This window comes from Drosophila tropicalis, unplaced genomic scaffold, assembly GCF_018151085.1.
Source record: "Drosophila tropicalis isolate 14030-0801.00 unplaced genomic scaffold, ASM1815108v1 contig_158, whole genome shotgun sequence".
NCBI classification, from domain to species: Eukaryota; Metazoa; Arthropoda; class Insecta; order Diptera; family Drosophilidae; genus Drosophila; species Drosophila tropicalis.
In genome coordinates, this window is record NW_027172602.1 from 11,144,779 (window position 1) to 11,433,136 (window position 288,358).

The 288,358-nt window shown below is 39.2% G+C and overlaps 21 protein-coding genes across 42 annotated transcripts in view; 11 read left to right on the forward strand and 10 right to left on the reverse strand.

Annotated features, from left to right (window-relative positions):
- The first annotated feature begins 34,808 nt into the window (after positions 1 to 34,808).
- Positions 34,809 to 158,422, forward strand: LOC137571936 (chaoptin). Of its 2 annotated transcripts, XM_068283702.1 has the most exons (11): positions 34,911 to 34,920; positions 35,218 to 35,318; positions 56,309 to 56,358; positions 79,082 to 79,178; positions 107,884 to 107,919; positions 127,648 to 127,679; positions 141,947 to 142,956; positions 143,843 to 144,105; positions 151,208 to 154,169; positions 154,280 to 154,782; positions 155,287 to 158,422. In XM_068283702.1, exons 7-11 carry the CDS (start codon positions 142,107 to 142,109, stop codon positions 156,454 to 156,456), a joined length of 5,748 nt encoding a protein of 1,915 aa, XP_068139803.1. In that variant the 5' UTR covers positions 34,911 to 34,920; positions 35,218 to 35,318; positions 56,309 to 56,358; positions 79,082 to 79,178; positions 107,884 to 107,919; positions 127,648 to 127,679; positions 141,947 to 142,106; the 3' UTR covers positions 156,457 to 158,422. The 2 variants fall into 2 exon arrangements, with proteins under 2 accessions (XP_068139802.1, XP_068139803.1); XM_068283701.1 differs by lacking the exon at positions 35,218 to 35,318 and having other exon boundaries at positions 34,809 to 34,920.
- LOC137586732 (uncharacterized) lies at positions 92,756 to 96,029 on the forward strand. Its single transcript, XM_068302867.1, is given in 3 exon segments — positions 92,756 to 93,795; positions 93,798 to 94,315; positions 94,317 to 96,029. Coding segments are annotated over 3 exon segments (2,271 nt in total). The 5' UTR covers positions 92,756 to 92,969; the 3' UTR covers positions 95,244 to 96,029.
- On the reverse strand, positions 101,433 to 131,492 carry fog (folded gastrulation). Of its 2 annotated transcripts, none has more exons than XM_068283703.1 (4): positions 131,404 to 131,492; positions 129,750 to 130,492; positions 119,658 to 119,930; positions 101,433 to 104,863 (listed from the first exon to the last, which is right to left on the reverse strand). In XM_068283703.1, exon 4 carries the CDS (start codon positions 104,812 to 104,814, stop codon positions 102,523 to 102,525), a length of 2,292 nt encoding a protein of 763 aa, XP_068139804.1. In that variant the 5' UTR covers positions 104,815 to 104,863; positions 119,658 to 119,930; positions 129,750 to 130,492; positions 131,404 to 131,492; the 3' UTR covers positions 101,433 to 102,522. The 2 variants fall into 2 exon arrangements, with proteins under 2 accessions (XP_068139804.1, XP_068139805.1); XM_068283704.1 differs by having other exon boundaries at positions 131,466 to 131,485.
- LOC137582975 (uncharacterized) lies at positions 145,205 to 146,100 on the reverse strand. Its single transcript, XM_068297815.1, has 3 exons — positions 146,003 to 146,100; positions 145,525 to 145,938; positions 145,205 to 145,440 (listed from the first exon to the last, which is right to left on the reverse strand). The coding sequence occupies exons 1-3, from the start codon at positions 146,028 to 146,030 to the stop codon at positions 145,205 to 145,207; spliced, it is 678 nt and encodes a 225-aa protein (XP_068153916.1). The 5' UTR covers positions 146,031 to 146,100.
- LOC137587408 (uncharacterized) lies at positions 146,946 to 147,576 on the forward strand. The gene has a single exon (XM_068303814.1). The coding sequence runs from the start codon at positions 146,946 to 146,948 to the stop codon at positions 147,513 to 147,515; it is 570 nt and encodes a 189-aa protein (XP_068159915.1). The 3' UTR covers positions 147,516 to 147,576.
- LOC137571939 (RNA-binding protein with serine-rich domain 1-B) lies at positions 148,581 to 150,224 on the forward strand. Its single transcript, XM_068283705.1, has one exon. The coding sequence runs from the start codon at positions 149,017 to 149,019 to the stop codon at positions 150,136 to 150,138; it is 1,122 nt and encodes a 373-aa protein (XP_068139806.1). The 5' UTR covers positions 148,581 to 149,016; the 3' UTR covers positions 150,139 to 150,224.
- An 11,413-nt stretch (positions 158,423 to 169,835) lies between the features above and the next one.
- LOC137584849 (proteasome subunit beta type-4-like) lies at positions 169,836 to 170,588 on the forward strand. Its single transcript, XM_068300434.1, has one exon. The coding sequence runs from the start codon at positions 169,836 to 169,838 to the stop codon at positions 170,586 to 170,588; it is 753 nt and encodes a 250-aa protein (XP_068156535.1).
- A 21,863-nt stretch (positions 170,589 to 192,451) lies between these two features.
- Positions 192,452 to 193,408, reverse strand: LOC137586865 (farnesol dehydrogenase). Its single transcript, XM_068303046.1, has 2 exons — positions 192,805 to 193,408; positions 192,452 to 192,722 (listed from the first exon to the last, which is right to left on the reverse strand). The coding sequence occupies exons 1-2, from the start codon at positions 193,378 to 193,380 to the stop codon at positions 192,555 to 192,557; spliced, it is 744 nt and encodes a 247-aa protein (XP_068159147.1). The 5' UTR covers positions 193,381 to 193,408; the 3' UTR covers positions 192,452 to 192,554.
- Positions 193,409 to 197,413: 4,005 nt separating this feature from the next.
- LOC137586580 (farnesol dehydrogenase) lies at positions 197,414 to 198,331 on the forward strand. The gene is made up of 2 exons (XM_068302671.1): positions 197,414 to 197,999; positions 198,054 to 198,331. Exons 1-2 carry the CDS (start codon positions 197,418 to 197,420, stop codon positions 198,219 to 198,221), a joined length of 750 nt encoding a protein of 249 aa, XP_068158772.1. The 5' UTR covers positions 197,414 to 197,417; the 3' UTR covers positions 198,222 to 198,331.
- Positions 198,332 to 200,258: 1,927 nt separating this feature from the next.
- On the reverse strand, positions 200,259 to 206,375 carry stnB (stoned B). The gene is given in 7 exon segments (XM_068283627.1): positions 200,259 to 202,329; positions 202,403 to 202,613; positions 202,678 to 202,859; positions 202,938 to 203,189; positions 203,347 to 204,598; positions 204,661 to 206,098; positions 206,100 to 206,375. Coding segments are annotated over 7 exon segments (3,759 nt in total). The 3' UTR covers positions 200,259 to 202,181.
- Positions 206,376 to 206,422: 47 nt separating this feature from the next.
- Positions 206,423 to 208,985, reverse strand: stnA (stoned A). The gene is given in 4 exon segments (XM_068283628.1): positions 206,423 to 207,394; positions 207,396 to 207,673; positions 207,739 to 208,351; positions 208,353 to 208,985. Coding segments are annotated over 4 exon segments (2,496 nt in total).
- On the reverse strand, positions 208,933 to 217,095 carry Rab21 (RAS oncogene family member Rab21). 2 transcript variants are annotated; one of them, XM_068283630.1, is made up of 3 exons: positions 216,900 to 217,095; positions 216,214 to 216,804; positions 208,933 to 209,014 (listed from the first exon to the last, which is right to left on the reverse strand). In XM_068283630.1, exons 1-3 carry the CDS (start codon positions 216,961 to 216,963, stop codon positions 208,989 to 208,991), a joined length of 681 nt encoding a protein of 226 aa, XP_068139731.1. In that variant the 5' UTR covers positions 216,964 to 217,095; the 3' UTR covers positions 208,933 to 208,988. The 2 variants fall into 2 exon arrangements, with proteins under 2 accessions (XP_068139731.1, XP_068139730.1); XM_068283629.1 differs by lacking the exon at positions 208,933 to 209,014 and having other exon boundaries at positions 215,262 to 216,804; positions 216,900 to 217,094.
- FucTC (alpha-(1,3)-fucosyltransferase C) lies at positions 211,710 to 213,819 on the reverse strand. The gene is made up of 2 exons (XM_068302732.1): positions 212,517 to 213,819; positions 211,710 to 212,454 (listed from the first exon to the last, which is right to left on the reverse strand). Exons 1-2 carry the CDS (start codon positions 213,284 to 213,286, stop codon positions 211,998 to 212,000), a joined length of 1,227 nt encoding a protein of 408 aa, XP_068158833.1. The 5' UTR covers positions 213,287 to 213,819; the 3' UTR covers positions 211,710 to 211,997.
- Positions 217,096 to 218,433: 1,338 nt separating the features above from the next.
- Positions 218,434 to 229,065, forward strand: OtopLc (Otopetrin-like c). Of its 3 annotated transcripts, none has more exons than XM_068283654.1 (7): positions 218,434 to 218,748; positions 219,465 to 221,502; positions 225,044 to 225,802; positions 225,868 to 225,985; positions 226,165 to 226,261; positions 226,321 to 226,512; positions 226,642 to 229,065. In XM_068283654.1, the coding sequence occupies exons 2-7, from the start codon at positions 219,614 to 219,616 to the stop codon at positions 227,958 to 227,960; spliced, it is 4,374 nt and encodes a 1,457-aa protein (XP_068139755.1). In that variant the 5' UTR covers positions 218,434 to 218,748; positions 219,465 to 219,613; the 3' UTR covers positions 227,961 to 229,065. The 3 variants fall into 3 exon arrangements, with proteins under 3 accessions (XP_068139755.1, XP_068139756.1, XP_068139757.1); XM_068283655.1 differs by having other exon boundaries at positions 226,324 to 226,512; XM_068283656.1 differs by having other exon boundaries at positions 225,047 to 225,802.
- A 5,040-nt stretch (positions 229,066 to 234,105) lies between these two features.
- Positions 234,106 to 256,564, forward strand: OtopLa (Otopetrin-like a). 16 transcript variants are annotated; one of them, XM_068283657.1, is made up of 12 exons: positions 234,106 to 234,285; positions 239,385 to 239,582; positions 240,724 to 240,857; positions 241,327 to 241,374; positions 247,283 to 247,393; positions 248,050 to 248,234; positions 248,294 to 248,460; positions 248,527 to 248,638; positions 248,707 to 248,867; positions 250,350 to 251,761; positions 251,836 to 252,196; positions 252,656 to 256,564. In XM_068283657.1, the coding sequence occupies exons 2-12, from the start codon at positions 239,427 to 239,429 to the stop codon at positions 252,794 to 252,796; spliced, it is 2,988 nt and encodes a 995-aa protein (XP_068139758.1). In that variant the 5' UTR covers positions 234,106 to 234,285; positions 239,385 to 239,426; the 3' UTR covers positions 252,797 to 256,564. The 16 variants fall into 16 exon arrangements, with proteins under 16 accessions (XP_068139758.1, XP_068139760.1, XP_068139761.1 ...); XM_068283659.1 differs by having other exon boundaries at positions 251,836 to 252,184; XM_068283660.1 differs by having other exon boundaries at positions 239,385 to 239,564.
- Positions 256,565 to 257,508: 944 nt separating this feature from the next.
- egh (beta-1,4-mannosyltransferase egh) lies at positions 257,509 to 270,201 on the reverse strand. Its single transcript, XM_068283619.1, has 3 exons — positions 269,258 to 270,201; positions 259,939 to 261,365; positions 257,509 to 259,881 (listed from the first exon to the last, which is right to left on the reverse strand). The coding sequence occupies exons 2-3, from the start codon at positions 260,749 to 260,751 to the stop codon at positions 259,309 to 259,311; spliced, it is 1,386 nt and encodes a 461-aa protein (XP_068139720.1). The 5' UTR covers positions 260,752 to 261,365; positions 269,258 to 270,201; the 3' UTR covers positions 257,509 to 259,308.
- A 203-nt stretch (positions 270,202 to 270,404) lies between these two features.
- Positions 270,405 to 273,229, forward strand: Pop1 (POP1 ribonuclease P/MRP subunit). The gene has a single exon (XM_068283618.1). The coding sequence runs from the start codon at positions 270,524 to 270,526 to the stop codon at positions 273,071 to 273,073; it is 2,550 nt and encodes an 849-aa protein (XP_068139719.1). The 5' UTR covers positions 270,405 to 270,523; the 3' UTR covers positions 273,074 to 273,229.
- Positions 273,230 to 273,349: 120 nt separating this feature from the next.
- On the forward strand, positions 273,350 to 274,788 carry Arp10 (Actin-related protein 10). Its single transcript, XM_068299084.1, has 2 exons — positions 273,350 to 273,543; positions 273,600 to 274,788. Exons 1-2 carry the CDS (start codon positions 273,473 to 273,475, stop codon positions 274,678 to 274,680), a joined length of 1,152 nt encoding a protein of 383 aa, XP_068155185.1. The 5' UTR covers positions 273,350 to 273,472; the 3' UTR covers positions 274,681 to 274,788.
- Positions 274,725 to 279,138, reverse strand: Prp5 (pre-mRNA processing factor 5). Of its 2 annotated transcripts, XM_068299059.1 has the most exons (6): positions 278,856 to 279,138; positions 278,515 to 278,784; positions 277,727 to 278,453; positions 277,168 to 277,668; positions 276,094 to 277,094; positions 274,725 to 276,016 (listed from the first exon to the last, which is right to left on the reverse strand). In XM_068299059.1, the coding sequence occupies exons 1-6, from the start codon at positions 278,870 to 278,872 to the stop codon at positions 274,834 to 274,836; spliced, it is 3,699 nt and encodes a 1,232-aa protein (XP_068155160.1). In that variant the 5' UTR covers positions 278,873 to 279,138; the 3' UTR covers positions 274,725 to 274,833. The 2 variants fall into 2 exon arrangements, with proteins under 2 accessions (XP_068155160.1, XP_068155151.1); XM_068299050.1 differs by lacking the exons at positions 277,727 to 278,453; positions 278,515 to 278,784; positions 278,856 to 279,138 and having other exon boundaries at positions 276,094 to 276,915; positions 276,971 to 277,094; positions 277,168 to 277,310.
- Positions 279,139 to 279,360: 222 nt separating this feature from the next.
- Positions 279,361 to 281,009, forward strand: LOC137583888 (p21-activated protein kinase-interacting protein 1-like). Its single transcript, XM_068299070.1, has 3 exons — positions 279,361 to 280,175; positions 280,235 to 280,311; positions 280,369 to 281,009. The coding sequence occupies exons 1-3, from the start codon at positions 279,438 to 279,440 to the stop codon at positions 280,871 to 280,873; spliced, it is 1,320 nt and encodes a 439-aa protein (XP_068155171.1). The 5' UTR covers positions 279,361 to 279,437; the 3' UTR covers positions 280,874 to 281,009.
- Positions 281,010 to 282,415: 1,406 nt separating this feature from the next.
- The window catches only part of HDAC6 (histone deacetylase 6), a 7,595-nt gene continuing 1,652 nt past the window's right edge, over positions 282,416 to 288,358 (reverse strand). The window contains 9 exon segments of the mRNA XM_068302598.1: positions 282,416 to 283,194; positions 283,764 to 283,848; positions 283,956 to 284,582; positions 284,641 to 285,951; positions 285,953 to 286,067; positions 286,132 to 286,403; positions 286,703 to 286,886; positions 286,957 to 287,087; positions 287,146 to 287,421. Coding sequence (XP_068158699.1) covers positions 282,641 to 283,194; positions 283,764 to 283,848; positions 283,956 to 284,582; positions 284,641 to 285,951; positions 285,953 to 286,067; positions 286,132 to 286,403; positions 286,703 to 286,886; positions 286,957 to 287,087; positions 287,146 to 287,421 — 3,555 coding nt within the window. The 3' untranslated portion in view covers positions 282,416 to 282,640.

Here is a 288,358-nt window from a genome sequence, read left to right on the forward strand (position 1 = left end):
CAAATGACCCAAGAACTTAATAAAAAATGTACACGAAAGATATTTTATTGCATTAACTTAATGGTTGACAAGTTTTGAATAATCAATGATTGCTATGATTAGCCTATATTGTAAAAATTGAAATGAAACCATTTGTATTGCACTATTGTTATTTTATTTATTGTTGTTGTTGCTGTTGTTGATGCTGTCATAGCTGCAGGTCTAAGCGGCTTAAAAAATTACCCCAAAAAGTATGCAATATGTTTAATCATTTGTTTTGGCACTCAAAACTAGTATGTGTGAGCGGAAGAGAGTGAGAAAGAGTTAGAAGAGTGGGAGAAATTGATTTTTCTATGCATATGCATGCGAATATCCCTGCGTGCGTGTGTGTGTGTCCATGTGTTGGTGATTTGCGGCCAAATTATGTTTGAAACTCCATAATTATTATTTTTGGCACACAGAATTCAACAAAATATAGAAAACACTTGTTTAAATATAAATAAACAACAAACTATGGTAAATATTTCCCTTTCGAGCCACACACACACACACACACACATAAATACAGAGAAAACATTATATAAAATATTTATTACACAAATACGCAGACGAGCATATATGCACAGTAGGAAAAACTCTGAAAATTATATGATAATGCCAAATAATTGACAGGCGATTTACGCAACATTTAGTTTCTCTCTCAAATCCTTTTCCACCACATTTTCCGTCTTTTTTTTTTTTTGTTGATATTTAAAAACCAAACAACAACAACAACAAAATCAAAGCAAAACAAAACAAAACGCTTATTTATTTATTTGTTCTCTTTAGCTGCTTAGTTAAACTTAATTACCAACATATCTGAATAACAGATTTTAGATAAAGAACAAAACAGGCAGAGAGAAAGTCATGACCAAAATATTGGTTATACGCTTCAGAAGGTTTGTTTTTTTTTTTTTAACCGCAAATTAAATGCAAACATTTGCCTTTTTGGTTTATATAGAGTTCTCTTTACTCGAATCTCTTGGCTTTTACATAATTTTATCTGAATCGTTTTTATGGTTCCAATATCCTTACGTTGTATATTAATTAGACTTGATTTACGTGAAACATGTCACCCACACTCACACTGAAGAAATCTTCATGTCCTAATGGAAAAATGCGCTTGCCTTTAATTTTTTAAACAAAAAAAATGGTCAATTATATGCAAATATAGATTTACATATTTGTATGTAATGCTAATCTGGCTAGATTTTTATCAAAATATTATTAAAGTAGGCAGTTCGGGCTTTTTTTGTTTTCTTCTGTGTGTTCGTTTTGTTTGTCATTTGGCTTTTTGGCCATAAATCTTACTTAGTAGTAGTTATTAGTCAAGAAAATTTTTGGAATGCTTACTGTAAGCATTAGAAACTCATTTGCATATATAAAAAGATACACATTGAGATGAGATAGACAACGATACAGATACAGATGCATAGAGAAAAAGAGATAGATACAGATACATAATACATATGTATATGTATATGTTTCATAATAAACTGACTGACTGATATTCTAGACAAATGTGTGGGGAGAGTTGGGTGCTTGGTATGGACTGACTGTAAAAAGGGAGCGTGAGCTAGTAGCACTTAGGTTGGCCGAAGAGGGGGAGATCGGTCGGGTGGGACCAGGGCCAATGGCTGTCAAAATATATAACACATTAGCATGCATGAAAAATGAAGAAGAAATGCGCGAGACATTGCCAGCAAATTAGGTTGTAGACAGCGAACACACACACACACACACACAGAGAGAAGGCAAGAGTGTTGGGTGTATATGTTTAATAAAAGAGAGAGAGAGAAAACAAGAGGCTTACACATGTTTGTTGTGTTTGCTTTTCTTCAGTTTTTCTTTGCTTTTTCGTTGTTTTCTTTGTTGTTGTTATTGTTGTTGTCCTTGTTGCTGTTGTCGAACGCGCGAACGCCATATTATAAAGCATATAAAACATATAATGGAACGCGTGTGCCACAGACACGCATCTACACTTCAGTCTAAGGAAATGGGGCGGAGTGGGTATGGAGAGCCATGGACTGGATACAGGGACAGGGTCACACACAAACACTCAGCGTCACTTGCAACTACTTGAGCCAAGCAGCCATACAACAGCAATGGCAACACCAGCAAACTGTGTTTATTTGGCGAGAGTTTGTGTTGCTACTGCAAAGTTAACTTTGCCGTTTCGCTAAAAATGAACTTGCCAAACACGTAACGAAGGTCACACACAAGCACACACACACTAACATACTTTAGCGCCATTGAAGCAGAAGAAGACGATGAAACAAAGGGAAAGCATAAAACGAGACAAGCGAGACGTTATTCCCCTCCCATTCTTTCTCTCTCTCTTTCTGTGTGTGTATTTCTGTGACTATCTGTCTTTTTTGGCCCGAACATGTCTTAGTATACGTATTAGTGTCACTTTGAAGTTTTTCACATTTCTGACATTCACATGAACTTTCAACTCTCAAAGCAAACGTCCCATACATTCAGTAAAACATACAAAACTACAATACAATACCAAAAAACCAACACTGAATATGCAAAAAAACAAAAATTCGCAAAATATATACATAGAGGAACACAAAGCGAGGGAAAAAATAAAGGCAAATGCCGCATTTTATGTACTCTATATTCATTTCATATAAAGAACTCAAAATCAAAGATAATGTTTCAATGCTCAAATCTAAAACATCATGACGATATATTCAAATACTTTAACTCCAAAAGTTGTAAAGTTTTTGATTTGAAAACAGATTTAAATGACCTCAAGTAACTTTTTGTCGTGGACTATGGAAGGGTATAGGAATCCAAACTAGAACAGAAGCCAGTAATGACAAACATGTGTAGAAAAAAGAGAACAAACTATATAAAATTTTGTGGGAAAGGGGAAAAAGTGAGTGAAGGAAGTGAAAAACAGCAACTATAAAGGCTTGTCCCAAAAAAGGAAAAAAGAACATGTCAAGTCAAAGAAAACTGGAGAAATGATAAAATAAAGGCAGTAAATTGCCACTGTTAGTTGTAACTAAACAGTTAGTTGAAATTGTATGTGTGTGCACACATGTTTATAGCATACTTTCTGGGGCTGTTACATTCAAAAGAAATTAAATTTAAGCTGTTGCATTTGCCATCTTAAGTAAAGAAAATTTTCTTTGAAAGTGGATATGTATTATTTCAAACGATGGACAAAGAATGCCCGCAGAGCCTGTTTACAACATCAAAGAATTAAGTCTTAAGGAATTTTTCTATTAAATTTGAGAATCACAACTTATGGCAGTCAGTGTCAGGGGTCAACGCACTTATGGGTTGTACTCATGTTCCATATATACAAATCGAAATGTTTATATGATTTCAAATGCTAACGATGTGTGCCATTCCCTTTGCAGCGAACCGAGCATAACCGAACCGACAGCCAGACAGCGAGTCCTTTTGGAGTGCTATGCTGAGTCAGGAATTCTTTTGCTCTTCTTCGTTTTTAAGTGTCGATGATTCTGTTTATCAAAAGATGCTGCTCATATTGCGCTCACAAGCACACACACAAATACACAGAGTACATTGAGAACAAGTTAAAAATTCCAATTTTCCTTTTAACCATATTTCTTTTTGAGTTTGTGTGTGTGTGTGTGAGTGTATTGTAAGTGTTTAGGCAGTTGCAGCACGTCCAAGCAGCTCTCAAATTTCAAGCAAGAAATAAAAAGAAAAAACACGAAAAGCCCCACAAATGATATGTAATGAAATTCTATTTGTGCCAATGAGGAAAGCAAAACCAAAAGAAAACTCAGAGAAAAAAAGGCAAGAACGCCAAGAAAGAAAGTAAGAAATAGCAAAGACAATGCCAAAAGACAAGGGGTCTCAGTCTCAAGTGGACAAAAGGAGGCAAAATGCTGGCTAGGATGAGCATGGCTGAGGCAATCCTGCGGGCATTCCAACACGTTCCAGTTTTCTTCGCTGCTGGCTGCTTCGATTGTCACACGGGCACGCACAGCTTCAGCTTTCACCTGAACCGAACCATCGAGCCTTCCCTCGCCCCTCCCGCCCCTAGCTCTAAACTGTTGCTTCCCACAAATAGTTTGCATAGCAGAGCGAAACACGCAGCGAAGCGGGTCACGAACCAGGTGCAAATGAATGCCTAGATTTATGCGTAATAAATTTCAATCTGTTGCCAACAAGACGCAGATTAGAAAGCGACAGCGGAAAATGAAGAAGGCAAAGCTGTTAGATGAGAGGGAGGGGCGAGGCAGAAACTCCTGTTTGTGGTCCCATTTTTTTTTTCAGGGTTTGCGTTTTTAGGGGTTCACGAAGGTTTTCTTTTTGTGGAGGGGGGTTGGTTGGTTTGGGTTTTCCGGCCGGCATATCGCTGCTTGTGTGATAAATTGCTGACCAACAAACCAGCAGACGTTTCTGAACGAAAAACAACAACAAGAGCGGCAGAGGGAACCCAAATCCATACCCCAAACTGAAAAAAGAGCAAGAAAAACCCCAAAAAATAAGAAAAAAAAAAAACGTGGACAAAAAGCGTAAGCTTAATGAAATTGAATATGCAAATTGTGCGGGAGTTGAAAGCATTAACAGCATTTCGGATGTTTTTTTTTGCCTCCTGCTTTGCTCTTTTTTTCCCCATTTACTCCACGACTAAAGAACGAACTACTGTTACCCAGCAGTTAATTCCTTAACAGTTTAAAGATCACTGCAAATATTAAGGTTTCCATCTTTTGATGGACTTAATGAAAGTAAGATTTGCCTCTCAAAGTCGTCTTTGTTTTGAAGAGAGAATCAATTTTGACTGACTTAATGCCATTCTCGAAAATTACTAAATTTTTAAAGCCCAAAATCTCCCCCCACAATGTTTTCTAGATCCGATATAGAATGAGCTTTGGAATGAAATTGAGTTTTTGATTCACTCTAGAGGGTATAACAAAACAGAATAAAGTCAGAGATAGAGACAACAAAAAAAAAAGATTTCTTCGTTTTGACTCACTCTTCATTTTATTCCCTTGGCCATTGCCATTGTCTTGTTGTCGGCGTCATCGTCATCCTCGGCGTCGTCATCATCATCATCATCATCGTCGCCCTTGCGGTTAATGTTTCGAAGGGAACGCCCTGTTAAATGAGTTGTAAAAATGCCTGATGGCCACTTGTCGTGTTACTCTCTGTCTCTCACACAATTCTAAGACCCAGTTAGAGTCTTGACAAGGCAGTTAGTTAACTGTAGACGCAACATTTTCATCAGTTTTGTTCATTTATTGTTTGTTTGTTTCTTGTTTATTGTTCATTGAATTTTCTTTGCTTAAACAACTGAGAGAAGTTTGAAAGTGGAGTATTTCAGGTGGCTAAAACATATTATCCAAACTTAACCATTTGTTTGTTTTTCAACAACTGTCAACAAGTCAAAGCCTGCAATTTCTGAGTCTCTCTATCTCCTCTCTCTTTCTCTCTTTCTCTCTCTCTCCCTCTCTCTCTCTCTCTCATTTTATATCTAACCATCTCTCTCGATATTGAAACCCTCTATCTGTACTCTTTCTTTTTCTGGCTCGACATTTGCCATTTCACTTTGAAAATTGCCATTTCCGTTCAATTTCGCTTGCAAATTAGAATTCCAGTGATACGCTCTATGCGCCTCCATGCATATGGAATGAATATACTACTCTCCAACACAACTCCACTTCCTACTTTACCCCTCTGGCCCATTTCCGATCCGTCTCTCTCTATCCCTCTCTGATATGTGCGGGCGTTTGCTTTTTGGCATCTGTTTTTAGGGCATTTTCCATGGTTTTGTATCTATGTGTGTGTTTGTCTTTTTTTTAACTCAAAACTGTTGCATATTTGCACACTGGATATATATAAATATATAAATTCATATACTATAAAAAGACCGTCTACACTTGGAGTTTTTATATATACATAATTATATGTATAATTTTTAGTTTTCTTTTATTATTTTTTTCCGCTCCCCTGTGCACTACACATGTGGAAAAGTTTTGCTCCTCGGGCTAAAATTACATTCCAAAATGTCGGGCGACGGCAACGTAGTTTCTGCCGGAGTTGTAGTCATCGTCGTCGTCGTCGTCGTCATCGTTGCCGGCATGTGCATCTGTCTGGGATTCTGGTGCTTGGTTGCTTGCTGATTGCTGGTATTGCAGCAACTGTAAAGAAATAATATAAGCTCTGCCACATGCAAACAAATACGTATGCACATCTATGTATCTATGTTTACAAGTAATTGCTAAGATTTGCATTTAATGTGCAGGCGAGAAAGAAAGGGAATGAAGTCGTATGATGTAAATAATAAAAGCAACCTATAAGAATTTTATTTGAGTATAGAGAGTTTTTGAAAGTAGTATTGAAACTAACATAAAACAATGCACATTTAAATAGAAAAATTATAGAAAATACTAACTAAAATGTGTGGGAAATGTTGGACTACAGCTATTCAAAAGAGTAGGAAGAAATATCAAAAAGATTAGTTGGACCATAAAAAGGCAGTTATTTAATCTCATTAGTTATGTACTTGATGACCCGAGCTCAATATTCAAAAGAAGTTTATTTTTAAGGCAGCACAAAAAAGGTGAGCCGTTTGTCTGTAGAGATAATTCAAGAACCCTCAAGTTCTATCATCCGTAGAATTGAATTGCTGAGTTGTTGTCGAAAGATCCTAAGATCAAGGGAAAAAAAAAACATTTTTAAATATAGCTAGAAGATGTTAAATAGTTTTTCAAACGGGGGAAACTATTTTATTGATTTCAGCTAATTTTAAGCATTGGGGGTTAATTATTGATTTCAAAAGCGTTTTGCATCGATCTCAGTCAATCTCTTATTTGGTTTTTTGTAAGAAAAAGTTTATTATTCCATTTGCATATCCCGAATTCGGCACCTGAATCTAATGTTTAAAACTTTATTTGTTGTTGAAAACTCGCTTAACACAGAATTTCTTTTTGCCTATAAGTTATCCCATGCTCTATGTTTTGGTTTCTTTTCTTGTTTTTAGTTGTCTTTGTCATTTAAGAGTTTTTTTTTTCTCGTTTCTTAACAATAAGTTTTTTCCAGAAGTTTGAAATAGAAATTTCACATGCTTCGTTTACAAATTCACAAAATTTGACTGGTAAACATGACATTTGTGAGTGTGTGTGTGTGTGTGTAGTTTAGTGAGGGTGGAGAAATGGGAATGGGGGGTGTGTCTGTATGTTTGTGGAAAAAGGAAGCGGAAAGAGTGGAGAATGGGAGTCAACCATTCGATTATCTCAGACGAATGAATTGTCTTATTCGATTTTGTGGATAAGCCAACGTTGATTCATTCGATTGATAGTTATTTGCATGAGTTGATTGGAGATGAAGATGAAGGCAAAACCTTGAAACTGCCAACTGCCATGGCATGAGGCGTGGTTCTAAAATGGTAAACGAGGGTGAATGAGAGGCAGAGGTTTGAATGGGAAAGATGCTGGCTAACAATATTATGTAAATTGGATTTAAACATTTACACTGCCAGACAAAATGTGTTGGCTTACAATTTGAAATTGCATTTCTTGCTGTGCCCTCACATGATTCTTCTCTTCTTTTTCGAGTATATGGAATAACTATTTATCTTATAATTCTTTTACTGAAGTGTAAAATTGATATTAATATTAAAAAACAATATTGCTCTGGTACTTTGCTTGATTCTTCTGATAGGTGAGGCCAATGTCCATCACAATGATGGCTAAACCTTTTATTTTTTCACATTTTCAACTATAGAAGAGTGGTAAGGGAGGGAGGGAGGTAGATGGGAATGAAATAAATGACTTGTTATTGTGAATAATATTACCATTAATAAATTATTATCGTTGTGACATTATGTCACACAACGTTGCGATTCAAGTGAGTCGCGAAAAGTTCATTAAGTTTTCAATGTTTTTAACCAAATAATGCATGTGTCAACAACAGAATCAGCATTGGCAGCAAACAACTCAATTAAGTTATTACAAATGCATCAAATGTATACCAGAGTATATATAAGTACCTACCTAGGTATGTATGTATGTATGTACATACAAGTAGGTATATAAACACATATAATGTTAAAGCATTGCCTAGAAAACAGGTGAAAACAACGGCATGTGACAATTTAATGAAAATGTCAACCAACGTAGGAAAAATGAACAAACTAATAATAAACGAAAATCCCCAACTGTTGGAAAATTCAATTATCTTGAATTCAAATGAAAAATAATTAAAAAATTGGCATGTTATCCTGTTTGTAATATGATGAGGTTGCAAATATCTCTCCCTGTTTGGCCTATAACTTTTAAATAGCTTTGTACTGAGTCTACGACTCATGCACTAAACAATATTGCCTCAATGCTATGTACTAAGTATTGCGTTGTTGATATTGTCTTGCTAATAAGCTTATTACGTAAAGGGTCCTTCATATTGCTTGTACTTGGCTAACATGCCAATTAAAGCAAAATCACATATCTCATTGTATACACAGACGTAAGTCATTTATCGAACCCGATTGTAGGGGAAATAAAGTCAAAAATCAGATATTCGTTCCGTAAATCTTGAAAAATTTGTTCATTTATTTTTGTTTTTTTGAGTAGTGGATTCCAAATTGAAATTTATTGAACTAGAAAACGTTTAGATTCTACATGAGTTTGACGTTGAGCAATTATGCCTGTTGGCTCAAACAAAGATACCTATCAGATTAGGTGAATGCCAATTAGTTGGATTTTCAGATTTGACAGACTATTTGATGGGACTTCTCTTACTTTGACACAAGAGTAAATCTCTTTTAGAGTTTCTGCTGCATTTTAAATTGCTCATTTAAATTTTCAAAATGTCACTAGTTTGCCATCATGTTGCGTTTTATTTTGCCTGCCAGCCTGGCTGTCTGCCTGTCCCACTCTATATCTGTCTGTCAGTCAAAGATGTCGCTTGGAGCTTGTAAATCTCATCTCGACATTTTCGACGAACTTCTCTCGTTGCAGAATCTTTTTAGCTGGTCCTGCTTTACGTCTTCTGCTTCTTGCATCTGTGATTTGTCGAGAGTTTCGCTTCGACAAGCCAAATTCAATTGTGTGGCATGTGGCACCCAAAAATGCAGTGCAACTGCCGCGTAAATTTTACGCGGATCCAGAAGCGAGAGTTTTCATTTTTCGTTTTTCGTCTGTTTTTTGTTTTTGCCAGAAGCAGTCGAAGAAGAAGAAAAGAAAAACATTAAACCCAGATTATGCAAATCAAAGGCGGCCTTGCACTGCCACACCCAGAAGCAACCAGCCCTTGTACTCGGGCAACCCTTCTAGCAACCACATACGCATCCACATTGACTTGCTTATGCTTGCCCCAAACACGTTCCCTCCCTCTCATGCATATGGATGGCCCCGTTCACTTCGTATTTGTTTATGCGCACTCCCCAACCCCCCGTAGAGCGCGCCATCATGTTTGATCAAATACATATCCTTCATCCTGCACAATGCACTATGTTCTGTATATTTATGAGTTGCCCCACCATCCAGCACTCCTCCAACCGCTGTATATACCCTTCTGCCCTTGGTATCACTGCCGTGCCATCATCTTTGCACCACTTGAATTAACCGCATCTCTGCCAATGTAACGCTACTTGATCTGCGCCGCCTGCCGCCTGCCTCCTGCCTGACTTGTCTTTGTCTTGCCAGTGCGAGTGACAGAGACGAGATGAAGAGAAGACCTTCAATCGCTTTGTTTGGCATCACCAACAACAACAACAACAACAACCATTGCCATTTCCATTTCGTTTTCGATTTTCATGTCACACAAATTTATGCACATGTGTAAAAATGCAATTTTCATTGCATGGAAAGTGAAATTTCTTGTTTTTTTCTTTTTCGTTTGTTTTTGCATGTTCTCCATTGCTCCATGTTAAACTAACCCTAAGCAATTGGGGACAGATAGATTTTCATTAAATATCAAATCGATTGCAATCGATTTACAGCAAGTTAAAAACTTGACAATTTCTTGAATCCAAAGAACATTAACGAAAGAACATTTAACGATCTGTCAAAGCAAGGTTCTCTTGCTCGTTTGTGAAATTATTAATTAAATTCCAATAATTGCAAGCATCTTTGGGTTGACTTTTAATATGGTTTCATCCTTATTTTGGTTTAATTTTCTTTCGTTTTCGACTGCATATAAACGACTATATACAATTTGCCACTGAAAACATTTTTGTGGTTCCTTTGGCAGTTGTTTTTGTTTTTTGTTTTTTTAAGAGGGGTGGGCGATGCTTATGCAAAGCATATTGTTGCTCATTATCCTTACAGGGATTAACGTGTTATCCCTAGCACGGTTGGTCGCTTCCGCCAGAATCCTTGTTGCTGTAACTACCCACCATTTGCCAGAGGGCCTTTGCCCTACTCTTCTGCAGGTTTCTTACCTTGTTGTTGCCTCTCTGTTGATTTTTGCATGTCGTTTGCCTTGGGTTTCACTCTGCTCTTTGGTCTCTGTATAAGAATTTTTTTTTGGTTTTGCTTCTTTGCTGCGTTTTTGCTGCTGTCTCGTTTTGTTTTTCCCATGCTAAGCAGTTTCGGCATTCGCATCCTCATCCGCAAGCCTGTTTTGCTGTCAGCTTTTGGGCGCCTTTCGCGCCAAAATGCGTAACAAGAATTATTACCGCATACTTCATCTTCTCCATGTTGGTTGGTTCTTTTGGTTGCAGTTCAGGTTTCCCTAGCAGGCGGATTTGCACGTTGCTCTTTGTCTAGCTTATGGTGGTGGTGCAGCAATTTTCCTCCCTTTTTTCTCTCTCCCTTTTTTGTTTCTTCATCTGTTCCTTTAGTTGTTGACTTCGGTTTGGCTTTGGCGTATTGCTTACAAATTGCGCGTCACCTTGTTTGCGGCAATATGTATCTTCTTTTGATGCAGTTTCTTTGTTTTTCTACCTTGATTCAGAAAGTTTCATCGTGTTGCTTGCATCATCACACATACGCCATGTTGATTGAAGAAAACCGTACGAATTAATGCTCACTCAAAGAGCCACACAAAGGGAATAAAAGCTTATTCGTTTTCGGTTGCTCTGTTCTGTGATAGGATCACACAAACAATAGCCATAAAGATGTATACATATGTACATAGATAGAACCCCAATTGCTGATTCGATGATTTTCTGTTTGTTTCTGTTGTTAGAGTTAGATTGTCAAAATATTTAGAGTTCATGTCGTTACATAAAAAAGTAACTAAATTAGGTTAATTTCAATTGAAAAACTCTATGAACAGGGTAAATTCAAGTTGTTGCTCTCAATGTAATGTGCAACAGTGGTTTTTTAATTTTCATTCTGCGGGTTAAACGGGCGTAATTTGGCTTTTGCGCTCAATGTGTTTACCTTTTTGTTTGTACCATGCCGTTTCGTTCGTTCGCTTCTTTGTTAAACAAAAGAACGTTTTCCACCTTTTCTCTCTCACCCACTCACTCTATGTGCTGCAGGGTCTCGGATACAATTGCAATAAGGCAACAACAAAATAATAAAACAGAGTTGAAACGCTAAAGCCAAGGCAAGCAAACAGTGAGAGAGTACGAAAAATAAAAAAAAACATATATAAAGCAGGAAAAAACCTAGATGAGAAAACACAAAGCGTTGGGATTGATTGAATTTCGAATTTTTAAGCATTTCGCCGGAGTCCAAACAAAAAACAAAACAAAAAATTGAAATAAAGAGAAGAAATTGTGGGCAGTAGTGCATAGAACTAAAAATTGCTAAACAAAAGAAACGAAACGTATGGGCAAAAGCTAACCTAAGCCAAAAGATACATTATAAACGAAAAGAACTTCTTCTTCTACATAGTTTTGATGAAATCTTAAATCAATTTTCGTCTACAGATAACTCTTTAAGAAAATTCAGCTAGAAGTTAAAGTGAAGAAAATGCAATGAATAAATTGCTTAAAAGGTACAATTCACTGAATTTAGCTCGTTGCATTTTCAATGAAATTTCCTAAAGAAAATTACTCGTTCAATATAATGGTTCATGGAAAACGGAAGGGGGGAATATGATTTATTATTTAGTTGTTTTATTTTCAATTTAGTTTTCTTGTTAAAAATAGTCAAAGAAATTGGCTTTATCCAAAATTTACTGCGAATTTATAACTTACTCGAAAAATAATTATTTTTCCTCTTTTAATAGTCTCTTACTACTGTTAAGGGCAGAATTACACGTGTTAGGTGTGTTTAGCTTAAGTTAAACAAATTAACTGCATTAAAATCGCTGCACTCGTTGCTCGTTGCATTCACTCGCTGTGTCTATTAGCTTGTTTGTCTATAACTTTTTACTTTAAGCCATTTTGTTTTCTTAACACCTTGCAATCCATTTTACCATTTAATCCATTTTCTGCGAGAATGATTCATCTTTGGTTTAGTTTACTTACAGTTTTGCCTCTCTTTTTATTTCTTTCTATTTTTGCTTTTCTTGCAACAGTTAAGAAACTTTCTAACCTTTTACGTTTTCTATTTTGCAGACTACTTTGAGGTAAGTGAATAAACGATCCACAATCATGAGTCAATGTAAGGACTACTTGCTTAGGGCCAACCAGCCCGGCCACATCAACAAATTGACCGAAGCTATCAGTGTGTCCAGACAAAAGGCACGCCAATCTCTATAAGGCAAACAGCAAAAGGAGAAGATGAAACAAAAGGCATATGGAAAGTATGATGGAGATGGAGACATAGAAGTACTGAAGAGTGGCCAAGATGAAGAAGAAGAAATCCAAGGAGTGTGAAGAGGAGACTCTTGTGCATATTGAATTACGCGACAAGTGCAAGCAAGTTTGAGGCTTCTTTTAAACTGTTTTGTAGTAGAACGAGTGCAGCTATTAGTGTGAGTGAGTGAATAAGTGAATATGTGTGTGTTTGTGTGTGTGCGAGTGTTGGTGAGTGGGCATGAGGGCCATTATTTTGTGTTTTAACAATGGCAAAGTTTCGACGCACCACACCAAACACTTAACACACTCAATACACACACACTCACACACACATGGCACACTCGAAGCGCAAAATGAATGAAAGAAAATGAGTTAATGGAAATTCTTAGCAAGTATTGTGATTTGACAGCTGCGTGTAAACTTGCGCACAAAAGACGCGACAACAAAACAAAAAAAAAAAAAAAAACAAAAAACTGGCATAAGTTAAGCCACAGAGCAGACTAAGAGATACTCTAAGTTAAGTAAGAGTTGCTTCTACATAGTTGGAGTCCAGCGATATTAAAAGAAGATTTCACTTGCTCTTCTTTGTTTGGTCCCTCGAATGAATCGGATTTTTACCATGCCCTATTTTTACCATAGCCTACATTTTACATACGTGTTTAAAGAACAAAAAAGAAGTGAAAAAAAGAACCACTGACACTTTAAACAAAATTGCAAAAGAAAGCTCTTACTAAAGGCAAAACCATAGCAAAAACCTTCAACTTACACTTGAAAGAAATATAAAGAAGAAAGTTGCGTGCTCGTTGCGGGGCAATGTTCCACAGCGATTCCCTAGCGTGACTCTTTTGCTCCTCTTCTTGTTTTTCTTCTTCTGTTTGTGAGTGTGTGTAGGTATTTTTCGCTTCTATTCTATTTTGGTCTTTTTGTTGTTTTTTGCGAGTTTTCCAATGTGTGGCCATAACTCCCAATACGCAAATGCATCATTATCCATTTCTATTTAAAACATAGTGCAGAAAAAAAGAGAATAGAAAAGATTCTTTAACTATAAAGGGAATGAAATGATTGTTCTCATGCATTGTTATTCATTTAGTGAGTCAAATTGTATGTTTTCTCTATCATATTGCATTTAAAATTGTGCTTAGTGAAGGTTTGACAGAACTTCTTTGCTTTATGTTTGAAAGGTTTTTTTTACGTATATACTTTGTATTGAATATATTCACGAATATTCACTATAATTATTTTCTAATGTGAATCCAAAGTTTCTTTGAAATTTTCATCTCATGCAAATAGAGTCACTGCGTTTCCTTATCTGCCATCCGTTTGTCTTATTTGATGGAATAGGAATGAGTATGAGGGATGAATCCCATTTCCCGCATACTGTCCTCTAACAAACATGTTCAACTGTGTTTGTGTGTGTGTGTGTGTGGGTGTGGGTGTCTCCATAGGCTTTTCGGGTATTTGATTAATGGTCCATGTCGTTCCTTATGGTGCCATATAAGTTGGCAATACAAGAAAAAATTGGCTAAAAGTTCATTTGTTTTGCAATTTTTATTCTAGTCTCTGCCCGGCAATTAGGCCGCGTGCGAAACGAATTTATCAAAATTATCGGTCTTATCTCTATAATTGTGTAAGTGTGAGTGTGAAGAGGTGTGTGTGTGTGTGGCACATGATTAAAATCTAACGCCAACGTTGAATTTCCGTTGGTTTTTTTTTAACGAGAAATTATAGCCGCATTGTTATTATTATTTTTATTGTTGTTGTTGTGGACTCGAAGAAGGAAAATGCGCGTCTTTTATGACTTCCGTTTTGGCTAAAATGCTTTACGGGGTCTAGCAATAGGACGAAGTCTCTCGACTGCAGCTTGACTTGACTCCATGCTTGAGTGCGTCGCCATTGTTGGGCAGCAGCAGCAGCAACAGCGGCTGCAAAGGCAGTGCTAGCAAAATAAAACTAACAAACAAAAATTGTAATGAAAAGCACAATAAACTGTCAGTTTAAATATGAAAGACGCTCTTGCCGCACACTGCTCACTGCTCACCTCTCACAACTTGCTGCCTGGTGCCGCCAGCTGCCTGCTGCCTGCTGTGACAGCGACAGCAGCAACATCGCCACTTCATTGTCGTCGTATGCCTTTGCTTTGCTTTGCTTTGCGTTGCGTTGTCTTTAAAGAGCCAGTGCCGAGAAAAAGAGAGACTCAGCCAGGCAAGTCAAGTCAAGTGCCACAGCTGGGACCAGTTTTGAAGCTCGATGCTAACAGGCAACCAGTTCCATACACTCTGCGTATACGTAATGTCCCACAAAAGTTCTCTTGTTTGTGCGAGCTTGTCGCTACTTAGCAGCGCACCAGAGTCGCAGCAGTCCCCAAGCGATGGCGATGGCGATGGCGATGTCTCTGGCAATGGCGATGACGATGACGATGTCTCTGACGACGATGCCTGCTAACAATGTCCTGAAAATCATTTGGGGTCACTCTCTTCAGCAGTCCTTTCATTCACTCAAAAAACGAAAGAGAATGATGAAAAAAAAAAAAAAACAAAACAAAACACCGATGCTGAAAAGTTAAAAGAGATGAAGATAGTTGAAGCAGTTGAGAGTCTGGCCGATGGAAATGTTCAGTCAACTAGGTGAATGCATTTAAGTCATAAATGAATGATAAATGAATGGCTCCATGAAGTGGGAATTACAAGTTAAATGAATGCACACAAGAAATAATACAAGTGGCTTTATAAATGAATCAAACACAATGAACAGTTGCTAACTAAATTAAGCGTGAAATAATGAATAACATGAAGATTATGAAGTCAACAAGATAAATAATGAATGAAGTGGATGACTTGCACAATACATTGCACTTCTAATCGAAATCATACTCATTAATAAAGAGCATTTTAGATAAAACAATTGTCAATCAGTTAAATGAGTCACTAAAATGTAGATCGGGCAGAATTCAAATGAAATCGAATGAAAAGCGAATTTAAATTCCAGATTGTAATAAATGCATCACTTGAATACTTTTTGACTACAATAACAGCGAATGATATGAAATTGAGCATTCAGTTATTTATGAATGTACCTAATATAAAACCATTTATGCTAGCCAATACCAAATCTTAGTTAATGAATGATCTATTCACAATTGAGACGATTGATTTGATCTATATAAAGAACTATTGCTTCTGTTCTATTCATGAATCGACTGAACTGATACGGCAAAAGATTTGACAGGCAACTTCGCATTATCCGCCAAAGCCGCTTAAGTGAGTCTATTCACTCAGTCTAGTCTTCAACTCAAACTCCTCTCTCTCTCTTGCAGTCAACACTCTTTCTCGGTTGCATAGTTTGTTATCCGCAATATCCTTCTCATTCTCGTAAGCGTTGTCCTCGTTGTCGTTGCTGTCGTTTGTGTGGTCTGTCCATAAAAATAATAAAAATAAAATGCAATATAATAACAATAACTGTAACAATAACAGTAATAACAAGAAGGACGCAGGATGTACGCTTCGTCGCCTGTCGCAGCGGCTCACTAGAAAACTTGCTGGATGTTGGTTGGTGTTGGTGGTGGGGGATGGTGGTGTCGTTGGGGGCGTTTGGTGAGTGCAAAATAATTAAATGGCATAAACAACAACTAGAATCAACCCAGTTGGCAAAATGATCCTTGCAAAGTTGCTCAACAAAGACAAAAACAGAGACAACATGAAATAATAAAGTGTACAACAGCAACAACAACAATTGCCGTGCACAAGTGACTTTTCAGCAATTGCATACAATTTTTAAAAACCCCTGAACCCTCAAACTAAAAACTGAAACATGAACATGTGTGAATTCTAATTGAAGGTGGTACAGAATAACAAACAAATGAATGAAACCATAACTGAAATTTTCAAAGTCTTTTCAAATGTCCGAAATTGAAATCTATGTTGTCACAATGTTGCCACAAACTACAGTGCTTAAAAGTGAGAGACATGAGAAAAGAGAAACACAGAAATAGAGTAAACGAGACGAAATGACCAACCATTCGACCGAAAGAAAGCCATAAATCTCAACGCCTCAGCTCATTTAAAGCAGTAAAATGTTTGAGAAGCAGCGACAGCAATTAAAAATCCCCAAATCGTTCAAACTAAGAAGTGGCACATTAAAAAAAAAAAAAAAAACTTTAGTCTTCTAAGACCACTTAACAGTTTCTTAAAGGCTACAACACTCTAACCTCTCCTTTGATCCACATGCTACATTCATTCACATAGTAAATTTTCATACCCATTAACTAAAGGGTATGCTAGCTACTGCTCCTCTTTTTTGCCATAGAGAAGAATAAAGAATTCGAACTTTAAACATAGGGCATATCATAGTCGATGCCATGCCGAGGAGCAACATTGTTGCCCAGTTTAGTTACTTGTCGTTAAATTGCGAAATTAGAAGCTAGAAAACGACATAATATTTAGTGCTTAAACGTTGAGGGAGAAGCAAAGAAAGACAGCGATATAAAAACTTCAACAGGATAGAGTATTAAAAAGGTTTTATCTCCTTTAAGTCAGTTTCAAAGATCTTTAATCAATTTCAACTTTGAAGGATACATACAACAAAAAATTATCTCAAATCATTAACAGAATTAGTGAAAAGTTATTAAGTTCAAATCGCAAAAGTTCCCAAGTAATGCTTGGAAAAATCTATAAGAAAAGCCAAAAATTCTCATGGGATATTTTTCTTGAGGGTGTTGGCTATAACGGTTATTGCAACAACTGGAAGACCAAAACATTCATTCTGAGGTTGCTGCTGTCACCTCCTGAGCTATACTAAGTATGTAAATTGTAACTAAATTGCACTTGTGTGTTTACTTAGTTGTCCTTTAAGTCTTTTGTTTCAAGTACCTGCATATAAATTTTTATGTGTTTTTAAGGACAATGGAGAAATCAAAAGCATTGTCATTGGTTCTTTCTACGTTCTGCTTTCACATTGCTCCTGTTCCCCCTCCCATCCTCCCTTAGCCTGTTGCTGCGACTAAGTAGAACTTGAGGCTAACCGCAGGAAAAGCGATTAAAATTCAACACAACAATTTTACTCAATTTATGAGGCAAACATAACTTTTTGAGACTCCATAAAAAAAGGGACTAGCAGAAGGCAAAGAAGAAATTGAGTGGGGGTGTTGGTAATGGTAGTAGAGTATGAAAAGTGGGGGGTGGGGTGTTAAGGGGGGAAGTGAAATGCGTTATAAAAGCAAATGATTCTATTAAAATGAGATTTGTGTGTGCCATTGAAGCGTAAATCAATCTGCTTCATGTCTTTGAAAATCATAAATTATATTTGATTTGTCTGGATTTTTTTTTTCTTTGCTGTTGTTGTTCTTTGTATGTTTTTTCTTTTTGCTTTTAGGCATTTGTATACCCTAAATATTGGCCAAAACAAGAGCATCGGGAATTAATCAGAGCATGGCCTTACAGTTAAGGCTTAGAAAAGTGTGAGTAGTAAGTCGAGGATCTTAGATGCAAAAAAATTCTATCGATTCTTTCATTAAGGTGATTTGACATCTTATGTAAAGCTTTCTATATAAAGTTCATCGTTTGTCTATATCTTATATAATGCATTAGAAAGGGTATTGAAAAATTGCCAAATGTTTTGTTAAATTTGGTTGTGTTTATTGTGTTTTCTCTCTTCTTTTTTTCGTGGTCGTTGCCTACCTAACAAGAAAAACAATAAAATATTCATTCAACAACAAAGTTAACCCGCTCAACTCGAAACGATGGCCAATCACAGTAACGAGGGTAAGAGAGCAAGGCCAAAGGGCAAGAGGGCGACGGAGTGGGAAATGGATCTATTACGTGGTATTTAATCAGATTTTTTACGACCGACCAACAACAATAAAAATGTAAATAGACAAGGGAAAGGATTGACTCTGGCTGGGCTCCTCCAACTGTGACTCCTTTGGGGGATTGCCAGGATATTGACCACTAAAGTTACCCTTTTTTTGTTGTTTGCCTGTTATTGTTGTTTTTGTTGTTGTTGTTGCTGTGTTTTCTGGTACGTTTAACGTTTTCATTCATTTTCCGCTGGCTTCGCTTTTATGGCCATAAAAAATATTGTTTTATGAATGCCAAACAACAAGAAAAGCCAGAAAAATGAGCATAAGCAGCAGCAGCAGGCCAAATCAAAACGAAGACGAGAAACATAGACAAAGTGTTTTAAGTGAAAATATTCATCGATAAATCCAATCAGTCAGCATTTTTTCTACTTACTTTTATTTGCCTTTTTGAAGGAGCCATTTTATGGTGTTTTTCCTTGCTCCCCTCTCCTTCGTCTATCACCTGCTGTCCCCCACCTAAACCCATTTCATTCCTAACCTTCAATCGTCTATCGCAACTGTCAGGTAAAACTCGAATATAATTAATTTCTCTTGCGTAAAACGAAAACTTTATTAGCTTGTTGCTTATTTGAGGCCTGTCAAGCCAACCAACTCCGTCCATTACCTTTCATCCTGTTTCTGTTCTGTTCTGTTCCCCTCCGATTGAAACGAGATGAAAATTTACCTTTCGCAAGCAAGCGCATAATTAATTAATTCTCAAAAACGAAACAACAAAATAATAATAATAATAATAAAAACACACACCAAGTAGACTTTGCCTGCCTGCCTGCTGTCTGTCAAATATTTGACCAGGAAAACTTCAATTACAATGCATTTACTTAAGTGAAATATTTTGTGTAATTTTATTGTGTAGTCTGTTCCAAGACCAAGTACAATTAATAATTAAAAGTATAAGAACAAAACAAAAAAAATGAAAACAAATATAATTAATTTCCAGTTAACATAAAAAAAAATCTCGTACTAGCTGACTAAGGAAATGTCCTGGTGCTGAAGATATAGAAATATATCAAATGAGGATGACAATTTTTTTAAACATTTCTTTTTAAGTTTCTTCTTTCGCTTGCTGTTCTCGTTACGATTGAATCTAAATGAATGATGTTTTTTCTACATTTTTGTTTATTTAAATAATATTCATTTAAGGAATTATTTACCGTAAAATATTCGGTTTTGTTTCTTATCCTTGTTTGCAACCCTCCCACCCACACACACACACACACACACACACACACCACACACACACACACACACACACACACACACACAGACATCTTTTCCTTTTGCTGTCAGAGCACATGTCATCATCCATCCAATCCAATCTTGACCTTTGCCATTGATGGCATAAAAATGTTTCGGTTTCGAGTCGTTGCTGCCATTTGCTTCATCCTATCCATCCATCCTGTCGAGCTCATGAGGGTAAACTTTGAATGTGTCTGGAAAACTGGCGACTAATGTCGCCTCTGGAAACTAATCAGAGAAAATGTGTATGAATGGGTGAGTTTTTATATACATATCTTCAACTGTGTGTGAGTGTGTGTGTGTGGATGTGTGTATTTGTATGCATATGTAATTTGCTTTTGTTATTGTTGTCTTTATTGTTCTTCGTTCTCATTCAGATTTTGGTGCTGGCTCTGATTCTGTTTCTCTTTCCATTTTCATTTTGATTTTGCGTTGCTTTTTCAATTCCATTTGAAAGATGGGGGTAAAGGGGAGAAAGTATACCCTAGTCCACAAAATATTGACTGACATTGATGAGTCTGTCTCTGTCTCAGTTACTCTCTATCTTTCTCTGGCTGCCTCTTACAGTCTCCCATTCTCTCGGTCAATGAGTATATCTGAATTGTCCCTACATGAGGCTTATATAGCCCCAAGTTGCTGGCAGACAACACAGTTTTTCTATTATGCTTTTGTTATGGCTGCTGCTGCTGTCTCTTCATTTTTTTTTTTTTTTCTATTTTCTCTTCGTTTTTGGGTTCTGTCCATGTCCTGGTCCGGTTAAGTTTAACAGTCAAGGACTTTTGTTGTGTTGAAATGTTGATTTTAGTTTAGTTTTCCTTTTTCCCTTTTTTTTTTGTGTTGATTTGGCTTAGTGGCTGCCACTCACAACATGAACAGAGACTCCAGAGCCTCAGCCTCTGTTTAACCTCCAGCTTTCCCTTCCCTTTTTATTTTTTTTGTACTGCCGGAGTCGGACTCCTTTCCCCCCATTTTCTATTGCTGTTTTTTCTGCTGCTGCTTCGGCTTCTCCTTTAGTGGCAAAAATGTTCTAAAAGCAACTAAACTGCTGATGAAATGGATTGTCATGTGCGTTTCAATTTCCGCCAATGACATTCCACACACTCTCATATACTTGCATACACACACACGTTTATATGAACTCTTTGCGTATGTGTGTGTGTGTGTGCGTGAAAAGTTTGCACAAAGTTTTCCCATGTTTTGTGTGTGCGGCGGCCATTAAGTGCCATTGCCTGGGCGCTAGACCGGAGTGTCCTAGATGGGATGCTGGATCCGGGGCGTGGGCGGGGTCGGCAGGTTGGGTGGTAGTTGGATATCTAGGGTCGAGGGAAGAACTGCTGAAATTGGCGAATTGCCCTTTGTTCTTGTTTTTTCGTTTCTTGGATTTTTGGCCTAATGAACGGCATAATAAAGCCTAGGATAATGGCTTGAACCAATGAATAATAATATTAAAATTGTCTACACAATCGACAGGTTCTAAATAATCCAAATGAAATAAAATTGAATAAACAAACAAATTTATATTTTATTTTAATAATAAACGAAATAAAAATTGCCAAACTTAGACAAGTTAATAAAATTAAAATTGCCTAAGCATAAATTTGCATGCCTTTTTTATGGCCTATCTCTAACCAACAAAAATCTATTTCCTTTTGCCTGATTATTTCTTTTCCCTTCTTCAGATATTGCTTCATTTCCATTTACTGCAGTTACACAACGTTTATTCTCTTATTTTCTTTTAGATTTTTGTATGTGTCTGTTTTCGTTTCGATTCGCTACGCTGGATCAACTCGACAATATACATACATAAATGTTTATGGAAATGTATTCTCGAGATTGAAATGGCAAGTTGCTTGTTCCTTTTGTTTTCCTGAAACGTATTTTGAACTTGGTCATTGACCATAATTGAGATGCGGCCACAATTAAGACTTTACTGCTTTCAGGTAGTTTCCGAATTTTACAATATATGTAGGAGAAAAAGCCACAAATTGCCTTTTATCTATTGTTCGCTCTCTGTGTGGGTGGGCTCAGATTACAAATGACTTTACATACACAAATGCACGCACATGTGTGTGTGCCAGTGTGTGTATAGGTGGGTTTGTCCTTTTCTAATCTCATCGAATTTGCCTTTTAATGAAGAACAAAAGTTTTTTTTCACTCAATTCAATGGGATTTAAAATTTTTGCCTATAAAAATCATTTTTCATCCATACTTTGCATACTTTTGGGAGCATTAAGTAATCTTTCTTTGTTTCTCCTCCACTCTCCTGGTTTTCTGCCTCTTTTGCTTGTCCCTTTTCCCTTTGCTTTTCTTTTTTTTTTTTTGGTTTTACTTTATAGAGTCACCTTTTTGCTTTACTTTTGGTTTACCCACTCTTTTGGCACTCCCCCACTTCCCTTTCTCAATTTTGCGGTTACTCATTATCAACATTGTATTAAGCAAGGGTTGGCAGTCGGTTGGGAAAGCAAACGAAAAGGAGTGGACAAGCTTTCTAATTTGTTTTTAATTTTCTACATTCCTTAGTTTTTTTTTTCTTCCATTTTTTACTGTAGTCTTTCTACTTAACCTCTGTGTTTGCCTTGTGTATGCAAGTTTTTGTCACTGTTGCCCCTTCTAAGACCATTTTACCCGTCGCCGTCGTCGTCACTACAATGCTTTTCTACGCCTTTCTCTTTCTCTCTCTCTCTCTCTCTCTCTGTCAGGCATTTGGGTTTCACCTTTCTTTCACGCTCGTTGTCATTCTTGCGCCACGGTTTACCTCTGGCATATTAATGAGCTCTTCTTGCCTTTAACACGCTTTTGAATTAGTTGGCAACCGAGCGTTGTCGTTTTCACCTTGCCGCCACTTGTTTTTATTCTTTTTGTTTGATTGTTTCACCAACACTGTAAGAAAAGGATTTTTTTATTTAGCAATAAAGCGCTAGAAGAATATTTTCAAAAAGTTTTCGAAATTGTTTTCCTCTTCAATGGCAAATTTATTAAATCTTTATCTAATAATTGCTAATATTTTCTAGCATACCTTTGGGAGTCACTGCGTATTGGTCTCCATATTTGTTCAAGTGGCGAGTATAATTGAAAGCCAATAAAAAAGCCTAAAATGACACAATGTTTTCACAAGAATAACATATTTGATTCTTGAATTTAATATTTCATATTTCAGCAAATTTTTGAAAACTTTTGAAGTGGTCACTTAATTAATCAAGTTGTATTGTGTTGTGTCCAGCACAACCTTTGACATTTCATTGCTTTGGTCAAAGTGTAGACCATCTTTGACTTTGTTGCTCTTTGTTTTGTCTCTTTCTATTTGGGTGGGGTTCTATATTAATATGGATGTAGGTAGGTAGGTAGGGATTCTTGTCTCTCAACATTTTAATTTGCTTGCCAAAGTTCTGCGTTTTTATTATGGCCACACGCACATTTTCCACTTTTGCGCTATGAAACAACTTCATTGCGAGGTTTTTCTCGCCTCCTTCCTTTCCTTTTTTGCTTTTGCTCATTTTGCGCTTAATTTCCGTTTTAATTTTCGTGGGTTTTTATTTAAAAAAAAAAAAAAGAACAAAATAAAACAAAAACAGAAAAAACAAGAGAAATGAGAAAAGATAGAAAGAAAATACCAAAAATGTGAACCTTTTTTTTGGATTTTAGGCCAGTTTGCCTCTCTCTCTCTCTTGCTCGCTCGTTATTTTCGAAGGCACCGACCGACTGGCATTAACATTACAATTAGAGCCAAGTTTTCTTCTTCTGTTTTCATTTTGTCTTTGTGTTTGGCCTAGGCCAGCAAGTTTTGTTGGTGGCTCTTGATGCGGGTGGCAGGCAATGTTCTGATGGTCAATGAGCTGACGTAGGCATAGACCTATGAAGCACCACAATCATACACCCTCTCATACCTATTCCATACAGTCACGTCGAAAAGAATGCGGTGTGTGAGCGTGTGTGTGTGTATGTGTGTCGAGAGTTTGCGTAAAAATTTCATACGCAAGCAAAAATTCAGTCGCGCGTGATATAAATACCTTCCACAATTTATTTTTATTCGAGAGATTGGATTCTAAATCAGCTTTTTTATACCTGAATGATCTGCCAAGATATACACATATTTCTTCTATCTATATCTTTATGTTAACTATTTGAAATATCTGCAAATCTATGTGAACATACATATATAGTAGATTTGCTGGTCAAAGAGATAAATTAAGTTATTTGACCGTGAAATTTTTCTTTGTGCAGAAAAATTTAGCGAAATCTGTTCACTAAAACCGCAAAACTGATTTTCTCTACCTTTGCCATATTTCCTCAATTTTCTTTGGTCAACTTGATTATGACTTTCTTGATTTTTGTTTTATTTTTTTTCGTTCGTTTTACTTTTTGAAACGGCAAAAGAAATATGCTAAAAATGCTGAAACAAAAGTTCTAAATTCGTTTGTACAAAAAGGAAAAGAGGAAGAATAAAAAAAACGAAAAAAAGGCAAACAAGCGAGCAGCTGAAAGAGAGAAATGTTAAAGCGGCTAATAAAATTGTGCTCATTAAAGCAAAGCCAAGCTCTGCCTTTTGGCTAAAAAGTAATAAAGGTTAACACACAAAAACGCAGGCAGGCAATGTTTTTTCTCTTTGTCTTTCTACTCCGTCCTACACATCCTTGCCGTGCCTTTACCGCTCGACCACATTTGTAGCCGGCGGCAGGTCAACACACAACAGTAACAACAAAAGCAACAGCAACAGAGCAACATAGCAACAGAAACGAAGAACAAGAAACGGGGAAGCACACGGAGAGAATCAACTAAGAGAAAATCAAAGAAAAGAAAAGACAAGTGTGCACCGCAAAGCATAGCCACAAAAGCAGAATCAAGCGTTCAAAAAGTATGTGTTCTGTATATGACAGAGTCCTTGTCCTGAGAGTCCAGAGTCCATGTTTTGGCGTGCATGTGTTGGTGCGCTGCCGCTGCTATGAATACCAAATGCATTCCTTCGAGGCAAAGGGCCACCAAAAAGTTACACATGCACACATTAAACACACACAAAAGTTGAAAGTCAAGTTGAAAGACAAAAAAAAAGCAAAGCGAAAAAAAACTTTTCGAGGCCGAATCCTAAGTGAGGGTCAACATTACATTTCAATGCATTAATGCCAAAAAAAAAACCCGCGTCTACATTTGCACGTTTTAAGGTAGAGATGAAACCAACAGACCTAACTCTAGCCCGAATTTTCACATTATATCGTATAACTGAAACATTAAGCTTTACTTTCATAGGAAATGTGTTTTGAAGTTAGAGTTAAATTTAAAACGAAACGAAACATTTACGAGAATCACCCAAAATTGTTTATCGGAAAACTTGCAAACCTTTTTCGTTGGCTGATCAAAAATTTAGCTTTCGATAGTTTCGTAGTTTCTGCTTTCTCACGTGCACATCACCAACAAAAAAAAAAAAAAAAAAAATTCCAGACTAACATCGAAAAGAAAATGAAACGTTAAAAAAAGAAAACAGAAACAAGAAAGAAATAAAAAAAGCAAAAAATGAAACTGAAAAAACATTAATGGTTACTGACGGTCTTGTCCGTATGTGTGTATGTCTGTATGAATGTGTGCAGTCGTAGGTGTAAGTGTGTGTATATGTAGGCGTGGCTGTGGGCGTATTTTGTAGGCGTAGGCGTAGTCAGATAGAACGGGCAAACTTTGTGCAACTTTTGAATAAAGACTGGGACACAAAAGCGTTGGAAAATTGTTTGCTCGAAACAAAAATGAAAGCAACTGAGCCCACACTCACACACAAACACACACCCACACTCACACATTTAGAGATGAAATGTTGATGGTGGTGGTTGTAGAAAGATACAGAAAGAGATGGAAAGTGTAAGTCAAAATAGGCGGAAGCGATGGCAAAAGGCAAGAAAAAAAAAGAAGAAAAACGACTGACAAAAAGTCAACTCAAGACCAGCACCAGGACCAGGACCAAGGACCATGTACAGGAACAAACATGCTGCCTAATGAGACCAGTCAAGTGAGTGTGTGAATGTGTGTGTGTGTGTTGGCTAATTTTGCATGCTCTCTCATATGGCCACACACAAAGGCACGCACAGACAAAACATGCACACACATTAAATTCAGTTCGTCGAGTTATTTGCCCCTGCAAGTATGCAACATTTTTGGCATATTTATGACGCACAGCAGCACACTCACTCACACTGACACGCACACACACACACAAGAGCAAATTATGTGTAATTAAATAACAACAAACAGCAACAGCAAAATGAATGATGACCCCCCCTCAAAAATGCCCAGCTCTGTCGGTAGCTTCCCATTATCTCCCTCCCCTCCCCGCTCTACATTTCCCTGTCATAAAATGAAATTGTTTCATGACATTCTCCTACCACTCGTTTGTCCCCATCAGGAGCCACCAAATTATGGCTCTAAAATAAAATATACATACACTAAACAAATTTAAATATTCTCTCTTCTATATAGCCTCATAAAAATCACATTTTTAACGAAATAAATCTGTACAATTTAAGCGACTTTAAGATGAACCTCAATTCAAAAGTGATTAAAAATGATAATTGCAATACTTTTATTATAATTAAACATTCTAAAATAATGAGAACTTCATTGTTATTCCCAGCTTAACAGTAAAAAACGTTGGAATTTTGCAATTGGCAAAAACTAATTTGAATGCATTTATTTTGCTAAATTCTTCTCTAATCCATCAATTACTCAATTACATTCAGCAGACAATTTTATTCAAGTACAAGTTGAGTAACTTATTTCCTTGGCAACAGATTCTTTGAAAATCTATTATCTTGTTTATTTATATTTAATATTATTTTAATTTATTTTTATTATTTTCTTTGCTAAGTTTATTAAAGGTTTTCAATTTGTTTTGCACAACATGCAAAGGGCCAATAAATATCAGATAATGCTTATTTTGAGTGCTACTGAGATAACAAGAAGCGATTCGTTGGAACCATTGGGTCTGAGTAGTCATAGAAACGTCATGATGGCAGAAGGATTTTCGGGTGGCGGGGTGGCTGGGGAGTTTTCCGTACAAGTGGCTGTCTCTGGATTTTTTTTTTGTTGTGCTTAGGTAAGGGAATGGTAACTATTTGTACAAGTTAACGTGAATAATATTTACTTACTGCCATAATAAATAGTGCCTTGTATGCCCAGACACAGGGCACAGGAGGACACCTGAAGCCATCAAAACCTCTCTGTCATTCCTGCCTTTCTCTCGCTCTCCCCCTCTCTTAATTTCACCATCTGTCTTGAGTATGTGTGCATGTGTGTCAAAGTAAAACCATTTGTTTAGACTCTTGTAAGGAGCTAGCTACCTTTACCCTGCCCTTTGTTTGCTTAGACAAGCAAATCAAATTGAAAAGTAAACTCAGTTAGCATTCAAAAGCTACAAAATCTCTATCCATCGATTTTCGACTTTAAAGATAACTAGCCTTATGTTTTTGCTTAAAGTTGACAACTTGTAAATGCTCTGCATTAAATGAATCTATAAACATAGATATAATTAGTTCAAATAATTAGTTATTATGAGTGCAATTGGGCCAGGCAGCTTTGGGTCATATAAACTGACTTTTCGGCCTTTATGCAAAATCAATGATAATCTAATCTATCGATTACTATAACCATAAAGGATTTTAGTTTACGTTTCACCAAATTTGAACATTAAATACATTTTCCTTTTACTTGTAGCAACTCCTGAGAATCCTGAGAATCTATGTATCTTTAATTTACCTACATACATATGTACATATATAAATATTTACATATGTAGTTAAAGAAGCTAAAGCCCACCAATTAAGGAATTGATTTACCTTTCGGTATCTTTCTCTTTGTCTCTGCTATTTTGTCGTTGTGTTTAAATTTTGCATGGAGATAAATAATAAAAATGGATTAGCTATCCCTCGTTTGTTTTTCTGTTTTATATGTACCTAAAATAAAAATTGCATATGTATTTTGTTTAATGTCGACTTTATGATATCGTGTATTAACCAAGAAGTTAACAAGTTTTGTTCTGTAAATTTATATTAAAGGATAAATGGAGCAATACTTAATGGAAATGTTTTACAGATTTGCCAATTTCCAATATACCTATAGTCTACATTCTGTTTACAGGGTATCTGAATGAATTCCCAAATAATGCGAGATATAAATATTTGTAAGTGTAACAAAATTGTTGTTGTTCTTTTTGTTGGGCAGCAGAAAAAGGTTGAATTACATGAGCGGAAGAGAGAAAGAGATAGAGAGAGAGAGAGAGAGAGAGACAGAGACAGAGGCTTGTTTTCACTTTGATTGTTACGTGTTGCCTAACGCACACACTCGCAGACCATGCAGCCAAATTGGATTTTCATGCATACTTGGTCACACGCTCCTCGCCCACAATCCCTCATTCCACCGTCTTCTTGTCAGAAGGCAACAGAAAAAGGCGATGGCCATGAAGATGAAGACATAAGCTTCAGCCGCCACCGCTGCCGCCGCCCACGCCGCTGCCACACTCAACCAATGGCCAAAGTCAACCCGGCTTTCCAGTTAGGAGTGGTAAACGGGTGGGGAGAGGACCCCTTCTTCGCCTATCTTTAGCCGCCTATCTGGCAGTCAGTGCGAACTCTTCTCGCCTTGTGCTAAACGTTGTTATCTTGCCTTTATTTCCATTCCCCGACATCTAAGACGGCCTCATGTACCCGTCGTGTCCTTTGTCCTTTTCTGCTTTGTGTTTCAATTTTTTTTTGCTTTCGCTCTCTCTGTACGTTTCTGATGTTGTTGTAATTGTTGCTGTTGTTGGTGTTATTGTGTTTTATTTCCTCGTGCTGTGCTCGTTTGTGCGTACATCGTTCGATTCGCCTTGGCATAAATTTATTATAAAATAATTTGCATAATTCGTTATTACTCAGCATAAACAAAGTGAAATTAAGACGAGCCTTTGTGATTGCCTTTATCCCCCCAGTTAGATTCAGTTCTCTGTAGTACATATCCTTGACGAAACGAAGACCAAGTTGAAGATGAAGACCAAGCCCAAGACCAAGCCCGAGCCTAAGACAAAGCTTTAGATGACGCCATAGAAGAAGGAGAATAAGTTCATTGGAATCATTATGAGACCCGTTCTCACACCTTCTCCACTTTCTCCGTTCCTTTTGAGTTACACCAACTGCTCCTTCGGCCAAGTTAATGCCATTTCAGGTGCCGCTTTGCTTCCTTGCGTTTTGTATCGTTTCGTTTCGTTGTCATGTTGTGTCTATCTATATAAATCTGTCATGGTCTCTTAACCCTTTTTGTTTTCTTTTCTCCTTTTCATCCTTTTGTTTTTCTTTTTTTTTTCTTCTTACTTTTGTTTGTTTTTGCACAAACATCCAAATCCCTAAACCAGAGCCTACTTTTCTTACTTAATATTTATGATCAACATAAAAACAGAAACACGTATAAACCAAACTATACAGAATTTGTAGACAACTGACAGATGTGACAATACACAAAAACACATAGCCACAGTAAAACCAAGAAAATAATTTGCAACAAGGGCCAAGGCTAAGGCATAGGCATTCGAAACACTTAAACACAGTATAATCTAACTTCAAATTAAAACTAAAAAAATTAACCAACTAAAGGGAAGAACTGTGAGATATATTCTATTAATTTGATGAATTGTTATATTAATCCTTTTATGAACGACTTATCCACTATCCTCCAAACCCTAATTAAGGGTAAGAATATATTTATATTTACTACTTAGAGTGTTTAGGTATTTGCTTTTGTTGTGGCTCTGGTAAATGTTTTAACTACTTTAATATACTGTTATATCTTTTGGTTAGTGGGTGTAAATCCCTTTTACATATGTCATCCTCTTGAACATGCTTTTGGCCAATCATGTGTAGAGTGGAGTATGTAGATTTGGTTTTTGTAGACACTGTGTATGTGGTGTGTGCGTGTGTGTGTGTGTGTTATCCTATGAAAGCCCATGGAGACTGCTTTTGCTTAGCTCTATTCTGTTGGTCTTGTGGTCTGGTCTAGGTCTGGGTAAGTGCTCTTTCAGTACCTACTCCAAAAATTTTGCAGCGAAAAGCTAAAAGTAGTGCAAAAACCGAAAATTGCATATAAGAGTGATGACTGCATGGAATGGGGGGAGGGAGTGGAGCGGGCATTTGTAGTGTCGACTCTGGCAATGGAAATGGAGGTGAATGCAAACATTTTGGCAAGTTGTTGCAAAACTTAAAAAATAAATTTGGAGCAAACAAAAACAAGCTCTTTGGTTTTTCAAATGCCTTTTTTTTTCGCCCTTTCTTACTCCTTTTTCCTTACTAAATTTTTTTTTTTTTGTTCGTGTGGTTTGCCTTCATTTGTTTGCCTCTTATCGAATTGCAGCTGCTTGGCGCAAGGAGAGAATCTAAGCAAAGGCAAAAGCAAAAACAAAAACGGAAACAGGAAAATGCCGCTACAACAACTTCCTATCCTTGTTCCAGAAACACACACATACAAACACAAACATGTGTGTGTGTGTGTATGGACACCCCCGTTGCTCTTTCTATCTAACAAACAGTCTCTTCGCCTACCTGACAAAAACTGAATAGGAAAAAAAGGGTGTGGAGAAGATTGTGACGGTGAGGAGAAACAAAAACATGCTGCCGCGAAGCGTGTGCAACTCCTTGTGACTCCCCATCAAAGGTCCACCATGATACAAGCTGTGGAAGATTGCTTAAAGTTTTATTGGTTGTTGTTTGCAAAGCAAAAACTTTACTTTTACCCGCCAACTAACATAAGCGTGAGAGAATCTCTCGTTCCCTATGTATGGGTAAAAGTTGCCAATGGAATGGCCTTTTCTTGCATCCTTTTGGCTTGTTGTTGTGGCCTTTTTTTCTTGTTTCTTTTTTTTTTTTTTTTTTTTTTTTTGAAATAGCCACATCTATGCGGCGGAAGTTCTCGAAACTGAAGTTGAAGTTGAGAATGTTTCAACTTGAATATCAACATCAACTTGCGGGTCATCATCAACAGCAGCAGCAGCAGCAGTAGAAGAAGAATAAGAAGAAGGAGTATAGAAGTAGATGCAAGAATGGCGTGTAATTTTCATAAACCAAATAGTTAAACATCGCCTAGAACTTGTCTAATGGTTGCTCGTTGAAGTTCTCCTTTACATGTAGCCAGAGTAGTAGTAGCAATAGGTACTTAGTCCCTGTCATCATCATCATCATCAGCATCATACATAGTTATCAGCATCATTATCGTTACCATTTTGTCTATTGCAAGTGGCAAAGTAGAGGAAGTATTCAAGTTGACTTTTAAATGTCTTTCATTTCGGTGGACAAATGAAAAAATCGGTTAGACCGGTTACTCTACTACACTTTGCTTCAACAGAAAGCAAGAATTCGTTTGGGTTTCAGTTCAGTAAGTGCGAATTATTGATTTTAACACTCATTGTCGGTTTTGATTTCTTTCTTACACATTTATATGTCTTAAATTCTTCAGATATTTGCTCAAACTTTGCTTCAGTTTGGCTTGGCTTTAATACATTTTAAGTCAATAGCAAAAATCTGTGTTAATGGTTAGTCTCATAAATGTGGGTTAACTTCCTTTTCGCTTTGCTTGCTTTTCTCCCGGTCCTCAGCCTTGATTTTCATCTTCTTTTATTTTTTTTTTTTTTGTTGGGGTGTTCTTTGTTTCCCCAACCCACCGACTCTGTGTGGCTCTTAAAATGATGAAGACAACAACATATGTATGCGGGCGAAAGAATTCTTTTATTTGTTCATTTTATTTATTTTATTTTCCATTTTTCCCCCTCTTCTTTGCCACTAAATGGAGAAGGGGAACCCTTCTAGATGCCTGCTTCACTCCGGCTTCGCATCCCCGCTTCATATATGTAGTGTATGCCTTTCGTTTCAGCTTATTTATTCTGTGGCAGCTTCTGTTGCCTAGCCCAAAAAGTATGCTATACTTTTGCTTTTGCTTTGATTAAGTGCGTTAAGGACTTGAAGTTTTTGTTTGTTGGACTCATTGCCAAAAATACAATTTTTTTGTTGTATTTTTTGATGAAATGTCGTCGAACTAAAATGTGTGTATATGTGTGTGTGTGTGCGTCACTTCTCTCTTCCCTTCTCAGTCCCCATATGTTACCCCTTCTATATCCATTGCTGCTGCTGCGTTGTTTACTCTTTGCTTTGTTTGCCTTTGTCGCTTTGTCAACACACAAATAGCAATGGTAAAAGAGGTTGGTAAAAGTAAGAAAGGGGTTTTTTGGTAGGGTGCGGGCAGGGGGGCAAAATGTTGTAAAAATGTAATGGCGAGTTAAATAAAAACAGCAAACGTGCTGAGAGCAAAACAGCACAAAAAAACTAAAGCAGAAATATATAAACGTACATGTATATAAGGAAAACAAAAATAGCATCGAAAAAAATTCTAACAAAAATATATTCAAAAGTGTCATAAATGTAATACAACTTTGCCTTTATGTGTGTATTTGGGTGTGTGTGTGTGTGTGTGTGGGTTTATGTATGTATGTGAGTTGCTGAAGTGGCGCTTCAACAGAAAAACTTTCTGTGTTCTTGCCAATAAAAATAGAGTTTAAATATAAAAAGCAACAAAAAAAAAAACAAAAAGGAAGAAAAGGTCGCCATGAATAGGAGAAAATGCAAGCCTAAACTTATTTTTGCACTCATACATGCAGAAGAAATCCTCCCCTCTCCCATCCCATATGGCTTCTCATTTTATTTTCTTTACCGCTGTCTTTTTCTTATACCTTTTTGATCCAACCAGGCATAGTCCATAAAGGCAACTGCAATGGTTCCCCAAGGGCAAAGAGGCCAAATGATATCAAAATGAATTTGATGCACGGATTTCGGGCAATCGAAAACACAATCAAACAAAAGCGGGTTGGCTGGTTGCCTGTAGGAAAATGACGGTATTTGTCTCAATAAATAATTAAAAGAAATACCAAACTAATCGAAATCTACCCCAATTAAGTAAATTTGCACTAAGAGTTGGAAAAATGTTTTGTTTGGTAAGTTATTGAGAAAAAAAGACTCAAAGTATTCTCCTTTTTATTTTATAAAAATAATAGAAATAGGGAAATTTGATATCACAGTTTTTGCTTTCATATTACATATCTTTCTATTTCAGACATTTATGAAATGTTAGTGACCTTTCAATTTACCCCGGGATGGGTTATTAACCACCATCTATTCAGCTTAATTAGCTCTCAACTGGCCAACTGACTCAAACCCCAGAGTCCCCTTAAGGGTTTCTCTTTGTTTTTAGCTTTTAAAGAGAGATTCCGTTTAAATGGACAGCAACTCAATGTAATTGATAGCCGGCACGTTTGCCATACGGTTGAATGGCATCAATATCCCTGACATATCCTGCAAGCCATTTAGCATCAAATCAAAAAAAAAAAAAATAGAAGCAAGCAAGAAAAAAAGCAACAAAAAAAAAAATGAAAATATAAAAAAGGAATGAAAAAAAAGAGAAACCAAACATGCTCACATGTTTTCACGTGAAAATGAAACCTAGGCGGCATATGTGTGAATGTGTCTGTGTTTGTGTGTGTGTCTGTGTGTGTGAGTGATAACGACCTGCTCCTCAACCTACTCAGTCTGGGCTGGTCTGGCCATGATGTCGTCCTTGGTCCTTGCTGCGCTATTCGCTATTCATTTTGTCGAGGAGAAGAGCGAGTGCTGATGTTTTGTACATTCGCGCAATTTATTTAACTTGATTTGCTGCAATTTATTTCAAGTGTTGTCGTTTATTTAAACACTTCACTCTTACACACACACACGTACACTAACAAGCTGCCTTGGTGGCGGCGCGTGTGCCAATGCACCGCAAGAAAAATTCAGCAAGTATCTGCAATTAACCCTTTGATAAAATGAGGAGAGGAAAAATAGTAAAATAACTAAAGTAGAATTCTATGTCAGCTTTCCATCAAAATAGTTGCGGTTCTTGTACCCTTCCCCTGTCTCTCTCTCTCTCTCTCTTACACCTTTCTGCTTCTTCTTTTCCCCTCTTCATTACCTCTTTTCCTCACCCTCTTGCCTTCGTTCGCTATCTCCCTGGTTGCCATCATCATTCACTTTTACAGCTTTCCTTTTGCCATTCATAAAATTATTCAAGCAAATTTTATTTGCACAAATGTACGCGACTTGTTTGCCTTCGGCTTTTGTGACCCACACTGAAAATCTCTCCCTTCCTACAACCGTGTTTCCGCATGCCCACAGATGTTTGGGTTTGTCTATCTTATCATCAAGACCAGGCTTTGAGTTTTGTACAGTGGAAACAATTATCCATATGAAGATAGTTATCAAACTAGGGACATCGAATCGATAAGTATAAATTTGATTATTTGACGGTTGACTAATTATTTAATAGTTTTAGCAAGCAGTTCGTTTAAACTAGGTTATTATAAACTACAATTTTTATATAGTTTCATTATACAGTCACAAAATAGTCAGATGTTGATCCTATGAAAAGCCAAAGAAGAAACATATAAGCATATTTTTTTATGGAATATTATTATTTTGTTTTCACAATTACTTCATGTCGTCTCCATAGTGCCAGTTTAGTTCATTTCTCTTGCTTGGAGTCTTTTTGGCTCTTCGTCATGGTCTCGCAGTCTGTTCTGTTCTCTTCTCTTCACCATTGACTGCTCTTTTTTTTGTTTCTTGTTTCTTTGTGTCTTCCTTTGGTTTTTAATGTGCTCTGAAGGGGCGTGGCGGTGTGGCACACTTTTTAAGTGTTTCCATCATCAGTTTCCATTGCTAATGGTCGTTCATTTATTTTATTGACAGCCATTGCCGGGACATCGTAGGACATATATTTCTTGGGGCAAATAAGTTCTATATAGAAATGGAAATCTCTTGTTCTTTGATTTCTCGCCCAAAAAGCACACACAAAAACTGAACTAATTGTATCGAGCAATAAACAAACGGCAAGCGGCCCAGCAGCACGGAACGTAAACAACAACTATCTATAGTGCATAAGGAACAGCAACAACAACGGCAACTGAGAGAGAATGAGGGGGAAAAAGACCAATAAAATAACAACGAATCCTGCTTATTGCGCCCTTAATTAATTTTGTTGTATTTCACTTATTTACAGGACTCCAGTACAGTGGTTCTGCTACGTAATTGATAATATTGAATGGTCTGCGCCCTGCTCAATTCTACTGCTCTGGCCTGCATTCTGCATTGCCAAGTGAAATCCATTAGTGAGTATAAATTAATCCTTGTATAAATCATTAAAAAAACATTATAGCAACAGTAAAACAAGATCAAAAAAACTGAAACTGGAAAAAAACACAGAAATAACAAGACTGGACAGAAAAAGATGAATAAAGGCCAAAAGCTTCAGACAAGGAGTGAAATCTGGGCCACGAAACGACCAATTCAATAAAGTTAAAACTGATTACACTTACACACACACACACACAAATACTTTCTCTCTCTCTTCCTTTTCCTCTCTGTGCGTGTGTTCAAGTATTTGTACAGGTGTCCTTCCTTTTCAGTTGCTCCTCTTTACGGTCCTTGTATGCGTAAGTTTTAATTGAAGCTTTCACATTTGGCTTTGCGGTGATAATAATTAATAATTGAAGGCGTTGTCGAAATGGTAAATGTGTTTATCTTTAACCTGAACATTTCATTTCATTTGACAGACTACACTGACAGCAAAAGTAGCAAAAGAATTTTCGAAATCTAAAAATGATTGAATTAAAAACAAAAAGGTATCAAAAATTCAAAATGGAAAATATGTGCATAATCAAATTCTTTCAATGAGAAATTTGTCTAACCGGCTTAAGGTTGAATATTTTACTAACTTTTCGCTCAGTGTGTGGTAGCATATGGAATGAGAATTTTGTTGCATAACCAAAACCAAAAGAAGAGAGCCTACTTTACATTCTACTTACATCGATAGCATTGTTTGTTACTGCCTGCATTGTTGCAGGGCGACTGCTGCCACTATGTGGCCAAAAATTTGTGTCCCAACCGCAAACAACAATATGAATTTCGGTCCCTCTCCTGCAACCCAACCCTTGTAGACCCTCAATCGTATCCTATTTTTGCTCATCCATGTCTGGGGCTGTCGTAATTTGTGAATATGCAAAAGCCTCCACTTTATAAACCGAATAAACCGCAGACAAATTGAATGCTCTCTTGTCTTGCTTACAAAACTATAATTTGTGTGAATGATGCTGGAGAAATGGAGAAAATATTGTCAGAAAGGGAAAAATACGGGTGGAGGGGACCCAAAGCTTTGTGGCTACTGCCGCTTTTTGCTTTTTCGAAATCATAATTTATGGCAATTTTTGACAAATTATCGAGAGAAGTGAAGAGAAAACAACGCATAAATAAATTTTTGAAAATGGCAATAAGCGTAAATTTCAATAAATTAATCATTTCGACCAGATTTTGGTAGCGGGGTGGGGTAGTGGGAGGGAACGTTTGAACATTTTAAGCGGTTTACTTTGTGTTCTTTTGCCGCCTTTGCTTGCTCCATTACCGTTTCCTTCTGTTGCTAGTCATTTTTTTCGTGTTTGGGCCTTAACAGCAACAGGCAGGCAGGCCGACAGCAAGCTGAAAATGAAAGCCAAGGCCTTTTGAAAATTTTCTCTAAAATCAAATATTTACACACAAGCCAGATGAGTGAGCAGCGGCAATGGCAATGGCAATGGCAAGGGCAAGGGGGGCAAGAAAATCCTTGTCGAGTCATGTAGCAACAGCTGTTGTAGGCCATGTTTGAATATTTGAAAAGGGGATAAAAGCAAAAAGAAGGAGACCGACAGAAGGAGAGAGTGACAGAGGGGTGTGTGTGTGTGGGATACGGAGGCTTGGCAACAATTATTGGTCCAGTGGTGGTGAAATAAGTGTAAAATGATGAATGTTATGGCCTTCCATGGGCAATGGGATGGTCATAATTGATTTCGATTTCATAGCCATAGCAATAAATGCGACAAACATCCGATAGTCAAATGAACTGTAATCGAAAATTTAACAACTTTTAAATTATGGAGCTCTTTTTGTTATTGTTTACTTTCCTTTTCATGGCCTTTAAATTGGATCGATTACAATTAAAACGCTCCCAAGAAAGTTAACAAACAGTTGTATTTAAGATTTATCGGCAAAACAAAACCAAACCACATCTTAATGTCGCATATGCCATAATCAACGTTAAAGGACAAAGAGCTTTTTGACCCAATTCTTTTATTGTAATAGTAAGAAAATGTTTCTATAGCCATGTATCGAAAACAAATGCTGATTTAAAATCGATTAGATCGTTAAATTAAGTAAATTATACCACTTTAAATCAATTTTAATCCACTGTCATCCCGTATAACGTCTTTCCTCTTCTTTCCCAAAACGTACTCCTTGTACATTTACTTCTCCTTCATGTTTTTAGCAATAGCTGACTGGCTGGCTGGCGGTCGACTTTCGTTTTACGTTGTGTCTGCCTCGTTGCGAACGCAGTGGTGCGGGAACTGTGCAATTAAATTTGTTACAGCCACACTTAACAGCAATTCCGCACGGCAAATCTCCAAGACCTTTGGTAGGACTGACTGCGACCAACGACGACGAGGACGACGATGAACGACAACGAATTGATGTGTCCTTATCAATTTCCGTTCCATTTGACATTAAGGAAATTGTCAGCAGCAGCTTCTTTTTCGCATTTTCTTTCTCTTTTTTTTCGCCCTCTCTCTTTTTTTTTTTTTGTTGGTTTTCTATATATTTAGGATACTAATTATTCGCCATTTTATTATGTCGCTGAGATTTTTTTTTTATGACTTTGCTGCTGCTTAAAGACAAGATGCCATTCCTTGTAATCACATTTCTGGCACCAAGTAGACAAAAAGAAAAAAAGTTTCCAAATTAAATTATACTCTCTTGGCATACAATTGAAAGCAAAACCAAATTACACACAAGGCACAAAAGGAATGAAAAACCTCATCTCTTTGGGTGTCTGCGGTGAGTAAAGTCAAACACCAAACAAAGCTAAAGAACAGAACCAACTGAAGAAGTACAACATCTGATGAACAGAACAGAGTTAAAAAAAAAAACCGGCCAGCCACCGAACAAAACAAAGCAAAAACGAAATGGTCCATATATTATGTCAAGAGGCGTCAGATAAGCGCTCAGACCAGAACTCGAAGCAAAAGTCCAGCAAAAACAACAAACAAACCAAGAAAAAGTAGCAGACAAAAAAAAAAAAAAAAAAAAAGACAACAGCGCAGCACCAGGCAAATGTAAATCTGCTGCAAAATTGGTTTCTTCCAAAATGCGATTACAAGTTGATGAGCCAACCAAAAGCCACATAGAGCCAGCCAACAGTTTGGATCAGTTTGCAACTTGGCCAGTCCAGAAACGTGGCAAGAAGAAATAGCCGATATAAAAAACGTGAAAAAGCATAAAAAAGAAATTGGGAATGAAAATATAATAAAAACGAGTGGAACAAGTAAGAAAATGTAAATACTCTGAGGTTCGTTTTATAGTGATATCAGTGACTTGGAAAGAGGATGACCAGGTGGACTCATGGAAACCCAGAACTACCACAAAATTAGGACCACAATTGCTAAAAACTGAAACTTCAAGCTTGATGCCAAAATGAAGATTCATTTATTTGTACGAGGTTACAGAAGGGAAGTTTGAAATATCAATACACTTAAAGGTCAATGACTGAAAGGCATATAAACCGCCAGAGTTATCCTTTTCGATATAAGTTGTTTTTTTTTCTTTTTTTGGGATGTATTCAAAAATTGTCAATTTAATTACGAAGCTTGTAACTTTGAAAAAAATTCAATTAACTCACTCGAAAGGAGAAACTCCATTTGCCTGAATGGCAAAAAACAAATTGTGAGATAGCCAGAGAAAAGAGTAAAGCGGAAGAGACGCACACATATAGAGTAATGGAGAGAGCGAGAGTAGAGAGGAAATATTCTGATGGTCTTGAATTTGCCGTTGCTGGCTTAACTTTCAATTCATTAGGCCACATACACAAAGAACAACATGGCCAAGAACAAAAAGCTAAACACAATCAGCTGTAAACAAAGGCTAAAAACTGATACACAACCAAAGCAACATGAAGAGAGAGAGTGAAAGAAGAGAGAGAGAGAGAGAGAGAAAAGAGATAGACAGACAAATTAGTTGCAAGTTGCAAGCAGCGGCTGTTGATGCTTCTGCTGCTTCAGCTTTCTGTGGGAGTTGAAAAAGTTTTCGTAGAAACTCATCCCCCTTGAAAATTGCATCTCCGCTCCATCCTCTACCACAGGGCACGCACCACACACACCACTACATTTCCTTCGCTACTATTTCACTGTTGCCCTGTGGTGTCCTGTCCTGTTCCTCTATCACTTTGTGGGCATTGTTTAAACTTTTGTGCAAATGTGAAATAGAATTGGACAAGCACGAAGAAAGAAAACGAGTGAAAAGAAAAGCAACAAAAGCCAATGATGAAAACCGAGCGCCACTTGGCTAGAAAAACTTTTGCTTTGCACTATCCCCTACCCTGTCACGCCCCCAGTCCCCAGTCCAGAAGCTCCATCAGCCCCACCTTTGTTTTTCTTTCCCGTCGTCGTCGTCTCCTGTTCTTGCGTTATTTTGTTACTTGGATATTGTTATTGTTTGGGCCACTTTGGCAATGCGCGAATTAGCCAAATAATAAATAAGTGCACGACGACACAAAAGTGGCAAAAGAATTTTGTGAACAACAATGAAATTACTTGAGATGCTGCTGCCCATGCTGCTGGACAGGCCGAGCTGGGCCGGGACTGGCCTAGAGTTGGCTTGGCCAACTTTTCGCATTCACTTTTCAACCAACCGCAAGGACAAACTTTGCCCTTCAACACACACACCAAAACATGTGTGTAAACGTATGCGTGTGTGTGTGAGGGTTTGGCGAGTTGATGATTCTCAAATTTCATTTCTTCCTCCCTTCTCTCTCTTTTTATCTCTCGATGTCTGTCTTTGTTGTCGCCTGAAAACTTTTGCTTATTGAACAAGTCTAAACAACTTCTGACCTCCTTCGTCTTCGTTGTTTTCTTGGCTCTTGGCCTGTTATGCCAATTAAAAAAGAAATACATACAATACAGCTTACTCTCTTGCACAACAACTGAAAGAACTTTAAAGCACTACTGACCAAATGTGAATCCCTAATTATTTGGCTTTTTCCCCCTCTCTCCTCCCTCTTTTTCTAACTCTCTCTCTCTCTACATATGTATGTACATATATTTCTCTTTGCACTGGCCAAGAAATTTGCGATAAGAAGTTGCAAAAAGTTTTCTTGGCTGCATTTTTATTGCTTGGCTAAGAAATTCAATTTGAAGTTGCGGCATAGTCAAATCCATTTGAACCAAAAACAACAACATCTCACCATCAGTTCACATACATCCGTACATACAAATAGTGTATAATATAAAGAAACTGCATTAAGTTACTTTCAAAGTGTTTCAATATGTGTCTTTTTGGCTAATGTTAAATTTTCATTAAATTTGCCATTTAATTTGTATCCTTATTTATTTATTTTCAATTATTGCTTCAATTTGCTAACATAAAATGTTAATTTCATGTTTCTTTTCATTGGCTTGTCAGCTAATTTAGTTAAACACAATTTTCATATTGATTTTAGTAAACTTTAAAACCTCTTTTAATAGCTGACAATGTTTAATTTTCAATAGAAGAAATTGCAAATAGAAAGACTGCAATTGTCCATTAGGCTGAGAGTTTACATTGTGTTAGAACATATGTATGTTTTGCTTATCTATGCGGTTCTATGACTTGGCATGTGCTTTTAGTTTACTCATTCTAAAACTTCACTCAACTCGACTTTATTGCGGTCTGTTCCACATTTATTTATTGAATCTTTGTACTCATTGAAATTCATCCATGTTCATCCGTGTTCATCCATGGATTTGCTGCTTAATTCATTCATTTAGTAGTATATCCGACTACACTTAAATGCATTGCACTTGCACCCACAAAGTGTAGCGAAGACCCGGTGACGGAGCTTTGGGGAACCTTTGGTGGGAGCTGAAGTCAGTGGAGTTTGGTTTTGGTAGGAAAAGGAGGGTAGCTAAAGCACAAGAGGATGATGAAGAAAAATAATAACAAGAGTTTGCTACAAATTACCAAAGCACTCGACTTCCGCTCAACTAAACGCATCACAGTCAAAGTCGTCCACCGTTTTCTCATCACCTCTGCACTCACCCTTCTCTTCTCTGTTGTACAACATCTTCATCCGCATTTTTCCGATCCCTCGAACCTCTCGTCTTCTGTCCATGCAGCAATGCATACAAATTGCGTGGGCTGCTGACGACGAACGACGACGACGACTACGACGGCGAGGACGATGACGAGGACGTGTGTTTGAGAGGAAACAGAGATGTGGAAACGCAATGGAAAGAAAAGTTGGGGAAAAGGTGGCATCGGTGTGTGTATGAGCGGCTTTCAGTTTGTTTTGACGCAGCCTTGCCTAAACCTCTTGAATTACGCATACGCGTTTTCTCTTCAACTTTTTCTCTGTCCCCCTCTGTCTCTTTCACCTTCCTCACTTGTCTCTCCCTCCTTCTCTTTGTGTGTCGGTTTGTTGTTTGTGCGCTGCCTTTAACTCGCTTTCTATATAGAGGCTTTGCGTGGCACAAATGAAGTTAGTGCCTGCACTTAGGCGACTCACCCAAACTACTCTCGAAACCGGCAAGTGGCGCATTTAAACACAACCTGCTGCTGTTGCTGCTACTGCTGCTGCGGCAGGAAGTTCATGAAACATTCATTAAGGACACTGTGCATTTTCCGCGCTTTTTGCCACCCCTTTTTCCTTTTTTGTCATACGTGCAAAAATTTGCACAAAAAAAACACACACACAAAAAGTAAGAAAAACAGGACCAACAACAAATAAAAAAGTGTCAAGGCGCGAAATAAAAATTGCATTAACATTTAGTTCTTCCTTCTTGGTGAAGTTTTCTTCATATTGTGATGGAAGCACATAAGCAATCATAACAATTGCGTTTATTTAGACAGCTTAAGCTAGATTGGACACATCCGCATACCAGTATGTGTTGACTTTAAATCGAGAAACTAGAAAATTAGCCTTTGCAAAAGCATTAAGGAAAAGCTTCCCAAGAAATCTTATATTGAAGGAAAGCTATAGAATTCGAAAAGTTCTGCCAAATTTAGTTATGACAGAGAGTTAAAAACATATGGAAGCAGCTATTACTTGAAACATATTTTCCTAAATTTCATGGGGATACAGAATCCAAATTGAATTTTGGTTGTTTAATTCAATTAAATTAAATGTTTTCTTCTTAAATATATTCAAACTAACCTAACATTTTTTTCAGTTATAGGAAACGTTTGCTTTGAGATGATTTTGAAATGTTTTCACCTTTAAAGCGAATGTCTTGGAATGCAATGTTTATTAATTGAAGTTTCGCCCTTATGATTTGTTTTCCGTTTGTGTTTGTCTGTGTTGGTATTCCGGTTTCATTACATTAAAATTTGTTGTTTTACCCAATGCGATTTGCTTCAGCATTTTTGTGTTTTTTTTTTATTCTATATGTATGTATATACATATGTATATATAATGGAATTTATACTACTCCCTTTTTGTCGGTGAAGAATTTCGGAGGAAGCCGCCGAGAGGGACAGGGAGAGACAGAAGGAGAGAAAAACAGTTCCTTTTTTGCTGTTTGTTTTTGTGGAAATTAAGCTTTGAAAAATGACTCATACGAGAACTGCAACTGCAACTAGTGAGGAAGAGTAAGGGACACACACAGGACAGACACAGAAGCACAGAGTCACAGAGACATAAGTATGTATTTCGAAAATTACTTTCATTTGTGTGTACTTCGTTTTGCTCGTTATTGTCGATTTTGCTTGTCTTCTATGGCTCCTTTTTGGTCCTTCTGGTTTGCCTTTGCCTCCATCTCCACTTTCTGTTGCTGCTACTCTTGTTGCCTCTACTTCTTCTTCATCGTCGTTTTGTCTACTGTCTTGTTTTTGTGGCTTTAGAAAAAGCATTTTCATTTATACTATTTAGTTCTCTTTTGGCCATTTAGTCTTTCTCCTACTACCTACCTCATCTTCTCGTATCCAGCCAGCACTTTGTCTTTTGCTTTGCTCTGCTGTAAATTACGAAAAATGAAATTAAGTTCACACTTTGTCATGTGGGGACATTTACGGTTTTTAATTGTTTCGCGCTGAGTAAGCAAAAAGTATACAGCAACAGGAAAAAAAATGTTGCCTACATTTTGGGGCCATAGATAATTTCCAACGAACCATAGATGGATAGGGATAGTGTGTAATTGCTGCCAGCCCTGTTTGAGTAGTCGCCATCGGGTCTATTCATCATCCTTTGGGGTCTATTATATATACATTGATAATTTGGTTAAATATTTGTTCAATTGCCCAACTTAAAGCTTTGACAGTACGGTCATGTATGCAAGTAGCCATCTTGGTTGTCCATCTTACCCTCTGGCTTCACTGAATTTCGAATTTTGTCGTTAAGCATACAATAAATTTGTCAAATGCACATGCAACAATCCAATACCAAAAACCACACCAAAAGGGGACTTCGACTTGGTCGCTTTTCCTACCATTTGAAGTGTTGTGTTAAGCAAAAACGTTTGCCCCGCAAACCATCTCTTACGTTCCATGGTCCCCTCTTCAAATTGGTCACCCTATTCAGTGTTCTTTCTGCCTTCTCGAATGCTTAGCATAAATTGAAACAGTGGCCTGAATCCGTCCGTTCACATGTTACGTTGCCTTAACCATCTAATGTTGGTCAACATCATCAAAGCTCATCGATAACTGGATTTGCAGCAAACAAATCGGTTTTGGCCTCTTGCCTCTTCCCTCGCTCACTCTCTCTTTTTGTCTCGCTCTCGCTGTCACCATCTCTAACTTATGACACTGGTGCGTGTGTTTTGTCGGCAACTTCATTATCGATTGCTGATCTCTGGGATTAGAGGCGGCACACAAGAGCAAGACAATGGTCATTCAACCACCATCATAGCCCTATCCAACAACTACTTTTGTGCCTGACTGTGCCTTAGCAATACGCTTCCGTTGCGGCGCCGAAATTTGTCCACAAATTAACACAAAGCGTGTGTCGTGTCGTTGTCGTCGGTCGATGCCGTTGTCGTTGTCGTCTCCCTTATTCCTACAAAATGAATAGTTCCATGGAGCACCTAAATTGTCCCAGTTAGCATTTACGCCGACTTCTCTTTCTATCTCTCTTTTCTCCCTCTTTCACTCTTGACTCTTCTCCTACTGACTGACCATTTTGTTGGTAGGCAAACGTAAACGCACACGCACATTTGCTGGTAACATTTATCGCCGGATTTCCACTGTCATGCCGAAATGTTTAACAGCATCCAACCGACCCACTGCCCCATCATCCGATCACCATCACATACACGCATCAATGCACTGAAAGAAATCTAATAATACACACACAATATCTAACATATGGTAATGCTGGCTTTCATATATGTATGTATTTCTCTGATTTGTTGTTTTGAAAGACTCTCGATTGATTCGATTCACTAAAAGTACGATTAGGTCGTTCGATATCGACATATGTTTTTAGAGTAAATGTAAACGTATGATTTTATTTTTCATAAATTGCCTTATTGACGGCTTCATCTTGTGATACGTTTCGAAATGTTAGCAACACCTTTACTGGTGGATATTTAAGTTTAATTATAACTTTATTTCGATAGATTTTGTGTTGTCATTTCCCCTTAGAATAGGAAATAGTAAGGTAATAATTTGCATCGAGAAGAAGTCGAAATCCTAATTGGACGATTCGTATTATGGAGGATTTGTTTGCTATTAGAATCCCCCCAAAAATTACTCGCTGTGTATCTCAGGGATTGCGGAGAGTAATAGCCGGGGACCGGGGTATAAGGGTACGCTTGTTCTGCAGCTCGTCGTTTTGTCTCGTATGTTGAATAGAAATAAATTTGCGACTTAAGTCCTTGCGCGCATTAATTCGGCCTAATGTCGTGTAGTAGCATCCGTTGCCCCATGTCCCTCCTCCCTGTTCCTTGTGCTTGACCAACCCAAAGCCGAAGCTCCCCTTGCCCAGCTTTTCCCGTCCCAACAGTTGCTTACACTGTTTTTGGACTAACATTTTATTTATGACCAACAACAAGGATATAGGATGAAAGAGAGAAAGAGGGATGAGAAGAGGGGCACACATGGTTGGCGGGTCCTTTTGTCGTTTTGACCGCAAAAGTGTTAGAAGGAGAGAGAAGGAGTGGGGCAAGCCAACAAATCTCTCCCCACCAATACTAATGCATTGTTTTGTGCCCTGGGTTCCTGGTCACACAAAGCCGATTTATGGATTGCATGTGTGTGTGTGTGTGTGTGTGTGTGTGTGTTGCCCATTCGAATGCGTGACATGCGTATGTATGCGTGTGTTGTGGCTATTAAATTATTTGTAAACAATTTTTGATATCTGATTTTATGCACATACCCACAAAGTAGTTAGGAAGACACATAGAAAGGGAAAGAGATATAAAATGTAAGCAAAAGTAAGTTAGAATGAAAGGGACGATTGACTGGGCGGATTATTGGGTGAGTGGTAGGGATGTTCTTTCTGTTGTTGGCCTGTCATAACTTGAACAAAATTGGGCCACATATTTTTATGGTAATTCAAATTCGTTTATATTTCTGGACAAAAGAGAAGCGCTTCAAGACAAAATAAAGGACAATTGAGCCATTGGGACAAAGCGAAAAAACGCATTCCTTTAAAGTCAAAAGAACCTTTCCTTTTTGTTAAATCCATTCTAAATTTATTTAAATAATTTGTTATGGTGCTTAGATTTGGCATTCCTTTTGACAAAATCTTTTTATGATATTTATATTTGTAGAAAATAAAAATACAGCTAGATGATTTAAAAACCATTCAAAGTTTAAATGCGAACTTCAAAACTTTAAACTATCAAACCAATATCCATAAAAGTCCAAAAACCAGCATCATCAAGTAAACTGTAATCGTCCTTTGTAAATTGCGGCTAAAACATTTAATACCTGTGTATTAACTTTCAAATGAAATTCCTTTGCCATTTGTATTAGCTTTTGGCCAACATGGTGGTTCCATGGCCAAAAATAAAGCCCATTTAAGTATGGGTTTAATTTGATTTCAAAAACCAGGTAAAAATATCGGCAAAAGGCCGAGACTAATGCACCGAAAATTGTATTTGCAATTTACTTTGTGTTGCAAAAAGCACCAAAAAGCCTTTTTCAATGGATTTTTGCTAATGCAGCTGCTGTTGTCCTGCAATCAAAATTCAAATATAGCCTAAATGAGTTAGCCAAGAAGCAGCCAGCTCTTAGCTCTTAGCCTACAAGAGCGACCACCACAACAGAGTGAGGGCCGCAAATTGTGCGGCTGTCTAGCAGGCACGAAGTAGCATAATATTGACTAGAAAAACTATTAAACTGTCAATCGGCGAGACAGAAGTGATGCGGATGTTGATGTTGATGCCGTTGCCGATGTCGATGTGGATGCTGTTGCTGTTGCCGTTCGGTTGCTTCTGCAGCAACTTTACAGTCTGGCTATGGGCAATATATGTATGTATGCATGCATTTGGATGCACAGCTTATGGCTCCATGGCTTCAGGTCTCTGATTCAGAGTTTTATTTCCACATCGATGCATCATGCAAGCAGCCATCAGGTAAATGCAATAGAGATGGGCAGACCTGAACCAAAATTCATCTGTCAGGACTTCAATTTTCGAATTGTAAAATCGATAAGGAAATTTTTCAATCTAAATCGAAATCATATATCGATAACAGTTTAAAGTAAGTTGTACAAAATTTGTAATTTCAAAAAGGGGTTCCCTTTGTTGTTGTTATCGATCTATGAGATCTTATGAGTTTAGCTTTTACTTTTTAGCTCTGAAAAGAAATATTGAAAACTTTGAAAAGTAATAGTAAGTAGAAAAAGTATCGATAGTTTATTGAACATTAAAAATTTTAATTTTTTTTAAAGATATGATGAGGTAAATATAGTTTGCTTGCCCGGTTGTGGAGCTAGACAGGTGAACCGCAGCGTAACACAGAAAAAGGGAAGCGAATCCGAACTAAAAAATACAACAACAAAAATCGGGAAAGAAAAAAGGCGTTAAATTCGAGCGAACGTAAAATTCGGCACTCAGAACAAAACCAAACGAAAGCCAAAAACAGAAAAAAAAAAAGGCCCAAACCCAAACTGATTGCTCCACTTCGTTCATTCTTTCGACGCTGGCCGCTTGTTGGCTTTCCTTTTTTTCACTTTTTTTGCGCCGCTATTTTCAAACCAGCACACCTCGCACCCAACCCACGAATTGGCCGCGCCTCTGTTTAGCCTTTTGCAACCTCTTGCAGTGCCTCCTTCGATGCCTACAACATCACGTGCGCACTTAAACATCAGCATCATGATGGTATTTTGCCCAGCCAAGCGCAACGAGACAACGAGCCAGGCCAGGACCGAGGACCAAAGACCCAACGACCAGGCCATCTCACACACACACACACACCAACTCTCGAACATACATATATAAATATTTGTGAGTGTGTGTGTGTGAGTGTCTGTATACAGACATACATATATCACAGTCAGTTTAGAATCAATAAAATATAACTTTGCGTGCTGATTTCTTCTGCTCTGTGCTGTGGTGGCATTGCTCAAGGCATTCTCAAGGTGGCGGTGGGTATTGGCATCTTGCGCCTTATCCTGCTGCTGTTGGTGCCGCTGCTGATGTTCCTGCTCCTTTGGCGAAATGTATTCATAAACATGAAGGAAACCAAACAAGCGAGTGACAGCCAGCACGTGCATGCATATGTATATGTGCTTGTGTGTGTGTGTGTGTGTGTGTGTGTGTGTGGTTCTGTTTAGGGATTTCCGCTTGAATGCGAATTTGATATGCGCAATAAAATATTTAAACAAAAAGAAAAACTGCAAATCGACAAAATTGTTTTTAAAGCGCGTAATTCAAGAGTCAACGCCCCACATTCAACTCAGTGAGTCAGTCATTCATTCAGTCAGCGGTTAACTCCATTTCGAAACGCATTTCCATGAACGCGTCGCGCATTTTAAATGAACTCTTTAAATATGAATACACTAGGCAAATGTTTACCATGATTAGGTGAACCAAAAATCTATACATTAGAAACTTCACATGCTAATTTAACCGAATGTGAATGTACTCTTTCTGTCTAATTGAATTTGTTAACATGTGTAGCCTACTTTTTGGGTGAATTGCCAAAATGTATTCTTATTATTAATTTTATGCAGCTCAAGCAAACTAGTTTATATATTTGATTATAAAGTTTGTTTTTTTATATTAATAATTTTCGACTTACAGAAATTATGTAAATAATTTTCGTCTTAATTTTCAATCCCTCCCTTTTCTCTCTGTCTCTCTTATTTCTTCTCAATCTCTCTCTTTACTTGTCTGTTGAGTTGTTTGCCGCATTTGTCACACAATCTGGAAAGAGAAAAGTTTTTTTTTTTTTTGTTTGTTAAAGTGGCAAAAGACTGGATGACGGTGGAAGGGGGTGTCGAAGGGGAGTGAGAAAACTACTTTACGCTTTTCACTTTTCAACAGCTTCGCTTGGTTATTGGAGTTGGAGCCGCTTTCCGTTGCCTTCGCTTAGGTAATTTGCGTCAAACTTTATGCAAAAGTTGCAAAATTTGCACCGCAATTTGTGGAGAAAAAAAAAAACAAGTCTTTGTCTCCTCTGCATGGAAAACACAAAGAGAGAGAGTAGGAAAAAGTTTTACACAACTCACAGTTGAACAGGCATTGAAATGACACATCATATCGAAAGGAAGTTAGTTCAGAGGCGTGGCACATCACACAAAAATCAATTTGCACTTGGAGAAAAGAAAGGAAAAAAGAAAAACTGAACAACTGCAAAAAGTGTTGCGAAGTGGCGAATTTAACTTGAACTTGAACTAACTTGAATAACAATTATGCCCATAGCATCCCATTTATTCACCATTCGCTGGAGTAACCAGTAGTAATAATAGCCGATCCCCCCCTCTTTTCCCACCCCCCAAGACCATTACCACCAGCTAACACCAGTTGCATTTGCATTTTCGCAATTTCCGCGATAGAAGAACTTTTTCTTTTGCTGCTTGCTGATTTTATTTAAGTTTTATTTTTCCATTGGACCAAATAAATTTCACAGTCCATTGGCAAATTATTGTTGTTGTTGGTTGATTTGGTTTGCTAAAGTTGACCAAATAAAATGAAATTTGTTTGTGTGTTTGTTTGTGTCTGGTTAGTTATTTGAAAGAAAGGTTCTTCCCAAAAACACAAAGGCAAAAATCGATGCATCAAATATCAGATATCAGAATTCCATCATCGTCATTTTGTCGTCGAGGTCCTTCTCATCATCATCATCGTCATCATTATTGCCATATGCTAATATGGCTGAAAAAGCGCGTTGGCATATAAAATTATGCTGTCGATAAAGCCCAAAGCCAAATCAGAGCCCCCCAAAAAGCTAAAGCAAAACTCAAACTCTGATAACCCGAAAAACCTCTGTTGCCATGTAAAAAAAGGAAAAAAAATAACAAGAACGCAAAATAAAACAAAGCCAAAAAAAAAAAAAAGAAAATCACCCATCACCCCACATATATGGAATGTGTCGAATCTTCTATAGAAAAGGCTGATGGCTCCCCCCAAAAAAAAAAAAAAAAAAACAAAATAAAAGAAAAGGAGAAAAAAGGGAGAAGCGTCTTTGATATGGCTAATGTCGTTGTTGTGGGCAAAATTCAATTTACTGCATGAGTCCATAAACACACTCACATACCCCAAAACTCACGCACACACAAACAGTCACACACACACACAAACACACAAGAGGACAGCAAGAACAAAGCGCTGTTGAGGCGTCGCCAGTGAAGCGTAGACGAACGCTGACTGCCTGCCAGCCTGCCTGGCTGCCTGACTATGTGTGTTGGCAGCTCTCTGAAGCATATAATCGACAAAACTCACACACATATGCATATACACACACCCAGACATACACAGGGAATACACGCATGCACGCACACAACCAAGAAGAGGCCACATTACGTATACGCAACCAGCAACCAACAACCAACAGCCAACACAAAAGCATCAGCCAACAGCAAGCAGCCCAACGCCAAACCGCTTAAAGCTAACGAAAATTGCCAGCGACAACATCATAAACTCAATATTCAATCCATTTGACTTTTTGCCCCGCCCCCCCTCTCCACTCCCTTCCACAGTTGTCGTCTCACCATCACTTGCCACTTGTCTATGTCCGGAAGTGCGGGGTGTGGATATGTGTCTAGATAGGTAGAAGGGTGATAAGAACTGCTGGTGTGTGGTTATGGCAACTGATTTCTCTTGTTTTCTGTCTATTACACACACACACACACGCACACTGGCACAGTGGCAAATGAAGATCGAGACTTAAAGAAGATAAACATTTTACAGTGGCTTAACATTGGCTTAATAGTGTTTTAACAGTTGCTTAAGAATAGGTAAAAAGACAACGGACACACACATACACACGTAGACAATTAACATTGGCTCATAGAAAGAAGTCTAGGAGTAAATATTCTCCAATTTTTAAAAGGGTAATTCCAATTTCGATCACTAAACAAAAATTTCCAAACAATTTTTGGTTGTTGGCATTGATTTGCAGACATTGATTTTGTGCGAATGTGTGTATATGTGTGTGTGCAAGTGTTTCAAATATATAGACATTACGAGTCAGAATGAAAAAAAAGCAACAACAACAACTAGAGGCAACTGTCAATAGATCAACAAAACTCGACCAACGAAACAGCTAGTTGACTGACAGACTCACTGACTGCAGCTGACTGTCATTGCATTTTATGCAAATGCCAGGACAATCAACTTTTTAGCTGTCTCTCTCTCCCTTTTTCTATCTCTTTCACTCTCTCCCCGGGCGTGTCTGGATTTGCATTTGCATTTTGACCATTTGCCATTTGACATTTGCATTAGACCAACAGGCGAATTTAAGTTACGTAATAAGCACCGCTTCCCCTTCTCCCCACATAAATCGTAATCCATAACCCGAGTGCCGAAATGCATTACCAAGTGCAATCGAGTGCGGCGACAATGATCTCTGATGTTTGGCTTCGTCTCCTTCTCTAACTGGTATGACTTTCAAATGGTCTCTCTGTGTGTGTGTGTGTATAGGTATGTGTATTGTCATAATGCTAAATGCATATATGTACATTTTTAGATAGAAGTATTTGGTATTTGGTTGGTATACATACATAAATATTCACATTGAACTGCGGGCAAATATTTTGTTTTTGGGGTTCGATATGGGCTAATGGCAACTGCAATTGACAATCCCTATTCTTATATTGATTGGCATAACCAAAGCAGAGTGAATACAAACCTAACACAACCAATTAAGTTCAATTGAGTAATGATCCAAAATTAAACGTTATCAATTAATTTTTGAGGCTATATAATTTTTAAACATTCAAAACTTTGCATTAACATTGTTTTTGGTAACCATCACTTGCGATTTTATTTGATTGATTGTAGTAAATTCGATTGCTTAAAGAAACTAATTGTAAGATATCATGTCTCATATTAATCGAAATTAATATAAATAGGTACATATATGTTCTTGTTCTTTGTGATTTACAATAGGACTCTTGAATAACTTTCGATTGAACGATTCGCAGTTGTATTTTTTGTTCAACATTCTGTTTCATTTTTGTGTTTTTCATTCGATAAGTTAAACAATTAATCGCATTGAACTCTTTTAACCATGCGTACCCTTGGTTACTTTTCATTTATGCAATACTTAACAGAAATTCGCGTTGAAATCTCGCTTTCAGTGGCTTATAGGATTACGTAATTTTGCAGGTGCTTTTTTCCGACTTTATTTCATTTTGTTTTGGTTGTTGTTTCTGTTACTGTTTGTATAAGCGAATCCCATTTGGCCACCGCAGCAGCTGACCCATCAGATACACACACACACAGACACACCCAATATGTCTGGTGAGGCATAAAAACATTTCAAATTTATTGAAATTAAAAACAAAATAAAACCAACGAAATATAATCAATTACAAAGACATTGAAGTTTGTATACCCTCTTGCATAGCTTTAAGGACTCGTTCCATCGATCCTTGTACTCTGATGAAAGTAAGTTTAATATGTTCACTCAAAACTGATTTAGTTATGATAATGTTTGGCATGTTAAGTATACAAGAAATAAAATAAAATCGTTAAGAAAATATAGAGTATTTAGCATTTGTGGTGAGAATGTTCTCTCTCTCTCTCTCTCTGTAATGTCTGTTGAGCCAGTCAATACAGTCTGCATATATTTTGACTTGACTCTGGCAAATGGCAATGGGAATTGCATCAGTTCGATCGTTGGTTCAACACTTTAAACTTCTTTTCTTTCTCCCTCTCTCTCCCTCTCTGTCTCTCTCAGACCCTGTCTGTCTGTCTTTCTCTATTTTTCAGCCTAGGGTTTTGAGCGATTTCGCTTGGCCTGATTGTGGCACTTATAGTCGCGTCATTTTGACTTTGCTTTCCATTTTTTTTTTTACCCCCCATTCCCATTTCATTTCTGTTTTTCTTTTTTTTTATTTTTTTGTCGTCTGTTTGACTGACTGGCTGAGTGCCTCTTTAGTGTGGCTCGAGTGCGCCTCTAAGGGGCAGGAAGGGAGTGGAGAGAAGAACATTATCATGTGTGTGTGTGTGTGTGTGTGTGTGTGGGTATCCTGGGTACTTGTCAACGCTTGTTGAGTGACTGCTGAAATCTCTGACTATCGTCGTCGTCGTCTCATCGTCATTTCCAATGCTCATTGCAAAAGCTCTGCCATTGATTTCCCTGTCTCTTTTACTCACTCTCACAGTTTACTACGCCCTTTCTGCCGCTCTCACTCTTTTTTTGGCCCATTTCGCTTGATTGCCCATTTCGGGCATTGCAAAACGTTTTCCCCCAGAATACATCTACCCAGTCTCTCTCTTTCCCTCTCGTATTCAACAGCCGCCTATAAGAGGGCAAAAATTACGACTTTGCCCCTTTTCCTACTCAATATGTAGTCATCATATGTGCAGTCTGAGTACACTGAAAGAAATGCAATTTTCAACAAGGCAAAAGGCAAACAAATTAACATCATATTATAAGCTAAACTGCATTCACTTCTTTGTGCAAAGGGTAAACTGTGAGAGAGGAATGAGAGATTGGTATGCCGATTGATAGTTTTCCCATGAAGGGATCTCTGTAATAATCAGAAAAATAGAAATTCATATATGTATGTGTGGACAGTGTAAGATAAATTTTAAGTTGCCCATTTGCCGATTCCTTATCATTTGCATCATTATCATCAGACACATTCTCTACCTCATCCTCATATTCTCATTCCCAGCGTCTTCCTTCTTCATGCTGGTTTTATTCTCGATATCTCGTTAAGTTTTTCGTGGCAAGTCTTTAACATTTTTCACGACTTCAAACTTTTGGCTAATAAAAACATTAACTACCCCCCCATGACAAGAGCACCCTGCCACCATGGCTAAAGACCCTCCTTTAGCCATCGTAGTCCATGGCTTCTTCCGCACATGTGAGAAGGAACTTTACTCATAAATAAATATTGCCTTGACTAACATTTTAAGCAGATTCGAGCGCAGATGACGACGTTGAGAAACCGAGCTGGAGTAGGAGTCAAGAATGGCGACAGGCGACCATGTCTTAAAGTAGGACTAAAAGCGACGCGTGCCAATTTGTTAATAAAAGCAAAAGACGAGATGAAGACCAAGTCGAAGACCAAGAAGAATAACAAGTTTAGTTGTTGTAATTTGAAACTGTTTACATTTGCCAAGGGGTTTGTCTGGTTGGACGCAGAATGGGGAATGGAATCCGCTCGTCCATTTGTGTAACTTTTGAAATTTCGCTAGATAACAAGACACAGAGAGAAATGCCAAGGGAAAAGTTTTTTCTCGTTTTTTTTTTTTTCTGTTTTCTATCAACTTGGCTCAGTCTCCTCGCATCTAACAATGGCGTCGAGTTTTTCGATGGCTAAACTGACTGAGTGAGTGAGCGAGTGAGTGAACTGGACTGGGTCATGGCTGATTGGCTGATTGACTTGCCAACGATCCGCGACCTGCGACCAGCGACCCACTTAATTGTTTCGCTAGCCTCGTGTAAAACAACTATTGCCCCATGGTGGTGAATTGGGAGGGTCTTGGGTGGTGTTCAATAAGTTTCCTTCAACATGAATTGAAAAAGAAAAATATTTATACAACATATAGTAGGTATATTGCCATCAGAAGCCAAGACAAACTATCAAGTTTATATACAGATAATGGCCAAGTTTCACACAGGATAGAGTTCCTTTTCCAAATAAATATTTCAACTATAGCCGAAAGTTCATGGAGAGTTTCTTACAAGTGCTAAAAGAGTATTGAACATAATTCATTAAATTGCATATGAAATGAATTCAACTAAAACTGACGGTAAATTGGAGAATCATAATTAAATTTGAACCTAGGAATTGTTTAAATTTCACTAAGATATATTGGAAAAAATAATTTCCTCTAACCGTAGAAGAAAAGTTACTCTAGAAAAAGAGAATTTTGGGACTTTCAGATTATTTAGTATAGCATACTTTTTCGCAAACTCTAAAATGACCCAAATCATGATATCATCATCCACTGCATTAGTCCAGAGAGTTAATATCCTTATTGCCTATGATTTGAGAATCCACAAACGGTTCTATTCTAAATTTTGCTTTCTATTTTCCTGTTTTGCAAATTGAATGAAATGCAACCATGACAACGACAACGACATTCTGCGGGTTATGTGTGCGTGTGTGTGTGTGTAGAGTGTACTTGTTGTCTCACTTGTCGTCAGCATTTGGAATCGATTCGATGCCATTCGATGCGATTCGATTCGTTTCGATTGCCATGCAATCGGATAAACAGCCGTTGACGTTGAAAGTTGGCGGCCCCTGAGCATAGATAAATCGTTGGTAAATTTTATATAATCTAATAAAAAATTGATGGCTTTGGAGTGCGACGCTGTGAGAGGCTGGCTGGATGGCTGGCAATAAATAGCAACAGACACTTTTGCAAAAAGGATCTACTTGGTTCTGCCGTTGCCATCGACGATATGTGCAAACTGCTGGCAATCCGTTGAAAAGCGCTTGCCAATAAATGATGAGACATCGACAACAGCAACAAACTATGAGAAAGAGCATGCGAAGAGCAAGCAAGTGCAGAGCTAGGACCACTAGAAGTAAGCTGTTGGAGCTGGCGGCGGGGAAGCGCATTAGCTCGTTTTTTATGCAGCGCTGAGCTTAATGAAATGAGTTTGTCGAACTTATTGCTCACTGAGCCATGCAACATGCCAGGCACATGAAACATGTAGAAGCCAAGGTGAGATTGCCCAAGTGCGACAGAGGAAGCGACTATTTCGTTGGCAAGGGGGTTGGGGGAGGCAACCAATTCTACCCTGTCTGCATGCAGGATACCAACACACACACACACACACATTTTGCCGTAGGACTCTTAATTTTATTTTCTCTTAAAGTTCTATAAACAAGTTAAACTTTAAAATAAATTTTGCAAGGCTTCAAAAATTTTCTTCTCCATGGGTGTGGGTGCTTGTGTTTGTGTAAAGTAAGTATGCAAATGTGTGTGTGTGTGTGTGTGTGTTTGTGTGTGAATTAAAGATTAACTTGCGGAATTTACTTCAAGTGCGTTTACTCTTTAGCGTGTTCAAGTATTTGTATTGAAGTAAGTGTACTTCAATTGCATTTTTTTGTATTCACAAATACTAAAAGGAATGAACTTACTTCTAATGGCATTTTAATTACTAATTACTAATTTAAATTACTAAAAAAAATTGCATTTTCTCTCACAATGCAAATGTTGGTATACTTTCCTTTTACCCAGAGAGATCGATAAATCTTCTCGATAGACATAAATAAAAATATTTTATGTGTGGCTTAATCGAATGCAGATAAAAAGAACATACATAATTTGTAGATTTCACTCTCTGTCTCTGTATATCTTTTTTCTGTTTTTTGGGCACGTTTGCTCCTGCTGCTGGTCCGACAACAACACATCATTGCCAAAATGGGAATTCTTACGTTTGCCACGCCCACAACTGAAAATACATTAAAATGCATTCGCAATTGCATTTCAGCAGCTGCTTGCCTGTAACGCCATGCCATGTCGCTGTCCTCGCCTCGTTGCCATTGTTTTCCCCTCTTCCCACTCATTCCCTTCCGTTCATCCGTTCCGGCATTCATCAGCGTGTTGTTATCCTGTCTCGTTATCCTTGCGCCATTTTACATGCAATATCCTCCACGAGCTGAGCGCATGCCACTTTGCATTTCATCGTCATTCAATTGGATGCCTTCGCCTTCGCAATGTTGCTGTTATTTCTTCTACTTCAACTGCATTAAGATTAGTCGCAACAAACCCGAAACCCGAACTCAAACCCCGATTTCGATTTCGATTCCAATTCAAATGCCAACCCTGGTCTTGTAAATTGGCCAGCATTCTACTGAGCATGCAAATCGAATACAAATAATTCTATAATTGATTTCCTTCTTTTTCTCCCTTCTTTTTGTTTCAGAATAATTGAAAAGCATAACAACATCAACAAGAATACAAAGTGCGAAACATGTAAGTGTATATATAAATATGTATATATGTGTATCTTGGAAGCTAATCTTGAAAAGAAACCTTAGCAAGCGAAAGTAGTTAAAATATTATTACCCAATGAGTTACAAGTGAACGAAATGAAAGAATTCTTTCGACTAACTGAGGTTAAAACTTAACAATTTAATTAGAAATTTATTTGCTAAAATCGGTTTACTTGTTATCGGAAATGTCTTGCTTCTTCTCAGTCGACTTTGTTTACATGCCATTATTCATTATTTTTATAGGTTTGGCTCGATGCAAATTTATCATAGCATACTTTTCAGATGACTTGCAGTTTTGGCTATTTCCCTTGGGTTTTCCATACCGTTTGAAAAGTAAAAAAAAAAAAAAAATAGGGAATTTAAAGGGTATACACACTTCGACACAAGCAAAAGTTAGCCTGATCCACTTCTTTTTTTGGTTTCCTCCTGCTCATTTCACAAAACAAAATTCATTGCATACCCTAAGGGGCCAATGTCAGTTGTTATCCTTTTTTCAATTGCCTTATCATTTTGGGTTTGACTGCATTCAATTTTTAATGGCTGCACGCGCATGTGTGTTGGTGTGTGTGTGTGTGTGTATATATGTGCATTTATGTGTATTTTTATGTAATTGGAAACCGATGCCACACCTACTACAACAACAACAACAACAACAACTACTACTCTCTGCCAAACAAACTCGACAGACAAACCAAAAACAGAAAAAGGGGGAAAAAACGAGAAAACCTCTCAACTTAATGGCATGACATTAGTCCTTCATCTGCTGCTTGCTCCAGGTTTTTTTTTTCTCCTTTCTTTCTCTCATTCATTCCCTACGCTATGGCTTCGGCTTTGGCTTAATGCGATGCGCTGTCGTTAAAAGCGCAAGCAGCAAAGAAAAAAATAGTGAGAGGGTGGACGCAAACAAACCAAAACGAAAACATGAGACTAAAAGAGGAAAAATGGAGTGAAGAAATTGCCACTAAATGTTATTGAAATCGAATACATTTCATCCGTTTGTCCTTGTGAATCGATATATGTGTGTGTGTGTGTGTGTGTGTGTGTATTCACAATATTTATGCTTTTTAATCCGAATTTGGCAGATGGACAAATAAAAGACTAAAGCAACCAAAACTTAAATCCTTGCTTGTCTATATATCCATATCCTTGTCATTGTTCATGTCCCTTGTCTATGTCCGTGTTTCATATCGATGTCTTTGTCCTTGTCATTGTCATTTTGTGTATGTGTGTGTGTGTGTCTGTTGTCTTTGACTTATTGCCCGCAACTAATTTCTAATTACAATTTCAATTAAATATTTATTTTAATTAAAAAGCCAACTTCAACTTCAAATACACATCCGCTTGAGAGAGCAACAACTGGACGTTAGGACAGACACTGACAGAAAAGTCACAGTAAAAATGTCATAAATTTTGATTTAAAACTAAAATCCATAGATAGTATTTGTTTTGGCATTCAAAGCGACAAAATTCTTGAAAATTTAGCATCCTCTAGCAGAGATCAAAAATCAAAGTCAGCAAGAGTAATTTAAGTATTTTATGTCTTTGTGTTTTTCTTTTATTTAAGGAATTTTGTATTTTTGATAATAATTGAAATATATTTTCGCTCTGTGTAGCCGCGAGACCCGCGAGTCAGGCAACCATGCAGATGCCATTCCGCCCACTCCTACCAACTTCGTTGCCCGTTCAAGTTGCCTGCTTCATTAAATTTCATGAATCGCCCGCAGCGTTACGCCATATCCTGTGCATGTTGTTGATAGCTTTGCCCACAGACTCTTCGATACACACACACATACACACACACCCCAATCACAGAGCACGAGAATGAGTGAGTGGGATAAATATATAGAACAACCAGCAGCAGCGGCAGCGGCAGAAACAACTCTCAGCAACCAAAAGAGCGAGTCGAGTGAGCAGCAAGGCCCATGTCCATGTCCATGTTCATGCCCATGCCAATGCCCGTATCTGTATCTTGGCCAGCTTTGAGCTTTAACATTTTTGTTCGTTTGTTGTTGTTGTTGTTCTTGCTTCGCAGCAAAAGCCACAAAAACTGTTGTTTGCGCTTTTATTTATTTGCTATTGATTTCCACTGTCCCAGGACGCAATTTGTTTGCAATAAACTTCATAACAATAATTCATGTCCACACAAATAAATAATTCATGGTTTCACTCAGGCCACGGACAGCAAACACACACACACAATGAGAAACAGAGAATCCCAGGACCGCACCCCCAGCAAAAGCCAAAGTCGTAGCCAAAAACCAATCCCGGTACATATCTGCGGCGCATTGATAGATAATTTCTTTTTGGCCATGATTCGACTGACTCCGATGCGACCATAAAAGTCAGTCTGCCATCAAGTTAATAAATCGCTACGCTTAAGCTTAAGGATAATAAAAACTAAAACATTAAATTAAAAAGGTGTTCCAGCAAATGTCATTCGCCAAATCTCTGCCCCACTCCCCACTCCCCATAACTAAGTCATGCTAGGCATTGTTTAGACCATCAGGACGATGCTGGCCAAAAGCATTGAAGCATGTAAAATACAGTGGAATGAACAAGTGAATAATGTGTAGAAGCAAACAATCGCTTATTGCGAATGATTGATTCAGTTGTCAAAAAGGATCTAGGCGGATTTGACTTTTATTAAACTCTGTAGTTTGCATCTATAGGCAATTAAAACTGTGCAAGTAGCAAACCAAATAAAATGTTTATAAATCATTTGAAATCATTATTTATACCTAAACACATTTGAATAATGAATGAAATTTGCTTGTTCTTGGGTAGAAACGAATATTTATCAAAACGAAACAACTTTCAATCACTGAATATTCATTTGAAACGCATTCAAAGTGCAATAATCAATGAAGCATTAATAATAATCATGAATAAATAATTAATTTTATTTGAGTAAATAAAATGAATCAATGAACAAATACACTTGATCAGTTTTTGAGACTCACTTTCATTCGTTAATTTAATCAAAGTATAGAAACCAATCACAGCCACTTGAATATAAGCTTTTTACCTGTCTGGACTTAATAATTAGCATATCCTGGCCATTATCGTTGGCCTTTGTTGGCCTCGTTGTGGAAATTGAATATTGTATAAATGAAAATTAATGAGAGAGTAAGAGTGGAAATGCGAGAAAACACTAAAAATCAAGCAGCAATCTTTGTCAGTTAACTGATTGAGGAGGATGCTCCAAATTGCCCATACGACTTGTGGTCCAAGGTCTCTCGCTCTCTCTTCCTCTCTGTGTTCCTGTCACTTTGTTTTTGTCTCTATCTCTATAAGCTGCGGATGTCATAAAGCATTTCATTTTATATCAATTGGACACTGGACATTGGAATTGATTTCATTTGCGGCGTTATATAGCATCAGCATTCACATTTACAGTCAAGTCGAAAGAATTGCGTTTCGATAAGCAGCAGCAGCAATGGCAAATGATGAAGACGGTGGACTGGAGAGACAGATAGACAGAACGACGGACATTCGGGCAAATATAATAAAAATGAAGGGAAAATAAAATATTTACACATGCACTCACACACACACACACATATGTACACGCAGAACAAGTACACACAAATACAAATACAAATAAATAAACACAAATAAAATATGGCCATGGACAAGTAGATCGAAACCGAGGACAAGGACAACGCCAATGCTTGGCCATTTGATAAAAGCCAATTGAGAAAATGAATTTACTGTGTTTCGAAATGGTTAAGTAAAAGTTTTGTCTTGTAACCATCTTTTTACTTTCCTCTCCTCTCCATTCGACTTACTGGCCGGCAAGAAGAAAAATAGTAGACCAAGTAAAGGAAAATGACCATTAACAGTGGAACAATTCTAGGTTAGTGTGCTTGACCAATTATGAAAACACGTTATTTCACATGTTATCGATGCTGAAATCGTTATAAATTAAGTTCTTTCTCTCTGCTTGGTACTCAATCCGAATCGTGTGTGTGTGTGTCTGTATTTGTTGAAGAGTCTTTCCAAATGGCTGTTCCACTGTGCTGCAGGCAATCGCAGCATTGGGTCTCCCTGTATGTCTGTTGGCCGATGCGAGAGCGTGACGTTTGTTTAACTGTTTACTCCGGGCCTGGACGTTTGCCTGTCCCGAAGCTGAAGCTGATTGAGGAAATGCGCATCAGGCGCACTGAGGCACTGCCAATAAACCATGTACATATATTTGTGTGGATGTATGTATGTATGAGAGTGTGTGTGTGCGCAAGCGAAATCCTATAAATATGCCATTTGAAAGATAATGCAGCAATAACAAAGTGACGACAAGGCAGACTCCACACAGAAAAACCCAGAGAGAGAAACAGAGGGAGAGAGAGAGACAGCCATGAGAAGGAGTAGAAGTGGAAGGCAACTGAAAAGATAAATAGGCAGCACAGTAGGCAAACAAGATGAGCAAACGCAGATACATATATGTATGTACATATGTATGTATGTGTATATAGTAGAAGAAGACAAGTGGAGTGGAGGTGGATGGATGAATGGAGGCATGGAGGGATGGAGAACTGCAATTCCATGCACTTGCCTGGCTCAAATGGGTAAACAAACAAACAACACCGAAGCCAGCCAGCGATGTGAGAAGACAGCACCAAAGGCGGCCAAACGCATTCGGAAAACGCAATGAAAAATGCCAAAGACAGACCGAGAAAGCTAGAAAGGGAACGCACAAGCGTGCGAGGGAGAGAACGAGAGCGAGATATAAAGACATAAAAATGCCAACTGTCCGTCGGTTATATGTGAGCTGAGCTAAACCTGTCAGTCAGAGGACATGAGATAGATTTCGACTTAGTCTCAAATACAAACACACACATACACAACTGCACCTATGTACATGCATACACCTTCACAAAGACACACACACACACACACCCTCGGTAAACGAGAAAAAAATTAAAAATAAAGGTAGCACCAGGAAGCAAAGGAAAAATAGTAAATAGTTGCCTCATAGCCAGAATGCTGTAACATATTTTTTTATATTTTAGGAGTTGAATTGAAAATTGTGAGAAAGAGGCCCAAAAAGAAGGAATAAAACAGAGAGAAAAAAGAAAAACAAATGCACTCGAATATACCTAATAAACCGATCAATCAATTTAAACCTTGAGAGTAATTCAAAACGAGACACTAGCGCATCAAAAGTAAATACCAAAGCCGATATAAATCCTTGTTGTGATTGAAGTATTAACAGAACTATATAAATTTATTTAAAAAGTCGTTTCAAATCAAAAACTCGCAGAAATTCTGCTTTCCAGACTTGTATATGAGAAGCCATTAAAATCGAATTCCATTTAAAAATTATCGCAGTACAATTTTTTTTGGAAATGTTTTCTGTTTTTTTGTTTTGTTTTGTTTTGTTGAGTGTAGACAGTTGCCAGCTAGATTAAATTTACTACATTTGAAATTGAATAACTAAAGCTCCCGAAGGATCATCTTCATTTTGTATTTATCCAGAAAGAATGGTAAACGGCACATACACACATACAGACACACACACACACATATTCACTTAGTGGGAGTAGGAGTACGAAGTAGAAGATGAAGGAGGGATTGATGATAAAAGCAACAGCAAACAAAATATTGCAGAAATACGACTGAAAGCCAACGACAACGAAAGGACGTTGCGACGATTGGACAGAAGCAGGACAGATAGGGAAATAGACAGACAGACGAAGAGACAGACAAACAGACAGACAGACACATACAAAAACAATCAGTAATGTAATAGAGACGACCCACTAGGACAGGACTACAACACACACACACACACACAAGCCTAGAGTTTGGAGTAGCAACAGCAGCAGGACCAGAAAACACAACCAAGAGCAAGGACATGAAGCGAACCCATTACAGCAGTTGCCAACGGCATCTAACAGGAAACAGCTTGACAAGCCGTTGAAATTTATATTGAAAGATGTTTGTGTCCCCAAGTCCGAATTCTGTAAGGGATTAAGTAACTGCTTCCCCCAAAGCCCCCCAAAAACACACAACCCACCCACAGTTCACTCTACAACTATCATTGCATAATTCACAGAACGACAAAGCTTTGATTTCGTTCTATCTTTTTTCTCTTCATCTTCTTTTTGAATGCACCTTGCTTAGGTAAATGTGATTAGCTAAACATTAAATTGTAGTTCAACGAACTTATGCCTGGGCTTAGAACTTAACTTCCACAGAGAGGTTGGTTTTCTATGACCTTCTCGACGTTTAAACTTTAAGCAGTGCAGCACATCTGAAAGGCATCTTAGTTAATAAGAAACTCTTCAAACTTTTGTACACGAGAGGTTCAAACAAAAAGGAAGGTCAGGCATTTGAACCATAATGTAGAAGGATTAAATCAAATGAAGAAATGGATAGATTGACTTGAACATGTTCACATTAACTTATTCAAGTATACAAAATGTGCAGAAAAGTCATTCAAAGAAGCTTTTAAGTTTTAAAGCGCAACAATTTAACTTATTCTCTATTCGTCTTGACCTATTTTTTTACGCATGCAAATTAAAAAAAAAAGAAAATTGAATTCTTTTTATAATATACCTGCTGATTTTTGAATATATATTTATGCGAATAATTTCGTTGGTTTTCGCCCGATAAGAAAAAGTGACAAACCACAAAACACGAAACCCCCAAAAAAAAAGAAAGAGAAAAAATAACAAAGAATAGGGGGAAAGAGGAGCAAAGACATAAGATTACAAAATGGCAGCTTAAGTCATTCATTCATGTGTGTGTGTGTGTGTGTGTGTGTGTGAGAGAAAAGGGTATTGTAATCCTTAGAGTAAATGGTTGGATAAGAGAGGGACAGAGAGACAGAGAGGAGTAGGTAAGGAAAGGGTTAAAAAGAAAGGGACTCGTATCAAAACGTCGTTTTGCTGACTTGCCTTGTCAGGTATGAATAAACATAAAAGCGTTTTTCGGTCTCTTATCGCGTAAACGCATCTAAAATTCAATTGTATTTTATATATACATACATATATGTATATACACGCACACATACATGAATCGATTGACGATTACAAAAGAATATAAAGCTGTATCTGTGTGCCTGTGTGTGTGATTGGCTCATAAAAGTGAATATTACTCATACGCCCTGTAGGCAGCTAAGCTCCAGTTGAAGCAGAAACCAAAAGCCAATTTGATTAACAAAAGCTAACAAAAAACGAAGAACAACAACAACCAAGCAGAAGAAAATATAAAACGAGACTTTCAACGAATCGTGTATACTCTTTAGTCGTTGAGTTAAAAATATTTCTGCTCTTAGTATTTAAAGGGTTATTTCATTTTATTATCCAATTGATATCGAAATTTACATTTGAGTTGCAAATTTTTGTAGTAAAGGCTTTTGAACATAATCAAAATTGTGTATGTGTGTGTGTGTGTTACCTCTTTCATCTTAATTATGTTCAATATAGTATCGACAAAAACAAAAAATAAATGTTCAAGTCCCCAGTGATGTGTGCGTAAATTGAAAATCGAGAATCAAAATTTCTTTTTTGATTTTGTCACCTTGGGAATTTTATGCTTGCTTTTGATGATATTTTGTTTAGTATTTTTTTTTTTTTTTCTTTTATTTTGCCGTTTTTGTGGTCTGGTCGAAAATTGCATTTGAATATAAATCACAAAATCTCAATTAATAGACAATACTTTCACTCTATTTGTCTCTATTTTGCTTTCCAATTTCCCACTCCCTCTCCGCCCAATACACACAACGCTTTCTCTTTGTCAATCTTGCAAACCAGCAAAATGAAAGAAAATAAAATAAAATTTACCTTCAAATATATTTTATATAGGTATTGGTTCTTATATCTTTTGCTGGGCATAAAATGTTCAACCCAAACTTTAGTTCTTCTAAAGAGAAGCCGAATAAGCTTTCTTACTATTAAGAAATTAATTTGTCTAGAGCAGAGCTATAATTAAGACTTTATTAACTAAACCAAAAACATTTGAAGTTAAGAATTCTCTGCTTAGTTAGATGTTGGTTCAATATATATTCAATCCGTTAATATTTCAAATAAACAAGAGTATATAAGCTTCAATACTGTCAAAGTTAAAGGTATACCTTGGATTATTTTTGTGGTTGGCCCAATTCAGAACTTGTGTAAAAGGGCGGACATGTGTAAAATGTTTCCCACCTGAGGTGAGCCCCAAGAATCTGATAAAAGTTTCCTCTTTCCTCTAAAAAAAAAAAAACCAAAAAAGAAAACTGCCACTTGGCCCAATTTCTTGGTCAAGCGAACGACCCACGTTAAGTGTCAACACACACACACACACACACAAACACAAGCAGAGGCAATTTCTTAAGTCGACCCCTCCCTCTCTCGTCTTTTGGCCACTTCTTTCATTCACCTCGTGCTTGTGTCTCATATTGTAGGCGTTGCTGGCTGCCAACTCTAATGAAATGATTCATTTCCGCTTTTCCGTTTCTATGCAATGCGATGGAAACACGAGGAACTGCGGGGGGTAGGAAAACTGCTTCACACTTGACACTTTCTTTCCGCTTTGGGTTTTACTTGGGCAACGGTGGCCATGCTTTCGCTTTGTTGGCTTTGACTTTGGCCACGTTGATAAATTTGTGTAAATTCATTTAAGCCAATTTCTGCACACACACAAGCAGACATATAAATATATATATGTATGTATGTATATGTAAGCACGTGCTGATGTCCTGTGGGAGTCATGCCACAGTTTTGCGGTTCTCTTTAGCCTTGTTTGCCATTTTATTCGCTGATTTGACTCTATTGCCTCTTCTACCAGAGAACTCTTTTGTAATGATTCACAAGTATTCACATCATATGATGGCAATATCGTTCTAACGAGAAACTATTCATAGTTGAGTTTTTGTCTTCCATTCCATTTTCTAATGCATTTTGTTTAGATTATTGCATTCATAAAGTATTCATCTCTAATATTTGTATTAGGGCTTAATACGTTTAAAATTTATGAATTTATTCAAAAAACATTCATTTCGTTCAGTTTTATGGCCTTGGATCAATATGTCCTTGTGGTTGCATTGGGAAAAAAAATACAAATTGCTTCCCAAAAAATTGTCGCGCGTTGTAAATTATTTCTATAACCAATTTCTGTGTTCTTTTTTTTTATTTTTGCTACTCTTTGTTTGTGTGCAGCAGGGCTTGGCTTGGTGGTTGCTTAGGTGATGGGGAAGTAGGAGAAGGAAGATGGACGGAATGAGTTTGGTTGACTGGTTGGCGCTGCTGCTGCGGTTTCATCTGCAGTAGACAGCCGTGGAGGGCGGTGGGGGAGTGCATGGCAAGAAGCAATGGATTGGTCAACTCTCCCCTCCCCCAAACTGACCACTCTCCTTCGCTTTCGCCATGTTTCATGCCAGTTACAGCCTAGTGGAGATTGGGCTTAGTGCAAAGAGGAGCTGGGGGGCGATGCTTGGGAGGGAGTGCTCATAACTTATGCCGAGGTCCAGCAACCGAAAAATGGCAAATGGTGGCCGGTCGCCTGCCCCGACTAGCAGCATTTATTACCACGACCATGTTGTCGCACACACACACACACACACACACACACACACACACACACACACAAACACATACAGCGAGTGGATGAGAGGTATATCTCCCTCCCATCTAAGCGCTCTGCACTCGTGTTGGCCCAGGGCGTCACTTTTGAAACATTTACTTTATGTTGTTCACAGGAAATTAGTTTTTTTTCATTTTTTTTTTTTTGCGACTAGTCAACCAGCCACGCCTTCTTTTTGCAAAGACATTTGGTTTGGCTTTTTGTTTTTGTCATACCTCGCCATTCGATAAGACAAATGGGCCATAAGACATATGACTACAGAATTCGAACTGACCTACAAAACCAAATTCACAGTTTTCGCAAACAAGTGAAGTTTTGTTTTGATGAACCAGTTTATGCAAGTATTTTTTAAATAAATATCAGCTTTATATATTATTTTACAGGATATATTTCAGTCGTTTCTTCAAAATTTTAGATGCTTAATAATTTTTTGTTTCTGTTCTAACTTGTCAATGGCAGGGTCCTTGCGGACAGGAAACAAGCTCATTGCGGAAACAGCTTTTTAGCCGCACTCACACCAGTGCAAGCACACACACACACACACACAAGTGGCAACGAAAAAAGAGAAAGGGAGAGGGATAGGAAGAGAGAGAAAGAGTTAGCTGCCAACTTGTTTTGTCATGCTAATTTATTTATAGACAGTAGAGTTTGTTTTTCTCACATCCTTTCTACTACTTTTCGTATTTATTTTGTGTTTCTGTGCATATTTCCGACGCAGACGACAAATTGCATACGTGCCACGCCCCCCTGGTTGTGAGGTGTCCTCCAATAAGAACTGGTCAGTCAGCTTGTCTGCCTGTTTGTCTCTTCTTTAATTCGATTTCGAGCTGTGCAAACAACACATTTAATGACCGTCAAACTCATTTTGTACAAACAAATTTGGGTCACTCTTTGTTTGTTCTTACTGTTAACTCTTTCTCTATTTCGTTTCGTTGCCATTCACTTCTTGCTTCTCCTTCGTTGTCGTCATCATCGTCTTTCTCTTGGTCTCCCTCTCACATCGTTTCGCTTCTCTATGCTGTAGCCCTTTTTAGTTTTTTTTTTTTTCCACCTGCTGATGGACAGCTGCCTCGCACGTGGCACATTGCACTTCACGTTTTCCATTTTCACATCGCCTTTTTTTTCTTTGCTGTTTTTAGTGTTGTTGTTGTTGTTGCCACTGGTATTTCTATAGGGAGACATGATAAGTAGCATAACCATTAAAATCAAAAGCAGCCACGTTGCAAATGGAACGCGCGGCACTTTGCTTAATGTGCCACGCCCATGGCCAGGCACCTGACCGCCCATAGCTCATCATCCATCCACCCAATGGACATGCAATTCAAATGAAATGGGTAAAAGTGGTTACCTAGCTGACTGGGCGCCGTTGTTGGTCGGTTGTTTGAATCTGAATGGCATTCATAATGGCGAAAGTGAACGAGTGAACGAATATGAATGCAAGTAAAAATGTTAATGTCAATGATGATGGGCACTTAGTTTACAGAATCAAATTCAATAAATCAATTCCATAGATATTCATTAATTGTAAAAGGCGTTGAATCGAATGTTTATTATGGACTGAAATTAAATGAAATATAATACGAAGTATTTAGTTATTAATAAATCTTATTCATTACTAGCCTAATGAGTGAATCTATCTGTTATCAAGATTATTTCACACCCATTCTGCATTATAAATGTATTCATTTAGCCACTTAACTTTATGAATATCCATTTGGGCTTTTCACTCTACGCAAACATGACAAATGGGAGTTTAAACACTCGTACGCAGTGTTGAAGCAAATGAATGCATTCATTTTATTGCTCATCAGTTAGAGAGAGGAGAGAGAGAGATAGAAATCATTGCTACCGACCCACATTTAAACCAATCTCACCCCCAACCCGTCGGACCACCCTTATTTTCCCCAAAATATCCTTTCATCACAAAGAATGTGAATAATGACTTAAGGCATCTCCGCTGTGGTTTCTTCTGCAACACTTCACTTGACTCCCACAAACAGACTCTGGGCCATTCCATTCCATGCCAATGCCTTAGTCCATTGCCATTGGATCTGCCAACTAGCTGCTCATTCATTTTTCTCAACAGCGTACAAATTTTTCGTTTCAATTTGTAAAACGTTTTTCTTTTGTGGTTAAATTTCATCTTTTTTACAATACAGCGCGAAAATAAAGAGGAGGGCTAACACAAAAAAAGGAAGAAGTGGTAGAATTGTAGGGTGGTAGTGGGGTTGGGAAGGGGTGAAACTGTTGCCAGGACTCGCTGACATGACAGCTGTTGCCGGACACCCCGTTTCCTTCTACTCCTCTCAACAACAACAATAATAACAACAACAAATGAAAAGCAATTTACGCCGCAGAAGGAGAAGGTACACTAGAGTTGGACCTGAACCGGGTCCGGACATGACGAAACGTTGGCAAAGTGAATCATGGCACAGAAATCGCTCACAAAGCATTCATTCACACTCACAGTCGCGCATTCACATTCAACGCAAAACGTCATTCATGCGAATGACCAACATCAGGTGAGGTGATCCAACCTCGCGCCCTCCAACCAACTGACCGACGGGAAAACCTTCCTCTACCCCATAGCCATCTCCTTCACCCTCACCTTTGTTTTGCATTTGCAAGTTTTGCTTTTGCTTGAACATTAAAATGTTTTAAATATTCTTTGTAAAACAATGACGAACGAACGAACCAACCAGCGAACGAATGAACGAAGGACTGAAGGGTAGTGGTTTGACATTGGGGAAATAAGATGAGACGGAGGATGGAGAAGCACAAATAAAATGCGGGAGTAGAAGTGACAGGCGATGTGGTTGTGGCGAGCATGGGCGTGCCTGAGTGTTTCTAGACAAGAAGCCCATAAATAAGAACATTTTCTTAAGCGAATTTTCGCCCACAAGCCGCAAAAAGAACCGAAAAGAAAAAACACAAGAAAAAAATTTAAAAAAGAGCAGGGAAAATCGCAAAAGACGCAGACGTCGAAGAAGGTTTGCGGTGGATTTCGAGGTGAGTACGGGGCACTCCACTCCACTTTGAGAAGGCCGCTATGAGACATGGTTCTTGGTGTCCTTGCCCCCAGTGGAAGTTAGGTCGAAGAGAAGTTCGCTTTGCGCACCTTGGTGCTTGGTGGAATGAGGAGGGGGAGGCTCTTGCCTCAGATTGGGTCTCGTTTTGTGGGTTTTGAGTCCTGGCATGGCGTTCGCGTTTTTCGAGGGGCCACTGGAATTTATATTTTATTTTATTTCACATTTCGCCGCTGCCATTTTAATATACAATATTTGTCTGAGCTTTTGGGCTGGGCCTTTTTTCCGGCTGGGCTGTTGCAAGGTGGAAACGGATGGCCATGCCATGGCTGGTTACTGGGTGGCAGAGGAAGGGTCTATATCAAACAGGAGACAGAGAATGAACAAATTTACGCTATAAAAATTTATGTAAATTAAAAGACGCCCAACAACAGCAACAGCAACAGCGAAAAGAGGCAACAACCGTGCAGAAAACAAAATGCCGAGTGCAGCATGTGGAATTTATGGATAAAAAGAAATCCAAATCGAAAACCGAAATGGTTAAGGGAGACAAAATGAGAGAGAGAGAGAGAGTGAGAACAAAGTTGAAATATTTTGTTTTTGTTTTTAATGGGCTTTTTCTGTTTTTAAATTGAACCAATTTGCTGGGCCTTAAACGGAAACCAAAAATTGTATAGATTCCATTTGGTTATATCTTTATTTATTTTAAAGCTTCATCGATAAACGCAACCAAAAGTTATCGATGATAAAAGTCTTTGATGGTGTCTGATGGCAAATCACTTTACTGAAATCATTTTTTCTTTTCCTTGTACAATTGTAAATGAATAATATAAAGCAATTTCGATTAATCAAGCAATCACCGATAACCCTTTTCGATTATGGTATGTCTGACTGATTGAAGTATTCTTATTGTATAAAAAATGCATATCTCTCCCTCTGTCTCTCCCTCTCTCTGTCTGGCCCTCTCTTGTATTGCGCCTACGTTTTGTTCATATTTGTTAAACATTTTTCATTCCCATTCGCTTTTTCCGCTTCGTCATGCGGCAGTTAAGGTCGTCACCAGTGTTTCTTACATTTTCATTTTTGTTTCTGCATTGCCAACGACGATGACCACGATGATGATGATGATGATGAGGAACGATAACGATGCTGCTTCTGCCGTAGATGATGATGATGAGAATGGAGAAGTAAGAAATTCCCTCAATGGTCACAAGTGGCATCCGGCGAGAATCCTGTCATCTTTTACGCATTCATTTGCAACGCCTTTTCGGGTTCCCCAACTCAAGTGCTGGACAGCGTCCAGAGTCTTCTTGCTCACTTGTTTGCTGCTCCTTCTCATATCTATACCCTGTAGTCATAGTATTAACGGGTGTATACGTTTAAGTAAGTCTGAAAATTACATACTTTTTGCTAGGCAATTTGTTGTTCTTATTCGCTCTAGAGTGTAATAAAGTCGGGCAAGTAGAATTGACCTCACACAGGGTATGTTCAATTGCGACGTCTTGCCTGCTAAGGACTGATCCACCCTCAAGTCTATGGTTATCCCAATTCCAACAAACCAATCCTCCTCTTTGTTCATCCTTCGTCTCATTTCATTTCGTTCCATTTTGTTTTAATAAATTAAAATGTCAACTTGATAAATGAAGGTTTTCGTGGCGGCATTTTTGAAGTGGCATCAGCTACCAAAAAGTAGGCAACACATACCCACTCACACACACACACACCCACAGAGAGAAAGAGAGAGAGACGCACGCACACAAGCAGGACATTAGCGTGGACAGTGTCCATATCCATTGTGTCCTTTACTGTTATTTCCTCTGCTCCCTTCTCTTTGACTCTCCGCCGTTGGCCTCTCTGTGCTTTGACCATTTTAGTCGTCGTTTTGCGGTTTGCTCACTAAATTATGTTGTTGTTAGTTTCACTTCATCCTTAGCAAATGGCATATGGGTAGAGATATATGTCAGCGAGAGAGAGAGAGGGAGAATAAGTGTACGATTTTGGGGCGACAAAAACTGTGGTCATCCCGCTGCGTCTTTTCTGCTTTTCAATGGACATTGCCAACAGTCATCCCGCCGGCGTTTTGTCTAAGTGGTTATGAGTTAATTTTATTTATTTATTTATATTTTTATTGTTATCATTTATTTCACTTTTTTTTCCTCGTCAGGCAATGTCCTTTTCTCTTTCTTTTCAATACTCTTTCTCTAACTGTTATTCTCTTTATGCTGAGCCATTGTGGCTTACCCTACATCGGAAGTGGTCAAGTCAAGTGGGCATATTAGTATTTTCCATCTCATTTATATAATAAAGACATCTGGTTTTTTTTTACAAAAACAAATTATACTTGTTTGTTGACTAGAAACTTTGATTGTTCAAAACGAAAACTACCGAAACGACAAACAATAAAAAAACATGCTAAGAAACTTTTTTTGAAAAATTGCTTAGAATTTCAGTGATAAACACATTTTCCTTTTAGAAGGGTAAACACAAGTTGGCCAACAGGGCCGCCGCCTTATGCTGGGCCATAAATTCGTTGGGGCTAAACTGAAACGAAAAGACATTTCCGTTTTCTCATTAGATTTGTCATCGTCTGTTCTACGCATTCCATTTGTGTCGTCAGCAAGTCGTAAAAACAGACAACACGAATTCCATTTTTAAGGCTTTACGTTTTCACTTCATTTCGTTTCGTTTCATTTGGCCTTTCGTTTGAAGGACACCTGTTTGTGTAGTCAGTGAGTCAGTTTGGACATGTTAGACGAATGAACAGATACATGAAACACGGTTGGCTATCAATCTCTTTGGCTATCCACAAAAAAAAGATATAAAATCAGTAAGCAAAATAATTAAATGAGCTTAAAGGAGCCAAGTCACACACACATACATCTCGAAAGGATATCAGCTGTGGGCCAGTCAAGCATAGTAGGTAAACTAATCTGATGAATCCAGAGCAAAAAGCTTAAATGTTAAATTTTATTTATCTAATGATATTTCTGATCCTTTGAGTAATTTTCATTATATTTAGCACTTGAAGTAATTCATTTGAATTTCCCAATGAAACTTTAATCTTTAAAACAAATCTCAGAGGTTTTTCTCAGACATCACAGAAACTTTGTCACATATACATACGTACATAGTAAGCCTCCTTTTGCCACCCTCTTCAGTGGTTGCTGAACTTTGTTTGAATGGAGAATGGAAAGAAGGCAAGTAGGCAAGGAGACAGGCAGCTAGAGGTAGGTTTCTTTGGGGACAGGGTTTTCACCTGACGGCCTGTGGGAGCTGTCAGGTAATGCTGAATTGTTGTTGCTTTTTCTATATGTATATATATATATATATATATAAATGCTAAATGCTGGCATTAATTGCCAAAGAGAAGACAAACGATCAACTGGGAATTGCTGTCAGTTGTCTTTTTTTTTCCTTCTTGTGTCCTTTTCATTTTAACCCCTTGGCCCCAACCCACACTGTGTTGGGCTAGGGAATGAATTTGGATCGGTAGTTTTTTTTTTTTACTTGGAATGGGTGGGGTCGACAAATCAAGAAAGTTTTGGGCTTTAAATAAATGCACTTGCCCCTGCACTCGGTTGCGTTTCAAATTGCAAGGAGATGAAACGAAAAGCTGCAGCAAGCAGCCGCCCAAAGTTTGTGTATTAAATTAAAACGCTCAGCGCAAAAGTTTGCTCAGAGCACATACACACACACACAGAGAAACACACACTATCCAAAGATACACACATTGAATGGAATGGAGAGTCTTTTGGGAGGATAAGTTTTGCGCCATTGTTGGCACTTTCAGCGTAAATCGTTTTTTGCTCCCTCGCTTTTTGTGCAGCTACTCTCCGTGTCCTCTTCTCTTTATGTCGCCGTCTTCTTTTTTGGTTGGTCTTCGTTTTTCCTTTCCTTTTTTTCTTTATTCCCGTTCTTATTTTTTCTTCTTTTTTTGGCTGCTCTCATTGCAACTGTTATTAGCCTGAACCAGAGCAGCTGCTGGTAGCTGCTTGCCTGCTGCCTGCTGCTCCTTTGGTGCTTGTGCGGCGTCTCTGAAGTGCAACCTGCAACCTTCTGCTGCAACAAGAAACTGAAGTAGCGGTGGCAGTAGCACGACCAGCAACAGAAATCCCAAAACAAAACTTTTTCTTGCTAGGCGCGCCTGCCGCCGCCGTGGTTAGTCGCCCAAGAAGCAGGGAGAGCAGAGAAAAAAAGGCTCAGGCATGCCGCCTAATGCTCCCAAAGTTGAAAGCCTATGAAAAAGGCAACGGCAGGCCAAAAAAAAGATGCAGCCAAAGAGAATCCTTGTTCGGTTTGGAATCGTTCAATTTATTCGATAGCCAGCTCAATTTTTCGACTTAGCCGTCTGTGTTTAGTTGGGTTATTTCGGCTCCTGGGCAGCTTGATTGGTATTAAACAAGGCAAGGACCCGTATATATTAAAAAGAGATAGCCAGCTTAATACATATATGTACATATCTAAAGCAAAAGGCTGATCTTATCAATATGAATCAATTTAAACTAAAAAAGGTCGAACTAGAAGTAGAATTTTAGTATTTTAATTGATTCTAACTATGATGGATTATAATAGAATACAAATTCTTTCCCTAAGCATTTTTTTAACCATTATAAAATTGAAAATTTGACTACTGACAAATTCCAAAAAAAATTTTATTGAATAATAATCCTTTTTGTTTTTTAATTTTTTTATCAATAAATTAAATGAGCAGACATTTGAGGTAATCAGTTAATATTTCTGTAAGGTGAATCAAATTTACGATTGCAATTGTAAGGCAAATTGCCGCCGGCTTTGGCTTATTCTCTAAATATGTAAATCGAGATTGATTGATGAAGCCAAAGCATATACACACACACACACGCGTGTACACACATACAAATAACGCAATTAGTGAACTGGTTGAAGACCACTGAACATGTGTGTGTGCGTGTGGGTTCTTATGAGTTTTTCGTTTTAATTTCCTCTTGTTAATTGGGAAAAACTCTCTTTCAACGCACACACACACACACTCCCAAAATAAATATGAATTTGATACGAAAAATGCAATTAAAATGTATGAAATGAAGAAAAGAAGCAAAGATGTGCACACACACACACACATACAAACACGCACGCTCACGCATATATCGCATCTGGGTGAAGCAGTCATTCATTCATGCAAAACATCAAAGCCCTCTTTTCTCACTCATACTTGGTATAATTTTTTTTTTTTTTTTCAAGCCCGCTCGTACGGTCTGTTTCTCGTTTTTTTTGGGAGGTTCTCGCGTATTTTGCAATTTTTCATAGCATACTTTTTCGGGCCTAATAAGAAGAAAAATATAAAATAAGAAAACGAAAAAAACGAGAAATTGAAGAAATTTTTATCGAAATACAAATGAAATTAAATGTGCGTGTGTGTGATGGGCGTAAACGAAATGCTATGGGTGTGGCTTTAAATGAGTTTCTCGTTCATTAGCAGCAAGCCAAAACCAACGAGCACTACATGTATATAGATGTGTCTATATAAGAGATAAACAGAGACACAGAGAGGATAGAGGGACAGAGAAGGAAACAAAAATATGCTGGCACTTCAAAAGAAAATGCAAAAAATGCCGACGGGCTACAAAAATTCAAGAAAATAAACATGAATGCGAATGAAAAGGGGAACAAGAGTAAGTTTAAATAAGAAAATGCTTAAAATGAACAAGTAAACAAAAACTCTAGAGACCAATGCGTGAAGTCCAAAAAAAAAATGACCATGATCCAAAGCAAATGAAATGCTTCTATCTAGTCTTTTGAAACTATTTTCAAATGGACAATCCTTTGAAATTGTTTGATAAGATCAGTCAACGAAAACACAACCAAAGGTGCTTCCTTTCTCTAGGTTTTTACGATATTTTACTCACGCTACCATCTCAGACTTTCAACGAAAGCGGCCAAGAAAAGCAAAGAAAACAAAAAAGAATCTGCGCTTGACTTTCACTTCACACAATTCAACGCCTTCGAAATTGCCAAGTGGCAAGCCAAGGAGTCACAAAAGTGGCATCCCACTGCCACCAGCACCAACACTAACATCACCAACACCACCACCGCCGCCACCACTGCCCTTGCCCTCGACTTTGCCATCGTTTGTTCCCATCTTTTGGGTACGTGCATTGTGTTGTGTAAGCCCACAAACTTATACGCGGCTTACAGTTCATAAACAGTTGACAACAACAAGAAACAGGAGATGCGAAAAAATGGTATGGATGATGGAGATGCGAGAGGTCCTTTTCGCTGCTTGCGGCCTTTTCACATGCGATTTCCTTATTGTTGCCATTATGTGATTTGCTGCTTCTGTTGCTGTTGCTACTGCAACTGCCATAACTTTGTGCTCGTCTGGCCCTGCTCAAGAAAGTTCATCTGCCCGCCAGTTTGACAGCGGTTTTCTCTTCCACTTCCCTTCCACTTCTGTTTTTTCTTCATATATATACATATGTATATATGTATGTATATATTTTTTTTCTTCTGTCGAACAAGAAAAAGTCGAAGAAGAAAAGCCATTTCCGAGTGCCGTTTATAGAAGGTCTTCATCGTCGTTTTCATCATGCCGCCATTCTCCATTCACATTGTTACCAAAGTGCAAACGGAACAGGAGGAAGCATTGGGGACATTGCGGATGAGGGTTTAGGGATATGTATATATATATATTTTTTTTTTTTGGTGTTGGTAAAGGGAGGGTTGCATTTTCAAAAGGCCCATCTATTGCATTGTTAAGAGAATTCTCTGTTGTTATACATTTTTATTAGCGGAAATCAATCCGCTTACTTAAGCCGAGAGGGTGCGACATTTCCACATTGACAACAATGTGGGGTAAAACTCTTAGAGTTTTTCGCACACACAAAAGAAAGTTAAATATCCAAAAAGAAAAGTGTTGCTTGCAACAAAAAAAAAAAAAGGATGTCGTGATACCAATCTTAATTCTGAATAAGAAACATCAACTATCCACAGAAATCTCTCATTAGCTTATCACAAAATTCAATGGAAATCATCTAGCAAGCTCTTCTAATCAATAGAATCCTAACTGTTGCTACGATTGAATTTTAAAATTAAAATGTGTCACTTTCTTTAACTGTTCTCTTCATCTGCATATTGGTAAAAAAAAAAAACAAAAAGAAAACGAAAACTTCGCTTAAAAGTTGATTGCACCATATTTTCTCCTCCAACAGACAGACACATATGCAATTTTCATCTCACTCCTTTATTTTCGACCCTGCCAAATAGTATCTCGACTTGGCCAAGACGAACCACTAGGTACCCTAACAGGAAACAAAATGTAATGCGTGATCTCACTTTGACTGAATGATCAGATGATCATTATGCATAGTTTTGGCTTTAAATTTAAAGGAAAACGAGGTATTATCTAGTCCTTACCAATAGTTTTCTTTCAAACCATTTAACTTAGTTCTGGCAACGAAAATGCTGCGAAAATTTCATCAAATTCCGGCAACGGCGACACAACGTTGTCGGTGACAATTTTTGGGCGATTTACGTGTACACATACAGAGACACACACACACGCACACATGCACAAATACATATACAGTTTGAAAAATGTGCAGCAATGAGTTGGGCGGAGAGAAAGTGGTGGGCAATAGGCGGTTTAGTCCCCCAGCCTGAAGGAGAAAAGAGACTGCAGTTTGGTCGCATTGCGACAATTAAAACACACAACCAACCCATGCCAACACGCCCCCCTTGCGCTCCTTTAGACCATGTTAACGCCCACGCGTTCATACAGACCTCTGCGTCTCTTCCTACTTTTCGTTCCTGCTGCATCCTGTTAGCAGTTTCAGTGCAAAAGAAAAGGCTTGCCAACTGGGAAAAAGGGTTCAGACTAACGAAGCTAAACGCATGCAAACAGCAAGCATAAATGGGCAAAATGTGTGAGTGTGTGTGTGTATAGAGGAATGAAAACTTATATGCTGCGGGGAGAGGAGTTGGTATCTAAGGAGTGCTTGCTGAAAGTTGTTGACGAGCAAAAGAAAAGCTAAATTTGTTGTGAATATGAAAACTGGGTAATGCGTACTTATGCAAGAAAATGTTCTGCCTTAAAACCAAACATACACAAACACATACACAAAATGGATGAAATTCCATAGAATGCACAATATGCTGTAAGCGATAACCAATCGGATTTCATTACTTTATTTTAAAATCCCTTTTAATTGGGCTTTAATTTGGCCAGAAGCCGTTTCTGAGTGCCATTTGAACTTTTGCTGCAATACCCAATTGAAGCTGATCTCCGGTGAAATGAGAAATTGGCTTAATACATGTAAATCACTGCAGCAGAGTTTTCCCTTACACGCACACACATGCACATAGTTAAGTAGATCTCAGCACATAATGGCCATTTGGTGTTCAATGTGGCAGCAGCTTTACACGCGACAATTTCAAGAGCATGGAAACACTGAAAAGTATGAGGGGAATGTGAGAGACAGAGAAAGGGATAAGTGGTTGGTATTGATGACCCACTGAGCGGTTGGAAGGATGGACAGTTTATTGCTCTTTAGAGACACAACACACACTTAAACAAGAACCTCACCCTGAAAAGTAGGCTATGCCAAATTAAGAGATTTAGCAAATTGGAACAAGTCAAAGAGCTGCGAGTGAAGTCAACTGTGGAGTGGTGTATGGTGTAATATGTATAAGTATTTATAGTCAACAGGTGCTTCGGCTTTGCTTTAATCCATTGAATACACATGTCTGGGTTTCCCTTTTGCGTTTTAAGGCTAAAAAGCTTCAATCCTCTCTTTTTCGTCCTCCTCTACAAGGTACACACACACACAATTTTGATTAACAATAACGTTATGTATTTTCTGTACAAGCACCAAGAACCAACAGAATAAACAATGTCTAAGAGACATGTTGGAGGGATTACCTCAATTCCAGGCTCTTATGCTATCGCCCACAACATTCTTCTAACTCGCTCTCTCTCTCTCTCTTTCTTTTTCTATGACTCTGTCTCTGGGACTTCCTTTCGCCATGTTTGTACTTTAGCTTCAGTTACAGTTTTCGGATTTTGCCTCCAGTTTTGGTTTTTCGAGTTGAGTTGCCGCTTTATGATGAGCAAAGACAGAGCTCACCCTATGAAATCTACACACATGCATGGTAGTGTGTGTGTGTTCAAGAGAGTGTGTGACTGAATATAAAATTTGAGGCAAAAAATGAAACCATTGGAAAATATTCGCCTCAAGAGTTGTCCTTTGTCTCTCTGCTCTAAGCCCTTTTTTGCCGCCAACATGAGAGAAAATCCAAAAATTTTGTGCCATTGCCTTGATTATTATCATTATTATGCTTATGCCTGGCTTTTCGTTTTGTTTTGTGTACCCCACCCCCATCACTTCTCCCCGCCAACTCACTTTGTTTCTTTCGGTTCTTGGTTTTCTTTGTTCACCTAATTCGCACAGATTTTATTCCATCTTCTGCCTGGGACTTTGTCTTTGTCGCATGATGGTCCCTTCCGGCCTTAAAAAGTCCTTGACGAAGGCTTCAACTTTTCCCCAGTTTTCTTTTTTGTTTCGGTATTTGCGGTTTCCGTGTAATGAATGTAATAGGTTTCGGTAATGCCCTCTTAAGTCGATAATTAGGGTCTTGTTTTCCTTTCGATATGTGTTTTTGTATTAACGAGTTGTGTTTATTCTCTACGTGTGTGTGTGTGTTTGTGAGTGTGTGTAACAAGCAAAAGTTACGAAACATTGAAAATATATGCAAAAGCAAGTTGATGAAGGCAAATTGGCATAATTGATTAGTTAACAAATCATTCGATGAGTTTTCTTGGAAAAGGAAAAACTTGCCAAGTTATCGATAAACATTGAAATATTAGTACAACTTTTATTCCAAAAACTTATTCTGACTTCAATGCATACTTTTGAATACATTTTGTGAACGTCTGATGCTAATCGGTATATATTATATATGTAGGTATAAGAATAAACAGTTAATGCTTGATAATCTATTCGTTACATAATCGATATTAGCTAGCATTTTCTTTTTACAAAGTTCAACTTTGGAATATGTAATGGCAACTTAAATCCCATATTCGACCTGAAAATTATTATTCATTTTCCAATTTCTTTTCGCTTGTTTTTACAGCCAAACTGGCAGTTCCTTCCCTTCATCTCTGTTGTCTCTTCGCCATCGCCATCTGTCGCCATTTCTATCTCGCTCTGGCATCCCATTTGTAATTCAGGTAAGTTTGAAGACATTTAAAATATGCTTTGACCAACTGGGAACCGTTCAGTTGATGGGCGGCCGAGACATGGTTGCGGCTAAAGGGAAGTGACTAGTCTAAGGGTAGAGGTGCTTACTCCTCGACTGATATCTGGTATACTCATCTGAGACAGCTGTCTTGGCATTTTAAGTAAGCTTTCTACCCCTCTCAGTCCGCGTCGTTGTCATCATCATCATCGTTGCTTGGCTCCTCGGCTGGCAATCGACCCAAAAAGTTGGTCAATTGGCAATAAAATCAAAAGCGAAAAAAGTTCAAGAGCAAGAGAACAACAACAACAACATCAGCAACAGAAACAGCGGCAGTAGCAGGAGCATCAGCAACAACCAAGATGACGACGTCGGCGTAAAGTTTTTCGACAAAGTCCAGGCGTGACTGGCATCGAAAACGTAAGAAGACCTTGTTGTTGGACTGTCCGAAAGAGAAGGTCGCTGGGGTTTGTAAAGGGGGGTCAGCTGGAGACTCAGAGTTGGTTCATAAAACGCTTTGTACGCTCAAACAGACACAGTAATTGGCGATATACCCACACACACACCGACACACACACACAGACGTACACTTGCACATATATGACAAGCGGGTCGCTGTTTTATATGTATAAAAAAATATATATATATATATATATCATACTTTGTTTTACGTGGACGTACATCGTATGAGGTCCTACACAAGAGTTCAAGTGAAAATTTTAAAAGCTTAAATACTGATGGACTAGTTGCTGATATGTATTGGTTTGTTAACTATTTTGCATTTTTTTAGTTTAGAAATAGATCCCATAAGTAGGTACATAAATCACTACTGAGTTACTTTCCTAATCGCTTTCTTCTTGAGAAACCATATCGAATCGGTTGCCCGTGTAGGAAATGTATATTGAAGCTATTTAAAAGAGAAAAGCGAAAACATTGTAAGAAGCTATAACTTTAGGATAGTTTTTCCTCACTGTTTAGATTTGCTTAGACCAGCATGCCGCAATGCTTATTTAATACCCTGTACCAGCGCAAAGAAAAGGACGACAAAAAACAACAAGCAGGAAAACTTTGGCGGCGACGACGACGACTACGACGACGCGCCTTTCATAAACTTTGAGTATTTCTGTTTCTGGCATGCACTTATTTTCTTTATATTTATTTATATTTCGCTCAGCTTCGGCATTTCGCTTTGCTTTGCTTTTGCCCTTTGCCCATCTTTTTCCTTGTTTTTCTTTTTTGCTTCTCTTTATTGAGTGGCCATCTGACCCGCTGCTTTTATCTTCCCTTTAGTCCTTCCTACCATTCTGACTTCCTATTTTCCCTTTACCACTCTTGCTCTGTCTAACTCTGCCCCGTCGTTATCTCCATCTCTGTCTCTGGTTCTGTGTGTTGTGCGCAGTCTAAGTAAAAAATTATTTATAATAAAATACACCAAAGAAATTATGAAGGAAATTTCCGCTCCTTTTTGTGCCATTTGCTTTGTATGAAATTTATTTCTCTATTTTGGCTGGCCAAATGTGAATTTCCTTCAACTCCTCCTTCGGCTACTTCCCTGTCATGGCAAAAAGAAATGAAAATTGCAACTTGCAATTGCATTGCAATGGTGGAAAAAGGCAACTTTATGCTGCTTCTCGTTGAAATTCTAAGCTCTTCTTGCAGTAGTGAGTTTGGCATAATACTTAATACAATGCTACAACGTTAATTAGTGTGAGCAAAGTTACAACATAAATTAAAATGCGACCTTAAGATCGACATCGCTTGAAATTGTATAAAGAGAAGAGCAAGTCCGGACCTTGACTTGAATAAGAATGTAGCAGAATTTGTCTTTCAAAATGCGAAAACCAAATTACAGTTTCTCGGTTTCCGTATTTAGTAATTTCCAATGCTCCTACGACACCACAACGGCGTCAGAATGGGAAGGGGAAAACCCCGAAGGGAAAGAGATGAGCAAATGCATCATTCTAATGAATTTGCACTTCGTCGTCGGCCGTCACAAAGAAGTAATTACCTAATGCAAAGGGGAGAGCGAGCTATGTCGGTTTTTGTGGATGCTGGAAAGAAAGACATCGACCAAGAGATGGTAGATGAGGGGCAGAAGGGAATCGGTAGTATAGCTGACCGCAAAATCAAAGTCGTCCTTTTGCTTTTCCGGCTACTTCCCTGTTCCACAAGCACAAATCAAAACCCAACAAGGCAGACAGTTGAGAATGCTGACTGACTGGCTGACTGACTGATGGACGAAGGGACTGTTATACGGTTTAGAGGTGTCGAGGGGGTAGAGTGGCAAATGAGTAACCAAGTCTAGAAACTAGACAACTGGTGGTGTTTGTGTCCATCTCCTTGGCCAAGGCCTGGCCCAGGCCAGCCTGCACTTGTAGCCTGCATTTTTTGTGCTAAGCAGGCCGACACCAAAGCCAAATGAGTTCAGCGCCCAAAGCTAGAAAGCAGACTAGAAATAAAAGAGAAGAATCAGCTTAGTTGTTGCAAATGAGAAGTGAAAAGAAGAAATAAAGAAAAGGGCAGACGGTCACACCGAGAAAAACAAAAAAATCATTTTTTATTACACAAATTGTCCAGAGACGGAAAATGTATCTCTCTTACCAAGAACTGTCCATATCTTAGCTTACAGAGATAACAATGGTTTTAGCTCTAGCTTTTCTCTCAGTGCAGCCATGTCGCTGTCGCTGCCCCGCAGCTCTACTAACGAGTGGCGAGTCCAGCAATGATTGCGGTTACTTGTTGGTTTTCATTTCATTTTTCATGGCACTTTACTTCTTTGGCAAAACTTGCAACGGACTGGGAACGTATCATCATCATGTTCACTATCATTATCATCATCATCATGATTATCCTTGAAAGGAAGGTGTTTGGCTTGGTCTGAATGCAACGATGCCTGCCTTTTGCGGTCTTCTTCGTGCTTGTTAAGCACTTTAAACAATGTGGCAACTCTGACTGACGACTGGCTGACTGACTCGAGGATGAGACCAGCGGCTGCCTTTTGCCATTGCGCCAGGACATTGTTAAATTTAATTTTGCCACTTGTTTGACCAATGACAGAGCACAAAACGAATCCGGACAAGCCAAAGACAAGAATGCAGCCAACTTCAAGTTGAAGTTAAAGAAATGCCACACAGCCAGTTTTGAGACTGCAACTCTAAAACTCCCGGCCCTCCTTTTAAAGAATACAATTTGTCAAATGAATTTCGCAGTCATTTTGCTAAATTGCATAAGCAGCTGAGCGGACGAGGGGCATTTGACATGACACTCGACGCTCCCCCAAAAGGAGAATTCAATGCGCTGGAAAGCAAATATTTTTTTTGTTTAAACGGATATTACCTGGGGGAGATGGTTGCGCCTGGTCAAGAGGTGTGTGTGTGTGTGTGTGCGGGGGCGGGGGCGGGGGGCGGAGGGGAATGACATCTATGGTAGACTGGGCGGATGGGTGATGCGTTGATTGCACTGCAAATTGCTCCCGCATTGCGCAAACGTGTTGCAACAGCGTAAAATTTAATTTTCCAATTAAATTGCCAAAAGTTTTTGCCCATTTTTTTTTGCTGTTGTTTTGTTTGTTTCTCTCATCGTTGTCGTTGTTGTTGTTGCTGTTGCTGGTTGTTTGTTTGCCTCGCCGTTGCAAGTTGCTAGTTGTTGCGCAAAGTTTTTTTCCCCCGTTGGGTTTTTTTTTCCGAGCGTCGCGTTTTTCATTTTTTGTAGTTGGTATCAAACTGACATTGGGGAATATTACAAAACTCTCTGCACGCAACGAAACGAGATAAAAGCCGTGCTCTGCCACCGTGTTTTCAGCCCCTAACCCTCCACTCACCCCTCACCCCGCACAATTCCGCAATTGCATTTGTTTGGCTATCGGTGGCACAAACATGCCGGACCAAAGTGGGTAAGAACAACCAAAACAAAAAAAAAAAAACAAAAAACACGTAAAAAAATGCGAATATCTAGTGGTAACAAGTGAGAGAGAATACATGATACAGATCAGAATAAAACTTATAAAACCAAACCAGCTGGGCGTAAAAAAAACGGGGGTAGACACACGGATAGAGCAAAATTATATACAACTTGATGAGTTTTGCCATGTTATGTGTACATTAATCGAGGACCTACTCAAATTAACCCTTTGGCAATTTGATTGTTTGCCAGGCACACTATTTTCACAGAAAATGCAATGAATATGACTTGGAACAGAGAGAGTTTTGGCAATGCTAATTCTCATTCTAAAGCCCTCACCCCGGCTTTCTTTTTCTTTGTGTCTATCTCTCATGCAAAGTGTTTGCCTTTCGCTTTGCTTCATAAGTCCTTTCATTTTTGTTTTGGTGTTCTTAAAGTTTTCGACACTTTGCCGGGGCTTCGCTTGCTTCTTTCTAACCGTGAAATTCGTATAAAATGCACTTGACATTTTAGCCAGCTCAACTTTCGCTATAAACTAGCGTCTGTCCCCCCCTCTCTTTCTCTGTTACCCTTTCTCTGTTATTGTTTTGCCCCCTTCGAAAGGAAGTCGACAAGGAGTCACATTAGCCAGGCAGCAATTGAAATTAGAGTTAGTTTCTCCTCAGGGAGAAAGAGAGGGATGGGGACGGAAATGGGCGAATGGAAAACTGGCTTGTCGAAAAGTTGAAAGTTTTTCGCGCATAACTTTAGTGGCCAGGACTGCAATGTGGCGTAAAATTGGTCTTCTGGTTTTTTGGCCAGCCACAAGAAAATTCAAGTGGAACATGTGTCAAACTAAATAAAATTCACCACAAAAATTGCACATTTTATTTGTGGCAAATTTGCCGCAAAAATTCAAATCCATCAGTGTCGACAGCAGGGGCGGACTATTAGTTACTTTGGCCCAGAAATCGCTAACCAAAAAGGATAATAACCCAATAAATTTGTATTTTTAAAAACTAACAAAAACGAAAAGTTGGAAAAAATGTTGTCCCCTAGGTCAGTTTAGTTTCTTTTCATTTAGTTTAAGCTTTTGTTTTAAATGAAGAATAATTTCGAAATAATGATTCTAAATAATTCAAATGATTACCATTTAGCCGCCCCTGGTTCAGGTCATAGGAACTAAATTCCATTTCCTATTCGTGAATCACACCCACGCAGAGCTTATTCATTTTCTTGCCAGCTGGCGAATAATTAATTACGCAGCGGCTATACAAGTCTAACCTAAAAACCGCCGAAAACTATGCAACAGTTATCAGGCTCCAGAAACCCACCTGCAAATGGCAAATGGCGAAAAGGGCTGTCGATGAAGGGGTGGGAAGTAGTGTTTGGGTGATTGGTTAGGCAAACTTTTCTATATGTTTGTTTGTTTGTGTATTACAACGCCAAATCATTTGACGTTTGCTGGCCAAAAAAGAAACAAAACAACAACTACAATGCAAACGGCAACAAAAGTTAAATGAGTTTTTATGCCATCGAAAGACGACCTTCCCTCCCACCACTTACAGCGAATGCTGCCTGGTTTTGCTAACCCCTTATAACCAACCACCTTCACCAATTTCTAATTGGAAAAATGCGAAACGTTTCGCTGAAACTGAAACTCATCTCCGAAGCGAAGGCAATGACAATACAGAAAACTTTTCCAGCTTGGCGAAAATTGAAATAAATTGCCGGCAATAACAACAAATACAATAAATAACAATGAACGAGTTGGCAGCACTGAAAATGGTTACGCGGGCGTGAGAGCAATTTTTGGAGTGGGGCTGCGAGGGTGGCGAGGTCGAGGAGCAGCAGTTGTTGGCTGCGGCCATTTAAAACTTGATTAAGGCCAAAGGAAATGGCTGATGGCTGATGATAATGATGGGAAGCAGCAGAAAATGATGAGGGACGAGAAGAGGACGAGTGTCAGTCTTATGTTTCTGTTCGGCTATACTTCTTGACGCAAATGAGAATTCTCTTGCCGCCTTTCATCTCTACACCTCCAAAACCAAACCCATCCACCATTCAGTCCCTTATGCCACTCCGCCCCCTTTGGACGAGGTTCTCTCATGCATGTGGGCCGTTAAATCGCTTTAATTGCCAATTTCCGGTTAAGTAATTAAAAGCGTTCTTTTACTCTCGCTCGCTCTCTCGCTCGCTTTTCTCTCTCTCTCTGTCGGTTATTCATGGTAAGGAGAGAGACAGAGAGATGCGCAATTAAATGGGGAAAATATTTTCATGTATTTTTCCAACACAAAACTCTTCCACAACAACCAAAAATTCGCTAAAATGAATAAATTAATGTGCGCATGAATGATTGTCTGATTGATTGATTGACGGAGCTATGGAATGCTGATGGAAACACAGAGTGCAAGAGAGAGAGAGACAGACAGAATCAGATGTAGGGGAAATGACTCTTTTTGTATGCTAGCAACACATTTTATGTTTGATATCCGGTTTGCCCGTCATTTCAGTTGTACCCATTATTTGATTGGATCTCCTTTTATTTTTTTGCCATGCAATTTTTCCTCTGAACTAACTTTTGTATGGCTAAAACATCAAGTTAGTTCAAATTACTGAAAAACAAATATCCGGATACTTTAATTTATATATGTATATATCCAAGCTAACCATGAAATTTTCTACATTTTCTGAGGAAATCAGAAACATCGATTGAATGTAATTGCAGCAAAATTTGAAACCTGGCTAATGGGGTATTAATTTTTCTGAACTCTTATGTGTTTGTGCGATCGATTTGGTCCGTTAAGTGGCCATTTCTCACCTGTTGTTCACACCTTGTCTGTTTGCCTTTAGTTAAGGGCCTGAAGTAGAACGAAAAACCAAAAATAAAGGATAAACGGCATCGCCATTACAACAATTACAACAAACTGTTGCGTTTTTATTGTGTGTGTGCTGCTGAATGCATGCAACAATCCATCCAATGCCATTACCAACAACCATTCCGTGAGCCACATAAAAAGGGTCAGCGATCCCACATACACACACACACACACACACACATATGTGATTGCCCTTTAATGTGCTGTTCTCTTTGCCCTAATGTTTGTTTGCTTTTCGCCCGCTTGTTGTTTCTGTTTTTGTCTTTGCCATTTGGCCGGGTTTTTCATTTTACCCCTTTTTCCGTTTTCCTCGTTGTTGACTGTTGTTTGCATTGGGTCAGAGCATGATTCTCTTACTCCCTGCTGAGCTGCTGGGCAGGTGCGACATTTGCCATGTCCGCACAATTAGCGCCGTTGTCCTGGCGTCTCTTGAGCGACTGGCCCTCGATTAACTCGTTTTCACAGGTAGAAATGTACATGACCAACTGACTGACGGACAGAAAGGCAGACCGACATTTGGACTTCCCATTGACTGGCTTTCTCTAATTTAATGATGGTTATAATGCCCTTGGTATCCTTCTTTCTTTTTTTTTTCTTCTTCTATTTCTCACATTTTATCACTTTCGGGTGTGTGCCTCGCATTGTCTGGTCAAATTTAGCGCCCCGGTTTTTAATTATTTTGCATAATTATTTAGAGCATTATTTATCGCTGTTAACAAGTTTTTATGGTTGCCATATCCATGGCCACTTCAACTGGGTAACTGGCAACTGGCAACTAGCAAACCAACTTCAGCTTGAACTTCCGTTGCGTGTTAAGCGAGTGAAAGCATAGTAAAACCAAACTGAAAGAAAAGCCAAGCCAAGAAAACTCAAATGGAAAAAGAGGGCCAAGACAAAATGTTTAATATTAAATGGGGCCAAAGAAAGCAGGAGAAAGAGCAGAAGCAAAAGCCACCAAGACCTGCCCAGCCAGCAGAGTAAAACTTTGATCTCCATTGTGTTTTGTGTTGCCACCATCCATCCGGGGCCATTCCAAGGAATAGAGGAGGCCATGGGCTGGCCAGGCTCAAGCCAACGATATCAGACTCTGGCGGATGGGAGTAACTTTTACTGCACCTTTGTAGCATCCGCAGGAGTATACACTTTACCAGTCGCCCATGAAGTGGAAGAGTTGTTAGACTTTAAGTAGTGCACTTTTTCTTGTTCTCTAGCAGATTACCCCAAGCACATGCTTAGTGCGTATTATTTATAGACACACGCCACGAACAGCAGGGACCAGCAGGGACCAGCAGGGGGAGCAGCAAGGAGCTGAATGGAAGGAGCATCAGCAGGTGGTATTAGGTCAGTTGATTTGCTTCTAGTCCAGTTTCTCCATTTCCCTCTATTTTGCAGCATATGAAGCGAAAACCAAAAGAATCCTACTTCTATGAAATATTTGCCATGAAATTGCACTACCAAAAAAGAAAATTCAACTAGATTTTATTCTAGAAACAATTTAGTTGAAAACTAAAAATCTGTTAAGATTTTGCATTTGAGTTACAAATATTTTAATCTTTCTTACGCGAATTCAATGCCAAGCCAATTCAAGCTTAACTTTAGTTTAGTTCGACTTATTCTTAAAAAACCTCAAATTAAGGACATCTTGATAATAGTTTGTTAACAATTGACCAAGACTTTTTTAATTTTTATTATTTTTTTTTAATTTCGGTTTAGATAGACTAAAGAAATCCTTTGTCCAGCTTCGAAATAAGCTTAAAAATATGTTGCGCTCACTGTAACTTTTCTTTTGCCAAATATCAAGATAAATCGATTTGGATTAGTTTGGTTTTTAAGTTCTGTTAAGTCTAGCCACTAATATATTAACATAGAAACCAAAAAAAAAAATTATAAAATAAATGAAGAGGGCAAAACTTTTTCACCCATAATCTCCTATATGTATGTCTTTTATACGATTTCCTCTGCTTAGTTCTCCCCAGTGTACCCTTCTTCTGTTTGCCTAATCTGGTTGTGTGTGTGTTTGTGTACACTCTTCCTTCAACTTGAGACGAAAGTTTCGTTTTTGCAACAAATTGCAGTGACTTTGTTTTTTCTTCTATGCTATACTTTCTTCTCTCTCACTCTCTTTTTATTTTTGCTTTCTTTCTGACTCATTTTAATCCCGCCCATTGTTTTTCATCTTGTCCAGTGCAGCGTCGACTCCAACTCCAACTTCAGCTGGTGTCTTCCCTTTTTGGTAAATTATGTCTTTTAATATTTTACAAAGACTCTGGGCAAAAAAAATGAAATAAAATAAAAGAGAACACAAAAAACAACAACAAATAAACAGAAAAAGAACTGAGCAGCATTTTGTTTATAATCTTTTCCGTTCTTTTCGTTTTGTTGGCGTAATGAGAAACTCAGAGCCTGACCTACCCAGACAGCCTCCAAATAACTATATAAACTACGGGCCCAAGCCCTATCCAAAGTATTAATGCCCTTCCTAAATAAACTAAGGGTCTAACAACAAGTCCGAACCGAAGTGTTTATGCCCTTGCAAAGTGTAAGCGAGTAGTAAGTGCGTTTGACTATCAATGTTACGGACTTTTCTTGATTCATGAAAACTATAATTGAAAACAAGAACTTAATTTATATTCATTATTAAAATAACTTCTGAAATGTCACAAAGGGAATAAACAAATTTTGAGTGAGGGTATTTTGTTGATATAAAGGGCAACAGCAAAGACAAAGATCATAGAAAAATAGTAAAGAGTAACTTTTAATTTAACAAAACACACAGCACAAAAAAAGGGGTGGGGAAAAAAATGTGAAAATTCTTGCTCTGGCATTTTCATTTATGCTTAACTCTATATATACATATATATATATATATATATATGTATGTATATTTATTTGTCTTAAGAGCATTCGACTGAAAAATATGTTGAAAATTTTTGAAGCTGCACTTGTATGCGATAATTTGCAAGGGATTATTTTTGGAAATGAAGGAAATTTGACTCTAAAGTTAAAACTGAAGTGGCAAACAACAATACAATACAATACAATACAATACAATTGAGCAACTTAATTATCAACGGCAACAAATCTAAACTGGTATGTCCTTTTCCTGTTTTGGCTATTGCCAACCTTCCTAGCTCGTTTCTCTGTTGCCTGTTGCCCTTGTTCTGTCAGCACATTTGTCTACATGGCGTATGAATAATTGCAAATGCCAACAATTGGAACATTTGTTAGACCAGCCAAGAGTCAGGTGGGTGAGTGGTCTACCTTAATGTCTGCTACTGTTCTATGTATGTGTGTGTGTGTGTGTGTGTGTGTGTGTGTGTGTGTGTGTGTGTGTGTGTGTGTGTGTGTGGAAGTGTGTCCTGTGTATATTTGTGTAATAATTTATATAAATAATTCGAAATGTTAATTGAGTGTAAGAGTTAAGCACAAGACAAAAGTTTTTGGCTAGCTTTCTCTCTCTCTCTCTCTCTCACTTTCTCATTGTCTGTCTTGTGGTCTATCTCCCTCTACACTTAATAATTTAGTTAATTAATTTTCACACACAGACGCACACCCACAGAGTGAGCATACGTGAATATTGTAAATTATGCTTTTATTATTGCTGTAAGTTGTTTAAGCACACGCTGATAATAATGATGTCCGGCCATGTGCAAACACACACACACACACACAGGACACTGTGGTAGACATGCAGGAGATGGCTCTTGGCATTTGGCATTAATTGCGGCCTAGGCACCACAAAATTACCTGAAACCAACAACCAGCATCAGGAAAGCACCTCCTGGAAAACCCGCCCAAAAAAAAAAAACCCACAGGAAAAGTTGCGTTTACTTTTCCAGCAGGCTTTGGTCACCCAGCATTTTTCGTTGGTTGACGCCAAACATTAAGCAATATTTATGACAGAACTCAGAAAGAAACTCTTCCCTTCCCCTACCGCTTCTCTGTAGGATGTTCTTGTTATGGCCAGCAAATTGCAACGCCAAATGCTTATTTAATGAGTTAATTATTTTTTGTATTTATTGCAAATGCCAAAATATGCGAATGAGACTAACGTAAAAATATGCGCAATTAAACGTTAAGCACCTAACACACACACATACACCACCAGCACCTCGTTCCCCATCCTTTTTGGACCTCTCAGAAAAATAAAGATGTTGATCATGCCGAAATTGGGCTACCCTTTCATTTTATAATAGAACTTTTATGTTTTCAAAAAGTTCAAAATGTATTTATATATAAGTTTATAATATTTATCATATTCTTACATTTGTTCTGGAAAGCAAACACCAAAGAAGTAAGGATTCATATAACGTGACTTTTACATGTATCTTAACAAAATGAATGTACCACATATTTCGGTTAGGATATTAAAATAGGAACCAACCATGGTAAAGAAACCCATTAAAAGTCAGGAAAAGAGGGCAGCAAACTCAATTAGCGAAAAGGTCTAAATATGAAAAACGAATTCAGTGCGGGTCACAATATATGTGTGCGTTTGTGTGTGTGTGTTCATGGGTGTGGCTGTGGTTAAGTGGCTGGCAGTGGCTATTCGTGTAAATGTATGAATAAAACTTGAACAGATGCCAATTGCCAGTTTCGAAAATGCCAACAAATAAATACCACGAATAAAAAAAAAAAACGAAAACAGTTTCTCTAGTAAAATAATACTAACATTTAGTCAAAAATAATCAAATTGAATTTATAAAACAACCATAAATAGTTTCTTAAGAGCCAATTAAATCTTAAATAAAAAGGAAAGTAAATATCCTATATTCAGTTTATTCCATTACTCAAAAAACATTCCATTCCTGTTGCGCTATGACCGAATTCCCTTAAGTTGATCTCTTCAAGTCGAAAGCTTTCCACGCACTCACATTGTATTAACAATGCTCAAAGTGCGACCAAAAGATTTTCATTTACACATGCAACAACGTATGCATTGGTATCTCCATTGTGTCATCTTACATGTCCATTGCCATTGCCATTGCCGTTTCCATTTTCATTTCCATTACCATTTTCAATTCCAATTCCCAGACCATTGACCAATTGTTCTTTTTGTGATGTTTTTAATTGAGCATAAAGGCTTCAGCAACAATCGTGTTAAGCTTCGCCATGTGTTTTGTGCGTAATTTGAAAACCAAAACCGGCAATTCTCCTCATAATGCAACGTATTCATTGTCCATGTCCGTGTCCGTGTCCATGTCCAGGCCCATGTCCGATCCGTGTCCGTATCTGTGTCCGCCACATGTCATAAATAAGCAGTGCAGCTTGCTTGCATTCTCGCTTCAGTCTCTTCAGCCCTCCACAAGCAAAATGGCATGTCCTTGTCCTGCTCCTCTTCTGCCTACATTCCATTGAAGTCGATGACGACGATGATGATGATGATGATGATGATGATGATGATGATGATGATGACGATGATGGTGATGATGATGATTATACCCATTCCCATAAGGCGGCAGCGTTGAACGGGAGTGAATTCAATTTAACGAGAAATTGCAACAATCATCGTCGCTCCTGGCTTCTACGGACATTTGGTCAGTGGGACAAAAAAACCAGAAACAGAAACAAAAACACAGCAATAACAGCAACAACAACAAGCCAACGTCCAGACAATGGACCGTCAAGGATTCACGAGCAACAGGAGCCTCAATATCAGCCAGAAAAAACGAAGCGAAATGGTCGGGCAGAAAAATAAAATGTTGACCAAAAGCGGGAGTGAGCGAGAGAATGAAAAACTGAGACAAAAACAAGAAAAAACGAAAAAGTAGAACAAGGGATGCGGAAAAACGTTGACCAGACCCAATAGCAACTGCACCAGGACCAGAAGGCCGCGACGTATGCCAACAATGTAATTTTGACGCTTGATCTTGGCGCGCAAGCAAACTGGATTCAATGGCAGCTGGAAAACGGCAACGAAAGAACAACAAAAAAAGCAACAAAAAAAAACGAAAAGGAATGAAAAAATCCGCCCGCTTCGGGATAATGGACACTGAGGCATTCCTTCACTGACCACCAGCAAGACTACCTCACAATAAAAACAAAAACAGATAAAGTGTGGCCAAACTGGAGAAAGGGAGACACACACATATCTGCCTTTGGGTGTGTGTGTGTGTGTGTGTGTGTGTGTGTGTGATTGGGTGGGTGAGCTTTTTTTTGCGCTTGCACTTCACATGCGTTTTGCGTTTTTCCTGTCGCCGCGACTTTCTGCAATGTATTATTACTAGCCGCTACCGCTTATCCCCGCTTCTTTAACCCCCATCCGGCTACTGGCCAAACCTCATAATATTTCATAGCTCTTGCAGATTGTTGACATTTTGCTTTCCACCAGCCTCTCCGCCCTCAAATCCTCCTTGTGCATTGGTCACACTTGCTGTTGTTTTCGATTGTTGGCACAAAAGCCGCCAAAAAGCAACCAAAAACCGGCCAGAGCCAACAGTAGACCGACCCACAAACGAACGAACAAGAGCAGTCTGACTCCACTGCAGTAGGCAAATAACAATGCGGCCGAATGGGTTTTTAGTGGGTTGTGGACTTAGAGGGATGTGATAGCTTTCCATATCCAATCCTCATCTGCATTTGGTTGCGCATTCGCCATCAGGACGAACGGGAGACAAAAACAGGATGAAAGCGCATCTGTCGCATCATCACAAAATGTTGACGACGCGACACTACGTTTCATTTGGTTGGTTTTGTGAAATTGACTGTGATTCGAACTGTGGTCAAGGTTAAATAAAATAGTAGCTAACGTTGTTCACTAGTTTGTTGTTTGTCGTTTGTTGTTGTTGTTGCTGTTGTTGTTTCATTGCATTTGCTTTCATTCATTGATTATTCACATTATTAGTATTCAAAAAATAGCTTAATGCTTCAAAATTCGTAGCAAATTCAAATCATATAATTCTGATACAACCAACTAATTTGAAATACGTAGAGGACAGACAATTATCAGCCAAAAGAGAAAGTAATCCACGATCCACGTCCAATACAATCCGAATTGGTATGATCCATCAGTTTGATCGATCATCATGAATGCAGCCGTCTGTGTTGTAGTCACAGTGCCAACTGCCGAGGAGGAGCATCGTGTCTATAGCAAATGCTGTCGCTGTGGCTGCTGCGGCTCCACTTACACACGCAGTGAATTCTGGAAAACACACAGAAGAGACTTTTACAACAACAACAACAGCAACATCAATAGTGATGATCATCTTGGCTCTTTGGAGCTTTGTGATCGCTGCTGGCGTTTAGCCCAAACTGCTAGAAACGAGATTGAGCAACAGCAACAACACCCGCCCCTGAGTGCCAAGTCACGTGCTTTGCAACTAAACGAACTCAAAGAGGATGCTCCCATGGAGGTCCTGTTGCATTGCATTGCCGAGCAGTTGCGGCTAAAGGGTGTCTTCTGGACCCAGGATGTTGCGGGCAAACAATTGCAAGTGCGTTTCGAGCTATTGCAAGATGAGCGCTACGAACGACTCCTTTGCACTCTGCAAGATTGGGGAGTAGGCGAACGACCGGGCACCCATGTCTCGGCCATCCATTGCCTGGATACCAGGGCCACCAGTGTCCAGCAGGGCGCGTTTCACCAGGCGAAATTTCAAGGCCAAATGAATGGAGATAGAGGAGAGCCACAGTATCGCGAGGAGGAGGAAGCCGAGTGTCAACATGGCCAGGGATGGCAAAGTTTTATGGATTCAGTACGTTGCCGTTTGAATGTGAATCAGGTAGTGCGTCAGGTGAGAAGGGATGCCACCATGACTTTTGATTTTGTCGTCCTGCTAATGGCTGCTGCTCTCCTCTCCTGTGTGGGTCTGGTCGAGAATAGCTTTCTGTTTCTTTCGAGCAGTATGTTGATTTCCCCCTAATGGGCCCCATTATTGCCGGCATCTTTGGTTCAGTGATTGGAGATCGTGGCCTGCGCTGGCTGGGCATCAAGAACGAGCTAATTGGCATTGCCATTTCCGTGGTGATTGGCTTTTTGTTTGGCGGAATTGTTTGTGGCTTTGGGCACTTCTTTGCCATTTCGACTGGTCTCACCGAGGAGATTGTCTCCCGCTGTGATACGCATTCTCTGGCGATTGGTATATGCACGGCCCTGGCCTCGGGAGCAGCTGGGGCCATTGCTGTCCTTGGTGGCAATACTGGTTCGTTGGTGGGTGTAGCCATTTCTGCCTCTCTCTTGCCGCCAGCCGTCAATGCTGGCCTGTTGTGGGCTCTCGCCTTGGGCACCCAGTTTATGCACTCGGAGCACGAGCTACTCCGTAGTCTGTCCCATCATAAGGAGTACTCCAAGCATCTGCATATCGAGCTATTCGTGTGTGCCGCCGTCAGCATGGGCTTGACCCTTTTGAATGTCGTCTGTGTGTGGTTTATGGGGGGTGGTGGTGCTGCGGATTAAAGAAGTGGCGCCGGCAGTGCAGCGCAATCAGCAATTTTGGAGACACGACATACGCCTGGCACGAGAAGTTGCCCTCCATGATCCGGCCTTGCAGGTGGCCATCGATCGTCTGCAGGATGAGCAAATTAGCCAACATAGCCAAATGGATGTGGAGGCGCCACGTTATCAGAACACCTGGTCCCCGGGCATGCGTGACTCATCCTGTGATCAACTGGACAGCAAAGAGGCTGCTAGGGGAGCCAGCAAAGTAGATCCAAATGCCAATTATCATACAGTTCATGGATTCCAAGAATTCTGCATCACTTTGCACCGCATGAACAAGGAGGGTTCTCCCAAGAAGGGGCCTACATCGACGCATCCAAATGTACGGCATATATTTGGTTCTATGGACGGACTAAGTTCACCCCAGCACCAGATGCCCATGTCAAGCGCCGCCGATACGGATGCAAGCTCCATACACAGCACAACGACAACGACCCCAACGGCGGGCAGTGAATTTAGCAACTATCTAAGTTTGACGGATATCACATCTCTGCGCAAATTTTGGCCCACTGCATCGCAGACGCATCTTTGCGATACCAAATGCCATTGCCAGGGCGTGGGAGGCGAAAATTCCATTGGTGTGGTGAGAAAATTCGATCAGCATCCACAAATGAAGCAACTGTCCGTATCTTTAACCAAGCTCAATCAGCAGAATCCAACCGAAATTTCGGAATTGGTGAAACGATGTCCCGGCCAGGTACTATTACCTCTTCCCTCGGCTGACCATCTAACCACTGCATCTACTGCACCCAATCGACGCCTGCGAGTGGTGCCCTGTAAGAACACCGAGCAGGAGCAAACCATACCGAAACGAGATGCACGGGAGGAGGATAACCAGGAGCTAGACGAGTTCAATGTGTAAGAGCAAAGAGCATGGCAAACAGTGCGCTTCGTCTTGCTTTACTGTTTCGTTGTTTTTCCAATGTTATGCTTTGATTACTTGGCGATCCAGCAGTGGCCATCAGCGGACATCAGGCAGAAGTCAGCAGTTAGCAGACAACGGACAGCAGACAGCAAACCAGCGATGTTCAGTCCATCTTGTTTGCCAAGCACTTCAAAATGGCTGCCAGTTGCCGCCGCGAACTCTCCAAGGCAGGAACAAAAAAAAAAAATGAAATGAAATCATCCGCTATCTCCTTTTCACCCTCCCCCTGTTTGTCTGCCTGGCAGTAATTTGTCTGTCCGACAGTTGCGATAATTCGCTTAATTTCAACGAGAATGTCAAACAAATGAAGATCGAGTCGGCTCTTATTTAATTGCAAACTCATCTTCTTCATTTGACCAAGTGGAAAAGGAAAACATTTAGCCAAGACATTTTACGTATAAAATGGAATCTTTCAACTGTGCGGGAAATGTTCACATATCAAGCGGATCGAGATTAATTCATAACTACATATTTGCTTCACAACTATTTGATTCCTTTTTTAAGATAGAATTGCTAAAATTTCGAGTTTACTGTCTACTGGCTACTTTTATATACATACATAGTAAAGAATGATTTTCAATATATTCTCTTTTTTAATAAAGAAATCACTATTGTATGTATAATAAAAATTAATACTTTAGATTCATTCTGAAATCAAAATAAGCATATAAGTAGATAAGGTAAACTTATATTTGAATCAGCTGACAGCTGTTTGGCTGTTCAACCTCAAAGGGCCAGTGGGAACTTATTGAAGCACCCTGTATGTATGTAAAAACATTAAAGTTACTACATATTTTACACCTATCTTATCTCTTTAACTATATTTTTTAGCAATTTTTTGTGCATTTCTGTGTTGGTAACATAAAAATATTGATGTTAACAGCTCTTTGCTCGGTCTTGTTCATATGGAAACGCAATTTGCAATTGAATTCACTTTCACCATATGCGGCACATTCAGAGTACATTTTGTAAATTTTGTGTGTTGCCAAATAAGTGTGCTAACAAGACAGAGATGGAGATAAAGAGAATAGAGAACGAGAGAGTGGGAAAGAGACAAACCGGAAAAGAGGCAGCCAAATGCAAAATTATGCGCCACATTTAAATGCAATTTGCATTTATTGCCATTAATTGAGTTCTCTATACACAAATTCATGTACATACATACATATATATTCGCCTGCACATAAAGGGTGTCCTTTTTAGAGGCATAATAAAGTTGGAATTTAAATAAAAAGCATTTAACCAGCTGTGACTAGTCACTAGTTACTTCAATTAAAGTCTCCCGTTTCTAATACTCTACAAAACCTTTTGTTTTTCGTTTCCTAAATTTGATTTTATGTTTAGTGATGTTTAGTTTAGTGATGTTTAGTGTGTAAAAGGATCGTTTATTATTGTGATCATTCATATAGATTTTACTCTTATTATTAAGTTGCATACCAAATTTGTTGAAATTGATAGAAACACCCATTCTAGATACACATACATATAAATGAATACATATACATACATATATGAGTGTGTTCAGTGAATACCATTCAAATGAATAAAGTTGAATGAGCAGACAGCATTTGAAACAAACAAAACAAATGACAAATGGCAAACTAATGAAGTGAGTTCAACTTGAAGTGTCGGCAAACTAGGCAAAATCCCCTCAAATCCTTAGGCATTAGCATTGCAGCAAATTACAATTACAGTAGAGTAAACTCAAGGAATAAGTAGAAGGGATCAAAGCAGTTGGCAAAGACGATGAAGAAGACCTAAGGGCATATTAAACCTTAAAGCAAGAAAAAAACCGAAAGAAAGAAGCCTTAAAATATTCCAATTACTTAACACAAATGTTTGAGTAAGTAGCTCAGATTCGTCGTATATGGCGAAAGTGATGGGGATGGGGAATAAGAGGAATGTGCTAAATAAATAAGGTGCAAACACGCATCTCAAAACCGACCTGCCTCCCCTCTCTTTCCGCCTCTTTCCTGTTTTATTCTGTCTCGTTCTCATTTTGGTAACTTAAATGCCAAACAAAATCGCAATCACCTGACGTTATCCTTATCATTGTTATACTTAAGTTAACAGCAGCTTAAACAAGCATATTCACACACAAAGCTTACAGTAAGTAATCAAGCACATGCACACACACACATACATATATATATATAAAAGAGAGAGATGAAGAGAATAAAAAGGAGACAGAGAGATATTCAACTATATACATAACATCGCTTGCCATTGCCTTTTATGACCACAGCAGGAAATGGGATTGAACAACAAAAATATTGCACAAAAATTCAAGCACATGGAAAATCAAATTCCAACAAATAAATCCAAATCGAAATACAAACTTAATGTTTGAAAAACCCCTCGAAGCTTCTATGAGAACTGAAGTATCGCACAGATATCCCAGAAATCTTATTCTCTTTCTCTGTTTATTATAACTTCCAAAATATTGATCAAAGTAGCAAATGTTATAGTTTTCCTCGTATTTTAGGATAAAATATGTCTTATAATGCAAATGACTTGATATGTTTTGTAGATACCTAGTCTCCAACTTAGTAGTTAGAAGCAATTAGGCTATGGGTTAAAGAAAGAACCTCCTCGAAATAATTGGTCTGTGGATCCCATGGTGTATTGCATTTCTTTCTCTTCACTACTCTCACATCATTATCCTTTTCCCTTGTCCCCCAAACCAGCTCTCATTTGCAGTAGGGTGGTGATGGGGTTGGTGTGGGGGTGAGCATTTGGTGCCTCGGCTTTTAGCCACGCTCATTTTGTGGCAGGCGCAAATCCCCATAATCAGAAAGCTTTTGCACTTTATTTGTGTTAGTTTCAATTATATAAACAACCAGCAAGCAGCAGTAGCAGCAGCAGAAGCGGCAAGAAGAAGAACCAATTACCGCTTGATTTAGCACACGCATACAAATGCAAACAAAGCCACACACATACACAAACACACACACACACACACACATATACATACGCTTGACAAACTTATTGAGATTCATTGAGCAGATTGTTGAAGAAGGCTTCAGCTTTTGGGATGAGTGGAACACTACAGAAGCGGGAAGAAGAGGCTGAGGGTTAGGCAATGGCTAAGGCTTCAACTGGTAAATACAAACACAAGTAAATTATGTATGTGTGTGTGTGTGTGTGTGTGTGTGTGAGTGTGTGCATGGTATATATCAATCTATATGTAGAACTATAGCATATATATGTATGTATATATGTATATTCTTGTTGTTTACTTTGCATAAAAGCTCAGACATTGAAAACTGAAACTAAAATACTGCACAACATATTCTCAAGGCTCGAGACTTTTGTGCTATGTCGTGTCTGTGTGTACTGCATGGTATTAGGAGCTGTTTCATTTATATTTTATGCACACACACACACACACACTTGCCAAATAGAATAGACAGAGAGAGAGACAGAGAGAACAGCATACACTTAAATGTATATATACATAGATATGTATGCACTTCTGCTTAATAGTTAAATAAACAGAAAATTTCCTTTTCAAACCATCTGCCTTTTAAGCCTTTTTCTACTTCTACCTCTACTCAAACGCACACACACACACACACACATACAAACACTCACACACATGTTGAGAAATCCAATTTTCAATATTTTAGATTTTTATTTATGTTCATGTTCTTTTGAATTTCGTCGTCGTCTGTTAGTTTCGCATTAACAACAATCAATCGAAACCCCTAAAAGTAGGCCAAGATTTTTGACATTCGAACAGCTGCAGCTTACAGCCAATAGATGGCTAATATTATTTATATAACTATAGCTCACATTAACTTGATAAACCATCTCGATTCCACTCTCCTCTTAACTTCAAATACATATATGACAAAATATTTTCAAAATATATAAATATTGATTTTTCGTAAATGGCAATATTTGCCAATTTCTTGGTTGTCATTCAGTAAAAGTCTAATCGGTAATGAAATAAATAAATTGGCTATTAAAATGTCAAACATTGTCATTTGACTGTCAATGGTTTAATGAAATATAAAATTGCAAAATCGTTGCCACTATCTTCACTTTAGTGGGTGGAAATGGCATTTCACTTTAATGTAAGTTTAAAATTAAACAATAAATCCAATTAACATTTGACTGAAATACCTAACCATCGATATTGGAGCTGTAAATGAACTTTATTAAAGGTTTGCCATCAAAGAGACAGACAAACTTTGACAAGAACTCGACATATTTTTGAATTGTGCATATTCTTAAAATGCAAACAAATGGCAAAGAGACAGCCAGACAGGACAGGACAGATCTAGAGGACGCGCCGACAGTTAGGCAGTCAGACAGAACATGCTGAAGCAGTGCGTTATTTGTATTCAGTTTTTAAAAATTCTCTCAGCTGTTGCAATCAGCGCCTAATGCAGCTCGTTAGGCAAACACACACACCCAAGCTCACTGGCTCTGCCCCTGTCCCTGTCCCTGGCCCTGCCCTTGCCCCATTCAAAACGTATGTAGCACTTTTGTGCCACCACATTGAATCCCCTCGAATGCTCTTCATCTCCTCACTTGTATTTTATTCGCAATGTTAACATGCCGTCTGCATATGTTTACCCAAAAGAAAATTTCTGGAAAAAGCAAAAAAAAAAGAAGAGAAATGTTAAATTTTCCTAATGGCATTTTTTTTTTTTTTTTTGCTTTCCTCTTTCCATCTCACTGTGTGTGTGTGTGTGTGTGTGTCTGTGTGTCTGCGGTACTTTTATTGGGAACAGAAGGCGACACCTACAACGTTGAGAACGAAAACGAAAACGAGAGCAGAGTTGGTTGCCTACAGGCAAATGTGACAGATACTTTTGGCATATTATGTTAGCATATGTCTGACTGACTGTCTATCTGTTTGTGCTCTGCTCTGCTCTGGTCTCCTTTTCCTTATGGCTGGCAGCAGCTTCCTGTCGCTGATTTTGTTTCCATGACTGGCGAATGAAATCGTCAGGTTTGGCAGCTGTCGTTTCCATCCATTGCAAAGAAAGCGGAAAAACTCAACTCAACTAACCCACTCAAACAAAAAAAAAACACAAACCTCCTCCTCATCCTCCTCCTCCTCGACGTTCGACGCCCGCCTAGCTTTTGGTCTCTATGATATAGTTGAAACTCACATTTTCCAGTCGATTTTTGCAAAAAATTTTGTTGGGATTTTCCTTGAGCGAAAATTCGCGTTTCATTCAATTGATTTGTTTCGGACTTTTCCTGCAAATCTCTCTGCAAAAGTCGATGTCAATTCTGTTGGCTTGAACTAATATGCCCAGTTGCAAGTGTATCACAATTGAAATTCGTCATTTTCCCACGCTACACTTAAACTCAGTTTCATTTCAAAATGCAATTGGGCTGACGATGATCGTGATTAAGGGCATGGTATACTGAAAATGCTAAGAAAATAGAAGGGAGCGATTGACAGAGAGAGAGAGAGAGAGTGAGACGAGGGGAATTTGAAAAACCTTAAACTAAAACTGACAAATATACTTAGCCTCAAGTGGTCGGCCAATGGCAATGGCAATGGCATCACGCCCGCTCTATTACAGTTGAATGAGTTTGCTATTTGCAAACTGCCAAGTGTCCTCCTTCTGCTCCAGCACCACTATCCCTCTCCACTAAATGCAACCCCATTTTGGTAAGTTTTGCCAGCACAAGCGTCCAACTTAATCCCGCATAATCGCACCAATTCATACTTAGAAACTTACCACAAAGCCTGGCACAAACGACAATTTCTCATTCCAGAAAATGGCCTGGGGCGGGAGACGGGAGATGGGAGAGCATGAAGTTCAGTCCAGGAGTAGAGACACAGGGGGGAGCAGAGTTGGAAGACAAACCTTCCACAAAACTGTGGCCAGGCTATTAAATCATACGAAGAGGCATAGCCAGCCAAGTTAAAGGGGAAGCTGAGAACTGAGAGGGGAGAATTGTGGCAAGTTCTCTTCACTATTTGTAAGGATATGAAAACATAAAAATCTCCTTCATTTTTCAAACAATTATTGGATTAGTGAAGTTCGATAGGTAATTCAAGTATTTCAAACAGGGAAATCAAGTTTTTCAAAATATTAAATTTTTACTGATCAATGACTGCAAGGGTACAAAAACTTCGGCACAACTAAAATTAAATTCCTTGACATTTAGTTTTTTTTTTCATCTTTATTTGTGTTTGTTTGCGTTTTGTTTTTTTTTCTTAGAACTTTGGTAGTTGGTAAATTTTTAATTTGACAAAAACGGAAAAAATGTTGTTGTTTAAGAAGCTTGTTGAAGTTTTGTTGTTGTTGTTGTTTTTTTTTTTTTGTTTTTGTAGAAGTAGTAGTAGACAAAGGATTTCTATAACTATTTACATGCATTACAAATAAGTTTACAATTAATCTATTTGGGGAAAGTTTCCTTCTTACTCTCTTACTTTCCTAACATTTCTTTCGTTCTCGTTTGCTTTTAAATATATTTTGAAACTTAAATGCTAAATTGGGGAGAAAAGAAAATTATTATATAGATTGATTTACATACATTATTGGTTTTTTTATATATTACCCTTTAACGATCGATATATATACACAGGGTCGGTTGCCGAATGGTCGTGCGGCGGAAGGGGAGCGGGGGGTTAATAGAAGACACACAGTTACAACAGAATGCTTTAACATTTCACATCATTATACATTTACAATTAAAAAAAAAAAAAAATACTTATTTCTATAAATATATATATTTGTTTTGATTAAATTGAGTTCTATAACTAAACTTTTTATCTGTAAATAATCACAATTAAATATTGCTAAAGCAACAGCAACAGCAGCAAAAACTAAAAACTATTGTAAAAAAAAAAAACTACAGAACACTTTCCATATAAAATTAAATCAACAACTTAAAATTGCAACAAAAAAAAAAAAAATGAAATTATAATAATAATAAATGTTTTGGAGAATTAAAGGAAAAAATTCTATGGTAATTTAAATTAAACTATAAAGAGCGAGTGAGATAGAAAGAGAGATAGAGAGAGATACAACATCATAAATAAGACAAAAAGTTGTGGTTGTTGTTGTTGTTGATGAATGCTATGTACAAAGAAAATACAATAATTAACATTAATTATTAGAAATTTTGGCATAAAATATATATAATTTAAAACGACGTGTGCACAAGTTTTGCTCTAGCTAATCTCAAATCAAGTGAGATTAACTAAGAACCACAATGTTTTTCGCTCAATAGATTCAAATTAGTGCAAATTCGCGGCTATCTCACCAGTTGAGGGGGCACGAAATGTGCTAAAAAAGCGCAAGAGAAGCGAACGATCCTCGCCATGACGATCGACTTGGCGATCAAGTCGCCAACCGATGTTTGGTAACCACCAGAAGGGTGTATAACCATCGCTGGAGGAGATGTTGCTGCTGCTGTTGGGTGTTGCGGCAGCAGCAATTGTTCCTACTGTTGTCGCTTTGCTTGTTAATTCATATTCATTATTTACTCTAATTATTTTACTATTTTTATTGCTACGATTTGTATTAATACTTAATTGTGTTGCTGTTGTTGTTGTTGTTGCTGCTGCTGTTGGTGTTGTTGTTGCGCTGCTGCTACTGCTACTACTGCTGCTGTCAGCATTATTGCTAATGATTGCTGCTGTTGCTGCTGTCCCAGTTGCCATTTCCATTTCCGTTTCTATAAATGTTGAGCTTTCTGTTGTACTACTAGTTGTGCCTGTTGTTTCTGTTGAGCTTTCTATAATTGTTGCTGTGGTGATTCTTGTTGTTGCTGTTCCTGCTGGCTGTTGTGGCTGGTGACGCTTTTTGCTTTTAACCAACTCATTGATGATGCGCAATTCTTCAGCCAGATTTATTTCGCTTGTTTTATCATTATCATCATCATCATCATCGTCGTGTTGGCTGGCAATTGTATTTGTCATTATATTGTTGTTGTGGTTGTTATTGCTGTTGCTAGTCTTCACCTCCGCCTTCGCCTTTTCAGGCAAAATGCTGCTGGCACTGGTGGCACTATTGCTGGCAGCAACATCTTCAAAATGCTGATAATGAAACCGGTCAGTAGCAACAGCTTCAGTTGTTGTCGTTGTCGCTGTTGCTGCTGCTGCTGCTGATGTTGTCGTTGTCGTTGCTGCTGCTGATGTTGTTTGTGTCAACTGAACCGGTTGCACTTTCGATTTTATCAAGACAAGATGATTTTCAGGTTCATCCATTGTTGTAGGCGTTGTCTCAGTTGTCCCCTCCCCCTCAACTTCAGTTTCGGTTTCGGTTTCTGTCTCCATCTCCCTTTCCGTCTCTGTCTGCGTTTCCATCTCCTTCTCCGTTTTGGTTTCCCCTTCATCCTCCTGTGTGGTGGTTACCATATCTGTTGTAGCCTCCTCCCCCAACTCCTCTGCTGTCAACAATGGCGCCACACGACGATGATTGCTATAGGGCGCTGGCAGCATTTCAATGTTGCTGCGGCTGGTGCTGGCCGGCAAAAAGGCGTCGACCTTGAGCAATTGAGCCAGATCCGCCTCGGTCTGTAAAGGAGTGGAACTTGAACTTAAATTTGCATCCGTCTCTGCATCCGCATCGGGACTCAAAGAACTTGTCACCAACTGAACACTCTGAGCCTCTGGCTCAATATTCGTGTTTGTTGTCCGATGTCCTGCGGGCACAACAATTGCCTCAATGCTGCTGATGTCAAAGTCGCGCAATGTTGTTGTTGTGCTTGATATGATATTATTACTGGACGCGGCCTGTAATAGATCATCACCTTGGGCAATTGCATTGTTAATACCTTCTGCTTGCCGTGGGGTAGTTGCTACCGAAGTGGGCGTGGCTTGTTCAGTAAATGTTGGTGCTGTTGCTGCTGTTGTTGTTGCTGTCGCATTGCCATTAATTGAAGCAGTTGCATTCATTTCGGGTGACAGCATCAACATATCATCTAGGGATTCCTGTTCAGTTGTATCAGTGCCGGTTCCCGTTGGAAATTTCTTCTCGAATAGATTAAATTTAAGTGGTGCATCCTCACTGGGCAAGGCCTGATCTTCACCGTTTGGTGATAAATTGCCAGTGGTTTGCATTAAAGGCTGCTGCTGCGGTGCATCGTAAAGCAATTCATCACTAAACTCATCCTCGTCGCCATAATCATAGTCGGTGATTATTACCGGTGAGCCGCCATTACCTAGTCCTCCAGCAACGCCGCCGCCGGCCAATATTAATTCCTGTTTGAGGACATCTTGCGGATCAATATTGGTCTGCGGTATGCAGCGCTCATTATACAATTTATGTCCCGGCGGACAACGGCGGAAGGGCAATGTGAATATGGATTTTGCCGTCACTTTCTTCTCGGGCGTTTTTTGATCCTTGGGCAAATCGAGCCACTCCTGCCAAGCCAAACGCTGAGCATTACCCTCCAAGGGTCGCGATGTAATGGGCAGGCAGTGGGCCAAACTTTGTACAGCGGCTAAAGTGAATAGCAAACGCCATAGCCATCGGCGTCCAGCTATGGTATGTGATGTGGATGTGGATGATGCCATCATGGACATGGCCAATCCTGGATTCCGTGTACTAACGTTGCTGGTGGCTATCAGCTGGCTGCAATCAGATGAGCAAAAGAATAGAAAATGAATTAGTATGTCTGGCATAAAGTTGCGGCCAAAATGCCACCCAGTGTGTAAAGTCAGTCATCCCCCCACCACCCCTCCATTTCCACTCCTACTCCCCCGCCCTTCCAAGCTCTAGTCATTCCCTGTCCGGTGGCTAAGTATACAATGCGCTTTGTGCTGCTGTTGGCCCTTTGTTGCCATTGCCGTTTGCTGTTGGTTGTAACGAACAATACCGGTTCTCATCTCTGTTGCTGTTTCTGTTTTTGTTCGATTCAATTCTGTTCTGTTCTTTTCTGTTCTCTGCCCCATGGGCCCCACACACAGTCAAAAGGGGCCCGGCACAGTGGGAGGAATGTGTTTTAAACTATGAAAACTTTTCAAATTAAATGTCTAGCGATTGAGATTCAAGTAAGTTCAGTTAATAAGAGGATTATAAGTATATATAAATGTTTGTGTGTGTGTGTGTGTATTGTTAATGGGTTTACACACATTTATGGCCTAGAAATTGCCACTGTTCACACACAGTTCAAGTGGTGGCAACTGTTGCTGTTGTTTCTGCTGCTGCTGCTGTCGTCGGCGTCACTCAAAGATTGTGAACTTGGGCATCATTTTAATGGTGATATCAAAGACACACTCACATACAAGCAGTGTTATACATACATATGTGTGTGTGTGAGTGTGGATGTATCTCACATCAGTCATCGGTGTTGTCATAATCAACAACAGCAGCAACATCAACAGCAACAGCAGCAGCAACAGCAACGTCAGCAACTGCATCAACTTGTTGCTGCACTTTGCTTTTCAAAGACAGACAGAGGCACGCACAAATGTTTATTTATATAGACACATATATGTATATATATACATATAGGAGACACATAAAGAGAAAGAGCGTGAGATAGACTCTAAAAAGGAGCAGGAAGGGGAGAGAGAGAGAGAGAGAAAGAGATACAATGATGTGTATGTAGGTTATCTGCGGGTTCTTAGAATTTATGAGTTCAAGTGTGGCACATGGCGACCGCCGCGACTTTTTGTAACTGTTGCACTCGAGTTTATGGTTTGTTGTTGTTGCTGCTGCTATTATTATTTTTATTATTATTATTGCTGCTGCTGTTGTTGTCATTATTACTTGTTAATAGCTCTTTGGTGAGTGAGAAGGTCTGCCAGCGACCGTATCGGTCATAAAAACTGTCCACAACAGCCCCTTCCCTCCTTTGCTTCACATGAATTCTATCTCATTCTATCCCACGCCTGTGTCCGGATCCGAAAAAGCCTATCTACCCTACGCTGGATTGCATATGTAGCAAGTGAATGTCAAGTACCTCCTCTTCAGGCCGACTGGCCAAGTTGAAGTTTGTGTCTCCTCTGGCTCGATAAGGTTAATGTCATAACTGTATTAAACAAACAGAGAACAAGAACAATGACTTTGACACCCGCATTCCCAAACACACACACACACACACACATACAAATCATAAACAACTTGTTTGACGGCTCAAAAGGGAAGTTGATTTAAGCAATTAACCAAAAAAAAAAGGGTGGAAGTTGCAACTAACTATGGAAGAAACAACCGACTAGGCAGAGTATATGTATATACTAAGCTAAATTGATTTCAACTGTTGGTGTTGCATTGCTTCCAATTTTTGAGAGAAAGAAAAACTAATTTAATTATGGCTTAACAGGTGTTCATGTTGATGACATCAATCTAAATTCATATGCCCATCAATTTTGATATATACATCCTATTGGATCATCTCTCTCTCTCTCTCTCTTGGAGCATTTTCTTGCTTCGATTTACTAATCTATATTTATGAAGCCACGCCTTGATTTCAACGAATATCCAACGCCCACAAAAAATACACTCAGAACACTGACATTTGTATTTGTAGGTGTGGACGTGTGTGTGTGTCTGCTGGCTGTCACTAGAAATCAACTGTTATTTCATCATACCCTTCATACAACACTTGCTGCTTTCCCCATCTCATGTTTAGTGGTCAGTCACGAACTGGAAAGGACTTTCTACTATTCTAACATCAATCTCATTCTGTATCTCTTCCTCAACCTTCCTCTCTCTCTATCTCTCTCTCTCTCTCTCACACACTCTTTGCCTTTCCGTCTCTATCTGTTCATCTGTCAGTAGTGTATTTATTTTCTGTTTTTTTTTTTTTTTTTTTTTGGTAGCCCCAAAATTGAAATCAACTTCACACGTCGCAAATTTTTAATTAAAAACCAGCAACTGATGTCAATTTGGGTTTGGGGTTGGAGTTGAAGTTGGAATCGGTGTTGGCATTGGTCTTCGTGCTCATGTCCTTTTTTTGCTGGGTGTTTTTTTGTGGCTCTGTCTCCTCTAGGACAACATTTGATGCCTTTTTACGCGATTGTTTGTGTGTTATGTGATTCGTGTTTGTGTGTGTGTGTGTGTGTTGTGATGTTTATACATAATTCCGGAAACCCACATTGACATCTTGCTAATACATGGCATAACGTAACAAGATAACGCCAGAATTTCTCTCTCTATCTGTCTGTGTGTGTGTGTGTGTGTGTCTGTATGGGTGTTGGGGGCAAACACGTATCTAGCTGGCTCTCTGATTCGTGCTTGCACGTATTCAATTCAATTCAATGATTCAATCCCAAATCCTTGTATGCTGAATAACATGCACCCCCTCAGTCGCCCCTTCCCCTTCATCCCCATTCCCATCACCGTGTCCTCTTCAATGCGAGTGCGTGTCCTCTTATTCATGTGCCATTGGCGTTTTCTGTCGCTTTTTTCTCCTCTTTCCATTCATCTTGTTTGTTTTTTGCTGCGTCGCGTAGCTTTTTCTCGATTCACTTGCATTCGCATTGCCCCAACCCCCACACTCCCCCCTTAAACATGACCCATTGGTCCTAGCTTATTACAGTATCTCTAAGCCAAATCTCGACTGTTGGCCTCTTTCATAAACCCACAAAAAAACACATTTTCATTTCTCAATTCTCTTTAATTCCACTCTCTTCTCTTTCTCTTTGCAGAGTAAATCTTTTATTCTTGGACATTTGGACAAAAAGGTATGTAGGTAAAAAAAGTGACAATAATTAAAAGCAAAGGCTTTTCGCTTTAATTGAATCAGTTAACTAAAAAATGAATATTCAACAAGAACCTTGGCAAAAGCAAAGTAAATATTATTTAAATCAAACAATTTGAATTAAAAAGCATAAGAAATTAGCTAAATGCAATATTTGTCAAGTTTTGTCTGGTAATGTAGATATTAAGCAAGAAAGAGAGAGAATATAGCCCAGAGACGCAACAATCAACAGGCTTTTAAAAGATTTCCACGAAATGCATTGGACAAACATGCACATGTGTATCTGCAATGCATTTGTATATATATTCTTGAAGAATCAGTATCAGCTGACAGTTGTTTTGCTTATTCCCAGAGAACAATAGATAGTGGATCCCTGAAGAGATGAATGGCAATAGCCAATTTGCAGTTGCATTTTGTATTACATCATCATCATCATCACCATTCTGTGATCTCATGTTATACACTCTGGCTGCTTGTTCGCCTCGTGCACCACACAAAGTAGTCCAAAGTAGTCCAATTAGTAGACAAGTGACTTTGTAACTCTTCGTTTTGTATCATTATCCGTGTGTGAGTGTGTCTATGTGTATGTTTTTTTGTCCATTAGAATGGGTTATTATGCATTCAGCGACAACGGCAACAACAGAAAAAAAAAAAAAACCACAACCACAGACTAAAGTGGACTGGAATGGACTTTAGTGATCAGTGAGGGAGATGGAGTGTGAGAGAGAGAGAGAGATAGCAGACCAGACCAGACTAGACTAGACCAGACTATGTCAATGTCTGGCCAAAAGAATTATACAATTTCAAGAGCTATAAACCGAACAAGATACAAATGTATCTTGAATCTTGTTTTGGTTTTGCTTTTCTCTCTCTCTCTCTCTCTCTCTCTCTCGCACAGCCCGTTTGCCTACGCACGTGGATTATTGTGGCTAAAGATAGTTACTACAAACTGACCGACTAACTGACCAACTGACTAACCAACTGCTGTCAACCAGTTTCTTCACTTTTTTGTTGTTGCTTCTCCCTCATATTGTTGGGAGGCTTTTAAAATTGAAAATGCAAAAAAAAAAAAAAAAAAAAAAACAACAAAACTTAAAACTGAAATGAAATACCCAAAGAGAAAGACATGAAGAGGAGAGAAAAGACAAAAGGGAGGGCGAAAGAAGGCACAGAAGAAGTGGCAGTTAAGGCGCAACAAGTAGCCAAACAACGACAATATGCAAAACGGCATTAACAACTTGGTCTTGGCAACGGCAAGAAACACTATCAAGTAGTTCGAAGTGCTTTGGAGTAGTTCAGCAGGCAACTGGAGCGCAATTTACACCGCTTTTTGTTGTTCGAGTGCGGTTAAATTTTGTGTTTCTGTTTCTGTTTTGGTTTTGTCGTTTTGCTGTCGACTGTCATTTAGTTGTTTTACTGCTTTACCTTAGCCAAAAGAAAACAATCACTCAACGTGCTGGTGGCATAAACTTGGCTAAGCTGCCAAAAGGTGGCCTAAGCCCAACCAACCGACCAATCAACCAAGTCGCCAGTCAGCCATTCGAACCGTCTGACCGGACCAAACAAACGGACGTGTGTATCGCACATAACTAAGGCAAAGGCAAAGGCAATGGGCAAATGGGCAAAGTAGTCGCACTCGAAAACCGTTATACTTAATGGTAACTGTGAATATATATACACCGTACATGACGGATCAACTCAGACTCAATCTTCGTTTCAGTCTACAACTTGGTCTCAGTTTTTTTTTGTTCTTTTTGGGGGACTTTTATGTTTGCAGCATTTTAAATGAAAAAAAAAAAATAAAATAAAATAAAAAATTTAAATGCCAACTGCATTTAATTAGTATGAATATATGTTTATCATTATTTAAGAATTCTGAGATCATCAATTCGTATAACATCATCATCTAATCAATTCAATTGTACACTGTGAGAAAAATCATCAAGTCAAACTAATCACACTAAACTAACTAAACACTCTGTCTATTTTAGGATCAATTTTATCTGGTAATCGATTTATCTATTAACATTAAAGGCTCGTTTTATGCTAGTTATTAGTTTTTGAGTTCTAATCCTAGTTTGTAATAGTCATTAATTTTCAACAAGATGACCCAACTTATATTTATTTGGGAATTGAAGATTCTAAGGCAACAGGATTCAATCATCACACGGATCTTTTCAATGATCTTTGCCATGCCGCAAGGTAAACATCAAAAGGTCTTTTTCTAATCAATTGTTTGCCAGAATACATGACTTTACTTTATCATTCAATATTTGTAAGGCAAAACAATCAAATTGATGGGTTCCATTTGCCCTTTGAATTCTTCTAAGCAAATATGGTTAGGAGACATCACTTTTTAATTGAGTAAACAAATTGTGTGGAAGACGTTAATGTTGAAATTCTAGTTCGTTAAAATATTCTCGATGGATTGATTGAGATCGAGATTCAGTATTTTCTTACTCTGTAAGAGAAATAATTTGCACATAATTGAATTATATATACACAAATATATGTATATAGAAGATGAAAATGCATTTATATATACATATATATATGAATATACTTATACCTATTCCTATATACTATATAGACAAATTAAATGAGCATCTATCTGTCTAAAGTTTACTGACATCATCGGCCCAGCTCTGGGCAATTTCGCAAGAGACAGACAATCAATGTTGTTTGTTCGAAACGAAATGGTCTGAACCGATCCGATCCGATCCCCATTCCATTCCATCCCATACCATACCATACCATTCTCCGATCTTATCCCATCAAATTCAATCTCTGCCCCCTTCTGATAAGTGCAAATTGCAGTGCATTTAAATCAAATGATGTAAATTGAATATTTGAGCTCATTGGTCTGGTCTGATCTGATCTGGTCTGGTCTGGTCTACGTGCCCGCCGTTGGTGAGTGCAATGGAGCACTTGACTATGAAATATACATATATTTCGAATATTTATGGGGTTTTTGTGTTTTTTTGTTTCGTTTTGGGGGGAAAATTGATTTCTAAACAAAAACAAAACGGAGAGAGGAAGACTAGGCATGGCAGTGCCCAGAAATGAGCAGCACAGGGCCAGACAAGGCGTGCGAAACGCAATTAGTTTTCCAATTATTACCAATTTAGGCGGGCCAGCACCTGCTGGGTTTCGATCTCAACCAAATGGGGAATAATCCATTCACAGTTGCCAAACCGCAGACAGATGGACAGACCGTCCGTCGACCGGGTACCGGGGACTGGAGACCGCTGGACAGATTGCTGCGAAAGCGAAAATGAAAACGGTCAACAACAACAACAAAAACCACAAAAATCACAAAGAAAGAAAGAAAGAATCAAGAAGCAACCAAAAAGGCGAAAGCAAACGATCTGCAAAATGCAGTTCCAAATGTTTTGCTTCTTTTCGTTCCCCTGGCTTACTTTGTTGTTTGATTTTTTTGTTTTTGGGGCCATCGACAGTTGAATATTGTTTATGACACCCGCCAGTGGTGTTTGGTGAGTGGATCAGTGGTGAGTGGGTGGGTGGGTTGATTGAATGAATGAGTGGGTGCGGCAGAATTGGACTCTCGCTTACGCCGACGCGTGCCGAATTCATAAAAACGCCATTCGAATCGGTTTACATTAATCAACAAACCAAAGAAACCAAACCAAGCCATGAAATTTGAGCAAAACATTGTTGTAAGATGTAGAGAGAGAGAGAGAGAAAAGGAAGGGAATAAAAAGACTCCAAAAAAGAACAATTAACAATTTCACAACTTGGCAAATAGTTTATGAAATATGTATGTATGTATGTATGTCATGTCATCTTTTTGCACAAAATGTTTACAAAATGTTATGCCTTTGTCCAACACTAGCCCTGAAAGGGTTTAGTAAACTAATTTGCATTAGTTAAGGTTTAACCTGAAAGTTTTTAGTCTTTTTTGACAAATTTTGAAACCTAAAAGCTGGTTAAGACTAAATATACCATCCATTATCTGTAGCCTCTTAGTCTTCTTGTGAACTAACTGAAAAGGGGAAGACGAAAGGAGGTTCTTCATTTGGTGAACACTACAGTTTGCATTTCTTTCCGGGCATTCATCTTATAAGAATTTGTTTTTGAAAAATAAAAGAAGAATATTTCCCCTGTTTGTGTTCTTTCAAATGAATTTCTGTTCTAATTTGATTCCCTTAACCATTTAACATATTTCAAATTTCACAAAAGACTGAGTGAGTCATTTTCCGAGATTTTCCTTTTGCTTTGACTACTCCCTCAGTCACTCCTCCTCCAGCTAGATTTCATTCCCTAAAATATGCATTTATGTATATCTATGTAAGTATATACATATATATGTAGATTCAGTCAGCTATTAGCATAAGTAGCGATTAGGTTTTGTGTGGGGCTAATTTGTTGTGTCAGTGGTTAAGTCTGATATATGTTTGTGTGAGTGTAGCGTGTCGTGGAAATAGGATTTGAAGACATTTTTTTTTTCTTGGTTCGTTTAGATTTTCCGAATCTTAGATATATTTTCATATGCCTCTTGGCCGAGTTCTTTTGCTGTTCTTGCAAATGTCTCTTGTATAACTTAGTTTAGTAAATTTAGTAGAAGAAATAGGAAAATGAAAGAAAATACCTTTCCATCACACACACGCACACTCGCACACCCACCTACACACATACGGAATGATCATTATGTATAACAAAGTTGGTTATATTTACCAAACACTTGTAGCGATTTGCTTACAATTATAATATGGAGTCTTGTTGATGTTGTTGTTGTTGTTGTTGAAGATGATAATGATAAAACACTAAACAAAAAACACAACAACAAATAAAAAAAAGAACGAAAGAGCACCACACACACACACACACGGAAATATATATATTTGCTTGCTCGTTTACACTCAATTGTTTTGTATTGGATTTTGCGCGCGCGCCAATGTTGCCGATGTTGCCAATGGTTGCTGCTGTTGCTGCTGCTGCTGCTGATGGTGTTTTCGAAAGACTTGTGAATCGCTGAAGATCTGAATACAGACTGAATCTTGTGGAAAATACACGAAAAATGCTCATATCGAAGAAGCGCAAAAGAAAAGAAAACCAAAACCAAAACCCAAAACACAAAAAAAACATTGCCGAGAGGCAGAACACAAGAACACGTTGAGTACAACAGGGACAGCAACAACAGATGCAGATAAAAAGATACAAAACAACGAAGAAAGAAAAAAGATACAGGGAGGAGAGCGGCAGCAGCAGCAGTATATAGATAAACTTACGCAACGGCAATGTTGTTGTCGTTGGTCGACGACCAACAGCAACAGCAACAACTTCTCCAGGAAAAGTACTTGACAAGAATCTACACACCGTTGGTGGTAAATCTTTTTCGCCACTTGTTTCTTGTCCTCTTCAGGACACACACACACACACACAGACACAGATGCAGAGACATCGTGCCAGAGAGACGCGTGATCAGGTAGTGCACTTGGCCTACCTCTACCTTTACCTGCCGGACTGTCAGCCTTGAACCACTCACCGATACAAACTCCGCTATATCGTAGATACAAATGTTACAGTTACGCAGAGCGAGATCGGGAGAATGAGAGCCAGAGAGAAAGACAGAGAGAGAGGGAGAGAGATAAGAGCTCCTCTTACGTCCTTGCCACATATTTACTCTTGTCTCTCCCTGTCTCTGTATTGTTTGTTGTTATCTGTTACGTAAGTGAGAAATGTATCTGCATCTTTTGTCTTGCTTCTTCTCTTGCCATCACCTCTAAAGAGCCAGAACAAACTGTGTGTTAACCATGAATGTGTGCACTTGATAGCCAAGGCTAATTGCTGCCGGCATTGCTGATAACAATGTGTTAATGGTTAATTGTGCGTCTTGCAACCGCGGTTGCAAGGTAAGCCAACACGATAAGCGAATGATAAGCCAACTTAATCTCTCAACTGGCCTAGACAACCCCCAGTAAACTCACAAACCGATCAGCCAAAAAGAGAAGCTCATTAAAATTAGCTAAATGATAGTTTTCACTGGCAAAAACCGCTGCCCACACAACCTAGGTCAATGAATGGCACCGATATCGACTTTGACATCGACACCGATACCCGACATCGACATCGACACCAAGACTGAGACTAAGACCGTCTCTGCTTCACTCCATTCCACTCTACTACTCGACTCTACTCCACTCCACTCCACTTCTCGTACATCTTGGCACTTTTTCAATTCTTCAAGCACCCAAAGTGACGAAAGTGACACGAGAGTCTTGAAGTAGTGCCGCTTACTGGCGAATAATGATCGCTCCAATACACTCTGACTGTGACTGTGGCTATGGCTATGGCTTTAGCTAAAGCAAAAAGCTTTCGCCTTTTGCTATTCGCTGTTTGCAATTCAATTAACGCTGTCAATGTCGCCGCCGTCGCCCGACAACGGATGAATGACGAACGATGCCATATGATGATGAGCTACAATTACAAGATCAGTGGCGAACTTCGAATGTCGGTAGATAGATAGATAGAGCACACACACACACATACACACACACACACCCAACAATCAATGCATGGAATTGGGTTTGGGTTTGGGTTTGGGGGACTGTTTGCTTGCTGACTGACGTTGCTGGCGACGGACGGTCATCATCATCATCATCGTCGCTGTCGTTGTCGTCCGTGTTGGTTGTCTGTGGTTTATCAAAAAGCCTCACATTAGAGATCCAGCCGCAACTCCGGACCATTGTCTGGCCAAATTCAAAAGATACACATACAAACAGACACATAGAGACAAACACAAACAGACAGACAGACAAACACACACAGAAAGAATAGAGGGAGAGAAAAAAAATGAAGCAAAATAAACCAGAATACAGAAGCAACAACAGCTGCAACAAGTGCATGTGAAACAAACTTTTTAGATACTCAGCAAACCGAGAGATAGTCGTATGTGTAATGATGGCGCATATTGGTGACTACCTCACATGAACAACAACAATAACAACAACAACAATGATGATGATGATGATGACGGCGACATCTAATTGCATGGAACATGGAACAAACCGAGCATTCAAAGCGACATTGTAAAGATAAGTATCGATAAGGTCCACTGGAGTGGGGGCGGCAAGGGGGAAAAAAACAAAGACCACCACCATGGAACAACATTTATTTTGGTGGGGTTTCGGTGGCTCACTGAGAAAGTGGATCTTGGCATTGGCCGATAATGGAAAATCGAAATTATATCAAAAATAATTCAAATGAATAAACTGAATAAATCAGTAAACTTTAACGAAATAATGAATAATTGCGAATATTTTTGCATACATGATTCTCAATAACTACTGACACTGTTAATCCCAACGATATACATACATCCGAAATTGATTGAAATTGTTTACATAATTATGTGCATGAAAACAGAATTAATTGAATATTTATTTTGATTGTTTAACGCGCCAAAGCGAAAGTAAAAAAAACAACGCAATTTGCTTAAATGAAAATATGCATGTATTTAAAATCCAAAAAGGCAAAAATCTTGAAATCTTTTTTCTTTTTCCGTATTCAAGACACATGACCGGGGTATAACCCACCCACTCACGACAGCCCAACACGCACCGTCCCACCACCCTTTCAATCGGTTAAATTGGCAATTTTTCTATGTTTAACAAACAAAACGCAAAACCTAAACAAAAACTGAAGGGAATGCCAGGGGGTGGGTGGGGCTGGAATGGGGGCAGGGGTGTAGTAGTGCATGTACCACGAATGGTATATGGCACAAATAAAGGTTTTGGCCTTGAATTTTTCGTTGTTGTTGTTGTTGTTGTTGCGCCAGAAAACGTCAAATAAAAAGAGAAGAAAAAAAAAAAACGCGTGCAAATAAAAGTCAACAATTGTTTTCTCTTTTTTGTTGCTGCGGCTGTGAATTGTATTTTATTTGACTTGTTTTTGATTGGCCTCTCACGAAAATTACATAAAACATAACTGACCGACTGACAGTCGTCGGACTGACTATCGGACTGTCTGACTATTGAATTGAACAAACCGAATGCGAAATGTTAAACTATTTCAAAATATTTCCATAATATTGGGAATTGAATTTTATTTTATTTATTGCTTTCATTTCAATCGTTATTCCCTTTCTGCAATACCCTGTAAACAGTAAGAAGTATATATATATATATAATTGATTTTAGTATATCTAGTCTTTAGTTCTTTCTATCTTCTCATGGCCAAGTATAAATTACTTAACTATCCATCCTCTATAATACCATTATATCCTTTAAATTGCATGGTGAATCTATGAAATCTAATTAGAATGCACAGAAATACTGATCAATAGGTGGCGGCACTGAGTTTGGTCTAATGGATACTTCAAAAGTCGACCCAATTGCCAAGCAAATCTTTACAATTGAAGGTTGTTTTAATTAGCCACTTTTTTTTTTTTTTTTGTTTTTGTTTTGTGTTTCTGTTTGCTAGCCAACACAGAAGAGAAATGTTGTGGAAAACCTAGGAATATTTATGCGGGGTGAACCCACAAGGTTACCAATGCCGTCAGTTCCGTTCCGTTCCCGGCTCAAACCCGCCCCGCCCGCGGTTTTTGCAGTCAACCAACAGGAAAAACCGCCAACATGTCTTTCCATATGTTGCCAAAAAACGCAAAACCAAATAAAAGGGCCACACAAAAAACAACAAAACCAAAGAGAAAAAAAAAAAACAACATACACAAAACACAAATAATAACAAATATTTAACATTTACAATTTTAAATTTATAGTATAACATTAAAATCGTGTTCAGCCGGTTTTTGCATCGATTAATAATTCCACTAATTGGTCTCCCCTCCCTCGGTTCTGTTTGAAGAGGTGTGAAATGATGTTCCCAATGTGCGTAAATGAATTCTATGAGTCGAGAAGAAAAAGTTGAGAAAAAGGAGGAAACAGGCCATAGATGGAGATGGAAATGAAGATTATTTTTTGTGTGTGTGTGTGTGACCACCCTGTGAGTGTCACCCGTACTCTAAATGGGTTATTTTGTTTTATTTTTGCAGCTGCAATTTGGCCGTTTGGCGTTTTGCGGCTTATGCAACATTTTGTGAAATGAATTGTTCGGCCAAATCAATTTGCATATTGCGCGGCGCATTTGTGGCAAAGCTACCCAAGAGGCGGCAACAGCAACATCAGTAGCAGCAGCAACAGCAGCAGCAGCAGCAACAACAATTTACAAAATATTTTTGTGTTCACACTCAATTAATGCCAATTGACTGCAAAATTGCAAACACCTTTGACACGTTTGCCCATTCTGAAAGCCAAAATGGAAATGTGAAAACAATCTGCGTATAATTGTTGGGTGTGAATATGTGAATGAACTAGGCCAGAGATGGGAGAATGATCATGATGGTGGTGGTGGTGGGCAAAGTGTCTATCCATCCAACCAACCAACCATCTATCTATCCATCTATCTATCTATCTGTCTGTTGGTCTCCACCCACCTCCCTCTCTTCACAGTTTTGGGGCCTAAAAGTAAATCAATAAATAAATAAATTGCCCTGGTATGCAAAATTCATGAGACAATTTCAGAAGTACAACCCAACAACAACAGCAAATTATTGACATTTTGAACGCAATTGAACTTTTCGCATAAATTTTTATTTAGTGGCCAACGTTGACAAAAATCAGCAAAGAGAGAGAGTGAGAGAGAGGGAGAAGGTTGAGGGAAAAAAACCATCGACCGGACAGGCGTTTGCATTGAATTGAATTAAATGTAACTTAATTGACAAATAATTGTTATTGTTATGGCATTAAGTGAGCTTGACCTGACTTGCTATCGAGAATGAAAATCGAACTCGGAATGGAAATGAGTAACAGTAAAAGAACAGAATATCTCATGTCATATGTAAAAACGATTTCTGATAAATTAATCAAAATAATAAAAATCAAAAACGTGCGCGATTAATCTTTGCCATGATTCTTAATCTTTAATTTCTTTGATTATACACAATTCCCAATTGTAGATAGCGTATGTGGCTTCAAATACTTAAAGTTCGAAAGAGTTCTATATAAATTCGAGATGTCTATATGAAATCCTTACCCTTCATCTACTATGGTTAGGAAAAGAATATACATATATACCCCTACAAATGACCACCATATGTATGTACATCACATGTGTATGTCGATTCCTTATAAAGGATTACTACTCAGACTAAAATGCTGGTCGAGCCCCGACGTAAAATGAAAAGTAGTTCCATCGACGATAATTGAAAGGCTTATGAATTAACAAATTATCAAAGTGGAATTTTAAAATAAAAGATTTCTTCTGTTCGATTTCTACTGTTAGTATACTTGTACTTAATACTAAATAAATCAAATTTGTCGTCATCATAATCATCATCATAATGAGGCCTGTCGAACGCATGTACTGATTATGTTTTCTTATGTATTTCGACTATTTTGGTGATAAACAATTTTGTCATGTACACGAAAATGAATAATTTGCTGATTTCGTGCGAATGTTGCACAATCTTTCATTCAGGGGCAGGCACAGAGACAGAATCATCATCTGAATGACAGAGACAGAAAATGACAGCAAGAGTGAGAGAGAGAGGGAGAATGAAGTGCATTGAGTTATCTGCATTTTGCTATCACTTCCGGGTCACAGTATGGACAGCAGAGTCTTTCGGAATCCCCAATTTCATTCCCCATCTCTATCTTTCTCTCTCTCTCTCTCTCTCTCTGTCTCTGATCACGCACAATTTGTTCTTGTTGCTGTTGTCGCGTGTTTAGCATGGTAAATTAGGGATCGTCGACCATATCAGGGCTGGAGTTGGGGTATTAGGCATGCAGCCCTGGTAAATGCAATTAAATGCAAATTGTGACCCCCTGGTTGGTTGGTCGATTGGTTGGTTGGTTGGTTAACCCCGTTAGCCAGCAATTTTGTAGTCTCATTTATATTGTATATCCCCCCATTCATTAATGTTTTCCTCCCGCCCCCTTGCAGCCCCTCTCACTTTTCGTTAACTCAGCTTGAAGTCAACTTATCGACATTTTAAAATTCATTGTGTGTCGATTTTATGTTGTTGCTTGGTTTTTGGTTTTTTTATTTTATTTGTTTTTTTTTTTATTTTTTAATTAAAATTATGTCAACGCAATTGAAATGTTATTGAACCAAAAAGACAGCAACAGCAACAAGAACAACAGGAGCAACATTGGCAACGGCGAATGAGTTCATTAATTTTTGAATTTTGTAACTTTTCAATACAATTGCCAACTTTTCACGTAATTTATGGCAATTACTTTTGCTGTCGCTGTCGCTGATAAAGAAATAAAACAAAGAAAGCCAACAAGAAAAAAAACAATCAAAAACACAACCGAAGAACCAAAAGAAAATTCTTTCGTGAAAATGCATTTTTATCAGGGAAACATAGAGAGAGAGAGTCCTTGTTAAATCTGAAAAAATTGTGAAAATAAAAACCAAAGCGGGGTCAAAGTTTGCGCGGGGCGTAGGGAAAATTGTTTTGTTACACACAACGAACATTATATACACTACCTAAATAGTTAGCAGTTGTAAATTTCTCCTCTGATTAAAGCAGAGTGGCAAAAGTCAAAAGCTTCACTTGCATTTGCCAACACTAATCGGTGTTGTACAGTCTCAAAAACAAATCGAATATGAATGTTTGTATGTGAGTAGTTTATGTTTCCCCATTTTAAATCAATTGTTTCCAGTTAAAAAATTGTCACAACAATTTATAGTACTCACCCTTGTTTTTTTAAGGCCAAGGCATCAACATGAAAAAGCACCACAAAAAACTGTTGTGGGCCACAAACAGAAAAAAGGAACCAGCAAAAAAAAAGAAAAAATAGAGGGAAAACCCGAAATGTGTGAAACTTCCTCTGCGAAAAAGTGGTTTTAATGTTTCGTTTTTAAGTTTGTGTCCGTATGCGTGTCAATGAATGATGCACAGGATGCGTTGCGCTTCACTTCCTTTTCTCACTCTATCTCTGCATCCTTCTTTCAGTCTATGTGGAATTCCTGCAATTGAGAATGAGAATGACAATTCAAATCAAAACAGTTAGGAATTCTATATTAGTTCTTATATATCCTTTTGGTTTATCGATATTTCAAGAGGTTGGCATAACAAAGGAAGCATTTGAAAATAGAAAGAGGTCTATATAATAAAACAGATCAGTATTGTTTAGAGGGTATCCTGTTCGTCGTTGCCCTAATTCAATTAAATTATGTTTACATAAATTTAACAACTGTAAATTAAATTGAATAACGCAAAATGTTTCCACTAAATTCATACAAAGCAGAATCACCAGCACCGCCAGCACCACCGACACCCCCGCCAAATGTAAGGGATGCTGATAAAGTTGTTTTTTTTTTTTTCATTCCAGATATATTTTGTAGTTTGTTTTTGTGTATTCAGTGGAAATGTAGAAATGGTAACCAAGAGGAAGTTGCCTGCTAATCAAGAATATAAAAAAAAAGAATACAAGCAAATGGCGCATTCAAGAAAAACTAAACTAAACTAAATGTAAAGGCAAAGGCCAAGTCTGACCTTGAACTAATAAGAGAATATAGCAAGAACAATAATAATAACAAAAGTCAATTGCATAACTCAATTTAAGCATAAGCAACTACATACTTACTACATATAAAATGAAAACATTTCCATCAAACGATTAAGAGTTCTCTGTGTTCTGCAATCAAAGTGTGCTCCAAATCCTTGTTTATTGTTTTTCTTCGACCGAAATAGAGGGAAGTCGTTTTTCGTTTTCAGTTGGAGAGAGATTTGAGGAAAATTGACAGTTCAATTCTACGCCTCGCTGAGCCTTAACCACACTGAATGTGACTTCATTTTCTCTGCAATTCTTTGACTGTCTATTTCAATCTGGCTAAGAACATTTCGTCTTGGTTGGTGGAAAGGGGAATCAATCATTTTCTATGTTTATAAATGTATGCACATAAATATGTAGAAATTCAATGGATTCAACGGATTAGATACAAAACGTAAAAGGAAAACAATCAAATCAGATCTCATTCCTATCGATAGGCTTTATCTTTTTATCGATATTGATGCGTTGCTTATGAACTATCGATCTATTCTCCCACTCTAAGCATTGGGTGGAAAAGTACAATTCAGCGAGTGTCAATTTCTATTTCTTGACTTTCAGTTTGATGAGGAGAAAACTTGAATGTTAATGGCTTAATTTTTGAAATTGTTTTTCTTTTTCTTGTTTTGCTGTTTTTTTTCTCACACACATAACAAAACCATAAAAACAAAACGCAAATCGAGAAAGATAATAAAAATTTTAGTACATCAACGAAAAAGGCGAACAAGAAGAAGAAGAAGATGCCGCCAGAAGTGCCAAAAACACGTTTAAATGTCAAAATGTAACTCCCCATTTCCAGTCCGGCAACAACAACAACAACAACAAATGCAACAATTGCAAGACTGTCTGAGGCGCCGCAAAAGCAACAAAAATCAAATTAGCGCCAAATGCTGTCGCCGATGTCAGCGCCACTGTCAGCTTCAACGTCGACGTCAGCGTCAACGTTGTCTTGGCCTGTTGCAATCGACGATGTTTGTCTTGTTGTTAATATGGATATACCCTAAACCCAGATATGGGTATACATGTATGAATAAAATGCCAAGCCAAGCATATGCAATTTAGGAAAGATAAAGCTGAGAATTTGATCTACCCAAATGGGAAGAATCTTCATATAGATTGAGGTCAATCATAGACAATAGTCAAATTCTTCATTTGTAACCATTTGTCATCTGATTTTAAGCAGTTCATAAATGAGATTGAGTTAGTTAACAGATCTTACATAAGAATCAACTTATAACGCAATGAAAAAGTTAGATTATCCATTTTAGATGGAATAAAGTATAAATATTTCGAATGATAACTATTTATTATTCTATATCTATGGATTCAAAAACATATTCTTTGTTTAAATGAAACTTTCGTTTCTCTAGAAAGAACTAACTGACGATCAGGGTATACAAACTTCGTTATGTTGACAATTTTTCTCTTTTTTTTTTGTTTTTTGTTTTATAAATTTCATTTTCAGTTACTTTTTATTGCTGTTTATAATTTTGTGCTTATGCAAAAAATTTAAAAGATTAAAAGTTAAAAATACAACAAAACACAAAAAAAAAAGCACAACAAAAATGTGTTTAAATTAAACGCAAATTTTTAGTTGTATTCTTCTCCCCCCTCCCACTTCACCTACCCAAGTTGGTTTTTGGTGGGACATAAGAGCAAGGTATTTATTATATACGATGATTACCATTTATAAGACAGTTAAAATTTATGACTAATGACAGCAACAGAGGGGAATAACGATAATTATGATATTGGCATTTTATTATTGGAACTAACTGAATTCTTTAGACTTGCTCCGACCGAGAAGTCTTCTTCATAAACTGTGTATCTCAATTGCAATATGCGGCGAATGATGATGATGAAGACGACGACGATGAAGACGATGATGAAGACAGACGACGGCTGTTGTTCGTTCTTCGTTCGAGACGTCGACCAAGACATGATTAAAGCTCCATTAATTGCGCCTGACAATGACAAGGAGATGTCGTCGCCATCAAAAGCCAGTCCCGATGTCAGGGACAGCCAAAAAAAAGAACCAGAAGAAAAATACCAAGAAGTAGTCAACATCGAGACAATGTTTATACCGAAAATTCAATACACTTTTACTTCTTTTTGACTCAGTTAAAAAAAAAAAAGAAGACAATTTCAAGATAGTCTGTAAAGAGTAATGAATATGCCTCTCCTTTCACAGGGTATTCAATACAGAGAAAGAACATAAACACACACGCACACACAAAAAGATGCAAACATTAAGAACTTTGTTCACTTACAGTGTCAAGGAGGAGGGGCGGGCGAGGGTGGCATACTAAAGACTTGTAGTCATTATCAACAATGACAAATAGAATGAATATGGGCAATATGCATTATATATTCATACATGTTTATAGAAAGATTTATATATTGCTTTTTGTGCAATCTCAAGCTGATAGAGAACTAAGAGGAGGCCTGACAATATTAGAATCTCACTTGATTTCTCTCCGTGTACTTGGCTAATTATTGCACGATCAGTTCAATGGAGGTCAATGTGTTCCCTACCTCATCTCATCGTATCTCCTTGTCTTTGATTTTTTTTGCTTCTCGCTAGTAGTTGTCATTTCGCAGATTTTCCAATGTTCTCTGTCGCATAAATTTCCGCGATTTCGATTAGACAAACTTCTCATCGCTCATCTCATTCATCATTTATCTCTCCTCTCACTCTCTCTTTCTTGCTCTCACTCTCTTTTGTGCCTCATTCATAAAGTCATTAAACTCTCTACCCATTGGCTTTGCTTATCATTGTTATTGTTAATGATTGTTGGTTGTCTCTGCCTGTTGTTGTTGTTGTTATTATTGTTGCTGCCACCCCGCAGCAACATGTTGCTATTTGTCTAGATCCACAAGCAACACTCATTAGCTGAATAATTTTTGTGTATTTCTTGATTTATCCTTCAGCCACATCTCACGTTCTCCCTCTCTCGCCGTCTGTCAGTCGTGATAACTTTCATGGGCTGCCTGGCTGGCTGTTGCCCACCTACCCACACAACCCACCGAAACAGGTGGGCGTCAATACAATGAGGGAGCGGGGGGCAGGGGTCGACCACCCATGGTCTTTCGGTCGTTTGCTCTGTTTAGTCAGCATCGTCGTCGTCGTCGTCATTATCATCATCAATTCAATTGCTTCGACCACAAAATCATTGACATAACACAAAAGTTAACAAGTTGCCACTGTTGTCGTTGTTGCTACTGCTGCTGTTGCTGTCTGCAACATCAGCAACATGTCAGCTAGTTGGTACCCCCCAGTCTCTTAGTCTCTCTCTGAATCATTGTGAGCGCCATTCAGTTCATGGGAATCCGCTCCAGAAGATGCCACCAAGAAGCAACCCAGCAACAGCTGCAGCTGCTGTCTGTTGCTGTTGCTGTTGACTGCAAACTTTGGCCCCGCTTCATTTGCTTGGCATTGGCGTGGGTGTTGTTACCGAGATGCTAGATGGGTGGGTGGATGGTTGAGGGGCAATTTGCTTGCTTGCATTTCGCTGTCGCAACAATTTTACATACATTTCTCACATGATTTTCAACACGACCTCCTACAACTCCTCCTCCTCCTCCTCCTGCTGCTGCTGCTGCTGCTCTCCTCCGTTAACAATGAGAATAATGTTGCTGCTGCTGTCATCGTTGTTGGTGCAAGTGTTTCATGTATCATTGTTGTAGTTTTTTTTTTTTTGTTATTTGCCCTCCGACTTGGCATCATATTTGTTTGTTTGCCAGTTGTGAATTATAATTTGATTTGTATGCTTCAATTCTATATGCATATTTGAGTTTTAACTCTTAACCCCTTTAAGATTTCTTCAATGAAATCTATTTATCTTTTTTTCTTTTGGTTATATTTTCTGGTTTACCTTCATATACATATATATTTTATGATATACCTATACTTGTTTCATGTAATAAGCTCATTGGATTATGTTATGTTGATGTTAGAGCTGCTGTTGTTGCCGTTAAAAGTGTTGTTGTCGCTGTAAATGTGATGCCATGGGCAATTTTTTGGGTATGGCTTTATTGTTGTAGACTATCATAAAATAAAAAACCCCAAAAAACGAAAAAAAAAAAAAAGCAACATACTGCATAATAAACAACATCAAAAACACAGCACAAACAGAAAGAGAGAGAGAGAGGGAGAAAAAAAACACAGAAGAACCCCAACAACATTCGCTTTAAATACTGCGGCAACAAACTCGCAATAGCGAAAAAAAAAACACAAAATAACGTTGGCAAAAAATATGATAAAAATGCCAAAAAGCCAAACGAAAAATTGTCAACCAGAAACATTGCTGGCCACCGCAAACAGCTGTAACGGACGATGTTGCTGCTGCTCCCTCCTAGTGCAACAACAACAACAACAACAACACAAAACACGAACACAAACACAAAGAACAAAGCCAACATGAAAGCCTGGGAGAAACACACGTTTTAATTTTTGCACTACACCAAAAACTGCAATGCACATTGCAAAAATTGTTCACGATGCCCCTCAACATGTCAACTACGCGCCACGCCCCCACGAACACCACCCCCTTTAGATATCCCTCCTGTTTTGGGGGGCGGCCAGAACGCGAACATCGTGCTAGAAACATATGCTTTCACACTTGCCACACACACACACACACAGAAACATTCCCCAAAGGTGTGATGCCAACGAAATGGTGGCCAGAAGAATGAGCATGGGCACTGAGGAGGGGTTGGAGCCCGAAATGCCTACCAACAAATTGGTCAACTTTAATGGGAGAATGCAATTAAATGAATTCTCAAAATGTTCAAAACTTTCCAAGTTTTTACAAGTATTGACAATCTTTTGCCGAACCAAAAGATTTTAAAATCTCATTATCGTTTTCTTGTTTATTTTCCTATAATCGACAACTTTTGTTTCTACTTACAATTAGTCATAAGAGAAGTCAAATAAAATCATTAATTATTAATAAGGCATTAATTACTTGGCCATTATTCGCTCTTTGTCCTTTTGCGGCTGATTATTCATTGCAGTTTCTCATCGTTTATTTTTGTTGGTTCAATGTTGGCTTTAGCTTGATGTCGCCTGGACTAACTGGGTCCTGGGAACTGTTGTTGTTGTTATTGTTGTTGATGATATAGTTGTTGTTGTTCTTTGGCATCCACTTGGCATGCAATTTACATGTAGCAAGCGAAAATTAAGTGCTTGTCACATTTGCGGTTTGGGACCACGTTTAATTTTGCAATTTTTTTTGTCTCTCCCTCTCAAACGTTTTAAATGTTTTTCCCATTTCACAAAGACTTTAAATGGAGACTAGCAACTGATACGTCCGCTCTTGGATTGGAATTGGAAAATGCAAATGGAAAGTCGACAAGTTCTCGGCGTCGTGTGAAATCCATTGATTTAACTTATATCTAATGTGATAATAGGCGTTGCTTCCTTCCTGCCCTCCTGCCTTGTGTTGTCGGTTATACCCCTGTAAATACCCTATAAATATACTGGGGCATAAAAATGTGTAATAAAACGAAGCGAATTGTAAGCGGAAGTAGCAGCGACGCATTCAGCTGTGACGACGACAACGACTACTACGATGACTGAGAAGCTTTGGCTTATATCAGAAGTAGCAGCAGCAGCACTAGCAGCAGCGGAAGAAGGAGGCTCCCTCTATGCAGAAGAAGGAGACGGCAACGAAGAAGAAGAAGAAGAAGGAGATAGAGGGGCGGTGGGGGTGCCTCCCCAATCCACCATGTAAGCGGAGACGGGCGGGCAGACGGGCAGGCAGGGAACATAAAGAAAGACAAACGACGACTGTCGGCCATGGAGTGTAATGTAAATTACGAGCGGAGGCAAACAAGAACAATAAAAAATATATATACATACATTCATATGTATGTACATATATGCCACAACAACAACAACAACAACATAAGGAAGAACATCAAATGAGGCAGCCAAGCGGTCGTTCGGTGGGTCGGTTGGTCGCTAGGTCGGTGCACCTGTACGTACAATTCTCATTTCGTTTGGACGATTGGACGTTGGATGACGCTGACGTTGACTGTAAACTGTTGCCGCTGTTGCTGCCCCAACTGTTGTTACTGCTTCCGCTGCTTGCTGCTGATGGCAGAGGTAACCGGCAACAGCAGCAAGAACAACAGCATTGACCACAAAAGCGTAACATCCCCGTCCCCGCCTCCTGTTCACCTGCTTAAAGGGCTATTCGTCGGACGTTCGTCGACACTTTGACGCATCGTTGGCTTTAGGCGGGCGGATGAAGCGAATGGTTACTGACTGCCTCGAGCTAGCTATCCAGCCTTATAGCTAGCTAGCTAGTGATCCCGGTGCCATTCGGTTCGTCCCAATCCCAATCCCCACACTCTCTCTCTCTCACTCACTCTTTCTCAGACTTTTCGATGACTCAGCGCTATGACTATTCCCGCTTGCCCCCTACCATCTACCTATGGCTTTCATGCTTAAATAAATATGCCAGATCTAAGTGAGGAAACGCTACGCTGCACTTGTTGTTGTTGCCGGCCATCTGGATGGGGGAATGGTGAGGAGATGGTGGTGGTGGGGGGAAGTACATGTATATGTTAGGGCTTAAATAAGGCATCTAACGGTTATTCTTCGTTTATTAGCCAAAATTGTATACAACAATCAACAAGTGCATGGAAATTAAACAAAATTTATAGTTCTTTTTTTCATTTAGACATTAAATGTCAGATGACTTCATATATACACATAAATATCTATTGAAAAGCAATCAAAATATTATACGTTATATAGTCAATTCACTTATGATCCGCTCATTAGTGTTGCCCAAACAAAGAGAAGTACAACTGCTTATTAAAAGTATTCCTCAAAGGTATCCTTAAGTAAAGATCAGAGGCGAATCTAATTTATCATTTTGGCAAGGGAAATCGATCATTGGAGGAGAAATTCGAAGAACATTTGAATTTTGTCTGCTGCTTTAGGAATATACATAGATCAGGAATCAGTTAGAAAACTATTCAAAATTTCAAAGCTCCAAACTGCATTGACTAGAAGTAATGATAAATTTGGTTCATTGATATATTACAAAAACTATTTATGCATTTGCTAAATTAGCAATTTAATGACATAATTTGTTCTTTGTTCTATTCTTTCGTTTCAGCATTAAGTGTGATTATTTCATTATTTTGAACGGTGAGTACGGTTTTGGGTGGAAACTAAATGCCATGGCAATGCAATGGAGATGATGATGTGTGCATATAAGTGGCATACCTTCCGATTACAAATTCGTTAAACGAAACGGAAATGTGAGGTCACATCAGACATCTATTGGGCTATACGGGCACGTATCTACAAACATATACATACATACATATGTACTATATATATGTGGTAGCCAAAATTGTGCTAAAATTTTGTTTTTTTTTTTTGCTGTTGTTCAATGTTGATTTGTTGATGCAAATACGGATTTGGATTTAGATTTAGAGAGGAATTTCGATTTGGATATAGATTCGACGACTGCTGTCTGTGTGTGTGTGGCCCTTGATTAAGTTGAGTTCAGTTCAGTTTGAATCAATTTCACAACTAACTAAGTATTTATCATGACCCTATCCCCCCCCATCCGATCCCCTCATCTTACCCACCATTTCATTTCATCCGTCTCGGACCACCCAACACGCTATCAGTCTTCGTTTGACTGGCCACGAAAATGGATTTTGTGTGCGTGTTTTTTTGTCGCGCTGATTTAATTTCACGTTCTCTGTGAATGTGAACTGTATCTGTATGTGTGTGTGTGTGTGTGTTTAAAGGGTGTGTGTGTGTTTCTGGTGTGTTTAGTATTTGTTTTTGCGTCTCCTCTAATTTGATTTGCGTGCCGTTTGTAACACTTTCTAAAGTTGATAATGACTTTTTCGCTCTGACCATGTAGTGCGTCGCATTGGCCTGGCATTTGAACTTTAAATTTCGAACCAACCGACACCTCCCCCCTTATCAACCTAAAGGAAAAGCAGGCGAACAGATGCGACAAGTCAATTAAATGCAATTACAAATGCTTAAACCTTCTAAATTTCTCACTGAAACGGGAAAAAGGCTATATACTATGTACATATATTTGATTCGAAATGATCTTACGTGCATGGCAGAATTATAATCATTCATCATTCTGATCATTTGCCCGCTGGTCAAAACTGATAACACGCAGCGAAGGTCGTCTATTTGAGATCAATAGACCAGAACACCCAAAAAGGAAAAACAAAAACTCTTCCATGCTGTGATTATATGCGAAAACATGTGTGCGAATTCAATTAAGGGTTTTCTACATTTTATTTTGCGCCAGATGTTCAATTATTTCTAGAACTATTTCAAACACATCACAATATGGTGAAATAAGATGATGGGCTAAAATAGTTTCCAGGATAAAAACTTTTCACTAAGTATTCCTTAGCCTCATTACTTTTCTGTAGTCTATCTCATATGATCTCTCCTTCTCTCTCTCTCTCTCTCTCTCTCACTGTGTGTGTGTGCTGAGATTGAGCCAACCATTTCATATGTACATGTGTATGTATGTGTATATACGTATGTATTTCTGTTAATATTTTATATTATATATCCGCCTTTTCACCTCTCAAAATAAACCACTAAAAATTTCGCCCACTTTAAGTTAATTTCAATTGAATTTGCATTTAAAAACATGTTTTAAATGAAACCAAAAAAAAAAAAAAAACCAACAGAAAAAATCAGTGGCTTGCATTTTATTTACTAAAGCCGATGTTTATATACTCTAGAAATCTGAACAATATTGTTTCAAGATTGTTTTAAATGAGTTTTTTTAATTGACAAATCATCAGGACATCCCTGAACCATATATTAAATTTTCAAATCAAAAACCAATTTTGAATTTGTTCCCGTATACTTGATATAAATCCCATATTTTATATAAAAGATTAAAACTTTATTTTGTGAAATTTCTTCAGAATAATTTCATACGTTTCTAGATTTAGAGGGATATTATAGTCATCTTCTATTTGATTAGTAAATCAAGGATAAAATCACATGAATCCAGAAAAAGAAAAGAAATTAACTCTAAAGTCAGGATACTTTAAAAATGGAAAAATCTAGAAAAATTTAATTCCATTTCATAAAATTTTACAAAGATTCTTAATGTTTAACTTGGCTACTTAGTAAATATACTTAAATTGGGGTTTAGGGTATATTATCTATATATGTAAATGGCACGAGAAGAAGAAAATGATAAATAAAACTTACTTTTGCTGCTTTTTATAATCCAGGCGAATGAAAGAAGAGATGAAAGGGAGAAAGACGTAAAGTTGTTCCTGTTGTTGTTGTTATTGTTGTTGTTATTGTTGATAATTTTTGGTTGTGGTTTTGTTTTGTTTTTATTTTTTTTCTCTCTTCCTCTGCTCTTTTTTTTTGTTGCTTTTCGTTATGATTTTATGGTTTTTCTTTTTGTTGTTGTTGTTGGTTGTGGGTTAACAACAAATAATTGTTTAACACGGCGCACACACACACACACACACAAAACAACCAAAAAAAAAAAGTTGAAGAAGACGCACATATATACAAAAACGTATATAAACTGGATTTGCATATGAATTAATATTTAAATTTGTTGTTGTTGTTGTTTTTGTTGCTGTTGCTGATTGATCTTGTTTCATAAACTAAATTTTATTTAATTGTTTAAAGTTTTCTTGCTGTTGTTGTTGTTTGTTGCCTTTCATTTTATTATTATTACAATATTTTTTATCTTTGTAGTTGTCGTTGTTGTTGTCGCTGCGGTTGTCGCTTTTGTTGTTCGCAATTCACAATTTATGCACAAAGAATTGAAATTTTTCCATGCAATTTTCATTTCATTTTCATATTTTCAATTTTTTCCTTTTTCCTTTCTTTTTTTTTTTTTTTTTTTGTTAAGGTACACGCAAAATAAAACAAAAACAATTTTCAGTTTATATTTATTTTTCACACACGAAAAACAAAAATCACAAAAAACACTGTAAAAGAGAAGAATTAAAAGGGATGGGAAGATTATTAGTTAGTTGAAAAGGAAACGAAAGAAAAAAAAAAAAACACAAACTAAGATTAACCGAAGTTCCTTTCTTCTAATTCGTAATGGACTGAAAGCCAATAACTAACTATAGTTAATCTTTACAAGTAGTTATAGCAATTCCTTCGTTCCTAATTTAGTAGATATATTTAGTCATTGAGTTTAATCAAAACCTATAAAATTTGCTTTTCCTCAGCTATCACAAACGTTTTAAATGTAAAAGATAAAGTAAGCTGAGCCATCTAAATCGAAATGGTTGAATTTATTATTGAAAAATTAGCAAAGAAATAAATTTGCATCACTCACTAACACACACACACACACACACACACACACACAAATTTGTAGAATGTTAATATATATCGCCGACAGATTTGCCGCGATCGCTTTAAACTAGGTCAAATCGATGGCAATATATTGCATTGGAAGTATATATATGATCTCATATTTGGTATATCCTCTTAGCAAGGAAAATAGGAAAGTATTTGACTTCCTTCCCAAATGGATAGAGTAAGAAGGGGGCTTCATGGGAAGGGGGCTTCATGGGAAGGGGTCATGAGGTGGGTTGGGGAGGGGGTAAAGTAATAATTAAAGTTATGCACGTTTTCCCACAAATTGCACATGACTTTTTTGTAAATTTTTTGTTAACAATATACACATGTTTTTTTTCCCTCTTGCTTTCTTATATTCTTTTGGTCTTTTCTTTCTTTCTCTATTGTTGTTTTTTATTTATTTCTTTTGGCAAATAGAAGAACAAAAACAAAAATAGAAATTGGAACCATTTTTGTTGTCTCCCCGGTTTTATTTTATTTTATTTTTTTTTTTTTTTTGCCCGCCGTCCCGGAATATTATTATTACCGATCGCTTTTATTTCTTTTCTTTCTTTTTGTTGTAAATTTAATGTTTGCTCTCACACGCACCGTTACCATTCACGTTCACAGTTGTTTTTGGAATGAGGAGGAGGCTTGAAATTGTTTTTGGTGCGGGCGTCGCATCGTGTCGCATTGCTTTTCGGTCTTGTCTTGGTTCGGCTCGTTTCGGGTCGTTTCGTTGCTAAGAGCGCCATGATCGTACATACGATCTTGGGGCTATTTAAGAGAGAGAGAGAAAGACTGCGAGCCAAAGAGAGTCAAGAGCAGTGCTGGGCATTTTAGCCATTTTCCGCTAGATTCAAGTTGTATGGAAAAATATTGAAAAATCACTGTGATCTCATTCAAAAACGAAAATGATCAGTAATCATCTGGGTATTTACGATATATATGTATGATCATTATACTAGCCTCGATCGAATTCATATTATGACATTTTGAGAGCCCAATTCAAAGTGTATCTGTCGATAGATATTGAATATCATATCGACAACAATTCAATTTGATCATATATAGTATATAAATATATGTTTGCAAGTAAATATGTAAACATTTATCTTATTCACATACGTTTCATTTGATAATTGTATGTTTTGTAGGTTTCGACTTGTTTCCAATGAATTTTGTAGTTCCGAAAATCATGTGCGTGACTTTTGCTGGACTCTTGCTGATTTTTTCAACATAATCGTTGTTTATTTTTTGTCTCCCTCGCTCACTGCCCTCTCTCTGTCACACACAGAGAGTGTGTCTCTGTTTTTATCTCTATTGAGAGATTGTCAATGATTAATGGCCAGAAATGGAAATGGTAGAAATGCATTTCAGTTTTGGGCCTTCTCATTTTTCCGTGCAACTAATTGAGAAATTTACATGCCGACTCACACACACACACACACATATGGAGAAGCTAGAAAAGCATTGAAAACGAATTTGCCATTTGTTAGGGAAAATCTATTTTTCCAATTTTCAATTTGTTGACCTTTACGAGGTCAGAGTGAGAGAGAGAGAGAGAGAGAGAAGCACACATATGAGGTAAGTAAAGAATTATCGGTTAAATTTTAGTTACCATACCAATCCTGGCCCTACCGAGTGGGTGGTTGGTTGGTTGGATACAGCTGGTCTAAATCAATCTCATTCATTTCCCTGCATGAAAGTATTTTTGAGATACATTTCGTTTTTTGAAGGCAATTTCAATGGGCAATTTAATTTTGATTTTTTCCATTTCACTTTCATTTCCAGTGTGGTGGAGGGAGGGGGCGCTAAATGGTTGGGGGTGAGTTCGGACATATCCTTAATTTCAACTTGAATCCATTATTTTGTTGTTGGATTGCCAAATTGTATTTCACGCTACTTTTAATTAGGCCTCTTCGTTGCGGCCCTTTCCCTTCAAGTCGAGAAGTCAATCTCCCAATCTGTTGCTTAAGAATACCCTATATACATAAATTTGGGGTATATCAGCACTTTCTCACCCATCATGGCCAATTCTGGTATTGTTTTAATAAATTACTTTGGAATTGATTGTCAATTATAAACAACTTATCGCTTGGTAATTGACTTTAATTTGCAATTTGATGGCAGGGTATTGCAAATACGTTGCTTCTTTCAAAAATATTTGGCTTTTCTCTTTGTTTTTTATGTCTCTTAAGGCCCACATAATGGCCAATTAGGCCCACTTGGCTACGATTCCTCATTGGACATAACGCGCCTCCTTCTTGCCCATAGGTCTTGTGCGTTTACATTTTGTTAATGGTCAAGTGTATTTTGGGAGCTGATGCGTTCTGTCTGGGCCCTAGCATTGGCCTGGTCTGGTTTTGGTTTCAATACCCCCCACCTCCCCTCGATGGCCAACAAACTGGAAGAAAAAACCGACCAAAAACTTCAAGTTTTGCTGCTGCTCTTGGTACTTTTCCTTCTTCTTTCTCATCTCGCCTCATCTTATAAGTATGTATGTATATACATATATATTTTTTTTTGGTTTGGTTTGGTGCTTTAAGTGAAATCAATTAAAAAATTTCTTTGTCTTTTCGAATTGTTTGTCTTCTTGTTATGTTGTTGTTGTTGTTGTTGTAGTTGGCTTAGTGGCAGCAGCGGCTCGAAGTGGCATTTGGAATTTTCAATGGAAATTAATTTCTTTTGTTTTGAGTTTTTTTTTTTTTTTTTTTTTTCGTTAACTGTTGTTGTACTTCTTCAATCTTGTTTAATCATTTTCACTTTTTATTTTTTTGTTGTTTTGTTTTTACTTTTTCTTGATGAATGTTCTCGTTTTCACTTTCTTTTAGAAAACAAAAAGTTATTACAAACGATGAGGAAACTAATTATAAAAACAAAACAAAAATCAAATGGCAATTCGAATTGAGTTTGGTATTGAAATGGATTTTGTTTACGGCTCTTTGATTTTACACTTAGCCAATATTAATGGAATTTAATTTCTTTTACCTTAAATTTGCATACTGTCAAAGACATTAGAATGATATTAAGGATGAGTATATGAAAACTTACCAAATTTAAATTTAAATGGAGATTAGAAAGCTTTCAACTCGTTTTAACTTACTGTTAAGGATAATACTTGAATTGGAAGGATTTGTTTCCTTTTAAAACTCATATTGGGTTTTGTTTTCCGTATTTAAATCAAATGCCATGGAGAGGCTTTTTTTTTGCTTTGTTTTTTTTTTCGTTCGAATTGAAAAGTAGGTTAAGTCTTTTATATACATACATAGATTCTATAGGTATCGTACTTTGAATCCTTAGCTTAACAAAGCTGGACCATCAATTCATGTGTGAATGAGTGAACATATTTTCCCCAACTCTAAGCCATAGCTGGCGCTTGACTCTTTACGATTTATGTATCTTGGCATGGGTGTATGTGTGTGACTGTGTGTGTGTACATTTCGGGTAAAGTCAAAACGCAAATTGACAACTTAATGCCAAGAAAGTTCAAAGTGCGCCACCATAGCCGTTCCCTCATCAGAAACAAAGTTCCCAAAAACGAATGTTCGTGTCGATGTCGATGCCATTCGACATTGACATTCAAATCTAAACATAAATAATAACAATGATAAACATATCAACACGCCGGGCCAGGGCTCGGATATCTTCCCCCCACACCACCGTCACCCCACCCATCGAGTGAGTGATGGAACACAGGGAGCAGAGTTGGAGCCATGTTGGGTGTGGTGTGGAGCAGTCAAACATTTTTAGGATTCATTCGCTTCGGGCCTATCAAATCGAACTGAACAGAAGAGAACCACAACAAAAAAATGAGAAGAAAGCCGAAAAAAGGCAAATGGCAAAAGAAAACATCAGAAAAAAAAGCTTACAATATTAAGGCCAAAGCAACGACTGACAAATACTCTGCAGTATGACCTCACCTAAGTGCCAAATGTATGAAGACAAACATCATAAACAGAATAACAAATATACCCGTTTTCTATCACTCTAGTTAGAGGGTATGACAAGTAAAGCTGACAACGATAGGCACAAGGAATTTGTGTTTTTTTTTTTTGGTTGGTTCCCAACATGAAAAGTGGACAGCAATTTGCAAAGTTTTCTTCAACACACAAAAAGAAAGAAAAAACATCGACAAACAAAAATAACAAAACAGAAAGGAAATAAAAGGGGAAAAAAAAAACCATTTAAAGCCAAGTGAAAGAAAAAACGACAGGAAAACGGAAGATAGTGAGGAAAAGAAATTTCATATTCTCTTACCAACGATCATATTCAACTAGTTTTACATCTGAAGGCATTTTCATGCTGTTGTCCCCTGTCAAATTTGGTTCATATCCACAGAAGGGAGAGAGCCCTTCATGGTCCAGTCTTGAGAGTCTAGTGGAATTTGGTAACTAAAAAAAAGGGGGCAAAAGACAGAGACGTCGCCGCATTGTCGGGTTTGTCGTCATGACATTTGAACTTGGCCATGAGTCATCAAAAAAACTTCAACTTGGACTTTACCTACTACTACCACTACGAGTTTGTGTGTGTGTGTGTGTGTTGACATTGCAGTTTAGTTTTTATGTTATGTGTGTTTGTGTTGCTATGATGCTGGATATCAATTGATCTGACCTTCCTGGAAAAAAACACAAAACAAAAAGAAGTAGGAGCGAGTACATTGCTTTTCCATTAACAAGTCAACACATTTTTCATATTTATCATCTCATTGTCTTGTTCAAATGCCAGGCCTGCATATACATACATACATATGTATGTCTGTATATATAGTTCGGGATCGTTAAGGGATTGTCAAGTGAGGACCCGCCCGTTGCCCCTTGCCCGTTACCCGCTAAAGGAATGTCTTGAGGAAAGGCATGTCAATCAAATATTTTAAATTGGAATTTTCTGGACTTTCGCCCTGCTCTGGTCACTGCTCTGCTTTCGCCCTTATTCAATTAAATATCGTTTTGATATTTTATATAGCCTAAGTTAATTTGTCACAAAAATTTCAAGTCACACATAAAAAGGGAAATCTATTATATTTATAATATGGGTGTAAAATTGCTAAATAGAGTATAGAAATTTCGGCGAAAAATCAAATTACATTGTTCTGACTTTTTGACCTTTTTGTGTTGTCGTAAAAAAGAAAACGAAAAATAAGGAACATAACATTGACCTTTTGCCCTGGACTGGATTGGCTTACTCCCTTGCTCACGTTTACTCTTCCTACTTTGCCTGCGAGCCTTTCTTCCTTCCTTTCTTTCCCACTTACTTCCTACCCAATCAATGGACTGTCATAATAATAATAATTTCCATCATATAAATGTCAGTTTAAGTAAAAATAACTTCATTCTCCTACCAACATATACTACATATTTACAGAATGGGGAGTCACATGAGTAGCAGCAGAAGGAGGTGGTGGTAGGCAGGAGGCAGATGTTGAACCATGGCTGGAGAAGGAGGAAGGAGATAAAGAGAAAAGTCTGCTGCTGTCGCTGCTTGTTGTTGTTTTTGTTGTAAACTAATTATAATCAATTCTAATCGTCTTTAAATTGCTGCTTTTACTGCTTCCTTTTCTGGGCCGGACTTTAAAAGGTGTTTGTTATAGTTGTTGCCACTGTAAGCCACGATGCTTCCGCCTAGTCAGGGGGCCTTCTCCTCCTTTTTGCCTTTTTGTCTTCTCATACGAGCCAACAACTGGTTGGCTATTTAGTATGTGCATGTAATTCGCCCATGTCCCATTATGCCAACAAAATGAAAAGTCCATCCACATTGTTGCTATGGTTTCCTTATGACTTTCCAATTTCCAAGCCTAAGATAAGTTCGCGCAACCCTGAGAGAGAGAAAACTGTTTCGAATCATCAGAGAAAGAGTGTCAAATTCTTCGTTGTCTTGCTTCTTATGTTTTCTCTTCTTCGTGCTGTGTGTTGGGTTTATTTTTTATGGGCTTTTCCGCTTTGATTCTATTTTGAACTGAACTGTATCTGGGAGCGGTTAGTCTCTAGTTATGGTCAGCAAAAAGCAGATGAAGCATTTGTTTTTTTTTTTTTTCGTATCGTTTGATATTCAACAGAAAACTCAACTCGAACTGCAGTTAGAGAAAATTGAAAAAGACTAACCGCAATGTTTCAGTTTAACACGACAATCTACTTACAATGACAAAAACAGAATAGCGAAAGGATTTGAAGAGGGGGGTTAGGGGTGGTTGATAATGGGTGGTGGTGGTGGTGGTTACCGAAGGTGTCTAAAAGTAATATAGGGTAATGGAGAGGACAGCCGCAGCTTTGCCTTTTCCATTTTCCTGTTCGATGCTTCGCGTTGTTTGCTGTCAAATTGACATTTTTCGTTTTCGCTTAAAAACCACAAAAACCGCCCAGATTGTTTGTCTTAACAGCAGCTGGCATCTCTTTCCTCCTCAATTCCCCCCCCCCGCCAGAAATAAATTCTCCTCCTCCGCTATTTGCCTGTCAATCACGCTCACACACACACTCACAGCCCATTTTCAATCCCAATTCTGATGATATTTTTCACATTCAGCCTCCAATGTCTTTCCCCTAACCAATTGGAACTTCATTTGACGTTCGTTTTCTACATTCCAAACATACATACATATAATACCCAAACTCCTCCCGCATTCGTATTCGCATCCCATTCCATCGGATCCCGCAGCAGGCGTTAATGTTTGCTGTCACACAGTTAGTAGGTAGAATGGGGGAAAGGGGGAGGAGAAAGAGGGCCAATTACATGCCCTTCTCTGAGGCCCACAATCTCCCCCATCCATTGAAGCCATTTGCCATTCACACATTTAACTTTGAACCGAAAACATAGGCCCAACCACCAGGCATCAGTTAGGCACCCGGCACCAGTCACTAGTCATCAGGCACCAGATCTGGTCCCATTTGATGAATGGGCTGTCTGTCACTTTGATGCCTTGTGGATATTTTGCACCACCACCCCGCAAAACAAAACAACCAACAACCAACAAATCCTAAACATTAGGCCGGAAAATGGAGCCGAATGGAAAAACCAATGTCAAGTATCAAAATGTGAAACATTTCCGCAATCGCAAAAGATCGAACGATCGATCACAAATGTTCAAAAATGCAAAATCTGTGGCCAGAAATTTGATGTAATGGAAAATTTCATAAGACTTATCTCAGTTCTGAGTTTATTTCCAGGATCGGAAGTGGTGAAGAGACAGAAAGTATCGAAATCTTACAAATCTGTATGAAAATGGTCCGCGTATTGGGGAAATTGGTATATTGGTTTTTCCTGGACCCATTAATGGGTCAATTCGAGGCGCTTTTGAAAATATACAATATACAATGAGATTTTCCTTATCTGTAGACATCAGCTTATTACTTTTTACACTGACTAGATAATGGAAACTTTGACTTAGCTCTTATCCTTGCTGCTAGCCTTCAATGTGGGTTTCGGTGTCATCTTTGGCATCCTGTTGCCATGCATATTCAGTGAAAAAGGAACTGGATTGAGGGGTCGGGCAAATGGGTAGAATACTCGTGTGCGTTGTTTAAATTAAGTAAAAACCCATATCATGTTGTCTTCTTCTACATCATGTTTCGCCTCTCATCTTCTCCTATCGTCTATTCCTACTCCTCCTCGTCGTCGTCGTCGTCGTCATCCTTCTTTAGTTGGATTTGGCTTTGACTCTGACTCTGACTCAGGGGCTTTTGTGCTTGGGAAATCGCGCTTTGATGGGCGTGGCCCAGTCAGAATCAGAGTTGGAGTTCAAGTTGGAGTCGGAGTCTGTGTAAAGAAAGAGAGAGAGAGAGTCTCTTTCTGTCTGTGTTATGTAATAGCATGTTATGTGTATAACTTTTATTATTATGATTATACTTTTGTTGTTGTTGCTTTTGCTTCAACTACCATGGATTATGTTGGTGTTGTTGTTGTTGTTGTTATTATTATTGTTGTTTGCGGCAGGGCTCCAGCGAGAACGTAAAAGTCACGTGAGTCATTAAAATGAAATAGCAGCAAAGATCCAAGAATAGTATGGAGTAGGTAGTAGTTCGTTTGTTGGTTGCTTCTTGCCAACAAGGGGGGAGGAGGAGAAGCAGGGTTTTGTCGGCGAAAGACAAACACAGGTGCATCTTGGTTACTGTGTCTATATGAGTGTGTGCTCTCTTCCTCTTGTGTGTGTGTGTGTGTGTGTGTATATTTATGTGAATGATGCGGTGTTCAACTGTTATAAACAAAGTTGTTCCTGTTGTTGTTGTTGTTGTTGCCGATGTTCTTGTGTTGTCCTTCGTTTCCTCTTGACTTTTGTCAACGTTAATGTCATATGAGAGATTTTTTTTCTCTCCCGTGCATAAATTCTTTGTGGAGTCTACGCATAATCATCATCTAGATGACATTTTCGCTTAATTTAACATGAAACTAAGGTGACTAATAGACTTAGAGTCCTTTTTCTTTTACAAAGGAATCGGAGTTAAATGCATTTAGGGCTATCTCTTTCAATCTTTTCGTAGTTGAAGAAAAACCTTTTTATATTTCAGAAATGAATTAAATGGCTATTTATGCAGTTAACTACAGATAACAAAATGTTTTTTTTACTCTCAAAATTCTCTTTTAAATGAAAACACTTTGTTTACGACCAAGTTTCAAACTGTTAAAAGCAAAACATTTTAATTATAAAATATTCTATAGCATAAGACAACTTCTAATATTATCTCAATTTGTTGACCAACATCTAAATAAATATAGTAAATGCATTTACTGCAAAAGAAATTGTGCGAAATTCATTCAAATTACTGCAGCAAGAAAAAATCTTTTAATTGATTAATTGTCAATTTTGTTAAATTTAATAACAAAAGAGTTGCCAATTGAAATTTGAATTTGGAACATGTCTAACCATTCGTATCGTTAGGAAATCGTTTGTTAACATTAAGGTGATTGTTGGTCAAATGCCTGAGATAATGCTCTTATTTTTGCTTAATTGTAACGAAACACTGGTACACACACACACTCACACTCACACACACACACACATACAAGGAAATCATCATTGGACACTTTGCTTTCGTCCTCGGGGTCATTCATTTTGAATGTGTTCCCTTTTGAGGCTATTGTCCAACTGATTTCCATAGAGTTATATGTATTTTGTATGCTGCTACATAGTGCATAGGTATACATGTATATAGATACATATGTACATATGTATTTGTGTGTATGAATATGAATATTGTGAATATTCTTGCATTTAGTTATCACTCGATGCAACGGTGCAGCGATGCATTCAACTGAGCTTTGTCGTTGGACACGAGTGATACACATTTGCATGGGGGAAATAAATGTTTACGGTTGAAAAAATCGGAGTAAATCCGTAAAGCCAATTCTGAAATTGATTTCATTTGAATATTTATGTTGTTTTCACTTAATTTTCAATTTGTTACTTAATTAATAATTTAATGTATATGCACATACTGACTTGTTAACCAAATGGCCACCAAAATGGACAACCAACTGACCAATGGCAATGGCAATGGGCCAATTTTTGCCGCTCAGCCAGTTAAACATGAAGACGACAGCAAACAAAGGCAACTGGCATCAAACTAACGGCAAAATTGTTGCCAGTTGTCATGGCCACTAATTGATAATAAAAAGAAACCAACAAACAAACACACACACGCATACACACAACACACAGTAAATAATAAAAATTAATATTGAAAATTACAAACGACAGGCAAGGGATGACAGATAGAGAAGCAAAAAAAAAAAAAAAGATGGTCATAATTCCGACCATTTGGGAATTGAGTTGGAAAATTTATTTGGGCCTTCTAAATGGAATAAATGTATCTTCATCACGGCCTGTCCACCTGCCACCCCCACACAAAAAATGGGTTAGTGTCACGTGGCAGGGACCAAACGTTTTTCCACCACTACTGCAACTGACACCTGGCCTAAAAGGTTCTTTCCGCACTATAAATGTAGCCAGCTAGTGTTCTTTGGACTCCTCTCTTTACTCGCTCCTCTGAGCGAGTTCTCTTACTCGCTACATATCGACATACAGTAAGTTTAATTTAATTAAGAGAGTCGTTTAGTTTCTTTTAAATATTTTAACGAGTTCAATTGTCTCTAGTAGCTATCGTTACTCGCTACTTATTTGGCTTAGTTGACTCTAGTTATGCATTCGCTGAAACATGAAGTAGTTTGCGGTACTCGTCACTTTCAAGTGAAAAGAATAACCCATTTTAGACTTGCCTTGTTTTCAGTGTAAATTTTTCGCCATTCGCTCCAACTTCCTTTGCATGGCATTTCCTTTATTTCTTTCCCTCTCTCTGCCTCTTTTTCCATCACTCTACAAATTCAATAAATTATAATGAATTTTTTTTTGGCATGTTGCATGCCTTGGACATCGTTTTGGGTTTCTTCCTTTGGCTTTTTCCCATTTTAATGTCCGGGAATTTGTGTCAAGTGCGTGAATTTTTGTGGATATTTTCAGTTTTTGTCAGATCAGCGCCTAATTTACTGGCAAGACCAGAACACATTTTTGTGCGTTTTTTTCGCTTTCGTTTAGCGTTAGACACGACAATGGAAGTTGAATGGCGAGAGGATGAGGGGGTGGTGGGTGTGGCTTGGTGGTTTTCTCGCTAAGGAGTCACGTTGGCCATGCTTTATTATTAATATTATTATTTTATTACTTAACCTTGTTCTCTTGCTGCTCGTTTTCTAATTAATGCTGTTTCTTTTGGCCGTATTCAATTCTTGGGCCATTAAATGCCATTAAAATTATGGCCAAAAGGAAAAGCCGGAGACGCGTGGCTGAGAAGAAGAAGGTTGCCGGCTGTCGTCTTAACCGGAAATATTTCTTCTTTGCCAGCCGAACGAAAAACGAAAAGAAAAGAAAACTAAAAGAACGACAGAAAGGAGAATTATTAATTATTTCACATTTCCGGCATAGTCTTCTGGGCCAAGAGAAGGAATTGAATTAGAAACCATAAGAGAGAGGAGGGTAGAGGCCTTAGAAAATATAAATTCAAGTTGCTACTGGAAATGATTTGCCTCGAATCTCTTGTGGATCGATTTCAGTTTCGATTTTTATATCATTTAATAATAGTTTTTCTTCTCATCTCCTTTTTTTGCAGCACTATTTGGCATATTCAGCTAGTTGCGACAATGCAGCAGGAGCAGCCACTGATTAAAGGCTACATTCGCAAATAGACAAGGAAACGCCAAATCGACGATAAAACGAGGAAAGAGAAAAACCAAAGCAAATAAAACAAAAAGCAGATAAAACTAAAGAAAATGTGCAAAGACAGCGATTCAAATGGAACTGCTGCAGCGTTCACAAACTTATTAGTGAAATGCACGAAGTCAACAAACGACGACAGTAGCAACAAGAACAAGAGAATCAGAAGCAGAATCGGCACTAACAAGTGTCAACAGGAGAAGCAGGACACGCAGGTGAAGACGGAGATATCGGGGAGTGTACAAAAACAACAAGGCAAACGTCAAAACATGCAGCTGCAGAGGGACAATCAGAGTCAGCAGCAGCAGAAACAACAACAACAACAACAACAACAACAACAAGGATACCAAATGGATCTAGAGAAATGGAAATGGCAAGGAGCAGTAGCAGAAGAACAGGAAATAGAACACAAACACGAATTTCGACGAGACCAAGAACAACATCGACGAAATTGCAATAATGTTGCCAAAGTTGAAGTCGGAATGCGATTCGAAAATCATGTCCTGTGGCTAATGCTACTGCTGACCACAGCAGCAGCAGCAGCAACAGCATCACCAACGACACCTTCAGTCAGAATTGCACGCTCACCGCTGAACGAGGGATACAACAGCTTGGGCATGGGCATGGGCATGGGTATGGGTCTAGGACTCAGTCTCAATCCTAGTCATATCTCGAATACCAAAGGCAATGCGCGCGAGTCCTTGCTATATGGTGAATCTGGTCGTTCTGGCCTCAGTGGCAGTAGCAGCAGCAGCAAAAGTAACAGCAACAATGCCGGCAGCAGCAACATCATCTCAAACAGAGCTACATCGGTAGGCGGTGGGGGAGGAGGACCAGCCAATGGTGGCATCGAGTGCCCCAGCTTTGATGATAGCTCTGCCTGTCCATGCTACAAATTTGAGGATGGTAAGTGCAAAATGGTCGAACGAACTAATTAAGACGCATAAAGGCAGTGTCAAGTTTATTGCACCCAGGCACAATAACAAATCATAGTAGTAGTACCTTAGGATAGATGCAAGGACAGAGCAGGAGGTGTTGATGATGACCATGAAGATGGCCAAACCCCAGTCCAAGCCGCATGATGCACTTATGTGCCAAGAAAATTTGTTTACTTTGACACAGTGAGAAAGCTGAACTAAATAGTCAACTTAGGAACAGTGGTTCGAATTGCATTTGCCAGCAGAGAATTTCACTTAATCACTCTCATAAGTTTTTAGCTAACACAATGAATTTGATTTAAATGACTTTACTTGAAATGAATATTTGTATTTGCCCATCGAGTTAAGAATAGTTGTATTTAGTTATTTTCGATTTAATTTATATTCAAGGGCTCTGCTCTATACAGAAAACATTGCTCATTCATTATTCCTCTCACATGCACTATAGCCGTTGGGCCCAACTGTAATTTCTGGACAACATCATTGTTATTATCGTAATCGTACGTCTGCTCACATTTCGCAAAATAAATGCATGCAAATTTTCTAACCCATAATGCCGTGTTATTGTCCTTTCTTTCCTTTCTCAGTTCTCTGTCTCCTATTTGTTGGTCCATTTACGTGCTATGTGTGTGGAAGGCTTATGGTTAGGTGGGTGGTTTGAGTGTGTCAAACGACATGTTGTTGATATCGACCATACAATGGTTGGCTTCATTCTGCTTGTGCAGACTGATAACAACATATTGAGCAACTGAAGCGATATTAACTAATAGACAAGAAGAATGAATTGCTTTACACACACATAATCATTATATGAACATACATATATACTTATATATTTCTCTCTAATCTCTTAGGACTCTTTCTGGAGTGTCCAGGAACAACAGCTCTGTCGTTGCGCTCTACTCTGGAACGGATTTCGGCACCAATTCATTCACTTTCCATATATGATTTTGATCGCTCTGTGACGTCACTTTCGCAGGATGTTTTTCAGCCGGGCGTTCATATTAGGCACTTGCAATTCTCTCATTCCCATCTGGAGGCTCTCAAGGATAATAGCTTGAAGAATGTTCGTTCAACACTTGAATCGTTGAGCATTGTGAATGGGAAATTGTCGCAGGTGAGTGTATTACCACAGTCCAGTGAGTTGTGCTGCCTACTTTTAGGCATGACCATTAAATTGAAATAATTGCCACAGGGAAATAAAAAAAAAAGAATTGACAAATTGCATTAAACAGCTGAGAGCGGCCAAAGCGCCTACTGAAATCGCTTGTTGTTGGGAGTTTACTGGTGGGGTTAATGGTGGTGCAGCTAATTAGCCTGTCGACAGGATGCCAGGATGCCAGCATACGGCAACAGCTCGCAATATAATGTTAAACAAAGTTGGGCAACCGAAAAAATGCAAATGGCTTTCTAAGCCATTAAATTTTCGGGCGAAACAGCCGCCGCATCGCAAAACGCCAAACGGCGCCGCCGGCAGCCATAAAAAGTAATTTGCCGCCGCGAAATAACAAACGAGCCAAAGCCAAAAACAATTGCGTTCAATAAAATAATTTCGCAGGCGTCGAGCACGCCCGAGAGCGCAGTCCGCAGACCAAACGAACGTACAACAAACAAAAAAAAAAAGCGTCCAGCCGGAAATTTTGCCTGTTTTGCCTGACAACGAACGTTGTGACGGGGGAAGTTGCTGGGGGAAGCGTATTAGAAGCAGAATGTTTTCAAATGTTGAATGAACAGAAGACCCAAATAAAAAACACACTCACACACCAATCCCAAACTGAAAAAAGGTACCCATATCATAAACAAATCAAAGTTTCATTTCAAATTGAAAAAATTAAAAAAAAAAATGAAATCACTAACAAAAGGTAATAGGTGCTACGCTTAAAGCGACTTTACGTTTGAAAATTGATTTCAATTTTTGCCAAACATTTTTGCACTATACGTTAGAAATTATTAGCCAAATAGATAAGGAAACCACTAGGATGCTTGTTTCAAACCTTTTTGCCGTGTGCAAAGTAGATTCTGTGTAAAAATTACTGCATACTCTTAGGCTTGACCTTTTTATGCATTTGATTTGAGGTTTTTTGAATATAATCAATATTTTGGATTTCAATTTGAAAATTATGCAAAAGTTTCTTTGTATGTAGATTTTTTTTATTATTAAAATTTGATTTACAGTTTTGTGTTAAATTATCTACATATTCATTGGAATACTCCACTTAGGCAGTGACAGTTGGGGGACGACTTACTGTTACTGTTGGTGTACGAGTTACTGGAGTTACTGGTGGTGCACGAGTTGGAGTTACTGTGGGTGTACGAGTTGGAGTTACTGGAGATGCGCGGCTTGGAGTTCGTGGCTCTACAGTCGGCGTAACAATAGGAATATTTAAGCAAGCCTGTGGCTTATCACCCAAGGTCAATTTGCCACAGCGACGTCTATCAGTGCGCAACCAGTCTACAAAAGAGAAACGAAAGATCCGAATTATTTGTCGTTTTCAAGGCACATCCTTTTGATGAAAGTCAAACCGATAATACTTACTGTTGCGTGGCCTGGCGTGGCAGTTTTGATTGCGCAATTGGCATCTGTTGGCCAACACCTTGCATTCGCGATTATTGCGGGTTCTCACACAGATATGCTGGCTGGCAGGAGTTTGTTTGCAGACCACTGGACGAGCCGGGCATGGCCGGTAGCATGGACGCCTGTGAGTACCGCCCACACCGCGCACTGTACGGCACTCGCTATCCCGGACATGGACAACTCCGACATTGATGCGTTGACGATTTGACTCCAGGAGCTCGCAAATGTTATTGTAACGTTGGCACTGGCCTTGAGGATTACGTCCACAGACACGAGGACTGCCCCGAATACACACACTAGGCAAGACGCAGCGCGGTAGACTGGTAGATGGTCTAGTGGTCGCATTGACCATGATGAGGGACATAAGGACGAGTCCTGTTGAGCCGGAAAGATGTTAAATTTCATTACCATCACACTCTTTATAATCTTGAGGACTTACCAAAGACTAAAGTCAATTGGGTGTTCATGATATTGCTTAGTTGCTTGGACGGTTGGTTACTTAGTTGATTGATTGCTGCGTTGTGCTATAATTTTCACAGAACTCCCAACGTTTTATATAGTCATCAACTGTTGCTACTGCTGCTTCTGCTGACTTTTCAAAAAGTGCAAAACAATGCAAATGCAATTATGAATTCATGTTTATCCACAAGACACTCCACGTGGATATTATTATTATGAACAATACTATTGTTTTACTTCTGCAGAGATATTGAACTTTTGTTTTCAAAACGTGAATTTTCCATATGTTCGAAATTCAACCAGAAGTTTTATAGTAAAGGAAGCAAAATAGGTAGAACAAGTAGATGTTTTTAATTATAATGTTGTTAACTTGAAATGTAAAACCAATGAAAACTACTTTCAAAAGGCAAGGGAATCGATTAATACCAAAAGTGACATCATCTTGACGTTAAAACATTTTAAAGCAAAAAAGAAGTCAAATTTCTCAGTAGCTTTTAGAAGAAACATTTCTTTAAATAGAAAACATTCGAGAAGACTTTTAGTATCTATCTTGAGTTATATCATTCGAGTTAAATCTTCAGAGATTTATTATAGAATTCAATCCATATATTTTGGGTGTGTTTTTTTATGTTTTTCATGCTTGTCGTTTTTGTTAAACTCTGATTGTTTGCTATATATAGATAAATAATACTTCATAGTGGCTAGAATATTCTGTTGTTCCCTACAATAATGGTTTGACATGAATGGATGGCAGAAAACATATGTTTTTTCCAGATACAAAACAAAGTCGATTGGAGGATCGAAAATCGTATTATAAATAGTCCAGTTTATGATAATGTGAAGACATCGGCTCATCAGCTTCTTACGATTGAACAACTCTCTATAATTCCCCAAGAGATCGGCAACTGCAATTTACTGCAAATATGTCAAAACTTAGCATTTGCCTGCTCCTTGTTGTTTTGGTGGCTGTGGCCATTGAGGCTAGCGGCGATAGGCGTCCCTGCCTGGGTCGCTGCAACATCAAGGATTTGGGCAGCACTCGTGTCGTCTGCATACGGGATCGTCGCACGAACACTTGCACCAAATTGCGTTCCTGCCGTTTGAGGGAGAAGAACTGTGAGCGCCGAGATCTGGGCTTGGAGCCCCAGAGGGAGAGCTGCATCACCCGTTGCCGCAACATTCTCGGTGGCAGTGGATCCAGTGGACAGTGTGTCCCGAAATTGCGTCGCCCGACAACCAAATCGCCCTGGTCTGGTGGCAAGCGTCTACGCGATTGCAGCTACCGCCGCTGCGTGGACACAGAGAAGAGACCCGGCTGCTGGAGGAACCGTGATAACGGTTGCGTTGTCCTGACCCGCTGTGAGGCACAGCGCAGAAACTGCAATCGTGATCCTCAGAATCAGTGGCAACGCGCCAGTGATTGGCGTTGCGCCGGCAATGTACAAGGCGGTGGTGTGCGTCAATGCCGCCGCAGGATTATTAAGAAGGACTAATCAGGATCAGGCCCCAGACCCCAGCTGCAAATTCTACCTAAAGCCATTTCCATTTGGTTGGTTTCCACATCTCAGCTCAGTTTAGCTCAGCTTTTCTTTTTTCCTTTCTGTTTTGTTTATTCTCCTTTCTGGCCTTTGAAATTCAAAATGTCTATAAATATTTCATAATGTGCCAACAATAAAAATAAATATCATTTTATGGCAGCCATTTCTTTGTTCTGCTTTTCTACTTCTCTTCGAGTTGGTCATAAATTGTTTTTCTGCTTTTTTTCATTTTTTCTCATTTTTTTCCATTTTTGCGCTGCTGTTGCAGCAAGGCGCCAAACGGCGACAAGGACACTGCCCTGGACTTTGCTGGGTTCAATAAATTAAAATCGAATGCCATAAATTTCCATGTCAGTACATTAATTAAAAGGCCGTAATATTGTATTTACGTACGTACATACAAAGCTTAAGTCCAGGTCAGGTGACCCCAAACCCAACTTTAGCCTCACGCGCTCTCCCTCTCTCTCTCTACGTCCAACGACAACAGTATCCTGCCACTGGCTCTGGCTCTGCCTCTGCCTCTACCTACTTCAGCTGCTCCCGCTCTCGTCCATATCCTGTCACAGTTGTAGCGGAAATTTTGTAAATCTGCGCAATTAAAATTGAAATTGCGAGCGACAATTTCATATTTTAAATTAATTTATAAAAAACTGCATACTTAAACCCATTCCCCCTCTCTCTCACTCTCCCCCCTTCGTTTGTTTTACTTACTACCTTTTTCCAATGTTCAAAAAGACATATGAATAAGCAATTATCGCAAATCCAATATTCCCAATGTCCGTAAAAGTCATTGCCCTAGAGATGGATAAAGGGAAACGATGCTTATTTTTGTTAAGTTCTCATAATATTGGAGAAAAGGGCATTACATTTGTGGCCAATTCTAGTTGAATCTCATCTGGTCACATTATTTTTTCTCGAGCTGTTCGTGCTCCATCAAGTAGACATTGCTTTTACCTCAAAGCACAATTTAATACAGTTGGATGTAAAGTAGAGCATTCGATATCCATTCGCAAACTAACTTCGTAGCGTGCACAACAAAAAAACTAAAAGTTGAAAAGATTTCTAAAATAATTAAATTTTATTTTTAATTGAGAATTTTTTTCCGGTTTTCGATTTCGGTTAAAAGCAACAAAGCAAAAAAAAAAAAAAAAAAAATGCCTAAAATCAAAAGCAAGGACGAGCCGCCAGTTAAGAAAAACCGCACGGAGAAGACGAAGAAGGAGAACTTGTCAAAAGCCAAGGCCCAAGCAACATACAAAAGCAGCCACAAAAAGGAGACTACCCTGTTGAAGCATAAAAAAAGGGTGGTAGCCAGCAGCAGTGAATCCTCCACCGATGTCAGCAGCTATTCCAGTGAGTCGAGTGAATCATCCAGTTTTGACTCATCATCTTATTCCAGTGCCGAAACCGAGGAAGAAACTCCTTGTCCCCAAGGATCGAAAAAGGTTCGTCAAAGATGAAAGGTAAGCGCAAATCGTCGAACAAGGGTGCAGCTGTTGCAAACCTAAGCGCACTTTCGGGGAACGGCAGCTTCAAAAGAAAGGTAACCGTACAGACAGTGGGATTAAAGCCCGTTGGTCGCAGCATTCCTGTTTCCGTGGTGAAATCGAACACAAATCAAAAGTCCAATCAAACGAAACAGAAGGATGGCAAAGATAAGGGTAAAGAGATGGAGAAGGAGAAAGAAAAGGAAAAGGAGATGGAAAAGGACAAAGAGAAGGACAAAGAGAAGGACAAAGAGAAGGACAAAGAGAAGGACAAAGAGAAGGACAAAGAGAAGGACAAAGAGAAGGACAAAGAGAAGGACAAAGAGAAGGACAAGGAGAAGGACAAAGAGATGGACAACGACAAGGAGAAGGATGTAGATAAAGAGAAAATCAAGGATCACACCATCAGTACTAAAAGACAGAGCCAGCCAAAGCTGATTAATGCCACCCACAAGACACGTTGTGTTCGTCGTGGTCCGAACACTCCTCCCGATCCCAAAGAAACGAAGACCACCAATATCGATGGTAAATCACGCAAACATAACCATCAGATGACCAAGGACTTTCCCCGTCGCAGTCGCACACGCAGCTTGAGTCGCGGCTATTCACAAAAGCGCTTCAATCAACGTTCCCACAACTATCGCCAGAATGCATCCAATGTGAGATTGCATATCAAGGGACTAACACGCCAGGTGACCAAGCAGCATATTGTTGAGATTTTCGGCCACTTTGGTGTGCTGACCAACGTCGATTTTCCTATGGATCGCTATCAAGGACGCATGGGACGTGGCTATGCCTTTGTCGAGTACGCTTCTCCACAGGATTGTGAATGCGCCCTGAAGCACATGAACGGCGGCCAGATTGATGGCAAGACCGTTATCGTCTCGCCGTTCCAAGAGAAAATGTTGCGTGCCCCATGGCGTCAGGGTCGCCGCTTCACTCCGAGCGGGCGGCGCTTTGTCCGCTCACGTTCGGGTGAACGCCGGAATAGACGTAGCTCTTCACGCCACTCATCTGGCTCCCAAAGCCGTTCCCGTTCATGTTCCGGACCACGTTACAATGATTACAGGCGTCGCCCTTCAAATTCCTAAATGAGTCATTTTTTTTTCTGCATTTCCAACTGGCATTATGTATATTCCATTAAATTAAATAATAATCAAAGATGCCCCGTCAGAAATATGATTGCTGTTATTTATCATTTGCCGTCCCCAAAAGTATATGCATGCGTAGACTTATGTTCATTCATTCATTCAGCTGATCAGCCAGGTCAATATTATAGTTGTTTACTTTAATCGACAACAACTGCTGTCCCCTTTCACCTGCCATCTACGATCTATTTGGAAACAGGTGAGCAAATAAACTTTCCACACACAGCCAGGAACACTTTCAATGCATACGACTTGTTGTTTCTCTTTCACTCTTCAACTTATTTTCAAGTTGAATGGTATATTGTTTTATAGCCCAGGGACAAGACTATTGCACAATGGCCACATTTAATTACAACAATAGCACAAATAATTTGTAAATACCTGCATTTATACGAGTATAAACAAGTTGAGTTAGTTAAGCATAAAGCTATTTATATTTAGTGATAAAGTAAAAAGCAAAACTTTGATTGACTGGGCCAGGCCAAGTTGGATAGCATTTAACCAGCTAACCAGATGTTTGCCAAAGGCAACATGGAAAGATAATGCTGATGAAGCGATAATTTTCTACAGATGTGGGATGGGTATGGGAATGGGTGAAGGGCTTAGTCCATTCACATGCCAAAGCTGAGTAAATAAAAGCCATAAACTAACTTTATCTAGTGTTGGGTATTTAGTTTCCAGCTTTCATCGCCAGACGGTCCATTCATTCTTTAACTCATAGAACTTTGAAACTTTTTCATCTGCAAGATGAATTTGTGTGCGAAACATTTGCAAATGCATTTAATTGCAAATTTAAGCAAATTTATTAAAATATTTTAAAAGCAATGTTTTTTTTTTAAGTTATTTGAACACTAAGACTGGTTTTGAATTACAACTTGAAAATTTGAAATGTCTGGAAATTCTGGAAATTTCTAAAACTTGGTAGATAGGTGGAATAATTTTCAAACCTGTAAGCATTTCGTTTCGAAATAAGAATTATTTTCTAATCTCTTTTTTAATCCGCTCTTTGCAGTTACCATCGCGAGCTTTAAGTTCGTTGCAGAAATTAACGGCTCTAGACTTTGATTACAATGAGATTATTCGCGTTGAGGATTATAGTTTCTATGGACTGCGTCTATCGAAATTGAATTTAAAAGGGAATCGCTTGCAAGGGATACCGGAGAATGGATTTGCCGGACTGGAGGAATGTTTGCAGGAGATTGATGTTTCAGAGAATGGCTTGCGCACATTTCCCATGATGGCTTTACGTAAATTGGATCATTTGCGTATACTGCGATTATCGAATAATAAGATTGGAACCTTTTTCGGCGACATTCAACTAGCCACGAACAATGCCTCGGCCATTGATGCAGCGGCTAGTATATTGCAATTGCCATCCTTGATCATATTGGATCTTAGTTCGAATCTATTCAGTGAGATATGTCAGGATTGCTTTCGCACTTTCCCCAAACTAAAGACTTTGTCGTTCTATGCAAATCAAATTGAGATTGTCCAACCGGAAGCATTCAAGAGTCTGAAGGAATTGATATCGCTGGATATGTCGCATAATCGCATCAGTATATTGGAGGCCAAAGTGTTTGAGTGGAACAAGCGATTGCAAACGGTAGACTTGAGTCACAATCATATACACAGCATAAGTGGCGTCTTCTCGAATCTGCCCGAGTTGAGGGAAGTCTTTCTGTCGGAGAATAATATTTTGGAGCTGCCAGCCGATGCGTTTACCAATTCAACAAATGTCGATGTCATTTACTTGGAATCAAATGCCATTGCGCACATTGATCCGAATGTATTCAGTACACTGATCAATCTGGATCATTTGTATTTGCGTTCGAATTTCATTCCATTGGTACCAGTGACTCTCTTTGATAAGTGCACACGATTATCCTCACTGTCCTTGGACAACAATGAGATTCAGGATTTGGAAATTGGAATGTTTCGGAAATTGGAACAGCTGCGAGAGGTCCGCTTGCACAATAATCGCATAAGACGAGTTCGCAAAGGTGTCTTTGAGCCTTTGTCGGCCCTGCAAGAGTTGCATATACAGAAGAATAATATTGAGGATATCGAACCGGGGGCATTTCACACTTTAACCCACATGCAGCATATCAATTTGCAGGACAATCAACTAACCGTGCTCGAGGATATATTCCCAGAGCAGAATACCTCCTCACTTTTGTCCATACAACTGGAATCGAACTATCTAAATCGCATACATCAGCGTACTTTTCGTCAGCAGCATCGCATTCAGATCATGTGGATGCGAGATAATCAATTGCTGAAAATCGAACGATCGATGTTTGTCGATACACCGCAGCTGGGTCGATTGTACTTGAGCGATAATCGTATACGTGATATCGAAAAGGACACATTTGGTAACTTGAAACTTTTAAAGTTTCTTGACTTGAGCGGCAATAGTTTAAAACAGTTGCGGCGCGATTACTTTGCAGCCTTGGAAAACCTTGAGGAGTTGAGCTTATCGAACAATTACATAGAGGCAATTGAAGGTTATGCGTTTGCCAATTTGAAGCAACTAAAGAATTTGGATCTATCGAATAATCCTCTGGTCCAGTTGACCCGTGACATATTTCTCGAAGAGTTGCCGGTGATTTCATTAAATTTGGGTAACACTTCGTTAAGGAAATTGGAACAGCATACATTCAAATCCCTGCAGAATCTCAACGAACTCAATTTGGAACGTAACCAATTGAATCCGGCCGATATACAGAAATTGGATGTGCCCAGTCTGCGTCGGCTGCATTTGTCGCATAATAATTTCAGTCATGTGCTCGTTCAGGGTGGCAATGGTATGGGCAATAATGGTCTAACTGCTGGCATAATGGCTGGCATGTTCGATCGTTTGCGTTCACTGCAACAGCTAACAATGGCCAATTGCAGTCTGAGCCACATACCCGATCAGTTGTTTGCCAAAAACACAAATCTCGTTCGTCTCGATTTGTGTGACAATCGCTTAACGCAAATGAATCGCAACATATTCAGTGGCCTGAATGTCTTTAAAGAGTTGCGCTTATGCCGCAATTATCTAAGTGAATTCCCACACATTGCTCTCTATAATCTAAGCACTCTGGAGACTTTGGATTTGTCACGCAATCAGTTGAGTTCGATTGATTTCTTTAAATTGAGCGGCACTCTCAATTTGCGACAATTGGTATTGAAGGAGAATAAAATAAATTCGCTTAGCGGTTTCAACGCTGTCAATCTAACCCAACTAGACAATGTGGACTTAAGCGGAAATCTTTTATTATCGCTTCCTGCGAATTTTCTACGCCATTCGATTAATTTACAGCGTGTCGATTTGTCTAGTAATCGCTTCCTACAGATACCCAGTTCGGCATTATCCGATGTCTCTATACCACGTCTCTCGTGGCTTAACTTGACCGGTAATCCCATCAATAAGATCTATACGGTCAAAGAGGAGCGTTATCCGTATTTGAAAGAGCTTTATATTTGTCAGACGAATCTATCGATATTGACATCAAAGGATTTCGAGGCATTTCAGGCCCTGCAGCATTTACATTTGGTTAATAATCGCATTACACGCATCTCGCCGGGAGCTTTCAAGTCGCTAACCAATCTCCTGACCCTAGATATTAGTGTAAATGAAATGGAAATGCTACCCAAAGAGCGTTTGCAGGGATTGCGTCTGCTGCGACTGTTGAATATCTCACATAACACATTGAAAGACTTGGAGGAGTTTAGCAGCGATTTGGCCCAAATGCAGATACTCGACTTGAGTTTCAATCAATTGGATCGCATCACCAAAAAGACTTTCCGTAATCTCCATGGCCTGGTCGAGTTAAAACTAATGGGTAATCGCATGACTGTTCTATCCAATGATGCGTTTCGCTTTTTAAGGAAACTTCATGTGTTGGATTTGCGTAAAAACTATTTTGAGCTGGTGCCATTAGAGCCACTACGGCCGTTGGAAACAAATCTCCGTACACTCAAACTAGAAGGTGAGCAAAAAAACCCCCCATAAAAAGGGGTGAAAACCAAAGCTAACTCGATTAGTTCACCTCTTCACAATGTATCCCTTTTTTGTGGGTTTTTTTTTTTTGTTTTGCAGAAAATCCACTGCATTGCAGTTGTGATGCCCAAAAGCTCTGGGAATGGCTGAGGGATCATCGCAAGTGGTCACTGACAACGTCGACCGGCGGCGGCACAGATGGCGGCATTAATTACCTTAGGTGCGAACATCCAACAGAGCTGCGCGGCAAGGTGTTTGGCCGCATGGAGCCGCAGCAATTTTGTGATGCCCCATTAATACCCAAAATGGCCATACAGGATATTCAGCCATATTCGGTGGTCGTCTCCTGGCAGAGTCGCGACCATTTGGGCCTCAGTGGATTTGAAATTGTTTACCATGCCACCGGCGATGGCCTGCCAACAGGGCCAACAGACCGTGACAGGCTGCTACACCACAATCGCCATGGAGCGAATTCGAATCTTGGCATTTTGGACGAACCAGATGAAGCGACCCTGCATCTTGATCAGGATGATGAAATGAGGGACGGCCGCGATGATGATAGAGAGCGTGATAGAGAACGTCCGCCTCTAGCCACAGATGAGGTGAGAGTTGTTTAATATGCGTAAAGTTCCGCCCCCCTTTTCCTCTTCCCTTTTTTGCGCCTATACATAGGCAATGGGATTTGTTTTTACCATTTATAACGGGGGAAGGGGCCCAACTGAGGGCGCAGTTTGCGATCAACGATAAAATGGAAAAACTTTGTTTAATTTTTTGAATAGCCCGCGGCTCAGTTTGCACAGTTATGCAAAAACCAGTGGAAAGCATTTTCAGTTTCAAAGAAAACTAAATTAAAAATTTATATAAATTATTTTTTATTTCCCTTTTTTCAAATAGAAACTTTTGATTTATTAAACAATATCAAACAACAAATGAGCAGATGTAGTATTCAAAAACCAATAGAAAGTACAAAAAAAATTACATCTTTTAGTTTAAATTTTTTGATAAATTAAAGCTGAAACCACTGTGCTTAGCAACAGGACACAATGGGGATGATGATGATGATTTTGAGTATAACCATCTTAAAACTTGCTTAATTTATTCCACAGATACACGGCAAGCGGCTAAATGGATCGGCCAGCTCGACGAAGCTCACCAAACTGAGTCCCAATACGCGCTATCACATCTGTGTCATCGGTACGGGTAATTGGCTTTCAGAGCCCTTGGCCATTGCCTTGCAAAGGTTGCACTCGCCGAACGAGACAACCAGGGAGGAGCAGCAACAGCAACTCTACGATATGGTGGCAGGGGCTTCGCCCCCATTGCCCGAAATGTATTCACCGTATCAGCATTTGACTGGCCTGGGCGATCAACTGCAGCAGCAACTTGACCAACAGGAATCCATGATGATGATGGAGAACAGCATACCCGTGGCGGACAGTGTGCTTAGCGAAGTGCTCAAGAATTCTCACATCTCGGCCTGCACGGATGTGCAAACTCTGGACTCAACACCCAGCCTGATTACGGACGAGAATGGCTTGTCCAGCAATGGCTTCATCCATTCGATTCTAACCCGTCGTTTGGGTCTGATTGTCGGCTGCTGTCTGGGCATTATAGTCTTCATTGTCATGATTTCGGTCCTGAGCTATGTCAAATTGAAGAAGCAACGCATCGAGAATGCCAAACGACAGGCGGCTCTACCGCCTGAATATATATCGTATCGCCATTTCTCCATCCCTAATGAGGAGCTGACTCGCACAGCGGCCAATGCCAACTCGGCGGCGGCGGCGGCAGCTGCCGCAGCAGCAGCGGCTTCGGCTTCCTCGTCCTCGAACATGTCGAGTGTGCCAAGCGGTATCAGCGGCCACATCAGCGGCACCAGCTTGAGCACAGCTACTGGCACGGGCACAGGGACTAACACTGGCACCACAACCACAACAGCCACAACGCCCATCGGCGGCGTCAGCATGGGTGTGCCCTTGACCATGGCCATGGCCATGCCCAAGGCATCGGCCGGGAGTCCAATAGTGGGCATTGCGGGCCTTGTGGTAGAACCAAATGGTGAGGCCACAGCCGTTGTAGTGGCTCCGGGCCCAGGCGGAACATCTCCAGCCAATACCAATGGCCATCACAGCCACCACCACCATGCATCGCATGGACATGGCCATGGCCATCAGCATGGACTGCAGCAGCAGCAGCAACGCCAGAATAACGGAGCAATTGCTGGCTACATGGCCGCTGGTGTTGTACTCAATACAAATCATTTGAGTGTCTGTTAGTTGGTAAATCTTGGCAAGACCTAAACGTAGATATTCCTAAATTCAGCTCATTAATACTAATAGCAAGATAGAAAATCGAATGGGACACACTTTGACAGACGTTGGAGTTATTGATTTCGAAATGAATCAATTGGAAAATCGAAACACGGAATGATAGTATAATATGTATATCATATGGAAAGACTAAAAGTAAATGTAAACACTGGGTAAGTTCTTGACGATCGTCTATAGTTAGAGTGTTCATTCAGTGTCCATATATAAGTATTATGCTTGGTATAAAAAAACAATTAAACCAAAGCAAAGTAAGAAAACAAAAAGTAAAAACCAAAAAAAAATAATATATGAATCCATCTCCTCTCTAGTATATAATGAATTCAAATTGAAAAACCACACACACACACACACACACACCAAAACAAGAAGCTCATTCTTTAGTTAGCATTTGAAAATGGATTAACTCACATCAGACCCGAAAAATACCTGTGATTAAATCATTAAACCAACCAACAGTTAATCCCACTAAATCGCCCAATAGACCAAATGTGGCGACATAGAAAATATTTCCGAATATTTCATAATATTTGATTTATGGCCAACAAAAAAAAAAAAAAAAAAACAAAAGAGAAAATCACAGAAGCAAATTCATTTGTTTTACCCATTTTTCAATCAAATCGAATTGCATTATATACCTCATCCCCCACAACTCTTTTTGACCCACACAAATGTCTCCTTCAGTTCAGTTAATATACACAGATTTATATATATGTATGTATATGTATATCGAATGTGTATATACATACATATATATTGTGCAACTCTCATATTTCATTGCAAACTTTTTACCAATTGAATGAGACAAAAAACCAAAAATTTTTATGTTTTTAAATGTGGCCAAAATGGTAAAACAAATGCATTTAATTTACAATAGAAATAAATAGCAAAACAAAAGCGAAAACAACAAAATCTAAAAAAAAAGACAGGAAGTATGTACAAGAGAGAGAAGCAGATATGAAATGCGAATGCGAATGGAAATGGATATTGGATACAAGCAAAAAGCAAAAAGAATGAAAATAAAAACTAGGTTAGTGATAATCATCATCAGGCGTCGTTCAACGTTCGTTTAGTTATGACAATTTCAAGTGTAGAGTACACACACACACACACTCACACACAAACCAAAGATCACAAAGAACGCCAAAAACCTTCAAAAACTAGCAATGTGTAAATACAAATGTGGAATCAAATCAAAAATAAAAACCCCCTAAGCATAATGTGCCAGCCCTGGCAAAATGCAAATAATATAAATATTAATTATATATGATAAATAACAACAAAAAAAATGGTGGCTGGCCAATAAATCAGAAGATAGAATCAAAAAAACAAAAAAACCACACAAACAAAAAGAAAAGCAAACATTAAAATATTGCAGCTAATATTAAATGGCTAAACTATTCTACATATAAGGCCATACCAAGCATATAGTATATACTTACCATATAATACATAAATACATGCATACATATATGAAATACATGCAATACACACACTCACAAACATACATATGTATATCGATATGGACAGTGCCAATAAAGTCAACACTATTGCCACACCTGTTGAGAATAAACAGTTTAGATTTTGGCGCCATCTAATGACCTTCTTAACTTAATCTATTAGCAGATACTTTTCGGAGACTTTTCACATTTTCCAGCAGGTGTTGGCACATTATTTGAGCTCACTGTTTGTATCTATAAACAAAAACCAAACAAAAACCACAAAAAATTTAGATTTAGTCAAACGAAAGTTGTTTTTTTTTTGTCGAGAGGAAATTTTTTTTGTTAGCGGCTAAAGAATACTACGTAAATACTTAATATTAAACAAAATCAAAAAACAAAACAGAAGAAAACAAACGAGGAATAAAGAAACACAATACAAGAATTGTAAAGAAATTGCAAACAAAATGAATGAAGAGGAGAAGAGAAAACATATTATACTAAATTAATTATAATAAATTTAATAAATAAATATAAATTTAATTGTTAGCAAATACAACAAAACGCAAAACCAAATAAAGGATAAAAATGAAAACTCAAAGAGTTCCATTTGTAAAATGCATTACATTAAAGTCCTTAACATTTTTTTTTTTTTTTTTTTTCGTTCTTCAAAAAATATTTGAATTATTTTAGTTCTTCCTAGCCTTAGTCTTAATAAGTAATAAAATAAATTTAGCTATAAAATGAATGACAATGAAAAGAGAAATATTAAATCAATTTTCACTAAACACACACACACACACATGCAAAGAATAAGAGAATTTAGCAGAGGGCATCATAGAACAAAAAAATAAACAAAAATTAACACACATTTTCGCCCAACCACATAGAAAAATTTAAAGGGACTAAGTAATTGGTTAAATCTTAAACAAAATGTGGAGAAAATTAAAAAGAAAAACAAACAAATATCTGTCCTATGTTCCACTGTGTGTGTGAGTGCATGTATATGAGTTTGCAAACAAATAAATAAAAGTAAACAGCAAAAAACGACAACAGCAAAAGATGAAAATCAAACGACATGAATTCTTGGAAATGAAATCAAAACAAGCAAATCGAACTTAAGTTTAAAGAAACAAACAAAAATGAGAAACAAATATATACATATACATATATAACTCAAAATGAAAAACAAAAAAAAAAAAAAAAAAAAACAAGAAAAGAAGAAAAAGTCATAAATAAATTGCAATGAATGAAAAGGGAAAAATGATTTCTCCTTTTTCATTGACAAGCGATTTCGACAAATTTGCGTCTCGTTTTGGGCGAATGCAAATTTCAAAGTGGTTGGCAGAGAAAATGAAAACTTATTATTATTAATAATAATTATGAAATAAAGAAAAACCAACAAAATGCGACAAAAAGAGCAGAAAATTATTGTATTTAAAATGCCAAACAGCAAACACATGAACTAAATAAAGATAAAAATGACATGAAACAGAAATAAGAAAAGTTTTTGCTTTTATTTAAGACGGCAAAGAGTAAACATTACAACGACTTGGAGTTACCCTTGAATAAAATATATTAACAAAGTCAAAAAACTTTCAACTTTACCTTTTCAGCATAAATTTTAATTTTTTGGATTTTGAACCTGTCACGAATTGTTGAAATCTCAAGTGCTTCATATTTGCCACACTGTTGTGAGAATGAGGAAAAAGTAGAACGAAGGAAACATCGTGTTTATTTTTGCTTTTTCAATTTTTATTCCATTTGAAATCTTTGTTGCTATTTTTTTGTTTGCAAATTTTAATTAAATGGAAATTTCCGCTGTCTTAAGCACGTTTTCTCATCAACGGCATTAAATGCCATGCAGAATTTTAATTAGGCTCACACACACACACACGCAATACTGTGTGAATGTGTGTGTGTGGGTGGTTGGTGAAGTCTGAGGCGGGGGGGGACGTTATTGCAGTGCAATGTGCAATGAACATTTGAACAGGAGAGGCAACATTTCTGTCCAGTGTCCCATAAAAGTTTATCCAAAAGCAAAACCACTTTTAGAGATATTTGAAACTCAAAGATCAGTTATTTAAAGCATACTTTAGGGAACCACAAAATTAAAATTCATTCATTATTTTCCTAATATTAATATGTGATACATTTCATTGGTGAATATTGGATACTTGAACCGAAAACTGTTTCATTTATTTGGCATTCGATATCAAAAGAGCAATTGTCATAAAAGTGAGAGAGAGAAATCGATCTCAGAAGTCTAATAGGACTTAAACTTAAATCTACTCAATTTCCTATAAACTATAAACTCATTTGAGCCTTAACTCTTACCATAAGAGTAGGCATATTATAGAGAGTGCATTGTGATATTTAAACAGGATAAAGCAATAAAGCTAAATGAAGAGGACTTTTTTTTGAAAAACGATTGGAAAAGGAACTTGGAAGAGACAAGTAGGTATTAAATTAAGTGGACATACAGAAACTTATGTATACTAGTATCTCGTATTAAATAAATCGAGTTGATTGGCATATGCAATTCAATTGTCTTGTTAAACGCGATTATTTAGCCAAGTGCACGCAACAGCAGTAAATGCAGGATTTCATGTATGTATAAGTGGATATATGCAACAGAAACCTTCATTTTACTTGCAACAACAAGTAGCTAAGGTAACTTAGTAAGTTGTTTAATTAAAACAAACTTTAATTGGCAAAATTTCATCTCTCAGCACTCAGCAGGCAGGTAGTGGAATACTTCGTCGTTGTCTGTTGCATTCATTCATCGGCTATATCATTACGAATGTGTCTGTATGTGTGTGTGTGTGTGTGCCACTACTCTTATTTGACTGTGTCTGGCCTAGTTGGTATAATATGTAAGCTCAAAAACGTAGTTTGTAGTAAAACACTTTGCTGGTTTTGTAACGTAAATTGCAAACGGTAACCAGACAAGAAGGCAGCCAACAGGGCGGCCAGTCGAATGGTGGGTAAAGGGATCGGGTAGGAACCACAAGTCAGTCAAGTCGTCACCATCACCATCACCATCACCATCGTCATCTTGACGACAATGGATGGATAGATGGAAGGAAGGAAGAAAGAACAACGACGATGACGATGAGGACGACGACGCGTTGTCAACTGTGTGACTTGGCTGCGGCTTGCAGCTTAATTGCCGTGCACATTCACATCCATCGACATCAACATTGGTCCACATCGAGCACATCGACACGGACATTTGGACATGTGAACATGGTGCAAGTGGGCAAGAACTCTGGGATAGGCAGGGAGGGTGGACATGGGACATCAAGTTTTTTGTGCCCACTAATTGAAAATCATCAAAAATGGTTGCCTTAAATCGTATCGAACTCTGAATTGATACTGAAGATTCTTCAATTGTTGTGGTAAAAATCTCATAAAAACCACAACAACAAAAAAATTCCACATAATAAATCTACAAAAATCGTTGCGCATATATATATGTACAATCATGCCATACAAATTAAATATGGAAAGGATGAGAAGAAAATAATAGCGAGAGTGGGCTGAAAAGTTATTGTTTTTTTTAGAACAAGAGGGTCTGATGGGTCTTTTAATAGTCCTAATTGGAAATTCACTTCTTATTTTGTGATTGGCATAAAAGGGTCTACACCCTTTGTTGAAAAATTGATCTAAATCAGAAAATATAACTTGTAAATCATAACTCGAGTCCAGTCGGAGATTCTTTTGTTGTTCTAGATTGAGAGCTGGCTGAAAGTCAAACAAATTTAAATAGATAATCCTTAACATGTCTATCATGTATACATTCCATTATCAAAGAATCGAAAGAGATAATGGAATACTTGTGTACACTTTTCAAACTGCTTTCGTTATACGCAGAACATATTTTTCCCATGAACACCGCAAAACTATTGAAAATTACTATAAATAGTCTCCACAGAAGAAAAAAAGAAAAACGTATGGACTTGGCTGGTCATCAACAACAGCAACAATAACAACAATATGAAAAACAACACAAACAACATTTTTTATGATGTATCCGCAACGAACAAGCAGAGAGCAACCGAAACCCATTCGATTTATGGACGTCGATTTTGTGGGCAGCTGCGTATATGATTTCACTTCTTATTCCTTTTTGTTGTTGACCAAAAAAAAACTTTTTCCATTAAATCAATGAAGCGCACAAAATATTCGCACCAAAAACTTGTACGAAATCCAACAGGAATCAAGTCAGAAAACAGAAAACAAAAAAAACCAACAAAAAACAAAAACGAACTGAAATAGTTGCCAGTTGTTCAAAGTTTCTCGATTGGCCGTACATCAAAATGTAATAATAAATAAGTACGGACATAATTGTAGAAACGTTCAAGTTACTTAAGTTAAACAAACGCTTTTACGATAATTGCACAGTCACATTCAACACATTTGATTGGTCCTTAACTCTCAAAAACTTGTGTTTTGGCTAATTTTTATGACTTCTCCAAAATTGTATCTAAAAAGCCAATGTAAGATCTGATCCCTTAGGATATGCTGTTTTTCGTTCAAGGAATATTATTTGCATAATTCATTTAACAGAAAGAGAGAAATTTAAAACAAAAGAAATAGAGAGTGTGAGAGAGAGCAAGGGGATAACAACAGAGAAACTAAATATTCACCAAACTCAATTTTCTCCAATAACCTTTTAAAGCCTTTTCACCTCGCATTCCGTTTGTCATACCAAGCATATTTTTTTCCGTATGCATGATGACAGCTTGATATTTTTTCCCGCCGCACTCCCTTCATTCTCACACTTTAGTTTTTTAGTATTTGTGCGAAAAAGTTGCGAAAAAACACACATGCACACAGAAAAAATAGTATAAAATGAAAAAAAAAAAATGGCAAAAGAATTGTAAAAAACACAAACAAAAACGAAAAACAGAATAGCAGTTGAACAAAAAAGTAGAACAAAAAGCCAATTTGAGTTTCGGGCAAAAGTGGACATACAGAGAGGCATACACTGAAAGAAAGAGAGAGATAGGGAGAGGAAGTGGCAAGGAAGAGTGGGGCTATGTCTCCTTCAAGGCTGGAGGACAACAAATGGCCTGGCATGGCAAAACATACGTTTCGTGTACAAATTCCCATTGCGTATATACGCGCTTTCTAAATGTATGTATCTCTCAATTTTTGTGCTTATTCTGTTTGCTTGCTAGCTAATTGAATTTGAGTTTAAGGCAGACTAATTGAAAACAAAATTTGTTCGAACTTTGCTTCGTTGTACTAAACCCACTTTGCTTGATCAATTGAGAACGATGTGAAAACATTTTGTAACATTTTGTTGCAGTTTAAGCCGTTTATGACGAAATCTTGTTACACATACTCATGTAGCTATTTACAGTCGCCTCACTTCACCTGCTTTGCCAGTAAGTTCTCCTCCTATATCTATACCCATACCTCTACTCGTACCTTGTTGGTAGCATTTTATGGCAGTTTGGCCACAGATTTCGCACGCACACGAAACGATGTATCCCACACTTGTTCTGTTCGTCGTATGGTTTGGGTGTGTTTTTCCTGTGGCGTCAACAATTCCGCGGGGAATTTTCAGCGTGTGAGATGTGTGTCTGTATGCGTGTGTGTGTGTGTGTAAAAATTACATTAGTGGATTATCAAGGAATGAGAGTGGAATTGGGAATGAAATAGGGGAATGTGTGTAGTAAGGAAGATGCCTGATGCCCAATGCCCGATGCTTGTTGGGTTGGAAGGGAGGTAGTCAAAGTCAGTGTTTGACAAGGAAATTCCATTAAAAAAGTGCATGTTTAAAATTTCCAGCGGTAAACAGACAAGTAACAAACCAACAATGAAGCAGCAAACCAACCAACCAACGAACCGACTGACCAACCAACCCACCGACCCACCAACCGACCAGAATGCTCGTTATTGTTATTGCTATTGCTGCTGTGTTGTGTTGTGTTGTGTTACGTTGCGTTGTTGTTCTCGCTGTGGGTTTCAACAACATTGCCAGTACAGTCCTTTCGATAGGTTGACCAGTCCTTTTCTCGCTCTTTAACGCAAAGTGATAAATGACCACTGCATAAATTTTTATTTCTACTCAACTCAATCTCATTCAGCAGCTTCACTTTTTCGCTCTTTTGGCTCTTTCGTTCGTTGTTGGTTGTTGGGTTTGAGTTTGAGTTTGAGTTTATGGAGCAAAGCGTTTTGCTAAATTGTTTGCTCCCAAAGTGGACAAATGGCAAATAAATTGATTGCATTGTTCGTGAAGCGACAAGTTGAGGTAAAGGCAGCAATACAACTAATAACAAGTGACTAGTAACGAGTAACAAGTAACGAGCAGCGAGTAACTAGTATGTAGTAAGTAGGCAGACGGGCTTCTATTTTTTCTATCGAAGTTGTAACAATGTGACAAGCGACTAATGTGCAATGACGGGGACGATCAATCAAAGGCGACAATTCGTCTGGCGGTCAGTCGACCAACAACCAGTCAGTCAGTCAGTCAAACAGCCAGGGCAATCAATCAATAATGAAACGTATCCAGACGATGAACAAGTCTCCCGGACTGCTTCTCTCTATTTCACTCACTCTTGTATGTAGCTAGAAACTAGGCACAGAGCAAGCGGATGTTAGTTTCGTTGAATCTAAGCGAATTTGTGCAACAATCAATAACAAGGGCAGTCAGCGAGCACACAACATTACCATCAGCGAAAATCCCTTACCCACTTGCCGCGTAATCCTTGGGACTTGGGACACAAGAAACAAACGAACGAACAACAAAAAAATGGCTCATCATTGGAGTTCGTTTGCTTTTTTCTTTGTTTCAAGTATTTAAAGTTATTGGCACTCGGTTTGCTTTTGCTTAAAGTTTCGCTGTATGCACATAGTTTGGCTTGTAATGCTGTAAATCCAGGCAATCTTCCCTCAGCAATCCACAATACCCACTCGCCTCGCCCTGCATCACCCCTTAGTTCTAGGTAATAAGTTTGTCGAGCGACGGGCGAGAGCGAGAGCCAAAAGTATTAAAAAAGTTTTCAAATTTTCGTGAAGCCCAAGAAAGTGCAGGTTGCTCTTTATTGCGTTACAAAATTTTCGCTTTCCACAAAGGTTTATCTACAATTCAACCTACCGACCGACCAACCGGCCCGTCACCTCCCCTGCCGCCACGCACAAACTGCTTCTGCACCCACACAAATACATAGACATCATCACAGACTAGAGATACCATACCCCCTGCCTCACCGCCTTGCCTTCGTTTCTTCGTCTTACACATTTGCTCACCCATTTTTGGCCAGCTTTTTTTTCTTGAGCTCTTTGTAATTGATTTATGTGCGCAAACGTGCGTGGAGCGTCTGCTTACAATTTACACAAAAACAACACAAAATAAACCTAAAATAAAAAGCAAACGAATAATAATAGAATCGCCTTGGGAAATGGCAACTGACCGCAGTTTGAAGTTGTCACGAAAAGTGAATCAAGTTGCCTGCAGGACTACAAATGAGTCCTAGCACCAGAACATGAAGTTGGTTAACTTTTCAAAATAGGGTGGAGCGGTGGGTGGGGGAGTGAGAGTAGGCGAAATTCAATTCGATAGAAAGTGAAATTACAAATTCCACATGAAGAAAATTTTAGAGAAAGCTACAAAAATAATTTAACTTTCTAATGTCTTGACTATGAAACGAATTTATTGAAAAAATATCAAAGAAGTTAAATTCGGCTATGCCGAAGTTTATATACCCTTGCAGTCCTTGACAATAATAATTTCACATGTTCAAAATTTCTTTTCTGCAACTCAATTCATTAATATACAAACAAAACAATTTTACTCTTCATACTATGTACAATTTGTTCTTCTTCTTCCCTCATTCCCTAAGCAAAGCAACGCACGCATACACATACAGTTTATGTAGCGTTGCGTCTGTGTGTGTATGCATGTGCTCTGTTAACAGATGGTGACGTAGTAGGCAGCAAGCAGAGCTGCCGGCAGCGATTGAACCGATTTATATAGACTGTAACTTGTGTTCTATTTATCCGATCAGGGTCAAATTTTGGGATCTGAGATTTTATATCAAATTCTATTATATTGGTAAATTTCATGGGGATACTCCAATTTTTGCAAAAATTTTTGTTCCAGAGCTATATGATATAGTAGTCCGATCCCAAAGATTTTCATACTTTATCTCACCCGGGTAAAAAAAAAGCTCCCAAAAAAAATTTCATCCCGATAGCTCTTAAGATGGCTGAGTAAAACGCGTACGCACCGACGGACAGACGGACAGACGGACAGACGGACAGACGGACAGACGGACAGACGGACAGACGGACAGACGGACATGGCTATATCGACTTAGCTTCTCATGCTGATCAAGAATATATATACTTTATGGGGTCGGAAACGTCTCCTTCTGTGCGTTACAAACATCTGACCAATTTTATAATACCCTCTGCAAGGGTATAAAAAAACTATAGAATACATTTTAGGGCTAAGTTAGAATAACAGTTGACTTTTCCAACAAACTGTAGCATACAGTTTAGGGCTTTGCTTTAATTAACAGATGAATACTGCATATAACTATAGTACAAAGTTTAGGACTATGCTTCAGTAAGCTATTTATACTTTGAGCAAAAAAAAACCCTACGAAGAGACTCAAAATTATGTTCAGCTTTGACTTAAGCCTCTTGGAACGACATGGCGATGGCCATGGCTCCTCCATATTCCTTCGACCCTTTGCCTTATCAGCCTATACTCTGTAGTCGCATTCGTGGCACTTTTCAACAAAGACTTGCGCTTGGATCCAAAGCCGAAGACGACACAGTGCATCGCGTCAATGTCAGCAAGCGACAGACATGAACTTGGAGCAAGGGAGCCCTACTCCAAATACAACAGAGTAAACTACAGTCAACTTTTAATGCTCTGAACTATGAATAAGATTCAATGCTTTTAACCTATCGGTAGGGTATTCATGTAGTCGATTTTCAGTCGATAAGATGTCTACTTGCATTTATTAGTTTATGATTGGATGGAAACGCTAAGATTCGCCTTGACATCATACATACATACTTATCAATGATGCAATGATGCCAATCACCTGCCTGTTCCTGTGGCAGTTCCTTTTCCTGGTGACTGGTGACTGTGCTTGTGCATGATCCTGCCGCTTCATTAGCGGTATGCCACGAACAGCCTGGCAGTTTTAGTTGCATAACTCCAGGCAGCGTCTGCACGTTGATTTCGTATAAATTTCGTTATGGAAAGTGAGCAAAATCCCTTTCAACTTTATCTGCTTCTGTTGTTACCACCCCTCAACTCCCTGTTGTCTACCAGTCCAAGTTCTTGAATACCCACACGCCCTCCCATCCTTAGGGGGAGACGGAGGTGGTTTTCTGGCTTGTTTTGCGCTCCTGTGCGGCTTTATTATTGAGTTCTGTATGCCAATTTCCGTTTCGTTTTGCCGACAAATGCGTTTTGTAAATAAAATGTCAAAAGGATTTGCGAGGACACCAACAGAAACAGCAACAACAGCAACAACAACAACAACAACAAACAAAGACGACAAAAAGAAAAATGAAAATCGAGCAGTGAAAGGAATCCCATCAAAATGTCCAAGACAAGTAAAAGAGAGAGGAAGAGAGAAAGCGAGTGAGTGAGTGAGAGACTTGAGTGAGTGAAGTTGCTGTCATTTCTTTTACACAGGGTGTTCTGGCAATTTGAAAAAATCAAAGGAAACGAAACTTCTTGCAACGACACCTTGTATCTGCCACGCCCCCTTCTACCCACCCAGCAAGTCGATGAAGGAAAACTTAACGCGACATTTTCAAATGCCAAACAGATGTGACCTATCCACCGACGGACCGACCCACCGACCGACCATTTGAATGCCCGCCTTCTGTTTTCTTCACAATCCTCATCTCATACTCTTTTTGCGCGAAACTCATTTCCAGTTGCTTTGTACATATGCCGTGTATGTGTATTTTTAGTTCGATTTTGGCTCAAAGTCTGCCACCCCTTCCCCTCGACCACGCCCCATCCGCCAGCATCTTCGTCTTTGGCCCCCTTTTGCCAGGTTTTCTGTTGTTGGCACATTTATTGCCAAACGCATTTGCATGTAAATTATTGCATTTGCCGGCAAAAGAAACGAAACGAAACGAAAATGGAAATGGCAATCCGGCAATGGCTTTAGCCAATAGCAATGTAAATGCCAGTCCCTTTCTCCACCTCTCCACATCCGAAACCATAATCATCAATTGACCACGCCTAATCTTTTGGCTAAAAGAAATCCATATAGACATACGCCTTCAAGGTAATTTCAATCTGATGAATGAATAACTTCCAGCTGACAATTTCATCGATCGATAACTAATCAAAGTCTTGTAAACCAATGGCCACCGAATTTGTGGTTTGTCGAATTAATGCCAAGTACTTGAAATTGAAATAGAAATTGCAAAATCGACGAAAGTGCATCAATGTTTGGGGGCTAAAACAGCAACTGAAACTAAAAAGGAAGCGGTTTACCTATCTATGCCGATAGTTAATAAGAAAAGCGAGCGGTTTATTGCATATAAGCCAGATGATGATAAGAGAAATGAAGCTAAACGAAATTCTCATTCTTTTATGTGGGTCTGTGTGTGTAACTGTGTTTGTTTGTGTTCCAACAATAAATGAAATGAAACAATTTCAATAAAGTTTTTGGTAACAACGAAATGTAAACCGGAAACGGAAACTTGCAAAATGAAGTAAAAGGCCAAATTACATGAAACTGGCCCACTTACTCTTTCTTCCTCTGTGTGTGTGTGTGTGTATGTGTGTATAAGGATATGAAAATATTGTAAATGAAAGCAGAGAACCATGTAGATTGTGTATCCATAAAAAGCCAACAGAAAAACGCAAAAACGAGATAAAATGCACATTCATAGACACATGTACCACATACGAATGTAAATATACAGAGAGAGAAAGAGTGAGAGAGAGAGAGAAAGAGAGAAAGAAAGGGATACGTATATGTATGTATATTTTAAATAAATATCAAGATATTTCGATTTTTATCAAGTAGTAAAAACACAGCAACACCAGCAACCACAAAAGTTGCCACATTACCTCCGCATACACAAAAGAAAATTTGAATAAATTTTCCACCAACACGTTTTTCCTCTCATTCTCTCTCACCCACTCTCTCACTCTCTCTTTCTCTCTTTGTTTATATGGCTAGGTACAAATGGGTCAATGAATGCATTTTTATTGACCGGGTACCAACTTTGCACTTTCTTAAATGCAACAAATGAACAGGATTGAATTGCCAAAATGCATTTTGTGGCCAATATTTTATGGCCACATACGAAATGGATCCTCTGCATATGTATACTCATACATATGAAGTAAATGACAGTGAAATAATCCCCCCCCACACACACATACACACACAAACAGAAGAGGAGAAAAAGAGAGAGAGTGAGAGAATAAGTCTAGTTCTAACAAATATGTAGATGAAATTCTTCTTTTTTTCGTTTTCCTCTACGGATTCCTTCTTGAAGTTAGTTAGTTTATCTAAAAACAGGAGCGGAACTAATTGTTAAAGTCCTGCCCAAACAGTTTGACTAAAAAATGTTTTTAAATATTCCAACTTTGGGCGATTTTCAAAGTGGCCCTGAAGAAATGTTCACTACATGATAGAAATTTTTGCAGACAAACTGTCTGTGAGTGTAAGGCATAACTTCGACATATTCTTTTTTATGCTCCTGCTATTCGTATATCAGTTTGTAGTAAATAGAGTGAACTAAAGTACAAAAAGCTTCACACTAGTATGCTGTTAGTTATTAGTCAAAAAGTTGTTCATCTAACCGACTTGAGAACGAGAATTCTCTCATTCATTCTCACACCGACTGTAAGGCTAGTAAAGTCTTATACATATAAAAATGTTCAATAGTGAACAGTTACGAAAGAATTTCTGGAATCCAGAAGTCAGTCAGACAGACTTATTGCCCAAAATCCAGAAGGATGAGGAAGACCAGAGCAAGGCAATGATAACTACTGGCCCCTCGATGCTAGGAATCCGCTTCGATAGAGGAGTAATTTTCGCATCCAACACATTGGTAGCATATTTTACGTTGCATCGTTATCAGAATATTCAGCGTATTTTCAGGATGAGCGACAACATCCTTTTCACTGGCAGTGGAGACTTTCCCGATATCCAAGCGATCAAGCGACACATTGATAGCAAAATAATTGATGAGGAATACCACAAAAATTGCAAAGTGAGTCCAAGAGCTCTGTCCACTTGGTTGACCCGGGTCCTCTACTATCGTCGTTCTAAAATGGATCCTTACTACGTAACACTTGGTGTGGGTGGCATGGATGAAGATAATACCCCGTTTCTGGCCACGATCGATAAGCGTGGTTGTTGCTATGAGGACTTTGTGGTGGCCACTGGATTTGCCGCCCATATGGCCATGCCTTTGGTGCGTGAACGTAGACCAAGTTATCGGGACCTGACTGCCCGCGAAGCGGCCGAATTGGTACGCACATCGATGGAGGTTCTCTTTTATCGTGATACCCTTGCGATGGGCCGCTATGCTGTGGGAATTTGTACCGAAAACTATTGCGAAATAAAGGGCCCCTTTAATGTCAGCGAGTCCTGGTCGCTAGCCATCAATATTGAAGGATATTAGAGAACAATTTGAAACATTCTAAACACATAATACATTCGATATATTTTCTGATTAACGTACTAACTTTGTAATTGTAAATGCAATTTAAATAGAGAGAGAGAGTTACACAGAAGACCTGGAATTAAATGCATGATTAAAAACAAAAAATTAACTTTATCCTTTTACTCGATTTCAGCAAAGAAACTGATTCAAAAGCAAGAATGTCGTTTGATCATCAAATCTTCTTTGATTTTAATGAACAAAATAAAAATAACTGAAATAGTAAATTTACATAAAAAGAGATTGTAGAAAACAACTCGTTCAACAAGTATAAAGTTTCAAATGAGTCTAAGTAAACGTTAATGAAATGGAATGGAATGCGTAAAATATTATACATATAGTATATACCTATAGTTAAACCACATAAATGTATATTTCTGGCTGAGTATGTGGTTTATCTCATACTTCGTCAAAGGAATCAAAAGGAATATCGGGCGATTCATTCAACAAGAAGCAAAAATATTCTTGAAATGTTGCAATTGTTGCAATTTGAGACGACGACAAGGGCCAAGACATTATGCGTTGATTGCCATTAGGCGTAGGAGAAAGAGAGTGTGAGCAGGGGCAAGAAGCCAATGGCAAATGGGAAAACGGGGCACCATAAAGAGTATGGGGCAAATGGGGCAATGGACATTGTGCAATGCAATTGACGACAACGATGAAAACGATGGCTTTCCACACGCGAAACAAGGAGAAGGCAACGAAGCAACGAGATTGCAAAATGCCGACCGGAAATGCAGACCAGAATGAGTTCCAGAACCAAAGCCAGAACAAGGACGAGTGTGTGTGTGTGTGTATGGGTGTAGTATGTTTGTGGCTATGTAGGTATGCATGTATGTATGTGGAATGAGCAGGAGATGGAGGTGGAGGAGGATGCCAAGCAATTGCGATTGCTTGAAAGCCAAAAGTTTATGCTGTAAATGGCAGGATGTGTGTGAGCAGGCAGCAGCAGCATCAGAAGGATAACCATTTCAACGAGAATTGCTTCAATATGCGTTGGGCATTAGCTGCTACGTAGCTCGTTTTGCGTTTTGCGCTCTGCGTAAATGTTCTCTTCGGGCATAATTGGGACCCCTTTGGGCTCGGCTTGTTGCAGCTGTTGCCAGCTGCTGCCTAGTTGCCGCATTGAAGTCTGCTTGCATCAGCACAAAAAATCACAGTCACATCCCATGGACGTCATCGATGCCCTGACCAATTCATGTGACCGACGACGACGACGACGACGACGACAACGATGATGATATTGATGATGATGATGATGATGATAATGTTAATAATGATGTTACTACTGATGGCCAAAGCGTTATTCAAATTCAGCATTTTCATGGCATTGGCGTAAAATCATTTTATTGCTTCCTGACTGACTGACTCGAATGACTTTTACAACTTTGATTCAACGACGTTTCGATTGCCCGAATAGCCTGCCTTGGCTTCTTCAGCATTCAGCATTCATCTTTAGATTCAGATTAACCCAAATTCAAACCATACACCAAACCCATTTCAATACAAATAAATTTTGCGTTGACTGATCTGAGAGGGGAGAAGACATTCTACACATGAAAAAGAGAAAGAGATATTGCGAATGTCCCTACTAAAGTGTAAATGTCCCTACCGTAGCAGTTGGCAGTGGAAAAGTTTTTCTTCGACTTTTGCTTTTTGGCGCCAGCAAATTGAGTTGGTAATACATATTTCAATGTGTGATATAAAATAAAGACAAATAATGGGCTAAGCAATCAAACATTTGAAACTACATAACAACCAAATACAAAAGCTCATATTGCAACAATTTGAGGCAAGTACTTATTATATACATTTGTATATACACAAGTCTGAGATCGATCATGACTGTATACTTAGGCTTTCTCGTAACATGAGCTATGGTCAGGCCAGCTGAGAGACCGCTGAGCCAGCACTTTGGCCCTTCAGAGCATAAGTGACCAAAATATTTGAGTTTCTCTCTCATCTTAAGAATGTATGTACAATTGTTAACATATTCTACGAAGTCTTTCCATCATTCGCAAAACTCAACTCCTTACGCACAGATGTGTTCGTTTTACGTCAACTTCGTTTGAGGGCCAACCCGATCATTATAATGGAGAAAGAACAGATCAATCAAATCACCAACAATGGCCATGTCCAAGACATGTTGTTTCTAACTGCTGTGCCTATCGTACAACGGGATGCACCTCTGCCCAAGGAGCTATTGGAGGTGTCTGCCATCGATGAATCGAGAAAAGATAAAGAAAAACGGCGAGGAAAGCGGGAAGGTAAATACGCAAAACTAAGAATGGAGAGACGATTCCTTCAATATATGCTAAGAACGAATATATCAGAAGCCGATCGGACACGCTATCAGGAGCTTCTAGTGGAAAACATTCAACAAATTCGTCATGGTGCCAATAAAGGCAAAAAGCTATAAATAAGATTGGTTATCAAGTCTGACGTGGCACACTCCACAATACTGAAATCGATCAAGTTTTACTGATGGAAATGCTGAAAGTTCGTAAATAATAAAACTATTATTTTATCCTATGTGTTAGTGGATAAAATCGTATATATGTAACTGATAACATATTTATTGAATAGGGGTCAATCAGGTCGTGTCGCGAACTCATGTTTCTATGCCAATTAGTTAATTGACTCTAGTCCAAATGGAAAGCAGTCAACCAGTTGCAATTGCTGATGCGGAATGTGGCAAAAAGAAAGTTTCGACAATATCATGATTATCTGCAACATTATGTTTATATTCACATATGTACATATGTACATATACATTATCCGATGATAAACATTATCATGCATATGCCATGCATTGAAATGTACATATATGTATGTATGTAGGTAATTATCTTGCATGTGTTTTGCAATTGCATAAATTTGAGGTTTACTTTTGCGGTGGTAATCACTTTGCGATACAGACGCATACACACACACACACTCACACACATATGTACATACTCGCAAATACACAAACACTCTGATAGCGGAAATATAGTAGGCCAGAAACCGCACTTATTATTCCTGATTATGATGTGATTATGCCTATACCAAATTTCATATTTCGTAACCCCATCGTCTATGCATTTCGCTTAGCTTTGCCTGTTTAATGAGCGGCAACCGACCGCAAATCGGCTTTGTAACAACAACAACAACAGCCCTTCACACACTCACACTCACACACAAGGAAGAGAGAAACAAAAAATGAAAAGAGGAAATAATGTGTAACATTTGATATTCGAAGAGCCAAAGAGCTTAAACTAAAATCCATGACACACTCCATTTAAAAACCTGTAACAAGACCAAGAACTTTTGACCCCCCGATCAAACTGAAAGCCATGAAACCTTCAATCTTCGCATAAAGCATGGCCCAGAAGCCATTGGGAACACCTATGTAATTTCATTGGACCAGAAGCAAAAATTATACTTACATACATATGTATGTATGTACCCATATGTATGTATGTATGTATAGAAAAGTTTTTGAACTGCAGCACGTAGAAATTGAGGCGACCATCACATCATGTAGCAGCTTGAGAGTTAGCTTTGTCAGGCTTCAGGTGATGGACGGTAAGGGGGAGGAGTGCTGCTTTGGCCAGGTAAGTTAAGTCACATATCCGTCTATATGAATTTAGAAGCACGTGCTTCCTAGCACGCTTGACCTTCATATCAATTTAAGTCCGGACCGTAAAAAACCATAATAAATTATTGCTCCCTCTCTCTCAATCTCTCTCACCTCTCTCTCTCTCTCTCTACGTTTAATAAGTGGCTTTGGTTTTATCAATTTAGCCAAAAAATAAAATACCAAGAGCAACTGCATCCAATTGAGTGACACACGTCTCTATCTTTCTAGCTAAACCAGTCCCTCTTCCTGCTGCACTCCTTGTGGAAAACGAAAGTGCCACACACAATTACATTCATTTGTCTTTTCTCACTTACTCAGTCAGTCAGTGAGTCAGACAGAAAGGCAGACAGACAGACAGTGGTTCCCAGCGAAGCAAGAAAAATGAAATGAAGAAAATTCTTCTAATTGTCGCCCAAGTGCACTCACTGTCTCTGCCTTTTCCTCTCGCTGTCTCTGTCTCACTCTCATTATGCATGCAACAGCAGCAATGACACACGACAAGGGCAGACATTTTTCTTAAACACTCAAAGCGAAGCTATCCCTGCCCACCTCCCCCCTCCTCACGACACAGTTCCTGCCTCACCGTCTCACCACGTCCTTTGGGGTCTGCACGTTTGCAATTTGGACACACAACTTTTTCCCACGTTACGTGTTTCATTTGCTGCCACCCATTCTCAGTTTCCCATTCCACACTCTGTCTCTTAGTCTCTCTCGACCTTATTTAATGAAGCACCCAGTTGGGTCCTCTCCATGGTTAACGTCGTCTACCCTGTCATCGTTTACATATATACATATATAAATATATACATATATATCCATATCGCAGTTGAGCAGTTCCTGCTTAACTTTCGCTTAAGTTGTACGAGTATTTGCACTTTTCATTTTCCACTTGTTATTTGCATTTTAACAAATTTTCATTGCATCGTTGCATTGCGGCATCGAAAATGGATTGGAAAATTGCAGCCGAAAAAGAAACGAAAAATGAGAATTGTCCATTCTTTTGATTGATATCAAAAATATATTTAAATTCCTAGTTCCACTCTTTCTTGTATCAGAAATGTTTGATTTGTTTGTTAAACAAGTTTTATATCAAATCCAAAATATTTATGAATATTTCTTTTAATTTGTGACTGAAAGTAGTCTTTCAAATTTTTTTATAACTAAGATTTATAAAATGTCTGAGAAATTGAATAAACCAAATACATTTTTATTTTTACACAAAAACTTGAGTTTTTAAAACTGCACTTACTAGGAAGAAAGAAGAAACTTGTATAAGAGTATAAACTATGATATAAGGCAGCAGATCAAATGCAGCCATTAAATGTCTTTAAGTTTTTTCCAAATGATTTGCTTTGGCTTGCATTTTAATTCATGCGGGAATATCGATGTCATTGGCTTGTCAGATCTGAAATGGAATGGAAAGGATATTATCGTCATAGGGTTGGGGTCAAATGAAATCTTAAGCTTGTAATCTCTGGCACAAGTTGCAGCCGTGAGCACTTTTCGTTGCTGCAATTGCAGTTGCATTTAGAAAGTTGAGTAAAATAAATGAACTTGAATTTACCACCAAAGCAATTGATGAGCTCGGCTATGAAGCCAAGCACACACACCCTGCCAGGCTGCCTTTAGTCCCCTCTGCTGCCTCGTTTTTTGTCGCTACTTGGTCTGACATTTTGCTGGCGTTTGCTTTGGGTTTGCTTGGTTTTCACTCGGCAACAGCAGCAGCAGCAGTAGCAGCGACACTCGTAAGTAATTCAAGTGAAACCACATTAAGCTTACTTTGCTAATTGCGAGCGACACGTCGCCAGCCATCGAGCCAGCGAGCAAGCGAATGTAGGAGCGAGAATTTAACACACTTTCCCCTTGCCATCCCTCAAATACTCTGTTCCACCTTCAACTTGCTTATCTACATAAACGTGACAAGTGTGTGTGTGTATGAGTGGGTGGGTGTGGGTGTGGTTAGGTGTGTCTCCTATGGGGACAGAGCCAGTAGCAATAGCAGCAGCATCCTCCGGAGCAGGCCAATCATTTTAATTAATTTGTCAGAGTGTTGGTAACACACAAAAATTTATTATACTCCAACGTCGTTGGAGTCAGAGTCGTTTGGAGTCGTCGGCATCTGTGTCTCCATCTCCATCTCTACCTCTCCTTATCTCCACGCAAACTGCAGCAAATTAAGCCGCGCGCATGTGTGTGTATGAGTGTGTCTGTGTGTCTGTCGGAAATCAGTGTAAACGCGCCGTGGGAGCAAAACTTTTGATTACGAAAACCAAGAAAATCAATGGGCAATGAACTGGCCCCCCTTTGCCATCTTCTTCTAACAGACTTGTAACCCCAGCCAAAAGCAAGCATTCTGCTTTCCATTCCCAACCATGTGGCATGGCGGCGCCTAATGTGGCAAGTGTTTTGTGGGCAACATTTTGGGCGTTGTCCAAGGCAAAACGTAATACAAAAGTTTTGTCTCAAATGCCTCTGCAAACGAAAATGGGTCATGACTCATGACAGATAGTGCGAAGGTGTATTCTATATAATAGATAAAAAATCAGTTTGAATCATAAATAGAGTTGCGTTTTAAGACTCGAAATTGAGACCTAATTTATTTTTGACTTTCCCTATCCGATGATTTTATCTATATAAATTCACAAGCTTTGCACTTTGGTTAATGCATTTCGCAGTTAAAATCCGTTTTCTAGAGCTGACATTTAAAGCTGTTGGCGTTGGTGTTGGTAGTTGCTGTTCCTGTCATGTTGTTCCATTTTGAAGATTTGCCATTTGCTGTTGTTGGTTTGTTTCATTTCCTCTCCCGCCCTTTGCCATCCCCCGCCATACCCACCAACTCTGGACTCTACATTTTTGGTCTGTAAATGAAATGAAATGAATTGCCCAAAGTGCTGCCCCGGGTGTTTAATTTAAGTGCCCACAGCCAGTTACAGTAGCCACGCCCAGATAGAGTGAAAGAGTGAGAGAGGGAGAGCGAAATTCACATGTACAGGTGGACGGGAAAATGGGAAGACGGAACACATGTGGAGAAGTATGGGGTCACCACTGACTACTGAAATTGCACACCATTAGTAAAAGTAATAGGCGAGGTGAACCAAAGTGCACTGCCAAGTAGTTTCTTATTGCAACTTTTAATGATTGCGTCACAGTTTTAAGCACAGAAGCAGGGTGAGAAGGAGTAGCAGTAGTAGAAGTAGCGGGCTTCAGGATTCCTTTTGTTAATTTTACTACTTGAAGATGAAGCTCTTACACTAGTAGACTTTCGGCACTCTCTCACACGATTCGATTTGATAAAATTGCATCACAAGCAGTTGCATCCATGAATGATTTATTGGGCAATGTGAATGAAAGTTGGGACAATACCACACAATCATCATAACGTTCATGTATCATTTGCATTGCCATCTGTCTCATGTACATACATAGGTAAGCAGTTGTTTAATCCCATTTTGATATGATAATGGAAAGGAAATTATGATTTTCTTAAGCCTCCGTGATTAAGCCACTTTAAGTTGCAACTCTCTCTCTCATCAATATCAATGAAAATTACGTGCTTTATGGCCAATTGAACTTATGACCTGATAATTGGCATTTTGGTTTCACTCAATGAATTATGAGTAAGATGATGATGATGATTGTGCGAGTACCAGTGGGCAATGGGTGATGATTGATGGGTATGAGGGAACAAGTATTATCTGGCATTATATGGCAACAAGTCCGATTAACACTTTCATTAAGCAAATTGCAATATGAAGATTGGATTTGCTTAACAACCAAACAACAATTTAATCATATTTAATGATTGTGGTTTGATTGTGTAGAATCTTCCGAGAATCAATGTGTATAACTTAAAATCAGTTGTCCATATTACCATTAAGCCCAAAAGCTGAAACAACAATTTGCAAATATTTTGCAAATTATTAAATTGAAAAATAACTTTATTCGTTTATTTATCTTAATTTGAGTTGTTTGATTTCTACTTTAGCAAAACAAATCAAAACATTGTAGATTTTTTTTAAAAGGAATTTTTTAAAATTTCATTTTGTTTATATTGTTTTAATCAACATAAACATCAAACAAGAAATCAAAACAAATTGACTATCAAATTCACCGGCTAACAGATTCAGCAACATGTAACAAATGTTGCTCAATGGGTGGCAACATGTTGCACATTGCAGACATTTCACAGACTCAGCAAAGTGTTGCCAAAGGGAAAATCCCTTCCTAAGTGAAAGGAAATTCACAGCGATGATGTTGCTGAGAAAGTACGGCTGCTGCTGTTGCTGTTGCTGCTGATCCCTAACGATGATGATGACAGACGAAGACATGAACGACAACAGCAGCAACAACAAGAACAACACGTGAACGTTTGCTTGCAAAGGGAGTTGCCTAAAAGTATGCAAACAAAATGCAAATGAAAATGCCAGAAAATTTATATATCATTTTCATGCTTCCTTTCCATGGCTGGCTAAGAGAGAGAGAGAGAGAGAGAGAGGGGTAAAATACGGGGTGTGGTGTCTTGATGAGAAGTCGTAAGTGTGGACGAACTGAACTAAATGGAGGAGGTAGTAAAAGAGTGGGGGAAAGAAGTGCCATGCGTGTCTTTCAAATCACGTCGTAATATTTACAAATGGTTTCTTGTAATTAAATTAACACAAAACGTGACATTGTCACTGTCGCAGATTTTTAAGCGACACACACACAGTCATATATACACCCACTGGCACCTTCACCCACACAAATCATGGCCAGAACAATGCACACGATGAGAGAATGAGTCCCCAAACGGCGGCAATGTGAAGTTTTCTTTTACTTTACCATTTACTTGTCGCTCGAAAATGAAATTTAAAACACAAATGAGCAAAAAGTGCGTGCTTCTATCTATTTGCTAAAGAAAATGGAAAAAAGGGGCAAGGGGAAATTCAGTGAGTTTGGGGGCTCCCCTTAAAGTGTAGTTAGTGGCAGGCACGGCGGCGTCTTCCCCTCGCTTGCTCTCTCTCCTTCTCTCTCTCTCTCTCTTGCTCTCTTTACAAAGATTAGGAATGTAATTTACAATTTACAACAGGGCCCGGCACAAAGAGAGCGCTGAAAATATGTAGTTGTATGTGTGCGCTTGCTTGTGTGCGTAAGTTGCTTTACACTGCGCAAATTGCATGTGACAAAAGCAAGAAAAATTAGAAATGCGATGGAATACCAATAATTTTGAATTAATATTTTTTTTGAAACTCAACTATTTCCTTTACTTCTATATTATTTGGATAACTTTTTATCCGAAGGAGATCTTCTAAATGGCTATCAGTTAGACTGTTTCGATTAGAATTTTTAATTAATTTCATTGTAGAAAATGTAGTTTCACAAATATATGTATAACATAATTCAATAATTCAACAATAATTCATAATTTCAATTAAAAATATAATCTCATAATATTTTTGCAAAAGTTGCCAGTTACATAAAAAGAATAAAGGCATTATTTTTTTCATGTGTAGCGATCGAGCAAAGCGACATAGATGTGCTTGCGTCGAAATGCTGACGGCAACTAAATCAACCCTCATGCTCTGTGTCAGGTCTTCGGCAGCCGTTCGGTTACACGCATGCGAGGTGCCGAACGTGTTCGTCCCCCGGGGGATATGAGTGCCGGGCTCTGATTTACAACATGCTCGCAAATAAATGTCGACTTTTTCTTTTCTTTTTTTCGTTCCTTTGGTTTGGATTCTTTTTTATGCCCAGGCACTTAGGCTCTCGCCCCCACCCATGCATCTCACGTACATACGTCGAGGGTCTTCGGCTCCAGTCACTGTACTCCATTTTGGGCTGACTCTGGGCCACAAAACGATACAATATGTGTGCTGTATCCAAAACACACGGCAACACAAGGCAAGGCAAAGTAGGATTCATCTGCCTCAATAGAGGCAGCAGCGGCAACAGGAGATTGACAGTTGTTGGGCACTGAAATGTGCACACCAAACACACACACACTCTTACACATAGACAGCAACAAAAGTTGCCGCTGAATACAAAAAACACTGCACACACACACACACCCACATATACACTCAACCAAAAGACGAATTCAAACACTTACAAACTTCTATAGATTACAGGGTGTGTGCCATGTGTGTAGTTTAAAATCGAATTCAAGTAAATTAAAAACTAAATTTCATTACGAAATGCTCAATTCCAAAGTTCTCATTGAGTCCCCTATATAAGATAAAGAAAGGTAATAAGCCGAGATCAAAAGGGCTTGCCATTCATATGCAAATCTGAACTAAATTTTCCAAAAAGTATTGTTAAAAATTCACACGTTACTCATACGACATGTGACCCGAAATATTAGGAGTTTGTTTTTACTACCAACCTCTGTTTGCGTCGACTTCATCAAGACCCGAAACACCCTATACATTTTGTGCACATTTCATACTTAACTCTCTTCAACTCGTATGTGAGGGAAAGTAAAACGAAATCTAGAAATTCCTTATCGCACCTCAGTGTGTTGCATTAAGTGGAAGTGTAAGAGCGGATGGCCAGGTGGCACGGACACGTTCAAGTACCAACTACACCTGGCGACGTCGTTCCCCCGCATCACAACAAAAAAAAAGGCAAAAAAAGAAAGACACTGAGGGAGATGTGGAGCATGGATATAAGCAGGATGAGGATGAAGTAAGTCAGCGTCAGGCATTGCAGGGAAGCGATTAACTACCAGCCAGCGTTCAGCGCCAACACGAAAGTATTTTTCCACATACCAACATGCGATATAAATGCGAAAAACGGGGGGACAAAGGACGATAAACGAGAGGTCGAGGTACAACGGATAAAGGGACGTGGGACACAAAAGCAACAACAACAATAACAACAACGTGTTGAGAGAGAGGCAAATGTATCTTGGACGTGCTGTGGGTAATCCGCTCAACAATGGCCAAAAGCAGAAGCAGCAGCAGGAGCAGCAAGCAAGAAAAAGCCGAAAAAACTGGAAGCACAGAAAAAGGGTACCCACAATAAGAGTAAAGGTGAGAACATTTAGAGGGTGTGGGTGTGGCTGTTGGTTCAAAGTCGAATCAAATCAAATGGCATTTCGGATATCTGTGTATCTATTCAGTTAAAAAAACCAAAAATATGTTTGTCTAACTTTCAAGTACAAACATTACACTTGATAATTTTGTTGACCGAATTATAAGTGTTCAATAGACTCAAAATGGCATAATGACGATAATTATCAATCATTTCTTTTTGTTTTGAGGCAAAGAGCAGTTGGTTAAGTGGATGAGTGGGTGAGGTGGTTGTTGGTAGGGTGGTGCTGGTCATCAGCAATACCAATACCAATTTAATTTTTGATCCCTAACTAATACCTGCGGCGGCAGCTGTTCATGCTATCGCCTTGCCGTCATCATAATTATCATCATCATCATAATCATAATCATTGTGTGTGTGTGTGTGGGTGTGTGTTTTTTTATATTTCCTTAGGCCCAGACAGGGGAATTTTCTGCGCTGACGCCAAGACCGAGACCGACACTGAAGCTAAGGCTGCTTGCTGCTTTCTGCCTGCTGCTATAAATTAGAAAGTGTCAGGTTCGTTACGTAAATTACCTGGCCATAAAAAGCGAAGCCAACGAACGATGCGAAGAACCAGCGCAACGAACTCAACGAGCTCGATGTAACGAGAAAAAGCCAACGCTACATTGTCGGCACTTGAGAAAATGGACGACGACGCAGAGTGGGACAGGGGCACCGGCAGGGAATACGTGGGCGGGGAAATGCGAAAGCGATGCCTGAGGGTTTGGACCCCATTTGGGTGTACGACAAGACAAGACAAAGGGGGACGAAGAGGGTTTGCGTGACTGCGACAACGACATCGAATTAATGTCTTTTTTATTTGCGCTTCGCGCGCCGAAAGGGCAAAAAGATTTGTCAAGAATATTTACGGGCGGCCGTGGCGGTAACATTTGCCGAGATGGGCGTGGCATTGCGTCTAGTTTGCTTGCTTTTGCATAAGGCCAAAGCAAAGGGGATACAAAATAAGTAGAAGCGAGGCAAACCAACAAAACAAATGACTCTATGCCGAACTAGGCATACACTCAAATATTGTAAACACCTTACGAAGAGCTTTCAAAAGGGATAATTCTTAACAAGTGAAGACGTTTATATAATTTCATATGAATGATGTGAATGATTCTTCCTGAAATTATGACTAAAGCTCATATACCCTTTGGAAAGAGTATCAAAATAAATAAAGATGCTGACCCAGAAATAAAAATGAGATTAAGTGTGATTAACACAACCGAGACGAAGGCGAAGCGGCCATCTTACATACAATTCTCTCTCAGACACACACACACACACACAGAGTTCTCTTTCCCTCTCTCTCTCTCTTTCTTCTTCTCTTCCTTTCGCTTGCTTTGGTTTTCTTTGCGTGTGTGAAAAACAAAAGGCCCATTGAAGATTTTCCTTCATCTTATTTCGCTCATCTTCACCTTCATTTTTACTTTATTTTTTCGCGGCCATTCTTCTTCCCTCCATTCTCCCCACCCACCATTCAATGCCGCTCTTCTTCTCTGCCTTACTCTCACTCATACTGGTTGTAATTTATTTAGTTAAAACTTGATTTGCATAAAAGAACATTTACTTTTTTAATTAGGTGTAAAATTTATGCACTTCACTTTCACAGTTATTCAAGCTTCATTTTCCTAAGAGAGGGGCATACGAATCGAGAGGGGGTGGGCTTGTAGTTGACTCTTCTTTTGTTTGTTTTTCAAATGACCCAAAAAAGTATGCTATGAAAAATGTTGACACATTTCAATGTGTGCCTTTTATTTCGGTTTTTCGATTCTGCGAAAGTCTTGAAAATAATTTTGTTTTTTTGTCTTTTAATTCCTCGGCTTAGCATTAGAACATAAACGAAAAATGTTCAGTTCCACTTAAAAGGGGGAAATCGTTTCCGAAAAAGGAGAAGGGAAAACCCAAACGGCCGTTAACAGCTGATCGTAGCTGAATATGTGGAAATAAGTTTATACGGCCTAACCGCTCATTAAGTGGGCAAGTCATTATTCTTTTTCAATTTAAGCCAAAAAAAAAAAAAAAAAACGAAAAAAAGAAAAGAAAGAAATTGAAACGCATTAAAGAGAAATATGTGAAGAGAAGTTTATGTGCGTCCAAATATACACACACGCACATAAAAGACGAGGTCGATGTTGGGTCAGTTGAGTTGAAAAAGTGCGGTAACGGTAACCAAATCCGCACCTAATATGCAAATTTAATGAAGTAATTCGAAAGGGTCGTCGGCCTCGGCAAAGGGAATAAGCAGAAGGCAGAAGATGGAGCGACTGAATGGAGTCCGAGCATTTCATTTCAATTTGGCATAGCCCCCCGACACCTTCGTACCCACGCACACACACACACACACGCACACACACAGACAGACCTAGGGCAGCTGAAATAATTCACGCAATTTGCCGCACATTTTGGGCAACGCCTGAGACCCATTTGAAGCCAAACTCCAGTTCTGACCCCGAACCAAGGACAGGCATGCAGACACAACTTTCGGTTTTTTGTTTTCGGTGTTTTGTTTTCTATGTTTGCCTGTTGGTTAATTAATAAAATGACCTTTGTCGCACTGTAGTTGGCTCTGGCTTTTTCTCTTTTTTTCTTATTTTGTTTTTTTTTCTTTTTGTGTGTACTGAAAGGACAAAAAAATATTTACCGCTTAACGCCATGACACGTCGAGGGCAGTTCAGTTCAGTCCAGTCCAGTCCAGGCCACATTCCGCTTTTAGACAAAGACAATGAATGGGTCAGCAGGTTGCTGCCAAAGAAGAGAGAGAAAAAAATGAAAAGGCCAAAAGCGTTTGGCAAAAATAGAAATTAAGAGTTAATTGCGTTGCTATTTAATTTAATTGTCGCGTTGCGTTCAGCTTCCAAAAGCCACCACCAAAACCATTTGAAAAAGTAAAAGAGAAAGCGCACAACATTCATGAAGATGAATGTGCGAAGAGTGCGAAAGAAATGAAAAGTGTTTACACTGTGCACACACAACAAATGCCATTCATTTATCTCATCTCAATGTCCGCAGAAAGAGTGTGCATTGAGTATGCAAATCGGTTAATTACGAATGAACCATTAGGCATTTGGTCTTTCATGTCGATCAATGCGAATCGATTGTCTTTGTCTAGACATTGTTTTTCAATTTCTAATGATCGAATTGACTGCATAATAGTAACTGAAACAACATAGCAAGGAGTTATGGTAGTTAGAAGATAAAGACTTTTCTTTTGATTTATGTCTCTAGGATGATATATTTTTACCGCATTTTTCCGAGTATTATTTTATAATATTTTTTTGGCGATTATCCATTCTCATTACTATTTTGAGTGTCATAAATGTGATGTTCACAAAATTTATGATAATGTGATGTGCACATGTCAGGCCGAAAATCGCATATAACAAATGGGGAATGGGGAATGGGAATGGGTAACCCCATAACAACATGGCTGGAACATGTTGCGTATACACAGCGACACCAAAATGGAACACCAACAGCAACAGCAGAGCCCAGAACATACATAGATGGATTGGGAATGACTTTGGGAACGTTGACATGCTAGTTTTGTGGTGCTCTGTGACGTCGGTATATGCGGCCTCTTGTGTATGCAACATAATTGAAAGCTGCATGCGTCAACATAATTTTCTGACAACTTTAGTTAAGCATGTAAATTAAGTTAAAAATAACGATGACATTGGTTACATAAGCGCAAATGCAGGCACACACACACACACACACAGAGAGAGAGAGAGAGAAACACTGACACGATGAAGGGAACGACAAGCAACTACCAGAGGCATGAGCAGCACAATCATCGTTGTTGCTCCCATCCCACACATTCACATCCAAATCCACATCCATACAGTTGCTTGCACATTTTTCTTTTTGGCTCAGGCAGCGGTGCTCGGCACGGCTGCTCGTAATTGGAGCGTGGAATATCACTCTTCATGTTATGACATTTTTTCGCCAACAGCGAATTAATTGTACACTGAGCCAAAAATTCAACTTATTTAATCAGAAAAACGTTTCAATGAATTGACATTATTTTAAAGAGATTTTAATGAAAAAAAAAATGAATTTAGTAAATATATTTTCTTTAAGCTAAAAATAAATTAGAAACCAAATTCCATTCTGTCTTGATCTGAAAAATGCTTAATAGGCAGCTTCACAGTCTCTTGGCCCTAGGAATCATTGTTGATCTAAGCTTTATAAGGATCTGCTTTAGTCCTTAGTCTCTCAATGATCTAAGAAATTAGGAAAAATTGTTAAACTAAGTAGTTGAATGAAGCTATTCGAAAAATGGGTAAAAATTGAGGCATTACTTTTAACGAAAGAAAGTCATCTACTTTATATTAAACGAGTATAAAGATAAAATAAATTTTGTATAGAAACCACAGCTTATTTTCTTGATGTGCAACCCTCAACCATATTACGATGCAGCATACACAACCCCAAGAGCATGTGTCTCTAGAAGATGATGTGTGTGTGCGTGTGTGTGTTGCGGCTGCGGTTACTGGTTGCGGTTATAGAGCCTTCTAACTCTACCTTATATAAACGGATCCTTCTAGATTGCACCTTCAGATATGCAAAGCAAACTGTTAGCCATATGGAAGGGAAAATAGAGAAAAAGAAACGAAAACGCCAAGGTTATGAGCTACCTGCATATAAAAAAGGCAACTCTCGACACACACTCAAACACTGCAACGGCCAGAATGACAATATGTATACTAACACACACACACACACGCACACCTTGTCCTTGAGGGTTGTGGCAAAATGAAAATAGACCTGTAGGAGCCAACAAGTCTTCTCCTGTTGCAGACAACACTTTTGGCTTATTCGGATGCCTCTCTGGGTTTTAATTTTGAGGTCGTCTGGAAGTATATACAACAACAACAAAATGATAAATGTAAGAGAATACATTTCTTGGAGGGACCAAAAGAAACAAGAAGTATTATAATATATGTAACAACTATGTTGAAATTTACGATTATGGCAAATTAGGAAATGAACTTAGAAATTCCTTTTTGTCATTGTCTCATTATCATCATGCTTCATGCTTCTTGATTCAGGCTAGAACCCCCCCTCCAAGTCAATGCAAAAAGCTACAAGAATTACATTGTCCACAAGGACACTAACACACACACAGACACATATACGCTATTAACGAAAGAATAAGTACATGAATGCGGCACGCCCACGATGCCCGTAAAGTGGCTCATATTACGCCACTAATTGCATAATTTGGTTGCCATTTTTATTAGTTCAGTTCCCCTCGCCGCCACCCATATATTCTGCCTTTCATCGCATCGCCCCAAACAGCTCCAACGAGTCCTTTGGTTTCTTCTCTTTTTCTCTCACTACCCACGACCCCAACTCTAACTCCATCCACTCCATCCAACTCTGACTCGGACTCCTTGTCGTTGTCGTGGTCGTTGCCGGACAACTGCCATTAGATTATTATTATAAAACGACAGTATTTATTGCATAACATGGACACACACACACATCCATACACACTGAAAGTGTACTCCCATAGAATAGAATATAATGTCTCTTGGAATTGTCAGCGCTTTTGCCTCGTTTCAGTTCAGTTCGAAATGCAATGTCCCATGAATGGTAGAGAGAATATCGAATGATTGGAATGGAGATGGTAAAATAACGAATAAACGAAACAACAACAAGAAATTGCCACCGTCTCGTCAAAGAAAACTGGTCGTCCTAACTTTCTTGGTAAACCTTTATAACTGTTATGGTAGAACAACCGTTTCAGTCATCAAAAATGCACTGCAACACTTAACCGATGGCACATCTCTAGACAACCTCTCACATATGCATGTGTGTGTGTGTGTGTATAAGTAAATAGGTTGTCGCCACTGGCACACCTCCATCAAGAACTCCCAATCCTACTCCACTGGGAGCCAGTATTGCTCTTGTTATTGTCCTGTTGTAATGGAGACAGTTCTTAGAGCACAAGTTTGTTCGCCCGATTAGGCAGCACTTTTTTTGTTGCGCTCTACCCGAATATTTTATAGTTGCTTCAATAACGACTTTGGCTATGGCAAACAGAAATGACCAGTTCATGGTAATGTCCATAGTATCGATGATTTTACCTAACTGATGGTAATGGGCCCAGAAATGAGCTTGTACAGATTGTTATTGCCTGTATCCTGAAATAGTCTGTACCTCCAATCGATTGTTAAGTAAAAAAATGGATTTTGTTCTTTTATTTTAAACAATTTTGCAACAGTCGTAGACAAAAGTTGAGGCTTTTGTTTAAGTCCATGAAAAGTTTCAGTGAAAAAAGCATAGATGATTTAGAATAGACTGACGTTTACTCTTTAAACATAAATACAAGCATAATTAAAGTATATTTTAGAGTAATCTTGGAGAAAACGTTTCATATATGTCATAAACAATATTTAAAGAACTCTTTCGCATTACTCATGTCCACATCTTACCAAATGTCTGACGTTTATTATACGACGGTATTTTTTTTTTTTTTTGTTTTTACCAAAGAAAAGAGACAAAATGAAATCAGGAAGGAAACCGTGCAGACAGACAGAGACCAACGAACTAAGCAGCCAGGCAACCAGCCAGCCAGTGGTAACCATCCTTGGATATGTAGCTAGAATAGGCATTTGCATACTCCGTTGCGTTGGCTACCCCAAAGGATTGGCCCCTTTTTGATTTCGTTAACTAAAGTTAGTCTAACAAAACGCTGCAACGCTTATTAGACAGTCCACACACGTTTCTGGGAAATGTGCATTTTTACGCTAAATGTTTTGTAAATGTTTCCGCTCTCAACTTTATAATTAGTTGACAGTAGTTGAGGGCGTAAAAGAAACATGAATGCATTGTAGCCAAAAAAGCATGCGCTTAGATATGCTGATATATGTTAGTTCTTTCTATCAGTGCTTGGTATGCAACGAGTCTTCTGCAAATGGAATAGATAATTTACTAAGAAACACAAAGATATGCTTACTCACAAGCGATCCCTTTTTATACTGAAGGATAACAACAAAGAATCTATCTTCACTTAGAATGAATATATTTTCTTTAAAGTTAGAATTAAATTAAGAATTGTTAGTTGTTGGACCCGTTGATGTTCAAGTGACCAAGTGTGCTATTGTTGGCCTCATTGTAATTGGACTCGCTATGGTTGGATTCGTTATAGTTGGACTCGTTATACATTTTTGGACTCATTGCTCGTTACACTTTCCATTTCTTTACATTTTTAAGGGCTCAACAGGTAGTATCTCGACTGACCATCTGTCCATGTCATTACTCAGAATGTGGCCCCTTTTTCTATAAAAGACATTTCCGATAGCATTTCGGTATGTGTTTTGTGGGTAATTGTCTCGGAAAGTAAACTGAATCAAAGGCTTTCGGCAATGTTTAGAAGGACAACCAAATTGAGCATGCAAGTAAGACGCTTCCTTTGTACGGTCTAACACACACACACACACACACACGCACACCCACTCATACACTCAAAGCCAGGCAAAGATAGGGTGCGCTTGGTTGCCCTAAGCCAAACTATGCAAAATATATACTCCAAGTGCCTGGAGTCCGCTGCTAGTCACCCTCAAAACAGAACAGAACAGAAGCCTAAGCCGCCATCAGGACGCCCTCAAACCAGAGCTGTTTAATTAGATTTTCGCTAGAGATATGCGTGGAGTCGCATGGAGTCGCGTATAGTGGCATAACGTTGCGCTTCTCTTCATCGATTGAGTCACAGCTGAGCACCGAATTGCGGGGGTGGCTCCCAGTGAAGTTTTAATTAAAAGGCAAGCAGCTACACGTCAAGGCGACGTAGACTGACTACGGATTGGGCAATGAAATGCACAGTGCCGGTGAAGCACCTGCTCCAGCAACTTGCAGCCTTAACTTATTAAAAACTGTCGGCATTATGTTAATTAGCAAAATTAAACCACAAAAAAGGTGTCGCTGCAAATCAATCAAGTAAGCTGCTCACTCACTTGCAGGCACCCCAAGGATGGTGACAAAGAAACAGAAAGCAAAACAAAAATAAAAAAAAAAAAAAATGTCAACAAATTAACAACAAAAATGGCCGCCTTGTGGCATGCTGATTACCCTAGTAATCGGGATCAAGGCACCGAAGGCCGAGGGTCCTTCCTGCCTCTAATTTCAATGAAAATGCCAAGCTGGCACCCACCACAGAAGCACATAAAAATTTGATCAAATTTCCAAGGGGATGTGGACCAAAGCAGTGGAGGGATTGGAGAGGTCATGGGTCGGCTATTAGGGTCACTCTCTTGAGGGGGTTTTTCGTGTGGTTTGTTCAATTTAAATTTACATAAATGGAATATACTCCAACGCCAAATGAGGCAAAGTTGGTGAAACAAGCAACAGCATACACACACACACACGCGCACAAGAAGAAAAAAAATGTGAAATGGCAAAGAAAATCCATTCCAATGTGATTATTAAAAAAATATATATAGATTGATTCCGTATCCAGAGATTTCAATGGCTTAATCTATAATCTGCATAATAGTGTCATCAAGTTGATACTTTCTTGTTATTGACCAGGCTTTAAGCATAATCAACAGCTTTATTATGAAAAGCCTTTTGCGTTTCACTATTTTTGCTCTATTAACCTTAATAACAAGGCCAACAATTAAGCCAAGCTGGCAAAAGTTTTTTTCACTTTCAACATTTTCTCACCCAATTAAATGGTTGTGCCTGGAAGTTATGTATTTAAAAACAAATTAGAAACTGGCCATCAATACGAGTAAGTACTCTCGGCAGTTTACCACCTTCAGTTGCTCTCTCTCTCTCTCTCTCTATCCTCTTACTGAAAACCAAGCGCACTTTCGCCTCCCTTCACCGCCCTAGAGCAGGATTTGCTGGTTGAGCAGCAACAAAAAAAAAAAAAAAAAACAAGAAAGGCAAGAAAAAACCAACAACAAAATAAAGGGAAAAGTTCAAGTGTCGACTGCAAAATAAATTTCTTCCGTTGCCTCCCCAGTAACAACAACAACAACAAGAAGAGCAGCAACAACTGGCCAGTTTAAGCCATGACCGTGGGTGGAGCCGACACGCTGATGAGGAAACGGAAATGGAACATGAACGGAAGCCACGCCACAGCCATTCGTGTTTCCAACTCCAACTTCAACTCGAAATCGGACGCCATTTGACTTTAACTTTCTACATTCATGAGTAGAATGACAGTGAAAGACCGAAGTGGAGTCCACTCTGGGTGTTTGTCGAAAGGCTCTTAATAAAAATGTCAAAGGTCAGACAAACACCAATAATACAATGAGAAAAGCCATCGAAAACAAAAGCAACAAACAAGCGAAGCCAAACATATTTTGAATATATTCAATCACAAACATCGGCTATTTTAGTTTTTTGGTAAGGCTCAGCAATCAAAGATGCATCCTGTTTCAATTCCTAAATGGAAGTAGCCGGCAAATGGTCTGAACCTGCAAGCTTGTATTGCATTACCATTTCGGTATATTTGATGCTTCTGTCTCGGTCTCTCATTTTAAGGCTTAAATAACATGATGGAGCGAATGAAAGCCAAACTTTAAACTATCACTATATAGGTACATATATATATTTTTTTGTGCTGGCCAAAAAAAGGGAGAAGAAGGAAGGAAAACAAATCTAACATAGACAAGCCAAACAAGCGGCAACAACTGACAACTCACATTCACAAGAATGCGCGACATTATTAACTATATTGCTGCCGTCTCAGCAGCAACATGAGCAGCAACAACAACAAACAACAACAGCATGAAATAAAGAAGCTGCCACTGAAACAGACAAGTCAACGAGCTGCTTTGCCGCCCTCTGCTACACCTAACAATATTACAGTAGCGGCAGCAGCAGCAGCAGCAGCAGCAACAATAACAACAACCTTTGACAACACCGTGTTTATATGCAACATTGACAACTTGGCGTGAAGAGCGTCTGTAGTTGCCGTTGCATAAGCATAAGCATCGCTATTACCGTTACTGCATCAGCTCCAACTTGGGCTCCAACTGCTGCTTCGTTTGCCTCTGTTTGCCTGGCGAGTCATAAAAGTTGTCTGGCTGAGTTGGCGTATAAAAGAATGTGCCATGTGTGCAACAACAGCAACAACAACAACAACAGCAACCAGAATACTAAAACCAAAAATGAAACTCAAAATGCAAAACGAGTTCTACACTGTTCCAAAAAAGAACAAGCGAAAAGAATCGAATCTTTATTAAAACCAATTTCTTAGCTTAACTTTTCCTAAGAAATTAAATTGTTAACAACTTTCCAATTTCCAACTAAATGGCAATTTGTATATATTTTTGTTGGTGCTTTTCTTCAGTTGCAGTTTCGCCCATTTTTCTTTTGCCAGTGAGAACAGTTTTAGGTTTAATTTCATATAATTTGAGAAACACGTGACGTATGCGTAATATGAGCAATAGTTTCTTGAAAAGAAGTTATAAGGTAAACCTAAATTTAATTGTCTAGCATACTTAAGGACCCTTTCCTGTTGGCGTACCTCACAAAAGGATGACGATGCCTTTCGGATTCGATTTTTCTTAATATTAACTGAGATCAGTTCATGACCTGTGCTTGACCTGTTTCGGAACTTTTAATTTTTCTGCGTGCAGTTGCCGCCTTTTGCATATTTCCTTCAGCTGTCTGTTTTACTTCCTTTTCTCCTACCTCGCTATGTTCTATAAGTGGGTGTGTGTGTGTGTTTATGTGTGTGTGTGTGGCTGCAACTATATTACATTTTATGTCAAATGCGTACGCTTTTCAATATTGACAGACACTCACAGACTTTACCGCCAGCTTCTTTCCTTCGTTTCCATCCTTATCGCCAACATCGTCTCTATCTCTTCTCCTCCTTTTTTTGCTCCTTTTGAGAATGCGGATACGGACGCCACCTGTTTTGGACTGCTAGAGAGTGAGAGAGAGAGAAAGAGAGAGAAAGAGAGAGCGAGCGAGCGAGCGAGCGAGCGATTCGCTGCTTCATGTCAGGCTAATGTTAACTTATTTTCGTAACTGTATTTTTCGGCATTCTCGCATGTTGCTGCCGGAAATGCCAACCGAACCGAACCCCTTGAAAGCTATTTTCAAATAAAAAAATGCAATTTTGTCGTGCCAGTAAGTAAATAAGGAGAAGCAGACCTGTCACGCCCACTTTTGCAATGGCAAATTTTTTTGTGAATATTTCCTATTTATTTTCCCATATTTCCATTTTATTATTATTATATAAAACACGCATTTGTGTGTATGTCTCCGTGTGTGTGTGCGTGTGTTCAGAATGGCTCGCCAAGCGGCTTGATGGTCAGCTCATGTACCTGGACATGGGGAGGTGTGCCCAAGGCATATATAATGCCAGCTGATATATCCTCCGGCTTTAACATCGGCAGAGTATCATAACCAGATGGCAATATCTCTGTATCTGTCACACCGGGACTGATACTCTGCCAGAGATAGAGGGTATGGCGGAGGGGGGAGAAAATAAAATGAAAACTTTGAATCCACTTGCCATTTACAACCACTCACCGTAACTTTCACCTGCGTTTTAAGTCCTCGCATCTCCTGGCGCAAAATTTCCAATAGAGCTGTGATCCCATGCTTTGTTATGGGATACATATTGAGGCATTGCAGCTCCTCGCCAGGCGGATAGATTATGTTACGACCCGTAAGGCTATTAATGAGCACTATATGGCCAGGAACCTCACGTGATTTCATTGAACGGAAGGCTCGCCGACTGCACTCGATCACCCCCAATAGATTCACTTGGCAAACTCGCTGCAATTGCTCCATTTCCATGGTTAGCAGTTGGCCCGCAAAGAGAGTCCCAGCATTGTTCACCAGTATATCAATGCCACCCAAATGCTCCTCTATCCAATCGAAGGCAGCCCTCACCGAATCCAGTTCACCCACATCACAGTGTTGGACATGCAGACGGTCATGCAGCTCCACAGGCAAATCCTCTCGCAGTGCCTCGATGCGTTCAATGCGCCGGGCCAGACCAACCACAATTAGACCAGATCTAACTAGATCTTTGGCCACAGCGGCTCCAATGCCCGAACTGGCACCAGTTACAACGGCGACACGATCTTGCCAACGATCCATTTCTATCAAATGTTCGCAGAGAACTAAATCCGTCTCCTGAGCGAAACGGCGCTTAAATACGGAATCATATTTTGCTATTGTTCTATTTTTATTTCATTATTATTTTCTCTTGGTTGTCCCTTGCTTACTTTTGCTATTTGCAATTTAATTTTTAAATAGTTTCGAGCCTCTTCAAATATTTTCATAACCAACGACGCAGTTCACACGACAGTTGAATAATTGATTAGACCCACGACCGAATGCGCCGCCAGTTAATTTCTGATCATTTATTCATTCATCATCGTGGCAAATTGGCATGCCGAGGGAGGGGGAGGGAAGGAGTGGCAGGTGGGGGCCAATCGGCGGAGAGTGGGTGTGTATTAACAACAACAATAGCAATAGATTTGACAATGCCAATAGCCATCAGGGTGGTCAACCATGATGAGGTCACTTTGATGGAAACCCTAACGGAACAAGTGAACAGAACCAATTAATGCTCTCGATTTCATCAGACAAGCCCCTAAAATAACAAAATCGTTCTAAAAATGTATTTTCTTGCTCACTTTTTTAACCAAGTATTGCAAATAACTAATATTTTGAAAACTCGTCCAAAAACAACATGACCAGGAAGTATAAATCAAAAAGAAAGGGAACTTTCTTACTGCATTTTCTTTGCACTTATTTTTAAGAAACTAGAACTAAAACGCTGAACCTTAGTATGGCTTCCTAAGTGCAATTCCCTTACTTTCAACTTTACCTTACTTTGACCTGAATGACTTTGGCGAAACCTTGATGGCTTTTGTAGTGCAGATGTTAACGGCTCCACAGTATATTTGAATTATTAGTCAGCTATCTGCTATAAATATTAAACAAACACACTACAAAACTAACGACTACGACTATGTATTGAGCTTCCGATGATAACTCGTTAAGGTAGCGCAATAATTTTTTAGTTATCTCCTTTAAGACGGACTCTGATCTAATCAACACAAACAAAATCTAATGATTTTATGGCATCAATTAAAGCTTTATTAGTGATATGAATGCAAAAACGTGGGTCAAGATTTGTTTGAAAAATTCGCTTTATTGATTCTTACAATTCTTCAAATCTGTAATCTTTTAAATCTTCCACCTTGGGCCTTTAGCTTTAACATGCAGTTTTGGCTTGGGCATACTTTGAACTATTTTGTTTGTCTTGCAATTGAATTGCCCGTTTTGTTAGGTTGCCAAAAATTTAGCAAGTTTCGGGTTTTTCGGACCTATCATAAACTGAATGAAAAGGAATTCCGGTTGCTCAGTTTGGCAACTGTTGGACTAAAACTAATTAATGTCTTCAGCCAAAATAAAACCAAAATGAAAACAACAACAATGAGAAAGAATAAAACTCGCATTAAAATCAAATCAATCATTTGCTTTATGTTCTTGTTGTTGTTGCTGCTGTCAACAATTTTTGTTTTTCTCCGGTGGTCGCCGTTGATCAACATAAAAATGTTTGCTGCCTCTCTTTGCAAGAATGTGTTGTCGTTGCGTTTCTTTTTTGAGATTTTTATAGATAATAAAATCTAAAGTATTTCATCCTCCACCTGAATGGCCATAAACCATTGAAATATGTGGATGGGCAGGATAAGAAGAAGTGGCAGCAGCTGCTGTTCCTTCCCCACTCCATTCAATTATGCAAGCGGCAAATTGGCATAATGAAAGCTACTGCTGCTGCTGCGACTGCTGTTGCTGGTGACTCCTTGAAGGGTCCAGACCAAATGCAAATTTCAAGCAAAACGTCGAGTGTTTCTACACAATAAGGACCCATATACTCTTACTCATATATTTGTATTCGTATTCGTATTGCCATTGGCTTTTCTTCTTGCCGCTGCTTCTGCGTTGTCTTGTCTTGTTCTTGTTTTGTATTGGGTTGAAGGAGCAAACACATGTTCTTGCACCCATGCAGCAGGTCTGCATAAATTTTAGCATACTTTCGTGGGCAGCTCCCCAAAACAGCTGAAAAAAAAGAAACCGAAAACCGAAGAGAAGAATAAAGAAAGGGTCTGCGGCTAATGGAGAGAGAGAGTGAGTGCGCGCGGCGCGTTACATATCCTTCTTCTCCTTCTCGTGTGCAAGATATCAAACGAATTAGCATAGAAAACTGCAAATTTGAATTATGGCCAGCGGCAACAAAAAGCGACAGCAGCACCAGCTGTTTCCGGTTGAAGCTGCAAATGTATGCAATAGGAGTAATCACAAAAAAAGAGAGAAACATACACAAGAGAAAGAAAAGGACAAATGGAATAGAAGGACAGCGACTGACAGGATTAAAGCCACCAGAAAAAAAACCCAAAATATATTTTTGATGCCCAATGAATTTGCCAAATGAAAACCATTTCTATGGCATACATTTAACACGTATTCATCTTGCATTCGTATTCAACAAGCCTATATATACCGCTCTGAAATGCAATTAGATTCATTATACCCTTACGAAAAGGGTATATGGATTTAGCTCAGGTACTCAACGAAGCAGATATGTTTCCAAGTAACAACTCGATAACTTTTACCTTGATTTCTTTTATGTTTACAAGAGTTTCGTTTATAGCCTTTCACCCTATCAGAGCAGGGTATATACACATTTACTTATACAAACCGTAGAAAAGTTGGCTTGAAGAGACAACGATAGGGACATACAGACATGAGTATTCATCTAAGTATGATTTGTATGCTTGTAACTTTCCCGTCTAGCCGAGCGTCTAATGCGCCTAATAGACTCTTGTTTGTCTCTCCCTACCAAGCAGAGGAATAAAAACACAGAGAAAAAAAAAGGAAAAAACAACACAGAAGGAAGAAAAACAACTTAACCGTCACCCACTTCTTCTTCTTCTTCTTCTGTGAGCTCTCTGCGTTCTGCAAATACGTAATCAGTGAGATTTTCATGCACATTTTTCTTGCTGCTTCTATTTCTTTGGGTTCTTTATTCTGCTCTTGCTCTTGGTCTTGGTCTAAGTCCCAGTCTTGGTTTTGGTCCTGGTCTCGGTCTTGGTGTCTTGGCAAACAAATGTCGCTTTGAGCTGACGCTCAACTTGAAATACGTTGCTCAATTTCCATAAACACGTGAGCAAATAGCACGTGTGCCTTGAGAAAAGGACCTGAGGAGTGAGAGCACCCACCACTGAGAACTGACATGCCAAAGTCGTAGCAAGGCCTTTTCCTTATGGCATTAGCTAACTATTGACTGCTGCTACCATTCATCTATTCTTCTTCTTCTTCTTCTGCACACTACCTTCAATTCACTTCATCTTCTTTCTCTCTTTTTTTTTTCTTTTCCTTCTGTTTGAGTTTTGGCGCTGTAAAATGCGCCTCAAATTGATTTTTATTTATATTTCAAAGGGAAAACTTTTTTGTGCAGCTGTTGAAATATTTTTTTCGTCTGTTGTGTGCAGCTGCGACAATATTCCATATACATACATATAGCCCCCTATTCCTCTACTCCTCCTAGTCTTCATTTCGTCAATATTTCATTACCAAGCCCCCATGGCTTGTTTCTTCTCTTCCGACATTTGCCAGCTCTTGTCTTCATTGAATTTCAATTTAGCTATTCAAGAAATTATTAAGCTTAGCCCAGCTGTTTGTATTTGCCTTTTCTTTTCTTCGTTTCACATCAATAAATTGCTAAAGCAAGGTGGCAATGACTAACTAGATTTATCCCTAGATATAAGGTAAAGTTTTCACCTGTAAAATAGGACTTCTTCTTATGAAAAGTATGACATACAAAAGATAATAAGATCTGTCTCTTTGTCTGTTAATAGAAATTGAAAAAAGGTTTCAAGTTATTGAAAGAGACATCTTCCTATTGATCAAAAGGAGGTCCGCTCGGTCGCTCTAGGGTTAAGAGTAATTGGATAATTGAAAGACATGTTACAGCCGATCTGTTGCATCAGATAAAAACCATATAATAAGAGTCACCTACTCAGATGTCAGATGTTAGATCTCAGACCACAGACCACAGATACAGAGAGCTGTCTCAATGGTGTCGGGCCAAACGAGATTTCATTTCAATTCGAATTGTCGCCATGGAACGTTGGCAAAATCGTGTGGCTGTGGTGACTGGTGCCAGTTCGGGCATTGGAGCAGAGATCTCCCGTAAACTGATTGCCTCTGGTGTGATTGTGGTCGGATTGGCTCGTCGTCTTGACCGCATGCTGGAACTGCGTGCAGAAATCCCTGAAGCCAGGCGCCAAAACTTCCATATCAAGCAATGCGATGTGTGCGAAGTGAAGTCGGTGAATGACGTATTCGATCAGATTGTCGAGGAGTTCGGTGGTGTGGACATATTGATTAATAATGCTGGCAAACTTTCTGGTGGCCAATTGTTGACCATGTCCTTGGATACGGTGCAGCAGGTGCTGCAAACCAATGTGATGGGCGTGGTCTACTGCACACAGCGAGCATTTCAATCGTGGCGCTCCAAGTCCCCACCCATTGAGGGTCACGTGGTGCTCATTAATAGCATTGTGGGTCATTATCTATTCAATCCTTTGCCCGGTAGCCAGCAGGAGCTGAACATGTATCCGGCCACAAAACATGCCCTAACCGCTATGACCGAACTATTGCGTCAGGAGTTGAGGGATTTCAAGACAAAGGTCAAGGTCACGGTGAGATGAATAAAACTAATCTCAAACGAATACATTTTGCATAGTTCTTTGCAGAGCATTAGCCCTGGCCTGGTGGACACGGAGTTGGTGCCGCAGCAATACAAAACATTGCCCATGTTACAGGCTGAAGACGTGGCCAATGCCATTATGTATGCCCTGGCCACTCCGCCACATGTCCAGGTCCATGAGCTTACCATAAAACCCATGGGTGAACCATTCTAAATACGAGTGGGCGCGTAAACATAAACTTAAAGTGACTTGAAATCTTCCACTATTTGGCCCCATCCATCCATCCAATAAACCGAAATGCCAAACAGTATGTTGGACAATCATCTATCGAGATTATTAAATAATATGCCTCTGGATGTTTTTTTTCCTTTTGCCCAGATGTCAGATGTTCATTTCTTCATTTCGCTTGTCCAAAACGTAGCGGGCAGCTTGTTGGCAGCATGTGTCATCATCTCATCAATACAATTCAATTCGATACGATTCCATACGAGTCGAATCCAACCATCCAGTTCGATTCAATTCAATTCATTTGTGGCCACAATGCAAAGGAGGCACGTGTTTTGTTCACAGATTGACTTCTACTCATACATACATAAGTACATACATATAGAGATAGGCCCAGGGCAAATAAGTTATGATGATGAACTAGAATGTTTGCTGACAGCAAATTTTCAACACGTGTCCGGCAAATACATATGTACATTTCCCCCATCCGGCACAATTGAATTGAATTGCCAAAAACCAAACCAAAAGTGGCAAAAACTAAAAAATATGATAACAAAAGGCAGACGAAAATCATATAAATATTTAACTTGTATTAACGGATTGCCAAAAGGAATAACGTTTCAGTAAGGCTTTAATTTTCGGTTACATACACACACACACACACTGACAGAGAGAAGGAGTAAGACAGAGACAGACAGATATATTGTAGTAAGTATGTCAAGTAAACCCGCAGTCACGTCACTGTAGCTCCCATTCCCATTTTCTTGGACTATAATATTTTATGACGATTTTTACAGACAGTCCAAAATCTCAGCTTTAGTATAAAGTAACATCCACATGTCTTTACGTGTGTGTCTATGTGTGTGTGTGTGTGTGTGTGTGTGTGTGTGCGTCTGCACTGATTGCACTGAGTTCTGGCCACACAAATGACAAATGACTTCATATCTGCAGAATCTGCAAAAAAATAGAAAAAGAAAATACAGAACGGCAAGTACAGTCCATACAAAAGTACCATGAGAAAGGAAAGGCACAACTTCCCTTAATAAATCCCAAAAAGCAGCAGCAGCAGCTAAATTCTTCTAAATACTAAAATCCTTTGGAAAAAGAAGATAAAATGGCAGAAAATAAAGTGCTTTATTGTTCACTTTGGGAAGGAAACTGCCAACGATTTCCTCCTCAATTTCATTTAAATTGAATTGCAATTAATACTCTGTAAGTTTTTTACTAGAATTGAATGGGAAGATATCTTTTCTAGGATTATTTTCAATACTTCGTTGTGCAGATTGGCTTCAGATTAATCTCGGTACAATCTCTGGCCTTCCATAGAATGTCATAAAAAGTGTAAGATATCAGATGGCTCTGCTTGATTTTGTGAATGTTTTTACTAAGAGCAGTTAGATAGATCAATCAGGATTAGTTGGCCCACACAAAGTTTCGAAAGATATAAGTATCTTAATCTATCTATCAATACTGATAAAGATCCCATATTCGTTTCGGCCAAAAGCTCAGCTCACGTTTGACTCGCCAGTCAACTTTCCCACCTTTGGTATGCAAATAAAATACGACATATTTGTTGTTTTGTTTTTTAATAATTTTTGCATTGTTTAATATTTTTGGTTTTCTCAATATTTATTTTTTTCATTTGACTAGTTAATTTCCACATCATAATGCATTTTTTTTTTTTTCTGTTTGGTTTTTTCTTCTTGGTAGTGTTTGAATTGGGGGATGGGGAGGGGGAAGAGGTTTATTATTTTCCTATTGCCGGATCGCATTGAATAATCGTTACCGATATATTTTATTTTTGCTTTAGATCATTTCGGTTATTCGCCAATTACTTTTCGCCTTCATATTCATTCAGCACTTTAGTTATGTAGATTTCTATATGCATGTATGTATATATATACATAAGCAATGTCTATTATATATATGCCGGGGATATAGCATTAATTGTTATTATGCCATATCGTGCATATTAGAGTCGCTGCTTATTTGAGTAGGTAAATTTAGTATATATATATTTATGTATTTAGTTTATATATAACATGTGAATGTTTATTTCAATTTTGTAGTTTTTAGTTTCATTCTTGCATTTTTTTTGTTTGTACATACAACACATAAAAAAAAATTAAAGAGAATAATTTGTGAGGAGGAAAAAGGGTTGGACAGGGGGCGGGGGTGGGAGCGGGGCCTGGTTTGCTGGAGCAGAATCTTTTACAATATACATACATATAGAGGGAGGGGAAAATTTGAGATAATATTGAGTTTAAAAATCAGAAATTCTTTAAAGTATTACACTGACTCGTGTGAAGGAGATATTAAGTACATATATATAACCAGATATATACGTATATATGTATATATATCGCATATAAGTATGAATTATGTATGTATGTATATGTATGGTGAGAATATTTCTATGTATGCATGTATGTAGGTATGTTTGTATGTATATTTTGTTTAACACTCAATTAACAAATCTATTTTGCAATTTCTTGGCTAGTCAAACTGAACAATTTAATTTGTATAATATGTGAACGGCATATAAGTACATATATATGTATGCATATAGATTTATGTATGTATATATGTACTTATTATATATATATTTTATATGTATAATAATCGCCTTGTATATGTAGTTTGCTTTTGTAAACCGTTTTGCATTTCTTTTAGTTTTTAGTTTTAACAAAAATGATTTGACTATATAGAAGTATTTTTATTTTTGAATATAATTTGTTGTTTTTGTTTTTGTTTTTGTTTTTTTGCAATTAATTTTTATTCCTTTGTTTTTTGGTTTTTTTGCTTTTGGTTTACTTGATTCACAACAATAACATTTGAATATGCATTTTTTTTTTTTTTTTCTTTTCTTTGTTTTTTGTTTTTGGTTTATAAATTGAATTTAAAGTCAATGATAAAGCTTAGTTTTAGTTGTGTATATATATATGATGTATGACGAATGCTGCTATCGATTAGATGTGGGTGGTGGTGGTGGTAGGGAGTCGGGGCTAGGGAGAGGAAATCCTTTCCAATCGCAGTTCCACACGAGTGTTCCCATGTCTTCGCCTCCGTTTTGCCTTCTGGTTTCCTCTTGGGTTTGGCTAAAAGACTTGATCAACACATAAATATATATATATATTCTATATAATATATATGTGTAGTTATCTGAATGGATTTGTCTGTGTGTGTGTGTGTGTGTGTGCGTTACCCTGGGGTAAGAAGATCCCTTGGTTCACGTATGGAATACTTATTTGTTTTGCTTCTTTTGATTCACTTAAATCATAGTTGAACGTCAAACGATGTTTTGCGAAATTGCTTATCATTTCCACCTTCTTTTTTCTATCATTGGGGGAGCTTTGGGGGAGATAGGAGGTAGGACTTATGTATAACTTCAGCTTAGGTTTTCTTTTTTAAGGGGGTTAATAACTATATATGTATATATAAATATATGGTATATTATTTAGTTAGTAGAATTTCTTCACTTTTTGTTTTTCTCCTTTGCTTTTGTTTGTTTCTTTTGTGGTATGTACGTTTCCATTTACGAGTAAACTTTATGTCTATGCATATGTATGTGTTGACGTTTGATCTCTGGTCGATAGTTAAACGAGTTTAGTGTTGGGTAATGCATTCATTTTTCTTCTCGGCCTCTGCGTGTCAGTCCGAGTCTTTGATATACATATGTATGTATATATGTATACATATATCGATCATTTTTCGAGGTGTTCCCCTCCCCAAATTTGCTGCTACTGGTTTACTGTTGTCATTCTTATTGTCAACTAACTAACTGGATTTCTAATCATACGATACACGCGCCGGGAACACGCTCTAATGGAGTGTCAGTGTTGAGTAGTGTTTAGTGAGTTAAAGAATAAAGATTACTGCACACTTGAGGCATAAATATGTATCTATGTATCTACACGAAAGTCTTCTGGCTATATATTTTGTGTCTGCTTAATTGGAATCCGAATCCGAATCGCTAGGCGGCACCGGCGAGGCAGTTGGTTTCGCCGCCGTTGTGGTGGTTGTCTCTTCTTTTATGGGACGCGTTGCCGCCAAATACGCATTCGTGGATTCGCCGTGCGTGGTCTCGATGCCAACCCTAGCAAAACAAAAAAGAAAATTATTATTATCATCAACAGACACTTTTTATTCGTTGATTCGTTTGCACTCACTTGTACTCATGTCGTGCCAAATATCGAACATATTTCTCTGGCGGCTCATCGGCATCAGAATCTTGCACACTAACCGAGCGCACGGTGGTATGCGAGACCTGCGTGGCGGGCATTGTGAATTCGACGAATGCGTATGGCGCCAGTTCACTGGGTATCTGATCGTACGAGGTGAGTGCCATGCGGCAAACTAACTGATGCGTGGTATAGGCACCTAAAACAAAATAAAATTGAATTATCAACTCGCAAGTGCACAAAAGCTTTATGTCAACACTTACCTTGACCTTCCTTGGGTAAACGTGGACAACGCCAGACAATGGCTCTATGATGATGCTCATACTTGGCCTGACCCGAGGTGACCTCAATTAAAGATTCCTGCAGTGTGTCCACAGCGCCCAATATCCGTTCAATACCCTTGATTTTACCAGTACGACGATGTGCAGATTTCACAGAACCATATCTTTTTTTTATAAGAATGATCAATATGTATTATTATTCGATTGCTTATTTTCTTTAAACTCTATTCGATTGGGCTCACCTGAAATGCTTTTCGACACGAAACAGATAGATCCAGCATTCCGGTATGGGAAAACGCACAGAGACATCTTCGCATGGTATTTGTCCCAGTTTGCGTGATGTGAAACCAGGAACAAGAATATCGGCACGCAGCTCAACCTTGTTGCCTGTGACACACCAAGTGGCTTTTAGCTGAAGCGGAAGTTCACGATTCTTTGGCGGACGCACACGGAAGCGCAACAGTTCAATATAGTTGGCATCAGGTGGTTGAAATCTGAATGGAATGAAAAGGAATTCAAATTAGTAGATATACAAAAAGGATTTTCAATTTCAAACCTTGCCCCAATAAATATGCAATAGAATAAGAGATAGATGCTTAAATTGTTCTACAAGACAAGAAAACTCATTCTCGTTTTCCTTTTGATACTCACTTGATGGTGCGTGTGCGTTCATATTCCTGTTGATTAACCACACTGTGGAACTCGACTGCCTCCAGGCGGATCCATTCCTCGGTTGCCACAGGTATAATGTCATGGCGACCAACAACCTCTTTACCCTGACGCCACATATCGTTGACGCCCAACTCAATGGTCGGCATGCCCGTTAGAAAGGCCAAAAAGAATAGACGCACACGGGCAATCTGTTTCAGGATCTTGCCCTCGCAGTCCTGCTCGACAGTTATCTCATCGACAGCTGTTACCTGAACCTCTTCCATTTTATAGGTCAAGGCACGCTCTCGCAGAGCAGGCAGCTTGAACAGAGCCTCCTCAATACAAACGGAGAACTGTTTCATGTCCTCATAGTTCATTGAACCGATCTTGAAGAGCTGCGACGACTGGGGAGCATGCTCGACGGGTAGACCAAGTTTCTTGAGATCGCTGCCAAACTCCTTGACGCCCTCATAATCACCGGCAATGGCATATTGTGCAAATTTGGTCAACTTATTGGTAATACGTTCGGCCTTGGTCACCTGGCCAGGTCGAACTCCGGGTCTTTCCTTATAGAATATATACTGTAGCTTCATGGTGAATATTTTGCCAAATTGATCGTATTGCTGGGCCCCAATCTCTGATACCGAATACGATGGCTGCAATGGGAGCTCTTGGAATGGTTGTTTATCGCCAGCCTGATTGAGCAGTTGGACCACCGGAACATCATTCTGCACCACTAGACGCACAAAGATCTTCTTCCAGAAGCGTTGGCCAGTGATTTTCTTCTTGTTGGGCTGACGCAACTGCATCTCCCAGCCGGGACCAACATAGTGTAGCCGGGGATAATCTTCCAGGGGCTGGGACACATCCTCATCGTACAGTGGTGTCTGTGGCGTATCCTGTGAGTCGCTGCGCTTCATGCTTGTCTCTGCTGGAGCTGGGAAGCCGCTGACATCTTCAAACGGATTAACAGCTGTTGGCGATGACCCAGTCGGTGCTGGTGCAGTGACCGTTGTACGAGCCGGTGGTGGCGGCGGTGCCAATTGAGGAGCCACACCGCCTGATCCCTCTGTCTTTGGTCGTATTACCACACTGAACTCTTTGTCCACCGATTCCACCGAGTCGGAGCGAACAGGTGCCTGCATGGCATAGAAATCATCATCCTCCTGGCCGAAACCATCATCCGCTGAAGTCGCATCACCGAAGGCATTTGCCGATATTGTGGCCGAACCAAAGGCGCTATCGCCCCAAGCTAAACGTTAAAATAGAGAGAGAGCATGAGAAGAAAATTTTTTGATCCCATTAGAGACTTACCATCTCCTCCCGTGGGTGTTATAGCACCTGATCCTGGACCAAATCCATCAAGCATACTGATATTGTCCTTCTTTACCGAATCAAATTTGGCCGAGAAGGCATCGAACTCATCCGGCTCAGCGGCAAAGATGTTGCTCACTTGTACAGTTGGCTGGACAGTTTCTGGTTCGGGCTCCTGTTCGTCGGCATCATCTACGGCAAAGATATTGCCCACCACGTTAGGTGTAACGGCAGCAAAGTCGTGTTCATCTTCTTCCTCGGGACTGGCAAAGGGATTGGCAGAATGCTGTCCACTTGCCAGACCACTCGTGGCCAATGGGAAATCTAAACCGGTATCCATTTGTTCCACCTCTGGTTCAGGTTGTGATTCTGGTGCCTGCTCCTCTTCCAGCGCAGCTTGGATGTTAGCCCCCATCTCAGTGGGTGGACTTATATCCGCCGTTTCAATGATCTGTTCCGGCTGTGGTTCTGGCTCGGGATCTGGCTGAGAGACTTCTGCGGATGGGGTAGGAGCCGGTTCGGGTTCGTCTTCGTCATCGGAACGTGGCAAATCTTCCACCGTAGTGATCTCGATATCCGGCGTTGGGGCGCGCTGTCTGTGCGTCGTGTCTTGTGGCGCCGCCATGTGTCCCAATAAAGTGGCTGCCTGCGGCTGTGAGGTAATGTCATGGGTACTTTCATCCGGTCGGGTTAGCAACGAGCTGAATATGGGCTCATCCCGCGGATCCACCTCTGTTTCTTCGACCTGGTGTTCTGGAGGAGAAGGCTTCGTTGGGGCCTCTTCTACCAAATCATCATTGAGCAAGTCCTTGGGCTGCGTCTGCGGCTGCGGCTGCTCAAAGAGACTGAGTATATCCTCCTTGGTCTTGGGTGGTGGTGGCTTGGCTGGTTTGGCGCTGCTGGTGCCGAACATGTCCAACAAATCGTCCGGATGCGATTGCTGCTGTGCCGGTGGCGGCGGCCTATGCGGTGGTAGCGCAGGGGGCGTTGGCCTAGGCGGAGCCGGTCGTGGTGGTGGAGGACGTGGTGGCTGTTGCTTGGCCGGTGAGGGAATGGGTGTGGCACCCTGTATACTTGGCACAGCCGTTGGCACCCCAAATGGATTGTCGTGTTGTTGCGGTGGCTGTGGGTGAGTCGGCTGTGGATGAGGCGGCGGTTGCTGCTGCTGATCATGATCTATGAGTTGATTGTGATTACTAGAACCGCTGACATCGGAGACATCGAGCAGATCGGCTAGTCCCGAATCGGGTGTGGGGCTGGGCGAATGGAGATCACGCATGGAAACGGGACTGGGTGAACGAGTGGCAGGTATACGTCCCAGCAGCTCTGAGCTGGTCTCTTCCAACTGATTGGACACAGTGTTGATCAGCTCTTGTGTGCTCTGTGGCGGCTGTGGCGGACGGGGTGGAGCAACCTTTTCTTCCTCCTCCCCCAGCGCCAGCAGACTTCAAGCTGAGCGCATCGTCTTCGGCTTCAATGGTCGTGCCAAAGAAACTCATAGCCGGATCTATATCAGGTATGGGTTCCGGTTCTGCTTCCAGTTCGTCACCGCCAAAAGCGAATGGATTAGAGGCCGTATCCATGCCACCAAAAGGATTCTCGGCAGCGGCTGGTACTTCGGAACCTTCTGATGGCTCAGCTTGCATCAAGAAGGGATTGGCCAAATCGCCATCTCCATCCCCCATATCATCGTCCATCAAGAAAGGGTTTGCCATTTTGTTTATGTGTGTGAGAAAGAGATTGTCAGAGTCTTTCTGCCGATTTAACGTTCAATTAGCTCGCTTTCTAGCAACTTAATCTCCGTCTCCCCGGGTCCTAGATTCTCCGCTATGGAAGTATCAAAGGGATCAATCTCTTGCCTGGGTAGTGAGGGTGTCAATACCTTGTCACCCAGTCCCAACTCTTGGGCGTCACTCTGTGTGTCTAGAACGTCGACTGTTATGCGATCCTGTTTACTCTCCGGCAATAATTCGTTTTCCAGCAATTTCAATTCCGTCTGGCCCGGCTGTAGGTTTGCCGCTATGGAGGTGTCAAAGGGATCCAAATCCTGATCGTCGGCTCGGGGTAATTGCCTGCGCTCTTGCGCCGGCGTTAGAACCTTTATATTAATATTCTCTTCTACGGCCAGCAAGACCTCAGCAGGCACTGGTGTCGGCGGTGCACGTGGATCGAAATCGGGATCTGAGATACTGTGTCTGAGTGTTGCGGCTTGAGCTTCAGCCAAGTCTGCCTCAATGTGCTTCAATTCTATGTCGCTTAGTTTCGACTCTGGTACATACGATGTGTCAAAAGGATCGACGTCGGCTTCCGATTCACGTTCTGCTATCGATTGGGCGGTCTGTGGTGGTGCGTAATATGGTGTCAACGGCTTCTTATTGGCGCCCAAGCTACCGTCATTACCCAGTAAATCCTGGGATGGCACCAGAAAGCCCACACTCTTGGCCTGGATGTTCAAGCTCAGCGATGATTTGCGTCGAGCCGCGTCGATATTCGGTTCTGGAATATTTTGGGGCTGGGACTGGGAATGGGATTCGGTGTGGCCCTGATCGGCCCGTGGATCAAAATCGGGATCACTCAACGAATGCTTGAGACCACTCTCCTCTTTATTGAGTAATTCACGCTCTAGACAACGTAACTCAGTGGCCTTTGGCTGAACCAAAGCACTCACTGCCGATGTGTCGAAGGGATCAAAGTCCTCCTCCTCCTGCTGCTGCTGATCGATACTTAATGTAGGGGGCCAAGGGGGCTGGTACAACTTTGGTCAAATCAGTTGCACTGCCAGCCAATAGATCTCTAGCGGGTACTCCTAGTCCCTGTTCCGGCTCGTCAGCCCGTGGATCGAAATCGTCGTCCTGCTCTAGGACAGTTGTCTTTTTAATAACTTGCTCGGCGTAATTGGTATTGAAGGGATCGTCGTCAAGATCGTCCTCGTCCTCACTTATATATATTGCACCGGGAACAATATGCGGTCCAGTTACTGGACGCACCGGTGGTGGTGGACGCTTTGGCTTACCTAAAATAAGTCAGAGTATACAGTAAATAAGTCGCTGAAGAAATTCTGTTTGCTTAGCTACTTACCAGCTGATTCCTCTGTCTCGAATTCGGCCCAACTGGTTTCAGGCAATAATTCTACGGCTGGAGGTATTACCACCTGATTGACTATCGTAACCTCCTCTTTTTTGGTAAGCGATTCAGCTGCTAGCTCAGCGAATTCGTCGTCCTCCTCAAATTCAGTAAAATCGAGTGTCTTATCGTCGTATACCTGTGTAGTTTCCTCTGGATTTGGCTGGTCGATTTCCGCTAGCTCCTCCTCTTCCTCAACCTTTTTGGGCTGAATCAAATGTAAGTGCAGAGAGACGCTTAAATCGATGGGCACTTCGGCTACCTCGTCGTCATCGCCTAGAAGATCATCCAGTAAATTATGCTGTTCCGGTTCGGCGGCTGCTTCGCCCGCTGTCTGATCCTGGTCAGCAAAGTCGACACTCTCGCTAAGCAATAGATTCTGGATGCCTTTGCGTAGCTTCCGCTTTGGATTCGCTAAGGCGACAGCGTGTTCCCTATCAACACGACCCGATAGGACCTCAACAGCCGCTCCTAGACTCACTAGCTTCTTTTTGTTGTCCTTGGCCTTGTCGGCACCGACAATGACCTTTTCGGCGTACGCTGTGTCAAATGGATCGGGACCGTCGTCAAATCCCAAGACAGGGGGAATCGGGTACAACAGCTAATTGAACCTCTCCGCTGGTGATGGCTTCAATGTAATCAGTGGCAAATATATCATCGACTTCGTCTTGGGCACCCTCCTCATCCGAGTCGGAAAGTTCAACAACAGCTTCGGCTAACTTATCCCGTTGTGCCTCTAATTCCGCAAGGCGTTGACGTTCGCGCTCAGCACGTTCGGCCTCGAGACGGGCGGCCTCTTCTTCCTCTTGCTTCTTCTTTTCGGCAGCCGATGGGAGACGCTGATAAAATGATTCTTTTTTGATGCGATCGAGCTCGTCCTGGGTTTTGTGCAAAATATTATCAACACCAGAGGTCAATGCCTTAAACTTGGCCCATTCCTCGTCGTTGCCGGGCTGCTGGTCTGTGGCTGTTGCTGTGGCTCCTCCTGCCGATGCCTCTTTATCTAGGCCAGAGCCAGAGGCAGCAGCAGAGGCTGGGGCAGCTGCTCCCTCAACGTCTGATGCGGCTGCGTCCGATTCGCCAGCCTCCTGCTTGGCCCTGAGCTCACGTTTATATTGCTCGAGCTCCTCTTCGGTGAAGAGTTCTTGGTCCTTTTTCGACTTCTTCTTTTTCTTTTTTAAACCCTTTGGTAACTTAAGCATTATCTAATTGCGGAGACATCGAGATCGGTCTGCAAGTATTCAATTGCGAAATTGCAATTCGAATTCGAAGATGTTAAAATGTGGTTTGCTACTGGGTCTCGTGGTTAGGTGGGTTGGTGGTTAGGTGGTTTGGAAACAAGGAACAACTACCAGGCAAGGATTTTATTCTATTATATCATCAAAAAAAAAAAACGCAGTAAAGGATTTTTTTAAGGCATATTAATACGGGAATTCTCAAACTATGTTTTATATATTTTACTTTTTTTTTATATATATATTTTTCATTTTGGCACTCACCGCCGCAATGTCCACAAAAGTATTTTTTTGCCACAAAAAAATGTTCCTTTTGCTGATTGTTTTCTACATTCAAAATTTTAGAAAATTTTCCCTATTTTCGAAATGAGAAGAACAAAAAACATGACACTGAATTCTCTCTCTCACTCTCTGCGATTTTCCTTTCATTATCTCTTTCTCTCTCTATCTCTCTCCCTCTCTGTCTGTTTTCTCTGAAGCTAACAGACAATCGAGAGAGAGTCAATTGTGTACCTACACGGGAAAAGAAAGAAAATGGGTGAAAAAAAGCTTCTTTCTGCCCAAAAACAACAACAATAACAACAATTGACAGCCGAAGCTTATTTGCCACTTGAGTGAAATTGAGAGAAAGCGGCAAGAGGACAATTTTTTTCTCTCTTGAGGGAATTAGGAAATATAATCACACTTAGCGATGCGCCTGAATGTATGCAACATAAAATATCAACTAAATTATTTAAAGCAAAATTTAAGAGAATCCAATTTCCTTTAATTTGGAATTTAACTAAGACTATGGAAATTTTTAAAGTTTAAATTAAGAAAACAAAAAATTTCCGACTTAAAGAATTTAACAGATTCGTTTGCAATAGGTTTTGGTTTTTATGTGTCTTGCTTTTGCTTTATACATTTTTTTTTCCTTTTGCTTTTTTTTGCCTTGTTAGACAATTCTTGATCTTGATATTGTCAGTTTCAAGTGTCTAACCCAAAAACCTACAAGCAGAAAACCGATTTCAATAGACGATATATATATATACATACAAGTACACATGTTTTCTAGGGTTTCAAGCCAACAATGGCTCAGAGGAGGAAGAACAACAACAGCAACAAATTGGCAAAAACATTACGAAATACGTAAAGAAAAAAAAAAACAAAAAATGTGCTTGACAGATGATTACATCTGTGCATGTACATGTATGTGAGTGTGTGTGTGTCTCTTTCTCTCTCTGTGTGAAAGAGAGAGAGAGACGCCACAAAGGAAGGACACAAAGCGTCAATGAAAAGAAAAATGGGGGGCAGTAGTACCTGCGTTTCCAATTGCTCTTGCTGTAGCCCAAAGGAAAAATCGATGAATTTTCAACTAGAGAAACAGAGAGAGAGAGTGAGACATAGAGATAGAGGGAGAGAGAATGATAGGGGTCGGTGGGTTGGTGTCAAGAGTGTGCTCCTACGCACACATCTACACACATTTATATATAAAAATATATATGTGTAGATACATAGAGCACACGTTTTTCTTTCTATCTTTTCACTTGTCAGTCAATAGCATTTCCTCCTCCACACAATTGGCAACAAAAAAAAAACAGCACAAATTACAACAAATTGCACAATTTGAAATGAAAACTTAACATTTTTAATCACTTCAAGTAGTTGATGTTGTTTTTCTTAAGCCGTTTTTCACTGTTTTCCACTTGATTTCCGCTTATGCAACTTACGTCTCACTTTTGGTTCACTTTCGAAACTGAAAAAGGTGAACGAAAAATTATACGACTTTTAGGCGAGTTCTTTGCTTTTTTTTGGGTCTAACAATTTATTTGTTTTACACTCTTGTTTGATATTTGTATTACTTATTTGTTCATCTTTTTGATGCAACTATTTTTAATTATTTTTCAATTTATTTCATTTTTTTTCGAACCAACGGGGGAGGGCTTAATACTCGTTAGTTTTTGTTCCGTTGCGTTATGGTGTTTTACCTCTGATTTGAACTATCGGGAAATCTAGAACAGAATGAAGAAAATGTCATGAAATTTCATAGGAAACGCTTTCTTAAAGAGAGAGAGGGAGTGAGAAAAAGAGACATGGAAAGCGAGAGAGAGAGAGAGAGGTAGAGAGAGTGTGTGTGTATGAGAGAACGCGTGATAGTATCCTGACGGCAAAAGCTTTGCTTTAACTTCAAGACTCATTACCAAAAAGCTCTCCAGCTGATGACGTCGATGGCGACAAAAAAGAGAGAGAGAGAGAAAAGAGACAGAGACCAACAATACTCTCTCAATGTCCTTACGAGAAGCTAAAAAGCGCAATATGACACAACAAAACATATATTCGCCTGGCTTTCGATTACGATTGTGGCACGTCCAAGACTTTGACATTTGACATTTGCCCCTAGGCATGCGCGTGAGTCACGCGTGAGTTGGTGCTCATCCCTGGTTACTTTAATGAACAATCGAAATATCGAATAAAAGTTCTCAAGTTTTAATCCTTAAGGAAATGTTTGAAAATGTGTCAACAAGTTATCGCAATTAAACGTTGTTGATTTCATGATCTTTTGATTTGAAAATTACAAATATAGATCCGACATTTAGTTTCTATAACTAAAATGGATCTGTATTCTAAATCAACAAACTATCAAGTAATGTTTCTTTTTGAAACTCATGAAACTAAAACACTTTTAACTTCTTTATTTCTTAAAACTTGAAATAATTTTGTATACTTTTTATGTAGATAAAGTATAGGCTTATCTTTAGGTTAAATGAATACAATATTTACTTAATTATAGTATATAGTTATCTATCAATTGATAACAGTTGAGGTAAAGTAGATATTGACTCATCCGAATATTAGGCATAGCACATACATAGAAATGATATATGTAGTTCTATAATACATACATATGTACATATAGACATAAATACATACAAAGGTACTTGGTAGTCTAGTTCACTATTGCCATTACGCTCTAATTCGCTCCATCTATCTCTATCCTTGTCAGTCTCGTGTCTGGCTGGCGGCAAATTGTATATGGGTCTTGAACCGACAACTATTGAACCACCAGGCCTCAATATCGTTGTAGACCTGCATCCTGTGCCTTCCGCCGGGTCTATGCAAGTGTTCACAGAGTTCGCAAAATGGACTAAATGTGGCCAATTCGTAGTACTCCCGCCACCAGAAATAGCTCATATATTCCTCCACATTGCTGGCCACAAACTCTAGATGAGCGGCCAATAGTTCCACAGAATCAAATTGATTGGCATCAATGTACGAGTGTGGTGGTAAAAATCTTGCATAATCCACACCACCAAAGACAATGGGTATGATATTATGATGCAGAGTTCCATAGAGCTTCTCCGTCACATAGTCAGTGCACAGGGAATTCTCAAATGCCAAATAGAATTTGTAATCGGTATCTAGCATTTCCTCACAACGTGGATCACCTCGTTTGCAGCTGGAAAATCCAAAGAAGGATAGAAGATATTTCATTGGAAAGAAAGCTTTGTTCCGACTTACCTAAGCTGTCCACACTTCCCATAGACATCCACTTCGATATATTCCTGCAGGGCCTTGGCCAAATCCTCACGCTTGGACAGCGTTGGGCAGTGAGAGACAAACCAGGTGATCATTTTTGTTTTACCTGGCCAAAGATTCCACACTTGGGTATCATTCCAGCCAGAGATTGGTGGTTTGCGCCAATTTGGTTGTCTATTTGGGGCGACAATTGCCTGTGTCTCCTTATCGATCAAATAGCCGTATGGCCATACAATATCCGAATCCAAACGATATGTCATGGTTAGATTATAGAAGTTCTGCTCATTGCTCAACTGATGCTTTGTCTCACCGGGCGACTCCATGCTGGCAAACACATAGGTCTGTTGGGCTCGACGCTTGGATGGAAGGGATTCGAGGAATGGAAATGGTTCGGCCACATGAAAAACGATCGCATCGTACATATCCAAACTGGGTAGAAAATCATGATTATTGGTCAGCTCACACTGATACACCGGGCACTTCAGTTCATCTCGAAAATCCGGAGGTCCTAAGGTGTCGCCTGGCAGACTCCAACGCGGATCGCCGAAGAATTCACTCCACAGCAGTATGCTACGTGTGCCAGTGGCCAGAGATTCAGTTTCTGGTCGATTGCTTTCCAAATAATCTTGAAGTATGCCATATTGATTGACCAACGGGGAACGGCTAAGCTTATAGAGACCCAGCACGGTGCCGAGCAGCAAGAGGGCGAGCAACAGGCTCGGACCGCGAAACCAACCCGCTCGACTAGCCATTTACAAGTGCCGCTGGCTATGCCAGTGCCAATGGCAAAGCCTATGGCTATCATCATCAGATAACACAGCCTAATTATCGTTTCTCCCGTTTCCCAGTTCTTTGGTTCTCTCTATACCCACCATTCCTAAGTATACACTTATATGCACATGTGTGTACATACATAGTTGTCAACTACCTGGTTGGAGGTGTCAATGCGATAAAAGTTTATTGATTGCTTTCGGCGATAATGTTGTGCCAACAATACTCAATGTGTGTACTATCTCTAGCCTCTAGTCCCATTCTTATCCCTTAGCCACACCAAATATTCACAGAGCTCTATGCTTTGCCCATTCTTTTTTCTGTACTTCAATTGGGTAGGGTCTATGGGTTTAGCTCGATAATTTCCAGGTAACTAACAATTTGGGTTACACTCAAAACCGAAAACAAACTTATTAAAAAAGCAATCGAACAATTGAATAGATACATCAAATATAACTTTTTGATTCACTTTCTAACCGATGGGATCATATTCATATTCATATTTTTTACAAAATCCTTTATTAACTTTTTAATATGAACTAAATAGTTTTCAAGAAAATGAGAAAAAAGTTAACATTGGCTGCATCGAAGTTCATATACTCTTCTAGTGCGAGTCGAGACTTTTACGGGGTTCAGGGGGAAACCTGAATTTTCGTAATACATTTTAACCTTAGACTGAGGGAAACAAAGTATAAAGTCCAAAGCACCAGAGGGGGCAGCTGCCCTCTCCTGACCATACCTGGCTACGCCCTTGTCCAGTTGATCGACATAATTAGCAATTTCCATAGAACTCCTAGCACTGATCAAGAACATATATATACATAGGTACACGTAGCTATATAAACCTTTAACAGTTTGTGGCATCGTATACCCTAGATCAGGAAGAGGAGAGAGTGAGTCAATTGCTGCTTATTAGAGTCATTTGATTTTTACTTACTTGGCTCAAAATATTGCTTTCTATTCACGTTTGCAGCTTAATTAAATGCCAAATCTTAAGTATACTATGGAGCAAGTGCGTCAATAGAGTGTACGCCGTAACGAAACCATAGACAATAAATGTTTGTATAATCAAAATGATGAGCTTCATGTTCCATCGAAAGTTGGCAATCAAATAAGTAGCAGAATTTGTTTGCCTCAGCTCTATTAGGCCCAAACCCCGTGAATGGGTGGGGAGAAGGCGACTAGGTGGAAAAGTGTGTGTGTCTTCCACCTCTGACCAAGACCTGCAATTGTTGCTTGCTTCTTCTTGGTTGTAGTTACATTTTTTTTTTTTTTTGTTTGTGTCTCTACTCATGCATTAATAAACAAATACTGTCGAGAATTTGAACACATGACTTTCTCTTATTTAGCCCAATAACATGTATATAAGTATATATGTATGTATATTCTTGTCTCAGTTGTGTTTGTCTAGCAATTGTTCTAATAATTATAAATGTAATTGATGTGCAATCTATCTGTATTTAAGATCCTGACACCAACCAACCTTCAAAGTCATATGTATGACTCGTTCTCTCTGTCTCGTGCTCTCTCGCTCTCATGCAGTCCAATATGGAAATTAATGTCCCCTAAACACGAACTAGAAAGCGTTTACAGGAAAAGGTCAGACGCCTCTAATGATTTTCACATACTAAACATATTTCTTACAAATGCCCAAAAGGCATTAGCAACAAGAGCCACCCAAGACATTAACATTAGGTGGACACTATTTCAACTAATTACTGAAAATTACAAGTAATTATCATCTCGGTCAGTCAAAACTCCAATGACATTAACCTAACCTACAGGTACCCATAACGATTTGTAAACTGTAGGAGTTTGTTTCAGTAGCAAGAAATAATCAAAGAAAACAAGTGTCCAAGTAAGAGATATTAGTTCTCATTGCTCATAGTTAATCATAAATAGTTTTCTGTTTAGGTTCTTGGCTTCATATTAACACAAAATTCAGAAAACATATCCTTCAAATTGAAGAGAATATATTAATTTATTCCTGGATTTCATTTAAAACAAACTTCAATGCCATTTTAAGAAATAAATAGCCTTTTTCTAAACAGATGATACATTTAGTATATAAACTTATATGTGTATATATAGATTTGATGATACATACATATATGTATACATATATAAAGAGCAAATTAAAGTCAAAATTGTCATTTGGTACCTTTAAATATTGCTATTCCTCTATCTGCCTCTCTCTCTCTCTATCTTTCTCTTTTACTTTCTTATTCTCGTTTTACACTTCATATTTTGACTTTCTGCAGTCTACCTCTATCGTCAGGAAAAGTTCTTATCATTTAGCCACACATATCATATATATATATTTATATGTATATATAAATATAAACATACGTACAATGTCCAAAGATAATGGCCCAAGTACGACATAATGTGGGGCGAAAATTGACGAATTCATAAGGATGACGCATACAAAGAGGCAACATATTTGTTTATATGTTTGTATGTATATAAGTATTATAATTGATTGTTTGTATTAAACAGATTTAACAAAGAAATTGTGAAAAAGGAACAAGGTGCTAGACGAATCCATATCGTTAAATGACTAAGGATTTGTCCATAACAAACGAAAAAAAAAAATTATTTATGTATATATAAAAATCATATGTTAGGATTAAGTTTGGGATAACAGAAATCCGTTCTGGCTGACATATGTATGTACGTATATACTATATAGTTATCGTGGATAGAGTTGTGTATACATATAAACCTGTGGGTATATATATATGAATGTTGATATATATATACAGTTGGGTACATATCTTCTATATACATATATATATGTATATATATTAGTATTTTAGATAATTATCACAATGGACGGCTGTTGGCTATTGAGCCCTGAATTCAGCCTTTTAGATGCCACAGCAGGAGCGATGCGATTCATTATTACCTTCTTGGCCATCGTCCAAACGATCCACATCTAGATCATCGGCCACATTGATGGCATCCGAATGATTGTGTGTATCGCCGCCGGCTGCAGTTGCTGCTGTCAGTGGAGATTGCTGTTGCCGCTGGTCGAGCATCAATTGGGTGAGCAGTTCGAAGAGCTCGGTAACGCCCTCATTCTCCTTGGCCGATGTCTCCACATACTGGGCGCCCACAGTGCGAGCGTATTGCATTGCTGACTCATAGTCAATGGCACGCTGGTCCTCCAGATCAGTCTTATTTCCGACTATAATCAGGGTTATGTCGCTGCCCAGCATCTGTTTTAGTTCACGGACCCATGATTTAACCTTCTGGAATGAGTCCTGATCGGTGATATCGTATACGAGCAGAGCACCATCCGATCCGCGATAGTAGATTGGGCCCAGGGCATGGAATCTCTCCTGGCCGGCTGTGTCCCAAATGTTTAACTGAGCCCTTCTCTCATCCGGCAGGGTTATCTTTTTGGTCACAAACGATGCCTGCAGGGTGCTCAAATGTTGGCTATTGAATTTGTCCTCCATGTAACGCAGAACCAGCGATGTCTTGCCCACGCATCCTAAAATCAAAACACGTAGATTGCAATTGCGGGGGAAGCAGTCAGCAGGGGCATCAAATAAAAGACAGAGAAAATGCATTTGAAGCAAAACTCACCTTCGCCCAGAAGCACTGCCTTAAAATTGAGCATGGGGCCACTTCTCGTTCTGCGCGAACTCATTTTCGTTGTTTTTATATCTTCCGTTGGCTGAACAAGCTGACCTTATGCATTTGTTAAACGAAAATTTAGACGAAACATCACAGTTTTGTGATTACTTCGCAACAACAACTTTGACTCTGAGTGCTGCCAGATCGTTTACTAAAGTGACCAGATAGATAAATCGTAAAACTATCGATAACAAAATAAACGGCTGAATTTGTCTCAGTGGCGCTCTCAGTTCGTCGTTGCCACATCGATTGGAGTTGCACTCATTAGTTCGACGTTGGCAGGAATGTTGCAACTTTGGCGGCAAGTTTAAATGAAATTTAGCATTTATCATAAATTTTCAGAAAAAAATATAAAACGCAACTACTTCACTTGTTGGTTTTTTTTTAATTTTTTAAATTTTTTAAATTTTACGTTTTTATCAATAGAATAAATAATTTCAAATTGAAATCAACCAGAAATGAGATTACAGCAAAACGCGCAAACTTATCTTTATTTTTTACCTTTTTTTTGGCATCAAAACCTCAAAAGTAATTTTTGACCAATTTTTGAGTTTCAGCCTTTCAGAAAGGGTCAAAAATGGCATGTATGTTCGAGGTCCTGGGATAACAAGTTTTATCTTTTGTTATCCAGATTTCATCTATTTTTAAATACTATCTTGGTAATTCTTCTTACTTGCGGACTAAAAGATCTAATTCAATCAATGCTAAAGTTTTTGGAGAATTTCAAATACTAATTCAAATTTTAAATCGGAGAATATCAGACTAACGACAACTCTACTTAAAATTTCAATACGCAGACGCTGTGTGTAACGGGTCTAAACAGACTCCAAGCACGCTTTCAAACAATCAAAAACAACAAGACGAAAAAAGCGGAAGAGAAAGCTAAAGAAGAAGAGTGAATTTTACGTTAGCCACCAACAACATAATATGCGAAATTCCATCACAGTAATAATACCGGCCTCGCAGTGCTCCACAATTGAGGCGTCACTACGCAGTGACATTTTTCACGCGCTCATTCCACACAGAAACGCTCCGCTTGCCCGATGGATGCTATGCTATGCGGCAAGCCATTTCCGAGCACAATGGGAGAAAAAACAGTTTTATAATTAAAAAAACGAATCGGATGTATTATTAAGTAAAAATACTCTAAGTGAATGGCCAAATGAATGCATAAAGTTGTTCTTTTCGTAAAACCCTGAAAAGTTGAAGAAAACCCGTTGCCTACTTTACGGCGTAGTAGACTATAAAAGATTCAAATCGTAAGAAATCCTTAATCTTAGCACATCCACTGTGATTTCTGCTCTCCACCAACAGCAGCTGCGCTCTCCAGCTGACTCTCTCTCTCTCTTTTGCGTTCAATCCTCTCTCTCTCTCTCTCTATGTTGCCGTTAACTCTCTAGCTGAGAGGCTGTGCGTGTCGGCAGCCTCAGAGCTTTGTCTTGACTAACTGGCATTTCATTCTAGAATTAAGTGCCGTCGCAGATAGGAGGAAATTCTGAAGAGCAACGAAACAGAAATACAAAAACATTAAAACACAAAAAAAAAAAAAAAAAAGAGACACACACACAAAATTTGCGCTCGTGTGCTGGGTGTGTGTGTGTGCGTTTGTGTGCCCTCAAAAGCCCGGATACGGACTCTGGCACGGACCCGGAAACGAAACAATACCGAGTAACGAGCACCGAACGGCAAAGTGAAACGATTTAACCGGGCAGGCCAGCAAAAAACAAAAAGAAAAAGCAAATTACAAAAGGGAAATTCGAAAATATAAATGAGGAAAATGTGGAAAAGCAAGTGATTGGTAAAATGGTTAAAACGAAAATTGTTATCCTTCTGCTCCCGCTCCAGGCGTAGTATTAAGTTTTTCTTTGGTTCACACACACACACACACATACACAGTAGATAGACAGTGGGAGAATTAATGTGCCGTTAGGCCGTGTCAGTTATAACCGTGCATTTGGTCAGTAAGTCAACGGGATAAGAAAACAAACAAACAAACAAACAAAAGTTTGCTCTACCCCCTGAAGCAGCATTAATATGGGGTGCAAGCGGGATATCCATCATAGAAGAGGGGGATGGGTCGGTTTGGCTTCCCTTTAAGGACATTCCAATGGGGTTGACTGATTCCCATTGTGTTTGTTTGTTTGTTTGTGTGCGTACTACGCACTTTTCCGTAACTTGTGTGTGCGGAATTTGTTGCGTAAAAGCAGAGCCAAGTGCGCAGCAAAAATTGCAATAACTGCCACGCCCCCCTTTCTTTTAACGTATAATCGTTAGTTTTTGGTCAGAGAGCAAAGACAGAGAGAGAGAAAGAGATACATAGGGAGAGGGAAAGTGAGACAGAGAGAGAGAGGGAGTGACAAAGTGAGCGAGAGATTGAGGTCCTAGCAATGAAGAAGCTGTATATCACACACACATACATACACACACATGTAATGTGGCGTGTGTGTGTGTGTGTGGAGTGTGAGTGCGTGCGTGTGTGTGTAACAAACCAGAGTTTCCTTGTGCATTTTTTAGGGATACACAAAATGTGCGTGCCAAGAAATTGAAAGGAACGCTAAAAGCGCAAAAGCAAAAAAAAAAAGCAATAACAACCAAGAACTAAAGAAGCAACAGCAACAAAATTTCAAAGTAAAAACTTCTTCACACTCAAGTGAGAGAAAATAATGGACAGCTCACCGGATTTATCGCTCAAATTGCGACGCGGCTCCAGCGACTCCCGTGATAATTTCTACATGGATTTCGCCCAGGGCATCGATTCGGATATCGAGGAGGTGGACAATAATGCCATAGCAACAGCCGATGTTGTTGAACCACTGCCACCGCCATTGCCCACAGTGATGGGCCTGAGTGATGAGGTGCTGATGATGGTTGCAGCAGGAGCAGGAGCAGGGGTACCGCCACCACCGCCGCCATCGTTAATGGGTCAACCGTTGCCGACATTAACCGAAACGGAGGACATGCCCCCAACACCGACACCGCCGCCACAGCAATTAAGCCAGGAGGCGAACTCTCCGCCCGGTGGATCGCCAATAAATTCGGTATTAGAATTGGAATTGATACCACCGCCGCCATTATCGCCCATGGATGATGCTGGTCTACGTACCGATAACGATGATGATGAAGATGATGAGGCGGATGGTGTCGGCGCCGATGTAGATGATAATGATGCCGATGGCCAGGATGAAAGGGATTTGGATATTCCATCTATTATACCACCACCACCACTTCCACTGCCAGTCGAGGATGAGGGGGTAGAAGAGGAAGAAGCCAATGATGGTGTCGGTGATGGTGTTGAGGAAGACGTGGAGGCGGACAATGACGGCGATGATGATGATGATGATGATGACGATGAGGAGAAATCGACTCCTCCGCCACCATTGCCACCATTGCCCAGCAATCTGTCATATGTGCAGGGGAATGTGACTCCGCCATTAACCAAATCACCGTCTACCTCACCATCACCGCCGGTAACACCGCCACCGTGTCCTCAGTTGAATATCTCGCGCATGGTCTCACCACCGGCCCATCATGTCAGTCAGATACCACCATTGACACCCTCATCGGAGAGTGAGACAGAATCGCAACCAAATACACCGCCAATTCTGGTTAGATCGGAACCGCGATCTCAACCACAACCAGAGCAGGAAGAAGAGGACTTGGAGCAACAGCCCGAACCGGAACTCATGAGCGGCGGCCAATCGCTAGACGCTGAAGATGAGTCCACCACCATAACGACACCACCAAGCAATGGTTATTCGGCTTCTTCGATTATTGCACCGCCACCAGAGCATTTCGCAGAACTAGATGAGGATCAGTCTGGTCGTGGCTTCATACCACCACCGCCACTCGAAGATCCCGATCTGGAGCCCATCAGCCGGGAGGATGAGGACGAGGAAGAAGAGCTCACCAAAGTGGAAACCGACGAATTGTCTGTGGACAAGGAGATCTCACTGCAAGACGAGCCAGTTGTGGACAGTTGCATTAGTTCGCCCCGAGCTGCCAGCATTGCTAGCGGTGGCATTGGTGGCCCAGCTTCCACAAGTGCTGCAGGTTCGGCATCACCCAAGCCAGATAGTCGAGGTCCCAGTCGTTCCAATAGCCAACGTTCGCAAGTCCCATCTCGTTCGGTATCCCGCTCCGGCTCTGTGGCAGCAGCCACTCCACCACCATCCGCCACAGCTCACGGTAATGGAATACTATCACCACAGGCCTCACTCAAATCGCAAACATCACAAAAGTCACAGAAATCGCAGAAGTCGCAGAAATCTCAGAAATCGCAAAAATCTCTGAGCCCAGCGGCTTCGATTAAATCGGCCTCGCAGCGTGTTCAAAGCCCTCCAGTGGGTGAGGGAGCCCCAGCCATGCCCTCGCCGCCACTGATGCGTAGTCCACCGCCAGAATTGGCCAAGTGTTCGCCATTGTCACCGCGGCAAATGCACAGTCCACCAAGGATCACCACACCGCCAAGAGTCTGCAGCCCACCGTTGGTCAGTAGTCCACCGAAATTGGCAGAAACAGCAGCCGCAGCGGCATCCGTCAAGGAGCAATTTGGGTAAGTTTTCAATGAAGAACCAATTTGATAACAGACAAGATAAGAAGTAGGACAAATCGTTTTGACTTAAATTTCCATAATATTCAACAGATAAACGAAATTGTTATAGACTTTCATGGCATAATTATGTATCTATCTATCTATACCATCATTATACTCAGCTTTATGTAGTCTAATGAACTCTTGACTGAGTCCACTGTGTCTCTGTGCCCCACCCGTTCTTTGTGTCCTTCTTTCCCTGTTGTGGTCGCTGCGTTTTATGTCCTGTTCTGCTCTCTGCTTTTTTGTCCCTGTCGTACACTTCATTAATTGCATAAGCGTTTGCCTTTGGGTCCTTTCACCCAGACCCTTCCATTAGTTTGCTGCTAATAGCTCAGACAAAAACTGTTTAACTCGTGCACTCAACGGCAGCAGCAGCAGCAGCAACTCATGCTCATGTTGCATGATGATGTCCCTTTGTAGCACTCTCCCCACATTTGTAATGCAGGGTTTGTGTGAGCAGGGGGAGGTGTCTGGCATCTCATCTGTGCCTTCTCGCCTTCTTCCACTTTGCATTAATTAAACATCATGTTAGCAGTGCAACACCCGGACAAGTTTCACGCCAGAACTGGAGTAAGAACCAGAGAGAATATGCGGCATTTGAAGGGTGTATATGCCACGTTGTGTCTGCTTGTCGGATTTGATTGGCTATGCAACAGTGTATGCCAGTTGCAGGTTGCAAGTTCCAGGTTGTTGTCCTGTGTCACCTTAGGTCCTCGGTACTGTGTTCTGTGTCCTGGCTCCTGGGTCTTACCACATTGGCGGAGTCAGTCCAACGCCCATGATTGAGGTACAAAATAGGTCAATTGAAAGTTTCTGTGCTCTCTCCTTCTTTTTGTGGTGTGTTCTGGTTGTGCAACATTTCAATGGGAGAGAATTTTGCGGTTTGCTGCCAACACCCCCCCGTTTCAATCCCCGCACCACGTCTTGGAGAGTTGGAGTTGGGTTGGCCATTCACTGGCCAAAAGTGCACTAATTGCTACTGTTAGTTGCAGTACATAATCAAAAATTTCCATAAACTTTTCGCATCCCTGTCCGTCAAAAGTTTTTAATTGGTTGAAACACCGACAACAACAACAGCAACAACAACACACATTTTCAGTAAAAGTTTTGCCCAAACACCCAACAAAATAGTTTCAGGTTCTTGTTTTCCTCCAGGAAATTGACAAAATGTGTTATATATTTATGAGTTAATCGCATTATAACTTGCAAGTGCAACTAACTAAAGGTTAGATACATACATACATTCCAATTAAAGTTCAAATCGAAGCAAGTTGTCAGTCTTAACTGATTCTCACACTATTGGTTGCAGATTTATTTCATATTTGCCTTGGAAAAAGTCATTCATGTTGCATTTACCTGTTTCACTTCTGGTTCACCTTTGTGTCACACTCTTGAGCATTCATTCCGTCTTTACTTTGTGTGCCCATCATCATCCATTTATACAACTGTCGAGGACATGCCACAAAGTCGGGTTAACAACCCCTAAAAACAAAAAATAAAAGAGAAATATGTGACTGGTAAAACTACCAAAACGTAAGCCAAAGAACTGACTTTAAGATACCCTGCAAAGTGTATCTTCAAGTCTTCTCATGTCTCATTTGTAGGTACATACAAATGTTGCTCTCTGTGTAAAGGGTATTTAATAGAAGAAACAACACAAAAAGAACAGAAAACAGAACGCCATAAAGTATGCAGCACGTTTTTCTTTTCCTGTTTTTTTTCCTTCTCTTTCTGAAAAATCTGATTACAAGTGCGCTTGAGTGCACGACCTAACCCCATAGCGGCAGTCATATATAATGGAGTCCTGTGGCAACTCAGCCCCCTCTCAACCCCCATGCCGCAACCGCCGCACCCGCCGATGTCAAGGTTATTTTGTAAGCTCACTTGTTGCAAATGTTTCTTTACCTGCGCATATTTGATTAACCAACGTCTAAAAGCGACACACGCATACAAATGTTTCCCCACATTAATGAGAGATCTCACAAACATATTTTCAAGTATTTCAAGTCTCGAAGAGCCTCTCTGAATGTAAACAAATGAGGCAGATTCACACACTCGAGTATTTGTAGCAACTACCTGTCAAGCTTTAATTAAACCATCCAATCCCGTCTAACATAAATATTTCACATATGTACATATATGAACGTATGTATATATATTGTTGTCATTTAGCATTTCGCCATTCCCTTTAATCACATCAAACATGTGTTTTTCACTGTCCACTAGACGCCGCGGCGTTGGCGATTAGTTTCAATTGCCAGTTCAACGGGAGAGTAAGAGACAAAGCAGGTCTTTCATCCTCTATATATACATTTGGTTTTTTTTTTTGGGGTTGTAGTTATGCTACCCATGATGGGAACTGGGAATGAGAATGCGGTTTTTGAGGATTGCGGCAGGGCATTCATTGTGTGTGTCTGTGTGTGTGTTTGCGTTTTCATTAAGCATTTCGTGTCTGTTATTAAGTGCAATTTAGTAGCACGCTGTGCGAGTGTGTTTGTTTGTCCGCCAAGGGGCAGTTACCTACTACACACACAAGCTACATTTGTTTTTTGTTATATTCCATCTAAACGATTTCATAATTGCAATAGTTTTTTTCACTTTTTTTATACAGAGCCAAAGACTTTAACATTCACTTGACAGGCAATCAATTAATACATTTTTGGCTAATTTAAATCTAAGGAACAAGTGGGAATGAAAACTCTTATGCCTAAGTGTAGACAACGAAACACATGGAATGGAAAAAAAGTGGAACTACTTTTAGTCCTTGGCAAATAACCACTCTTTCACCATCAAGTCATCCCGATATTTCAGATAGTCTTCTCTAAATAAGGTGAAACATACGAGAACATGGCAATGGAACAGTTAACATAAATTTCTTAGACTTTACCAACACTATTTTGCATTGAAAACCACTGTAGGGTAAAGGTCATGCATTGCAGACGGAAATCTCAAGGCAATCTTTCATTTCATGAATTATCTAGGAGTAAAGTGCTGAAGAATTTCTTGATGCATATAGATACACAAAGTGTTTAGTACGATCTTTTGTTAATGCCGCCTATGAACAACATGAACGTCTACGTCTGCGTCAACGTCAACGTCAACGACGGCGTCGGCATGGACGACGGAAATGTCTGGCATCCGATATAATGAGCATGATTGGGCACCAACGACACAATACATGCCATGGCAACAGAGTGTCAAGTGTCGAGTGGTCAGTGCTCAATGCCCGATGCCCGATGCCCGATGCCCAATGCCCAATGCCCAGTCTCTGAGCGCCCCATGACGGACCAACCATTATTATTATTATTATTATTTTTCATTTAATTAAACCACAATCTGTGCATCTGTGTGGGTATCTTCAAAACGGCAGCGTCCCCAAATGCAAAAAAAAATAAGAGAAAAAATCGTAATAACAAAATGCCAACCATTCGTTGAGGCAACGTCAGTCGAAGTCGAACTAATCCATGCATTCCACGTCCACATCCACGTCTATTTCCAGCAGCAGTAGCAGCAGCGAGTCACCGGTGGCCATATTGAGCTACCAGGATGAGCAGAAGCAGCAATTGCCCACTGCCGCGGCCACCTCGGTGACTACGGTGGCCTCTGCGGTGGTCACCAATCAGCCGCGTCCACATTTCACCAGCAGTCATCATCATTACCATTTGCCGCATCAGTTCCAGCATCCGCATCATCAGAATCACCATACCCACAGTGTGCGAGTGCCGACACCGACTGTGCCCAGCAGTTATGGCCAGCAGCCGTCGGCTCCTTCCTCGGAAAAGGCAATATCGTTAGTGGCCGCTCCCACTCCAATTTTACTCTCCACACCAGGCGTGGAGGCGGCAGCCGGCGGCAGTGCCAGCACTTCAATATCGCCGGGTCGTTCATCGGCAAGGTCAGGATCGCAGCATCATGTGACCATTGATGAGTCAAGCTTACCACACAAAAGTAATCTCGAGAGCACTGGACCCTCTGGCATCATTATTGGCACGGGTGATGGCGATGGCGACAGGGATATTGGTGCCGGCGGAGGTGGCGATAGCGATGATGATGACGAAGACGATGGCCATAGCTCAGGCTCGCCATCATCGCCCGGTAGTAGCTCACATCATCGTCATCAGCTAAGTGCCAGTCAGGCGGAGGGCCAATTGACGCTCATGTACCATTCTCATCAGTTGACCAACTATCCCGTTATGCCGGCCATCAAACGCACCCATCGACCATCGTTTGTCTATCCACCGATGCCGCGCGTCAAGGCGTGAGTATTTAATCCAGCATAATGTAATTTTCCGCCCAATTAATTCCCCTTTTCTTTATCCTTAGTGGCGATGCTCTGGCCACTCTTTTCTCGGCTCTGTATGGCAAATTGCTGGTGGTTATGGGTGTGGCTTTTCCCATGGCCGAAGTTATATCAACATATATACCGCCATCGTTTTATGAGGTAAGCTATCGAAATTTTCCTCTTCCCGAAAGTGCAATCAAGAATGTGAAACCAACTCCGAGTTGCTAATGACATACGATTTTCAGAACAAAGCTTAAGAAGGTGTAAATGTTAGGAATGATAACCCGCAGACCCTAAGACCATCTAAACCTCCTTTCTTCTTGTTTTTTGTTTTGCAGGTCTACTATCTGTATTTGTATATTGGCAGCATGATCTTTTTGTTCTTCATGTATGCCACCTTACTGTGGGGAAGACCCAAGCTACCGGTCCCAATTGGTAAGTCAATCAGTGAGTTTGAAAAATTTCAATATTCAATATACCATTTTGTGTCAAAGCAGCAACATCGCCCAACAAGTCAACGGCCAAAGTCAGTGCCTCGGATAGCCTGGACGAATCGGACACATCGGATAGCAATTCGAATCATCGTCGTCTACCGCCAGCCATTCAAGTGCGTCGCCCCTCGCTGTTGTCGCCCCTCGGCAGGCAGCATCATTATGGCAGTTTCTATTTGCGCATGGGGGCAGTGGGTAAGTGGCAATCGAGTCAATCAAGTCAAGTTGTTTGATGCTAATCCCACACATCCATGTGTCTGTCTGTGTGTGTATTTCCCTGTATATTATTTGGATTCTTTTTTTTTTTTTTGGTTTATTTTATAGCTTTCGGCATTGGCAGTATGATATATTCGGGTCTGGAGTTTGGGCAATATTTTGAACTAAATCCGGATACAAAATGTCATAATGTTCTGTTGGCCCTAACACCCGCCACGCGCATGGCCTTCATATTCATTCAGATGTATTTCATATTCCTCAATAACGAACAGATCAAGGTCTATCGCTATAAGATCATAGCCCGTTTCGGTCTGATGCATATGATTGGAACGAATCTGGCCGTGTGGCTGAATGTCCTTATACAGGAGACAAAGCATGAGATATTGACATTCTACAATCCAGAGAATCGAACCTTAAGGATATCACATCGTATACCCGGCCATTCCCGAGGACATGCAATAATACCCCAACATACCGATGCCACGGCCCATCATCTGAGTCGTGTGGTGCGTGGCTTGAAGGGACCATATCAGATATTCGAATGCCGTCGTACGAATATCATTGGCACCCTCGTCCAGGACGCCTCGCCGTTCCTGTTCCCCTGCACCATTGAGTACTCGCTGATCTGTGCGGCCATCTTGTATGTGATGTGGCGCAGCATTTCGCGGCCACAGACGCCACAGACACCTCAGAGGCCAGACATGATCAGCTCGCCGATGAAACGATCGCCGCATCACTATTCGGTGGACTGTGCTCGAGCCCACAAGGGCCTGTTTGTGGGCATCTTGATATTGGTGCTCACGATTATCTCGCTGATCATATTCTTTGTGCTAATCTCACGCCCCGAATTCGTGGCCATGGCCGTCACTGAGGTGACCATCTGTGAATTACTGATCTACGGAACGGCCACAATTGCCACTCTGTTGGGCATGATACAGATACGGCATTTGCAATACGATGCTTATCGCAGCTTCTCACTGGATGACATCTTGTTGGTTGGCGCACAGACCGGCTCCTTCTTGTATAACATTTTCACAGTGATTGCCGGACATTTCACATTGCGTAGTGACGACATGCTGGTGCCCATCAATGCGTTGGCCTCCATCGTGCAGACGGCATGCCAGACGATGTTCATACTGGATGCCAGCCGTCGGCAGGCTGTTAGCCCAGAGCACATACGAAAGAAGCCTGGCCGGGAAATAGTCACATTCATGTTGGTGGTCAATTTGGCAATGTGGGCCATTAGCACATTGGAGAAGTCTCGGGCCGAATCGCATCCCATTCAACTGAATTTCTATGGCCTGTGGGCATGGACAATCATCACGCATGTCTCGATGCCATTGGCCATATTCTATCGCTTCCATTCGACGGTATGCCTGTGCGAGATCTGGAAACGGGCATACAAACTGAAGCCCACATATATGTGAGAATTCGCCCGCTCGCGCATTCAGAGTATTGCGCAGCAGCAACAATTCTGTGAGGATCTCAAAACGAATCTATCCTATTGCTATTGCTCGACAACTTTAGCTGGCGGTGAATTGGAAACTGTCGAGGAAGTGGACAGCGGTGGTGGCAATTCAGCCGAAACTACAGATCAAACAGATGATGCTAATCAACAAGGTGGTATACACAAATTGCAAAGTGAAAGTGAGCAGGGCGGCGACAGCGTGAATCCAGCAGCGGCAGCGGCAGCAGCAGGAACATTAAGGCCACCAGTCCGAGCGCTGTCGCCGCAGAGCCTTAATACGGAGAAGGCCTTCTGTCCGGTCTATGTCATCAATGGTGAATGAGTTTACGCTCACTTTGAGTTCATTGATGCCCTCAGTGGGCATGAGCTCAGTTTTGTCTAAAGAAAGGTTTAAAATGGTCACTGATCTCCCTCTCATCTGTCTCTGTCTCTCTGTGTCCACTCACCCACCTTGAATCAAAAAACGCCAACCACCAAGTTCGATTTAACCACCCCACCACCACTATAACCACTATGCCCATCCATTTCATACATTCACTTTGGCGCGATTCTCCTTCTCCGGCATAACATATCTTTAAGGTTAGATTCTTTGGGAGAAGGTGGACCAACAATTTGAACGAAAAGTTATTTGCGAAACATGGGTGGAGGGCGGAGGTCAAAGGCGGGGCTAAGGAGCGCTAAAAACACACACATAATTCATAATCTTAATAATCAAGCAATTAACAATGGCAATAGTTGTAGATGATTTAAATGCCGCCTCCGCCTTTGATCCATTCCTACCCCTTCTCTCAGTAAAAGTTAGTTCCGTGTTAATACAGCAATACTCCAAAATATGATATACATATACATACATACATACACACACTTTATACATATATGTACGTGTAATAGAACTGTGAACTAAGACGTTATATACAATGTTAAAGAGATAACATATACATAGATTAGAATGAACTTTTCGAATCATATTTCCAAATTGCAACTAATAATCGAAGAGATGAAAAAGCAAATACTAATTGAACAGACTGTCTTTCAGCAATAAAACACTGAATCGACCGATTATATATCTACATGTGTGTATATAGACAGACTGATTTGCATGTGTGTCAGGAAAGGATATGCAGAAATCGAGTTGTGAACTGTCACATGCAAAACATTAATATATACCAAATATATAAAGATTTAGTAATCAAACATTTACTACAGTTATCATATAGAATGATATAACACGACAAGATGAACGACAACAACAACAAGATGAATAATGAAAATCAAAAGCAAAGCAAAGATATATGTGTATAGATATGCATAAACCCCACCAAAATGCCAAAAAGAGCAATATGGAAAGATAACATTAACTTTAACTACACTGGACTACATAGTAGCGACAGATGGTGGACAAATGTTCGAGTTGATGTAAAAGTAGTAAGAAGAATACATAAACTAGATGTTCAATAGGGATAATAACAATAATAATAATCCCTAAGTACTACTTTAGAAATATTTCAGTCAGTCAGTCTTTTAATTTGCCAAGCCTTGGCTTTCTCACTCACCCTTTCCCTGTCTTTCACAATCTCCCTTTCAATTTCTCTATCTCTTCCTCTATCTTTTGTCTTAACTAATTGTTCTTACTACTTGTTGGAATCCTTGTGTTAACTAGTTAAGATCCCAACACATTTTATTACTTGTTAAAAACGTGTTCTAATACCTTATATATTCTTTGTGATAATATTTCTTTGAATTTGTTTGTCTATTTTAAAAATTTCAGTATTAAAAAAAAGCTCAAAAATAACATAAGAAATATATATACATACATATATAGATATAAATTGTAGAATGACAAATCACAAAGATAATGACATGAAATCGTAATCTAAGACGCACAAGAAAACTATCTAAACAGAAATGAAAATGAAACCGTATAAGTGAGAGCAAAACTCAGCAAAAACAAAAACAACAACAAAAAGTATATATATATATACATTCATACATATATACACATATACATACCACATATACATATATATATATATGGATGTAAACCTATGTGAACGATTGTCTGTGTGTATTTTTTTTTTTTTTTTTTTTTTTGGTCTAAGATATAAGATAATATGCTAGTTTATACGAGAAAGAATATGAGATTCCATTTAACGAATATATAAATGAATACATGAATTCAAGAAACACAAACAAAAACATTTTTCAATGCCAAAGAGTTCTCCTATTATATACATACATACATATATACACAACAATTCTTAGTTGTAATTTGCTTTGTTGAACAAGACCAACTAAAGACGAAAAGAACAAAAGGAAACACCCCACAAATTGATTTCTTCAATTTTTAAAAACGAATACATTAAAATGAGAAAAACAAAACAAACTCCCACATGAAAATCAAAAAATTCAAAATGATATATACTTAGATTCAAGTTAGTTATTTCAATTTTATACTCCATACTAAATTTTTAACTAGATTAAAACAAAACAAAACAAAAAAACTGTCAACTGTAACTTTGTATGCATTTTTCTTACATATATTAGTATATAATAATAAAAAAAAATATTACAAAAAAAATATAACAAAAAAAAAACACAAAATTAAACAAGTAACAAAAGTATTGTACACCGAAAAGACAAGTTAAAATACACTGCTCAAAATTGAAATCCATTTGAGAATGAAGAAGTGAGCAAAGCGAAGAAAAACAAGAAGAAACGGAAGAAACAAGAAACACATTATATTTAGAATTTATATATATGATAACGAAAAGTTACGCAATGAAATCGAAATGAAATCAAATAAATATACACTCAGAGAAAAATCTTTGCTTATGACTTGGACGGCGTTTCATTTTCAGCAAGTTCTTTGCTACTTGAGACGCCAAATGTCTCATGGCTTTTCGAAGGTTTCATGTCTTCTTCTTCATCTTCAGCCCATCAATGAAATTTTTTATCCAAATCCAATAAATAGCAAGGCAATTGGTGCCATATCATAAGATATTTCTAGTTTTTCCTAACCTTACCAATGTGATAAGTCCTTTAATTTAATTGCACAAAAGTATGCTATGCAAAAGAAAGCTATTTCAATCTGATGGATTCCTTCATGAAATCTGAAAGCAAACACAAGCAAAACACCGCTGAGCCGTTTTTCAATCTCTGATTAGATATTCATTTCGTTTATAGTAAGTGTTGAGAAATCTTGCAAACAACTGAATATTACGAAACAAAAAGAAAAAACTAACTATACAATATAGAAAGTCATGAATGTTCTGTGTTCCATAAGCCAAACCAAAAAAACAAACAAAAAAACACCCCACAACAATCCAAAACAAAAAAAAAGAATAAAAACTAAATATGCAATAATTACAATTAATATTACTTTGAAAAGCATTAATTATGATGGTTTTATTTGGGTCATCAGCAAGAAAGCGGAGCGAGCGAGTGCCTATGTATGTACATGCAAAGGCAGGTGCCACATACATACATACATAGAAATGGAGGGCGCTACAAATTATATAGCATACTTTTTCGCTAACGGGCCCAGCCCCTTCAAAAGAAAGAAGGAAAAAAAAATCCAAGTTATGGGATACAGAAAGAGCCCAAAATGTGCCAGAGAGAAGAATGTGAAGTGTAAAAGTTGTAATTGTACGCGCAATTTTTGGTATAACTGCAGACTCTGTTTTCGGTTTGGTTTGGGGATGGATCCGCCAAGAGCTCCAAGCAAGAGAGATTCACAGAAAGCGAAAGAGATGGATTGAGAGAGTGATAGAGACAGAAAAGAGAGAGAGAGAGAGAGAGAGAGAGAGAGAGAGAGAGAAAGAGATTCCAAGTTAAGGGAAGATTTTCCCCATTCATATCTATCTCTTTCTGTGTGTTTGCCCACTAACCTTCTCTTTCTCTCTCTCTTTCTCTCACGGTCTCCTTTGCAGATTGTATGTGGATGCTGTGCTGATGGCTGCCCCTGATATATGGTGCAGTTTTATGTGGATCTTATGTTTAAGAGGAAGAGATAGATATACACTTCATATAGGTACACAATCGGCTTACCCGGGATTTGAACCACGCCCTGGCCTGACCGGGAAAAAGAGGAAAACTAGGTTAGGCTCTGTGCCCGGCCAACGGCTCGAACAACGACATGATATATGTATACAATATCAAGTAGTAGTTTTGTCCAGGAGGTATCCTTAATTTAATTAGGATTTTATTTGTCCTGACCCCCTTACGGCCCACACCTAATGCAAGCACCCCCCGTGCAGTTGAGCCACCCCCAAAAACAACAACAAAAAATCAACATTTATAGGTACATACATACATATGTATGTACATACATACGTATGTATTTACCCCATGCGAATTGCATTGCTTGCTGCGTTCTATGTGCGTGTATGTTTGGCGGTAAGCTCTTCGCCCTTCGGTCTTTGCTCTTCCCCTGGCCACCCGCTAATCATACATAAAAAGGTGAATGTCCTTTCCATCGGTAAGCATTTGGAACGCATGCGCCATCAACAAATCCCAGCCAGAAATAGCGCCCAGCTCTTTTGGTCCTAGCCTCATATTTCTGTTGATAGCTACGCCTTGAATTGCATCTTTTTGTACGTCTTTGGCTCGAGGACTTTTTCAAAGTATATACTCGCACACACACACACACGCACACACCACACACTCCTAGTGGAGAGTCCTTTTGAGGAGTGACCGAGTCCCAGAGAGCATTAGTTGCTAAACAAATGCAAAAGCAAAGGCACAAGGCGGAGCAGGCTAAAACAAATACAAATACTAAAAATTCAAATGGAAATGAATGACCAAAGCCATTACATATTATATTTTCATGATCCACAAGCCAGTAAGGAGCAACTTCTTATATAAAAAGCTAACAAGAACTTCATCTTTTCTAAACCATAAATAAATGAACTAACTCATTATTGTGACATCGAATTCATTAATTCTCATCGAACTAACTCACTAATATTATCAACTTTACTATTCAAACAATCTCTATTTCTCCTAATACATAGTAAGTGATTTTTATAATCCCAACAAGGGATTGGCATAGGAGTTACTATTCCTCACCACTTTTATTCAATTGTCCAAGTTCCCCTTTAATATTGTAATTGTTAGAAACATAATCTAGCTATGATCTTTGACGAGAGACGATCAATTTTATTCATCGTATTGAGTAACTACTCCAAGCAGTTAATATCTGTAGTCACCGTGGTTTCTGTACACATTTACGAGTACATATTCGGGCCAAGTTAGTTATGTCCGGTAGGCAAACAAGTTTAAATTATTCAAACTGTCGCAAAGCAGCAGATGAAAAAACTTAAACCGACTGCATTTAGGTAGAATTATAATTAATTGTCAGGTTTTTCTTTGTCTCTTTTCTTTATGTTGCACCCTGTAAACGAATTGAAGTGGGTATATGGGCAAGCATTTAAAATTACTTGCTAACAACTAAAAACTTCTTTGTTTGTCTTTGCCTCTTAAATGATAATTATGGGTGGAGTGACTTTTTTCATTAATTTTGTACGATAAATTGATAGTTGGGCCAAGATCGATTTTGAATTTGATCAAATTAATGAAGATAATACAGGTTATCCACCTTTATGCAATCGATTTAACTCTTAGTAAATGGCAAAGAAAAGTTTTGAATTGATCAATTTTACTTTAACTTTCATTCCAATTCACTGTATCTCTTTTTTTTTTTTGAAGTAAACAAAAGAAGACATTGGTGATTTTTTAACTGATTATCAATATTTTTGTAAATCTCCATGAAACAAGAAGGTTTGTTAACAGTCACAAATGTTTAATAGTGAGATTTCCTTAATTTTCATCTAGTCTTGAGTAAAGGGTATCTTGGAGTTCTAACTTCAACTTGAGATATGGCATTACATTTGGTTCTTATGCTTTGAAATGGAATATCGTAAACATTTTTACGTGATTCACGTTTCTCATCATATGCCGATTGTTGCTGTTGCTGCTGCTGCGTCGCTGCTTGATTCTCGTCTGCTGTTGCCGCTGTTGTTGGCGTTGTTGCCGCTGTTGCTGTTGTCGCTTACGTTTTTTGGTTTTTGCTTTTGAGTTGTTAGTTGCTCAGTCAGAAACGAACTGTTACGAGTGATGGAACACTTCGCACCGGTGATTGCAACTGCCACATTATAAGACATACAACAAATAAAATAAATAATAATAATAAAAAGAAGACCAACCAACAAACAAACCAAACAGCAACAACCACAACAACAACAACTGATGACGACAACAACAAATAACCAAAATTAACAAAACAAGTGAAGTTTTTTGTTTTTTTTTTTGTTCTTTGCGTTTCCTTTTAAGCATTTAGTCGATCGTTTAGTTGTAACTATTAAACTAGTGAATGGTCGTTTTGTTGCTGTTGTTGTTATTGTTGTTGCCTATCCATTTAATTGCCAGGCATTAATTGTTATTGCTATTCGTTTTCCCTCTCTTTCCATCTGCCGTTGCTAGTGCTGAATATAAAATAACTATTAACTATTTTTGATACAAATTCGATAACAATAATCTAATAAACAATTTTGGTAAAACCAAACTGAATCTTTTGTTTGCGTGCCTCTACTGTGTAAGTGTTTGTGTGTGTGACTGTGTGTGTGTGTGTGCGTTTGTGTGAATAAAAGTGCGCCATTTTGTCTGGCCAAAAGGAAGTTCCCCCGCCCCCACACTGCCCCTTGGCCATCGTCAAAATAAAGAAAGAAAGCATCAGCGACAAATTCGTCAAAAAATATTTTGTTTTGGCCCAAGAAACTTGCCAATGCGCGCAACAGTCTGAATTACCCGAATCAGCCAGAGCAACCAAAGCGTCACCATCCCTTTCCTGGCCTCCACTTCCACTTCCTCCTCCACCACAACCACCACCCACTCCACAGGACTCGAGCAAAGTGCGTAACAAAAACAAAACAACAAAACGACAAAACGTAAACGGGAAGTGAAATCTAAAAGAAGACGAAAACTTGTATGAAGGAAGGACACAAAACAAAGAAACCCAAAGAGAAAGAAACAAACACATAGAAAGGAAAACCAAGTAAGTACCCAGGTGATTGGTGTCTCTTGGTTGACTCGAATAGTGACATCATTAGCGTCTCTCGCTAAGCTCTTTGATCATTTTGTTTCAACCTCTAACTACCTACCTACTTTTTGCCTATCAAAACTTTGGACCTTCTCAAGTTACCAACTATGTACATACATATGTATCTATGTGTGTGTGTGTGTGTGTGTGTGTATGTACATATATAAAAGGCACACACATTTCTTGGTCTTCCATTAGAAAAGACATTGGAATTGCCAATTGTAGTTGTTGTTACCTTCGCCCAAGTAAACCCATAGAAATGCACACACAACAAACTCATACACACACACTAAAGACAAAAAAGAAATGTTAATTGCACAAGAAGACAAAAAAGAAAACAGCAACATAAAAATATAACAAAAGAAATGCAAGACGAAAGACAACCGCAAAATTGACAAAACAGGCTAGACATAAGTAATATGAGGGTCTCTTTAACTGATATGCCTACAAAACTAGGTCAACTTACAATTAGACTGGCTATACCCAAGTTTCTATAGATCACTATTGAACCAAATCAAATCAGATTTCAAAATCTTAACAGGCCCAAAGGCCTTTGCTCCTTTCATCAGCATTACAACTTTGTAAGACTCAAATTTGAAGACTATGAAATGATCATGGACTAGCTAGCTTTTATCTAAATATCAAATGGTAGCTGGTAGATGAGTTGTTGCCATTTAACAAGGATCTTGTTCCTTTCCTTAGTTTAAGACTATCTTTGATTGCCATAGATTCTATTATTACATCTTCTCATTTGATCTCTGTCAAAAGGATCTGAAAGACAGATTGTTATGTTGTGATATTAACTGTTAGTAAAAAGATTTACAAGTAGTTTCCTAGTAGTTTTTTGTGAATGTTAGAAAAAATCATTTTCGTGATGGATGAAACTTACTTTCAATATGCTACAACACAAGGGTTGCTGCTAATTCTCGAAACGTTGTTGCCCTGTGGGGGTGGTAAGTCTAACACATCAAAAAAAAAAGCAAAATAGAAGAAAGGAAGGCGAAAAAAAAAACAGAAATAGACCATAGAATGCATACGGTTTTGGGTTTGGTTCTTTGGTGGTTGGACCCAAGTATCTGCATATTAACTAATGAGCCGACGACCTCGCGCATCTATTGCAATTGGGGGTTGAAGGTTTCGCCCAACACACACACACACACCCAAAACATGGAACCCCTCTCATCAAAGAGAAGAAGTGACCAAAAAGGAATACTCATCCACACCCAGACGAATGAGGGGTGGAATTGACGTGGGGGAGTGGGGATCTGTCTGTGTGGTTCTAGTGGTTTTTCCTTTGACTTTTGTTTGCATTTATTGTTTATAAGGTCACGCTATTTCCCCGACTTGCATCTCATCTGTGATGCCTGTGTCCATCTGGTTGCTTGGTGGTTCTCATGGTGCCTCATCCTCATTTCCATTTCCATTCCCATTTTGATGTTTCGTTGTTGTTTTTTGTTTTCTTCTGTTAGATACAATTGCATATCCGGTTGTCAGTGTGGGCGCCACCAGTGAACGAGTGAATGAATGAATGGATAGATGAATGGGTGGTTGGTTGGGTGGGTGGGTGCGGTCTGGGTCTGGGTCTGAGTCTCTCGGTCTGTAATCTATCAACGACCACCATGAGGAGGAAAATAAGTATCAAATCATATGCATCATTTCCAGTGTTTTATTTATAGCAAACTAATATGTTTACACATCTAGAAATGTGTTTGAAGAAATGTGATCAGTCTCAATCAAAAAGAAAGAAATAACAGTTTCTTCGACTCTTTTGACTCATTTCCACAGGTGGTTTCCTTTCACTCTCCCTTTTTGTATGGGCTCCTTCCTTTGTCTATCACATTTGGCCATTATCTAATTGGTCTTGCCATGGACTAAAGTAGGTCAATTTAGCACATAGTCCACAATTTCGCATAGATCTTCCAAATTCACTAAGACAGTGTAATTAACAAGTTTTTTGGGTTGCATTTTGCTGGCTTTTTGGTTTTTCGGTATGGGCCCCTGGCAACTGACACCTTCTACCAGGTGTTTGTTAGCCATCCAATGTTAATGGTATTAGCCAAGCTAAGCGAGAACATGCCACAAGTCTGCTGTCGGACTTGACCATGAATGCCAATAGCAAAACAAAAAACACAAAAGTTCGATAAAAGCAAACGAAATATTATGTTAAATGTGGGTAAACTAGAATATTTCTAGACCGACTACTTTATGTGTATGCATACTTATCAGGTCTAACAACGTCTTAATGGAACGGTCTAGATAAACGGAATAAGATCAAGATGAAGAAGGGTGAAAACAGATCCACTAAAAGGGAAGAGCACAAGATCAGGTCAGAATGAGAATGAATCAATCAACTTGATTTATGTAGACATTGAAAAATGAGTGACTCATTTAAGATATGAACACTGAACGCTGTTAAATAGAGTGATTAGGAAGGTGAGACAGATAGACAAATTGAGAGTTGGAAATTTATAAAATAATTAATAGATAGATCACCCGAATAAGATGAAACATCTTAACAAACATATGTATTGATAGGAAATTCAATTCGATCTATACAAACTCGAATGGCCAACTTCAATAAACACTCCGGCGGACATGAACATGGGGAGCAGCACATTTAGAGATTTATGTTTATAACCCAATCGATTCCTCAACCGACCCCATACAACCGCAGCGCAGCACACCAATTCGGATCACATCTTACACTTGTTGTTGTTTGTTTTTGTAGGCATTTATAGGCATCTCTCCCGGCAACCCCCCTCCCGCGTCACACGCCACCAAATACATATATGGCACACGACCTCGCCCACAAGAATCCCAATTCCATTCATTGTGCGTTCGGATGTGTATATTTCCATACATTCATATGTATAACCCCACCCAACTTTACCCCATTCACTCCCCGAATCGTTGATTCGTTGATATAATCTGCAACATGCAAAATTTCATCACAAATTATTTTGAATGCGTGCCAAAGGCAAAAGTTTTGGGGCACTGGCATATAAGCTAAACAAATTCTAACCAAAAGAAGGCAATCCAGCAAGTTCCTGTTCTTAGAAACTTAACGACTTGAGTATACTCTTTGCAAGCCATCCGAATTGGCACAGACCAAACCATTAAGTGGACCCAGTCTAAGGGTATTAACATTATGGCCAGCTATATCAGCAGATGTATATTCCGTCATGGACTGACTCTGGGCCCCATCAATCTGTCACGTGGGACATGGACGCACTCTCTGGACTGGATTTAAATTCCTCAAAATAACTTAACATTGTTCGATTCAATTATTTTAACGAGCCATCTCGACGCATAGAAAGAAAACAAAAATTTTGGAATTTTCTTTTTTCTTCTTTTCGCATTCGCCTCCGCCACTTGTTGTGTCTACTGTTCAATCAACAACTTCAAGGTTGTTTCGGAAATATGAAACAGAAAGAACAACAAATTACACAATGTACATAAATAGAGGAACTAAAAAGAAAGAAACCAAAGCATTTATAAACACACAGGAAAGCCAGTCTGAACCTGACATATGACCTGTTCCGTGACTAAATGTCGAAATAAACTCATTTTATTCCCTCGATCCTGTCAAGGTTATATACATTCCTGATCAGTATCAGTTCTCTTGTATCTAGCATATGACTAAAATTACAATCAGCCACACACGTTGTGGAGAAACACTTGTAATTCTAAACTAACCCAAGAAATAATAATCATTTTCAACCCCCGAAATCGTGGGTTTGAGTCTCATTAGAATAAGACATTTTAAGTACAATTGTTACCTCCTAGAGCCTAAGATTCCCCATATAAACTCGGTACTTTTGTTAATAAAATCAGTTCATATTTTGAATTCAACGAATGAAGATTGGGTTATTTTTTTCCTATTCAAACTTAAACTTAAGCTCTTGCCCATTATAATCATCAATATTCTAAGTTTTCTCCATTTCTCTTCTCGATTCCAGAAACGACCAAATTGATAACTAAAAGTCTTAAATCTAAAACTGCTGCCGCAAACTGTTTGACTGATTTATTCTCGATTAATCAAATTTTTGAACCGAACACTTAAAGCATTAACCAAACAAAAAACCAAAAAACCTAAAATATTACCTCCCAATGAACTTTATAGGCATTTGCCAATTGCGTATATTCTTACTCTTACTCGGCTAGAACTAATTAGGCTAACTAATTGGGCTAGTTAAACCAGCATAACCAACATAACCAAACCCAACAAACTACTACAATCTATTATAAGTGCATAAGAACTAAGTATAAACCCAAACAATTGATCAGATCGAACAGGAAAAGGTTTTCACGTGAGACAGAGGAAGAGGAATGCAGCGTTGTCCCTATATACATGAAATGCGTGAACGTTTATTGGATCAGCCCAGAGAGACGACTTTGCAGTTGGAAAATATGGAGCGAGCGAATCTATTGGACAATCGCCAGTCGGCGGCATCCGAGTCGAATCAGGTCGGCACAGTGGTTAAGGTAGGGGCTTGGCTTCCATGATACTCGCTACAAGGATTCAAGGATACTTTCATCTATGTACATACTTACATACATACATACAAAACGCCTTATCTTTACATTCGTAGAGCATGTTCAAACATTTATTTATCCAAATTGGATTTCCCTAAACCATCCAGACTATCTCTATGTGTCCGAGCTGTAAAATAAAACTGCCAAAAGTTCCATGATCTTTAATTCTAAAATAATCTTTAAATTTAAAAGAAAACATCAACTTTTGCGAAAGTTTTCAATTTAATTATTCAAAATTTATACATGCCTACAAAATGAATGTTGACCATTGAATATAGCCATACTTATATACATACATATATCATTCATATCATATAGTATATATCATATGCATATACCTTTATCCAAACACTGATAGCAACTTTTTATTTTTATAAAATAAAAACACAATAACTTATATTCTATAATTTTTCAAAGTCAATTTTTCTTTTAGATTCGTACCAATCAATCAATCAATCAAAAACTGTGAAAATTAAAACCAAACCAAACCGAAATAAAAAAATTTATTAATTCGAAAATACAACCAAAATCCTTGCACGAGTACCGCCGATTCGCCCTTAACTTCTTGATTTTATATATATATATTTTTTTTTTTTTAAATGATGGCAGATCTAGGAATGTAGAATAAAGGAATTTTGCCCCCCAAAAGTATGCCATTGAAAGTATTTATTGTAGAACTATTGACATTCTCTTATTTACATCAAGAGCTTTTAATATGGCTATGGAACATATACAAAATATTTCAATTGCATACTTTAGGGGGTAAAAATTTCGAAAAATTATACATTCCCAGATTGTTGGCTATATATATTTGCAATAAATTGGAATTGAAATTAGTTGTATTCGGTTTTTGTTCTATCTTGTTGAGAAATTGAAAAGCAAATTTGAAAATTCGCATGATATTTCATTGTTTATATACCATTCCATAGATATGATTATCAACTTGTATCTTGTATATATGTAAATTCCAATTTATTGTTGTTTTTTTGTGACACTGGCAAAAGACCAAGACACCAAATGAAGAGAATTCTCTGGCTAATCTATTAATTCTTCTGTCTCCCCTCAAATGTTATTGACTCGAACTGAATAGCTACATGGCGATGGCTATCACACAAGTCCTGCACATCAGCGCACACCTTTAGTCCCACACGATTTGGGTGAAGACTTCAATTTGGATTTCGATGATGATTTTCCCATCGATGCGCGACGACCAAAAAACGCCAAGTAAGTGTGTTCCAATGAAAATCTATGTATACTAAGTGTTGAAAACCCGTCCAAATTCCCCCGAACCCCAACCTCCCAAAAGCCGTTTTCATTCCTATTCTATGGTACCTTCAGAATTGTAATTGTAATTGTTGTGTTGTGTTGTTTTTTTCTCTTTTTGTTTAGTTCTCATAATTTTGCTAATCACTCCCACATACACACACACACACATATACAGAGAGACACAGAAATCACACATCACTGTGTTCAGATCATCCCCTTCCCCACCACATTCTCATCACACTCATTTAAGCTATCTCTATCAAAACCTTTCTTTAGGCCTTTCTGTCTCTGTCTCTGTCCTTAAACTTCAACCTTAGTAGAACCTTCTAACTACATACATATGTATATCTAAAACTCATAATCAACCAGAACGATAAGAATCAAAAAACAAAAAAAAAAAAAAAATACTATATAAAAACCGTTGCAGCGTGAAATCACATCCCCATGCGGTTCATCTGACGAAACCACAGAAAAGGTCAGATTTGGTATACAAATTATATTATATTATACATATATATATTGTACATATACCCTCTATATATCTACATATATATATATATATATCAAATATGGCAAATAGCTGTACATTAAACCTATGATTTTGGATATTTGTTTAAGTTTCTTATAAGTAAACACAATTCCCAATTGCGCTTCCCCCACCCATCACCCACCACCAACCATTAACCCTTGTCAGTATGTATCTCACCCGATCTCACCTAGATCTTAGTTGTGTATGACTTAGTAAAGTAGAGCGAGCACCTCTTAATTGATAACAACTTTTATTAATGGGAAAGGTTTAACGATTTTCAAAGTTACGTATACGCAGCGTGTGCTGGAGTATTTATTATTCATATTCAGCTAATCGAGCTGAAAAATGAAGTCTAAGCTGGTTTTCGACGGTGAACTCTTTGGAGTCCTCGCCAAAATAAACATTCTCGTAGACGATTACGATACTTATTGCTGTGTTATTATATAAGTAATATGCGAGGGAGCATTGTTTCATTTCGCGGATTATAATGTCAACGAACTAAAGTATTTGACTTACATTTCCGATTATGGTCTATTGTTAAGAGACACTCGTTTTCCTTTCTCCCTCTCCCTGCCTTTTGGCATTTCTCTGTCTCTGCATTCGGAAGCGAAAAGTCATTCAAAAAATTGTTGCACAAAGAAGTTGCAAACAAATTACGCAATAACAAATACACACACACACAAAAAAATGTTAGAAAAAAGAAAAACACAAATATCAAAAAAAAAAAAATAAAGGCCCGAGACAAGCATATTCCACTTGGCTGACTGCGTTGGGCAGATTTCACTTTAGTTTTTCTCCATTGTCTGTGAGCTAACCGAAAGCCAAACAATCCTCTACCCAATCCTCTACTCGATGCAACCCTATCTGCATCTGACCCCCCCTCCATCTCCATTACCATCTCCATCTCTCTGTATATCTGTATCTGTGTGTCTGCGTCTCTGGCATAAAGTGTCATTGTACGAATGACTTACATTCGCTAGTTCTACATACTTTATGTGAACATGCACACACATATGTATGTATATGTATTAATACATCTGCAGTATATGTATGTATGTATTGATGCTTGGCTTTTGGGCTCGGCCCAAATGATGAAACACAAACAAAAATGTACAACTCGAGGCTAAGTACTTTGCCCTCTTGCAAACTTTTTACCATTTTACAAGACGGCAAATGAACTTTTCGACATGCCTAACACACAATTTGAGGAAAATTGATGCATTTTCTTATGTGTCTGTGATTATTACTTGCAATGAGCAGATCAATTAGGCAATGAATTTAGTTCAAAACCTATTGTCCTTTCCAAATAAACTCTATTGAGAGTCAATCGATCCATGAATGAGATTTAAGTTTTTCTATTTATCAAAAGACATTCCAATCAATTCAACTTTTATACTATATAATGGCCATCGATTTGAATTCAAATATGATAAGGTTAAAGTTCAAGACTTATTGATTTGAAAACTAATCAAAAATGTTGAGATCTTCATTTTTATTCTGCATTCTTATATGGATGATTGAAAGTATTTGAAAAGTTGTTGAAACATTTTACTAAGCCTTGCTGGTTTGTTTCCCCTGCCTCCTCTCAATGCAGATCAAAGAAGTTTTATTCTATTTTTGCTTTGTTTTTTACCTTGGAAAATCAACGCCTGATTAGGCCCAAAGTCCCTTGACGACAAAAAAAAAAAAAACAAAACCTATTTTTAAAACTCAATGTTAAACATTGTTAATTTACTTTGGCATTTTAGCCGAGGGTTAGCAAAAAGCATAAAGCGTAATATAAATAACACATGCAACCAACCCCTTTAAAACCAAAACCAAACCAAAACCTTAAAAGGAGTTTCAGGCTTTTACACATGTTCATTATGTTCTGGCACCGCCCCCTCCCCCACCAACAACTGAGCACTGAGGATATGACCACAACAAAAGCTAGAGACCCAACAATTATAGCTGGAATCGTAAAAAATGTAGAATGGTTAGGGCTAAGGGAGGGAAATTAACTCTTTAGGATGTGAGGAGTGGTCATTGAGGCAAGGGATGATCATGATGATGATATTAATGATGATATGATATGAAAAATTTTAATTGAAATTGAAGCAAAGGTTTACAGAGCTTCTGGATTATAATTCAAATTTTCTCAGCTGAGTACCAAGCCAAGCCAAGCAGTGGGAGAAAGAGAGAAAGAGAGAGATAGAGCTCACCCCTTATCATTATGACCATCATCATGTGTTCATTCAATGCATTTACGTCGCAGTTGGCTAAAGTCGCGACGCAAATCCTTCTGCCCTAACGCTACTCTCCTCCTCCAACTCCTTGTCATCCTCCCCATCGTCGTTGTCGTCGTCGTCGTCTATGTCCCCTTCCACCAGCCATTTCCATGGGTCACGAACCAATGCAGTATGCCAGTATCAGGGCCCAGAGGCCCGGCATGCCAAACACACAGAATGCGCAACCAAAACAGAATGTGCGATGTTGCTTGTTGTGAAACAAGAGCACAAAACAGAAACAAAGAAAACCGAAACCCGAGTGCCACAGGACTTACGATATACAAAACGAAACGACGACAAAAAGCTACCCCGAAAAAGGATGCGGCAACCTAAACCAGGAACCGAATTACGTAGACTGCATGACGGCAACGACGATTCGACGATTTCGTTGACGAAACGACGCTGCTTCTTTTATCGTAAGCCAACGAGAGACTGCACAGTGGTATGAAATTGTAGTTGGGTCAAAATATTTCAAAGACAGATTCGCCTTCAGATTATCTGCCATCTTAAATATGACAGAGACAAGATAGATTTTGGGTGCAAACATCTCAAGTAATGGTTATAGCTCAGTTAATTCACAAAGTGACTTTGTGTGTTCATTTCTTATTTGAAAATTGTTTTCAAACCACTGTGCATGTTTATTCCTTGTTTTATCGTAAAGTTTCGTATTGTAAATAAGTAGACTAGATGAACTGAATGACTCTTATGGGATAAAGATTGGCTGTGGCTCGTGACCGGCGCATCGCATTGGACTCACACACACAAACACATAAAGCCATTCGTTCACACAGCCATTCACACACACGTGGCAAAACGTGGGTAATTGAGTTTTTGGGCTGTTGCGCTGTGCTCGACAGGGTGAGGAGAGTTTTTGCTTCGATTTGAATGTGATTTTTGCCTCTGATTTTGTGTCATTATTGTCACTGCATTCACGTTCAGCCCAGTGCATCATCCCTTCTTCTTGGGTAGGCCAATTAAAAATGGAATAGCGGGTTGTCATTGTGTATCTTGGGAATACGTTTGCTGTAGGGCTTTGACAAGTTGACCCCATTAAAGAGCAAAATAAGACACAGAGACAGAGAGAGAATACGGGAGATTAATTGAAAAATGAATAGATTAACTCAACAGAAGAAAGGACTCGAATCCTTTCGATTTACGTTTACGAAATGCATTTATGCCCAAGCCCAATAAGTTGGAAATCTGAAATGTAAACTGAACTATTTCAATTTCATTCATTTCTTGTGAGCTGATGGAGGGCAAAGGATATTCTATACCATCCTGCATTAGCTAGCATAATGATAACGAGCAGAAGGCAAGTTCTTCTAGCATTCCACCAATCAAGTAAAAATTCTTTTGCAAATAGAAATGAATATGGCAAATCAACTGAATGTATGTATGTATGTACGTACATACTCCTCCTACATATATATGTGTGTACACCTCCTTATGCTCATGTATATACTATATGTAGATGGGAATACTTATGTGTCCTACTTTCTGGCATACAAAAATCTGTGCATTTCCCCTATAACAGAGCTTTGGCTCGTTCGGATGCAAAGTATCCTCTCTCTGCAGGAGAGAGCGGATGCTGTTCACACTGATGATGGATTTCGAGTGGATTCGGCGCAAACAGCAAGCAGGGCGGCTGCTTCTGCTTCTGCTGATGCTGGACCTTCAAGCTCTGCGAGCTGAGCCGTGCCTTTTCAGTTGTAGTTGGATAGTAAAGGGTCTTGGACGTGTGTCTAACGTTGCCCTCTGAAACAGAGTGTGTGTGTGTGCGTGCGTTCGTATGTGTGCGAAGAAGAAGGTAGACCCAAGTATTCCAAGTCTGGCCAAAGAAAAAATAAGGAACCAAAACGAAAAAGTGCTAAAATAACTCAGTTTGATTTCATTTTTGTGGCACATTTATTCCGAATTTTTTGTTATCGTGTCTTGTGATTAGTGCAAAAGTGTCCAAAAAGGAAGCGCTCAAATCTAAATGAAATATACATATATATACATCTATATATATGTATATATATCTACACTTGTCCTTCTAATCAAGTGTATTTAACTAATCTTTTTTTCTAATTTTTTTTATATGTGTGCCTGTTGAAGTGTTTGTGTGTGTGTGTGTTAGTGTGTGTTGGTTTTTATTTTATATTTATACGAAAAATGAAACAATTTGCAATAGGGCGCGATAAGTATTTGCTTTAATTTTAGCCAGGCCCCTCAAAAAGGAAAGAGAGAGATAGACAGACAGAGAGAGAGAGAAAGAGGGAGAGCAATAGCAGTAGCGATTATGTTGGCACCGGGCTATATGCTGCATACACACACACACACACTGAGAAAGCCCTAACATACCAACATATACACATACATGATGACTTCCTGGCAGAATGAGCGAAGGAGAGTGAATCCTGAAATTTAAGGCATACAGAAGTATAGACTCCACACTGCTCTCTCTCTCTCTCTCGATGGTTCTTACGTTTGCCCCTTTCAACATCCAGCATCCACAAGGGGATGACTTTTAAGCCAGGGTGCTTCTCGCTCTCTCTCTATCGCTATCACGCTCGTTCTCCGTCCGTGTATGTTGTATGTGTGTGTTACTAGGTCGCACCGGGACGCATTCCAAAAGCCAAAGGACAACAAACAGCAACAGCAACAACAACAACAACAGCATAAGCAATTAGCTCTCAAAAGTGCGGCTTACGAGCCTTTCGACTTTTTGGCCACGCCTCACATTTGTCGCCCACAAAACTATGTTGTATGCAATTCTCAAACGCAATCCACACACAAACACAGAGAGAGAGAGAGAGAGAGAGAGAGACAGAGAGAGTGAAAGGATCTTAGGACAGGCAGAGAGAGAGAATTCTAAAATTCTGTTGCATACTGCAAATCGTTTCATTTTCCCCCCAGAACTAACAAAGTGAACCAGTGTGTAAAGTGAAATTCAAATATTAAAATATAAAACATTAACGAAAATAAAATAAAATTCGAATCGTCGATACATTAAACCAATCACAACGGAGACCGATACGGAAACAATGGGCGGCGGCGAAGTGAAGGTCGCTACCGTCGATGTGGAAGGTGGCGATAATATGGCCACATTACCGGTATCCCGTTCCCATACGGCCGGCAGCACGGACAGTGCTGAAAAGAATAATGCGGCCAATAAGGAAATGGAGCTCAAGAATGTGATGCCGCAACCCTTGCAAAGGTGTGACACTTGTCAAAAGGGGGTTTTTTTTGTTGGGGGGAGGGTCTATTAGGCACACACCCCCAAATACTCAAGGCCGTCTTATGCCCCCCACTGCCATTCTGTGAACTGATCCCAAGTCTTTACCTTTTCTCGAACTAACCGAAACATACAAGATACATTCCACACATACACACATACACACTTACACACCTCACCTGCTTGCTGTATGTACTGTATGTATGTATGGATGAATACTGTATATGTATATATATTTGTATATAATGTGCTTATTCCGCTAATTCAGATATATCTACCTATAGATGATAATCCCTTTATCCTTTCGTTGCCTAGTTAAGAACTCTAATCAAAAACAATGAAAAGCAAAAATCGTCCGTTTCTTATATAGGGTTTGCTACACATTTAAGCCAAATCCAAATAAATACAGTTTCATGCCAGCGAATATAACGGTACAGGGCACATATCAAACAAATCCAATAACAGGACCGATTGAACTATGGTAATATGGTGAACCCCAACAAAAAAAAATCCCAAAAAGTAAACCACAAAAAAAGCAAATTTCTTCACTAAGAATGGGGGGGAATATGGGGAGGAGAGAGTTGTTACATTTCATCTTCTCCCACCCACCAATCAGAGGCTGTCCAAGGGTCTAAGTGAGTGGGTCGGCTGCTTGGGGTGGCGTCTCATTTGCAGCAATGTTTGCTCCCTAAACTGGGTCAGAGCATGCAACTGATTTGCATATAAATGTATGTATGTATGTATATGTATATATGTACATATGTTAAGTAGGCACTCCTTGTTAAGTGCCCACGAGTGGCAAAATCGGGCACAAAAAGAAGAAGTTACTTACTGTCAATGATGATCTCGACGGGTTCTTGAATCAAAGTAGAAAAGATCTTGGCACTAAAATCACTTTAAAGGACTTATACCCCAAACACATTAATGGATGCATGTCAAACACTTACACACACACACACACACAAAGACACTAACTTTGTAATGGAATAAGGGGGTCAAATTGAACGATAGATCTTGACACAGTTAACTCCCAGACAACCACACACACAGACACACATGCACAATTAAATTGTCTCGTCGAATGATTCTTGCACTCTCTTATGCCAACATATTAAAGGAATAACTACTTTTACACAGGACTTCACTGTTCATTGTGACCAGCTTGGTGTATGCCATACTCTTGATTGTTGTCTGCATTGCCTATGTGATTAGCGATGTGACCACACACCGTTTGCCGGTGCTCTACTACGAAACATTCTTCACTTATCTATACGGCACCAGCATACTCTTCCTGTTGTATGTCTTCTGTTTCCTGCTGCAGGGTAAGTTCCCTCCAAGTGCGAGAAAGTGTCCATGTGTCAATTTTAATTGATTCTTACAGAAAGCTCTTGCTGCAATGGCGGCAATGGTGGCAGCAAACCGAAACCCCAACCCAAAGAGAAGAAATCAAAGAAATCGAAAAATGCCGATCCAGCCGATTCGAAGGATGCGAAAGGCTCTAAGGATTCGGGCAAGGCGGGCAAAGCAGGTGCCACTGCCGCCTATCAAGTGAGTTGAACAATGATAAGTAACTGATTAGTTCTGATGCAAATGGATGTCCTATCTATTCGATAGGAAGCACCCGTGGATGCTGAAGTTGCTGTCACACCCAAGAATGTACGTAAACGAAAGACCACACACAGTGATCTCACACATGGTAGTTTCTTTTTGCGCGTTGGAGCCATTGGTAAGTAGCTCAAGGAAGGCTCAATCAACTCACATGATCTAAATGATCATTTCATTCTGTTCTATTAGCTTTTGGTCTGGGTGCCATGATCTATATTGGCTTGGAGTTTGGTTCATTCTTTGAGATACCATTCGATTCGCCCTGCCATCATATATTGATTGGAGTGAATCCATTGCTGCAAATGATATTTACCTTTATGCAAATGTACTTTATCTTCATGAATGCCAGGGTAAGTCGATGTTATAGAACATTAATTTAAGTTTATGAACAATTAAGACTAACAGTTATTATACTACTTCAACTATATAACTACTATTAACCTAACTAAACTACTTTAAACTATGACTAAGTACATACACCCACAGACACACACACATTAACATTTACACTCACACACACACACACACACACATAAAGACTGAAAAGCAATAAAGGTCCGCACCCGTTCCCTATCTTTTCACCAAACATCTCTTTCCTCTATACACCCCTTACCCAAAAAGACCCATCCACACCCCACCGCCAAGAACCTCAAAGTCGAAATCGAAAGGTTAGTCTATTAGTTTATCTATCTATCTGTAGAATAGGGTCTCGGCACTCAACAACACTCAAACTCAAACTGAAACTCACTCATTACAATCAATCTTGAATTGGCGTGCTAATTGGCAGTTTACATCCAATTTAGTTAACTTTGGGTTTGAATTCTCGTTTCGTTTATTCGTAATCGCTCATTCATATATACAGCTAATCATGTGCCATATTCACTTTCACTCGTTATCGGTTAAACATCACTCGCTACTCGCTACTCGTCACTCGGTATTCGTTTGTTTTTACGCTTCCTTCCCGCCCAAATATGCTTCCTCTCAACCATTTCATCACATGCTTAAATCTATAAGTATTCGGCCGTGTCGAATGTCTCACATTCACCACCAAAAAAACACGCACTCAACTTCATTGCCATCAATCATTCATTCATTCAATCATGCCATCCAATCAATTCATTCATTCACTCATTCCACTTCACTTCACGTCACGTCACGTCACTTCACTCATTCATCATTGTGTTTTAGTTTTTTTCGTATTCGTTTGTTTTTCAAATAAATTTCAAAATTTTTTGCAACGTAGTTATTTAATGAAAAAAAAATACATTTTTGTGTACATAATCCCAACAACAACAACTACTACTACTACTACTACTACTCTCCGCCCCCAAATTCGATTCGATTTGATTCGATTCGCGATCGCAGACTAGGCCGCCATTTCAGGTACGATATACAAATCATTTTCTAACTCTAACTCTAACTCTAACTCTTACCTCTAAACTCTACTCTGTACTTACTCTATCCTACCCTTACTGCAATACGCTCATTTCACTCACATAATATGTATATAATTACATATATCTATATATACGAACATACAATATGTAGAAATATATATAATCTTTAGCTTATGTACATAAGATATTAGATTAAAACGAACGAAAGAAAAAAGAAAAAACTTAGCGAAATTGACGCTACTTTTTTTGGCATTCTAAAAATAAGCATATACGGTATAGTTATATCGTATATCTTAGCATTATGCTATCTCTCTCTCTCTATCTCCATATATATATACATATATATATTAATATAATCTTTGATAAAAGTCATACTCAAGTTGCCCCCCGTTCTTCCCTCTGTGCCCTGTTTTGCATTCTGGCTATGTTTTTTAGCTGAACATCCATCGATTCAAGGTGATCGCACGCTTCGGTCTGATGCATGTGGTGGCCACCAATATCTGCGTGTGGATACGCACTTTGGTCAAGGAATCGCTATTGGAGATCACCATCTATCATCAGAAACGTGAGGCCGATCCGAATGCATCGTCCATTGGTTATTCGATAAGACAGCATGCTTTGCGTCATGCCGGAACAGTGTTGCGCACCCATGCGGGACCAAATACCGAATTCGAGGTGCTCGATGGCGAAGATTTGTTGCCAAAGAATGTCTACAAGAGTGACAATGTTCTGTCCAAGATGCTAAGGAATACTGTCAATGGTATATCGAAGAGTTTGGGTATGGGCGGTGGCGATGATATCGCAATCAGCAGCACGACCACAACAACCACCCGTGCTCCATACACAACGCCAGGCTATCAATGGCCCAGCACTACTATGGCCCGCAAGCTGAAGAAGTTTATCACAAGTGCCACAACGGCTGCCACTACCGCGGGAGGTGGTGGTGGCACCAGCACCATGTCCACCACAACCACTAGCACCACCAGCATTCCCATTACCACCACTCGCACTAGCACTATGGCGTCCCTGATTGATAGCAGCCCGACCAGTGAGTCACCCTTTGGCAGCCTGCAGCGTCTATTCTCCAGTGCTGCACCGAGCCCCACATCGCACATTGCGCCCAATGATGTGTCCGCTGCCACTGGCAGTGCCTTCCTCAATCAATTGGCATCGTCCACAAGCACTTTGAGTCCCAGCAGCACCATCGCCGCCGCCGCTGCCACCACCACCACCAGCACCACCGAAGGTGCTGTCAATATAATGAACAATCTCTTTGGGCCAGGCATCGAGAATAGCTTTCAGACCTATTCGGACATTTCGCACGACGATGCCGCCGGTGGTTTGGTGGCTTTCGAGAATCTAGAGAGTCTGGACAATATCTATCCGGCGGCTCTCTCCTCCAATATTGGCACATTAAACTCCACTGCCTGCGGTCGTATCGATATTATGGGTACCATAGTCTATGACTCGGCCCCATATCTCTATCCCTTTATCATTGAGTACTCTCTGATCGGCGCTGTTGTTCTATATGTTATGTGGAAGCATATCGGCCGCTATCCAGGCAGACTCAACGATGAGGATCTGGAGCACCGGCTGGAGGTAATGTTGTCACGTCGCGCCGTTGCCATGGCACAGCAGGCACGTTCCGGGCGCGTCGATTGTGTGGGCTCGTCGAAGGGTCTCTTCTTTGGTCTACTGCTCTTGGTCGGTGCGTTAATTTGCTTGATACTCTTCTTCGTCTTGGTGCGTCATCAGAAGTTCTCGCTATTGGCCGTTTATCTGGCCGATGCCAGCCATTGTATACTGATGGCATTTGCCATTTTGGCCATCATAGTGGGCTTTATAAGGTAAGTGTTTGCCCCTCCCCAGCCAAGTTGTCTCAACACAGAGTTAACCCCAATTTTCCCTCTTTTTCGCATAGGGTTAAGAATTTGAAATTCCGCTGCGAGGAGCAATCCAATCTTAATGACATCTTGTTGCGCATCTCGGCATTTGGCCTGTTTACATATTCCGTGTTCAGCATCATCGCCGGCAGCCTCAAGGTGCTGGAAAGCGAACCCAGTCTACTGGTCACAACCACCGGCGGAGTTGCCGTATTCCAGGTCATTTTGCAATTGCTATTCATTGCCGATGTATCGCGACGTCGTGTCCATTTGCCCGAGCATGATCGCAGCAAGCCCGGTCGCCAGATTGTCACCTTCCTACTGATCTGCAATGTGGCCATGTTTGCCATTTACACGTTCGAAGCCCAAAAAGTATTCGCCAATCCTGTAAGTAGCTATGTACGTAAGGCGAGACTGAATTAAGTAAGACGATTAACTGATCTCGTTGTTCTCTAATCGTTAACATTTTGTTGTGTTTTCTATGTAATCGATATACTCCTTAACTCAGACACACACACCACGATAATACATATACATATGCATGATATTAAAAATATTCCATCGATAGGTTCAAACAATCACTGCCGATATTTGATTTCGATATTTTCTTTGCTATATAACTTTTCTAAAATAACATTCATTTGATATTCCACATCAATATTGACATTGATTTCATTTGAGATTCACGATTGTTGATCGATTAACAAATTAACGATCGGCAGCAAGTTGAGGTTACACTTTGTCTTTGTCTTGATGTTGCCTGTTTCAATGCATGTTCCATATTTTTTACATCACTGTACATATCTTTATGTTTGTTACGCCAGAGATTGTCTAACTTCTTTCCCGATCTGTCAACAGGTGCAATTGGAGTTCTATGGCTTTGTGCCCTGGTCCATCATACAGCGCATCACACTGCCCTTGTGCATTTTCCATCGCTTCCACAGCGCTGTCACACTCGCCGAGATCTGGAAGACCACCTACAAGGCGCGCTTGGAGTAAGCCCTTTAGGCCATCATCTCTCCAAAGAGAGAGTTAACATATATTGAAAATGCACCAAAAACCCAAAAATTAAAACAAAACCAACAAAAGGAAAACAAAATCGAAAATTAAAAACAAAACAAAATTTGTAGCGAACCGCAGCGGCAAATACGCAAAATGAGAATAGAAATCAAGCAGAAGTTGAAAATTAGTTTCTAATTCCATATTAAACATATACAAAGGAAAAAAAAAAGAAAAAAAAACAACAAACAAAAAGTAAATATATAATATATATGCATATAAACATATATATTATATGATAATGATATTATGGTTTTTTTTTTTTTTGTATTTTTTTTTTTTTAGTTATGCATAGGTAAAAACTAAGTTTAAAATAAAACCAACATTTGGACCCAGAAATCAATGAATCAATGAGAAGAGAATGAACTTATACAAACAACAATAAGTTATTATAAAGCCAAGCAAAATCGGAGAGAGAATCGGAGTTCTTCTTTATTCCGTTTGAAACGTGAAAAAATATTGAGGAAATTTCGGGAGCAGCTCCTCCTGCAAGTTCAGTAATTGCTTTTCTCTGATTGAAAAACTTTGAAGAATCTAAGAACTAAGTCATAGCAGTAACACATCCCTTCGCCCCTCCCCTCCTCCCAGCACACCCTTTTGACCATCTCCCCCAACCAACACCCACCACCCACACAGAGATTTGTTTTTAAACATTAATTTCTATATACTTTATTTATTATCATAACTTTTATGTTTCTGTTCTGTTTCTTTAAACAAAAACCAAACCAAAAAAAAAAAAAACAAAAACAAAACAAAAAATGTGTAAGTTAAAACAAAAACATAAAAAAAAACACGAAAAATCCTAAAAAGAAAAAAAAATGGTTGTTTTTATCTTTTTTACATTTTATTGGTCCCCCGCGCCATCCCAAAAAGTAAGTAGGTAAGAAAAGTTTTTTTATTAGAACATTTCCCAAAACAACAAAAAAAACTTTGCAAAACCAAAAGTCAAAAGTCATCTAAATGCCATGAAGAAGAAGAACCACAAAAACCAAAATGAAAAATTCATTTCACATTTCACAAACCGAACAAAACCAAAAAAAAACCAAGAACAACAACAGCCGCAAAACAAAACAACAACAAACTGTGATGAATTTATTTAAACAAAAAAAAACATAAGGAACACAAAAAACAAAACCACAAAAATTTCGTTAAAAAAAAAACAAACAAAAGAAAAATCCTTCCTTTTTTTTTGAAATTCTTCTTTTCCAACTTCATAAGGAAAATGAAATTACTTGAAATAAAAATTCTCCTTCATGGCGTAAACAACAAAAATCTATGACAAAAAAAAAGTTAAATGGAAAAAATTAAATCAAAAAAACCAAAAACCAACCAAGCAAAACAAAAAAAAAAAACTCAACATTTTTAATACATATACATATAAAAGTTTATATAAATGTCCATTTTTTGATTATTAGTAGTGATGTTAACATTAAAAAAAAATAATAATAATAAATGAAAAAAAGAAAAACATTAAAAAAAAACCAAGTTCTTCTCTAATACCAGAAACAAAAAAAACAAAAACAAAAAAAAATACGAAAACCGAAAACGATAAATTTGAACCACAAAACGCATTTATTGAGAGAAAACACAAGAAATTAAAAGAAAAGAAAAGAAAACGTATATCTATAAAATATATGTATACTAACCCACCAAATTCAAAGTATTTCAAAACAAAAACGAAGAAAAGAAAAAAAACCAAAATGAATCAAGTGTTTTTTTACAAGGATATGGCATCTTACATATATACATACATATATCGAAAATCGCCGACTTTTCCCGATCCAGAAACAAACCCAAAGTCGAAACAAAGTCGATAGAAAACACAGAATTGAAAACTCAAAACATAAGACATGAAAATTGATGGCCCTCGGCTAAAGACCAAAGAATACAGATTATATAGATCAACTGTCCTTTCTCTTGAACTGATCGTTTGATCATGTTTGTATGTGTGTGTATATCTACATCTACATATATATACTGCTATATAGAGAATCATCAAAAAGTCGAACAAGAAATTGCATATATATGTATATATGTGTATATATATATATATATATATGTGTATATATATATATATATATACATATGTGTGTATTTGTATTCAATGTTAAAAAAGTAAATCAAAATAAAAGACACACAAGAAAAACACAAAACAAAAATTGGAAAGTTGGACAATTTTTCTCCCCCAACAACACGAATATACGAATTTGTACTCAAAATGACTTTCGATAACATTTTTTGCTTTCACATATTTGAAACAGTCAAATTCACTCTGGAAAACCTTTGAAACTATTCTAAAATCATATTCAGTACCCAATTAAAAGGGGTCCACCCACTGGGTTAAGAAGGTACATTCAATTTCAATATGAAAACGAAACGAAAATGCAAATCAAGTTTAATTAAGGATAAATTTGTGCACTGAAAGTCGGAAACTTAATGCTCAAAAGATGAAGCTCAAAGAAAATGAGGCCAATTGGTGAGACATTTTTCGTACAGACTGTGTGCCAGTTTGAATTCTGTATGTGTGTGTAGAGGGGACCTTGAAGTAAAATTTCATCAAAGTACTCAAACTCAAAAATTGAATGAATACATTCATTTACCTTAGCGAATAATCGTTAAAAAATCTTTGTATTTCGTGTAGCTTTTAGTATTGGAATAATATTAATTATATATATATATGTATATACATATATACAAATTGCAATATATGTATATGTTTGTGCATATGTATGTATGTATATTCGCCGAAATACATATATATCATAAAGAAACGTAATATGAAAATATTGGGATTTCTTTATTTTTTTTTTTTTTTTTATCTCATTTAGTTTAACACACGATAAGATCATATTTTGCTGTAATTTATGTAATACTTACAACAAACTCGAAAACAAAACCAAAAATCGCAAAATGTATTTATTAAATGTTTCCCAACTAAGTTGTATAATTGATAAGGAACGACGAAATGACGCGATAAAGCTAAAGACATAACATAATGCAATTATGTATTCTGTACTCTAAAAACAAAAAAAAACAAAAGTAAATACAAGAAAACTTAAACGCACAACAACAACAGCAACAATCCATAATCTATATAGAGTGTATTCATATATACATATACATACATATATACATATATGTATGTATATACATACCTCTATATTGAAAACATTTCGAACAAAACGCTAAGTTATAGTAAAAAAAAAAAAAAAAAACAAAAGAAATGCATTTTCCCCCGCTCATCATAACCAAACCAAACGAAATAACGAAAATAAAAATATACCAAACAAATAATACAAATCAAATTGTATGTGGAATATATTGAATATATATATAAATATAAAAACTAAAAACCAAACACATAATAATAAAACAAACAACAAAATTCTAAGCAATTTTTATCATCATTGTCGCATTTTAGATACTACCAAAATGAAAACCATTAAACAAAAATAAACTCAAATACGATACATTTCGAATGGCAGGCTTGAAGAATGGAGCCATCTACCACACGCCAAAACTCATTCAAAACTTACAAGTATTACTCGTATGAGTGAATGTATTCATTACATAACGAATACCCATAACCAGCATAAAGAGAAACAACAACAAAACCAAACAAGAGTTAATGGTAAAACGAAACAAAGATGACATACAAGTAATTTTAAATTGAATAAAAATTAGTATTAAAAATATGTACAACAAAAAGTATATGTCGTTTTATTTACTTACCACTTTATCGAATGCGTTCGACATTTCAGAAAGAGAAGAGAGAAAACTTTCGAACTTACGATGCCATCACAACTAAACATACACTTACGCTTTACATTTTACTCAACAATGCAGTTATTATTTATTTCATTTAAACATACACTTACGTTTGACATTATACTCAAAATTTAAGTTACTATTTATTTCATTTAAACTTTTTAAGCACTAAAATATTTAAAAATTTAGAAAAGCCTTGAGGCCCGGGCCTAACTTCAACACAATCTGAATTCCAGCTATTTTGCATGGCAATAAAAAGGTATTTTTTCAGCATTGATCTGGCAGCACTGTTCAATGTTATCGATAGCATTTATCAACGTGTGCAGTTTTCAAAAAGTGTCCACAAACTGTCGCTCTGTGCTGGTTATTTTTGAACAAGTTGTTGTTTTACTCTAAGTCCAAGTTCTAAAAAACTAAGTAGATAAAATTATCCAGGCTTCATAATAGAATCTTTGTCTTTGGTCGAGATTATTTAATTAAAATAAAAAAAGCATATATTGTATATTTTTTTCACATTTTATTATCGTTTTTGTTGTATTTGGTTCTTTCTTTTGAAATTTTTGTGTGGCAAACAGTGTTTTCTTTTTTGTTTCTTTTGATTTAATTTTTTCATTTATTTGTGATTTTCTTTTTTGTTGCTTTTTGTTTTGTTTAATGAAAGGTCTCGAAACCAATTAGCAAGGGGAAGTGCGATTATTCTATGCAAATGTGTGTGTGAGTGTGTGTGTGTGTGTGTGTGGGTGGGTGGTTGGTTGGGTGGCTGTGTTTATAAATGGAGTGTCTGTGTGAATTGTGGGCGTGGTTCACAAAGCACCAGTTAACAATTATTACAAAAGACAAAAAAAAGCATAGAAAACAAAACCAAAATTTAAAGAAAAAGGCAATTTGAAAAAAAAAACTAATCGACAGGCCCTTTTTTAAGGGCCAATGTCTGTATACTCTATATACTATATAATTCTCTACAAAATCATTCATTCACACCACATACAAGTTTTGTTTTTATAATTTCATTTTTAGAAATCTTTTTGGTTTAAAGACAAAAGCATTTGCTCTATCCCCATGTTTGATCGGTGGAAATCACATTGAAGAAGAACCAAAAAGATAGAAGATAAAGTTTGTAATGAATGATCCATAATAAATATGAGGACAATGTGAGTTAACAACAAATGAGAGATAATGAAAATAATAATAACAATAATAATATTTGTGGAGTAAGAGGCGACAGGCCATGGACATGGATGGGGCACGGGTGGGACACAGGGCAAAATGACATCGATCATTCCCAGAATTGCATATACATATAACCATTTGCATGTACATAAATATATGTATGTACATATGTAAGTACATAAGTCTAAGGTCTATATTTAGTTTTTCTTTCATTTAGTTTTGTTTTTTGTTATGCTTTTGTGATGTTTTGTTTTCCTGTTTGTTGCTCTTTCTTTGCGCTCTTTTGAATGATCTTTCTTTGTTTTGGTGTGAATGACATTATTAACAAATTATTCATTTACAATACATTAATGTACACAATTTAAATAATAATAATAATAATAATAGTTCTACATAATATAGTACATACAATATATAAATATATCATTTTCTTTTTGTTTGCATTTTTGTTTTCGTTTTTTTTTTTTTTTGTGTGTGTTTTGTTTTCTTTTCGTACTACAGACTAATTAAAAAAAAAAAAAAATTACACTTAATGGAGAGTTTTTCTTTTTTGTTGTTGTGGTTTAAGTTTTTCTTCTTAATATTCTTTTGTGTGTTTGTTATTGTGTGTGTGTGTGTGTATGTGCGTGTGTGTGAGAGTGTTGGTGGTGGGTGGAGCGGCGCTATTGCTTTTGGATGCTTTTCTTGGATGGATGCAAAAGTTCTTGGACAAAAGAAAATTTGTAGGCACACAACAGAAGCAAACGATTTTAGCAAAAAATTTACTTAGAAATAAAATGTTTGTTCAGAAATAATTTCACTAATTTTACCTACAAAATCATGAGTATGAAACCAAATTGTATAAATTTGAAATTCAATTCGATTCCCATCAAATTTACTGCAGTAAAGTGTTAATTTTGTTTTTGTTTTTAGAAAAACGTCAATCAAATTGACTTGTGTTTATCTAGACTAAATCAAATAACATACAAATATTTTGTACAAAATGAACAACAAAAACCAATAATCTAAGCTTCTTTGTGTGGGTGTTTGTGTGTGTGTGTTTGTGTGTGGATAATGCCTACAAATTAATCTTAGTCGCAAAAATGGAGATCATTCTACATCTATTTCTATTTGGCAAATTCTAGTTCAAAATCGTTTTCAGAAAGTGCTAAAGGCGTGTGTGTGTGGGTGTGGGGTGGTGTTGGTGTGTTTGTTTGTGTATCTTTGTGTGTGTGACTTATGCTTAGGAAATGTACATAATAAAGTAGCGGATTGTATTAATGTTTTAATAATGATGATGAGTGATGATGACAAGGACACGACGAGAAGGCGGCGGCAGATCCTTTGCTGCAATTGTGCGATATAATTTTTTGTTGTTTTGTGGTTTTCGTTTTGTTTTAGTTTCATTTGGTTTTTGCATCTCTCTCTCTCTAAGTTGATTAATAAATGAATACACATATTATAATATTAATGATAATGTGGAGAGACCTCTCCACTCTTTCTGTCTCTCTCTCTCTTTGCACTCTCTCCCCGTTTTAGACTGTCTCGAGCACACGAACATCCTTTTGAACAACATAGAATTTATGCTTTTTGCCCACCAGGCCCCATATAACGGCCACATTCTCGATGACCACATTGACGGGTATCGTACAAACGGCACCCAGAACACATGCCAGAAATTTGAGCAATCCAAAGCGATACAACGAAAAGGATTTGATGACACCAAACACATACATGTAAATGTTAACTGCCGCTATGAAGGCGCAAACGAAATCCACCAAATTGGGGCATGGTATCGGATATAGGCCGGCAAATATAATGTTCGATGTGGACAGCGGCATGGTGACCCACGAGTAAACACTTATGCCCAATAGCAGTTTATGCTTAAATGGTATCATTTTAGAGTGCACCACCAGCAGGATGCCTTGGAGCCAGCGTTTGCGTTGCTGCAGGAAATCCAGTAAGGTGAAGGGTGACTTCTCATACATTTCGCCTTCAATGAAATTGAATGTAAAGCCCTGACTAAAGGCCCGCATGGCAAAGAAGCAATCCTCGGCCACAGAGCCATCGATGCCATTGTCAAAGGAAACAGAGCGTTCGGCACCCACCTAGAAGGAGAGACGTTAATAGAAAAATAAATCAGATCTCCATCCCACTCTACTCACCTGGGTGACCACATAGCTACCCTTCCAGCTGAACAATGGTTTGTGAAAGAGTTTAAATTGCAAACGCAATTTACCCATGTCATCGGACACACGAAAACTATCCGCCAATGTGGTTAACCAATTGACGACATTCTCATTGGCATATGTGATGAGACCCTGGCCAAATGGATGTTTCCCGTCTAGGACAAAATTGATGATGCCCCGCACTGAATTCTCCGTCAGCAGTGTCTCCTCATCGAGATGGACAATCCAATCGTTGTCATTCAACACATTCACATTGTCCTCGAGACAATATTGCAGAGCTCGCGACTTGAATAACGCCCCTGTGCGTGTCTTATAATCCTTGGGCACCACTATTTCACGTATCCGACGATGTTGAGCCAAATTTACGGCCTTATCGGTTACCACTTCGATTAGGAAGTTCTCCAATCCCGTGTCCAGGCACGTATTCATATTTCTCAATACATTCGTTTTGACTAGATCGGCGAAATCTCCGCGTGTTACCACACGTATGCATATAAAGGGCGCCAGCAGGGGGCTACCCTTGAGGACAACTTTCTCGGGGAACGCATTATAGAAGACAAGCCCACAGAAATTGAATAAAACTTGCGGCAGCGTTAGAAACGTTAGAAAACGCAATAGATATAACAATACTGTGGCCAATTGCCCATATTCCGTCCATGGATCGACAATTGTAAATGAATTCTCATTGATCTTAATACCGCCGGAGAATACTTCGAAGGTAACTATCACAGTGATGAGCAGCGTGCAATGCAGCAGATGCTTTGTGGTGGAGTTCATCATCATCGTCATCTCGTTCCACCAGACCGAAAAATTCTTCGCTCTTTCCTTTGAGTCGCTTCTGCTTCTTCTTGGAGTCTATTCTCCTGCTTCTTCTTGTTCCTTAGACCAAACCAAATCAAGTTCAAGTCTTTTTTTTTAAGTAGATGCCAAAATCCTTAAGTAAAAATGTCTAATCGTCCGTAGAGACGAACTGGGGGCGGAAAATGATTCTCTCGTTTGATTGGTTTGTTTGTTTATCTGTTGTTTTTGTTTGTTTGTTCGTTCGTTTCACCGGATTGCTCACAGCTGTCGTCTCTGCACTTTGATAAATGAATCACTCAGAGATTTACTTCCAACTACTGTAACTACTAAAATATTCCACATTTGCCTCTTGATGTATTTTTATCGTTTCTTAATAGTTTTTTTTTTTTTTTTTTGCGTTTCCGTTTGGACTCCTTTGTGTCGATGTTTCCTTTATACTTTATGCGATAATCGGCTGTGATGCATAATATGTATATATATTTAATTATTTGTGGTTTTTCAACTGTTGCGTCCAGCGTAGTAAATATTAAAATTGGCTAATTTTTTGTTTGCATTTGAGGAAACTCGCATCGACTCGAACAGCATTGATTGGGCAGTCATTTCTGTAAATATAGCACAACCAAAAGCAACAAATTACAAATTAGAGAAATTTTGAATAGAATTAAATAGAAATCTAACCTTTGTATACATTCTGAATTGCTTGTGGTTCGATGACTGAATTACAACTGAGTCGAAAACCAAAAATATACATTTGAAAAAAAAAGAAAAGAAAAACCCAAACTACATATAAATTAAACACACACTTGAGACACAAATGTGGCGAGAGCCGCCACCAGGGTTCAATGAGAAGTGTTAAAATTTAGGTACTACGTGTATATTATACACACATTGCTATGAACGAGGGCTGCTCGTTCAATTTCCCGAAAATTCGTTACAATGAAAAACAATATGCGTGAACAAAGCCGCCCCTTGCCATGTAAAAAGGAAAAACCCATATTATGAGGAAAAGTGCCTCTATGCAGGGCCGGATTTATCAACAATGCGGGCGTGGGCAATAAAACTCTGACAACAATAAACGATTATTTGGAAACACTGTTTTATGCAATTATCAGATATTTCGATAATTTACGTAAATTTGACGCCCTCAAAAGACATAAGCCAATCTAAATCTGGCTTAAGGTCTATTTACAGATTATACGGTCGATTACTCAAACCCAGTGATCTTATCCGAAATTAAAATACTTATCTTAACCTTTAAGTGACATGTGAGCAGAATTTGGCATTTTTGAATTTGGTTAGTACTAGCAAACTTGCTAGGAGATATACTAAACTAAAAGTTTAGAAAACGGAATATCTGAGGGTTATATACCAGTCAAATTTCAGACTGTTAATCGACAACAAACTAAAGCAGGATTAGATTCCAAAATGCCGTTTAGCTTATTAAAAGATCTTTAATTTAAGATCATTGAGAAATAGCTTTTGATATTTTTGCCACATCTAATGTCAATTTCGTTCTTTCTATGTCGTTATTATTTCAGACCTAAAACTAAGAATTGATCAAATTCAAAAAGACGTCAGAACTGAAGAAAAGATAAAATTAACAGCTTCAAAACAAAGGCCCTACCAATGATTAAACTAAATAATTTCATTTTTTACCCCTTAACGTAGTCACTCGTACTTGTATTACTTAATATACAGATTAGACTGGCTACTACTCAAGGTTAATGCTTTATTATCTTAATGTTTAAAAATAATTTACTACGCATACTATTAAGCAAAACACGTGTAGGTACAAGGTACAATTTTAGAAGATCTACATACAAACTACAAACTATTTGCACTGATCAATCGGTTGACCCTCGTTAGGGTTCCCGTTTGGTCTTTGCCATTAAAAAGAAATGTTTACGATAAGCATCGCGTGGCTAGCAACCCGTAACCATTTACACACACACACACGCCCAGATTGGGTGCACACACATTATGGCGAAACGGTCCACTTGGGTATAGGGTAGATAACTGAACAATTTGCCCGCATTTCATCGGTAGAATAATTATGAAAGTTCAAAATGCCATCGATTTGATAATAATTGTTTCAATTTTCATTTTTATTCACATTTTATTGATGTGTCCTCCATGACCAGTTAGACTACGGCAAAACCAAACTAACAATGATGATGATGATGATGATAATGATGATGATGATGATGATTACGCATCGTCTGGGGGCATAGCTTAGTGTCTATAATATACTATCTGATTCTGAGGTTCTAATAATACTTTATGAATGAGTAATGTGTGGGTGCTGAGAAAAACCCGCAACAATCGTTGACAAAACGAAATTTAATCCCGCTTTTTGGTGTCATGTGATTCGCAATTTTCACTATTGTATTGTCAGTTGGTTTCAGTTTAAAATATATTTAGTTGGTTTTCCCAATTCCCCTTTAAATGAGGTAGGTTACTCAAAAAGGAAACAGTTCGGATATATACATATAAAATTTTCCATTTGTTTCTAAGATTAAGAGCTACTTAAATTCAATGTTTGTTTTTTTCATAGGTCATGTTTGGAGGAAAAAGAAAACTGAGTAAAAGAGAAAGTGAGACAGTAAGAATTTAAAACAAAAATATAACAGCAAGGGCATATAAACTTCGGCTAGATTCTTTGATATTTCTGTCGGGCCCAATTTGTTTGATGATTTGAGTGCATGTCAAGGGGTCAAGGGCTGATAGGGCATAAAAACTTAACTTCTTGATAGATTCTCTGAAAATTATATTATATGGACTATGAAAAAGAAAAGTCACGCATGCCAATGACAGAATAGTTTGAAAATTTTCGCTAGCTAACTCAATTTACTGATACATTAAATTTAATTAGTTTACCAAATATATTAAAGCATTGTCTCTTGTATATGTTTGCCATGTGTAAATATTTGCATAAATATATATTTATAGTAATAAACTAGTTAGGTAGGTAGGAGGTAGGTAAGTTATCGTAGGTAGGTAGGTCGTTTTGGGTGTACTGGCATCCTATTTTTTTTTTATGGGGATTTATTGCACAAACACACCCAGAATTAGATAAACGAAAATTCATTGCGGAACGGGACAGACAGAGCAAACAAATACAAAACAAAACCAAAATGTATGTTATTATAATAATATAATTATTATAATATGCATGATATATTAAGAGGTGTTTCCACCTGTGCATGGAATGTTCCATTCTTATTGTTAGACTTTCATTTTTAAGGTTTGGTATAAATCCATTATCGGTTTTTGGAAAAATTTCATTCAATGCTGAATATTTATGATTTCGGTATATAATTATTAAACGGACATATACATTGGCCATGCAATTGAAACCAAGTAGGTGCTTGATTTGACTTTAAAATTTGATAAGAAATTATAACAGTGTGTTTGTGTGTGTGTGTGTGTGAATACAATTCTGTTTCACATATAAGTATGTAGACAGTAATATTCAAACTCTTGAAATTTGATAGGACCGGCAACGATGATGATAATGATGATGATGACGAACCTCGTCGTCGTTGTCGTCGTCATCATCCGATGTCTACATTGATGAGACACTGCAAAATGTCCGCGTTTCCTTTTGAATGCATTGACTTTTTGTCGTTGTCGTTATTGTTGTTGATGTTGTTGTTACTGTTGTTGTTCCGTACGACCCACAGGGTTATCAGCTGTCTGATAATTATAAAATGAAATTATGAATCATATATACAAATTTTTTGCACTCGATGAAAATTATTCGCATGGGGTATAGAGTTCATTCAACGATTCAAAAACCGATCCAGCTAGGCAGACAGAGAGTCAGGCAGTCAGTCAGTCAGTCAGTTGTAGATAATAACTAATCGTATGTATATATATTTTCTCTCTATCATTCAGTCAGTCGCATCGTTGTCGTTTCAAGTCGTTCATGTCATTTATGGTTGTGTTATTGGGGGCGTAATGAACTTGGATCCACTGGGCGATAACCGGTCCTCCGTCGTTTTGCCACATACTTACAGTACTCACACACACAAAGAGCTTATTATATAAACAATACAAAAATAAAAACAGCAGCAGTAACAACAACAACAACAAGAACAAACAAAAAACAAAGCTGCATCTAAAGTAATTTACACAATACAAAAAAAAAAAAAAAAAAAAACAGCATAACAAAACAAACACGCTTGAACGATTAACAGGGCAAAAAATAAATTATTATGAATCGGAAAATACGTTCACACACACACACATTGAAAGTGTAATTAGAAAATCATTAGAATTACAATTTACATACATTTGGGTTTCCCCCCGACAAACGCAAAGAATCCTTGCGAAATTCTCTCAACTTTTTCTTTACATGTGACCAATTCAAATCGATTCAACTCAAACGACTAACTATAACCATTATCGTTAATCAATAAAAATAAAATAGAAAATAAAATGTAGAAAAGAAAAGAAAAAAGCAGAAAGGCTGCATATCTTTGCTTTTACCGCAGTTTTTATACCCTTACAAGTTGGTGAAATCGATTTCAAATCTGCAAGCATAATTTCAATACTTGTTACATCAGCTTAAATAATTGTAATAATAATCTAAATGTTATTCCTGAGTGTTAATGGTTTAGTGGTTATACAGTGCGTATACGTGTTTTGTTAACTTATTGAAGGAAGCTTATGTTAAGGCAGTCAAGCTTGAATTTTTACTTTTAAAACTCCACGTCGGACAACCAGACTTCAATAAACCCCTAAAGATTATCTTCGAAACAAAATTGAAATACATTGAATAGCCTGAAAATTAAAAAAAAAAAAAAAACCATTGACCTCGAGCCGGCAAACAAAAGTTTTGATAAAAATCAAAAATCTGACTAAAAACATCAATCTAAAAGGTAACTTTCAATAGTCATTCTATGACTAGTTTTGATCAAAATGAATGTTCTCCCCTCTGCAAGGGTATAGCAAAAAATGAACTAAGTGCTTGCTCGCGATTTCTCTCCTCCAAGTTGTAAAGTTTTTGTTGTTCTTCAAGATGTGACTACTACAATGACCCTTATATCACTTATATCACACTATTTCTATAAACTCTATGATATACATACGTATATATACACTTATAACATTCAATGTCGGTTGAAGTAGTGTATAGTGTACATCACGCAATTGGAATCGACCATTAATTTGGTGAGCAATTAAGTGACAAGCGTCATAAAGAATACACACGTGTGTATGTATAGGTGTATGTACATATGTACATATGTATGTAGTTGTTTCCAGATACCTACACATGGGCTTTAATGCAAAGTCCATTTAATGTAGGGCCTCGGTTAACCTCGGTAGGTATGGAAAGTTTGGTGAGTTTGGTCAAGATGATTTGGGTTGTATTGGAGGATCCTAATGGTTTCGATTACACACCCTCTTTTTGCTTCTCATGCTGTTTCAGCAATCCATGTAAATGTCCATTGCTGCATCGATTGATTGATTGATTGACTAATTGATTGTTATTATCAATTCGTTTGCGATCACGTTTATGTTATATTCGTTATTCGTTCGTTCGAGCTTCGAACTTCGAAGGCAGTCGCCGGTACACTGAGACCTAAAGAGAGTAAAACATTTACCCCAACTGTGTGTGTTCACTTTTAATCGTCTCTATGTGTGTGTAAATGTGTAGGTGCCGCCTATGTATGTGTGCTTGCGTATGTGAAAGCAGTAATAATAATAATTAATAATAATAAAAAATGAACAAAAATATTCGTTACCCTTAAACGTTTCAACGACTTGGACTTACCAAGTTTCTGTAAACAAAAAAAATTACCCCATACAAATACGTCAAAACTAAAATAAGGGCTAATAACAATTAGTAACAAAATCAATTAGGTTTTAATATGTTTGAGACATATCTAAACCAAATTTTGTTGTAAAAAATAACATTAACCCTATGGTTAATATATTTGGTCCTTTATGGGAAAAATCTGTCTTGGATCGAAGGAATTTTCCTCAATTTTTTTGAACTTCTATACAAACTGCCAAAATATTCGACTCGCAAATCCGAAATTGTTAATAATGTTTAACTCTTCGTGATCCCAAATTTTTTAAAACTTGGAACTTGTTGAAAAGTTTTTGAGAACATATTTTAAGGATATTAAAGAAAACGTTAACAAAGACTAAAAGCTTCCTAAGATGTTATTTATTATAACTTCTTTTACTATTTAGATTTACCTTTTTTCTGATATTATAATAACAGCTCCTATATACCCCGTTTTTTTCCGGATCATAGACCGGTGTAGGGTATGATCATGTTATCAAAGTACACTGCGGTAAATGATTAGGTCGAGTTGTTGTTGTTGTTATTGCTGTGGTTGGTTGTTAATGTTCCCGCTTGATTCATCCAATGGAGCTTTGGTTTTCGTATCTCTTTTAGATGATATCTCATTTGTGAAAATGAATCAATGCAACAGTCAGTCAGTCAATGGTTAGAGTGTACTTCCCCGCTAAAGCCAAAGCTATGTAGTCATCAATATAGCGTTAAAATTCGTTTTATTCTTTTTATTTTGGGGTGAGCAGGTGTCCACCACTTATGGTCTCTATTTATAGGCAGTAGAGAGGTATACACACATACACACACATATATGGGTGGCTGTGCAGTGCCTTGTCACGCGCCCCAAAGACCTTCTCTTATCATAGTAGGTTGTGCAAAGACACCACACACACACGCACTCACACACATACACAGAGACTGTTGCGTGTGCGTGTACCTGTATTTGTGCGTAGATAAGCGCCACCCGAGTACAAAATCAACGTACGTTAATTGTGGGTACAAATGAAATGTAAGTATGTACAAGGTAGGCACACACACACACACACGACAAATAAAATCTGGGCACTATAAGGAATGCGCTTGAATATTTTCATTTTTAGAAATGATCGATTAATAGACACACTATAAAAATTATGCCTAACATTTTTTTCAAATCATTCGAGCAAGTGTGTGTTTTCTTATTTCAAAACATAATATGTATTAATATTTTTTAATAAAAAACTATAAGTCGTGCAGCCTTATTAAAGCTCATCCGGTTTCCCTTATTCGAGATCGCCCATCAGCGACTTCCATTTAGGCAGTCTATGGATCAAACCTCATTATCAACGTTATTTACTTCAAGAAATTATAGAAAAACTTACCAGTGGCAGTAACCTGTAAGAGGGTTTTGATTTATGCCTTTCGTGTTATTCGAGTTTTCGCTTACCCTTGCTTCTCCCTCTCACTACATTAACTAGATAACTGAGATTCTACTGAATATGCATAAAATGACATTCAATATTTTTGTTCGAAATTTTCCATTTGTGAAAAGCCTTATTGCAGCTATAATTTTTTGCCCATTGGGAATGTGTAAATTACCGAAGTTAGAGATATCAAGTACCAAAGTTTTATAATGTTTTAGAGTGGCTCCAAGGCAATTATCATAAAAATTTATAAACACTTCGTATATGTTTATAGAATGCACTTTACTCTCAATTTAAATACAATTTTGGAGCTCTCATTGTTGTCACAGTTTTACTGTGCCAAAAATTCCTGGACTTGGAGGGTTAAGATGATGTACGTATAATAAATATATTTATATATACATAGTTCCGCATATGAATTAGGGTATGATATCATATATTAAGAAAAACTTTACGATTGATTAAAAAAAGCATTTTATTGGCCCATGACGTTCGCCGCCATGTGAGATAAATTGAATATATGTATGCCTAGGAAATCTTTGAGAAACTGTAAATAACTCAAAGAACTAACAAGAATCCATGCTATGTTTGGATTCCATGCGGGAAACACTAAAGTCGTGTCCTGATCATGAGAACGGACATTTCATGATGGGTGGGTCCTCGGGCAAATCGGCCTTAAAATTTGTTCGTTCTATCAGTTCTTAATTGACCGGAAGTACAGTTCTAATCCCAACCGCAACCCCCTCCACCTATCTAGATCCGGCACCGGTTATGTAACTGTTAAATGGGTCATCGTAAATTGGTTAAAAGTAAATACCGGGTAGTGTTTGAGGTTAAGGATATTACATTTACAGGGCAAGTCTCACTCATTTACCGTTGTCTGTTATTTAACTGTCTCCCCCACTCTACTTTCTCTAACCCACTATGTATATGTATCTGTCTCTCTCTTTCTCTCTCCACAGTGGCACAGTGGCCTTGCAAGGTGCAAATGGATAGTCAAAGAGGCAGAGACCGAGAAAGAAAAGAAAAGCAAACAAAAACAACCAAAAAATGTGCTAAATGCGAGAGGCGTTGGTGAAGGTGGTGAGAGAGGATGAAGTGAAGGAAAGAGTGAGAGAGGGGCATACGTTGGTTTCGCGGAGGTGGCCCAATCTCATAAACCAACAGCAACACCAAAAAAAAGCCACCAGTTATATTTGTTGTGGCCTGTTTTTTTCCAAGCCATCCATCCCGTCACTCCCCCAGCAACCACCAACCCCTTCGAATTCCATTCATTACTTACCATGGTTTTCTTTTGTTGTTGTTGTTGCTAGCTGCCAATCAGACTAGCCGAAGAGGAAGAGGATGTTGTGTACATATACATATGCAAGGAGCGGTCAATATAGTGTCGCCTTGTTTCGTTTCCCTAACACGCACAGGCAGGAACAGGCATGGACATGTGCATTGGCTTGGGGTTCAGGGCTAAGGGCGTTAGTTATAGGAGCGCGCGTTTTGTTGGGCGGCTAGAGGGCGGTACAAACGGACGCCGGAGGGGCAACTGCTACTGCTTCTCAGGGTGTGTCTGTGGATATTGCCGCAAAAAAAAAAAAGATTGATACACACACTACTAGGCGCCTTCTTTTCCTTTTGTGTAAACAATTTGTTTCGTATTTTTTTTTTTATGTGAAGAAGAACACAAAAAGCCAACTTATATCGATGACGCGCTCTCTCGCTCACTCATACTTATGCTCGCTCACTGGCTGGTACACTCTTTCTCACTCTTCTTGTTGCCTAGCGGTTTGGCGGATTTGTTTGGTTTATTTTCGGAAAATTTTCAATGTTTCATTCGTTTGTTGTTGTTTTCGTCATTAAATTATGTAGATATACATATAGACGCTTGTTTGCAATATTTAAAAACTTTTTTGCGCCAGCGAATTGGGTTTTTTTTTTGCTAATTTTCCTCTTCGCTTTTTGTCTTCTCACACCACCCGGTTTTGGGTTTGCCGCCGAGCAGAGTCAAGACAGAGCATGCGATTTCCATGTAGCAAAACGGCTAGTGAATAAATGCACTACACAATAAAAAAAAATATAGGCAATTTGATCGATTTTTCATGTAACGTATCTTGAAGCTAAGCCCGCTTTATTTTCCCAATTTCAAGTGTATATTTTCTTCCGTTTTTATTTGCTTTTTCCGAGTTGCGCGTAGGGAGACACGACGGCGACAGCGACTGCGACAGCGGCAAATAATGTGACCAGACTGAGTCTAATGGAAAAATCCGGTAGTTCACTGTGGGTTTTTTATCAGTGTGACAGTAGCCATGGGCGGGAAATCAGAAGAATCTTCATGGAACTATTTCAGGTCTGCAAAAAAATGAACACAGAGCGTATATAAATGAATCATATGGTCCCAAGTGATGACGTCAACCTAGACAGTCGGTCAGGCGATCTTCTGTTTTGAATCGTTTACTAAATAATAGTGTTGGAAAGTGTTTCAATTGCCCGGCACATGTTCTTGTTTCAATTTGTTTGACTCTTGAATTTATTTTAATATTGTTGTTGACAAACCACAATGAGCACCACCCAGAAGCTGGAATTTGATGCCCAGCTGGGGGGACGCATTACTCTGCCCACGCATGTATCAACCTATCACTATGCAGCTGGCGCTCTGGCGGAAATTAAGGATCTAATTTCAGAGGCCCAGCAACCCACAGGGCCAGGCAGGAGCAGTAAACTAATCTTTCAATCGCTACCCAAGCATATGCGCCGTCGCGCCATGTCCCATCATCCCAAGCGCTTGCCCCGCAAATACCGCAAGGCACACAAATCCCAGATGGGCAAAGGCGGGAATCAACCGGTCAATCACAAGCGCCCATCCCGCAAGTATCGTCGTCGTCCCGGCAATCTTCTAAACGATTATATAAGACGGCAGCGTAAACACATCTGGTTGGAGACACATATCTGGCATGCAAAGCGTTTCCACATGGTGGACAGATGGGGTCATCGCCTGCCCTATGCGAGTTGTGACAAAACCTACCGGGCATGCTATCGGGCCAGTGCCCAGCACTGTCTACTCCAGGATATTTCATATTATTGTTGTGTGGAAATCAAAGGGCAATTGGATAAACTGCATCAGGGTTTTGCCCGTCTAACCAGTTCCGACTGTGGTCCACGGATCACAGCCAAGACTTATGTGAGTGGCAGACGAGAGGGTACAGTGGAACTCTTCTGTGATGGCCAGTATCCTTTGGGTGCACTGCAACGTGCCAGCTTTATATGGCAACCCCTCGAGGGTACAGAAGATGAGGTGAAACAACGAACACTTTGGCTTTGGCTGCATCCCAGTGCCGCTGATGCCACCATAGAGCAAATCCTAAAAGTTTTTAAACTGAAGTCAATGAAGCAAATGAAAGTTCCACTCGAAGAGCCAGACGAAGACCAGATGATTGAGGATCCCAAAGAAAAGGGCAAGACGACGAAAAACAAAAAACCTCTTCTTAAGACCATTACCCGGGCTTTTGAACTGCAGCCAGGTTATGCAAACTCTACCGAAGATCTTCAATTAATTATTCTTAGGCAGGAATTTAATCGATTTCGCCTTACGGGAAGCGGGGCTCAGCGTGTCTTGGCCTCCAGCCTTCTCCCTCATCCGCAACCCGCCCAAAGTCAACCACATGCAGATTACTATGAAGCCGCGCTTAGGCTAAGTTCACCCAGTGAACTGCTCTCTAATCTCATTATGGGCATACAAGTGATCGATCCTCGTCTCCAAAAGCCGAAAAAGAGAACGAAACCAGTCGTTGATTCCGACTCCGACTCCAACTCATCATCAGCCATAGATCTACTTGTAAGTCAGCCGAAATCTCTGCCGGAGAGTCCTCTGTGGCAGAAGGAGTACAGGCAACAGTTGGCCACAAATCTCTTGTCGCCGCATGCCTATGATGAACTGCGTCGAAAGCATGCTGTAGTACCAGGAGCCCCTTGCTCCTTTGAAGATAAGCTACAAAGTGTGCCCCTTATACTTATACAACGTCCTGGCTCTCAGGATTCACAGTATAAGCGTCTGGGCTATGCTTCTGGTTGGGATGTGATAGCTCCAGCAAAATATGGCATGAATCTATGGCTCACACTAATCATGTGGGGAGCTCGACCGGGTGGCTTACGAGAAATGGATTCGGTGGCTCGAGAATCTGGGGCAGATCTTCATTTGCCAGACACACAGACTGGCCTCAAGGAGCAACATATGGCCGAATTGGAGCGACGGACTCGTTATTTTCGCTTGCCGCCAAACAAACGTTGCAATTATCGTAAATTATCAGTAGTCAGTCCATTCAAACCACCGTGGCAGGAATTGATTAGGGATTGGACAGATGACCGAGTGCAACCTTTTTATGTTTGCCGACAGCGTTCCCAATTAGCTGCCCTGGAGCAAAGGCTTTTGCACTCCCGACAATCCTGGTCGGTTATTGATCCTCAAGCGTTGCCACCATCGAATAGCCTCATCCAAATCCAAGTTCAACTACTGCGTCGTGGACATTTGCAGGATAATGCTCTGATTTGTTTACCCAATAGCCAGGATTATAAGCATCGTTGGCGGCAGCTCAAAAAGTCTGACCTGGGACCCGTGCACTGTGAACCCCTGCAGCCGGATGTAAATGAGAGACAAAGAAAGGATCTCCGCCTGGCCCACAAACGGAAATTGAAACGACTGCGCGCTCGACGTGTGCGTGAAAAGCGACGGTGCCAGGAGACAGCGATTCGTAAAGTTTACATCCGTCCAGCCAACACGGAGCATTTGGTGCGAGCCCAATGGGAGGAGATGTGTCGCCTTTGGCTGCCCACAGATCCCACCGAGACACAGCAGAGTGTACGTCGGCAATCCAGTCGCCAGGTCTTTGGTTATGTCAGCAAAGCTGCCTTCAGCTATACCGAGGCCAAAGTTTGTGCCGTTGGCTATGTCACTATCAACGGATTGAGGGAACTGTGTCTCCAATCCAAGGATAAGCCACAGGCAAAGAATTCATCGCAATTGCTGTGCCTGGTGCGAGATGCCAATAGTCGGGATTATCGCTGGGCTAGTTTTAAAATTAATTTAAATGTAGCAGTTGCCCCACCAGGTTGAGGTTGGATAGAACTCGGATAATTTGTAATTGTTGTAATTAAAAAACAAATTCAAAAACCGATAACATTAATCGACACTATATCCATCAATTTTATTAACGCTTTAAATATTTATGCAGAACATAAAAATAAAATAATGCGAATTCCTGAACTAACATTCCGATTGTTGTAATATATGTTTATTTAAATTGGATAAAAATTGCATTTAAAATTTTTAAACGGAAGCAGTGTCAAGCAGTGGCTTACACGTTAGTGTGACCAAGTTAAGTTTTTTGAAAAAATCCACACACTTGAAGTTAAATTTTGTTATTTGCAAAAAACGAAAGATTTGTTTTTTCTTTAATATTGTAGAGAAATTGGATATTAATTGTACTTAAATTCTTAAAATATCCTTGCAAAGATGCCTCTTTATGAGACTGTAATGCAGGAAAAGCCACCAATTGTGCTGGACATTGGTCATGCCTATACCAAGTAAGTGACCACAAATGGAGGTGATATCATCATGGGGCTAAACTTGTCGTTTGCAGATTGGGCTTTGCCGCTGAGACATGTCCGCGAAAGATTATACCTACCGAATTGGTGCTGACCACTACCGGACAGTCGAAGCGACTCTTTGATTACGAACGCAACGAGGAGCTGCATGATCAGATGGTGGATTTTTTGCAGATGATCTTCTTCAAGCATTTGCTGGTGAGCCCAAAGGAGCGTAAATTTGTGATATTGGAGAATGTATTTGGACAGACTGTGATCCGGGAGACGTTGGCGCGGGTATTGTTTGTCCATTTCGATGTGTCATCCGTGCTCTTTGTGCCCAGCCATCTAATGGCTCTTTCCACGCTGGCCGCACCCACAGCTGTGGTGGTGGATATTGGCTACAACGAGACCAGCATTATGCCCATTTTTAGTGGTGTACAAGTTATGACTGCCTTTAAGGATCAAAGCTACGGCGGACGAGCAATTCACGAGGAGATTAAACGTCAACTTCTGAGGGAGGGCATTATCGAGGACGAGGACAGGGCGCTGCTGACAGAGAGCGTGCTGGAGGATATTAAAATTCGCACCTGTTTTGTCACCACCTTCGAGCGAGCTCAAGCCCGTCTGAACATGGAAGGCGAGCAACCGACTCCCCCGCCCAGTGCAGACTATGCCATATGTGATAGCAATACGGTCATTCAGATTCCAGGTCTACTACGTGAAACAGTTTACGAGCTAATGTTTGAGGAGACCAGAGAGCGGGACAGTTTGCCCCATTTGATTTTACGTTCCATTTTGGATTGCACCGTGGATGTCAGGCGTGCCCTTGTAGAGGCCATTTTCCTAATTGGCGGTGGATCGATGGTCAAGGGTCTGGCGTCACGTCTCAAACAGGAGTTGCAACATCTTCTGCAACACGATGAGATCTACAAAGACCGTTTCCATGGCGCTTTGGAATTCAAATTCTTTCCTTCAATATGCAAACAAAATTTCTCACTATGGCTGGGTGGTTCCCTTTGCGGGGCCACCGATCTCATCCAAATGCGTTCGCTGGCCAAAGAGGCGTACCTGAAGAATGAACATGTTCCAGATTGGAGTAATCTGTGTGATAACAATCGTCATGCGGGTTCATAGAATGAATTAGTCGTATCTCCTTGGGAGAAGTAAAAATCCGAAAATAGTTTTACGCAACAATTTATATAGAGTTTGGATATAACTTATATAATATATTAAATTATTGTATTGGCTGCTTTTCTTTTTATTTTGTTGTTCCTTATTAAGATAAGTCTAGACGACCTTATACCGTCCCTTATTGACATGATGGGCCGAACTGAGCTTGAGCAGTTCCTCTTTGATCAGACGGGTTATTTCTCGCTTGGCCTTCTGTACGGCCAGCTCGCTGCAACTTTCGATAGCCAGATAAAGTTTACGCTCGCCATCAGGCGGGTTCTTGCCCTGCGGCACATAGGTTCCACGCACGGTGAGGCCAGCCTCCGAGTATTCGGATATTTGGGCCAATGCCTCCTTGGAGGTGACCTTCCAGCGTGCCTGTTGTGGAAAGTCATTGATCTCGAGTTCCACTTCGTATTTGGTAAACGAATTGGTGGTAGCCGATCCGCTGCCACTATTCGCCCCACCAATTTGTCCGCCACCACTGCCCAAGCCACTTAGCCCACCGATGGCACCATTACCGTCTTCATCCTCCTTGGGCTGATAGTTAAGTTTGTTATTCAATTTGGCGGCCATCTGCTCGGCCACTGTGCGAGCCGTAAGTATGGGCTGGGATTGTGTTGGAACGGGGCCATGTTGATGACCCTTCATGATAGCCTCGGCGGCTTGGGTCATTTGGCTGGTTGCCAATTTATTGGTATCCAAATTTTTGCTACTATTTATCTTGGAGGCCAAACGTTTAGCCAACTCCAGTTTGTCGGAACCAAGGCCCAGGTTCAGACCGGGCACGCCTGCTGGCTGACCCGGCGCTTGTACACCCATAAGGGGAGGCAGTGTGGGAACTATGACCTGGGCCGGTGTTGCAGGACCACCAACTGCAGTGGCATTCACCGCCCCGGCAACAATGGCTGCTGCTGCTGCCGATGTGTCTTTAACTGTACGTTTGGCTGCAAATATCTGTTCGATTTGCTGATCAATATCCTGCTCGATATCCTCCTCATCATCAGAATCGGCGAGTCCCAGAGCGGCCTTTTGCAGTTTCTTGCTCTCCTTGACGGCATTGAATTCTTGCTCGTCGAACTTGAATCCTTTGCCACTGAAACCGCCGCCCGTGTGAACTGTCTTGCCCTCCGCTTCTTGGGCAGACTTATAGTCGTTCCAGAGTGTGGTCAACTCGGCAGGGACTGGAGTTCCTGACAGATCCAATGCCCGTATGATGTCCCCGGCATACCGAGACTGTTCCGGGGTGATGAACGTATAGGCGCTGCCTTTTTTGCCAGCTCTTCCTGTGCGTCCGCATCTAGGATGAAGAAAAGAGAAAGGGAAAGAGTCAGGCAGAAGTGACAAACAAAAATGGAGGATATTGAGTGCTCTTACCTGTGCACATAGTCTTCATAGTGATTGGGCACATCATAATTGACCACCAAAATGAGATCCTTGACATCAAGACCACGCGCTGCCACAGAGGTGGCTATCAATAATCTCACCTTGCCCGATTTAAAGTCTATAATGGTGGAATCTCTATCAAACTGATCGATGCCACCATGCAGACTCATGCATGGATACGAGGCCTTCATGAGATCTCGCAGAAGGATATCGGCATTCTCTTGTTTATCGACAAAGACTATTATGCTGCCCGCCTCCTGATAGATACCCAAGAGTTCCAGCAGTTTAAAGAATTTCGCATCATCATTGAGAATGACCGCATGCTGTTCGACATCCTTGCAGACCACCGACCTGCCGCCGACAATTACCTCAATGGGTTTCTTGAGTATCCGACGAGCCAGAGCCTCCATTTGCCGGGGAAAGGTGGCACTAAACATAACCGTCTGACGATCGGGACGCACATTATCAATGATACGCATTACCTGTGGCTCAAAACCCATATCGAACATGCGATCCGCCTCGTCCAGGACAATGTAGGTCACGCGCCGGAGATTAGTAACTCTGCCCGAATTGGCTGCCAGCATATCGATCATCCGTCCCGGTGTGCACACAATTATCTCAGCTCCGCGTTTCAGTTCGGCTATTTGCTCCGAGATGCCAGTCCCGCCATACACACAGACCGGACAGAGGCCCAGGGATTTACTAAACCGTCGTATATCCTTGCCAATTTGCATGCAAAGCTCTCGGGTGGGTGCCATAATGATGGCTATGGCACCGTCGCCATCCTCCAGTTGCGGCTGATCCAGGATGTGCCTAAACATTGGTAAAATGAATGCCAACGTCTTGCCACTGCCAGTTTTAGCAATACCTATCAGATCCCGGCCCGACATAATGGCTGGTATGGCCTGACATTGGATCGGTGTCGGTTTCTCGAAACCCAATTTACGGAGCACATCCATTTCCTTCTTGCTAACGCCACATTGAGCCCAAGTCTGTGGAAATTTGAAAAGGCAGATTGAAACGAATCTCTCTTTCCAAACAAAAATATTGAAATGCAAATCTTACCTTAATCGGCTTGGGGCAACCTTTGCCCTTAACCTGTATACCCTCCAAATCGCTGCGATATTTGTCCACTTCGCTGGAGGTCATGCGGCTTAGTTCGGGTACTTCCACATAGAAATTTTTACGGAATGGGGCATAACTCACCGACGAATGATCAATTTTGGCCAACTCCTTACGATGCTTCATGGCTAAATTGACGGCCGTGTCACGTATATCCTCCAGCTCATCCTCACTGGAGTATTCCAATGAGTCCATATTCTGTTCGATCAATTCCCCCTTGGCTTTGGCCTGTTGCGTCTTCTTTTTGGCCACACCGGTAAGAATCATCACCCCCTGACCACCAGTGGCAGAGGAGGCAGGTTGAACGAAGTTATTTACACGACGCATCTCATTGTTGACCTCCTGCATATAAGCATCCAATGGATCGATGTCATCTTCTGGTTCAGGTTGAGGCTCTGGTTCTGGTTCGATTAAGGGTTCTGCTTCGGGTTTCTTTTTTTTCTTCTCCGGTTTCCATTTTAATTGGAGCAGCGACGAGGGGAACAGCAACGAGAGGAGCAACTGCTGCAGCGGGAGGAGCAAGCTCTTTCGGCTGTTCAATCTTCGGTTTTTCATCTAAGGGCTCCTTTTTGATCACAATCTCAACTGGATTAACCGGTTCGGTGGTAAATTTGCTACCAGCAGCTGCTAACTGACTCATGGCCATGCCCAATTTAACCTTACCAAAGGTGGGACGTTTCATGGGTGAGAACTTGGATTCGACCACATCGTCATCAAAACGCTTCTTTATGCTATGGAATTTGGAAGGAGGCGAATCGGGTTCAGGCCCAACATCGGCTCCATCGTCCTTTTTGTTGCCATCCTGCACAGAAGCCGGATTACTGTCATCCTCCTCAGATTCTTCATCTTCAAGGCTCCATTTTTTCGCTGTTTTGGCTACCTGTACCGGGGGAGCTGTAGCCTGTGCCTGTTGGCCCGTGTCTTTCTTGCGTTCCGCACGCCAACGTTCGATGCGTTCGCGCCGTTTGATCATTTCCTGCTCCAGCCGACGTTGCTGCTCCTCCTTGTCGATCTCCTCCTCGGCCTCTTCTTCATTGGATGAGGATGTGGATGATGGGACGGGTATGACATACGAAGCCGACGCAGAGGATGAAATCTCTCGATCTCGTTGCCGCGATTCTCTATCTCTCTCCCGATCTCGCTCCCGCTCACGATCCTTTTCCCGCTCCCTCTCCTTTTCTCTATCACGTTGCCGATCACGTTCTCGGTCCCGTTCTTTATCCAAACGCCTAAAAGAATAAAAACAAGATGTAGATCTTATTTGCAATTAGTAATATATGGATAAATTACTTGTCCTTGTCATAATCTTTGGAACGGGAACGTTTACGTCTCTTCTCCTCACGCGGACGATTCGAATCCTTCTCCTTGCCACGCTTGCGTTCGTCCCGTCTGCTGCTGCTGCCGCCGCCGCCGCCAGACCCATTGCGGAATGAGGGTTTGCCCAACTCATAGTCCCGACTGCGACTGTTTCGCTCCCTTTCCCGTTCCCGCACTCTTTCCCGCTCTCTGTCCCTGTCCCTATCACGATCCCTGTCGCCACGCTCTCGATCACGATCTCGCCTGGAAATGAATGTCCATTTGCATACAAATAAGTAAGGCAAATATAAATAAGTCATGCTGCAACAACTTACCCAGAACTTTTCGACATTTGCCTAGCCCCCCGCGTCCTTCTCTTCTATAGAGTTAAGACGCCGGCTTTAGTTGGCTCCCTCTCTTCTATCCTCCTGGTCCAACGTGACCGACTGCGGCGGAAAGTTCTATTGTAAATCGTTAGGGTCTATATGGCCTTTAACCAAACTGTGATATTTAATTGTGTTGTGCAAATTAATAATAACACTCAAATTCTTTATTTATTTTGTGGGGCGCTAAATATTATCTTTTCCACACTACACAAAACTTTCACCGGTGTTGGAAAATTTGCTGAGGGAACAGTGATGCAAAATGTTTTAATCTGTAAGCCGGTTTTATCCTAAGTTAAACTTCATCGACTTTAATATTTACTTATAGATCAACTTTTTTTTTTTTAATTAATAAGTTTAACGGCTAAATGGATAATTGGAAATTTAAATATACTTAATTTTTTTCGTGAATTATAAATTAAAAGAGTGAACTAGTTCTTTCAGCTCAGTTTATTGCTAGGCGGCAACTCTGGTGCTGGCACGTGTTAAGCGCCGTTCCTCAAATTTTGATATAAACAATTCAAAACAGTAGCGATGCTTCCTAACATAGAGATAATAGTTGGCACCTACGAGGAATTCCTCCTGGGCTATCAATTTAAGCAGCAGGAGGCAGACAAAATTCAGCTGAAACAAACATTTGCGGATAAGTCACATGCCGGTTCCATAAAATGTTTGGCCGTTCAGGGTCCTTGGATAGCCACTGGTGGCAGCGATGATCGCATTTTTATTTACGACATGCGCAGTCGCAAGCAATCACAGATTCTGCTCAGTCACACGGGCACAATAAATGCCTTGGTCTTCTCGCCAGACTTAACCCATCTGTTATCTGGGAGCACCGATGGCCATATGATTGCCACACGCGTCGGCAGCTGGTCCACAGAGGGAGACTGGCGTAAGGCACACTCTGGATCACCGGTAACACACATTAGCTGTCATCCCAGCAGCAAGTTAGCCCTATCTCTAGGAGGTGATCAGATCTTGCATACATGGAATTTGGTCAAAGGACGTGTTGCCTATAAGACAAATTTGAAGAGCAAGCGATCCCAGCTAGGTAGCTATCCGGAATGCTTGTCATGGTCAACAGACGGCAATCATTTTACATTGAGTGGTCCTTTGGCGCTGGAAGTTTGGGACATTAAGACAGCGAATGTGATCAGAAGTGTTAAGATGCCATCAAAGCCGATTTGCGTGAGCTGGCTAAGTGAAACGGAGCTTGTCACTGGTCTAGAGAATGGTCAAGTGGCATGGGTAACACTTCAAACAAAAGATGAGGTAGGTCTCCTTAACAATGAAAACAAAACTCTCGAAAGCTAATGTTCACTTAATCATAGCCCAAATTAGTACCAGCACATGCAGCTAGAGTTAAAGCCATGGCATACCTAAGCGACACCTTGGCCACAGTCTCCAGGTGAGTAAATGAATCTTTAAAATGTCACAGTAAATAGCTATTTACTATACATTTTAGTGCTGGTGAGCTTAAATTATGGAGCTGCGACTTAGACAAGCAAGAACTGAATATTTTGGCCACCTCAAACATGGATTGTCGTCCCACCTGCTTAGGTTTATTGGATCTTACACAGTTTGGAAATAAGACCAAAGAAGATGTTGCTCCAACCCCTGTAAAAGGCGCATCCAACAACAAAGCGGCCAACAATAAGCAAAACAAATCTGCGGAAAACCCTGAATCTTCAGCAAAGGCACGAGGATTTGTGACAATTGAATATGAACAGGATCTGCAAGACAATAAGAGTGAAAATAGGAAAAAGCAAGACGCAAAGAAACCCAAACAACAAAAAAAAACTAAAGCAAAGAAACACGACACATCTTCTGAAGAAGAAAGTAACTCTGAATCGGAGGACAGTGAAGTTGACGAAGAGAGTGAAGATTTGTCCGAAAGCGACGGTGATGATGAATTCGCCAGCAGCAAACTCAGACCACCGGCAAAAAGGAAATTTAAATCCAAAAAGTAGAAATAGGACCTACTTTTCTTCTTGTTTACCCAACTCCAACTAGCATTGACTTATGTAATAAAAAAAAAATACAACTATAATATTAGAGGCAATCTTTTTAAAAAAGAGAGCCAAGTCTGTGCCATAATTCCTGAAACTGTCGGTCTACATTTTTCACTCTTATGCACAGGAAACTATTTTCTTAAAGGCTTTTTTGGAATCACTTTTTTTTACATTTTGTATTTGTCTTTCATGTACTGTTCTGTTGGAATTATGTAATAAGTGTATTTTGCTAAAAAATGACTGAAATTTCCGTTGTCCAGGACCGACAATGGTATACCGGCACCTCGCAATGCTTCACACAATTCGACATTGAATTGATCGCTTGGTTTGAGAATTTTAGTAATCTCAAATTCACCAACATTGATTGATTCACCGAAACTATTCTCGTTCATAGCACACAAGGGAGGCGGCGGTGGCTGCGGGGTTTGCTGGGGCAGCGTTCCTTGAGGCTCGACCAAATCCTTGGGCAAGGGCAAATCGATGCTAGTGGATTTAGCTAAGGCACTCTGATGGCGCTTGGAATTTAAATGATTAACCAACTGCGAACGTCGATTTGCTGTGACCTACACACAAGCGAAGAAAAATATTTCCCCTCCATTCTTCCTGCAAACAGTGAAAATGATGGACACTTACCAAAGTGCAGCAGACACTACAATGCATATAACCCTCACTTGGTGTATAACACGATTCTCCCAATTGCATTTGCCATTTATATAGTATATAGGGTTTTGGATTTGGTTCAGGCATTTTTCACAAATCACAATTCGCTTTTAACCTTCACAAGAAAACTGGCTGTACTTCTGAATTTCGGATCTTTTGCTCCTCTATGCTTGCCTTTTCTCCTTGACTGCTCGTTGCTTTCTGTGCTCTCTATAAAAACTAAATTCATGAAGTTGACAGGACTCTGATTACTAGATTACTAGATTTCTGAGCAGATTTCGACATATGTATGTATGTATATTTATGAAATTGTCAATAACTTGTCAAAATTGACATACGTCAGTATGACAAATGACCAAAAAGTCAAAGGTACTCCATTCCAGAATTTCTGCATTTTTAGTTTGGGGTAAAAATTTATGATTTTTATCATTCTTCTCTCAAAAACAGATGTATTAAATTATTTATTATTTTGTATCTTAAAAACAAGTTGAACTCAAAAAGACATTGCAATGGCAATTTTCTGTATTTTTTCTAAAACAGAAATCCACTTGAATATTGATTTTCGAAATGTTAAATATTTCTTGTTGAGTTTTTAAATGCTGACTCCGAAAATATTTATTTTAAAACGTATTCTGGATCAACATCAAATGGTTTCATCGTGAACTACCTATCAAAAATACTTAAAGATACTCATTCCACTTTTTGGGTTTGTTTTTAATGTAAATATTCGAAAAAAACAATTAATACTACTAAAAGTATACATATTCTATATTCCTTAGAAGAGGCTTGACGTTTTGAACTTTATTACTTACATACGATTGGTATATAATATACAAATACTTATATAGTTCAGTTTTAATATATAATATATATCATTTTAATAACCATTTCAATAACATTTATTAACAATTTCTAATTAATCTGTATACAATCTAAGAAGCGGGCGGTAGATGAATATCAAAATATTCAACTCCTTCCTCGTAAAGCTCCTTTTTTCTTAACAATAATATGAATTTGTGTCAAATGCTGCTGCTGCTGATATAAAGGATGTCCTTGATGTTGTTTCTAGTTAGCCAGGAAATAGTGCACAAGTTTTAAGTAGATTCGACCCAACAGAGGCCACAAATGCTCGTTAAGGAAACGCAAAAGGTGTCGAATTGGTGGCCAGAGCGTGCACATGTAATCCGTAAGGGCATCCAGCACGCGCAACAGCATATGTCAGTTATCACGTTCCAAATGTATATAAAAATTCCTGCCGGTATGGCCATCATCATCACCGTCGTCGTCCTTTGCTGCGTCATCCTCATCGAGTTGATTGGCATAACAGCCATCCTCACGTTTCTCACAGCTATAGGTCCAGGCCAAGGGCTCTTGAAATTTACTCAAGTGCACCAAATTCAAAAGGTTATACAGACTGGGATGATCGATGTAGTCGGAACATTTGTAACACCAAACAGATAAGTCGCTGAAGCTCAATGCCAATGGATGTGAATGTTTCAGGCAGTGTTTCTCCATGTGCTCGTTAATATAACGACCGCAACCGATTTTCTGGCAGCTCAAGCACATCCAGTTCTCCGTCAGGGAAGAGCAATCACCGCACGCAACATTTGTGTTTATTGCTAGAAAATTGATTGAAATAATAGTTAATGAAAGACATAATGAAAATACATAATGCAAATTACACTATACTACAAAACACCCACAGTGGTTAAAAAACAAAATGAAATAAAAGCAAATAGATCATTTAAAAGCATAATTACACAGACCGTTAAACCATTATATAACTGAAAAGTCATTTTAAGGAACATTGGTCATATTTTCAAATCTCCAAACCTCAAAAATAAAGCAAGTCTCTAATTTTAAAGGTTAGGACATTTTCCAAATCGGATTAAGAATCATTGCACCACAATCCCTTAGGAAAGGGTCCAGCTTTGTTGGCCAGTGTCATCATTAAAATGCACGATAACACAGGCGACTTTTTGACTCTTGGACGGTGATAGAGAAGGAAAAATATTGCATGCAAATCTTTCAAGCGGAACATAAGCAATATATGTATGTACATATGTACATACATATAGACAAATGATTCAAGAAAAGCAAAAAACATACAAATATGCAAGCGTAAAAGAGAGCGAGAAAAAACATAAATCAAAAGGAGAAAGAGAGGGAGAGAGTGGTATCGGCTTACATGGCGGCAATTCCTTTAATACTTGATCCAAATGTGGACAATTCTTGCGCGGATAAACGGCAAACATCTCCTCGGAGTCAAGGGCCTACTCATCCAAACAAAGAAAAGTGGGAGGAGAAAGTTTGAAGACATTAATTGTGGATTAAATCACGCCCTAAATTATATTCCCTAGACACAATCTATTACACATACCTCCTTATTCTCGGCCATGAATTCGGTGAGCGTTTTTACCTTGACTTTGGGCTTGCTGCCGCTTGGCCGCTGATCTCCTTGCGCACCGCCAGCTGCGCCTTGAGCATCTTGGTCATTTGATATATTCAATTGCTGCAAAGTTGCAGCAAGAAAATCCTCGTTATTATTTTCGCTGACTACTCCTTGAGCAGCCGGCAGGCGACGATTGACAAAGTCCACGGACTTCCAGTGATGACGTTGTACCTCCAAACAGGATTGTAGTGTCTCCAAGCAGCTTTGAAAGGCAACTGTTGGTGGTTTCCTAGCATCGACAGGGCCATTGTTGAATAGAGGTGTGGGCATGGGATCACCCAATAGGGATTTTGTACACATTGTCATGGCATACGATATGGAATGGACATTGTATCCACCTTCCAGGCAAACGATAATCTTGCCGCCAGCCAACGCCGATAGCCAGTGGGTAAACAGGCCATAACCCTCGGGCGTAACCTTGCAACCGCCCAATGGATCACCAATGGCAGCATCGAATCCAGCGGAAACTAACACCAACTGGGGATTGAACTCATAGGCAATTGGCATAATCAATTGCTGGAAGGCCAAAGCATACTCCATGTCGCCCATTCCCTTCTGCAAAAGGGGGGAGGATGATAAACAGATTCAGTGAGGCTTTCGTTAGGAAGCTTACCTTATTCCAGGGTATATTGACATTGAATCCTCGACCGGCTTGCTTGCCCACCACATCGTAATTGCCATCTGGTCCCTTGGGAAAGAAGCTGCCGTGCTCATAGCGATGCACTGATATGTACAAGACTTTCGGATTTGCCTCAAAAATGTGCTGGGTACCATTGCCATGATGAACATCCCAATCGACAATAAGTACACGCTGTAGACCAAAATCTCGTATGGCATATTGAGCGGCAATGGCCACATTATTGAATATACAAAACCCATGTGGTTGATCCGGTTCGGCATGATGTCCAGGCGGCCGTACATTGCAAATGCCACTGCGCGTCTCACCGCGCAGGACGCAGTCGACAGCTTGTAGCACGGAACCGGCTGCTAAAGTGGCACAGTCAAAGGTACGTGGATGCAAATACACCGAATTGAAGCCAGCTCCAAGTTGCTGCAATTCCTCGGAGCTGCGTCCCACCAGACGACGTATTGAATTCACATGAGATCGCGTATGGGCGAGACAAACTTCATCAGTGGTGGCAGCTCTAGGCATTAGGGGCATCATTCTAGTTAACAATTCGTACTCCTTGTGCATTTGATGAATGTGTTTGATGCGCATTGGTTGCTCCGGGTGGCCCACGTCATGTAGATTGCAATGTTGCAGCATCTCCTCCTCGTAGGCATAACAGACGCGGACTGTGGGTGCCGATAGTTTCGTCTCGGCGCGTAAAATTCTCAGCCGTGCCTTATTCCGGGCATGCACATCGGGCGGCAGGGGAATGGCAGTGTCTCTTGTCGGATATCTATCCAAGGGTGGCGGCCCACCAATCCAAAGACGATGTACTCGATGCTCATCTACATTGTGGCTCGGTTCTGTTAGATGATCACCAACAACTTGGGAGTTTTTGTCATATGTCTTCTGTAGCTGCAGGCAACGCCAATACGGACGATGTGCATAAATGCAATTGAGCAGGGCATCGGTTAGCTCTTGTCGTGGAATTTGTACGGGCTCTACCAGCGGTGGACACGGATCGCCGAGCAGACTACGCAAGGTAAGTGCGGCTCCTTCGGCCAATGATTCCAGGCAATAGCCACCCTCAAGGACCACTGCCACGCGGGAGCTGGCCAAGCGCAGCAACGGATTGAGCAAATGCGGATAGCAAGCGGGTGTCACTTCCATCTCACCTTCAGGACAACCCAAGGCGGCATCATAGCCAGCCGATACTAAAATCAATTCCGGTTGAAATTCCATAGCAACAGGCACCAGAAGCTGCTGGAATATGGCCAAATAATCACCATTTGTCATGCCTGTGGCATTGAGGGGGTACATTGAAATTATATCCCTGCCCAGCACCAGTTCCAATCGCATGGAAATCCGATTCATGCAAATTGGGCCAAAAGCTTCCAAACTCGAAACGGTGTATAGAAAAATAGAGCACCCTAAAAAAAATATGGAAGAAATGAGTACCAACAAAAGGACACACCTTTGTCTTGGTTTTCTCACCTTGGATCATCGTAGAAGAATCCTTGGGTTCCCTGTCCATGATGGACATCATAATCAATAATCAAAATCCTTTGCAGTCTATGCTTATCAAGGGCATGCTTGGCCGCCAAGGCCACATTGTTAAAGAAGCAATAGCCATTGAATTCCGATTTCATGGCATGATGACCAGGTGGACGTATAATGGCCATACCATTTTGCGCTTTGCCCATGATCAATTGATCCACCAATTCAATGGTGGATCCACTCGCCAAAAGTGACAGCTCAAAAGTGGACTGCAAAGATAGAATGGGAATATTATATAGAATATGTGTTTGATATATGTATAAGTACATCCCCTCTAACTACGCCCTTGTTGGATTTGTTTACACTCTACCATACCTAAGTCTAATCTAATCAGATTCAGATAATTTATATATGTATATATACAAATCTCAAGCCAATTTAGCAACTAGCTTCAAGGTTTGCCCCTTCTTAGTCAAAGATCCATCTCATCCATAATATAAATATTAATTATTTTCCACAATTGTTTTCTGAGTAAGTAACAAAAGTTCAATCTTCAATATATTCTTACCGGATGTATATAGATGGAATCAAAATGCGAGCTCAATTCTTCCATATTCTCATCGTCGCGTATGCCAGAAGTTAGCTCCAATTGCTCATAATGCTGGGCCGTGTGTAGTTTTAGAATCTCTTCCTTGGTGGCCAAACGTGATTCAATTCGAAGGCAACGATCCACTAGCTTCAGCTCCTGACAGCTGGAGAAAGAAACGGGGGAAAAGTGTTTTAGACTGCTTTCATTTTCTTGTTAGCCCACAACTAACTGACCGTTCCAAGACACGTGTAAAACGTTCTGGTCGCTCCCAATGCAATTCATCCCAGAGGCAACAATGTTCACTCATCGTTTCATCAAAGATCAGGGCTGTGGGGCCACGTAGCATGCCTTTGGCATTGAGAGCCTAAAAGGAATATATTGGATCATGTCTTAATCTCTCTGGATTGTGTGATTTTACTTACATTTTGAAATATATCGGTGACAGTCTCCTGCATTACTATGTTAGACATATTGCTTTGGGTTTTCAACTGATTGCGAGCACGACGTTTTGCTTCTAGCAGTGCTGCACTCGGTTTGCGAGCTTCTCCACTGCGATTCGATAGTGCTGCTCCGGCGGCGGCGGCGGCTGCTGTTGATGTCGCTGCTGCTGCCGATGTTGAAGTCGATGTGGATTTCACCATGGCTCGGGTCTGGATCTTGGCCTGTTGAGCACTGCGTCGCGTTACAATCGGTGAGCTCTGTTCGGGATTGATATGTTTTTTTTTATTTTGCATTTCGAAATTCTCAAGAATATTTTTTTAAATATTATTATTTTGTGTTATCTGACTATAAATTTCGATCGATTGTGAGGGTAGGAATTTTAACCTTGCCCTTGTAACCTCGAATTGATACTGAATTGGAAGGCAACGGCTACTCTTCAAGTAAAATTAACGAATACTTTTTAAAAAATTTCAAAAAATCATAGCCTACTTAATTATTTAATTACATAATCTCCTAAACTAGATTCAATCTAAAGATTCCGATTGGGTACACCATAATCCACGTAATATTAGTGTAATCAGGATTCTGATTTAAACTCCCGGAGCAAGGTGCATTAATATGCTTGGGATGTTGGTCTAAGGGGTAATTTAAATTTCCCTCATTTTTCTTCCTGAGGATCTCCCAGGATCTGGCCAAGTGATCATCTATTAAACGCAGTAGTCGAAAAAGCTATTTCTAAATCCCATATATATTTTAGAATAGCTTGAGAGCTGTGAGCAGCCACCTAATAAACGGGACACCCTGTATTTGAAATATCTGCATACCCTGTATCAATGCTTTCTTTTTTTAAATATTGTGTGTATAAGCTATTAGACAATTTTTATCGTAAAATGTAGGACACAGGTTGGGGAGGGGAAAAAGATATCAAAAATGTATATAGTATACAGATCTAATTCAAATATATTCTTGGCTATTATGTTTGGCCAAGAAATACATCCTATAATGGGGAAAAGTAACTTGGTATAATAAGCCGATGACATTGCCTAAAGTAGTATAAACTTAATTGATAAGAGAACACACCATGGCCATTCTATGGGGAGTAATGTACAATAATAAGAACAACAAGAGAAGAAGCGGTTTCAGTTCGTCTAGACGAAGTTTGTATACCCTAAAGAGTTATGTATAACTTGGAAC

Coding starts and splice junctions, on each gene's coding strand:
- fog (XM_068283703.1), bottom strand. CDS start 104,814: ATGTCCATGATGGCATCATCCACATCCACATCACATACCATAGCTGGA.
- LOC137571936 (XM_068283701.1), top strand. CDS start 142,107: ATGTGCAAAGACAGCGATTCAAATGGAACTGCTGCAGCGTTCACAAAC. Junction 144,106..151,207: donor TGAATGGGAAATTGTCGCAG/GTGAGTGTATTA, acceptor CGCTCTTTGCAG/TTACCATCGCGAGCTTTAAG. Junction 154,170..154,279: donor CCGTACACTCAAACTAGAAG/GTGAGCAAAAAA, acceptor TTTGTTTTGCAG/AAAATCCACTGCATTGCAGT.
- LOC137582975 (XM_068297815.1), bottom strand. CDS start 146,030: ATGAACACCCAATTGACTTTAGTCTTTG. Junction 145,939..146,002: donor CCAATTGACTTTAGTCTTTG/GTAAGTCCTCAA, acceptor CCGGCTCAACAG/GACTCGTCCTTATGTCCCTC. Junction 145,441..145,524: donor CCACGCCAGGCCACGCAACA/GTAAGTATTATC, acceptor TCTCTTTTGTAG/ACTGGTTGCGCACTGATAGA.
- LOC137587408 (XM_068303814.1), top strand. CDS start 146,946: ATGTCAAAACTTAGCATTTGCCTGCTCCTTGTTGTTTTGGTGGCTGTG.
- LOC137571939 (XM_068283705.1), top strand. CDS start 149,017: ATGAAAGGTAAGCGCAAATCGTCGAACAAGGGTGCAGCTGTTGCAAAC.
- LOC137584849 (XM_068300434.1), top strand. CDS start 169,836: ATGTTCAATAGTGAACAGTTACGAAAGAATTTCTGGAATCCAGAAGTC.
- LOC137586865 (XM_068303046.1), bottom strand. CDS start 193,380: ATGGATCGTTGGCAAGATCGTGTCGCCGTTGTAACTGGTGCCAGTTCG. Junction 192,723..192,804: donor AAACGCAGGTGAAAGTTACG/GTGAGTGGTTGT, acceptor TATCTCTGGCAG/AGTATCAGTCCCGGTGTGAC.
- LOC137586580 (XM_068302671.1), top strand. CDS start 197,418: ATGGAACGTTGGCAAAATCGTGTGGCTGTGGTGACTGGTGCCAGTTCG. Junction 198,000..198,053: donor AGACAAAGGTCAAGGTCACG/GTGAGATGAATA, acceptor AGTTCTTTGCAG/AGCATTAGCCCTGGCCTGGT.
- FucTC (XM_068302732.1), bottom strand. CDS start 213,286: ATGGCTAGTCGAGCGGGTTGGTTTCGCGGTCCGAGCCTGTTGCTCGCC. Junction 212,455..212,516: donor GGGAAGTGTGGACAGCTTAG/GTAAGTCGGAAC, acceptor TGGATTTTCCAG/CTGCAAACGAGGTGATCCAC.
- Rab21 (XM_068283629.1), bottom strand. CDS start 216,963: ATGAGTTCGCGCAGAACGAGAAGTGGCCCCATGCTCAATTTTAAGGCA. Junction 216,805..216,899: donor GGCAGTGCTTCTGGGCGAAG/GTGAGTTTTGCT, acceptor TTTTGATTTTAG/GATGCGTGGGCAAGACATCG.
- OtopLc (XM_068283654.1), top strand. CDS start 219,614: ATGGACAGCTCACCGGATTTATCGCTCAAATTGCGACGCGGCTCCAGC. Junction 225,986..226,164: donor TACCGCCATCGTTTTATGAG/GTAAGCTATCGA, acceptor TTTGTTTTGCAG/GTCTACTATCTGTATTTGTA. Junction 226,513..226,641: donor TTTGCGCATGGGGGCAGTGG/GTAAGTGGCAAT, acceptor TTTATTTTATAG/CTTTCGGCATTGGCAGTATG.
- OtopLa (XM_068283657.1), top strand. CDS start 239,427: ATGCAGCGTTGTCCCTATATACATGAAATGCGTGAACGTTTATTGGAT. Junction 240,858..241,326: donor CGACGACCAAAAAACGCCAA/GTAAGTGTGTTC, acceptor AAACCGTTGCAG/CGTGAAATCACATCCCCATG. Junction 248,868..250,349: donor TTATCTTCATGAATGCCAGG/GTAAGTCGATGT, acceptor TATGTTTTTTAG/CTGAACATCCATCGATTCAA.
- egh (XM_068283619.1), bottom strand. CDS start 260,751: ATGACGATGATGATGAACTCCACCACAAAGCATCTGCTGCATTGCACG. Junction 259,882..259,938: donor GTAGCTATGTGGTCACCCAG/GTGAGTAGAGTG, acceptor CTCTCCTTCTAG/GTGGGTGCCGAACGCTCTGT.
- Pop1 (XM_068283618.1), top strand. CDS start 270,524: ATGAGCACCACCCAGAAGCTGGAATTTGATGCCCAGCTGGGGGGACGC.
- Arp10 (XM_068299084.1), top strand. CDS start 273,473: ATGCCTCTTTATGAGACTGTAATGCAGGAAAAGCCACCAATTGTGCTG. Junction 273,544..273,599: donor ATTGGTCATGCCTATACCAA/GTAAGTGACCAC, acceptor TGTCGTTTGCAG/ATTGGGCTTTGCCGCTGAGA.
- Prp5 (XM_068299059.1), bottom strand. Junction 278,454..278,514: donor AAAGATTATGACAAGGACAA/GTAATTTATCCA, acceptor TTATTCTTTTAG/GCGTTTGGATAAAGAACGGG. Junction 276,017..276,093: donor TATGAAGACTATGTGCACAG/GTAAGAGCACTC, acceptor TCTTCATCCTAG/ATGCGGACGCACAGGAAGAG.
- LOC137583888 (XM_068299070.1), top strand. CDS start 279,438: ATGCTTCCTAACATAGAGATAATAGTTGGCACCTACGAGGAATTCCTC. Junction 280,176..280,234: donor CACTTCAAACAAAAGATGAG/GTAGGTCTCCTT, acceptor ACTTAATCATAG/CCCAAATTAGTACCAGCACA. Junction 280,312..280,368: donor ACCTTGGCCACAGTCTCCAG/GTGAGTAAATGA, acceptor TATACATTTTAG/TGCTGGTGAGCTTAAATTAT.